Below are 226,998 nucleotides of genomic sequence, written 5' to 3'. Positions count from 1 at the left end.
CATAACCTACTCTGCCTCCTTAGCCACAGGTATTGTAATACCTAATGATATGGCATTGAAATGTCAGGAAATAAGACTATAGCTGCTGAGTGGAGTGCTTCTAACATGCCTGCTTTGGCAACCTCACTCACACCCATAAACTATCCTGCCTCTCTGCTCCTGTAGCGCCGAGTGTACTGATCTCATTCTTTGTAAGTGAATTTTCTGAGAACAGCTGAGTGGACTTTACATGCTGCTGCTTTCAGAGCAAGCCATTGTACTCCCTGCACTCCATCTGAACTTAGCCCTGCAGGGATCAGATCAGTGTGCATTTAATTAAAGCATAGGTAATGCACTAGGTGGATAGATAATCCATTTTAGTTACGATACCCCCTCCGCTCATAATTATTACACGGTTTGTATTTCCCTATAAGGGGTGATCAGGTCGCCTGTTGGCCTTCCTCTCCGCTCTATCTGTCTCCATCTTTCTGTCGTGCATTCTCATCAGGCTCCTGCAGAACTGACTACATGATGCGGTACTGCAAGCCTGTCGTCACTTTCATGGTAATCTGTGCTGCTTGATTGTGTGCTGTTGCATGTAATCAGTCTCAGTTGTATTTTCAGTGAGTTTTCCTCCTGCTGCTCATCAGTGACGGTTGGAACTGTTCAAACAAACACACAGTTGAGCAAATACGAAGTTGGTAAGATTTCTGAGAGCCATGCCTTATGATGAATGAAGGTCTTTTATATTTGTTTTGTTGCAAGGAGATTTGATTACATCAACAGGAGTGGGCCCTTTGGAATCAATACGTTTTTCATCAGCTAGTTTTGATGTGATCAATACATTCTGCTGTTTCTCTATTCACTTTGAACAGTGAGGACAGATGAGCTCTTGGTTGGTCAGGGCCTGGAGACAGCTGTCTTCTTTAGGATTTGGGACACATTTACGTTATACAGTACTGTGCAAAAGTCTCAAGGCACCCTTATTTTTTGTATTTTGCCAGGAAAGTGGGAAGGAGGTGCAGCAGTCACAGTCAAACATACATGGAAAGGTAGAAGGTCAATATTTGGCGTGACCATCTATATTCTTCAATACAGCCTGATCTCTATTAGGCAAGCTTTCTTGTCATTTCTTTAAGCAGTCTTCAGGCTTCTTGAAGGATTTTTAAAGCTCATCTTTGGATGTCGGCTCCCTTTTGTTCTGTTCTGTGGTGGGATGATCTCACACTGCTTCAATAATGTTGAGATCCGGGTTCTGCCACTTCTTCTTTTTGAATTTTTGTTGATTCAACTGAAGAAATAAGAACAAATTACGTGTTTTTAAGACAAACAAAACAAGCAAAAAAAAAAAAATCGGTCTCCTCTGAAGCAAAATATAAAGAAGTAAGGGCCGACTCAAGGGTTTTGCACACTCACTCGCACTTTTACATTTTCCATCCTTCTCCTAAAGTTGCATCGTTAATCAGCAACATAGCAACATGGGAAAACGTATTCATCTCGCTACCTGCCTCCACCCACTCACCATCGCTGCTTCCTCTTTCCAATTAAGCTCACCAAGACATGCTAGATGATTATGGAGGAACTTATTTCCAAAAGGCATGCCTCAGTTAGTCTGGCGCTACAGCAGATGGGGATTGTGAGAGTAACACTCATTCATCCTGGCAAGCTAACCAGCACTCTGTCTGCAATTAAGAAGTTGTGGGCAGTCAAGTGAACTCAGTGTTTTTCGCATCAGTATTGCATGTTGCTGCTAAAAAGAGTGGGAAAAAAGACTCTGGGTTACCATTACATAAAGTGTGTTTCTGATAAAAGAAAATTGAAATCCAGCCTATGGCCCTAAATTTCAGTGAATAGTGTATATTAAGTAATAGCATCCTAATCTACTTTTTTCAGCCCCATTCAAGCCTGAAGGTAAAACCTTTCCTTTTTTCCTTCTTTTAAAAAAATAAATAAATAAAACTCTTATTTCTAGTGTCTGTAAGTCACTAGTAAGGGCAGTAATTCTGCTGCACATGCTGAGGGAGCAACCTTGTACAGCTTGCTGTCTATTCGTGACACCTCTTGTATTTCAATTTAATTTGAATTCTGATGGCTCACAAAACAATCCAAGCACAGCTGTACAGTAAACTATAAATAATGGATGGGTACATGCACTGAGGGATTTAATTTAACACAGAGTAAGGGAAAGAGAATGACCCATGAGAAGCAATCATGTGGCGTAAATTGGCCCGGGGGCTGATGAACTCAGATGTATGGTAGTGATGCTGTTATAAAAAATTGAGCCAGTATGTGTCGCTCTTACCCCAAGTAGCCCGAGCACATTTTGGTGGGCGCGTTGCTTTACCGTAATGTTTTCATGCCTTAGAAGCATTCAGAGAGTAGCGGTAGATGACCAAAGGCGTATTTGATATTAGTACATGTCAGTTATAACATCTTATTCTCGTTAAAGTTATACCAAATTAATATATATATACATATATAAATATACATTTTCACGTTTCGCTTCTATTACATTATTTACAAGCCAAAATAACGGCGTCGAGGAAGACTTCTCGCGATAGTTGCAGCAGCAGCTGAGATCCCTGGAGCAGAGGGACTTGACATGTCAACAAAAGAGATAAATTATCACCACACAGGTAACCTAACATGTTGTAATTGTGCCGGTGAGCAAACATGAATACTCTCTGTGACATGAAGTGGTAGAAAAAGAATTAAAAAACACAAAAATAAACGTTGAGAAAGCGAGAGTGTCGTATGGTGTGACTGTCCACTTAGCTTTTGTGACAATCACTGTACTTTTAGATGAGCGATGATTAACCCGTTACTCTACTTCATGTATCTGGGTGTGTCTTTTAAAGCTCGTGGCGGCATTTGAGAGCCTTGTGCTGATGTGAGTTATCGTTTAAATAGATTCAAACCCGCGTAGATAACTTATTTTAAAGGCTATGGTGTTAGCACAGAGACTAACGCGTTGTTTTTGTTACTTTTTAGCACCTGTGAAGTTTTTATATAGCTGAAAATATGTTTTTATCAAACTTTAGCCTAGCTAAAAGCTAAGCTGATATTGCTAAACTCTATGCTGTTGAGTAATCACAAAGCAAGCGCAATAACCAAGACTTCCTTTAACTTCACTAAATTTCCTTCTCTTTATCCCCTTTAAAATGCTCCCTAAAGGCATGTAAATGTCTCCTGGTGTGGAATAACCTGACAGGGAAAACGTGAACCCCCCTCCAATCCATCCTCTCCATCAGCATCTTCACCTGCAGTCTCCATGACGACCCCTCCTCTCGTGTCACCTTTTGGCGGGCAGCCGCCACCTCAGCAGCAGCAACAGCAGCAGCAGGCTCAGGCGGCACGGGACGTCAACACGGCCTCGCTGTGTCGCATCGGCCAGGAGACGGTCCAAGACATCGTCCTCAGGACCATGGAGATCTTCCAGCTCCTCAGAAACATGCAGGTATGGTCACGTTTGTAGCTCTAGAACCAATGTGTGACTCTCAAGAACTCTTAAGTATGACGCAAGATGAGTAAAATTAAAGGTTTGGATGCGCTGTCATGAAAACAGACCAGCCAAAAGATGCGAGGAAAAAAAAAGTGATACTAACATGACATGATGACTATTATTCTAATAACAAAGCAAATGCCAGTCAGGAAGGCAGTTCTTTATCAACACATTTTGATGCAGGATTTAAAAACAACAGGATGCCTGCAGTCTTGATGGTAAATGGGAGACGGGCCACAGCCAGCGAGAAGCGCAGCGCAGCTAAAAGGCCAAAATCACTTGATTTGAGAAGCCTGCAGAGGCAGTTTAAGGTTCATTAAAATAATGTGGCATGTAGATTGTATTCTGAAAGAATTTGGCAGAAAGTACAAAGATGTAGAGGAAACTTTTAATCAGTGTCTAGGCTCCAAATATGCCTTTTGCACAAATTACATTTTGACAACTAGGAGCAGGAAAAGTACAGACCCTTTTTTATGCCTTCAATCATTAAGGCAGGGAAAATACATATTAGCATAAGGCAGTGGCTCTTAAATCTGGGGACAGGAACCACTGCATAATACTGAAGTTAAGTTAATATCACTTAAAAAAAATTTTTTTTTTGACAAAATAAACAAGAGTTTGCTGATGCGATTCCAATCACCTTTGCTTAGGTCCCAATTTTCAGTTGTTAATGATAAAAATGAGGCATGTGGGGGCCTGCCACACAAAAATTGGAGAACTGCAAGCAGATCTCGTTTGTCTTTCTTGAGATGGGAAGTTTTTTTTGGTTATTTTAATTGCTCAAAGCTCAGCTTACTGCCAGGAATTTATGACCAAAAGTGCATTTTTCCATGCAGTAATGTGATATGACAATCATTGTCAAAGTGTTTGCGATAAATCCAACACTAGCTAAGCAAGGATGTTGCCTTTGTGTGATTTCCTCCTGTGTTTGCAGGGCTTTGTTTATGTTGTCATAACAAAGAAGGAGCGCTCGTAGATAAGACTCATGAAGTCATCCTTCTACATATATCATTGAGCTGAACGTATTGCTTTTATGTCAAATGTGTTAGTGCACTTTCCTTCCAAATGTTTTCTTTTATTTCCAAACAGTGCATCAGTCTTTACTGCATTTAAGTGCCAGCGGATGCTTGTTATTATTCCTTGAGATCATTTATTTGTGCATTAGCTTGGTCTGCAGTTCATATGTAGTTCAGCTTTGACCTCATCTTAAAGATGCAACTGGAATGAGTTTATCGTGGATGTCTGCCTGCTCCTCCGAGACGCCGCTCCCGCACCTTGTTAAGATCACAGCCAGCGAGATGGGCCGAGCGAGCGCGACCTCAGCCGCAGAATGCACAAACAGCATTGTTGTGACTTGTTTTTTTAGATCACAGGCCGCCTTTATACTTGTAAAAATTCCTCATGTGTCTTCTCCTCCCTCGACTCCTTCCGTCTCTCTCTGTCTGTCTCCCTCCTGCTTCTCTGTGTGTCTCTCTTTGCTTTGCTTGCCCTCAAGGCAGGCTTGTTTCATGCTATGCAGGATGTTTATAATCAGACAGTGCTGCTCCAGAGGCTTGTCGATCCTCTCAATAAAAAACATGTCATGCTGCTCTTTAACACCCATTGTTGTTGAAAGCCACTTTTGCAGCCTCAGTATGGGAGTGAGAGGGGGAAAAAAAACATTGAAAGTGCTCGAGCTGAAGCTGTTTATCTTTTGATGCTGCGCAGTTTATGTTTGGTGGTTTAAATTGTGATTATTAAAACCACATGCCATATTGTTGCAGGATCACAAACGTGTTAAACACATTTTAAAGCGTCTTTTCAGACTGATGGCTCCCGTTCTTAAGTAGAAAGAACACTATCACTTTTTTATCAGAGGATTTTCTAATGCTTTCTTATCAGCTGGGGAACAACAGAGGCTTCGTGATGCTTTGGCAGTCAGTGAGGATCAATAAGTTTTGCTTTTTTATTAGCACTAAGAAAATTCTAGTACTTTATTTAACACAGAGTTTCCCCTTTGGTTCTTCTTAGCTGCCTAATGGAGTCACTTACCACCCCAACACCCATCAGGACAGGCTGGGGAAACTCCAGGAGCATCTACGAACGCTTTCTGTGCTCTTCCGCAAGCTGCGCCTCGTCTACGATAAATGCAACGAAAACTGTGCCGGTCTCGACCCCATACCTCCAGAGGTGAGACACGACAATGCTAAGAAATATGCTAATGACAGCTTTCTCTTACTGACGTTATTGAATTTCTGTTAAAAGTTGGTAAAATAGTCAAATTTGTGAAACTTCCTTCCATCCCTAAAGGAAACCCGTTGTGCTTTTTTCCATTTTCTGTCATATATACATACACACTGTTGTATCAGTTATATTATACCACCAGTGGTGCACTTTCCATAGTATTTAAAAATAAAGTTGTGAAGTTTATTAATGAAATGTTTTTGCAACATTCAGCAATGCAAAATATTTCAGAAGAAACATGTAATAAAGACAAATGTGTCAAAATACAGTCATACAAATGGGGGAAAAAAATTAAAGAAGATTAGAAAAGCATAAATTTAAGCTCCAAATGATTGAACAGTTGGTGTATTAATATAAAACAGAGTCATGAAAGTGCAGCATCAAGAATGAAAATACAGTGCAACTCAGTAGTTAACAGTAAAATCAAAAAAGCCTTAAAAGTTTAAAAGAAAAGTAAAAAGTTATAAGGAAGCCTGCCGATATATTTAAATCTTTAAAAGAGCTCTAAAAGGAAATGGCAGCAGTTCGTTACATAACAGAGGAGCTCTAACAGCTAACGCTCAGCCGCCTTCAGTCTTTTAAGTGTGAGGTGGGAAGAGTTAGCATGTTTTTACATTGGCTGGTTCGTTAGGGGACAACAGAGTGCAGTTATAAATCATAAAAGGGTTGACGAGGGGGGAAAATTAATCTTAAGATGAGCCTGAAACATAAAAAGTGGAAAACTTTGAACTTTCCAAAAGGGCTTCTAACATTTCTTTGATCCGTATTTGCTGCACACACTGGTCCTGTTGCAGCGAGTGAAGCAATATGACGCATGCCTACAGTGGCGGCACGCACTGGTTGCATAACGCAGACAAAAGAAGCAGTCGGGGTTTGTTGGCTGTGATGTGGAGGAGAGGTGATGAAATTGGTGCAAGTTGATTTAAGTATACAAAAGACTTGCGTGCACCTGGGAACACTGAGGTTTAATCATGGGTTGATGCATGTCAGTGCACTAGGGTAAAGGTAAGGTAAAGTTAGCCGAAGAGCTCTGTCTGATTACACACATGTACCGCTGCACTGAACTTTTCAATGCATTGCCAGCATGGATGTGTGTGAGGACATAAATGTCAGACTCAATTGGACAATAAATTGTTTTTAAGTCATTAGCTCCATATAACAAAGTCTGTGTGATATGTGATATCAGGCTATGATCTGATTAATTCACCCTGAGTGAGCGAGTGTAATGTGTCCGGCTTCCTGCAGGCTCTATACAGGCACCACCCTCACCAAAGTAAATAAAGTATTTGCAGTAGTGAGACATGTTGATCGTGGTTTTTGTGTGTTGCTGACATACTGTCTGGAGTCCAGAGTCCACCCAGCCATGCTCAGCCTTAGAAATAACTCCTCTTCCTACCTTCAAGGCTGAGCCCGGCCAACCTATAAAGGAAACTCATCTTGGCCTCTTGTATTCATGGCCTTACTCTTTTGGTCATTACCCAGAACTCATAATTATAGGTAAAGGTTGGATTTGCAGGTTGACTTGTAAAGCTCAGCTCTCTCGTAACCATGGCAGTCCAGTACAATGCTTATATTTCTGCTCAAACCATACCAATCTGCTGGTTTTTATCTTCCATTCACTCATGAATAACACACTCTCCCCCTCTTCACAAAAGATTAATGAAACAAACAAAAAAGTATTACATGCTGAAAGGAGATTAAATTAAATTACATTCACATTACTCCCAGCTTAATATAGTTGTTACCTGATAAAACACATTGTATTATATTTTGTATTTTACATGTTTTGTCCATTTGTTATTACTTTTAAGATTCTGTCTTACCTCAAATCAGGTCATGCTTTTATTATATAAAGCACACCTGCAACTGCAGGTTTTACATGATGAGGCTGTAAGCGCGGAAGTGCTGAAACTACATTTTAAGTTGACTGATTGATCTTTTTAGATGTGAACGTCAACAAATGCTTTATGTGCTTGTCAGGATATTTTTTTTTGTGCTTTCAGCCGCCGCCTCATATAGTCCGGCTTTTCGTAAAAGCTGTCTGCTAAATTAGGAAGCTGTTGGTTTAAAGGAAGTAGGCCATTGTAACTTCCATATCCCCTTGCTCATGCACACACACACCCTCTCACAAAGCTACTCACACAAACACACACATATTTACCCTGGGGAACTCTTATCTCACCTACTCCCTCTAGGTCTGTCTTTTCTCTGCCTGCAGCAGATTCATTGGTCGTTTCAGGTGAGTCTCCAGAGCCTCTTTACTGCTGGTTACAGTCACCATCCACCTTCAGGAGCAACAACACCACTTTGCCTCTTAGCACCACTCCTTCCCTGCCTGCCTTCACAGAATGATTGCACAATTGTATCCCCCCCCCGACACACACATAAATGTACAACATAGAAATGCAAGTGGTGCAGTGTAACTTGGCACAATAGCATGTTTTCGCCACACGTGCAATTCCACACGCACTGGCTCGCTGGGGGTGCACTCTGTGAGGCACCATGCGGGGCTCCGGCACGGCTATCCACTACTGTTTGATTGGATTTATGACTGCGGCAGTCCCTTCCCAATTTCTACAGATTGGCTCTGAGCTAATCTTTCTCACCAGACTCCTACTGAGGATAAAAGAGGATGTGGGAGGAGACCAGTCTTAAATTGGAACAAATTTGTGATGGCTGCCACCACGTACATTTTCTGCATTGAGGAGTACAGTCAGCGAGAGGCAATTCGAACGATCTGTTCAAAGTGACTCTCGTGTGCAGTTGTGCCCTTAAATCAAAGCCGGTGACGGGCTTTCTTTGACATTTTCCTTTTGCCGTACCTTCATTGAGTCATTACACCATCTGGCTATTTTTTTCCCTCCCCCTGCTCATTCCACCTTATTTAAATGTTTATTCATTTCCCCCCGAGGCTGAGACCCAGTCCGGTGCTGACCAGCCAATAGCTCCTCTCACCATGTTTGTCTGGGGCTGAGGGGTTGTTGATTTTGGCCCCAGCATGCATGCCATTTATCATCCTAGAGAATTCAGGTGGCTGCCTGACAGCCGCTCACTATTGGCTGCCTGAAACAGGAAGTGGAATCAATGACTCGGGCAGCGTGACCTCATCTCAGCCTAATTAGCAGCAGACCCGTTTAATGAACAGCTGGACCAACTGCACACGTCAGCGCTTTCCCCCCTTTTTCTTTCCACTTGTCGTTCGTTGCAGCTTTTTCCTCGCCCCTTCTCAGACTTTAATTTGCTTTCTTCCTTTTTAGATGCATTTTTCTTCCTCCTCCCCACATTTTCTACCACTTTCATCTTCTTTTCTTCTGATATCTGCTAGATAGTGGATCTCTCCTCATTTCCTTCTTTCTCTCGGGCCGGTCTGTTTGTCCTCGTTGGCTTTGTCTCGCTGTCTTTTTCTGCTTTTCCCATGTTGTTCTTTCCCTGTGGTCCCAAGTCTTGCTCTCCTCTTGTCATTTCCTGCAGTGAACAGCCATGCCATTTCATTTCCCTCTCCTCTTACACATTCACCCTGCTGTTTTTTTTTCCCAGTCTTTTTTTACCCTTTTCTTTTTGTCTCACTGAGGCAACCTGGAGAACTTCATTAGGCCATTCTTCTCTGTCAGCCAGGAAACCACATCCATCTTTCTGTGAAAGAGGCAGGGGTTATGACTCACACTTTGACGTGCACGTGCTGCATAGCTACACATACACACACACACACACACACAAAATACACTCTCCATCCATCTCTCCCACCCTACTCAGCACATTTCATTTCCCCCCGCGGGCTGCCAAACTGAGCCCACCACCTTTAAAATGTGATATGTCGTTGGCTTCGGCCTCAAATTATCTAATGAAAAAACTTTCATCTTTTCCTGCTCAAAGTTGGAGGCGAGCTCATAGTTTGTCTGGTATAATATCCTGCACATGTCCTTGCTGTCTTTTCTCCCTCCAAGAGTCAGAGTTTACAGTTTGGCGCAGAGCTAAGCCTGGAAACTGACAGGAGTAAAGAAACTTTTTCCAGACTTTTATGTCTTTTTGTCATTCTTTATTTTCGTCTTTGTCTGCCTTTCTTTTTCCCGTGCCCATTTTCTGTTCTCACCTCTCTCTCTCTGGCTCTTTTCCCACGACTCTTGCCCTCTTCTGTGCTATCCTACTCTATTAGTCTCCTCTCTCTGTCTGTATTTTATTTTATTTTTTTTATAACTTCCTTTGTGCTAGTCTTGATATTGTCTGGCTCCAACTCTACTCATACACTAGTCAGTCATTGCTTCCAGATGAATCAGGTTACTTAAATCAGCCGTCGACTGTCTGCAGGGCCTCTGCTCCAGCTGCACAACACGGGCCAAAATCTGTAGTCAGTCATAATTTACTGCTTTGCCAAGTCATTATTGGAGGAAGGTTTGCTATTCCACCATATGGGATATTTTTTTTATTAGCTAATGTTGCTTGGAGACTGTCCTACCTAATCTATGTTTGTGATCTTGTCTGGTATGGCAGTATTGTTTTGGAAAGGAAAACGATGTTTTTCTAGATGTTTTTTTGTAACAGGAACTTCTTGCTTCCAGTATTACAAACCATAGCAGAGTCGTCCACAGCCTTTATTAAAACCCATAAAATGTCATGCTATATAAAACTGTTGCTGTCTTTTGAGAATATGAAACTCAGGTTTGACTCCATTTTCACTGCGTGTGCTTTACAGTCTATTATTTTGTTGTTGACAAAATTCAATTTTGTGCAGTCGCTCTGCAAAGATAGCATAACATCAATCACACATTGTCAGTGCAGGTCTTTTATATCCTTGCTGTCTGTGTGTTATGAGGAACAGTGTGTTCTCAAGACATCCATAGATTACTTGATGTGTGACTGCAGCAAGCCTCTTGCGCCCCTACCCACACCGAGGTGCCCACTAGGGGGCAGTCCGACGCAAAGCAGCAGGCGGTGACCCTGTCGGCTCTCGGGAACGCTGCCTCGCCTGAAGGCTCTTGCACATCAGCCTCACTCTAGTGTCAAGCAGACAAGGTCAAGCACACAGAGCGTTTAAAAATGAATTAATCTCCCACTCGCTTTTCCCTCTCACTCTTTTCCTGTCCCTGTCTTTCCACGTTGAAGAGAGTGTTCGAGAGCTTACACACAATCCCCATTTTCACCACTTCATGGGAACAATCGTGCGAGAAGGCATAGAGATATGTTGAATATAGCTTAGTTGAGATTTCCCATACACATGTAAATGTGGCCTATAACTGCGCTCAGTGGGCGTATAGGAAAGATGTGACTAGGCAGCACAGTGCTTTTAATTTATTTGGACCTTAGACGTTAGATTGGGGAAAAAAATAGAAGTAGGAAAGAGAATAATTGCATCAGGAGGTGAATCTTTAAACAGATTTTATTGAAAAAACTATGATATGGATCTTAATGTGCGACTCCAAGCAGGGAAACACGATCTAGTTATCTGAATAAGTCAGCATTTTGGGAGCGATCCTCTTACGCTTGTCTTGCTTACAGTAAGTAATACAGCCACATTTTTTTGTTTGCTGTCCCTTCCAGCAACTGATACCCTTTGTGGAAGATGACGGCTCCAAACATGAAGACCGATCAGGTGGGCAGAGCCGCTCTGCCAGTGAGGAAAGGAGAGAAATCCTGGAGGTCAACAAGGTATGGTGTTCTGGATGAACAGCACAACACTGACAGGCTTACAGGTTTGATTTCCAGCCAGCAAACAACACGAGGAGGAGAAGCTTATTAGAGGAAAAATGGGAAAGGTTTGAAAAGGCTCACAGTGATATCTCAGTCTCTTTTTATTTCAGCTATAAACATGGTGTTATTTCAGTAATGTTTCAGTATCATCATACAGACAAGAAATGATAATTAGGCATGGAATTTATTCCAGATGAATAATTTTACTCAACATCATTAACCCGAATTTTTAATTGCTGGTTTGCTCTTATTTGAATTGCAAACATCCAGGTTGTACAGAAGGTTTGTGCAAAAACAAAATTAAGAGGCCACACTTGATAAACTTTGTCTGATGATAGTGGTTGTGTGTTTAAAGGAGATCATGATACCACTGGGAAATCCTATTAACCACAAATGCATTTTAGAACATTTTCCTGGGGACTAGATTCATCCTCCGCTATCTTTTTTTTTAGTTTAATTTTTATCAAAACCTGAATCTCCTGGTCAGTCGGGGAACCTGAGGAGCAGTTTGAAGACCCAATATTTGAACCTAATGACATTTTTCCAACTGTGCAGGAGGAGCGTACGGTTAAAATGAAGGAGACTCATCTCATATGTGGTTTACTGTTGATCTTATTGAACCGAGCAGATATTATGTTGTGACTGATTCAAAATTAACTCAATTAGATACATTGTGCAGCTGATTCTGTTTTAATGCGCACCACTCAAGTATCACCTCCACATTTAATCCAGCACAGTGTGGTATACAGATTTTATTGTAGTAATTATTATTGTTATTGGGTTTTTAAAAATTAATTTTAAGTAGTCTGACCTAATTCCTAAGTTTTTGAAAAGGCTTTGTAGTTGTGTTGCACCTCGGGTGTTCGATGTTTGTCTGTCTGCATAAAACTGTTTAATATTAGTTTGAGTGCAGCACCTGGACTGGCTGACTGATTCTTACCATATTTAATGAAGAGGCGGATGTAATTCCATCCTCAGCCTTCCAAGGAAATACAGGGACTTTTGGGAGTATTTGTGGAACATTGGAGTGCTGATATAGACCTACAGGCATGTGATCCTTATATAATCGTCATATTAATAATAAGTTTGTTGTCTTTGTTGCCAGTAGCAGGGATATTGAATAACACATGATGTCTTCCAGGGGGCATCCCTGAGTTTTGCTGACGATGTAGTTCTGTTTAATTGCATTTTCCATGTAATTTTTGCCAATCTGGGAGTTGATTATAATGTAACTTATTTAAATGAGACCTTGGCTGAGTTGCAGTTGTGTTTAACTTCCTGTGAACTCACCTGTATGTTAAAAGACAGGCTACTGTTTGCCTTACCCATAGGCTGTACCTCAAAGATGGATGTAAACACTGTGACGACACCCTCTGGTTACTGGACTTAGGGCTGCCACGATTAGTCGACTAGTCACGATTACGTCGACTATCAAAATCGTCGACGACTGATTTAATAGTCGACGCGTCGTTTGAAGCTTTGTAAGATCACAAAAGACGCAGGAATAAGTAGTAGGATTTAAGAGTGTAATAACGGACTGAAACAGAAGATGGCAGCACTGCATGTACAAGGATGCCAGCTGCCGTTAAACCCCGAAGAAGAAGAAGTAGCTCTGTCCCAGAATTCATAGCGCAGCCCAGCTCAGTTGTCAACAATGGCGGCAGCTAGTTAGTTTTAATATTATTCTTATTATTCTTTCTGGGTCACAAAATAAACGTTTAACATATTTTCAGGCGAGAATGTAACTGTGTAAACCTCAAATATCTGCTCAGTTTATCAAGACACCACATATTTTCAAAAGCGCTCCGACGTTTTCGGAGACGTCTGTTACCCACTAGCTCGATAGCTAGCCGGGGGCAAGGCTCACTAGAGCCCGTGAGAACACCGGACTCCCGGCAAATCGTTTTCAAACCCACCGCCGTCTTTCGCTACTCAGGTTAAACATATATAAGTCACTTAGATAACTTAAAAATGTTATTGTTTGGCTTTTTTTTAGTATTTTATTTGTTCCTGAGTAAATCGGTTTGGCTGAGATTAAAGTTATAGTTTTTACACAGCTGAATAAACGCCAAGCAGACAGCTGATTATCAGAAGTGTGAGATGCTCGAGAATTTACTCCGGTGTCCTGTTATATTTTAGATAGCAAGGATTTTATTAAACTTCACCGAAACAATCTGCAAATGTCATTAAAATTTAATAAAAGTATCACCTTGTCTTTATTTTTAGTTAGCACATACCTTAAACACTTAAAGCTGTAAGCTAATAGTTATACAAGAGCAGATGCTGCTGGTGCAATAAGCTGTACGTTTTACGTCCAATCGATGCATGATCTGATTAGTCGACTAATCGCAAAAATAATCGGTGACTAGTCGACTATCAAAATAATCGTTTGTGGCAGCCCTAACTGGACTATCATTTTAAAACCTCGCTATGCTGATTAATTTTGTTTATTTGAGCCAGAAATCACCACCGCACAGCAAACTGCACTATTTTCTTGTAAAATCCATTAAAATGCTCATACATCAAAGGCAGTGAAAACATCCAAATGAGTGTATGAAATTAGCAAAGGTGAGATCTGAAAAGCAGCTGTTAGCTACAGCTTCCTGTTTGGCCTTATCAGCCATATGCCATAACTTTAATCCTTATTCCTCAGATGGATGAGTTATAATAAAAATCTGCCCCCTGTACGGTTGTTATGGAGGAGGAAACTATCCATAGAGGCCAAAATGTTTTGGGCTTTTTTGTGCTAAGCTGTAAATATACGTTTTAATCCTGTGCAGTTTGACATTTTAACATGGGAGTCTATGGGGCATTGACTGCTTTTCAAGCCAGCCTCAAGTAGCTGCACTGGGAGCTGCAGTTTTCTGCGCTTGCTGGATCTTAAACCCCAGAGTTTGTGCCTCAGTCACTCTTTGCTGCTCCCCCACAGTGCACAGCAGTGAGTAACACTAGCTAATGTTAGCTTAGCAATAGATTTCACTAATGGCTACTTGTTCTCAGTGCATCACTGACTGCAAACTCCAGAGACAATTTAATTTGTATTTTGCTACTGACAGCGTTAGCAAGGAAGCAAAGTAAGGTTGGACACTAGCTGCTATGTTGGGTGGGTAGAAGTTTGTTTGTGTTAGCAGGTATGTTAACATTTGGTAATGTAAGCCAAAAAAAGCCATTTTATGTGATCATCCTAGCCAAACAGTTTGTGACCAAAGTAACATAAACAGCTTGTTCGATCTGTGGAGGGATCTTGGCCTCTGCTCCAGCTTAGGGATTCATTAGCAAAGGTCCGCACATCCAGTCATAGTAGTGATATTGGATTTGTTGTGTTTTGGTCTCAGTGTTCATCTACGGTCATGAACACTGACATTGCTAAGGTGTTTGCAACATATGAAAAATAATTAAAAATAATGGCAGTAATAAATCAAAAAGCAGCGAAAATGCTTATCAGCTTTTTAAACACCTCTGTAGTATATAAATACATTTTAGATCGCAGTAACAGACTGAGCTGAGCTGACCCTCGACTACAAAGAGCTGTGTGGGGAAAAAATAGTAGCTGGAGGTGTTTTAAATATTAACAAGAAGAAAGAAGAGATGACTTGATTTTTTTTTCCCCATATCTTGTGAGTAAGGTGTTCACGTTTGGTTTCAATTGTCAGACATCAAACACACCTAAGAGCTTTTTTAAATTTATTCACTGTCAGATAGGTTTTTGCTCAGCTGTGATAGAGAGGCTGTTTTCTAACGATCTGAAGTGCAGTGCAGCAGACGGCTTTTCTTCGGACTGACATGCCAGCGTCAGTCAGGACAGATATGTTGAAGGTAGATTAGATCCCAAGTCACGGCACAGACAAACGAGTTGAATATGAGAAGTCAGTTACATGGAAATGTGGCCTCTTATATGTTAATTAAACAAACTGCACAATAGGAAATGTTGTGGATGAAGCTTTGAGAGGGAAAAGGCTTTTTAGTGTCTTTCTTAAAGTAAAGACTCATCCTGATTGATTTAGTAAGGCCTGTGGTTTCTTTGGTAACAGCAATTGCACTGTCAAAAATGCCAAGAAGTATTACACTCATGTCACATTTTGCAGACAAATGTATAGATTGGTTTTGACCTTGTGGATAGATGCACTAAAATTTCTGTGACAGGTTCATAATGGTGTGTTTCGAATACATTTTTTTTTCTGAAGCAATAGCAGGAAATGTTGGCTGTATTGGACCCACTTTATCAAAGATTTAAAGTAATGATACTTCATTCGGCGGGGGAAAATAGACCCCATCGCTATGAGTGAAATCTCTGTAGCTACTTCAGAAAATTTAGGCTAGTATAAAAACGGGGTGTGATTTTATGAAAGTCTTAAGGATTTGTAGCTCCATGTTTTAATTGCACAAGCACAGCGAGATCTCAGAGTGGACTGTGTGGGCGTCTCCAGGTGCACTTGCTATTTTGGTGTATGTAGATCAGCATGTAAAAGAGGAGGATGAAGCTGGAGGCTGTGGTGGTTAATGAACTTCCAGTCAGTCACATCACCGATTTCATTGCGCTAAAGCAGCTGTACCAATCAGACTGATGCACGACAAGAGCAGATCAACAAGTGACAGCAGGCTTCTAGCAGTCTGAAAACCAGACGCAGATGGTTTGGCTTTTTGTCAGGCATGTTCAATAATGATAGAGATAAATAATGCAAAATGTTGGCAAAGCTAAGAGCATTATAGCTTCACTTTTACTTTGTGTTGGGATACAAGTCGCATATCTACATTTAAAAAAACACGCTGCTTTTAAGAGAAAAGAAAGCTTCAGAGGAGGCTGTGACACACAGAAGTGATGAGCAGCTATAATAATAACAAGCAGCAGCAGAACACAGTCATAATGAACGCATCTCTTCCAGTTTTGAGTAGGGCTACTTTGCGACATCCTGCTATCATTTGCATACAATTAAAGGTACGGTAAGTACTGTTTTTGAGTTTATTTAAAAGAAAAAGAATGGTGAACTCATAAATGTGCCTTGATTAGTGTGTAATCATGCCTTCCAACAAATTAATGCATTGTCATAAACTTAAAAAAAAGAGTGAATCCATTAAAAATTCTTGTGAAGGGGTTGCAAGATAGCAAGCCGCTATCTTGCCCCCCTGTCGTGTTTTGTGTATGTGATTAGAAACAGGCCACATATGTAGTATGCCTTATATAAGTCCCATTTGTGACCTTTAAACTATATATAACCATTTAACATTTGGACATAGATATTTTTAATAATCTCATTCTCTTCCTCCTCGCTTCAAGCGGCATCTCCTGAACTCAAATCAGGACTTATTCCCGATATTGTTACAATTACTTATTGTCAGCTTTTTAGACATGTGACCCTCCCATCTCAGCTGACAAAGAACTGGCTAAACAACTACAGACAAATAACAACAAATAACTTCATTCTACTCAGAGTTTTTATTGCTGAAAAACTATACATAGAGGCCAAAACACTTTTGGTAACAGGTTCCAAACATGCTTGTTTCCCCTGTAAAGTTGGGCATGTTAACATGGTAGTCTAAGGGGATTGACTCCCTTTTGGAGCTAGCCTCAAGTGGCTGCATGAAGAACTGCAGCTTTTTAACACTTCCAAATAGTTTTATTTTTCAGCTCCACAGGTCCAGGAAATGTCACAACATTTATACAGAAAGAGAGAGTCCGTCATTGCCAATTGAATCTGGTTTTTAAGATGTCAAACAGAAAGTGAGATGAGATCTCACCAATTGGTTCATGGATTGGTGCGTGGACAGTGTACCTCTTGCTTGGGTTTTGGTATGATTATTTTCTTTCAAAGGTGATAGCGGCTTGTCTGTTTCTTTCAGTTTAAACCTTTGTCAAATTTGCCTCCATGTCTCCTTTTTCAACTCTGACATGTTTTTTTTACTCTCCCACGTCCCCTGGATCTTTTTAGGGAAACGTAACACCATTAATCATTGATTCAGTTAAATAAATAAATAAAATCAGTGCTTACAACCATGTGAACAGAGCAAGTTGCCGTGGCATCTGTGCCATGTTGAACTGCTTTGCGATCTTTGGATCTCGAGCTTCATTTTCAGTTTGAGTTTTGTCTGTAATGTCTTGAAAGTAGTACCTAAGTAATGTTATGGCAGAAGCCAGTGTTTGGAATCTTTTTTTTCCTTTTCTTTTTTTAGAGCCTGGAATTTCAGGCACATTTTTTACTAAAATTCCAACAAAGCCTCACTTGAATGGACCTCCCACGTTTTTGCACTTCTTCTCCTTCCATGTGGTCTGTACTTAGCACCAAAATACCACCTAGATCCATGAAGTGAAATTCAAGGTTAGGAAATTACCAAACAGTTGAATCACTACTTGTGCTGCAAAACAAAACGAAAGGGGCAGGGCGAGAAAAACCACATCAGTATTATTAAGGTTGACGAGGGTAAATGGGTTGTTGGTTTGAAAGGAATAGGTGCTTTTACATGGCGTTTGTCTGAACTGGGCGATGCGATATGAAGTAGGTTCTCTAAACACTGACAAACCCTGCTCTGTGATGTTTTGACATTTGTCATAATAGATTATTTTGAGTCCTGGATTAGGTTTAATCTCTCCCTGGGAAGCAGGCCCACCATGACGACAGCAAAGCACTACGTGCAAATATCCGCCCTGGGTCGATGAAACCTATACCAGGGAGTTAGAGTACGCAGGCAGCAGCCACACAGAATATCTCCCATATCTCAAGTGAGCATAGTGGTTATTAACAGTGGAGTATGGCATAGATTTAGGTAAAGCACACTGTGCGTTATTTAGGATGACTTTTTATTTCCCCTTGTCAGTAGGGGATTTGCTTTGTTTGTATATACAGAGTGTGTGTGTGTGTGTGTACTGAGTGAGACAAAGAGCTCTTAGTTCTTTCTTCAGTGAGAAGAGATCGAGTTTGCTTTACTCGTGTTTCCAGTGTGTGTGTGTGCTGTCTTGACGCCCTGCTCTTCTCTGTTTCTTCTCTTTGTATGTGCATTGTACTGGCTCTGTACAGATTGAACATGCCACTCTGTCTGCGTTTGCTGCAATGATAATGGTCCAAGGTCAGAAGTGTCAGCAGAAGAGATGAGCAGAGCTCCCCTGGCTGCTTTTTAAATGTTAACACTACAGTGAAACATTGCAGCGAGGCTTCTACTCGACTGCACTCAGTCTCTTCACCTTTGCACACAAAGCTGCCACACCCACAAAAAGAACATTAGAAGCCTGCTGGAGCAAGTGCTTAATCCAATCCTTACAATTCTGGAGCAATGCAAAAAAAGAAAGGGGGAAAAAAGTATCGGATCTGTGTGTTTCTCTCACATTAAACACAAGAGCTGAAAGTGAATAAAGTTTAGACACCTTTGTATCGAAGTGATAGCCTTATTTGTGACATGACCTTCCTCTTATGCAAAGCATTAGCATGCAAATTGATTTCTGTCAAGTGATCCGAGTATATACAGATTGGGAAGACAAGCCGTCCTAATGTGCTCTGGGAAAGCTTTTCTCACATTCTGCAATCCTCAACACTAGCAAGACATTATTATGGAGTATAAATTAAAAAACGCTCTTTACACTGTACAAAAGATATGTTATTTCATACTTATTTTTTAAGTTTAGGGCTTGTTGTTGACTTAATAAGTGGGCTTATTTAAGGCATAATTGAGATTTTAATTCATTGTTCCTTTGCAGGCGTCTCCTGTTGTTTTCATGTGGACAAGTAAAACTTTTGTTTACATAAAGCGCTTCTTACCAAACTCTTGTGAGTAACCTTCAAGCATAACAAACTTGCTGTGTGTGTGTGTTTGCTTTGTTAAATATTTGCAAACCTGATTTCCATAGAAGCTTGAAACCTGCATTGTTTACAAGTCTAATAGTCTTCCCTTTTCTTGCATGTGTTGGTGCATTGCTGCATATCTCTGAGCTTTACTGTCCCCTGTGGATCAACTAAAAATGCGAAACCACTGGCAAGAATGTATATCACGTCATCGGCAAGCAAAGTAGACACCCATATGGCATTACTAGTTGTTAGAAATAATACCTTTTAAGCTTTGACTTTCCTACTTCAGAAGCTGAAAAACACCCAACAACTGAATATATTTAAATAATGAGTTATAAACCATAGACTGTGTGCTTTGTATGCTCTGTGGCATGCAGGGTTTATGTCAGTGTATTACAAGCTGCCCAATACAGCTCCACCCTTCTGTCAGTGGACAAAGAAGACGTAGCAGGCCAAAAAAAAATCTACAGCAGATGAACAGTATCTGAAAGTAATATCCCTAAGAATGAGTGTTTAGTGAGGCCTCATTAGAACGGGTCTCAGGGGAAGGGTGGCTGTCAAGAAGCCATTCTTAAGGAAGGAAAACAGGGAGAAAAGGCTGAGGTATGCCAAATTACACAAGAAGTAGACTGAAAATCAGTGGCAACAAGTCTTATAGAGCAACAAATCCAAATTTCAAGTGTTTGGTTCAAATTGTCAAGATATTCCAAAATGGTCAGGAGAGAGGTTTAACAGTGAGTGTCTACAGCCATCTGTCAAACATGGTGGAGGCTCTGTCGTGGTTTGGGGGATCTTGACAGCATTGATGGAATTATGAACACAGACAGCAACAGCTTCATTTTTCCCAAATACATTGCTAATACAGTAAAAGCATAGCTGGATAAAAACACAGACACCACAAGTCATGGATTGACCTCCCTGGAGCTTGAATCTCAACATTATAGAAGCAGTGTGAGATCATCTTGACAGAACAGAATAAAAGGCAGCCAACATCCAATTAGGAGCTTTGGGTGTCCTTCAAGAAACCTGGAGCACTATTCCTAAAGAATACTTAAAAAAATTACAAGAAGTCTTGCCTATGAGATTCTTAGGCAAGAATAAGGGTAGTCATACAAAATATTGACTTTAAAGCTTGTGAGGGTTCTGTAGACTCTGTTTTTTGCCTTTTCTGCTTTATTTTCATGTAAATTTGTACATATTTTAGAAAATTTCCATTCCCGTTTCCCATTTTCCTATCAAAATATAAAGAAATGAGAGGTGGCTCGAGGCTTTTGCACAGTACAGTACTTGTGTTTGCTCTCTAATGTTATTTTCTTTCTGTCTGAGATGTATAACAGTTGTTTGCTTGTGATCCTTTCTGTTTTTTATTGTAATTTTTTTAGTTCTATTATTGAAGAAGTTTTCTACCATGATGAAGTTTTTTAAACTTGAACTTTTCAGACATTTCCAATCTGGCTCTTGGATTTCTGGTGTATGCCTCATGTGTTTGGAAAAAATCGTGTTTAGCTGTGATTCTGCCCAGGGTGCCCAGCTGTGCGTTAAGGCAGCAGTAAGGACAGCAAGCTTTGGGGAGTTAGAGCAGTTAGCCTGATCAGCAGAGTAGAGATGCAGCAGGACAGGGGGAAGCAGATGTTTGCAGCCTGACTACATCTGCTGCACTCACTCCAGCCAGATAGGATAGTTCTGGATGAGAGGGGGAGGAGGAGGGTGCGATATCAGCAAGCAGAGAGAGATAAAAGAAAAACAGAGAGAGAGAAGAGATGGGAGAGAGAGGGCTAAATGGCAGGCAGCGAGATATTATGAAAAGGATGAAGAAGTGAAAGATGAAAGATTTGTGATAAAGAAAAAAAAAAGAAAAGTCTGGGAGCAAAGCGTTCTCTGGAGGAAAAGAAGAGAATGAAATGGACCGCTCAGGTGGGAAAGGTGTTTGAAGATGGATCACCAGACAGATAGCCATTTTGTCATGTTGAGGATAGATGTGTGAAGCAGAGGGAGACAGAGGAAGACAACCGAGAGGGGGGAGGGACACAAAACAAAGCAAACATGTAGCAAAGTGCAAGAAATAAAAGCATTCCTGCATTGCATTTGTGATGGATCAAATGCTATACAACAGTAGCAACGAATCAGGGACTCCTTGATGTACAGAAAGGTAGAAACAGGTAAAAGATGGATGAAAGGATGGATTGATAGATGTGTAGACAGCTGTGAATTGTCAAAGCTAAGCCGCTCCCATTCAGATAGCGTCTTCAAAAGGAATAACAGAAAACTGATGAAACTAAGCTGCAGCGTTGAAAATAGGAGGCCTTCTTGTAGCAGGATGCCGACACAGGGGGAAGATTGATGCATAAGTGAAAAGATAAGTCCAAGCTTGCTGCAGACTCTCTGACTGATATGTCACAGTGGTTTAGCTTCATATTCCCCCACAGAAGTGCCAAAAGAAGATTTTTTTTTTTCTTTGTAGAAAAGATGGCATCTATCAAACTTTAAATTCACTCACTGCTGTAAATAATGAACAATGGCGTAATGTATCGTCATGGGATGATAGGGTGGCGGCCTAACAGAGTTCTGAATCCATGGATGGGGCTTTTTTGCATGCTCTGTTCTCAGTGAGCTAACCTCAGAGCAGAAACTATAATGGTTACCGCTCGACAAAAGGGAGTGATCTGAGGGAGGCCGTTGAAGTGTGTTTTGTTTTACACAAAAGGAAAGAATGGAAAGTAAAAATTTTAGCACAGCTGTAAGGACACACAGTCATGGATAAAAGAAAGCAAATTCTGAGGTGTTGCACAAGTTCCTGAAATTAGGTAAATACAACCTGAGATGAACCATTCTAGTATTACTCCATGTCATCATTCATTAAACAAAAACTAAGCCGAAAAGCAGAAGCAGTATGGAAAAAAAAAACTAAGCACACCTCGTGATTCAGTAGCTTGTAGAACCACCTTTAGCAATGGTGCTTCAGCAGTGACTTGAAGTAATCATTTTCTAGTTTTTGAGAATTTGCACATATGCACAGCTCCTTTGAGGTCCAACCACAGCATTTCAGTTGGTTTGAGGTCTGCAATTTGACTGAATTATTGCAGCTCCTTGATTCTTTTCACTTCCAGCCATTCTGTTGTTGCTGTTCTGCTTGGAATCATTGTTCTGTTTCGTGACCCTGTTTCAGCCAGACTTTAGCTGTCGGACAGATGACCTCAGATTTGATTCTAGAATACTTTGTTATTCAGAGGGGTCAATAGTGGACTCAATGATTGCAAGATGTCCAAGTCCTGTGGCTGCAAAACAAGCTCAAATCACCACCGCTCCAACACCATGCCCGACAGTTGGTATGAGGAGTTTCTGCTGTGCATTAAATCCAAATATAGCTTGGCTCTCGTCTGTGCAAGGGGCATTGTTCCATATGTCTTGTGGTTTGTTCAGATGCAGTTTTGCAAACTTAAAACATGCTGCCAAGTTATTTTTAGTTGCAAGAGGCTTATTCCAAACAAGCCATAGTTTTCAGTCTTTTTAAAATTGTTCTAGGATGAATTTTAACATCTTACATGCTAACTGAGGTCTGTAACCTGAGATGTCTGACCTTGATAGGCAGCAGCAGTTACTTTTTAAGATGATTGCTGATGTCTTTCCTCCTATTAACACACACCTGAATTCTCCAGACCAACAAACTGACAAAACTTAAACTTTTATAGAGGTGCTCATTCTGGCTGATGATCAATTAATCAAATGTGTTTGAACAGCAGCAGCTGGCTGCTACTTTCCCTCTTAATTGAGCAATAAAAGTGTACTTAATTTTTCACACACTCCTTCTGCATTTTGGGGTTAGTTTTTGTTAAATAAATGATGACACGGTATAATATGTTATGTGCTGTTGCTCACTGAAAGTTGTGTTTACCTCATTTTAATGAAAAGAAATGTAAAACCTTAGAATTTCAAGAGTGTTTACGTTCTTGTTGCCTTTTTAGCCATATAGTTGACTATCCAGATGTTTGTTCACTAGGTAGATATTCAGTTTTTTAATTTGGGGTTTGGATTTTTTGCTAGAATTTGTTTGTGTGTGTGTTTTTTCTTTAATATGGAAGTTTATTTTTCCAGCCAACATCCCTCTCCCTCACAGCAGCGATCATCACGCTTCATTTCACCAACATTGCTAAGGTAGTAATTTTGTTACTAAATTTAGCCATTTTCCAAGCCCCCTTGGCAGGTTCAGGTTCAGATTACTTTGTCTGTACCCGTAGGTAGATCTGGTCTGAAGTCGATGAGTCACCCATCCTCTCATGCACATTTCCAAAACACACACAAACAACAGACAAGGGTAATACAACATAATGAAGAGATAAATCATGCGTCATGTTCATCTGGGTGATTGCTGCTAAAACAAGCTGTTTTTACACAGTGTTGCTGCGCGCTCCAGGGATACGAGCCTTCGTCCATAAGGAAGAAACTGAAACTCACTGTGGAAAGGGTGCCAACGAATTGGTGCAAGTGTGATTTAGGAACACTGGGTTCAGCTCTGGCTCCCCAACTATGTAAGAATCTGATTTTTTGTTCTTTACAGAAACCATAAATATTCAAACAATGACGTTAAGGATTGGGATAAAGCAGACTCAATCAAACATGATATAATAAAATCATCATGATTTTGTTAATGTGAAAATAAGAAAGCTTCATCATACAGAAGAGTCATTTAGTTTTAATTAGTAATTGTTCCAAGATGTTTTTATGACTGAGCATGTCACACCTTCTTGAATGTGACCCTTTGTGTATGAGTACATGTGATCATATCGTTTGTCTTAAATCCCTTTCATTGAAGTTGGGGTTCATCGCTCTATATAATAAAATCATCAAGGACTGGTCTCATTGTCATAGAGCTGAGTAATAATAATAATAATAACAGGTTATCTGTATACTTTAAAATTGTCCTGTTTTCACATCTGCTCTGACATATATTTGTGTACAGGATAGATAATAAGGGCAAACTTTGTCAGAACGAATTAATAATTCACAGAGTCATTTACCCAGACTCTGTGAATAATGCTGCTTAAAAGTCAAAACTCCTGCTCACAAGTTTGTTATTCAGGCCAAACTTTTTCCTAAAAGACTTCTGATTAAAATATGAGGTTGAATTGTGTTAAAGGCCAACGGTGAACCAGTGAACAGTAGCTGAGCTTAGGAACTTCTTCCCCTCAAAGTCTTTAAGCTGGGTTAAACAGGGTTGCTGTGGCATCTTCCGCTCTTCTGCCCAGCCTGTTTTTCCTTTAAAACCTCAGTTTTCACCAGTTTTCATCACAACAGCTGTTAAAGCAACCATTTGGAAATCCTTCAGAGTTTTGGGATGGCTTTAATTAGGAACAGTGACAAAAACGGCATATTTCCGTACATTAAGTACATGCTGTGGCTGTAACCACAAAGTTTTTTCAGTTTAAAAAAAAAAAAAGTTATAGCAAAAATCCTACTGTTTCATCCTGACACCAGCAGTTTCTCTTTCACCAGCATTCAGTGGATAAATGAAATAACTGAAATCACAGCACTGGCATCATCTGTCATGTGTGCATGGAGATTCTGTTGCAGTTAAAAAACTTGACATGAGTAGCTGTTGACAACCCCCCCGCCACTACCACCACCACCACCACCACCACCACCACCACTACAACCACCACCCCTGCCAAACAAGCAAGACTTTGATTATTCACTGCTGAATATTAGTATAGCCACCCACCCCCAAAATAAATAAATAAAATAAAAATTAAAAAATGGGACAACCCTAAATCATACCAAACAAATCCTTGTCAGCTCAGAAATGGAAATCCAGATAAAACATATTGGCATATCTACTGTGGTGTAAGCCACATGAGGGATGTGGTGAAGCCTGACATTGGTTATTTTAGGTTATTGGATCTGGAATTGGTTAGAGGTGTCATTTTTGGTAAACCAATCAAGTGAAGCTGAGAGACATATTAGTTTATGCAAACATGTCTTTTAGGATTAAAATCCCCTTAATAGAACAACCCACCAGGACAGTGTTAAAACTGGTGATATGCAGAGGTTCCAGCATTGAGATATGATAGCTGTGGTGCTTCTTCTTCTTCCCTCCATAATGTTTGTGGCAAAGAGATATTTTTTTTAGTTCACAGGGGATTGTAAGTTAATCAGCATGTGATTAAAGTGCAGCTTTAATTCAAGGGGTTTTACTAATATTTTGCATGAACTGTTAAGAATTACAGCCATTTTTATACAGTCCCTCATTTTTTTAGATGTTGGAAATTAATGAAATAAACCTAGATGAAAATCCTTCGTAGTCAATGACTGCGTGAAATCTTAAGCTCATGGACATCAGCAAGTTTCCCCCCCTGAGTTGCTCTACTAGACCTTTACTCAAACTGCCTTCAGTTGCTCCGCGTTTGTGAATCTGTCTGCATTCAGGGTTAGGTTGTGGAAAAGCATGCTGCACTGGTTTGAGATCAGGTGACCGACTTGGTCATTGAAGAATTTCCCATTTATTTGCCTTGAGAAACTCTTGGCTTGCTTTTTGCCGTTTGCGTTGGTTTGTTATCCATTTGCATTGTGATGTGCTGAATATAGCCTACTTCATCCTGCCACTTCTATCAGCAGCCACATATGCACTGGTCACTGGCAGCCATGCATGACCATGGCATAACACCATGTTAGACTGATAATGTGGATCCTGAGCTGCTTATCTCCTTCTTCATACTTTTCTCTTCTCATCATTCTGGTAAATGTCTGTTGGTTTCTTCTGTCCAAGATTTATTTTATTTTATTTTACATAACTATTCAGGTTTTTTAGATGTAGAAGTCTAATTTGACCTTCTTGTTCTTGAGTGTAATCAGTGGTTCGAACGTTGTTCTAAACCCTCAGTCAAACTTCTATTCTTGATACACCCGACTCTCCAGGAATATTCTTGACTCGGTTAGATTATGTTAATTAGTTTTACAATGCACTAGATTTCTGATTTGTCCATTTCTAAAGTTTTTTCTGTCTATCTAACAGGTTTATATGGAATTACAGTCTAATGATGGCCTCCCTTACTTGCCTCTTGTTATGTAAAATTACACAAAAAGCTATAAAATACATACTCAACACTTCTAATGTTATTTCTTTCCTTTATTTTTGGAGGACTGTGTATAAAAATTCTTAAACAATTTATGGTATTTAAAAGAAAGAAAACAATAACCCTGAATTAAAGCTTAAAGTCTGCACTTCAATCACATGTTGATTGTTTGATTTATATTTCATTGTGGTTGTGTAGAGAGACAAATCTACTAAAAATGTGTTTTTGTCCCAGATATTATGGAGGCCTACAGCATAGATATAATGCAGACACATAATTCCCACGCAGGTTCCACTGCACCTCGTCATTTTTTAAAATTAAAGCACTGTATTTCAGGCAAATGTTACAGTTTTTATCAGGATCAGAATTCTTTATAAATGCTTAAGGCAATGATGTGATTACAGTTGCTCCAAGACAATATGTATAGTGAAAGACTGAACTAAATTAAATAATACGATATATTACAAAGTTACACAATATAAGAAATAGTTCTTTTATATACAAACGGCTCAATTAGTCATCTCCAGAACATGGATTAAACATAGATAGATTAACAGAGATTAAATAAATATGATTGATATTTTACTCTAAACTGTATAACTTTGTTATTTGTTATTTTGACTGTAGAGGATGTGCAAAAGAGTGTATTGGACGTACTGTGCATTGGATGGAGGAGTTGTACAGGGAGATGGCCACAGGCAGGAATAATTTCCTGTGCGTTGGTGCATTGGGTAATCTCAGTCTCTCACTGAACGTGCTCCTGTGCCTGGCCAGCACGCCATGGAGTGGGTGGGTGGGTGGTATTGTCCAGCATTGTCCTTATCTTGGACAACATCCGCCTCTCCGACACCATCTTAAGGGAATCCAGCTCCGTCCCCACAACATTACTAGCCTTGTGGATAAGTTTATTGAGTCTGTTGGCAACCTGCTGCTCCAGCATGCAACATCATAGAGGATGGCACTGGCCACAAAAGACTCATAGAAAATCCTGAGCATTGTCTGAAAGATGTTAAAAGACCTCAGTCACCTCAGAAAATAGAGACGACTCTGGCCCTTCGTGTAGAGTGCAGCAGTGTTTTTTAACCCAATCCAGTTTTTCATCTATGTGTACTCAGATATATTTATAGTCCTCCACAATGTCCACACCGACTCTCTGGATTGAACCAGAGGTCACAGGTTTTCTGTTTCTCCTAAAGTCCTCATTCAATTCTTTGCAGCATGCAACATTATAAGATCTTTGTTTCCATTGTGATTGATTTTTATTTTGTTTTTAAAATTTTATTTCGGTCTCTCTTACCTTTATTTGACAGAACTGCGTAGAGCAGAAAGGGTGGATGAGGGTGAATGCAGCTATGGTGGTTTTAAAATCCGGGTTTCATGGGGTATATACTGTACTGCCTGGGAGCTACTTGACTGCCCCATCATCCGTCCCTTTTCTTAACCACTTCTCCAGCGTAGGGTCACGGGAACCTATCTGAGCTGTCTGAGGGTGTGAGGCAGGTTACACCTGGGATATGTTGCCAGCTTGTCACAGGTGAACTGATGTGAAAAGGCAAATAAAAATAGGTAGAAACAATAGCCTATGGTAAATGGTACATTTTTGCCTTTACCATCTTAGCTTTTTGAAACCGCACATCACAAGAGAGGCGTGGGTGTGACTGAAACTAAGCGACACTGCTGAGACCCTCCTTATGGACATCAGAGGTGACCCTAATGTACAAAAACGACCATCATTTTACATTAAATAAAGATTGAGATCATAAACTCATCCGTTCCTGGTTATTTACAGGAGGTGCCCCCTGTTGGCCATTAGATGCAATGCAAGTTTAATGTACTTGTGCATTAGCTTCACATTTAAGACACAGAAATCATATCCATTATTCATATACAATATGTGATTGAAACACACATATTAACAATACCTGTAGATGCCTTTAAAAGAACTGCATTTTAAGGTAGTAATCTTGACCCTTGTGGGTTAGCTGTCACTTTCCATTTGGCCTCAGACCTCTATCCTACCCTCTGTTCAGCTGAAGCCTGAAGCCCACCCATAAAGCTTGTGGCGTGAACAGGTAGTAAACATAAAGATCAGAGTAGGATGCAGTGGAAGCAGAAGGGGGATGGGCAGAGGAGAAGCAGATAAATGACTCCTTCATGGTAATGTCTGGCTGCTTTATGGGGCGTCCTGGCTGTGAGTGATAGCCTTGCTCTCGTTATCTGTCGATTGGGGTAATTGCTGTTTGTCGGAGTCTGGCTGACGGATGGTGATGCAATCTGCCCAGAGCTGGAATGGGTGGAGGGGGGAGGTTACGCTCTCATCACTCTCCACAAGTGTTTTTATTAGGAAGCACATTGTGTGACACTATGTGTTTTAACTTAAGTGTCTTTAAGTGTGTACATTCCCTTCTATACATGTGAGCGAATATGAATTTGCGCCTCTTCACCTTATGTTGAAGTATACAAGCTTTTTATTATCTTTTAATGCTCACTCCCATGCATGCAAGTGTAGGTGAGCTGCAGTCTTTGCATATGTTTGTGAGAAGAAGCAAAGTTTATCTGAGCGTGTGCAGAAGTCAACAGTGTTTGCATAAATGTTTTAGATGCAATCGCCATAATTCATTGAAGCCTAATGGGTTGCGATTGCTCAATCTCTGTGCTGCAGACCCCTGGTAGCGAGGAATGTGATTGTGCATATCAATTCAGGGTCCCCAGTCAGCCACATGTTTCTGCTCCAGTAAAAAAAAAAAAAATAAAAACAGGACTGAATTATCTCGTCCCCAAGTGACCATAAATTGCAGCCATTCATTACTGGTCACGCGCCAATTAATGGAGGAAAGCTAGGAATATGACAAATAAAGTAGCCAGCAGATCATTTCTCAGAGTGCTGATTCAAATACAGCTTTGTGATTTGAGTAGCTTTCACTTTTGCCAGCTTTCTGTAGCGAGGGGTGTCCAAGTCTGAGGGAATCAGCCTCCTTTCTGCCCGCCTGACTGACTGATTGGCTAACCGATTGACGGACCGGCTGGCTGTCTGGCTGAGTGACGGTGCATTTTGCAGAATGGAGTAAGAATGATTCATTGTGGCTCTCTGGACTACTTGATAATCATTCCATCTGGGGCATGGGACAGGCTCTCTTGTCATTGGCACATCACTCATCCTTACTTCTCTTCATACAACCCTTCCCTGCGCCATCTCTCCATCCTTCTATCCATCCCAAGGGCCTTGGAGATGACCCTCCACCTTGGAGAGGGACTGTAATGCCAGACCCTTGTGACATGGCAGAACCCAATGCTTTCTCTACTCCTTCAACCCCCCCTCCCCCCTTGCCCCACTCCACTGCTGCAGCCTGCCACTGCCACTCGCCTCGCGTTTGATTTAATACCAGCCTAAGTGTGAATAAATTCCTGTCACAGCCCATTAAGGAGGCCTTGGAGAGATCTGGCCTGTTATTAATTCTCCACAGCTCCTCTCTTCCTCTCCCCTCTTTTAGTTACTATCTCTCCCACTCTGCTGCTGCTTCCTCCCATGCCCCCTCACCCTCCTCCTCTTCCTCCTCCTCCTTCGCTCCCTCCCTCATTGCACACTGTTTTGCTTTTTTAATACCCCGTTAATTACCGTGTCTGTCCTCTTTATTCAAATAAGAAAAGGAGAAATTAAAAGCAAGGGGATGTTTGTAATTTCAAATAGAACAGGCATCCACTGTCTGGGTTTGCTCTTCTCTCCTCTCTGGACCTGTCTGAGCTTGCTGCCGGCTCGGTGTATATAATGAATTCTAGTGTTACTGGTGCTTAGTTTTATCTAAGAGCAGGCGCGTATTCTGCCGAGGCCTGATGATAAACAAACGCAACCACCTTACTGTAATAAGACCAGGAGAGAGGGATACTGCTTGGCTGGCAGATGTTCTCGCTGTGTTTTTCTTTTTTAATTTCTTTTGCTTTGCTCCGATTCCCTGTCTCTGTCCTTTTTTTTGTCTACCTTTCCACTCGCGCAGACATTACTCCCCCTGCTGTGCTCCACTTTCTCCCCCTCCTTTTCATACCTCTCTCTCTCTCTCTCTCTTTTCTATCCCTCTATCCCTGTGTCCCTCTATTCCCATACTCTCCAGCTATGTTCAGGGTCCAGAATTAGTACGCTGTGCACAGCGGGTGTCCGTACCTCTGTCTTATTAGCAGCCTCATATGTGGCCCATTAGCGGCTCTTTGTATGCCAAGGGCTTTTTAATTGTTTTGCTGGGGTCAGAGGGGCATTGTAGCCGCAAAGCTCTTGCAGGGGTGGTATCAGAGCATTTATTTGGGGAGGGTATTTTGCAGTATTTTGTTGCGTTTAGTTTCAAATGTAACCCCAATTATTTCTGTTTTGTGTTGCACTGTTTAAGGGCTATGTAAGCAATTAGAGAAGCAGAGTTTTGCTGCTATTGTTTGACTGCTGTTTACTCAGACGACAGCCATGAGAGTTGGAAAACCTTGTTGTTCAGCTTGTATTGTGCACATAATTTGCTCAGGTTACTTGTTTAACTAAAAAAAAACACATTAAGCCTTCTATATTTTTTTGTATGCTTTTGAAGCTAATTTTAGCATAAACTGGAAAATGTAGGATGCGCATCAGAGGTTAATTTGTGTGAAAGAGGTTTCAGTAAAGATGAAGATGGTCAGTAAAGAGAGATGTCTTTAATTTAGTAAGAAGGAGGCTAGTGCTGGGGCACTTTCAGGTCACCAGGCTTTCACTAAGAGTCTGAGTAAAAGTTTCAACTTATTTATAATGTAAGAAAAACAAATCCATTCTTTTAATGTAGATTTCTGTAGAATTGTTGATTGTTGCAGACAGTATTTATGTAAAAAAATGCATGTCTCTTAAAAGACTGAGGGTTTTTTTGTCAAGGAAGTTATTTGTATGGTGGAGTGCTCCTAGGTTTTCTCAGTGTAGATTATAAATTATAGCAACAAGCGAAGCTGTCACTGAAGGCATGGTACAAGAGAAGGTTGAGGATATACAGATGTTTGAGGACAGAGGTTAGGAGCCTGATGGCCAGAGGAAAGAAACTTTTTCTTAGCTTCTCGTTTGCATCAAAAATAATAGCAAAACAACAGTGAGCATGTACAGTAACATTACAGGACAGCACAAGTTTAAAATAGATTCTTTAATAAAGATTACATCCAGTTTATGCCATATATGCTTTCAGTCAATGTTCAAGTACATGTGGGAGGAGGTCAAGTTATTCTAGCAAGCTGCTAGGCTCCATAATATATCAGAATCCAGCCTACAGTGCATCATGTCTATCTTCTCTATTTATCATATTTCATATTAGTGGAGACTGCATGAAACATAATGTCTGATTCGTGGTGTTTATTAATGAGGTGGTAGGAGTAGTAGATGTGGTGTAGTAAATGTAGATGTGTTGGGGTTGTAGATTGTTGTTGTTGAATCAAGCGCTTCCCTTCTTTTCTTTTTGTACCAAAGTCTGGAGGAGGCTTTTGTATTAATCACATCCTGGGATGCAACTCCTCCGGTGCAGCGTTAGGCCAAGTTCCAAGCTCACAATAATGTGTAGTCCAGCTGAATGCATCGTGCATAGTTTAAAGTTTTATTTAGGAAAACTTAAAACTAAGGTGTATGGTAGATGTGCTTGAGTTTTAACAAATTTGTTCTGTAAACTTATGACTTACTAATCAAATAAAAAAAAAAAAACACAGCCACATCTCTGTGACTCTCCCATTCTCCACTTTTCGACTTTCTGTTGTTGTTTACTATTTGTGTTTGATCTGTGCATCTTTGTTCTCCATTCATTTGTCTCTTTGCTTTTGGTTGCCGTTTTCTTACATCTCGCATCGGGCTGTCACTTTTTATTCATAAGTCCAACTTTGGATCAGACATGTCCTTAGTGGCCAAAATCCACAAAGTTATTTAAAGTAAAGGTAAATGATTGATCTGTTTAACTCTGCATCTTGCTCTGTGGCAGGGGTTTGTAACCTTTACTATCAAAAGAGCCATTTAGTATAAAGTATAAATTAGTCCATCAACATAAGTATTAGGGGCAAATACTTTAACTACTCGTGACTACGCAGCAGTGGGTTATTTGTGATAATTTGGTAGTTTTAAGTGGATTTTCACTACAATAATACAGGTTTTAAAATTATTTTTATTGCTGCCAAATTGAGAAGTGGAGGTAAATAAATATCTATTAGTGTTTTTTAACAGACAGTTTGAGAACGGGAGGAGATGCGAATCTCTTTATGGTTGCATCAGGAAGGGCATCCAGCATTAAACTGGGCCAATCGACCATGCAGAGCTACCCATTGTGGTGACTCCATCCATAGAATGTAGCGGTTAATGTAGCTTTAGGTATACTTTGAGAGATAATTCCTGTAAGGCTATTCCTGTAATCTCTGTTTGTGCAAATTAATCAGATTAAAACTAGATAACTTTGATAATAAATTAAAATAAAACAGATTAAAAGCTTTTAAAATAGTAAAACCAAAAATTGTCTAGCCACAAATCAAGCGAATAAAGGAATCCATTTCTCTTAAATCCTCTATTTTCCTCTACAGTGTTTATTTCTTGAAGGGACTCACTATGGATACATCCATGGTAACCACTGCTATAAAAGATCAACTAAAGTACAAGTATAGCAAACAAACTGACAGACAATAAGGTTTAAAAACTTTAAAAAAAAAATAGACGCTGTTCTGTTTTCTTATCCTGCCAGAAATCAATAAGCTTACACCACTGCGAGGTGTCTGTTGTCTGTTCACCCCTCCACTTTTCATAACACTTGCTACTCCTCCTACAGTATTGATCAAAGTTAATCAAAATTACAAAATGACACCCTAATGGATCTTTAAATTTTGCTCAAGGTTACATTTGATGCTTTATGAATAATAGCTTGTAAATTGTGATGGATGAGGAGCTGGATGGATGGTCTGTCACTGACGTTATGGGTTTGTCAAAGCTGGAGGTGGGAAAAAGAGCTACGTTTGGTTCTGGAGCTGAATGGTTGTGACCTCCTGGCCACTGCAAACAAAGAAAACTTGTCAGTTCTCTAGATTAGATTATTGGTGTTGAAATTATTAGAACACCAACTCATTTGAGATCCAACAGGTCGATGTTGAGCAGAATGAAGAATAAGGTGCTGAAGAGCCAAATGTAATTTCCCCCATGCATGTGTGTTGGGATTGGCTGAGCTGGGAAGTTGTTTGGTTTCGATTGTTTTGCAATCTACTGTACGGGGTGAGTTACAGTATAAAGGGCAGTTTGTGTGTGCTCGGTTCAGAGCATATGGGTTTCCAATTCAGCACTCAGCAAAATATGGCAGCTAATATCAGAACCACGAAATCGAGGAGTAGACAACAAACAACAGCAGCCTCTCCGGTGTGCTGTGTAAGGGATGCGAGTGGTTTGATAAGGTGCATTTGTTTCCAGATTTAGCTGTAGTCAGGGTTTGTTGTCAGGAGCTGATTGAGGATCTGTGCTGTGACTGCCAAAGGGCATGTTACATCACCCGAAAGCCTGCTATGTTTTGTTTTGCTTCAAACCCTGTCATCACTTTCCATTCCACTTTTTATTTAGTAAAGGGAAAGCTGCTTGCTCAGGAGCTGGTAGAAATGTTTACATTTGAACTTCAGAAATTGCTTTCTGTGTATGTGAAGAGTCTATTAGAGTTTTGATGAGGGTGAGGCACAAGTAACAGGCTGTTACTCTTTTTAAACTCTTCCCTGCACTCAGTAAACAGCATCTCCTGTGAGTGCATTGGAGGCTTTAAATTGAAATTACCTCTCTTTTATCTTTCCTGAAATCTGCCTGCCTTTCTCTTTTTCTCACCCTCCCCACACTGCTGCTTTCACTCTTAAAACGATGGAGTTAATTAGAACCGATATTACTTTTTGGAGACGTGCCACAAGAGAGCTAATTTTAAGTGTATGTGAGTGATTGTGCCAATTTAACACATCACTGCGTCACATGATGCTTTTCATGTATGAAGAACTGTTTTTGGCACCTGAAGAACTTTTTTTTTTTTTAATTTCGGAGGAATCCTTTACTGCCCATTAAAACCCCTTGAAGTATCATGTTTACTTAGAATGTGAGAGGAGGTGTTCGGCTTGGCCTCAGATGATATAAGCTCCTGACAGACATCTGTGAGAGATGAAAGAAGCAGGTCCTGTCTGCTCTGAGATTGAGACGGCGGGGTATCACTCTTCAAATACTGGCTTCAAGCTCTCAGTTCTCACATGTTCACACAAACCCATTAAGTGCACATAGCATGAGCAATTTATATGTTTGAGAGGTACAAACAAACACTAATAGGTAAATAAACAGAAAACTCACACATCATCCGCTACAAGCCAACTCTGCAGCAAGCCTGCAGGTGTCAGCTCTCCGAAGCTACTTCCACATTCAGCTCTCCTCTTTAGACCGTGTCAATAAGCTAGCTAGTTAGCAGCACAGGTTCAGCTGACTGTAACTGTTTACATTTGTGTCTCTAGGCAGGGCCTAACTGATATTGATCAGTCAAAACAAGTCAGTCTTCTTGATTGCTGTTAATATGGGATATTATGGGAATTGATATTAACATGGGAATTGTGAATATGAAAGTATAAAATGGCTGGACGGATTTCTTGATAAGATATCATATATACAAAGGTGAATACAGTAAATGGCAGTAAGATATATGCAGTCATGTGACAAAGAGTTTTCAGAGGACTCTTTGCAGGCCTCAGTTAGTATGTTACATGTTACTTACAGGCAGCACCTACAAGTTCATGACAGTCCAGTTAGAAAAACACTGAACAAGCCTGACTTGTTTGGAAGGATTTCCAGGAGAAAACATCTTCTCTCTAAAATGAACATGGCTGCACTGCTTTGCCAAGATGCATCTTAACAAACCACAAGACTTCTGTAACAAACACTTGGACAGAAAAGACCAAAGTGGAGATGATTCACCATAATGCACAGCGACATTCTTGGAGAAAACTAAATATAAACAGAAACACTTCATACCAGCTGTCAGGCACGGTGATGGTGGGTGATGATTTGGGCTTGTTTTGCAGACACAGAACTTGGGTGCTTTGCAGACAATGAGTCGACCCTGACCTCTGTATTTCAAAGTATTCTAGGGTCAAATATAAGGCCATCTGTCTCACAGCTATAGTTTGGCTAAAACTGAGTAACTCACTGATACCAAACATGGCAGTAGATTTAAAGCAGAATGACAGAATTGTGGAACAGAATTCCTCAACAATTTGAGAAACTAATGACGTCGCAAATGATTAGATTATTGCTGCTAAATACGGATCTACAAACTATTGTTTATTTCGTTTCACATGACCACATAGAGTCCTGTTAAAACCTTTTTAAAAACATGATGGTATCTTTGTCTCCATCATAGTGAAACTCATTTTTATCCTTCTTGTGGTCTAGCCTAGACCTGCTAGTTTTATTACTAATTTCCCTAAGTGGTGTGCCTTTTTTGTAATCATAACGATTTTCTAACTGAGAAAGTCTAGTGTGAACATTTTTATGGTCATTTTAGAATGGCGTTTATTGCAGTTTATTACTATATTTACAGGATTCTGCCTCTGTATACTTACCAGCCCTCTTTAATAGGTACATTATCAAGATGATTGCAAAGGGGAAAAAATGCTTAGAAGCAAACAAGAAGAAAGTGAAGTAATTGGGTTTTTCTACTATGTTCTGCAGAATGTTTCAGAAGCGTGCCAAAAGCTTCTCTCTCCTCTACTAAAAACATACACCTTGTCTATTTTTGATGTGAGTCATGAAAAGCTGCACAGCACAGCTGGAGAAGAGGGGAGGAGGTCAAACAAAAGAGCGGTCTAAAGAATATGCTCAGGCTTCTAAATAAAAACGTTGCACAGACCAAGCAGGACACAGAATGTAATGCATTCGTCCCAGCATGTCTCTGCCACTATATAAATACAGTTAAGTGGAATTTAATATCACCCACCATCATGTTTTAAAAATAATATGGCATTGTCCCTCATAGCCATGCATTTGTTATGTAATGTTAATGTTATGTTGTTTTCTAATCTGTTTGCATTCTCTTCACACTGCAATCTGCTGCAGTTAGCAATCAATTCAGGAGCTCACATGAGCTAAATATGACTAGAGAAGATATAAGAGTACCGTGCATGTGCATTTGTTTGCAAAAAAAGAAAATGAATTAATAATTATTCAGTGAAATAGATACTAATGTGAAATTTTGCCAGAGGTTAAGTTGCTTGCATGGTTGCCCATCAGTAGTTTTAAAGCAACAGCACTTCACCCGCTCAGCCCTCATTCATTATTTTTGGGAACCAAATCACAGAGGAAAGCCCGATCGATAGGGCTACCTGGCAGAGACTCAAATGCTTAGGAGAGAGCGAGGAGGCGACTAGCCTCAGATACTAAATCGATTGCAACCATTCTGCATCAGTCGGCTGACACTGCAGGCTTTCCACCTCAATGCTGAGGATGTATTGAAAGAACCCTGTTGGTAGGTGTATGCAAGGATGACAACATGGCTATTGTATTTCTGCCACTGCTGGAAGAGAAAGCTTTTATCTGCTTTCAGAATCCCTTTAAAGGCCTTTATTCCCCTGAGACAGCCCATGCTAAACACAAAACACACTCGCACTTAAACCTTCCCATTGAGGAAAAAGCCATAAAGTTTATAAAGTCAATTAAGGCTTTTTTTTTAACTGATGTCAGGCAAATTAAAGCTGCCTGGCCTCGCTTCCCGTGAGTATACTGTCAGATGGTAAACCAGGGCCCATTTAGCGTCACGGGGTTCCCCAGGCAGGGCACAGAGCAGTAAGCCGCTTACTTACCCCCAACTCACTTATGCTTTTTACAAGTTCCCGTAGAGTGGCAATTTGTTTTTGTTTTATCAGGGAGTGACATTTTACTTTGGTGGAACATTTTTAATACACATGGACTCACATCATCAAGTGCAATCTGGAAGCATTCATGTTAAATTGTTCATTCAGAATCGTATACATTAATCAGCTTAGGGGAATTTACTGCAGCAGACTTTCTAAAGCGGCGCTAATCACTGTGAAACAAGAGCTGCGATGTCTAATTTGGACAGCAGAAATCAATGAGTTTCCTGCTGTGTCTGCCCAACGTATTGACTCACCGTGTATGTCCAATATTTGTGAGCTCAAAGCGATACGAGAGCAAATACATCATATATATACATGAAGCATATAATTTAGTGGTGCAATGTGAAATATATTGTTTATGTGTAAAAATTTCCATCGTTAATATTTTCTATTTGGCAGCATGTGATACAGTTGTGATGCTCTGTGTTCTCATGTTTGTGCTGGCGCATACCATCGAGGTTGCATCATGAATATTCTGTCTGCTCTCCAGATGCTGTCAACTGGACAGCCTCTGGCTAGGAGGCACAGATGCACAGTGGCTATGATATTAAACAGATGCAATAGCTGAAACTAGACTGTGCTTTTGAATCTTGAATGCTTTCTTAGGTAAAAATACATGCACGGGGAAAGGTAGGAGAGGGTCTGCACATACAAAAATAATCAACGTCTCACTTTTTCAAAAACTGATAAAATGTGAATGTTTGTTTTTTACTGTGAGCCTACCTTTAGTACAAACCGGGCATGGAGTCAAGCCGAGCCTGTAATTCTGGCACATCAGCTGATAACAGCTGATCTCAGCGCCAGTTCACAACAGCTGATGGCTCAACTGATACCCTCCTGCACATCCTCTGGCTAATCTCATATACTGTGTGCTTTTTAAGTTCAAGCTTTAGCCTGCCTACTGCTGCCGTGTCCTCTGCAAGCTGCTTTGCCACCCAGCCCACCCCCTCCTCCTCCTCCACTGAATCAATATCCTATTTATTATAGCCTCAAATCTATATCACAATTTTGCAGTGAAATTTGCAATGATATTTAACATGATATAGAAAATGAATACTGACCAGTGTTTTCTGGGTGAGTGCCGCTTGCAGGCAGCAGCATTTACTTAGTGCAAATAAATGAAGGACTTTTCATCCTTCATCAGTGAGCTAGTGTTAGTGATGTCAGTGAGTTTAAAGTATAAATCTACTGAAACAAGGTGCCAGCAGGTGAAGCATTATAGCATTATGTACTGTAATACAGCATGAGCCCACGTAGTGTTTTCCATAAAATATTTTAAAAAGAAGTATTAAAAATAGCTGCTTAATAGTTTAGTTTAACAATAACTAAAGTAACTTAACCTTCCACAATATTGTCACATAAAAAATGATTAATGAAAAATATTTTCTACCTTTTGGTCACTCCGTTGCCATTCTTTTAGCAAGGTCAGTAATTTCCATCCTCTGTTTGCTCTACCTGTCAAATGAAGTGCACCTATCAGCAGTGTTGGGGAGTAACGGAATACATGTACCGCCGTTACGTATTTAGAATACAAAATATGAGTAACTGTATTCCGTTACAGTTACCGTTTAAAAAGGTGGTATTCAGAATACAGTTACTTTGTTGAAATAAATGGATTACACGGCGGTACTTTCCTGTTTCATATTGTCGCGGGTCAGGACTGTTTGGGTTTGTTTGACAGCTACGTTCTGTTATTCCAGGCGGCAGCGTTACGGTTGCCATGGTTACTGGGTGACGCGCTCTCTCTCTGCGTGTTTCCTGGGTGAGAGAGCGCTTTTTTGTTGTTGTTGTTGTTGTTGTGCTAAGCTAAAAGGCAGAATGCTACAGGCATGGCCCTAAAGAATGTAGCCTCATGGGCAGTGTAGTCCGTGCTGCAGCGAGAATGGACTACCATACACGTTATGTGTCTGTGAGCGCGAGGAGGGAGAGAAAGGAAAAGTCCGAGCTGTCACGGAGCAAAAACGGGAGCTGGAAGCATGTAAATATAATAATAACCACTGCAGCCAAGAACAGTGCCTGACGAGCCCATTTGTAAGTAAGCTATTAAGACTCAACTGTACACTGTGTTCGTGTTTTCCTCCGGAAAAAATAAGTTCCGTTGGAGCAGCCTTTCAACGGCTCTCTCTGGCAAGCAAAGTTGACCCAGACAACAAAGTAAAGCTATTTTCCGGCTACCAGCCCGACACGGAACCCACCGTATTAGCCAGAGGTCCCTTTACTACGGTTCGGAGCCGCGGACCTTCAGTAACAGTAATAAATCACACAGCAATAGTACATTCACGTAGTTGTAAACAGCATGATAATATATTAAGTAATCCAAAGTATTCAGAATACGTTACTCTCATTGAGTAACGTAACGGAATACGTTACAGAATACATTTTGGGGCATGTATTCAGTATTCTGTAATGGAATATATTTTAAAAGTAACCTTCCCAACACTGCCTATCAGCTATTGCATTTGATTCTATGTTTTTGCCTTGAGTGGTAAAACAAGCTTGTTTTTTGTAGCTCCCTTTACAGGTAAAAAAAATCCTTAGTAGGTGATGACATGGGCTCTGGCTTTCCAGCATGTCTAGGCTTGCCTCATTGTTTTGGGGAAAATAAAAGCGTGATGTTTCTATGTCGGTGATATTGTGATGTGACAGTTTATCGCATTAAATGTGATGATATGGCATAGCCCTTATCTGTTATTACTGATGCCTGCTCTGTTCCAGACTGGGGGTCCTGCTGCTGGGACCTTCCCATACCACAAATAATAAATTAATGCAGACAGATTAAGAATCACTGTAACTTTTGACTTAACTGTGTCTAAATGAAATATAATATAACTCACATTTAAGCAGCTATAACAGAAACTGTGTTACTAGGTAATGAATTCAAACAAAGTATTTGTCTGAATGCTACAGGAATGTTTAACAAAGCATGAAAAGATAAATAAATTGAACAACCCCGGTTTTTAAAAACGACATTTTTGATACAGGTATCATTTTTCAAGTAGTCCTTGAATAATTTCCTGTTGGCTTTACAAATAAATATCTCGACTTGTTATTTTTATGCACATAAAATGCAATCAGCAATAAACATTGTAGGGAAATTCTCGTACCTTACTTAACATTTTAAGGTGAGGTAAAGAATCTGCGGCTTCAGTTACACAGTGATTAAAAATATATAATCAAAAGGACAACCCATAGCCTTATTACACTCACGTTTTCAGTCACGTTACTGGCAGTTTGCCACATATCACCAGTGGACTTAATCTGTGCACCACTTTGTCTACACCACTTATAAACTAAGTTCTTAAAGGAGTTGGTGACTGCAGATCATTGCAGCTTATTTTTACTCATGCTGCATATTCTGTGGAACAACCTAAATGATTGATTACCCAAGCCATTTTCATTCACTTGTAATAAATATGCAAAAGTTAGCTTGCGAAATAATCAGTAGAAGGTCCCGAAAAGATTTTATGCTCATCAGCGTTATGGCTGCATGGACAGAGATTATAGCACTTTAAGAACAGAGCCTGGTAGCTTTTACTGTAGACACTCTCGATGCTAAAAGTGTTGGCCCCATGAGTTTGCTTTGTCCTAATTCTTCTTCCTGAAAGAGAGTTACAATTCCTTCAGGAAATGAGTCATTTCTACATAATTTAGGGGATCACTGGATTCTGGGGAAAAAAGAGCACCTTTACACATAGCTGTGGCTCTTCTCCATGTTTCCTGTCACGCTTGTTATGAATAATAAAATTTAATTAAATTTCACTCTGGCGCAGGCACCCAATCTCAATCTCACTGTCTGAGGATAGCCAGGGGGTTTGCTTTAGCCTTAGCAAACCTTGTGGAAAAGACAGAAGCTGTTTTTGTTCACTTTGAGGTGGGGGTTGGGCGATTAGACAAATATATATCAATGACTGGCTAAATCCACTGCTAGCTAGACTATTTGGGTCATTTTTTCTCATTTTTTATTTTAAAATTTGTAGTAATCTTCAGTGCTGTCAATAATTACTTTGTAAAGCACAGTTACTGAATAGCCACAAGGTGGTGCCTTCTTACTTTTTAATGTGTTAAGCTTTAGTTGGGAGTTGTACACAGGCACTATTACATATATTGTCCTGACACCGCATGGTCAGTTTCCTTTACTATAGAACAAAGCACCAGTCTAACTGCCTTCAAACCAGTGTTGCTGATGAATTTCTGAGCTAGCATGCTAGCCCATGCTAGGTAAGCTAGCAACATGTAGGTAGATGGTTTTCCCCTTCCTTTATGTCTTCCTACTTGCTGGTTTTCTGTGCTTTAAAATAAATATTTTTTGTTATCTTGGTAATTTTTTTTAACATTCTGGCAGTATTATGGTATATCATTATATTTCCTTTATATAGGTTTGCAGTGCTCTCTCTGGCCACTTCATTAGGTACACCTTGATGGCACTGGGTTGGAAACACTTTTAGATTAACATGACAGACTTACAAAGTTGCTGTTCCACCACATCCCAAAGGTGCTCTATGGGACTGAGATCTGGTGCCTGTGGAGGCCATTCGAGTACAGTGAAGTCACTGTTGCGCTCAAGAAAGCTGTTTGGGATGACCTGAGCTTTGATACGTTACCTGGTTGGGTAGAAGATGGGTACACTGTGGTCATAAAGGGATGGACATGAATGATGTTCTGTTAGTACTAAGGGATCTGAACAAAAGCAGATATTGAGACTCATCAGACCAGGCAATAATTATCTAATCTTCTATTGTCTAATTTGGGTGGGCTTGTTTCAATTGTAGCCTCAGTTTACTCTTCTAGATGGCTGGAGTGCCACACAGTGTGTCGTCTGCTGCTGGGTCAACATGTTGTACATTCAGAAATGCTTGTCCACATACCTAGTTATAGAGTCGGTCCTTAAAAGAATACCTGCTATTGGCTTAGATTTAATGTCACTTTTGTTGAGGAATGTTTTTTGACCAAAGTCAAACACAAGGTTTGTTGGTTCTGAAGTGCTGCTTTGACACAAACTCCATTTGGACTGATTCTTCCAAACCACCTTAGTCTTGAGTAAAACCTTTCTGTATCTTTACCTCACGTGGTTCATGGTGTGTGGAGGAGCTGCCTGAGCCCTGTCTGCAGTGAAAGCTCAGTACAGTGTTAGCACAACCAGATGGGAAGCACAAGTCTCTTTTTTAAACCAACTGGAAACCATAAATTTGGAAGGCAGTAAATTATGATTGGCATCATCCAATTCTGGTTAAACAAACAAACAAATAAAACAACCCCCAGAAAGTGATTTTGCATTATTTTTTCGAAGGAGTAAGAGCATGAATACCTGCTGCTCTCTCGCTGGACTGACAGTGAAGGTTTTAATTTATTTTATGATTTATTATGGCTGATGTCAGACATGATGAAAAAGATCAAAAGATTTTGAGTGTGTGGATGGTAATAGTTGCAAATGATGACATAGAAGCGGTCATATGTCATGAAAAATCATTCATATGACTGTTTAAAAAAAGGGGGGAAAGGTCTCCCATCTCCTCTTCTCTTCTCTTCTCTTCTCTTCTCTTCTCTTCTCTTCTCTTCTCTTCTCTTCTCTTCTCTAATCCCTTCTCCTCACTCACAGACACTTACACTTGTAATTCCCAGCCAGATCCATTGGAGTAAAAGCTGCGATTTGAGTTGCCGGCGACAGGCCGGATTAGCAGAAGAATCCTGAGTGAAGGCAGGTTTTTGCTTCACTTGCTACATTCCTCTGTGTGTGTGTGTGTGTGTGTGTAGTATTATTTTTTTTTTAATTGAAGTCTTGTCTTTCCGGCCCTTCATCAAAAAGCACACAAGAGATTCTAATATGCTCAAAGAAGTGTGGTGGTCGTGTTTTTAATTGCAGATGAAACAGGGTAAATGGTTAAAAAGCAGGTGAATACTTCATCCTATTCACACAGTAATATAATTGTCAGATTAGCTCGATTTTTCTGTAATGTCTAAGGGATAAAAATAACCCCTCCCCAGTCAGCTTTAACACAGAAATAATGCAGCAGAATTAATTCATATAGAGATGGCAATTATCAAGCTCGATAACCCTGGAGACGCCCTGTTGTTTGATGGCCTACATTCGACAAATCCCGAGTGTTTACAGATTTAGGTTTTGTGCTGAGTTGTTGCGCCTGACTGTTGATGAATGCCGTATTGAAGGTGCGGAAAGCTATTCACTTTAATCGAAAGCAATCTCCATTGGGCCTACACTGATGTGAATGTATGAATATATTTGTCACTAATGGATTTCAGGTCAGGGAATGTCCTTTGGTGGCCTGAGTCAGAATCTGTCTTGACATGACACACAGATATAGTCGTTAGAGCTTCTCTTGTGGCAAAGTTTCAGTGGAACTGAATTTTAATGTAGTGATTTCGATGAAAAATTCATTTTTTTCTCCCCTTTTACTTCTGTCTTTCACTCGTCTACCGGGGACAGCAGCTTTGATCTAGTTTGGACGAGTGGGGCAGATGGGGAGCGTGATGTAGGAAATCAGAGAAAGGCAGACAGGGATGGAAGAGACAGAGAAATATCCTTCATCCATTAAACAAACTGGTATATGGCTCGGTAACCAAGACCTCATGTGTCCACTCTCCATTTCGTGTCCTTTACTTGTACATCTCATCATTTTCAGACATATTCAGCCGACCTCTGAATAATCAATGGTCATTTTCTCCATGAGATCCAAACTGGTAGTTTTTTTTTAAGTTGATGGTGAATAAGGCACCAGATACTGTCTGGATAAAAGCTACAGATACTGATGGATCTCATCAGTGTGTGGCTCAGAGCATGTATAGGATGTTTTTTTTTCTTTACAGAGCAGCAGCGTACAGTGACACAGATACTGTAGCTGCTCGTCTTATCTGTGTCACTTTTATATCAAAGAACAACACGAGAATCTTATGAAGTGTCTGAAGTATAGAAGGGAGCATGAGCATATTATACAGTAGCCATGGGAGGTCAAACGCATTGGAACTTAACGAAACGCCGGCAAATAGAAAAATGCGAAAACACAATAAAACACAACGTAAACAGAAATAACCCACAAAACACAACATAAAGAGACAATAACATGACATGTGTAATGATTTAACAGCTCAGCTAACAGCTAATAGCAAACATCTATAGTATTATATGTCCTCCACTCAGTCCTGTAAAGGTATGTACTACATTATAGATATATTACATATCACTCCTGCACACACAGAGTCGCACTCTTTAATATTATATATAATACAATAATGTTTTTGTTCTTTCTTTTGGTTTTATTACTCATTTGTTCTGCTGCATGTTCTGTCTTCTTCAAAATAACGTGTTTTTTTAAAAGTAACATTTAAAAAAAAAAAAAGGTCACGCTGCTCTTTGGCTCTGGTTTCTCCGTCTTCATAAGCATGTTTTTTTTCTTTCTTTCTTTTTTAAAATAGAAATTTGTTATTACTGTGTATAAATCAGAGGTAAAGTACAACACAGACAGGTACTCTGACATGTCTTTCATACTTAGTGGAGGTTACAGGGATGGGAATTGGATTTCTCCCACTGCTGCCAAAATGTTTAATCTCTTTAGATGATGTGTTCCCAAAACTGTGTCCGATAAACAGCTCCGTGAGTCCATGTGACTTGTTTACAAGGCTCATTCTGCGTGCAACTTGCCTGTGCTTTGAAAAACACATCTCACCCCGGCCTGTCCTCTGCCCAGATGTTCTGCAAGTGCACCTGAGAGCGTCCTGCAGTTGGACATTAGCATGACCTTCTCTTCCTACTCTCAGATTCCACACACACACTAACAAATTCACTCAGTTGGGTACCCATACTAGCGATGCACTGACCTGACTTTATTCTCTCTATAAAAATCATATTTATTTGACCTTTACTGAGTATTGATTCACTCTTTTTCCAAATCTAAAACCTGTCAACCTCTGCCATATTCCCCTTTATATGCAGTAAGATGAGGCGGTTGTTACATGGCTTTGGCTGCAGTGTTAATATGTTCAAACAGCAAACAGCACCGAGCTTCTGTTATAAACGGTGATCGCGGCTGCAGTGGCTTTCTGTCCGCACAGCAGATAAAGTAAAAGCCTTTTTTTTTACGTAACAGCGTGACCTGCGTCTGCGTTCTGCTTTTGAATCATTGATTTCTGCAAACCACAAATGTCTTGATTCTGATTTTTAAAGTCCATGCTTTGTGGTACCTTCTAATAAGAAATGCATTCTAAGTAAAAGCAGTAAAAACTGTGGATAAATCACCTGCACGACAGAGACTGATGCACACAAACACACCCTTATCCTCCCACCCTTTCCATGTACACACACTCACATCACAACCTAAACACTTGTTCTGGATCATTATTTTCACTCCCCTCATCTTGCTGCTTCTCTTCTGGCCGTGCCAATCACCGTTTCTATCTCAGGTCGCTGTTCTTTTAAGCTCTTTCCTCCACGAAGCCGCAGACTACTACCAGCGTTTCCAGGTAGGAAGTCTCCCAGTCTGCAGGAGGCCCTTGGAGACAGGACTCAGACAGCGGTTCCTTGTTTACTTTCATGAGTTGTTGACTGGCCACCCTGCAGTGGGCGATGGCCTGTCAGTGCTCTTGCTGTGGATTGAAAGGACATCAGAACATTATTGTGGGTCCGAACATTGAGAAACGAGGGAGCGTATTTGCTGGATTCCTGAAGTGTGTGCAAAAAGCCTCGTAATTCAGACAAAGAGGAGACAGTTCAGAGCTCCATTCCACTGCTTTGTTCTCTGTAGTAAACCCTTTCTCCAAATATTGCATTATAGGTGTGAAGGATTAGAGTTCCGCTAATTATGAGGTTATGAATGGAATTATATCTCCCTGAGGTTGCCGAATCATTACTGTGATAATAGCAGTCTTGTTATTCATATATCAAGATATGCCAGCGAGCCTTTTATAATAAATGTGCTGTGAAGGCTTTGCTGCCTCTATAGTCTTATTTCCACTGTGAAAAATGTATAATTTTATTGCCTGCTTTCAAAGAAAGCATAGGGCACAATTTTGTGGAAGAGTCTGTATTCAAAAGTGAAGACAAAAAATGCGTCTTTGAAGCCATATGTGGCTGTTTTATTCTTAAAAAGCAAGATGAAAAATATATTTCTGAGTGCAGCTCCTTTTTTAAATCTTCATGGAGCAAAAAGTGTTTCACTTTTTTTTTTTTTAAAAAAGGGAGCAACGTTGTATTCTTGGAGATTACAAAGACTCTGGGTATCGTCTCATTAATACGGAGTAAATGACAGAGTTATTTCAAGACTTGCTTGTCAGATTAATGAGGCATATCCCTTTTAATACACACTCACTGCCATCTTCTCACGCACACACACACTTAAGACTCAAAGTGTAAGTTGGAGAGATAGAAGGTAGGATGGAGTAAGAGAGCTTGAGATGCTTTTAGAGCCCCCCAGAGAGAGGGGAAGAGTGAGGGGGAGAAAGACTGGAAGGCTTCCAAATGTTCCACTGTGGAATATCTTCAAGGACAATCAGCTAAACAGTTGATATTAAAAGAGCTGTGTGAAATCGATTGCTCAAGGTGTTATCTGCGCTGCAAAAATGGCTGGTAATTAGTCATGGCTAAAGGAGTGTTAGCGAGAGAGTGAGATGGATTTAATCTTAATAGATTTCACTGCACTGCAGATACAGTAGCTCCTGAGTGAAGGAACTCTCCTCTTTCTCTCCCCCTCACTCACTCTGGATATCTATCAGAGGAGAAGCGGCTGAGCGAGTCGCTGTGATGTACTGCTGCTGCTTGATTTGCCCAAACCTCCAAATGGCAGAGTTATTTTTTCAAAAGGCCGCGCACATTTGGCAGCTGTACTCACTTTTATTCTTCTGGCTCTCCAGCAACAGCAGCTCAGGAGCTATTATTTGTTTATGTATAAAGCTTGGGCAATGAGGCACTTCAGTCCATGGCAGCTGTTGACTTAGAGATCTTGGTGCGGCATTTAGAGGCAATCAGCGAACAAAACCCTGAGTGACTAACTGGGAGATTGTGTTGTTTGCTGCTCTGTGATGTACCGGTACCCTCCCGAAGCAGGCCAGATGTGTGTGTTAGTTTAGCGATTAGTGGGGCGAGGATTGATGAAGTGAGCTGAAGCAGGGAGTGTTTGGGAGAGATGTCAGCAGGCAGGTGAGGAAACTTTGTTTATTGTGTGCGGGAGAAATACCTGGAGTTAAATGTGGCTTTGAAGCTTTTATTAAGCCTCCTGCCATACACATTTCAGAAAGAGGAAAACAAAACACATTTCACATGTTCAGTCCATCCACAACGCTCTGCAGTTTATTTCCTCAAGGGACCTCAACTGGGGTCTAATTCTAACATTTACTCGTACCAGTAGCAGTTCAGAAAAAGATAAAGAGATAAAAATTAATATTAAGATGAATTTAGTTCGTTGGGATGGCCCTCCGCAAGAGTCCCAGTTTCCCTTGGGAATATTATTAATATTTGTCCACCCCTGATGGTCCAACCCTGTGTTGATTTTCCAGTCTGGCCTCTGACAGGAAACTAATCTGAACTAAAAGCAAAAAGTCAAAAATGAAATGCCATTACTGCTGGAAGCTTTAACATGGGAGTCTGTGAGGATTGGAGCCAGCCTCGTGTGGCCTTTACAGAGACTGCACTTTTTGGCTTCATTTTTCAGCCTCACAGCTTTGTTGAAACCTTTTGAATATTTGCATTATATCGATCAAGCCAGTAGAGTGATATAAATGATTTAAATGGCTAAATTACCTCCTCAACATGTCTTGAAGTTCTTGAAAGGCCTGCTAATGAACTAATCATTTGATTCGGGTGTGTTGACCAGGGTGAGATCTAAAACCTGCAGGACTCCGGCCCTTGAGGCCTGGAGTTGGACACCCCTGTCCTAAAGATAAGTTGGTTTGTGAATTCTCTACCGTTACATGGTTGTTGAATTATTTGTTGGTTTCATCTTGACCACAGTTTTATTTTCACTCAATGAAAGTGACATTTTGTGAGTTAAGTTTTTTTTCTCAGGTTTTCTGCCAGTATATTTGAAGCCCGGTAGCTCACTCGGCTTAAACCAACGCCCTGCTGGGTCTAAGCAATAGGCAGTTTGTATTTTATGTTTCTTGACATTAACTACTAACCTTACATTTCCTAATGTATTTTATTAAATTCTTTACTTAATGCGGTTGATTATGAATGGTTCAGCTGACAGCTATAATCACCACTTAAGCAGCTGTACATCTGAAGTCTAAATTAGAGAGAGCAGCACCTACACAGCTGCACCGTATATCAGGTGGATAGTGCTACATTAACAGAGTTGTAGTGACTTAACAGCTTTTCAGGTGAAAAACAAGCTTCTTATTCTGCACAGCTCAGGAAACAGGCAGTTGCATTTAGTGCTGATTTTTCTCCACAATCCAGGACGAATTCTCACAATCAGATGTTGATTACCTACACCGCTCAGCTTCACAAAGGAACTGATGCTAATTAGTAAATGTGAGCAGATTAATACACTAAAATAAGATGTTGAACAAGGTAAATATGATGCCTGCTAGATATTGGCACTGTTTTTCTTAGCAATAAGATGAAAAACATCAAAATGTTTAAGTACAGCAAGGATCTTTTTTAACCAAAAGGTGGGGGGCTCCGTAGTTTATGACAGACGGGGATTAAATGGTTCATTGTTGGAGACAATTTTCAGCTGCAGAGCAATGCACATTTTTTATTTTGCCGATCATTTATAGCAGCAGGATGGTGGATGACTCGAATTAACCCTCTAGGGTTTCACCACATACAAACAACCAGTAAAGCACTCAGCTGTACTTTTGTTTGTCAGAGGCCAAGTCTGAAGAAACAAAACACTTTATTTCATTAAAAAACGAATAAAATATTGGAAATTCACTTTCTACCATTTAAATTATTGATAATGCTATTTTGAGTTTACCGAAGCATGGCGTGCTTAAAAAAATTATATCTGCAACCTGCTTGTGTCTTACGGTGCAGATTTTTGGAGGAACCAGTAAAATACATACCCTCAAGTCCCTTGAGGGTTAAAACGGGTTGTTTATCTTAATTAAGGAACAAGCTGCACATTGCCACCATGTGACTCATTTTGTAGGAACAGTTGAGCCCTGTAGAATGGAGGAATAAGTGATGTAATCCTGCGCCTTTTACCGTGACATTTTTCTAAACCACACCCCAATCTGGCAGTGATTTTTGACACCAGCCCAAGTATCAGCAGTGTCCCCACTAAAAGCCTTTCCCAGTCAAAAGTTGTGTGTGTGCGTATTTTAACATTTTATTTGCCTTCAGAATAACTGACTAATAGTAATTTCGAAAATATTTGTCGAGCCAGACTTTGTGGTTAGAACCTGCTTGTTTTCTAATGGGAGCGGCAAAGTGGCAGCATCATTAGGAGCGAGATCACATCTGGAATGTATTTTTCTTCAGTAGCATTTGTTAAGTAATTTATGTATGTTACAAGGATTTACAGTGTTACAGTAAATGGTATGAATCAGGAGTTTTTGTGTTGTTGTGGGTAGTAGCTGAAAACCAATCTGTAATTATTTGTGTGTATGTATAATTGCTTTGTTGGTTTTACACTGTTTAAGCAGGCCTTTTTTTCAATAACCAAACTGCTCTCACATTTGTAGTTATAATTGCTTTTGTATCTAAAACATGCTTTTCCCCTCTCTTTTCTATGTTTTTCCTACAGAAACTGAAGCAGAAGAACCAGCACCTGAAACAGATCATGGACCAACTCCGCAACCTCATCTGGGAGATCAACTCCATGCTGGCTGTCAGGAGCTGAGCCACACACACAAACACATGTGTACAAGGTGCAATCAGAAAGTTTAGAGACGGTATCTATAAAATCTTTAAAATTAACGTAGTCTTTAGGACAGGCTGCATCTCATCCACAGCTTCCAAATAACAGCTGTTTTAATGTGAAGCTTATTTTGTGAGCAAGGATGATCTAAGTAAACAGCTTGTAGGGACCTACTTCTTTAGCAACAACGCAAGGCATAGGGTGGGTAGCGGGTGTGTCAGTGTGGCCAGAGAACCTGTGCATTGTCACCATGAACCACCGAGCTGCTGTCGTGCCCAAGTTTGTGTTGGTTTAATCTTCTCCCTCAGGACGTTGCTGCAGAACTCATTGACAGTCTTACACTGTGGATGAATTCACAGTGCACACACTGAATGTTGATTTAAACAATGCAAAGCATGCTCTTTGTTGTGCACTTCATGCTTTGGCACTTTAGGTTCTTCTCCTGCAAAAACAACCTGTTTAGTTGTTAATGCAAAGCAAAACAGCCAACTAAAATCGATGATCTGCGAGACAGATTTTGGCTCATTCTGGGGTCTGTTGATAGATCTGCTTGCAGACTCTGAGACAGTGTGCCTGTTTCACGGCATAAATGTGCCACTGCACGTGGATACAAAAATATCAATGACCCCTGACTCACAAAAGTTAATTCAATCACCCGTTCGCATTCACATAATCAATGTCTCAGTCGATTCTTTCTCAACAGGCACAATCTCAGAGTTTTTTGATTGCACCTTGTATGTAGGACATCCACAGGTACACATGGACTACAGATAACGGATTGGTGATAGGTTCTTAAACTGGATGTATGACAGGTTACCACAGACTGGCTGAAGCAGCGCTTTACAGAAGGAATTGGTACTTTAGCAATATCAACAGGCTTCTAAAAGAAGACATTAAAGAACAGAGGATACATGAGAGGAGACAAATGAGGACAAGACATCCCATGGAGGAGCCAGGGGATGGAGGGCACCGGTGTCATCAGCATGGCAGAAAATATTCTGTCTACCTCGACATTCAACATTACAATCAGCGTTGTTTTTTTTTCTTCTCTCAGTTAATCTGAAGAGTTAATGTTTTATCTGTCTGTAGCTGCTAGCTCAATAGAGGGTTTATGCCTGTAGAGAAATTGATATATTCTATTTAATCCTTATATTCTGTTACATGCCTATGTTACAAATGTATATTGTACCTGAGAACTTCAATAAGAAAAAACACTGTGGCAAAATCACGAGTCGTATTGTGAATATGTTGATCTTTTTAAAGTGGATGTTAGCTTGTATTTTAATCCAACCGATTATCTGGTTCCAATTTTCATTTTCTTGTAAGTAATGGGGACAACACATGTTCAAGAACATTAGTATGCCAAACATTTAAAGTGTACAAACAAGATTTTAGTAAAACAGCTTATTTACATCCGTAATCCTATATCAACTGAACTAAATCTTCCTGTGATTTTATTTTTTTTAATCACTCCTTTTTTTGGTTTATTTGTTTAATCTGTATTTTCATTAAGTATTTCCACATCACGGTTAACCAAGAACTACACTAAACATCTTTTCACTTCACGAGAAGAACTTCCATGAAAAAGAGTGTGAGATGTTGCTGTTTTAACACTGAGGGAAGCACAACTGAAGGTTACTAATGGATCCTCCTTATACTCTCTGATGGTAAACTCATTTGTGTGCTTGCCCTGCTGGACCTCAGTACAGCATTTGATACCAGTTTGTGGATGTAAATGAGGAATCTTTCTCACACAGCTAGTCATGGAGTTCCTCAGGGTTCTGTGCTGGGACCTTTAATTTTTATATTGTACATACTTCTCTTAAGTGGTAGTATTACAAAACACAACATCCATTTTCATGGCTAATCAGATGAATCCCAGCTTTATTTATCCATGCAGTCACTCAAATCAGTTAGTTAAACTAAAGGCATTTCTTAAAGGCCTGAGTGAGCTCTAATTTCCTGCATTGTTGAAGTCAAACCCCAGCTGCCATAGAGTAAGAGGCAGGATACACTGCCTGTAGGGCTGTCACAGAGAGACAGACATTCACACCTGTAGGTAATTTAGAACCACCAGTTAACCTAATACCACAAACTGCATGAGTGAGGAAGCCAGAGTACAGACACAGACAACTTGACATAGGAAGGCCCCGGCCAGATGGTGGATTTGAACCCAGGACCTTCTTACTGCGAGGCAACAGCGCTAACCACCTTTGCAGTTCAGACAAGAGTGAGGTCATTATATTTGGCCCTAAAACCTTAGAAATGTGGTGTATGTAATAAGATGCTTACTATGGATATCATTACCTTTGCCTCCAGTAATCAGGAGATGTCATTCAATACATATATAACAAGTATGTAAGACTGCTTTCTTTCATCTGCACAGTTTTGCCCAGTTTCTTGTCTTATCTTCACTGGCTCCCTGTTAAATCCAGAATTGAATTTAAAATCCTTCTTATCACATACAAAGTCTTAAATAATCAAACCCTGTTGAATCTTAAAGATCTCTTAGTATGATGAGATCTTCCAGGAGAGCACTCTCAGCTTTTAGGTCACCAGTTCATCAAAGGTTTAACACAGAAAAAGGAATCATTCACACCTATAGCTGATTAAGATTCACCAATTAACCTAACATACATGTGAGGAAACTAAAGGGAATCACGCAGAAACAGGAAGAACATCGAAACTGCACATAGAAATGACCCGGTCGACCAGTGGAATCAAACCTGGGACCTTCTTGCTGTGAGGTGGCAGTGCTAACCGCTGCATCCTTTGTCTGTCATTAGGAGGAATGCAGATCCAAAGGCACTTAGGCATTTGCTTCACTTATCAGACCCGGAGGCTACATCACTTCTTTTTATATGCAGTCTGGTCCAATCACTGGACCGCAGCGTGCTTTCACTGTGCGTAAGTGTGTCTTTATTAAAGACAGAATTTCTCCTCTTTATAAAAGTCCAGTTGATATTTCAAATCATCCTGTGTATTATTACAGGTGAGGCCAATTATAGCTCATCTACCCACTGTTGGAAAAATGTCACTCAATATAACTACATCTTAGGTAAAGGTCAGCTGTCAGTAACTCTAAACCAGAGGTCTCAAACAAAAGGCCCAGGGACCAGAATCAGCCCGTATAAGAGTCCTATCCAGCCCTCTACACATGCGCACATCTTTGGAAAATGTGAACAAGGGCATAAATTTTAGTGTTTTAACTGTAATTTGATCAATTACAGTATTTCTTACAGTGCTGACAGATTTTTTTTCCCATTCTGGTAATAGAGCAGCATTTTTGTGCTGTTGAAATTGAACTTCTTTTTCTTTTCTTACAATATCTCAGTGTAATTTAATTTGTCGTTAAACTTCTTTACACTGACAGAAAGGGGAGTTTCACTGTTCCGGCCCACTTAAGATCACAGTGAGCTGTATGTGGCCCACCATGTAAAACAAGTTTAACATCACCACTCTTAAAAAATCATGCAGCTCGTTTTTCGTTAATTCGCTCCAAAGAGTTCGGAAATAAGAAAAATATCCGCAAAGCTGCACCAGGAAAATAACAAAAACACTGGTTGTGATTGGAATCGAATCAAAGCTGCATTCACCCTGCTGAATCCCCCACAAAGTCCATAAAAGAATTCCTCATTTTAATAAGCTTTAAGTCATTAATGACATGTGCTTCAAACGCACATTTCAGCCTGAACACCATCTGCTTGTGACTCCAAACATGTTTGCACATGTCTCAATCTCTCATAAATATTAGAGAAGATAAGAGCCATTTCATATAATGTGGGGTTTTTTTTCTTAGAAGCTTAAAGTGCGTCACTCTTAAAAACTTTCGGCCAATTAGAAGTGATTTCTTACTGTGAGATGCTTGATAAATAAAGGCCCTGCTCTGATAAGAGGAGCGCCAGAGCTTTTTGGTCTCTGTTGGTGTCCTGTGATTCCAGCCTCAGTTTAAAAAAGCCTCATTTATAGATCAGAAAAGAAAGAAGCAGTGAGAAGAGAGGGAGAAGAACTCACAAAGGGCCTTATTCAACCGAACATGAAACATGAGCTTAAATCTGAGTACATGTTCGTGGCAACAAATCCACACACACACACAAATACGGCACTGCTGTCAGGTCACAGATATGCATGAGAATATCAGTGTCTGATATGGGTGCTTTTAATAATTCAGAACAAAGCTGGGGTCGTATCTTAGATGTGTTATGAGGCTATTGTCCTCAGGGAGACGCAGAAGGACAGATGCAGCTTTGGAGCAGTGAGAAGGCTTTCAGCATTGTGGGGGGGGAAAAAATCAATGCTCTGAGTAGTGACTAATAAACCCCTCCTCAGTGGTCTAATACTGGGGTTGTTATTATATCGCAGAGGGCAACGCAGCGTTGAGGGACTATTATTACTATACAAATGGAGTGCGTTCACATTCAGCTGAGGCAGAGGTCAGGGGCTGAGTACTTGTCCATGCACACTCTGTCACAGATGATGAAATTAATAAAAAAATGTTCAGGGTTGCACTCAGCTGTTGACAACGTCTGCACAAAAGCAAGCACAAACAAATCATCAGTGTTGTTGCAGCGTCTGTTCGGGAAAAATGAATCCTCAGACACTGGGACATATAATATCCTTTATTACGTCCTTCCTGTTGTACAGTCTGGAAGATGAAAAGTAAACCTTTTTGTCTTCCAGAGGAATTAAAGCATCGGCGTGCTGCTAATCAAAATGACTTGACTAACTGTGAGCACCTCTGTAAAAGAAGTTTTGGAAGTTTAAAGCATTCAGGTGTGTGTTAACACAACACCACAGTCTTCCCAGTGGAGGTTCCAGAAAATTCACCCCAAGGTCAGACCATACAATGCTAAGAGAAAAAAAAGAGACAACAAGAGCTGCAGGCCTCAGTGAGCATGTTAGATGCTGAGGTCATGACAGTACAATTCAAAAAAGTATGGCTAGTTTGGAAGGGTTCTCTCTAAAATGAACATGGCAGCATGACTACGTCGTTTGGACAGACAAGACTTAAATGGAGCCATTTGGCCACAAAGCAGTAGTGAAAGCCAAAGAACATATCAGCACAAACACCTCATATAAGCTGTGAAGCACAGAGGTGGAGAGCTGATGATCTGGGCACCTTTACAGCCACTGAGTCGACCATGAACTCCTCTGTATCCCACAGCGATCCACGGTTAAACTTGAGGCAATCTTTCCTGACAGCTAAAGTTTAGTCCAAATTGTGTAATGTAACAGGACAATAGGTCCAAACACAGCATGGAATCTACAACAGAACAGTCTTGATGTGTGCTCAATCATCCAGGTAAGGAAATCCCCCCCAAAAATGAACAGAATAAACTTTTTGGGTACAAAAGAACAGCTCAAAAAGAAAATCAAGGAGTTGCAATGGTCCAAAGTCCAGATGTCAACCCGAATGAAATGCTGTGGTTGGCCCTTTAGAGAGCCGCGCATAAACAAAAGTAAACCTCAGAGAGCTAAACTGCATACGGTCCTGTGAAAACTGCACACGACTCTATTTGGGTTTTCAACTGCAGATGGGTGACATATTAAAGAAAAAAAACATTTCCTTCTTTCCACTTCCACTCAAAAAGGTCAAGGATCACTGAAAATGTCATATCGTTTTCCACCAATTTGATACTGATCCACAGCCATTTCATTTCTTCCTTGGTGCCTTTGGGGACCCACCCCACACTTCAAAATGTTTTAAGACTGAACTTTGCTTAGCTTAATGAGCAGAAGTCGGGATACATTCCTCTGGAAGAAATTTGTGAGGAATTTCTTGTGTTAGCCCACATCTGTGGCTCCAACTTTAGACTCGGCTATTTTGTGGTACGTTTTGGATCACGGCGTATTGGCATTGTTTCTCCCAAGTCCCGGGAATTTAACTGGTGCAATGAACACCCATATTTCCCATATTTTTTGTGTAGGGCATAAATTATAAGTTACATTTTTTCTTTATGTACTATTCTCTGGCTGATTGAAGTGTTTCGTTATAGGGTAAAGGTGACCACTCAGAACAGCTTTGTATTGATTCAGAGTGACTCTTCCAGTATAAAATACAGGATTATGCTTAGTTAAGCCTTATTGTTACATTTGGACACCATGGATAAAGACTGATGCTTTTTTTAACCCCAACTTTGCTTGAAGTAGCCTGCATGGAGGAGTCAGCACCTCGTTAACTGGAAAAGTAGAACCTCAGCATAACAAAGCTATCAGATCTTCTTCATAGGAGGCTTTTCGAAATAATTTGTCACCATTTTGTGCGCTCGCTTGAGGTCCAGGATGAGCTGCCTGGCCTCTGTTGGGTCTTGGTATGTGCTTCAGGCTCTGGTGGAGGCCACCTTCTATGTTTCTAGTTGGTGCCCACTGCATTTTAGTCTTTGCTGTAGGTTGTGGCCACTCTGGAATTCTGGGTTCATGTGGGTTCATCACCACTGTGTGTTTTGGTGTTCAGTCTGGTGATTTGGGTGGCCTTGGTGGGAGTGGAACCACCATACTGCCAGTTTCTAGTTCCTTATCTGTCCTTGCTTGAGTTTCTGGTATGTGGATCTCATTGTGTTGCATTTTGTCCTCTGTGATAGTAGATAGCTCAACCGTCATGGTTGTCGGAGGCGTTGGCATTGGTTGACATTTCAGTTTGCTGCCTCTTTCACCTACCGGATTGTGACAACTGTCAGCACTTTCCTACTCATATCCAGTTTTTCCTAATAGCCACACACATTTTTTTCTCCTTTAGTACATGTCATTTGCTTAGTCTGTACTGTATGCTTTTCCCTGTTGCACTTGCAGGTGAAGATTTGGAGCACAGTGAGGAAACAGAACTGGTCCATGTGAGGCAAATCATCACGTTCTTTAAAGCAAAATTGAAAAGGAAACAAAAATAAAGGCACAGAGATGCAGTTACCATCAAATATGAGTTTATTTATTTTTTTATAAATCATTCTTACAAAATTGGAATTTATTCTATTTAATCTGTGACCTCTATAAAAGTCTTCTCTTAATTACAAGGTAGGAGGGAGGAGAAGGCATCAGGACAGCTGGGCTTGACCAAGTCCTTACAGATCAACAGACACTACTGCTGATTGCTCGCGTAATACAGTCAATCACTGATAAATAATCAGAAACAGGAAGTGGTCATGCGTTGTCGCCTTAGCAACAGTGTCCGAACACAACAATGAAAATGGGGCGTCTAAACAAGAGAATGGAAACTGTGACTCATCCAGTGTATGAAGGCAGGGATATGAGTCCCCCGCACATGGTGCTATTGCTGCCCGTCTACTGGAAATAACAAGTCTAGGACAGACAGTGCTCAGCATGTCAGGAACTCGCATGTTGATAAAAAGGCACAAATCAAATCGAGAGCAGACCAGTTTCCAGCGCACGCGCCAACCGCCTGGCACGTTTTGGGTAAACCTTCTTCCATCTGTGTTGAAGCTCAAGATGATAACTTGCATAATGTTTCCCTGCTCAAATAACGGAGGCATTTTAAGGGGATACGAAGTTTAGTTGCTTTTTTTTTCCTGAGGGCCCCGACTCACATCCATCACACTCTGACTGAGCTCTGGAATTGAAAGACTGTAGATACACTTCAGTTTCTGTTTTGCGAGCTACGTCTTGAGCCCCAAGCTGCGACAAAGACAATTTAAACCACTGTGTCACAGCCTCAGACCCATTACTGTAATGCATGAGGGGAAGATGTTGCGGCAGAATGTGAAAATGTTTCCATCTGGTGCAGGAGAGGTGGGGGTTGGGGTGGGGGGCCCCAGCTGCTTATTATTTTCCACGTGTCAGTTGGCGTAGTCTTTATTGGGACTTTACAATTTCACTCCCGCAGAGAGCCAAGATGGAGCGGCCCAATCCAATTCTGGATCACTGGTGTATGCAATCTTTTCCAGGAGTTAAAACTCCACTACGGCGACTCTGAAAATGTTATCTCACTTGGGGAGCTCTGTATTAGAAAGAGTGTGATAGATGCTTCCCCTGGAAAACCGATGCAGAGTGCGACATAATACGAACTGTATATCGGCATCTGTGTGGATTAATGTGCACAGCGTGTAGAAAAGAAACTGAATAAATACCACTTACTCCCCTCAGCGACGCAGGATCGGTCTCAATGTTCTCGCCCCGTCATCTCAAATCGTACACAGTCTTGTTATTTTTTCCTTTTCAAAAAATAAATATGTCTATGTACAGTGCTGAGACCAGGGATTTGAAATAAGGTGGGTTGTTGTTGTTTTTTTTAGTGTGCGTGGATTATCTGCAAAGCTGGGGAATGTGGTTGTCTTGAGACGATCAACAACAGTAACTCTGACAATCAGACATAAAAGGCTTGATATGGATTGAAACAATATGATTCTTTTGAAGATGAAATAGAGGCCAGATGCAGACCGTGCGAGGAGCATGATTTTCCCAGAATCGCAAAGTATCGATGTTGTTACACTGACGACGAATCTCCCGGGAAACGACTCCAAGTTTTAAAGTTTCAGAATACAAGCAGAAACAGTGATATTCAAAACAGTGACATGATTGGGGCAAAAAAACAAAAAAACCAACACAAGTTAGTCCTGCTGGGTTTGATATGATTCGCGGAAACAGCAGCTCTGCTATAGTAGCTTTGGATATGGCACTTCAAAGCACGTCTGTCCCCTTTGTTGAAACAGCGAAGGCTTTACGATACATTTTACATCAACTCTTTGTCAAGCAAAAATAAAAACAAAGTGTGAAGGAAGAAAAAAAAATTAATCTAAAGCAGCCACTGAATGTGTGACACTGATGTTGACGATGTCAGTGACAGCTAACTGATTAACACGCTCAGACATTATGCTGAATGCCTGCCTGACAGAAAAGGCCACTAAAAGCATGCTGCTTTCATTCAAGTGTCTGCAAACTAAATGTGTGACTGGACCGCCTGTGCTCCCGCCTGCACGCTGCATGCAGACCTAATGACAGCATATAGCAGCTCAGCTATGAGCCAGCCACCTTTATTTTTTGTTCCCCTGACAGCCTGTCTTTAAAAATGATCAATTAAAGGTCAAGATATCTAGTTATTTAAGCATTTTGATCTGGTTGTCCGATACCAATAAGATCATTTAAGGTGCAAAAAAGTGTCAGGCATAGAAAAGACACCAAGCGTGGCCACAGTCTCTCTCACACACACTGATGCAGGGGAGGTGGTGTGTGCCAAGGGGGAAAAAGCTGTCATCCCAAGGATCGCATTAGACAGCAGGTCCTGTTTGCCGGTCACTGTTTTCACAAACGCTATGCTCCATAATGTTCAGTGTTTCATCAACAGCGTGTCCCCTGGGAATAAAACAGCACTTCAAACGAAATACCTAATTGAAGCCTAAACGTATCTCTGCCTGACAAATGGAGGAGAAAACCGTTTGTCAATTTAATGGCTCCGAGGTCCTTGGATATGTCACGGGGGGTGGGAAAAAAAATAAAAATAAAAATAATCAGGGCGCCAGGAGAGACACATAAAAGTGGCGATTACAATATTTCAACACAAGAGCATCTTAAACGGATGTAGGCAACGTGATGTGCAATAAACAATTTTAAAGGCAGACCCTGATGTCAGAATGGCACTGATGCGCTCAGCGTTAAAAATCTGTCCTCTGAAACGATGCTGGTCACTAAAGACCTGCTATGGTTCTCCCCCCCCCCCTCCACAGTAAGGATGGTGCTCGGAGACCATGCAGGAAGAGGGGTGGGAGGGAGAGAGAAGAGGGGGAGGAGAAAAAAAAAGTTTGGGTTAGAATGCAACGTTCTGCTCCATTTCATCCAGAAATGTTCATTTCGCTCATTCCAACGGAGGGAAAATGTACTCCGCTCAGGCTTATGGTTGGATGAGCCAACTTTTCAAGGGTCTGCACACACAACACACACACACATACACGGACAAGAGGGAGAGCAGAGAGTCTGAAGGGAGGGGATAAAAGATGATGAAAGTAAGTGGGGAAAAAAGATGAGAAAAGTACAACTGCTGTGGCGAGTACGAGAGGAAAATGGGACATGAAATGAGATGTTTTCCTAACTTATCTTCGTGATAACACAGGAGCAGATAGACCATTATAAAAGCTAGATCAACTCATAAAGGAACGAGCCAAGGGTAGGAGACACGGGGTGCTTGTCAACTGCTGAGAATATTAGGAAGTAATGGCTGTTAAAAAAAAAAGAACAGGTTGGACAGTGTTTTTTTTAACTCCGAGAAAGAAAATATTCATGGGTTTACAAAGCAGGAGTTTGGTAATGAGTCTAGTATTATGTCCTGATCCAGAGTAGGGAAGGTTGCTTGGGACGACAGGTTGGGTTGCCAGGTTTGAGATCACAAACACCTTCCCGTCTTCTACGTGTGCCGAAAGAGCAGGAGAGACGATGTCCTCCTCGTCCGTGTCATACAAAAAATATTCTATCCAAGAGTTCTTGTCGTCAGTAGTGCGTGCTGCGTGTTTGCACATGTGTGAAACATACAGTACTGTTTGGTAAGCCCGTCAGTTTGTGTACTCCTCTGCTTTTTTCCACACCCAAACGGCATACGCTCGTTTCCCGTTTATCCCTTTCCTCATCGAGTCTTTCCAGCAGCGGCGCTCTGGTCATTGGCAATGTGCTGAGTGGAAGACAGACCTGTGTCTCTCCCTGTCCATCCCCCTGTACTCTGATGACTCCTAATCTCCACAGAGTCTCTTTCCCCCTGCGTAGGGTCTCCCCCGAGGGGGCGGCGGTCTTGTCAGAGTCTCTCGATGTCCCTGTATTTCTTGCGGAGGATAGAGACCTGGTCCTTAAACAGGACGGGGTCCAGTCTCATCTGGGAATGGACCAGTGGCATGGCGCCAAACCAGCTGGCGAACTTGTTCATGCAGGTCTGCCGCTGGGCGAAGTGGTCTGGGTCAGCCCAGCGAGAAGCCCTTGAAGACTGGAGGGAATGGAGAAGAGGAGGAAAAACAAAAAGAAGAAAAGTTAGAGTTTTCAATAACAGATGCAGATCCTGGGGGAACATGAAAAAACTAATTACAAGTCGACTGTGGTTTGGAACAAAATCCAGTTTTGCAGATCTTTATAAAATATCAGTGGTAACATCTTAAAAGAGCCTCTGAGATGCTTTTCCTTAGTTTCTGTCATATGTATCCTGTTACAGCAGTGGATAATCATATTAAACATGGCCAAACTTTCAAATAATGAGCTCAGAATACGTTCGAGTAATCCCTGTGAGCCAAAAGCATAGACGTCAAACTGCCCTAAATCCTATAAATGTGGAATATTTTAACTGTAAATCATTCCAAGCAAGGATGAAAAGTATGGAAATGACCGCAGTAGGACCCCTTTAAAACAATATTTTGCAAGTGTGCAAGAGTTTATGAAACCAAATCTATGATGTATGAGTGAGGCCGAGAAAGAAGGAACTACTTTGCTTTTTCATTTTGCCACAGTTCATGTCATATGCATGAGCATGACCGAGGAGGACCGCATGTCTCTTATGTCTGCATATTTCCATTCTAGCAAGCATGGCGGATAAAGCCAGGATTATAATCGCATGTGGACATGCACATGTTATATTTATACTATGCAGTGCTTGAAATGATCTGAGCCTTGAATTCCTCTTCTTAATGGTTAGCTGTAGCTCAGGAGGGAGAGCAGGTCATTGCTAATCAGAACGTTTGTAGTTTGATCCCTGGCTGCTCCAGTCTGCTTCCCAAAGTGTCCTTGGGAAAGCCACTGAGTGTGAATGTTAGATAGAAAACACTCAGGAGTAGAAAAAAGTGAATGTGTGTCAACGGATGAATGAAACATGTTGTATAAAAGTGCTTCAAGTGCTCCAGTAGAGTAGGAAAGCACAATATGTGAACTGATCCATTTAGTAATGATGCATTTTTTGTCACCGGTATCCAGGCGGACTCCTGTATTTTTACATAAACCCTCCTGATAATAACAGGAAATAACAATAAACAACATTTTACAAATGTGAGTAATCATAATAATAATTATGGATTGCATTTATATCGCGCTTTTCGAGACCCTCAAAGCGCTTTACAATTCCACTATTCATTCACTCTCACATTCACACACTGGTGGAGGCAAGCTACAGTTGTAGCCACAGCTGCCCTGGGGCAGACTGACAGAAGCGAGGCTGCCATATCGCCATACCCTCTGGCCATCAGTAGGCGGTAGGTGAAGTGTCTTGCCCAAGGACACAATGACTAAGACAGACAGAGCGGGGGATCGAACCGGCAACCTTCCGGTTACAAGATGAGCTTCCCAACCCCTTGAACCACGGTCGCCCCAAGTGAAATTGTTTGATTGACCGCTAAAAGAGTCGGAAGGTTGGCGGGTCAGATCCTCATTTGTTGGGGTTTGAATATGTGAAGGTTAAAAGTGCATTGAGTGCTCCAAAAGAGTAGAAAAGCACCAAGTATCTGTCCATAACTGACTAAATACTCCAATACTGAAACTCTTATGTTATACTAATTTCAATCCACTTTTCAGTCAGCGTATTCAGACAACGATCATTAACAAGCAGGGATTTTAGACGTACACTAAACAAAAAGAAGCTCTTTGACTCAATCATGGTCAGACTTTCATCATAGTGACAAGAGAAAGCCATCACTGAACGATGACTGACGTCAACTTCTCTCAATAAATCGTCAGCTCCGTCATATTTGAGAGGCCGGAGCCCGACGAGAAAGCGTGACGCAAGGCTTCGGGACCGACACGACTCCTTTCTGTGCTTTTGTCTGTGTGCCGTTATGACTTGCCGTGTTTTTTTCTTTCTTTGTTTTTTTCCGTGGCCCATACCAGAGGATTTTTAAAGAGAATAATTCATGCTGTTCATAAAGCAGCACGGCTTCGCTCCAGCTGAAAGGCCATGACACACTCATGAAGGGAAGAAAACAACACTGGCTTCAGCATGAATCACGGCTCATGAAAAGAAGGACAAATTCAAAGAGGTCCGTATAATAAGGCTGCTCTGTATCCAGCATTGTAAATTGTTACGGGCTCAGTCACATCCAGTAATGAGATGCAAACCAGTTTTCCCGACCGGCCGTTATCCTCTTCTTTTTAAAGAACCCCAACGCTAATAAGCTCTCCAAGTACAACAAAGAGATGGATCTAAGCATTATAAGTATTCATACTTCCACATGCGGTGTGGTGCAGTGGTCACAGCTGCTGCCCTCTTACCTGTCCCATCATGGTCTCCTTGTACTGTTTCTTCTGTGTGACCTTGATGGGCGGCAGCTTGGTGACAGCAGAGACCAGGAAGTTCATCAGGATGTCCTCACAGTTGGCCAACTGGTCCACCATGCTCTTCAGGCTGGTGGGCAAGTAGTTGGTGTACAGGAAGTGATAATACCTGAGAGGACAGGAAGAAGAGTATTTAGAGGCTCCCAGATTGAAACCAGTGGCACTTAAATCCTTAATAGTCTTAATTCTACTGAAGCTCTTATTTTGAAAGTAACGCTTTAAAAACTTCTAAATAAACAGTGTTAGAGCTTCAAAGGTTTAAAGCCGGTTGTGCTGACAGCTTAAATTAAATATAAAAAGTGAATATTTCACATTAAAGGCCACACCATCGCTGTTAAAGCTCTTGGATGGATTGAACGAGTGACTTATTGAAAGTGATTAAGCGTTCGGCTGCGGTGATTGGCTGACTTAAGCTTAATGGACTGCTCCCATCACAGCTGAGTGAAGCCATATTGAAGCTGACAGGACTGTAGTCGAACTAAACGTGGGACCTATCGAGGGCTGCGCGGCAGACAAATTGACATTTTTTGGGGATAAAACATACTCCGTGTCAAAACACTGGTTTCCCGAGGCTGTGCTACGCTGAACATCACATCTACTTTCATAATCTACAGATCACCGCATCAAAGCGCCGCATCAAAAGAAAGACAACCGAACACTGGAGAGCAGAGCGGAGCAACAGCGAGCCTCGTGTAACGGAAGGAGAACGGAGCAGGAGTGAGGAGAATCAAAGGACATGGAGGTAAACAGCTGCTTGAGAAGGAAGGGTTTAGTTTAACAGACTGAAGTGCACCTGTGATAGATGGCAGCCCCAGTCAGGACCATCGAATAGTCGTTGGTCCATTTGGAGGTGTAGCCCCAGCGCTCCTTGTTGCTGTCCCAGAAGTGGCTGCGGGCGGGGTAACCGACGATTCGCTCTGGAAAACTCTGCCAGACAGTGAAGGCAAAGTCCACCTAGACAGAGATTAAAACATTAAAAAATCATAACATTAATCATTTCTAATAAGAAACTCAAATTTAGTACCCTCTGGAAACCTTTGTGGCACAAATGTACACATTTTTTCCTTCTTTTTAATCAACTTCAGCTGATCAAAATGAAAAGCTACTGTTCAGCACTTTTCATATACAATAAACCCTACTATGGAGAAACTGTGCAAAAAAAAGCACGACAGCCTGGTACTGTAAAAAGGTGCTTGTTGCTTTGGTAGTTTTGGGGGGAGGGAAGGATAAATAAGGGGGAATTTTCACAGCTCAGCAGATGTTTTCCAGCTAATCGGGATGCACCAATTCAATGTCTGGATCAGATTGTGATCCAGTCCCAAGGGTCAATCTCTTCAGTCTTGTTCTTTGTTGTTCTACATCTTGTAGATCATTAGTGGAGTAAAGCAAATCCAGCATGGACGCCAAGGGGGTCAGCGTCAAGGTCACACCAAATCAGTAAAAACTTTATGGATCTTGACCTCAATTGTTAGCGCCCGAGGTCAAAGTTGACCCTAAATCTTTTATCTTATGTTGGTCCAGTTTCTTGTTATTTACCAATAAATAGCAACTCAGTCAATTTGTATTCTTGGATCTTTTCAGTAGTTACATTTTAACTTGCAAAATCAGCAAAACAATATTTAAATGGCATCAGTAAAAAAAGTTGGATAAGTGCATCCCTAATATTCACACCATTAACGTCATTATAAACCCTTGTTGGAAAAAGCTGTGTTAAATATTTTGTTACAAAAGCCAAATAAAGTGAAGTTGTTGTTTTCATTAATCAAAGGTGTAAAAACTGTATCTATTTACGGTGTGTTGTGTGAGGGAAAAAAAAGATAAAGAGGAAATGAAAGCGACTACAATGAGACCCAACAAAGGAACAACACGTTCAAAACACACTCGAGTGAAAATACAACTGAGGCAAAACCTCATGAAACACAAAGCAGTCTTTCCTAAGCAGCTGCCTGTAGCAAACGACTGCAGCGACGATCAAAGCGCTCAATCAAATAATTAGACAAAAACATCAGAAAGGTCTCAGCGGCTCCTCGAACAGCCTTCTCTGCATTACACCGCACATCACTATATAACGCTGTGAGGCTACTTATGTTGTTGAATATTAAAAAAGAAGAGAAAAAATTTCAAATCCACCATAAAACAGTATCTATCTGCTCTTCCTGCCAAAATTTGTACATATGAAAAAGCCCTGAAGGAAAATAATGAGTGCTCTTACTTTCTTCTGCTCCTGCCTGCAGTTCAAAATAAAAGGGATGGAAGCTGAATGATATTACAATCACAAGGAAAATATTTCACCGACTTTCATAATTCTGCCTACTTTCCGACTGAACCGGGAGTCATATTCAAAGGAGTGAGTATCATTGTTAAAGACAGCTCTCGTCGTCGCCATCTTCACTTAAGGGTGGAGAGAGTCGGATAAAAATGAGAAAACAAAGACGCCGGGGCCAGAAACTGCACTTTGAATCATTTGTTTAAAAGACGGAGTGGGTGGATGGGGAGATTACCGGTTTTTACCCTTCATTTTTTTTCCCCCTTTTCTCAAGTTTCCTGGCATCGACATTCCCTGAGCTCAGAAACTTCGAGAAGTGTTTGCTCTCGTGATCCAACCGTCTTCCTGGGAGTAACGCAGGTCGATTCAGTTGTCAGGGATGGATTTTCCCTTCTGTCTTGCCATCTTGATCTGCCACATAAACTCATTTCTTTCTGCTATGTTCTGGCTTCCCATGATGCTGCGCCAAAACGTATCCCCAGGAAAAGAAAAAAGAAAAAGAAAAACAGGAACAGCCCCGCCAGCATGTGGAACAAAAATGCCCAAAACAGTGCTGCCGTCGAATAGGGGATAGGAGAGGTAGAGCCAAAAACAGGAGGTGAGCATGGGAAGAAAAGGAGAGGGAAGGGAAAAGAGGCAGAAAAGCGCACGAGAAGAGAGAAAAGCAAGCAAGGCCTCGGGAATGAAAGTTAGACTTTAAAAGATTAAAGAACCAGGCCATAAATTTTTGGGGGCCACTTTAAAGCAGCAGGGACAAACAGAAAGAAGCTAAAAGCTAAAAAAAAGAGAGGAAATGCAATAAGGGAGTGTCGAACTTTACAACTCAAGTGGAGGAGACGGCGATACAAAGAAGAGTCGCTGTGTTTATTAGAGGATACCTCAGTGGTGGACAAAACTGTGTCTTCATCCAGGCTGAGGACAGCGTCGGTCACAATGATCTCGTAGGGCAAAAAGCGGCTGCTCATCACCTGCAGGGGGAGACACAGAGGACAGGGGGTTAAAAATCAGTGGACTGACATAAGCTGGGATCCCATCTTCAAACTACACTAATAGCAAATCTAGATCCAAGCACAGCGGGAAATAATAAAGCAAACCCCTCTGACATTCATTCTTTTATTAAACAGCACTCGTGCAGACAGCAGTTTTAATCAAACTTGACTGAACAAGGCGATTTCAATTTTGAGATAATGCATTTCAGGGAATTGTTGCACTTTAAAGACAAAATCATGTGAGCTGGTTTCTGCTGCTTTTTTGGCGCTGATGGTACGAGAAAACTTAAACACGGCATAACCGAGTTGTCTTTTTTTCCCTTGCCAGGCAAACTGCAGCTTTAGGGTCACCTCCCAGGATCAAAACTTTCATTTACAAATGGAGAACCGCCTGCACAGTCTGTAAACCTGCTGTAACTGGTTTTCTTTGGCACTTTGGGGAAGCAATTTTCATAAACAATGAGATAATATCCCCCTTTTTACATCGGTATGACAACCCCCCTTTTATGTTGGTGTGTTACGGCGTTTAGCTGGAATTGTGTTTCCGTCTGCCTGATCAAAGCGAGTTCACTGTTCACTCTCCTTTTAGCTGTTTGTTAGATTTATATCAACTCCTGGCAGAAATGTGTCTCTCTTCAGCTCCTACATGCTCCGTTATTCACCGACTAACAGACAGACAATTTGCATTTTTGTCTGTTTTATCTCGCTGAAAATGGCTGCAATGAGAGTGTCGAGACTGAATTAAAATTGTTAAATCAAGGCAAGAGTCCCCCCCCACCCCCGAAAATCGAGCTGAAAGATGCTAAGGAGTGCTCAGTGGAGCCGAGAACAAAACATAAACAGAGAGCTTAAAACAAGAGATAAATTTTAGAATAACAACTCCGTTTGCTCCTTAAATCTACCACATTCATTTTTAACAATTCCTCATAATTTCATGAGATTCAGAGCAGACAACAAACAGCTGCTTATTTACACACAGAGCGTACAGGTGGAGGTGTATTCCTGCCCACCCGATCAATACATGTTCACTATTCATTCTCTGTTTAGCTGATTGTTAGATTACTCCCGGCAGATGCTGCTTTGTTGTTTCACCAGCTAGCTGCTTACTGACAGATAAAGCTGGCAGCTATTTGCTTGGTTTGTGCTACCAACCTCAGTAACAAGCATCAGACTAAAGTTGATGATTAGAGGTTTTACTGTAGCAGAAAATGGCTTCAAAGTGAGACTCCACATGTTGACACTAAAGTGAAAAGGTAAAATTGAGGCTAGTAACCCCCAAATCTGCTGAAAGTTGCTAAAAAGCTGAAAGTAGAGCTCATGAAAATCACATGCAAGTAGTTATTATTCTAAAAATAGCACTTATAGCTGCTGTATAGCTCAGTCACAATACAGTAAAAACAGGATGGCAACCTCCTTGGGACTAGAAAAACACCTAAATAAATAAATTGGTGCTTGCCTGATGATTGCATTAAACTTTCTTGTTTTTGCAACTGGTTACCCAGCGTTTGCAACATCCTCTAGGCCTGGCTGACCACGTTTGATTGCAAGGCCACTGCACAGGTCACCTGGTGGGAAACTGGTCTGATGGCAAATGATGGAAAATAACTGCCAACATGTTGCACTCAAACAGAATCAGTCTGTGCTGATATAAGAGCAACGATGTATCTCTTTGCAATAGAGGACTGAACTGGTTGCCAACTGGTTGGATTCTGGTTATATTCTTATATGCAATTAAGGCTGCTGAGGGCTTATTGTCATTATGGAGTTAACTTGATATCCTGCAGCATCTACGTCACTATTTGTGGAGGAATTTCTGAAGTGCTGTTGCAAATCTCGTCGGCTCTGGCTGGAGTCTGAGAAGATTTGCAATTGCTGCCGATTTATCCCAGATATATCACAGTTAAGTTAATCGCCTAACAACCACAAACAGATTGCACTTAATTGCCAACTTTACCTCATTCAAATGCAAATGGACAGCAAACCAAGAGCAGACTAACTCCGTCTTACTGCCATGTGATCATCATCAAGTCAGCAAGTGATCACAGACCTGGTCCCCATCTTTGAAGTCAACTATTTCAAGGGCAACAATATCCCAAGTTTATCGCAAACAGTCGCAATCATTTTGCTCGTGGTGCAACCTCCAGTCATTGTTTCCCCTCGTGTACCCGGAGCACTGCAGACGAGCCCACCCGCTCTGAGTCGCTACCCACAGCTCACTAGACCCCAGTGCTAAATGCAGAGTTTCACCTTGAGATAAATCTTGGAATAAAAATTCCTTTTTGCTCTCAATATCTGCCACATGCATTTTTAATGATCCCTCACAAATTCATGAGATTCAGAGGAGACAACAAGCCATGACATCAACAAATAGCGGTGCACAGCGAATGAGAGAAAAGCCAATATCCTACGCTTTACTGCAGGCTGCACCCTGTCGTTTGCTACGGAGATAGAGTGCTGATACTAGTTTCCATTACTGCTGCAGGGTCGACTCGCTCTTTTAAATCAATAAAAACACACAAATGTAGTCAGACACCTAGTGTGAGTCATGTGTCTTACATGTGGCCCAAATTTACTTTATCTCAGCCGCTGTTGAAAACACAATATGTATATTTAACAGTGGATGAAACCCAACTGTATAATGCATGACGGTCCTTGAATATTTACTGGAGGCAGAGAGAGTGTTCGTGGATGGGGTTTGGTGGGTGGATGGAAAGATCAACATCTTGAGGATATTTAGACTTGTTTGGTCTTTGGCTGTGATGAAAGGCATTCGCATGAGAAAACAGCGGTTTCTCAGTGACAAAGAGCGTGCGTGTCGTAATCTGGATGTGCGTTCGAACTCGAACCGCCTCCCACGCAATTAGAAAACTGCAGAGAAACGCACAGCTTTAATGCGCGCGGACATATCGAGATACACGTCCGATATATGTAAACACTCTCACACACCGTTGTTTAGTTATTCAGCACGGCTCTGAAGGTCAGGCCTCTCTGAGGATTCTTGTTCTTTTAAAGCACCGCCTGCACAGAAAAGTCATTACATTTACATTTAAGAGTGGTCAAAGTTGACCTCGTTTCCCTGTAAACACCTGCCATTGTCTGCCTGCCGAGCGTCACTGCTGACCTCACGCTCAACAGGTCTTTATCACTTCTGCAGGCGAAGGGCACCAAAAACAACCCAAAAATTCTGGTTTTGCAGTCAAGCTGCGGAAAGCCTCTTATCTACTGTAGTGCTCCAGCTCATGATAACTTTTATTGTACAAGCAGTGTGACCATGCACTTTGTCCTGCAAACAAAAGGAAAGACTCAAGGACCTCAAACACTTAAATCAGAACTGATTTGCACAACGTGCAGACTTCACTTGTCTGCCAGGTCCTTTAGATAACAGGAGGAAAGCACGTGACCAGTTTTACTGCATGACTCAAGGGACTTTTTGAAAATCTTCAAATTCAGCTGATTATTAGGTGAAACACAAACGTTTTAATACAAGAAGGAAAACACTTGATCTCAAATTTAAAAGCCTAAAGGAGTATAAAATAAGATTTCAGTCATTTATGTGCAAATATATGTAAATTAAAAATTGTTTTACTATGTAAATGTTCATATTATTTAAATTAAGTCTAATATCTGTTTTAATTTTTAGCAGAATCAAAAAAAAGTGAAGACCTAATATATGCTCTTTATTTGAATTTTTTTTTAAATATATATTCTAAGACATGCAGGTGTGCTGTAATGAAAAGATTACAAGTCTGTGGTTGAACTCTTGATGTCTTGACTTTAACTTTATGAGTTAATTTTTATGAGTGTAGAGAAAAATAATGTTAATGACCCCATTTTCAGGCTAAGGGAAATCTAAATTGTTAACAAACTGCTCTAAAACCGCAGACACGGGCAGATGTAGCATCTGGTTATGACAGGTGGAATACCTTAAACCTGGTTATTATATGCAGACAGGAAAGCAGAGTGTGTGGGAAGGACATGCAGGAAATGCTCAGAGCCTGTTGCATATGGGCCACCTGCTTAACCAGGTGAGCTATAGCAACACCCTTCCTGGTGCATTTAGGGTCTTTTGTCAGTTGTGGTCCCTTTTACAGTCAAAGACAATAAGCAGAGTTTCTTCTGATGTACTTCTTTGGGATTCAGGAGTTGCTGCCCTATGAGCTTGCAGGAAAATCAACCCCTTGCTAAATTTCATAACAATAAGATGAAACCAATATTACCTTGAACCAGAAACAGCCCCTGAACCAAAGCACACCATATCATCTGTCAAGCATGGTGGAGGTAGTGTTATGGGATAGACGTGTATGGCTGCCAGTGGAACTGGGCCACTTTATTGATAATGTGACTGCTGACAGAAGCAGCGGGATGAACTGAGCTATACTCTCTGCTCAGCTTCAGCCGAACACTGCAGAACTGAGCAGACAACGCTTCACAGTGCAAATGGATCACAACCCAAAGCAAACTCCAAAAGCAACCCAAGAGTTTCTCAAGGCAAAGATATTCTTTGCTTTTTAAGTCATTTGACCTCAGAGCATGTTTTTCAGTTATTAAATACCAAACTGGAGGCAGAGCGACCCAAAACACGCAGCAACTGAAGGTGGCTGCAGTAGAGGCCAGGGAGAACATCTCATGAGAATAAACACAGCATTTGTGTTTATTCCTACAGGAATGCGAACTGAGATTCTTTAAATTCTTATAATGCTTCACATGTTGCTCACACAGCAATTCTAAAATTCATCACACTCCCGCTCACACGGCGGAGCCCGACAGCGATGGGAACGGCCTGTCCGGCCAAGTGCCGTCGTGTTCCCATCTTCCCGAAAATACTCCAGCGGCGGCAACAAGAGCAGATGAAAATTTCAGCTGTCGCTCATATTCGAACGGGGTGGAAGAGCCGAGGTGTGTGAGTGACAGCAAAAGATGAAAAAACGCTGGAGAGAAAATGAGAAGAAAGACGAGAAGCGGTACCCTCCCTCTCATTTCATTGTCGTCATTACTGCCATGATGTCCTGCGGGCATAAAGCGAGAAACAAAACAACCCCGTCTCTCTGCCCCCCCACCCCCCACCACCACTTGTTTTCCCACCAGAAAGACACATAGAGGATACCAGCAAAGAGGCAGAGGAGAAAGACCAGGGATAGGAGACAGGAGGCGAGGAAGTGACAGTGAGACAAACAGCGAATACTGAAAGAGACGAAAAGAGACAAAGAGAGGATGAGAAGCTGATGTTTCCAGGCCCCAGATGGTTTGTAATGTTAGAAGTGAGACATATTAGCCTGGGGCTTCCTGGTTCTCTCCAGGAATGTGAGCTCTTGCAGCAGGAATCTGCCTGCAGCACTTCACCTCCTCTCTAAAGGACAGCAGCAGAGGAGAGAGACGTAGGGAACGTAGGAAGGGAGGACCACCGGTGCATGTAAACCATATCAAGTGCTGCCGGTATCCTCACACGGCTTAAACCAACAGTCACAAAGCAGATTTTGTTGGCCGCCGTGAGAAGACGACAGAGGGAGGAAAAGACAGGATGTGGTTGAAGGATAAAATCTGTGTTATTCGGTGTTTTTTTCCGCACTGTCGACAAATCCCTCAAACAAACCAAAACCAACAATGCAACCACATGTCTGTGGTACTAAGAGCCAAGCTTTCAAATGAAGGCATACACCCTAAAAAAAATTCAATACCAAATCCATAATTTAATATTATTACAGGAAAAAAGCAATTTCCTGAAACAGCTGGGCACTGGACTTGTTTGGAACGGTTCGGAACGGCTCGCATTAATAACTATTCAAGGCTCTGGTGGGTATTTGCAGCAGCAGGAGTGCGCGGTGTGTGGGATTATTGCAGCAGCCATGTTCACTTTAATGCCAAAACATGCCATCCAGTGCATTAGTGTGATTCACTGACGTGTTTATATAATGCCGCCGATAGAAGAATAAATACAAAGCTGAAGATGGATCAACTCATTTGTTTTATTTTTCTTGGACTTATCTTTTAACTACCAACACTGCATGAGGAGGAGGCGCTGGGCGAAGCGCTTTGAAAGGGGGGGAAAAAAAGAAACGTAGTCCTTGTTTTCCTGGGTGTTACACTTAGTTTGTGGAGCACCTATCCACAGTTTTCATTAAACTGCAATGGAAACTGCACACTGTGCATCCTGTAATTTTCTTCTTCGGGGCTTCAGACTTCAAATTATCTTCACCTTATCAAGTGCTGACCCACGGGCCCTCACATGTAAACAGAAAAAGCTGCCAGTAAGCAAAATTTTTTCTTTCCCTTTTCTTCAGATGGAAAAGCATTTCCAGTGAGTTTTGGTAAGCTGATTTGTTCAGCTTTAGGAGGCTTGTGCTTGTCTTGCATGGTGTTTAACAGGAGTTTAATTGCCCACAACAGAATAAGAAGTGGAAAGTTACAACAGTTTGCTTGGACTCATTTAATAGAGAAATACTGCAGACTCGACAGCCACTCTATTAGGTACAACTGCTCATTTTGTGCAATCACATGGCAGGAAATTAATTCTCTTGGGCATGTAGGTGTGGTCAAGGTGAGCATCATGTGATTTAATTGACTCTGAATGTGGCATAGTTGTTGGCACTGGATGGGCTGGTCTGTTTCGGAAACTGCTCATCCGCTGGGATTATCCCACAAAAGCATCTCTGGGGTTTACAGGGAACGGCGCTAAAAAGAAAAGAAATTTCCAGTAATCTGTAGGAAACGCCTTGTTGATGTCAGAGGTCAGAGGAAAATTGCCAGACTGCTTCAAGCTGATAAGAAGAAAACTCAAATAATCACTCACTACAGCCAAGGTATGCAGAAGAGCATCTCTGAAAACACAACATGTTGAACTTTGAATAGCTCATGTCAGCTAAGAACAGGAACCTGAGGCCACAGTTCACACGGGGTCACCAAAACTGCACAACAGAAGATTTGAACAATGTTTCCCGGTCTGATGAGTCTCCGTTTCTACGGCAACCTCAAATAGTGAGATCAGAATTAGACGCAGATAACATTAAGCCTGGATCCATCCTGGTTATGTAATGGTGTGGGGTTTTCTCGGTACATTTTTCGCTGTTTGGTCTCTGCCCATCCTTTGTGTACTATCTTCAGATAGCTGCTTTCAGCAGGATAACTCACCATGTCACAAAGCTCAAAATGACCTCAAACTGGTTTCTTCACCACACCAATCAGTTCAATGCGCTCAAATAAGCTCCAAGCCCAGATGAAAGTCTAATAGATGTGGTGCAACAGGAGATTCACATCATTGACGTGCAACAAATGTCTGAGGAATGCTTGCGGCACCGGCAGGAACTGGGGCAGCTCTGAAGGCAAAAGAAGGTCCACGTTATTAGGCTGTACCTAATAAAGTGGTTCATTTTTTGAGGGAAAAATTGGATCTGCTAAAACTGCTTTATTTTAAAGATTTCTTTTCTGCAGAAAAACAACATGCCACAATTCATCCTCGCATACGCAAAGAAGTGAGAAGACGTAAAAACCACAAAAGGAAGCGAATTTGGCGATTCTTCCAACCTCGACTCATGACGTCAATATTTCTACACTCCTGGTAACATCCAGGAAAACAAGCAAGAAAAGAAGGTGGGGAGAAAGAGACGTAGAGATAGACAGAAGCAAAAACAAGATAAAAGAAAGAGTAATGATAAAAACAGCGGATGTGTGAGTGAGGGAAGGAATGAAGCAGAGATGGGATAAGGGGGGAAAAAACGTGGCAGGGAAAAGGCGAGAGGGATGACAAACGCTCTCTCTCTCTCGCTCGCGCTCTGTGGGGTGGAGGAACACAGCTTGGCTCGCCACGGTAAACACATAAAACGCCACAACCACAACAAACCACAGGCTGCCTGGCGCACGCACATAAACACACACAACAGCAGTGCGCTAAGCCCGATCTGCTCGCTTTTCACAAGCAACACAGCTACACGCAGAGGCTTCCCACTGTGATTGACAGCTTGGGAGAAACCACTCAGAGCCACGGGGAGAGGTAAACCATAAACCCAGCCTACCGCCGAGTGACTGACACTGATGTGAAAGCCACTTTCCCTGATTGGCAGTTGAAGTTAAGTCCTCGGAGGGAGAAGGGGAAAGGAGAGCTCCGGATGAGTCTGATGTCCAGGAATACAGCCGAGCTTACCCTAACCCTCTCAAAAAACACCTCAAAGACGCTCTTTGAAAAAGGAACAAGCCAGCTCTGATCTGAGTTTAAATTCAAATGTCAAACTGCGTGTCCGCGTTTGACCTTTGACTCGTACAATTAGAGGTCAGAGGGAGGTTAAGGTAAACACAGCAATGCTTTTCACGGGGCAGTACCTTCAGCATAAGAGCCTAATGCGGATGTCATAATAAATGCCACTGAGGCATGCTCTGGGTTACGTCTCGCTGGAGGGTTTACTTAAAAACCAGGAAAAATATGCATTTTATGACACCGCCAGTCATAACAGAGGGAAAAATATCTCTAAGCTGACATGCTGAGAAAATTGACGCCCACTCGAAAACATAGCTTTTATGCACATTACCCATCGTCGAAAGCTTTTTCTTACCGTCTGTGTGGAAACATTTTCGAAGAGAAGATTTCAGAATTAAACAAATTTGTCACTTCTAACGGCGTGTCAATTTAAGGGAACTGAGCTGTTGATTTATTTAACCGATTAAATAGAATTTTTTATATTTTATTTAGGTGATTATTCTTCTTTCAAGAAAAATATCAGAGGGAAGGGTTTGTTTCTTTTCATGGTTTCATAGAAGTGTTTTTACAGGCAGTTGTCCCTATTTTTCTAATCACCATCTCTATATCTCAATCTATGACAAAAACACCATTTTCAGTTTCAGTCATATCCTGTATATAAATGATGGACACATCCAATGAGACATCCTGAGGAGGATGTTGATCTGACTGAGAAATCAAGGACACTGTCTTCTAGTTATTTTCTTGAAATTTCGACTTATTAACTTGAAATTTTGAGAGAAGTAACTCGAAATTTCGAGCTAGCGCTGCCAATCAGCAATCTACGTGAATGACGTCTTTTTCTTGTTACCCAGAAGGATATGGCGCAGAGGGATGTGCACTCAAAACCGGATCATGAGGTACCAATGTATAGCAACAAATTGACGCTTTCGAGAGTACGTTTGCTGATAGTAACGCCATGTGATTCAGCTAACAGCACAAGGATTTCATCATGTGTGAAGCCACATTGAAAATACTCAGCAATCTGTGCATTCATGACTGACTGTAATACTGGTAGCTTAGCTGTAGCATTTGTAGCTGAGGGCTTCAGCTTCTGGGTAACAAGGAAATGACGTCATTCACGTAGATTACTGATTGGCAGCGCTAACTCGAAATTTTGAGTTAATAGGTCGACTTTTCGAGTTAATAAGTCATAATTTTGAGAAAATAACTCAAAATTTTGAGTTATGGATCGTTTTTTTTGTGTGGCAGAAACGGGATTCCATACATTTCTGATGAGGCTTCAGTGAACTGTAGCTGGATCGAATGAAGGGCCAGATGCATCTCTTGGACCTGCGTCAGGTCTTTTATAGTTTCTTCTTCTTTTGTTCTCCATTTGTGCACTTTCCTCAAATCTTTTAAGGAGACCCTGCATGCAGTGCAGAGATATGCCAAGTTTTTGGCTAATATCTCTTTGGGAATCACCTCACTGGTGCAAAAATGGAACGTTTTATGCCTGTCAAAACGGCGCGTGTTATTTTTCAATGGTATAACTAAAGAAACTGGACAAATAACGTGTTATTGTGACAGGTTACAAGTAACAAAGTGGCTAAAGATACAATTTAAGACAGGCTCTTTGCTAGGTTGTCTGTTATGTGCTGGTTTATCCATTGTGCTAAGTGCCGTGTTTATGCTTGACTCTAATGATTCACAGGTTTCGGTTAATGAAAATGGTCAGGTGCAGACACTGGACTGAAAAAGCAGCAAATGTTCAAAGAAAGACTAGAGGACTAGTGAGATCATATATGAAATGAGTGGTTGAGCATGTTCTCATACATTTATATCCAATCTGATTTAAAGCTGCAACCAGAGGTGTTGCCCCCTGTTGGCTGCTAAAAAGAATACAGATTTACAGACTCAGGCTCCATCTTTTATAAATAGCCTATATTTACAGTCCTAAAAAGTTTTAAATGGATGAACGATGAAGAAAAGTAAATGCTCTAAGTGCATTTATGTTGCAAATTATGGCTCAATTGTTACTCTGCAATGATTTTGTCACTTTCTTTAGCTAATTGGATATTTGGTTCCGATCAAAGTAGAGCTACTCTGCCTGTGCACTTAGCCATTATTACCACCTTATCATTCCAATACACAATATGCATTAGCCTTTCAGGCCTTCTGTTTTCAGTGTATATTATTCTCATTACTGAGCTTTAATTAAAACCACACAAACTGTCCTCTAATGGAATCATTGCGACACAAATCGAAACTCATTAACTCCCCGAAACTCTCAGACTGAATAAAATGTCTGAAGATTCAGTAGCTTTACAGAGAATATATGTGTAAGACGAGCTAGGTAATTAGAAATGATCGGGATCACGGCTTTGAGGTAACCGAGAGGCCGAGCGCGTGCGGCTCACCTTATTCTCTCCCTCTATCACGATGACGGGCACTGAGGTGGCGGGCCAGCGGTGCTTTGCGGGGAGAGGCTTGTCACAGTTCCACAGGACGATGATCTGAAAGAGAGAACAAACAAAGGAAGTTTTACTTGTGCGCTGAATCTAATTCAGCTCCTCAAACCCAAACAGAATGAACTGGCCCAAGCAGGCGACATTTATGTGCTCCGCAGGCAGCAAATGTCACCTTATTACAAGCTGATTAAACGTTTAAGAGACAAAAGGGCAGCTGAAGTGATAAAATATTTCCAATTATGTCCCCAGCGTGCTTTTTACATTTCGGTCTGTAGCCGATCTCGTTGCATTATCAGGTTGTCCTTCTTAATGCTACATCCCCGTGATGCTCCACCTCCCTTTAGATGATGTTTTCAGATTAAAAAGTCATGTTCCCAGCCACAGTCACATCATGTTTTATATGACCTGCAGGTCAGCCGATTCGCTGCACGACAACGGCGGGCCTCATTAATATTTGATGAAACACACACACACACACACACACACACACACACACACAAATATGACACGATCCTCGCTGACCTTACACACACAGTTACATCCTTATATCTCGAACCATTTTTCTCATGCATCTCAAATTTGATGTGGAATAATGTGGCGACACAAGCTCGCTAAACTCCTCTAGCTGGACGTGGCGTGCCTGTCAAACTTTGGATGTCGCCGTGGAACTGCAGTAAGCCAAACATGGTTATGTTACTCTGGATTTAAAGACTTTGGAAGGTTTTCTCTGCATTTCAAAACAGTAATTGAGTAAAGAACAACCTGCTCATCTCTGCTCTAAGCTCCAACTGTTGCATAAACTAGATGCAACATATAGTGAGCTTTGCTGCCTAAGGCCTCAATCATACCAACCCCAGGCAACTTCCAGTCACTGAGGACTGATCGGATCATGTGTGGTTACTGGGTGCTGCAGCACAAATCTCCTTGTCATTGCTTTGGTTGCTTGCAGTTGCATTAAAAAATGGCGTCTTTTCTGCAAACACTTGCCAACTAACCACAGCGTGGCAGTGAAACTTGTGCCAACATGTTTAAAAGGCGCAGCTTTTACTTTGAAGGTGGTTTGCGTCACACTTTATCCAGTTTAACTACGGCTTAGTGAGTAGTTGGCGAGGTGTTTGCAAACAAGTCAGTGTCTTCCAACAAATGCAAGTAAAGTGGTTGTGCAGTTAAAGGTTAAGTAGCACATCATCTGTAACCTCCAAGGAGAAAATGGAGACCATTATTGTTGGTGTTGGTGCCTTTTGAGGATTAAAAAAAATTATTTGCCAAATAGTACAGCCTGCTGTGAGTGCCACGAATGAGTGCAATTCTAGTATTATTATTATTATTTTTTATATATAAAAGCTAATTAGCAGAGACCTGTGTCTGTGCAGTGCACCCATACACTCTGTAGACGTGGTTTGCATTTGCTGCAACTTGGCTCTCCACCACTCTCATCCCAAAACGCTTCCTCATGCCTCCAAAAATGCAATCATTTAAGCTAAAAGGTTTACACTGAAATCAGCAGTTGCTTTAACAGGAAGCAATTTCCTTGGTAGTCTGCCTTTTTTACTCCGTGTTTCAGTGTTTGCACTGAATCTTAGTATTTTGATTGGTTTTTTCGAGATATTTTTGCTTTGGTCTAGGGGTGGCTGTGGTTGTAGCTCAGGAATTGGAGCAGGTCATCTACAAATTGGAAGGTTGGTGGTCCGACCCCCAGCTGGTGCAGTCTGTATGCCGGAATATCGTTGGGCGAGATACCGAACTCTGCGTTGGCGCGTTCATCTGAGTGTAAATGTTAGATAGAAAGCACTTAGGTGTAAAAAACAGTGCCTGTATGTGTGTGAATGTGTGAATGAGAATAGAGTGGAAAAGGGCTATACATACATATAAAAATCAGTCCATTTAGCATCTGTCAAACTTCCTGTGAACCTGGGGCAGATGCTTGTTTCTCTTTCCTGTACTCTGAACTCTTGAGACTTTTATTTGCATGCATCATCAAGCATCAGAGACATTGACTTTTTGTCTGTGACTTGCAAGTTAAATCCTTTGTTTTTTAGATTTTCCCTTTAAGATGATGAAACCATAGCCTGCAGTGTGTAGTTAATACCCAGCTGGTAAAGAAGAAACTGATAGGGCCCCATCATCAACATCCAGTCCTGTTGTGCTCAGTTGCTGTGTGCCAGCTAACATCTGCCCTGCTGGAATGTCCTTGAACAAGTGAGCAAATTAATCCATCCCAGTTCCAGTGTGCAGAGCTGCGGCTGACACCGTGCTCAGGCGTCCCTGATGGAGGCAACCCATAAGAATTTCCCTGCAGGGATCAATAAAGTTTCACATTATCCTGACATTAACTGCGTCACATGCAGCGGTTCCCCTCGGGGTCTCTGCACCCTGACTGGACCTGCCAAATTATGCGCTGGTAGCTATTCAGATATCTGAGCTAAGGTGTTTCCATGTGTCTACGGCAGCTGTGTGAAGAGAAAGAAGATGGTGTTCAGCTGTTTGATGAATTGCAAAATCATCTCAACATTATCAGTGAACAAAAACACTCGTGACGCCAAATCTGGACGGAGAAAATGCCCGTCATTGTTAGACAACAACAACAGGTATGCAGTCTGCATGCATGTGCACGCACACAAACACACAGAGCTGAGCTGTTACAGCCTTCTATTCCTGTTTGATTAGAAAGACAGATGGTGTCTCTGTCAGCTCACCAGCTCCCAAGGGGTGCTGGTGGAGGCTCTGTATGTGTGCATGTGTGCGCCTATATGACTGCAGGAAAAATGGTGAAGGAGCTGTTGTGTGTCTGCAGCGCGAGAGGAAGAAACGCTTCCCACAAGAATGTGCGTGAACACATTCACACATGAGCACACACACACACACAGCGGGAGGCTGTCAGAATGTGCTTCAAAAGCTTTCTTGTGTCCAATTTAGCCTCCTCCACCCTCTCTGTTCTTTCATTCTGTCCCCTCCATTCATTTATTTATATCCCTTTGCTCATCCCCTCATAGCCCAGCAGCCCTGCTCTTCCTCTCCTCTCCTTCTCTCCTTCTCTCCTCACGCTGAGAGTGGAAGAAAACACTCCGGCTGCGTACCTGGCTCTCCACTCTGCATGCACAGCCAGAGGAATGCAAACACAAAAGCACCTCCATAAAAATAATAGGAGGGGAGCATCTACTCATTCAGCCAGCTGCTATGAGAGGATGCGTCTGTGAAAGCTTGTCGACGATAGGACGTGCAGCTGGGTTTCACCACACCGAGGAAGGGCTGAATATTAAACACCCATTCTTCTCACTAAAACAATGAAATGTTCAGCAGAGGCAGCATTGACTGCTGGGCTCAGACTTATAATCTTCGTAACACACATAAATATTTTTTATAATCCAGGTCAATTTTTTTTACTTTTGCTTTTTCTAGATGATATTGGTCAACATTTTTAAGTGACTTCACCAATTTTACATTTCAGTGCCATTAAAAATACTACCGCCCCCTCTGAGCTACACAGTCTGGAAATGTAAATCTTAACTTTGCTTATTTGTTGAAGCCACACTGCTGACATAAGGCAGCAGGGGCAACATTTAAATATCATTAACCAGCGAGACTCTTAAAGCACAGTCTCCAACTTTCAAGCTTTTCTAGTGGAACTTCTCTTCTGTCAATGTAGTTGTTATTATAAAAATTATTAATGTTGACTTAGAAAGAGAAGGAGGTTTTTTTTAAGTCATTGGGTCTGAAGTCATACCAGTGATGCCTCTGGATTAAAACAAGGCTCATCTAGCATTTTCATTAAATATATATTTTATAGTATTATAAAACATTGTTTTCTGTAAGGTTTATTCTTTTTTCCTTCAGCTATTTATGTTGAAAGTATATTTCTTGATAAAACAGTGTTTGTGTTTTCAGAGCCTTTCTGCATGTTCTCCCCAAGTTCTCCAGCTAACTTAGCCACAGGTGTGAATGTGAGAGTGAATGGTTGTCAGCTCAGCTGCAAATATCGGGCCAATATTGCCAATACTGATACTTCTCACCTATAAAGGCAGCTTATGTAGGGGAGAGCAGTGTCCAGTTTGCAAATTGCTAATTTTAATAAGCACTACATCACTGAGATTTTTACTTTTCATGATAATTAGTTAACACAACAAAAGACACCTTTGAGTTTTTCATGTATTCTGTGTTTTTTGGCCACCTTGAATGTAAACGTGCCCGTCTCTAAAGCACTTGGGCTCAGCTTCTGTAATTTAACTGTGGTACAGGCTATAAATAAATACACATGACAATCAACGTTTTTCACAGTGTATGTTTGAAGTGTATTTTTCATTTACAAAAATATTAAAGAAAAATATTTGTAAAATTTAGTGGGCTAAATGGAATTTAGAGGAGAGAAACAAAGTATTGATCTGAAACTAATACTGGCACTGGCATCAGCACTATTGATATTTGCATCGATGTGCACACCTCTAAGAAGAATTCAAAAAGAGAAGAAAAGAAATTAGAGTTATTTTGAAAGTCTTTCAAAGCTTTGTTCCAAAAAGTCTCATCTTTTGAAACTGCTGCGACATCTCCCTCTGTTTTAATGATACATGGGTACAGAAGCTCAGAGTTTCAAACTCAGAGCTTCTGTACCCATGTATCATTAAAACAGCTGTAAAAACCGACACGGCTGTAAACACTCACGTCGTCAACCTGGCTGCAGCGGCACAACGAGTGAGGTTTCAAAAATCAAGAGATGCACGACCGGCCGGCTTGTGCTGATGGATCTGACACATCTTTTGTTTTACGGTGCCGTTTGCCAGGGTGAGAACAGCAAGCTTAATGGCCTCTCTAACCCTGCAGCAGACTGGCAACCTGTCCAGGGTATATCACACCTCTCACCCTATGACAGCTGGGATAGACTCCAGTCTCACAATGACCCTGAATTGGATAAATATAAGAAGATGGATGGACAAGAAATCCTGACTTTAATAAACTGTTATTTATTTTAGACAAGCTGTTGTGTCCATCAGTGGGGCAGTGATCACAGTAACAGATACGGGCAAAAATGGCCATAAGGCATCAGTGAATAAGGTCAGAAGTAGAATCATCATGTTTAGATGAAAGAGAGTGATTCATGATGAGCGATATTTCCAGGAGAAAATAACCGTGATCCAGGCTACATCATGCCTTAACTACAGCATGCATGCAAGTGGGCTTTATAATTACAAACAAGAAGTGCCTTAAAGATGGCAAGCAAACAAAAAGATACAATTAACATGCCCTGCAATCCTGTACCAACACACATCCATGTACTTCTATCCAAAATGCATTCCTCCTACACAAAATACAAACTCACTTGGTCATACATTCTGCTGGTCGCAGAAACAAACAAAAACACACACACACATATATATACACCCACACACTCGGGCAAACACAAAAACCAGCCATCAGGGAGCAAATTCCATTTCATTTCCCGCTTTAGTAAGGAGCAAGCAGGGGAATCGATACATGCCATCTCCAGCTGTGCTGAAGGGGGTTTGGCTGCCATGGAGACAGATGTAGCACCGCTACAAACTGCTGCTCTAATTCAATCCACCGGAGTTAACACACAAGCACACGGGGATGGAGGATGAGCTCTGCTGCTGCCCTGGTTGGAAAATACGATCGCAAAATAGCCGTATGAGCGAGCCGCATAATGCGGCACAATTTAGTAGATGCGCGGTGGAGATGAGTGGAGGATTCTTGAGATAATGAGTGAACAATCACACAATCACACACACAAACACGCAAATTGTGTACCTGTGCACAGTACTGGGACTTGGCCACGGCCGCCAGGAGCTTGAGTATGGGCTGGGATTGGGATACCAGAGGGGAGACGGCATGGATGACAGCTGTGAACTTCGGGTACGGTCTAATACCTGAAACACAGCAGACAGAAAACACTCATTAATGTATTTCTGAACAAAAACAGCAAAAAGAGCAGACTGTCAGCCCATCAATGCAATTTCAGGCTTTTGAAAAGAGCAAAGCCGAGTGAGAACTGGAGCTCTGCATTTCCAAACGCCTCATATCTATATTCAGTGAAAGCTGTTCCTTAAAACCAGTATGTCAGCAGTTCAGAGGCACAGATTATATAATTGTCAGCGATGGAAGTTTTTCAAACCCCTCTTAAAATATTCAACATTGTTAATGTGTTTTGAAAATGCCAGATCTTTTGATCACTGAATATTTCATTTTAAAAACTCCTCAGCTGTATCAGCAACCCAATAAACACACGACTGCTAACTGCTGATGTGACTTTAAATTCAGTCTGACTTGATAGAGTAATTGAGGCTGAAAATGAGGAGGAAATAAAATATTGAGCAAGACGGATCATAGAGGACGTCCAAGTTTTCCTAATTTAAATCTAATCTAATCCAAGGCAGCAAAGCATGGCGGGGAGGAGACAGCATTAGATGAGTCTCCTTTCCGCCACTGAGCAACTTTTATGAAGAGGAATATAGTACGCTGTGTTCAAACTTGGTAAACTATCTTTTAGATTTGTAATAAAAAGTAGAGAGACTGCCGACTTTTTTAACACCTAGGGATGTAAAACCGTAACAAGCTCATAAACAGACTTTCATGAAACACTGAAGAAAACCAGGAGCAGGATTATTATCACGCAGCATATTCTGTATTTTGAATGTGCATGCTGTTTTCTGCCTCTTAGCACATGATGCTCAGTGGCTTTTATCTCATCCGGCATCAGCACATTACACATTTCTTTGGCTAAAACTTTAAAGCAGTACGCCAGACAGATTAAAGACTGATTCAGCAATTTGAGGCAGTTTCCTACTTACAATGACCCTCCTAAGAAACACTGTATGGACTGTATACTAGATAGAGTCGACACTTTAAACTAATTACCAATTATGGATTTTTTTAATACAACAGCATGAGGCCTGTAATTCATAATTTGTTTGGCTTTTATTTGCAAAAAAACAAATATACATATACTTGAATGTTATAGAAAAAGAAATGCAACACGACTGCTCCTACAAACTCTTGTTTGTGTTTTTCTCCTACATAAATCGCATGTGGGACTCAGAGACCTGTTGGAGACCACCTGGCAACCATCAGTATTCTCTAGTCAGCTGTGAGTGGTTGCTGATGGTTGTTGTGGCAGTCACTGTGAAACCAAGTGCTACTTCCAAGTCAAGCAGGCCTAAAGATTGGTCTGTGAACCCCAACTATGGATACTTGGCAAAAAAATGTGTATTCCCTGACTGGTTGGCAAGTGGTTGCTGGCTGTTGCTAGGTGAAAACCTCATCGTGATAGCTTTGGTCACTAGCAAGTTGCCGTGGTAGCTCGTTGTTTGTAAAACCTCACCAACTTCTCGTGTTTGTGAAACTGAACAAACCGTAAATGGAGATCGCTCCCCTTCAAATTAAAAGTTGCTACTGAAATGTGTTTGTTGCAGCTGTAATATGCAATGTGTGTGCCGCACATTGATTAGTTAGCAAATGTTTGAAGTCGTCTTTCATGCAGGCAATGGGGGCAATCTGCAAGCGACCAAAGAAATCAGGAAGTTATTGATTCAGTATGCTCTCGGCAGACACACACCAGCTGGTCAGGGATGACACATTTTCACTAGTGACTGGAGGTTGCCAGGCAGTCACCACCCAGTCTCTTGCCTGTGTGACTGAAACCATAAGTTTCACTCCAAACTGTGGTCATCTTTGTCCCACTATAAGTGTTGAGAACCACTAAAATAAAACATTTGAAGACATAAAAAGCAAAACTGGCCAAAATTTCACAACAAAACAACAAAAGTCCAAATAAAAAAACTAATGTTTTGTTGCATAATTTCATCATTACTCCAACAATCATCTTGTGACACTTTAAGGTTTATCCTGTTACCCAGAGTGGAAAGTCAAGCCCCATCAGTCCCACTTTGGTTTGGCTTCTGAGTCTTGGCCCTGACCTCAACCCCATCCAAAACATGAGGGTTGACAGCCAGACCAACATCTGTGGCTGACATTAATAATACTGATGAGAACGGATGAGAGGAAATCCTTGCAGCCACTTTCCAAAGCCTTCCCAGAAGAGAGAAGCCCATTTTAATTTTACTGCTGATATTTTTATGAATGAGATGCTCAAACATTATTGATGTGTTTCGGTGCGTCTCAATACAGAAGTTTTACCGGACCCAAAGTGAGAGATAAAGCAGCGAGCTGGAGAGATAAAGACTATTGACTGTGACTATTTTTTTCTCGACTGAGGTTTCGCGCAATCACGTCAATTCTAACAAAGTATCTGAGGTAATGTTTTATATTCACTTTGTTATTTTTACTGTTACAGTTACACTTCTTGCATTCTGGGTGAATTCTGCTGCCCCTCCCTCCTCTGTTTGAGTACACTTGTATACAAATCAACATTAGACTGACGCACAGTGTCATCCGTGTCAAGGAACATCCTGTTAGGATTTTGGAGCACATGGGAGCACATTTGGGTTGGCTGAAAATCCCTCTGCCTAGGCAAATACATACGCAAACGGACACAACGGCGATACTACGAAGAACTCAGCCTTAATAAAATTATAATAGGTGAGTTAATGAGAAATAAATAAATCTAGTAAATATGCTTTTCTTTCTGCTGTGTCAATTCAGCAAAGCAGTAACATGGTGAGTAAAAAGTACATGTAAAGCATTTTGGTGCTGTGGGCAGGACTCCTGCTGGAAAAAGAAATCTCCATAAAGCCTGTCAGCAGATGGAGGCTTGAAGAGCTCTAAACTATCCCAGTAGATGGCTGCATTGACTTTGGACCTGATAAAACACAGAGGGCCAGGTAAGATCTTCTGACATTGTCTCTCTGTCTTAACACAAATTAATCGATACTCAACACCAGCATCCACCCAGTCCTTGTGGAGAGCTCCCAAATTCTTAAATGAACTTCTCCCCATGATTGTTGTTACATGTACTCAGAGATCAACAGTATTTAGTTTCTTTAACAGTAGTTAAACCCAAAATTAAACATTCTAATAATATTAGATACTGGATTTCTTTAAAGAAAGTCATTGGAAAATACATGAAAAACACACAATTTACATGTGCTGAATATGAATAAAGAGCATATGAAAGTTTACTTTTTTTTAATTTAATTTTTTTTAGTTAAATTATGAAAAAGGAAACTTTTTTTTATGATATTTTAATTTTTAGAGACGGATGAGTTTTTTTGCTTAGGGTATTATTATTACTATTCTTAAATATGCATGTTATGATCATCCTAAAAAACCAAACTTATTTGTGCTTCTTATTAAAAAGACTATTCTGCTAAAGCAATCAAAACAAACTCTTCTCCTGCTGTGTGAGTCAGAGTGTTAATATGCTGCATGAACGAGAGTCTGTGTGTGTCTTGTTAGTGGCTCTTGGACAACAAGAAGAAATATCAGTTAGAAGCAAACTCACATTCTTTGATTTTACTCATTTACCCGTCAGCGACAAGCCACCTTGTCTCCTAAAAACCCATCCGTGTTTAATTGCTTCCTCTTTGACAAACAAATAAACTTGCCAGTGTTGTAATCCATGCCTGTCACCGCGCCCATCCATTTTAATATCCGCTCCACCTCGGGTGCTACATCGACACATTTTTGCATTCGTACTGTTGCTGCCTGGGCGTCTACGAGTTTGTGCGCGTGGGGACGTTTGCAGCGGATGATGATGGAGTGGAGAAGCGAGGGATGAAGCGGCTCCCGGGTCACGGATTGCGGCAGGGGGGGGAAATCGACACTGCTGAACCGTAGCAGGCAGCGGCAGAAGCTGTAGCAATGCTGACTCAAAAACCAATGATGGACGCAGCGGTGTGTCAGCAGCGCTAATACAAACATCCGTCAAAGACCTGTTCGTCCACTCCACTTGCTGCTATTCACAGCCGTTTGAGGAGGGCAGTAGACCAAGGCTGTTTTTCTAGTGTTTGCGCAAAGTCCACAACCACAGCTGCAGCTGGACACAAATCTACTGTCTTTATTCAAAAAGTCTGTGACAATTTAATGGCTATGCAGGGTGGGAGAAGCGTAACAGCACTTTACAGTGTGTGTGTGTGTGTGTGTGTGTGTGTGTAGGCTACTCACCCAGTGTGTCGTAGTAGAAGGGGAAGTCTCCCAGGTATCCAGAGTACTGCGGCAGAGCGAACAGGCCCCCAGGGTGACTGTTCCACATCAGGCTACTCCTGGAGGCGTGCTCTAGTACACGGTCCTGAATGATCTGCACACAGGAACAAAACCACACACAGGTTAGATTACAACGTAAAAAACCAAAATAAAGCCTAAATAAAGCCTGTATAAATTAAGACAAGTCTCATATGAGAGATATGAGATGGATCTTTATTTCCACAATTTATTTTATTTTGTGCTGCCGCAGGGACTTAGTAGAGCCATGCTAATATTAGGCTTTTAAGGCCGATATCAATACCGGTACAAATATTTGGTGAATTAACAATCTGATATATATCCAATTATTTTTCTTTTCAGACACAACAAATAAAAAATAGATTACATTTTAAATGTGTAGCTATTTCTAAGTTCTTACTAAGATAATATGACAATGTGGCTTAAAAATAATGTGGTTTTATTATCATAACAAGTTGTTGTTTGTGGCATTTCAAACAAGGTTACCAAAGTTAAACTAAAACTAGACGTGAAATTTTTTTTTTAATTAAATAAAACAAAAATGAAATTTAGACTCCTGAAATAATGAAAGCTAACTGAAATGATTTTGTGACTCAAGTAACCAAAATAAAGATGTAGAGGAATAATTCTAGAAATATGTCTCTGCCAGTTTGGCAAAAAAATGTTGTAACATCTATCTATCTATCTATCTATCTATCTATCTATCCATTAAAATAACAATAAACCCTGAAACTAATACAAACTAAACTAAAACTAGAAAACCCAATCTGGAAACTAACAAAAACTAAACTGAATTAAAAGCTAGAAGTTAAATGAAAATGAAAAACTATTAGAAAATATATTTTTTAAAAACCTAACAACTTTGTCCCATACATGTGTTGCCAGAAAGCAAGTTGCAGAGTGCCTGCAGTGAACATACTATGCAATGTCAGCACTCATAACATGGTTAAAGGGTGTTTCTTCTGTATAGTCTTTACTTTTTTATTTTAATTTATCAGCTATTATAAACGCTGATCCCAGTTTATTTAGAAAATAGCCGATAGATCGTCTGGGCTCTAGCGCTTAGTTTAAAAGTTGTACGAAGGGTTAAAAATACCAAAAATAGTTGCAAAGTAATGAACTTAAAATGGTGCGTTTATCTGTGAGGACTTTGAACAGCAGCTTTCACTCTGGACAGAGTTGGGAGAGTTAAGTCAAGGCATGTCCTCTTGCAAATGCACTTCAGACATGTTCTCACTGGAAATGCTCGGCCTTTGTGGAGCGTACAGGACTCGGGACACACGGCATCGCCTCGCTGGCTGCGAATCCACCGGGACGATTAATTACCTTCGCTATTCTCACATGAGTGCAGTTGGACATTACTCTGACTTTCTGCTAGGCCGCTGGCAGCTTCGATTATTTAATATCCAATCTGGCTGTGTGGGCCACAGAGCTCTTCAAAGTTTCAGTGCATATGAATCCAGAGTCTGTTTTACAGGATTAAAACTGTACTGCTTTAATTACAGCAGGGTCTATGTATACCTCGGGCCACTCTGTCGTTTGTGCCGCTTCTTTATTAATTCAAACTCAGAAAAACACACACAAAAAAAGCAGCATGAACCCAACAAAGATTACCTTTAAATAACACTTCTTAGATCACAAAGGACTCATAACAATCAGAAATATTTGTGTAGATGAGGGAACATTCGTAAGCCTTTCAGATTATGCTGAATGAAGGATTTGATCAATGAGGCTTGTAATCACGTCTATAAAACATCTCACACTGAGAAATGAGTTTTCTCACAAAAAGTGCCAAGAAGAAGACAGTCGTAAATGTGAATGAGAATCAACACGGCTAATGCACCAACTTACAATAACCCCCCCCCTTTCAGCTCTGAATAATACTCGAGTATTATTCAAAACTCAGTCGGTGTATTAGAGGAGGTGAAAGCAAGAAAAAAAAACTGGTATAAAAGTAAGTCTGCGGGCGTTAGATGAAAGCAAAAAGCTAGCTGAGCTTTGCAAATGTTTGCTTTGTATCACCTCAATAGCAGCCATTGATTGTGTCAAGAGTGAATCGCACTGGCACAAAGCGAGGCTGAAAGAAATCTATGTTATTGTGTAATATTTTCTCCGCTGACAACCCAAACTGTTTTTTTTCCTTCCCCTTCTTTTTTCTTTCCTCAAGCCAAAAAGCATCTGTGCCGGTCAGTCACACAGACAGAAGCCACTGGGGGGAGGGTGGGTATAAGAGCCAAACGGTGGACACGGACTAAGTCATCAGCTGCATCTAAGCACCAGTCAGTCAGGCCTGCCCCAATCCTTTCTGCGCCCAAATAGAGCAGTCAGTCAAACGGGTCGGACGTGAGAATGGGCACTATTTTCCCCCAGCTGCAGCTCGCACCGGGCCTCTGCTGAACAGGCAGACAGGAGAAAGAGATATTGCTGCTGTGCCCTTGAGCCATGCTAAATTGCTTCAGTAAAACAGACACGGGTTTGCGGCCGTGTTTTATGGCCGCTATTGAGCGGGAAGGTGCTGGCTGCTTGGCTTGCCAACTCAAAGGATGGATACATAGCATGGAAAGAAGTAGAGAGAGTCAGGTGGGGCGATGGCTGAGCTGCTGATAGCTGTTCAAATTGTAAAAAAAAGAAAGAAAAAAAAAAAGCTAATAACATAGCTGGAGGGGCTTACTGTAATAATATTGACAAAGCAGCATAAAAATTCATCATAGTGAGGCGGGGATGTGAAGAAAGAAAGGGGGAGAGAAAAAAAAATCAGCCCCGTGTGAGTCTCTTTTACTTTTCCGAGCTTTGTCCCCGAGGGCAGTCGATAACCATTTGCCTCAGAAAAACAGATTAACTCGGAATCCGTTAACTTCTCTATAAAAACACTGCCTGCCACCTTAACACCCTCAAGCCCTTTACACCTTATGAGGGGCAATTTTGCTCGCTTGGCTGCTGCTCCTCCCCCGTCGGCAGCCCTCAGTCGGGACATGATGGACGACTCAATCTCACCTCAGAACAGCCACAATCAACCAATTAGAGCATGATAGATAAATCCTGCCTCCGTGGGAGCACACTGTGAACTCGCTTTTAATAGGTGAGTTTAATAGGTGTACCAGCAGCACGGAATCCGGCGATATTGACCTTGTGATTGGTCGAAATGTGGCTGCTTCCTGACAGGAAAGAGCGCATGATAGGTTGAACTCATGTTTCCTGCTTGCTTGCTCACTGCACACACACACACACACACACAGTCAATAAAAAAGGCAAGTGTGTTTCTTAAATGCGCGCAAGCAGATTCAATCTGTCAAGATATCAGAATGTATATGTGTGTTTTGAGCATGTGTGTGTATCATTACAGATCTGCAGTAGAGTTGGGTGTGTGTCTGTGTGTGTGTGCATGCAGGCCCAACAGGATGAATAAACCATGTCGCACGTTATCTTGGGGCCTGCCACTGCAACGCCATTTACATATGTCACCCCCGCTCCTCTTCACCCCTTCTCTCCCCACTCCGCTCTTTTAACAGGACAGTCAGTCAGGATTAAACGTTTAGCCACTGCCCCATTCAACATATACGCACACACACACACAAACATGCAGGCAAACTACGCGCACACCCTCACAGACGCACGCTGAGTCACAGGCCGTGTCACCTTGCACTTCAGCGTGGAGTGACAACATGTCAGCAAGGTTATGCCTGGGTGGTGCCGTGTGTATCTGGCCTGACACATCTTGACATATGGAGATGTGTTTCTGACTGCGTGTGTGTGTGTGATAGCTCACAGTGAGACATGGCTAGATAGAAAACAGACTAGAGATGTAGAGCTAGCTGAAATCAGACAACTCTAGACACTGAAGCCGCGACAGATTACGCGCACTGTGTGTGTGTGTGTGTGTGTGTGTGTGTGTGTGTGTAAGATCTGGGAGGTTATAGTGTCAGTGAGATTGTAGCATTGAGAGGGGAATCTTGCTCCGGGGCTTCAGCAATGCAGTAAGAAAGGAAATTAAAAGCGTGATGGGGTGCTTGAATGAGGGAGCACGCAGGAAGGAGGAGACATTTGCAACCGCAGCATGAAACTAGCAGTAAGCCCCGGTGTTATCCCTGCATCCATAAACAATTTGTTTAAAATGAATAATAAGGGATGGAGAAGTATTGAGTGGATAATTTGTTTTTCCACTCACAGATTCCTTAAATTGGGTTATTGTTAACAAAGTCAATGTGCATGATAATATGGGGTCGGGAGGAGGCTCTGGCACTTTTGAGTAGTTTTCAGTTTTGTGCCTCCTGTGGTTGACGTTTGGTTTGCATAGATTTCAAGTTATTAACCCAACCCTTTAAAACCTCTTAAATGACTAATACGTCTACCACAGCATGACTACCTATACTGCTTCCATCTTACTAATCCATGTGCACGCTGCTAATCAAGCCTGCATGTAGCTATGTGCATTGCTTGTTAAGTTATTTTAAGAAAAGAAAGAGCAGGAGCAAAATCTAAATGAATAACAGCAGTTCTTAGAAAAGTGGCTGCTCCCCATAGACTCCCATGTTAAAATGCCCAAATTTACAACAGAAATAAGTGTATTTCCCAGTTTTTAACCACTATGATGGGTGAATTTTTATATCTCACCAATTCAAATTTTATTAAAGCCTGAAAGATATGAATAATTAAAGCTGTGGCTGCATATAAAAGACGGTTGTAGCCACTGTGATGCCACCCATTGATTTACCGAGGCCTGTTTTGAATCCACAAACTGAGCATTGTGGTCGACGTCATTATCTTGGTGTTTTAAAACCACACATGAAGCGAGTGAGGGATCTGCTAGAGAAACCGAGGGACAACGCTCTGACATCTTAATCACATCTTAATGTATGCTCCTTTTGCACTCTAATGGTGATCATAATGTAGAAATCAAACTTCATATTTTATTTAATAAGACCAGAAATTAGCAAATTAGAAAACAATCTCATCAGGAAAGTGTTTGTCCTTTTTTGGGACCACAAGAGTAGCCCCCTGCTGGTCATTGGAAATAATGCAGGTGCACTGGCTTCATTTTAGCAGCTTCCAGAGCTGAAACTTGAAGCTATATCCTTGTTTTATGTAATCTCTGTTATCAGCACAGGCTAGTATAGTTATGACATGTTAGGAGGACCTGTCAATGGCGTTTGTAGTGTCGGTGCCTCAGGATATTTAACTATCTGATAAATAACATGGCTTCCTGTACGCTTGCATTAACTGACCGCCTGAGAAGTCTGGGCTGTGGTTCTACTGGTGAGTAAAACTCTAGTATGACATTTATATACTGTACAAGCACTAATTAACAGTTATCTGTGTGTGTGAAATCTTGTATAAGGATGCACCTTGCCAACAAGAATAACTCAGTATTTCCACCGTCTCATATAAATATGCACACTTCTGACTCCCAACTACAAAATATCGTGACGACCTACAGACCTAAGTTGTTTATTTCTAGCTTCCAACATAGTCCCATCATTTCATGACCTTTTGAATCTAGCAGTCGTGAGAATGATTTAGTTGTGTCTGGCCGAGACGCGGAAGTATGCAGGGTTTCTTTTGCGTACTTCTCTGGTGCTCTTATTTTTAAATTATTTACAGCTACAGTCTTACAGTCATTTTAAGTGAGTTCAGATGAGCGCACTGTTATTCCAATTTCCTCTGTCATCGCATCACGCTCCAGCGTTTGCCAGCAGGCATACTGCCTTGCCTTTGAGCGGGGTCATTTGAAACAACCATAAACACTTTTGCTTTTAGACGTGTTTGGATGACATGTTGTATAAACTAGATTGTTTCAAACACCCTCTGGCCTTTGTGTCATATTCAGAGTGCTTTGAACACAGATAGAGACTACGCTGATGTGAAACACGCTAAAAGGGATGTGTGAGAACTTTCCACGGACCTAAACGACCTCAGAAACTTCACGCACGCGGCAATGAAAACTTCATTATGAAAACTTCCTAAAAAACAAACTTAAATCCATTGAATTGCTCTCTATGAAGGACAAAGTTTTTACAGCCCTGTTTCAAGCCTACTGGCACTTACAAAGACAGAGTTTGTGCAGAATAACACTATAAGGTCACTGAGTTGGATCACAGTTAACACTCTGCTGCAAAGCAAGGTGCCACTACTGCAATGTGTACTGTCTCTACTGGCGGCATTATAAATAGTACTACCCTGCCAATTGCTGCAATGACTACTGATATATCATAAAATAGCATTTAATAAAACAAAAAGCAGCCTGTGAGAAATTCTGCATGAACATGTTCTGCAATTTTCATTTTTTCTTTGCTCTCTGTCAAAAAACACAGACAAAAATTCTGTTTTTCCTTTTAGCCTCACACCAAAGAGACCAAACAGAGGGCGCAGCGATTATGGAGTCTGCAGTGACACTGCAGCGCTCGGAGAGAAAGGCTGATAATGGACGAAGGAGAGTTTGTACAACTGTGCATGTGCGTCTTGACTCCTCACCTCCAGGGTGGTCAGAACAATCTTTTCCACAGAGGAGAAGTAGGCTTCCCAGAGGAACTGAGTCTGCTGTCTGAGGGACAGGATCTTGTCCTGGTGGATGGAGCGCACCGTTGTGGGAATCTGCAAAGAACAAACAGCATTCGATCAGTATTGCACGTCGCTGCTGAAGAATGACTGATCTGGGCATTAAAACGTTTTGCTGTGGGTACGCACTGGTGGAGTCCACCTGCTTCTACTGTCTTGTCATAGACACATGCATGTAGATGTGAACTACATGTACATGTAGGTTCTTAGTCATCCAGGTCATGCTAACTTTTAGAGCTTGGGGGAAAAAAAAGTGCAGCTGGACTTTATGTCTCCTTCATTCTAAAAACAAAAGTGGAGTTCCAGATATTCAATCTTAACCCTTGTGGGGGGTTTCCCCCTTTGGTGGGACCCACTACTGAGTACTACTGCTACTACGGCGGATTATTCATGCGAGCTGTCATGTGAGCCAAGGTTTAAGAAGGGGGCCTAGATCATTACCATCACCAGGAGTGAAACCACTGTGAGACCTTGCCCCTCCCTGTCATGTGACCTACTGAGGTCACCTGAGGTAAGTTATGATACCTGTGACCCAGGTCTACCTTTTGTTTGTTTTCTTCTTTTCTGTACTTTTTCTTTGTCTTCACAGAGAGTAGTGAGCTGCTGAACTTTTAGTAATTAGGTCCAGGATTTAGATCTTTTCAAAAACTTCAAGACTTCAGAGCAAGTTTTAGTAAAAGAAATAGCAGCAACATCAGAAGATTTGTGTTTTCCGTCTGTCTCTTTTTAACCTGGCAGAATTTAGTCCCAATCGAGAATGAAGTCCTATTTCTGTAACTCAGTTCAATTCAGTTTTATTCATAAAGCATCAAATCAAGATTCTTTGCATTCTAAGATAGAGCCCCTACAATAACATAGAAAACCCCAATATTCAAACAACCCCCTTTGAGTAAGCACTTGGTGACAGTGGGAAGGAAAAACTCCCTTTTAAACAGGAAGAAACCTCCAGCAGAACCAGGCTCAGGGAGGGGCGACCATCTGCCGTTACCGGCTGGGAATGAGGGGAGGAAGACATCACAAACTCAAGGTAGGTTTAAAAAATGTTTTGTTTTAAACTGGCAACATTTACAAGAGACAAAATATGTGATGTTCCTGAAGGAAACAAAGCACATGAAAGAAGGAATAAAGTTAACAGCCTCTATCAGTCAAACAATATTACAAAAGAGAAGCTTTAAATGCTTCAGCTGCAATTTAATGGACAGTTTTACACTTTTGTTCCAATAGCTGTGTAGTTTCTGTTGTGACCATTTGTCACAGTACAGGGGAGATAATGGCCAATAAACGGTATTTATCCACTCTAGTAAACAGTACATTCCTCTATCTGTTAGCATGTTTATTGGAGAGGTAGATCCACTGTACGAGCAATATTTTCCAGATATTTCTGTGGTTCCGATAAACACCTCTAATAAAGAGTACAGGCATCTCACATTTAGTGAAAAACACACAGTGAAGAGCGCTCCATATTAAGTGGGTGTTGTGTGCACCTTGCCCCATTGTACTGCAGCAAAATACATAAATCTGGAGAACGATCCAGGACGTCTCAGACCTGTTTGTAGCTGCACAGAGAAAGCCGAGATGGAGCTCCTGCATTATAAAACTCAATGTCAAACAATATTATTACACACTTCATTCAAATTAAGGTTTAATGGGCATATAATTACTTTTTTCCCCCCATGAAGTTCAAGCCGTTCCAATGAAATCCATTTGGTGGTTCTGTTTATTTGCCCTCTCACATAACAATGTGGGGCTTTGTGGGGACATTTTGTAAGCAGTCTGGGACTTGGTATGCTGCTTGAATTTTGTTTAGTTAACAGCCATATCGCTAGAAAACCAAACATGGTGAAGATGGTGAAGACCGAGCGTGTGCCGAGGGTATCGAGAGTCAGAAAGAGAGTCTGATTTCAGTTGTGGGAATGCTGCGGTTTCTCTTCGCCGTGTCACTTTCAGGTGATATACAGAGCATGTGATTGTTGTGCGAGCGCGTCTACGGGCCGTTACCTGCAGCAGGAGCCTCTCGTCGCCGATGACTGCGGCCGTGTTCCAGTCGATGATCTCGGAGAAAGGCAGCTCCCAGCCGTTACTCAGCATCACTGGTACACATGCAGCCTGAGACACATACAGAGAGTGAGGCCTGTACAACTACAATCATTGCTACCTGCCTAATCTCGGCTGATTTACTGGATATTGATCCTCGTCATTACAGCGACAATACGCAGCTCTGTTTATATAAAGCTGTGATAACTGGACTTCATAATAATCGATCTGTTATTATCTGTGTTTGAGTTTCTTTGAATTGAATGAGTTTATTTTTAGTGTTTTTCCCGTTACTTGACAATGTGACCGGTAGAAGAATAGAAAAGGAAACATGGAGAGAGAAAGAATAAAAAGTTCAGGTGGAGGTTAAGAGCCTTGTAGATTCCTAACTACTCAGCCATTAAGCCCCCCTTAGGTTTGGACATACAGTGGATAAAAAAACACCAATGGAAGGAAAGAAACCATGATCCAAGCAGACATACCTTTTTTTGCTCAGTCAACTGTACCAGCTTAAAACTAGATCCTGAACTTTCATGGAGTTTATTCACTCGTATTTATTTTTCCTAGATATGAGAAATACGAATCCTGACAAATAAGCCACAGTTTCCTCTAAATAATAATCTTTTGATGGAAATTTCAAATATTTAGCAAACATCTTTTTAATTATAAATTTGCAGATATGACACATGATGGATTCCTCTGGGGAAAACCACAGGCCTGAGGATGTGGTTGTTATTTAAACATCTCTGTGCACCTTGAAAGGTGGCGACTACTCAGTTTCAGCAAATATTGCACACACAGCTGCTTTTGGACTACTTTTTACTGTATTATCTGACATGTTAAATCTAGCTAATCTATCTATTTGACTTGAGCCTCTAAATGATGTCATGTGCGTACCAGCTAATCTGTAATAAGTTTCAAACGGGTCCCTCCACCCTCTCACTACACCACTGCCCTCATTCAGCTTGTGAAGGGTCCGTGACATTAAGTGCTATTCCAACCAAACGCCCTTAAGAAGAAATGGCTTACAAAAGCATTTCATTGGGCGAGTCGGTGCTCATGTAGGCTTACTAACAACAGGTGCAGCACCTGTTCTGTGACCTATTAATATACTGATTAATATTGATTAGAGCAGCTTTAATCCTACAGGACACAGCCGGCTTTCTTATTTTCCTTTTGCATTCACTCTGACAGAACAATGTGACACATTTGGACTTAAATGCAAGTTGCTTGGCTCATAGTTGCAAAGGTAATGGTTAATATGAACCTCTTGGGTTCTTAGGAGCGTAAGAAGTAACATTTCTAGATTTGCATGCTAATAGACAGGCTATGCAAAGACAGCAAGACAACTATATCTCATTCTGTACTAAAAGCACAGGAGTCCAGACTCAACTTCAGATGTGTGGAAAAAATTTAAAAAAGCCAGATTCATAAAAACATTTTCTCACACTGCTGCGACAAGAACTACAAGAGGTGAAACGTTCTCAAAAAGAATTTCTTAATTACTCGCCCTGTTTCAGTTTATTTGATTTCTGAAAATGTCTGAATCATTCACAAGTCTGGAAAATCAAAGAAAGGAACCAGGCCGCTCTGGCTGTTTTATTCACTTCATGTCTTCACATCAACGTTTAAAAATGATGACATTAGGAGCGGGTGTGTTAATTACTCAAAAGGAGGTGAGCTCGAGGAACGATGAAGGGATAAAGGGAATTAATAAAAGATGAAAAGGCAGACGAACGTGGATAAACAGATATGAATGATATGAGAGGTGGGGAGTTAGTAAAGCCGAAGATGACCTTTGGCAAAGGAATGGCAGAAGGATGGAGGGGTGAGAGGAGAGGTACAGGGGAACAGCTGGTGTGTGCGTGTGTGTGTTTCCGTGGTTTGATGTTAATGACTGCCCTGTCACTCCCAGGTCATAAAGGTGTCAGCTAAACCAGAACTGGCCCTCGGGCTCTGCTGCTGTCTCTCTCTCTCTCTCTCTCTCTCTCTCACACACACACACACACAAAAGCGCTGACCTCTATGAAGAATTGCTTTTTCATGCAAAGACCAAAGCTGGCAAATACTCTCTCTTTGTCGTCACGGTTTGAATTCGATGGTTGGAGTCAGTGTGACAAATGGAGAAAGGAGAGGAGAGGGCAAATTTGCCTCCTGAGTGAAGTGTTCTCTGCGCGTGTGCGTGCATGTGTGTGTGTGTGTCAGCTGATAGTGAGATAAGCACACTTATGTGAGTGCACTCTGTGGACAGCGGTGTACGGTAAGGAGAGGTAAAGGACAGTGCAGTAGTAATGCAGAGCGCTGCGCAGTTACAGAAATGGATGAACAGAGAGGAGGAAAAAAGAAAACGAGTGGCGCACGTAAATAAAAGGAGGCAGGAAGAGGCAAAGTGGAGGTGAATGCAGAGCCAGTGTCAGAAAATTACTATGATGACTTATGTTTATTATGTGCAGCAGTTTCACCCGTAATCCAGCTTAATATACTCTTAACCTGGGCAGCAAAAAGCTAGCAAACAGTCTCTGCATATCTATGCAAATGCATAAAAAAAACAAACCCTCTTTATTTATTTTTTTCATGAAGTCAGGCAACAATTTAACAGTGTATCTGCAAAATGAATATCAGTGTTTAGAGGCAGGAAGCAGCAGCTAATCCTCTCAGCGAAGGTCTCGTTTGTTTATATTAATTACACTATTAGTCTGAAAATTAAGGTGGTAATGATCTAGTGATCCTTTAATGCTAGAGGTAGCACCATTAAAACAAATGCTAAGTGGAAGGTTGAGTGTAGGTAGTGATTATTTTTCTTCGCAGTGATATTGCTGGTTAGCTTGAATTTAGAGCAGTGAGCGATGCTCTCTTGCAGTGCTGTGTATGTGTGTGTGTGTGTGTGTGTGTTGCTTGTTTACCTGCAGCGCCTCGAGGAAGCGAAAGGAGCCCAGCCGTCTGCCGCGGGGCACCAAACAGAAAGTGGAATTGTGGAGCATCTCCTTGTAGTCGTACCTGCAGGGACACACACACACAGACGTGTTGAGTTCACTGATGTGAAAATGACACTTAAAGGAACGGGCTTAGAAAAAATGTGAGTAATCCTCAGCCACACAGGCCTGGAGACCAGTCATCCACCCATGGACAACCACAGGAGGCTAATGGAAAATGTGTATTCCCAACCAGTTGTCACCATCAGTCTCAAAGAGAGAGCTGCACCTAAACATCTCCTTGTAGCCACAGTTTCACTAGCTCTCTGTAAGGGTTCTGAATGGTCAGAAACAGAACACGTTGCCTTGCCAGTGCAACCAAAAAGCTGCAGAAGGTGCAACTGTTACTCGTCCGTTTCCAGGTTGTGTTCCCTTTTTTCACCGCCACCACTTAGTGAGCTGTTGGGGAGTGTCATCAGACAAGTCGCCGTCTTGCATGCAAACTACTGTTGACTGCATCTGTTACTGACCGAAGTAGACGCAATTGCAATTGGAAAAGGTTTCACCTAGCAACTGCCAGCAACCACTCACTCATCTGGTTTGGGATTGCCCATCTTTCTCTAGCAACCTGTGGTAGTCAGAGTGGTGTCTCTAGTCACGTGTCACCGGTTTACAGATCAGACGATTGCATGCTGTATGAGCTAGTTCTCATCAGTCAGTTAGACAACTGCAGTTCTGATTGTTTGATGAAGGGATGAAATCTTTGCCACAACATGTATTAGGGTGAAAATTGTGATGTGACTCTGGATACGATGCTTTCTGGAATCATCGCCCATGATAATGCTGTTATCATAACACAGTGATTATCATATTGCAATTATTTAGTATCTATGAGAGTATGAAATCTGTGTAACTAACAACATCAACAAAACTGTCCTAAAGAGCCAAAAAGCAGAATTTGATTCATATTACAATATTGTGAATGATTGCAAGAAGAAGTGTATGATGCTTCACAATGTTGCTCTTTTGCAGCGCTACTGTTATGCATGTAGTTTTCCACACACTCCCACACATTTAATGACATAAAAACCAAACAGTTATATCAGGAGGGCTCAAACAACTTTTTTTAAAAAGGTAAAATACAATAATTATCTGAGGGATTTCAAGAGAAAGGGGAGTTCTCACATTTAAAGCATTGCTTTTTGTGTATTGTAAAGTGGGTCTAACAAGTCAGCAGCTGGCTAATAATCCCTTGTTCCTGGAAAACAAGGTGTATGTGAGAAATCACAGCAAGAACAAAACCACGAGTTTATTTTATTATTATTTGATTATTTAAGGTCCCCAGAGTGTCTAATTTTGCTTTTGCCTTTTTCCACCAAGCCTCCTCCTTTTTGCTTTTCCCTTCCACCTATGTTGTCTTCCACTTCCTGTCATTCATTTCTCACAGCTTTTCTACATCTTTTTCCTTTTTCTCCTCTTTCCCCCAATCTCAAGACTCACATCCACCTGTGCACACCTCCCCTCTTCTGTCTGCTACCTGTCCCGGTTCTTTTTATCTCTCGGAGCAGGAGGCCGAAGCTCCCACCCTCCCCATCTTCCTCTCTCTGCTTTCCCCCGCTCATCCCTCTATTTCTCCAGTGAGGTGTATCTTATTGCTCTCCAAACAGGGTGATCAACCCAGCCAGGGGTAATGAGCTGAGAGTGACACCTGCTTCCACCACACAGCTGGCTCTGCGCGTGCATGTGTGTGCAACAGAAATAGACAAACTGTGCATCTGTGCATCAGTCTATGCGTTCATGTTTGCATGCTTGGTGCTTTCTCATATTTTGACAGGTTGTGTGTTCAGACCAGCGTTGGGTGTAATGACACTTTTTTCCTTAACACTGTAATAGGCTGTAATTCTATAATCAAACTAAACTTACTCAAACTGCTACGCTGCTAAGTTTTTAACCTCTCTGCACGACAGGAGGACGAAGCGTCTTCAACTTTTGAGCAATGGAGATATGAACATTAATTTTTATTGCAAAAAAGGATGAGAATGTAATGGCGAAGCACAAACGACTTCCAGGCCAGAAACAGCAGCATCTAACACGACATTAACTCTTTCCGAGCATCTGCAAAGCCAGTAACGAAGAACCCTGGACCCAGAGTGATGTTGACCTCAGTCAAGCAGCCAAAGCTTGATTTTCAACGGGTAGGAGAAGCTGTGATGAGCAGTCAGGTTTGTAGAATTGTGGCCTCCATTTCTACCCATACCTGTCTCTCTAAAAGAAAGATCTTGTTATTATTCTGGCCTCATTAGGACAGGGATTTCTTCCAGTGTGTGCGCACGTATTCTAAGGCCTAAATTACACTCTGCTGCAGACACGGACACAGACAGCTGGAGCTTGAGCAGACATTACTGCTGTACTTCTTTAACAGTCCACGTGAAGTCCATCACCAGCAGCACAGGAAAGAATAATCCCAGTTTAGGACTTGCATTGTCAGCTGGTTATTATGTGATCATGCATTTCAGGTAATCTTGCCCAATAATGCAGAAGTAATGTTATATCTTTCAAGGAGTAATGTATTACTTTTTACAAAATAAAAACAAGAGGTAATTCATGACTTTTTTGCTATAATGTCCCCATAATTGACCCTGACACGGAAATGCTGATGTTAATGCATTAGTTACACCAGGTTGGACCCCATTTTGACTTCACAGCTGCCTTTGTGGCAGTCAACGAGGTGTTGGAAATACCCGTCAGTGATTTTGGTCCATATTAACATGATAGCATCACACAGTTGCTGCAGATTTGTCGAATAGACTTAAATGGCGAGAATCTCCTGTTCCACCAAATCCCAAAAGTGCTCTATTGGATTGAGATCTGGTGACTGTAGAAGCCATCTAACTACAGTGAACTTATCGCTATGCTCAAGAAACCAGTTTGAGGTTATTTGAGCTTTGTGACATGGCACAATCTGCCTGGAAGCAGCCATCAGAAGACGGGTAAACTTAGGCACAGTCAACAATAATAGTCGGTTACTCTGTGCTGTTTAAAAGATGTTCAACAATACTAACAGGTGTTCCAAGAAGATATGCCCCATTACACAACCACCAGCAGCCTGATATGCTTTTGTGTTGTTTACGCCAAATTCTGAGCCTAAAACCCGAACATGTAGCCCATCTGCGGCAAGTTTTGACAGAGACGCTCTTCTGCGTACCTTGGTTGTAACAAGATAAGATAAGACTTTATTGATGGGAAATTTTTTGCGTTACCTCAACTCAGGTACAGATAGCAGAAGGAAAATACAAAAACTCAAATAAAATACAAACAAATATAAAATAAGTAAGATAATACGCTATATACAATGGTAGCATACACAGTATGTGATTATGGATATGGTTGTGGAAATATGCAAGACAAACTATAAACTATATAGTTATAACATAACTGTTCTACCACTACTATTCCTATGTAATTAATTGATATCTATAAGTATAGACATGTACACGCACACACACACAAAATATACATATGTATACATATACATACACATGTCCATACACATAGAAGGTGCATTATGCATGAAGTGGTGACCGTGGATGTCCACAATGTCCAGTGACTTATGACATCGTGATTGAGGAGTTATAGAGTCTAACTGCTGTTGGGATGAATGATCTGCGAAAGCGCTCGTTCCTGCAGCGAGGGTGTTTCGCGACTGGTTCTTTTAGTTACTGTTGCCTTCATACCAGCTAAAAGCAGTGTGGCCATTCTCCTCTGACCTCTAACATCAACAAGGCATTTTCTCCCAGACAATGTACAGTCAAAGGTAAAATACCAGCCAGTGGTGCATCAGAAAGGAAGCATCCTTCATAAATGATCTTCAGACATATTTTCATGACTCCACATGTGATGAAGACAATAATCAAAACAATGTAAACTAAATCTTCTTGCAACAATGACAGCTCTGATAACGTGTTTTAGCATTAAAGAAAAAAGGAGATAAACTGGCATAAAGCATAAACACGATCATTTTAATTAGCAGTACCCTGGTCCCTGTAATGCATTTGCATGATTATTTTTACATATATCTTCTACTCTACTGATAACAGAGCGGCTGTGCTGTAGCATGTAAGGAAGTGTGAAGGTGATTGCTGATGCTGCCTTTGGTGTGTTTCTCTGACTATGGCCCACGCTGACAGGTCAAAGCTAGAAGCCAGTCAATTCTCTTCCTCTTTCTTGTTCACACACACGCACACTGATGGCGACTGCTGATGGTGCCTTGTCTCTTCTCCAGCCGAGCTCTAATAAAGTGCGGCGACATGACAGCCTGTGATAAAAATCCCACCCTCATTCACACCTACATGCGCAGCGTTCTGCACAGCACATAACACAGTTATCGCACACACAGACTCGCAGACGCGCGCGCCGCAAGAACAAGCGACAGCTGCACGCCCTCACATTGACGTTCCGTCACCTGTCGATGGAGACGAAGAAGCTATATTAGCCCATATTTTCACACCAGCTGTCTCTCTGGACAATCTGTGTATATGTGTGTCTGTGCGTGTGCGTATGTGTGTGCGTGCACGCAACAGCCCACAAAACAGACCAGCAGCTGATGGCAGTGAATATCAATGTGGGATTTAACACGCAACAGCCCTATAGCATGTTTTATACAGCCATTGCACTTTTCTTTGTCACATGTTTAATGCGACACAAATGTTTGTCATTTATCCGACCCAGCCGGACATGGAAAGAACTTTTTTAGCACCAGGTTTTGGGATATCTTAAGAGCACTATAAGAAAGTCTCGAGGAAATCACTGGCTTACTGGATGCAGATTTTAGGTAGGATGTGACAGCTGGCTCCCTCCCACATGATCCACCTGCTCTGCACCTTAATCGTACGACTGGGATTGTGCCTAAAACCGATAATTTTCTTTTCACGAGAGGGTTCTGGTCGTTTTAGAGGATGTGATGAGGTTTCATTAGGAGACCTCTAGGAGGCGAGTCCCTGCTGGACAAACCCACTTTCCTCCTTCCTTTAAATGTCCTATTTGTTTGCCCTTTAAGTGAGGTTCAGAGGTCACAGCCTTCCTTTACCATCATCTCCTTCTATCCCATCCCCCTCTCGCTCTCTCTGTCTCTCTTTTATTTTCTTGCCGGCTCTCTCTCCTCTTTGTGTCCTTGAGTTAGCGGTGGGGAAAAAAACCACCTCTGAGCTACATGCCTGCAGGCTGTGATCGTGTGTTTATGTTTTTCAGACACTTGTGCGAGCCGCCACATTTGCAGCCAACAATTCGGGGAGCGGGAAACAGAAAGTGTCCAGAAAACAAGACTTTTTGAGTGTGTACGTTTTCTGGATGTACAACAAGTGTAAAGCAGTTAAGTAACATTTCTTCACCAACCCCAATGTCAAGAGCCTACACACACTCACCATGGCAACCTGTCATTAAGTGGCTTTATTTGTAGCAACATAATTACATGGAAAAGGTGCGTCTTTCAGACAGATGGGGGGTACAAGGTGAAAGTGGAGAGGGAAACTGAAATCTACTTCTTTTTTTTTTTTTACAAACACACTTTTGTGGTTTTATTATGCCGTCTTTCTAGACACATCTTCACCCCTCCTTTCCACTAAGGTATAATCAGCTGGTACAACATCTTCTGCTTCTTATCTAGGTCATGGGGGCAGTCGCCTAAGCAGTAATGCCCTGACCTCCCTCTCCCTATCCACGTTCCCAGCTCTTCCAGGACATATAATGTCTCCAGCGTGTCCTGGCTCTGCCCCTGGGCCTTCTCCTGATAGGGCATGCCCTAAACACCTCACCTAGGCATTCAGGAGACATCCTGGAGGCAGATGCACCTCAACTGGTAAGGTGGCCTAGTAGCCGCTCTACTCTGAACCCCTCACCCTGTCTCTAAGACTAAGCCTGAACACCCCACGGAGGAAGCTGATTCCAAGCTTGTATCAGCCATGTTATTCTTTCAGGTCACTACTTTGTGGCCACAGGTTAAGGCATAATGACCAGTAAATCCACAGCTTCCCTTTCTTGTTACCATGACACCCTCATTAGCCATTTAATTTCACAAATAAAGCTGACACATGCCGGCTTCAGATTTCAAGATAGATGATCAATTCTTTGCCTGAACTATAACCCTGCATAGATTTATGCCTCGTTGTTGGTCTAATAAACCGATATGGTTTACTTACATGACGGGAAATAATTTAAGCATGAAAACTAACCAATATATTTGGGAAACATAAGAAATAAGGAAGGCAGGATTTCCCTCAGGCCTAAACTAAATTAAGGACAGACAGCTGTAGTCTCTTTTTTTTTTTAAGTAGCTCAAATAATCATGTAGCCAGTTGGATTTGTAAAATATGGCTAGATTAATACAGAAATCTTACGTATGTAAATAAGGTGAAAGATGAATGAAGGAAGAACATCCAAACATGCATTTCCTTTCCATGTGTCTTCCTAAGTGAGATGCAGTTTGTATTTTTTGCAACCTGGAAACAGTCAGAGAAATTAATGCGACTTTTCTGTGTGTGACCTGAGAGCCGGCTGCGAGAGCCTTGCAGAGAGGCAGTGACAGATATAGTTGAAAGTAGCTTGGCACCCAGAAATTCTGGAGTTTGTTTCAGAGTCACAACCCCAGCACTAATAGCAACGCATCCACGCACCTATAATTAAAAATTCGTCTGCCTTTCTCCTCATCATTGTTGCCATCTGCTCACAAAAATCACTGGCTTCCACGGCGCATCGACTTATAAATGACTTCTGCTTGCTGTTTACTTCCATACAGTATTATGCTGCGGGTGATGCACTACCAACAGCCAGATTGTATTAGTAGCCTATGCAACGACCACAAATCTATAAGAGCGCACGGTGGACTCATTCTTGGTTATTTTTCTGCCGTTGTGGCTGTGCAGGCACCCACCAGTCGATTATACTGTCCATTGCCTAAACATGGAGCTCCAGGGTGATGAAAACACAAAACCTCAGTGTCTTGCAGAGAGAAAGAGATCCAATTTACTGCTTATTGAGACTGTTGTTACATTAGCCTCCCGGACCTCTCTCTTGTCTCCCTCTGCCACTCTCTGGATAATTTCTAATTGTCTTCCAAAGTGGGTTTCTGTGCGAGTCTTGTGAGAGTGTGGAAGAATAGGTGTCTGGAGGTCTGATGATGGCTGGAACAAAATCCTGGAAAGTTTTTTCTCCATCTTTTTTCTACTCTACTGTAGTCGGGTTTGAGAGTATGCTCTTGAGGTTTTGTTAAAGGGAAAATAATCTAATAAAGACCTCTGACTCATCTGATTAATAATTCATGATTAAAAAAAAGCTCCGGTGTCTTGCAACTTGGCCCTTTTGGCGCATAAGAATAGAAGTGAACCTCCAAATATAGCAGTCATACATCAAGGGATATGAAAAGTTATTTAGCCTTATGAATACCATCTCACAGATGTGCCCATTTGTCTGGTAAATAACTACCAAACAGACTAAGGACAGATTCCAGCAGTAATTAAACAGGAGCCTCGTACTCCCCGTAAAAGTGCGAGTGTCTAAGTTGAAGCATATTGTGGTGTGTGTTCCCACGAGAATACGACAGATGTGCAGGCTAAGTGAGCTTATGGAGAAAAGGGGACGTTGTTGGCTCTTGACTAACTGAGATAGAGCGTGTTTGGTGAGGGGGAGTGTGTGTATGTGTGTTGGGTGTGTTTATCTACATATGTCGTGTGTTTAGTTAAGGATTATAATGTGTGTGGACATGCATATAGTGAGAGATATGAGCTTGAGAGCACCTGCGTGTGTTATGTCCGCCCCCTCTTAATCGTTGCTTTTTATTTACCCTGTGGCAATACGGAAAAAGCATGTGTCAGCAACTGTATGTGAGCATCCTGATCTGTGCCTGTCCATTCTTTCCCATCTTCCTCTTCATCTGCTCTTTTAACGTCTACAGTACACTGTGCATCTAATTCATTAGCCTAATTAGAGCTCATTAGCCAGCTTATGCTACTTCCAATTAGCTTTCTAGCGTGGCATGACCCCAGAGTCTGCATGGCCAAACATACGAGCTTTCTGTGGACAACCAACCATGATGACGGTGAGGTCCGCCTTCAAGGGCAGCAGATTTAGTGCTGGCCACACGTGAGAGATGTACGCAAACATATATGGCAGCATAAAGAAAAGCCCCCAAAAAAACCTTGGAGGCTGAAATGCCAGCAGTTCTGGTGCTGTAATGTGGACTGACTAAAGGTTTTATATGACTTTTTTGCTGAACCACTGTGGCACAAGATAAGAAGAGGAGAGTGTAAAGGGGTCGTTCTGATTTTAAATGGGTTTTCAGCACTTACTGGCTATCTTCTGTAACTTTACTGACCGTTGATGATCAGTCAGTGAGTTTAAGAATCGAATTTTCCCAGCAACACATGGTAACACTCTACCAACAAAGGATAAAAAACATCAAACGTGTTACTAGATCAGAATAACAAGGGATTCATACTTTTGTGTTCATCTACTCTGTAGCTATGTCATAACCACAAACGCCTCTGAACCCCTACATGATCTATGCCGTAACCTGAAGTGCAGCTCCCTGGAAATGCAACTACAGGTCATATCAAAGAAGCGATTGGCCCGTTCAGTACTGTCCATTTTGAATTTACAAATAAAAGCCTAGAAACAGAGCCCAGAAAACATGTAGAAGTCTCAGTGTTTCCTGTCAGTCCAGTGACCTCAGCTTTAATGAAACTAATTTCTAACGTCGTCGGTACAAATCACTGACACGAAAAGAGCACAAGGGGCCAAAAATCAAAGATATTTAACAACAAGAGTTTAACCCCATTAAACTAGAAATTAACCAGACAAACGCATCCAGTTTGTAATACAGCAAATATTGTTATTAGGGAGATTAGGACTGCATCACAAGAGGACATCTGTTAGCCCGCATGTGGGCGCTAACAAAACAAAGAAGTCCCCGATCTGAGCGTGCATTCTGATAAATGACACCAAAGTCCATCTTGAGCAGATTTCACCTGAATATGGAGAAGATCTGAGCAGGGCCACGATGTGACAGGCCTTTCTGCCCCGTCAAGAACTATTTCTTGCGGGGGAACTGCTGACCGACAGATCCAAGGTAATATTTCTGTTGCTCCTTTTGTCTCTAGCTCTCCGTCCCTCTTAAACTGTGTGAATACAGAGCGCCTACAGTCACCCCGAAACACTTCTGGACACGTCTCTTCATAGCTACCGAATGCTGTGTTACATGCATAAATAAAATGTGTGTGCAGGCTTCACGTAGACCATCTCGCTGTGTGTGAGCGTGTCTTCAGGCGGCCATATTTTGAACTCAACTCATAACAAGGCATCAGGAGGTTCTAAGATGTTATGCTAGTTTGCAGAGCTGTACTGGATCCATGTCACTATTCAAATGAGAGCTAGGAAGTGAGTATAGCTGTAGGTGCTGGGTGTCACATTAGTCTAAATAAAAAATGTAAAAAAACCAAACATTCACACATAAAGACGGGGCTCATATACATGCAGACTCACACTTGGTATGCACTCCTGAATCAGTTCAAGTCAGCAGTCTGTTCTTTCCCTTCAGCTACAGTCCCCTTCAAACCCCCCTCCACCCCTACCGCACGTGTAAGCCTGAATATTTTACAAATACCCCGATAACAAGAAGTCTTCCTGCCACGACACTAATTCAGTATGACGGCTTTATCCTTGCAATCTTTTCAATTTGTCCTCTCAGATTTTTTCCACTGCCAACAGATGGAGGCAATTTTTCAGTTACATTTAGTGTCTGCACAGTAGTCAAAGTCCCAAACTGCATACACACGCTCTCAACTCTCCGGGGGATGGAAGTGAGGTGGATTTCAAACTAGCCGATGCCTGCTCTACACACGAATGCCGGGCTGTTCTGGGGTGAGGGGTGCAAGATGACCGCAACAATTGCACTTCACACTTGCACGCAGACGTGCTTCACGTCAGCGGCCGGTGCTTCGCTGTGTGATCTCGTGGATGAGGGAGGGGTTCGGACTCCGTGGATGTTCACCGGAGACCAGCTGCGCCTCGCTCCGCTCTTCCAGATGGCCCTCGGGATGCCTCGCTGTGCCGCGGAGGCTTGTGTGTACGTGTGCGCAGATCTATGTGCGTGAGACGCTATCGGATTTAGACATGTCAGCGCGTGCTTTGCGGCGGGCCTCTTTTTAAAACACTGACACATTTTGTCATCAGAGCCGCCAAAGTGAGGAGCGCAGAGGAGTCCGGAGCTACCCCTCACCGAGATGTCCTTTCATCTGACGTACACAGACTCGGGGAGAGAGAGGGAGACAAATATTTCAATTCCTTCAGTCCACATTATGGTCGCTGCAGGCTCTTTCCTGGCAAATCATTATCCCAGATCCTGAAGAGCCTAAAGACTACACACACACAAAAACCCACACTGAGTTACTCACACACACATACACATATTCAGTCACTCTTCCCTCCACGTTAATATGCATGTACTACACAGACACTAACCCCCTTATTTTCAAAGCGCCATCGACCATTATCACGGTCCCATCTGCCAGCAAAGGCTGGTCCGACTCTCCTCCAATAGGTGAGCAGAAATTTAATCACACCTAATTTCTTGTCTACAAATACATCCTAATGCATTCCCTCTGAAGACTTCTCTAAATCAGAATTTAAACCCAGTCTCGGAGCCACCTGGGTCCCCTCGGCACAACACCGCCAATCAGAGAATGCTAAGAACCCACCAGAGCATCACCATGAGTAAATGGACGGCTCTGCAGGTGGACTCACACGGAGAGATGTGCTGTCGTCAGTCACGTCTGCCCCTCTTTGAAATGTCAGCTTTGGAAGAATTTAGAAAAGCAGCGGTGACATCACCAACTCTTTATGTTGGAATTTAACTGACCAAGCTACAAAGTTGCAGCTATTCGGGAACGACAATAAAGTTTTTAATGTTGGTAACATGTCCAAATTGGGATTTTTAGCAGGCTAAAAACCATCGATCCATCCATTCTTCTCCACTTGTGTTGGGACTTAAGTCTATCTCAGCTATCGTTAGGCGTAGGAGCCGGGATACACCCTGGACAGGTCGCCAGCTTAAGAAATTAATCCTGTCAACATTCAGTGTGGGGCTAAGGTTTATCTAGCATTACCAGCCTATTGTTAGCCGTGACAATGAAGTCATGCTATCTGCTTGCGCTTGTTTCATTTCAGCTCAGCAGTACGAGTCCTTCCTCCTGCTTTGACTGCTCCCCATTTCACTGCTCTCTTCCCACCATGTTCCACTGTGAAACACGCATTAACAGGGTGGAGTGAAGTGAAGCAGACAGGTAAAGCTAAGACAATGCTTCTGTCTCAGTTCGTCCCAACGACAATATGTTACCTAACTGTAAAGCTAACAAAAGGTTTTTATCTCCTCTCCTCTCTCACGCCCTCCTTATTTACTTTGGCAGACTGGCACCATTTCTGCGTTCCATTTGCCCCGGAGGCCAGATTTCGGAGCTGGGATGGACGTCACTGCCTTCACTAGGATTCGTTTTGCTCCTTAGCAAGGTGGAGTCATTCACGCATCGCTAGCAATACAACCACTCTGCACGTGGCTTATTTAGTGAGATACAAATACACAAACGTGGCAGCCCATTTTACAAGTTTTACAGTTTTACTAATATTTAGGTGCACTGCTATCATTTGGATTCTTAACTCAGGGGTTGGGGGGCCTGTGACCTTCTGAGCTGGAAGTGTGACTTGAGGGGGGCGTTCCAGTTAAAAATTCTGACTGGGAACTTCAAATGGAACCCCTACATGCAGTAGGAGAACTGGGGTTCGCAAACGCAAGGGAAGAGTGGAGTGGTGTGAGCTTGCAAGTGGCGAGTTATGTCTTATTTTTGGCATAAATAGATATTTTTCATTGAAAGAACTTCTAAATATGTAATTTTGACAAAAGGAGGTGAGTATTCTATGATTTAATCAATACATGGAGAAGTGCTTTAAACATTATATTGTTAGTTCACTGTGAATTTCCCACATAAAGAAAAGTAAAGCGTAAAAAAACTCTTTATATGCTTTTTCGTTCTTGCATACGAGCCAATATTATTAATTAAAAACAGATCTCTTTTTTTCCTCAACACACACACACACACACACAATCATTTGATAGTGAGTTTGACATCAGCATCAAACACAGAGTATGTCATCCCTGCATGACACTGGAGAGCAGCATGACGCCTGAGACAGTCGGAGCTCAGAGGGTGTGCGCGTGTGTGCGTGAGAAAGTGAGAAAGGAGGTACAGCTGTCAATCACAGCGCAGAGGCAAGCAGAGCGATACGCTACCCAGTGGGTTCATCAGTGCCATGTGTCAGTCACACCCTGAGATCACATTGATTGTCTGTCGGCACCCATCTGAGTGTGTGTATGCGTATGTGTGTGTGCCCGTGCACCGCATGTGTTTGAGTGAAGGGGCCATATTTGGCCTTGAGAGAATTACAGAGGGGAGTGGAATACAAAGGGTGAGAAAAATAATAAGAGAAAGAGGACGAAATATCCACAATGATGCAATTATGATTCAATTTAGATTCCCGCATCAATTATGCAAACATATTCAAGAGACATGTCAAATATTGATAGGCTCTTCAACTTTTCAAGCCGTATTCATTAGGGAGCCAAAACTTAACCCGTACTCTCTCATTAATCATGGATAGATGTCAGCTGGAGGTCTACATTCATATTCAGCCAACGCCCCCAAGGCTCCACCAGCAAAGGCATGTCTACGTATGTCTGTGTGTATCTGTGAGAGCTCATCTTAGTCTGCTTATCGGTCTATGCATTGCTATGTAGCTTTGTGTGTTAGTGCTGAACTGTGACCCATCAACTTTGAGTCTGTGCATGACAATTGACACATGCTGCTGTGGTGTTCCTGGCAGGAAATCTGCTGGGAAATAGTGAATGGATGCCATAAACTGGGCCCGAGCCCGAAAAATTAGACCTGGGGGGATTGGTGAGGTTTGGATTTTCTTCAGTAAAAGATGGCAATACAATACCTGATGCAGTCTGTCTGTACTGAGCATTTATGAATGCATGCTTTTGTAGAAATCCTTTTTCATGGCCAACAAAAGTGCCACAAAACGCAGTCTAAAATTAGAAGATTATGATGAAAATAATGGGAATATGATAAAGCCTTGAGTGCAGCTTTCAATACATAACAGCTTCCTCTATCTTAGCCGGTCTCAGACTGAAATGTCTTGAGAGCTACTTAATGGATCCTCATGGCATTTTCAACTGACTGTCACAGCCATCTGTTTTCCATCTAGTGTCATCATCGGATCAATATTTTACCTTATTAGTTTCAGCAGCTTATGTCCAAATCCTACAAAACTGCACTGTGATTAGTAGTTAATGTTGCAGCACTGCCTCTACCACCAAACTCACCAGCACCATTGGTACAATTCAGGTTTTAAGAGTGCACCATCTCCAAGTGCTTAAAGTTGCATAGACTCTGTCATTGCACAAGCCCAGCTGAGGATGTACATCCTGGAAGTTCAGCCTGCCTCAGGCAATGCTGATCCAGTTCTACTCTGCAATAATCCAGTCGGTTCTCTCAATTCAATTCAATTCAATTCAATTCAATTTTATTTATATAGCGCCAAATCACAACAAAAGTCGCCTCAAGGCGCTTTATATTGTACAGTAGATAGCACAATAATAAATACAGAGAAAAACCCAACAATCATATGACCCCCTATGAGCAAGCACTTTGGCGACAGTGGGAAGGAAAAACTCCCTTTTAACAGGAAGAAACCTCCGGCAGAACCAGGCTCAGGGAGGGGCGGCCATCTGCTGCGACCGGTTGGGGTGAGAGAAGGAAAACAGGATAAAGACATGCTGTGGAAGAGAGACAGAGATTAATAACAGATATGATTTGATGCAGAGAGGTCTATTAACACACTCTCTTCATCCATCACTGTCTGAATTGGATCGACCACCGAACACAACAGAGAGACTATAACGGACAGTCGGGACTGCAGAGAACACTGGTGCCAGCTTCCAATCCTTTCAGGACCTTCACTCATCCAGATTCAGGAAATGAACAGGAAAGATCACTGCAGACCCATCGCGCCCTGAACACAACCTGTCCCAAAGACTTCCCTCCGAGAAGAACACGATCACTGTGCCAAAAGAACAAAACATGAGAACAGTTTGTTCCTGATACAGGCAGATAGTTATCAGTGGCAACCGCTGGAGCATGGATGCTGGCAGGGATGAAGTTAATGTGATCGACTAAAAAAAAAAAAAGTGCCTAGATTCGGCCCAATTTACAGCGTAGCACAGATCCAAAGGTTGTGTCCAGGGTTCTCTGCCCTAAAATGAAGGAAATTAAGGCCGGTCTGTCTAAAAATCCAGGTTAGCGTAAAGATACAGCAGTTTAAAAAGTTAAATCGAAACTGTGAAAACCTCTGCAAAGTCATGAAACCTCAAGTTTCCCAGCCATTGTTTTGATTGAGAGATGCCTTGGTGCAGAAATCACATAGTGTGCGTTTAAACAAGGAGGCATTCAATAAGTGAAGACAAGAAATGCCTTCAGAACAGCTTTAAATATTTTTTCCTGCAGCAAAGAGTTTCGCTGGTCAGCCATGATAAAAATTCTGCATATGTTTTAAAAAATATGTTAAACATTAATTACAAACTTTGAACAAAGCATAAAAAACCCCATTCAAATGATGAAAAGAGTCAAGTCAAACACTGTTGTTGTATTAAAAATGACTGATAGTAATGAATGACGATGCTTTATTACAACTGCATTGTATGCATTCCTTTATACCTCTGTCATGTCACCACTGAGAAGAGCCCCTGCAGCTACAACCGATGCATCTCAGTCATGACATCTTGATGCGCTAACCTGGTCTCATATGACTGCGCTTAGGCTCTCTAGCTGGGTGGGGTCAGGAAACCTGGGTCAAAGGTCACAGTGGTCCCCACCCTGAGGAACAAAAGCGAGGAGTAAGCCTTTCAGTGAGGATCTTGTTGGCTTAGACTGGGGGAGTTGTGGTGTCTGTCTGGGTCATTGTGTTCGTGTGTGTGTGTGTGTGTCTTGGGAAAGTGTGTGTGTGTGTATAGTCGAAATCTGTCAGTGTGCGTGGAGTGTGTGCATACATTTTTACTGTATGATCTGTAGCTTAAGTCTTGTGGTCCAAGTGAAGAGTGGTGAGATTCACACTCGTGTCAGAAAACAAATGTGTGTGCATCTGTGTGTGTATGTGCAGGTGTGTGTGTGTGGTAACTGTGATGAAGCCAAAGAGTGAACCTACTGCCCCTACTGCAGGCCTCCCCTGAAGCGTTGCACTTGGCTGGTTGGTGTGTGTGTGTGTGTGTGTGTGTATGGAACAGCTGTTCTCCAGTACTACATGGGGAGGGTCAGGGGGGAGACACAGACGAACTACAGCTGTGGCCCTGGGGCTTGTGGGAACCGTGGCTTGAACAATGTGGGAAGAGAATCAGGGGCAAGAGGAAGGACGAGAGAGGAAGAGAAGAGAAGAGATTCACTGGGAAAAGAAGCGTTTACAAGCTGAGACAAGATGAGATGGCCAAATGAAGAGAGAACACACGGCAGCGAGAAGAAAAGACACCAGAGAAAAGAAGATGTCTCTCTGTGTCGGAGTGCTCTGAAGCAGGAAAAGCCACAGAGACCAGCAGGCGACGTGGACCGCGGCATATTTTGGCCACAAGGTCACTGCAGAGAGACATGGGATTAGAAGCACGTAGACTGTGGGCTCTTATCCAACGAGCTGATCCAGAGCCATCAACCGCAGTCACTTAGCATTCTCAGTAAAGCCCTTAACTGTAAGAAAATTAATCACGGCTATAAGGCTCATAAACAACTTGACTTTCCTGGTAGAAAAACCAGCCTGCTGGCCAAGATTGCAGAGTAACTCGAATAAAGACCCACTGTTGGAGATAATGCTTATTTCAGGACAGCACATAATGTGATAAGTCTGAGAAATCACTTTACAGTTTTGCACAGACAATCATGAGCTGCTGTTGAGAGCGGAGCTCCTACAACAGAGAGAAACTAGTGGCAGAGGGAAGGGGACTGACAGTGAAAACTAATAAGCCCTGTGCAACGGGAGAGAAATAGGCTCATCTCTCTGTGGCACCAAGAAAAACTATTGGAACTGTTGTACACCATTTCCAAGAACAAAAAAAAAAGCACCTCATCTATGCTGAAACCCAACAGTAAATCCCTTCTGCCCGACAGATTCAGCAAAAGAATAATATCTGAGGCAAGAATAATATTTGCAGCCTACATTATAGAAGAATGCCAGGGAATAGAGCATGAGATGGAACTAGGCCAAAAGCCAATTTATGGCTTTTGTGGAACCCTTAAAAAAAGTTAAAAAAAAGAAAGAAAAAAGAGCGAGAGCGGTCCAAGGTGCTACTTAAAATCCTCTCATCCACTCACTCGCAAGCCTCAATTAAACACTGCCGATTGCCATCTGCGAGGCTACTGAACCTAAAATCATTAAAAGTCTAAAAAGATTAAAAGCAGTCGTGGGCGGAAAAAAATTGAATAAAGGAACGAGGGAAAAGACGAAAAAGATAAGAAAACGGAATGAAGCGAGTTCTCGGAGATGAGTGTTAGAGATGACCTTCATGGCAAGTGGTTTGACTGTGAGCTTTGATAGGAAGTAAACTGACTGAACTAGATGTAACGGATAACAAATTGCTTGCCAGACTGGAAAGTAGCAGTTTCCTGTGCCGTTTGTGTCTGCATCTTTTTCTATCATATTATACATGTGACATAAGAGACTGAGCTCTGTTTGATAGCAGCCATCCAGTGTTGTTGAGGGTTAATTTCAACCAGTGGTGTCACTGGGAGGAAGGTGCTCTGACGTGTCAGTGGTCTGATTTCCTGTAACTGATAAGCAATAGTCACGTATTTTCAATACACAAAAGCACTGTATATGCTGCTGACAGTAACTCACAAACAAAAACAGGATGTAGGTGCCATTGTTTTTTCCACCCAGAGAGGTTTTACCTTTACTCAGGTCTTTATACAAGAACAGTACAAAGACAGATGTGCATGAGGCAGCTGTTATCCTTGAGCTGTCTCATATCTGCAGGCACTGTCACAGTCATGACATGTCTGTTGTCGGGGTGGCTCCGTGAACTTGGGATTTGTCTGTCAGGATGTCAAGAAGTTCTAGAAAGCCAACTAATTCTGCTCTTAATGCACCGCAGATTGGATAACCTAATGCATGTCATTACCTTGGAAAGTGGTTTTAAAGAACAAATTATGAAAACATTACCGACGCGACTTTAACTACTAAACTAAAGTAATAACAGATTTCTGATTATATGAGAAATCTGCATACCAAGATACAGTCACATAAGGTACTTTGGATGGTATAAAATGACTAAGCTAAAGGACTGACAGCGGCAAAACACAAATAAGAGAACTCAGTTATCAAAAACTGTCTGACGTATTATTTCTTTTTCTTTTTTCCCCATAAGAAATTTTTGTCATGAGGACATAAAAGCCCAAAATACAACTGATTATCATAGACATAGAGAAAAGTCTCATTTCAGAAACTGGAAAGCCACAATATTGATGGCTCAGTTACAGTAGACTGAAAACAGAAATAAGTAAGAAGCAGGTTGGAAAGTGTCACACACTCCACCTCTGGGTTACCACTTTCAATTGTAAAGCATTTGCGCAGGTGGTTACCTGGTGCAAAGCAACCGGTCTCCATCCACACAGTCTAACTGGGAGTGACTGCAACCCGTCTCAGACAGACTGCAAGTAATTGCAATAACTGCTGTTTAATATTGGAAATCAGATGGATTGCCAACACTCTGCAATCAGTCTGAGTCCGTCTGTGCCGATACGCACAACTCATCTGCAATTTACAGTTCAATCACCATCCTGTTGTAACTACACCACTATTTTTTGAGGATATGATGATCTATGATGCTGTGACTGGACTCTAAATGCAAGTAGTTAATGTACACAGCAACACAGTTGCAATTTTTGCCAGTTCATCACAGTTAATTGCCAAATTATCACAAGAAGATTGCACGCAAACGCCAACATGACCACATTCAGTCACAAACTGACAGCAGACTGACTGTCTTATTGCCGTTTTGACGCACTAAAGTCGCTTTGTTGATATGAACTGTCTGCAAGTGCTCAAACGCTAGGTCACAGTCTATAAAGCAACCGTTTCACAGGAAAAAAGATCGCACACGTCATTGTAAATAGTGGTTCAGGAAGCGGTCTCTAACCACTGTTTTTCTTAGTGGTTGCGTTTGGTTAAACTTAGTGGGCACGTTTCTATGAGTTGCAGTCGTATCAATTTTCTTTCCTCTTATTTACCGACATCGCTTCACTTCTGCCCACAGAGAGAAGGCCTAAAGTTGCGCAGATTAAAGTTTGTGTTGCCATGCAATTCTCTCTGTTCCCTTAAAGGTCGGCACTGTCAAGACGGCTCGCAACCAGTCAGCAGTGCACATTTAGAAGTCAAAGCTTACCAAAGGACTGCCACACAACAGTTCTTGCTCTTGCTACTCATCTCCCACTATTCAGTGATTTGGGCTTGAAGCTAATGCTATTTTGTCCAAGCTCCAAGTTTAAAAGAAACATTCTTTTTAATATTATCAGGATATTTGACTATAATCTCAGACCTTCTGCTTCTCACATAAAAATAATTCCAGCAGCTTTTGTACTGTAGAGAAAAGTTCACGTCCTTTGAACAAAAGCAATATTCTTAACAAAAGTCTTCTTTTTAATAAAAAGTGAACGATGCAAGAGAAAACATGAAGAGGCAGTTCTCGGTGAGAATCTCTAGCTCAGCACTCGAAACTCAACAATACATGCCTTTGAGACATTCCTTGATGTTTTTCGGTGATCTCCGGCTCTCTTGCTTGCCATCTTACTACGTGCATTTTTCTAATCTCAGGGTGAGTATTTTCCTCCGCAGCTGTGTTTTTATCTGTCTGTCTGTCAAGGATGTGCTGAGGACAACAGAGGTGAACGGCAACTAAAAGACACGGGAAACTTTTGACAGCTTTGAATAGGTGCATTGTGCCTGAGAAAAACCCTTCGAAGACGCTACGGGGACGAAAAGGAAAATCCTTCCTCCTGTCTCATTTTAGATGTGGCATTCTCAGGTAAAGAGCACGCCACGCTTAATGTGAAGGCGCAGAAACATTTTTAATGCCAGGCAGAAAATGGGCTGCCAGATTAATCGTATCTGGATACAATCTGGGCACCAGGCAAATGTTAATGCGAGGTGCGAAAGGGCCCCCGGCCTTGTTTCTTTTTTCTTCTTTTCCCCCCTCTCCTTATTCTCTTTTCTATCAAGAAGCGGCCATCTCAGGCATTTCTTCGGTGCAGTGGAGCAGAGAGCCAGCCTTCTCTTCCCGTACCTGTAACAGAGGGATATTGTTGCCACAGAGCCATGCCTTCAGTTACAGAGCATTCCTGCCTCTTCATTTCAAAGACAGAAATGCTAAAAGGTAATGTGAGGTGGGAGAGAGAGAGGACAAGTAGGTATAAATAAGCAGGCGCAGAAAGCAGGAAGAGGAGCACGGGGGATAAAATATTAGTGCCAATTACCAAGTGACTTTCTCAACTTGCATCTTGGAAGAGATTATCGAAGTGCAGTGGGGCAGACGGGCACAAGCAAGATATTTTGTGAGAGCTGACAACGACAAAAAATCCGAGAGGCGTCGCTTCTTTTAAATTCAACAAAAGTCGTCTATTCCACCGGCCGAACAGAGCGAAGGGGAATAATCTCGTTGCTTTGATCTAACTTGGTGAGAGAATGTCATCTTTGATACGAGGCATGTAATTCCCTCCAACGGGATGCTGCGGCATCAGCTTTGTGTTGTTAGTCACCCCGCTCCAGCAATGGCACACTTTCCACTTCCTGAAAGTCATAACAATTCCACCACTGCTGCTGCATTAACCATCCGCGACAAATGGACCCATGTCTGGCAAACCAGTCAGACACACACACACACACACACACACACACACACACACACACACACACACACACACACACACACACACACACACACACACACACACACACACACACACACACACACACTAAGGCTTGACACATGTCACACTGACTCAGCTCTGGCAGCAATTTCGTTAGCGTGCATGCACACATAGGGCTCTTATGAGATTGCCTTGGTTTAAAACACTGTATATTCATGCAGTAAATAATTTCATGCATAGGCAATTTATTATACACACACATCAGTTGAGGAGATGTGGGGGGAAATTTAATCCCACAGTAATGGATTTACCTCCAACTGAGAGTCCAATTACCAAAGCTATAACCGCTAATGGCAGTGCTAATCATAACAATGGCATCATGGTTTAAAACTACTACTTATGACACGGTCCTTGGTTCGCCTCGGCAACTGCGCAGCGCAATTACACCCAAACACATAAAGCAGGCGGCTCCAGCTGATTTAATCCGTTATCGCTCTGTTCTCATCACTTTCTGCCCTTAAACGTGTTTGAAATTCACTCACTTACTTTTTTTATCTCTTGTTTTCCAAATTCTGCTCTTTAAAAGTCCAATTTAAACCTTCATTATTGATTTTTGGGGGGGATTCCACGGGGCAGTAAAACAAGCTGTAAACATAATGTTGACATACTGCTTGATAAAGACGTTGTGTTAACCAACAGCTGACACTCTATTGGAGTTAACAAAAGCTTACACTGGTTTCTATGAGGTGTATTTCAAGCAACATGAAAAATGTTAAGTTCAATATTTGTATTCCATTTGGCTCTGGTTGTTTTGGGGGGTTTTTCCCCCCATGTCCTGAGAAATAAATTGGGGATTTTTAACTGCTGACTAGAAACAATCCAGTTCATGCAGAAGTTAGACATTGACTTTCTTTGTCTGTTGCTGCTGAACTGGGCTGTTTTCCAATTGACTTACTCATATAAACCTGTCAAAAAGCTCAGAATCAACACCACCTTTCATGCTCAAATGTTCTTTATTAAAGAAATTTTAAAGTGAATCTTCCAATTTCTCAATTCAGTCAGGACTAGTACAGTCAACGATGTTTTGTTATTTCCATCTGCAGTCACTTATATTTGGTGGTATAGCCAGGGGTGCACATAAGTGGTCCGCAGGTGCGCATTCGCTGTCAAAATAAAAGACGTGCACCAGATAAGAAGTTGCAACGCGCATATAAAAGGCACTGTTTTTGTCCACTAGAGTGGGATTTTCACGGCATATTCTGCACCACATCTCTGTGCGTTCATCATTTGTTCGAAGCCAGCTCACCTCCTGCAACCACTTTTCCAAGAATACGCGCTTCTTTTGCAGTTCGGACTCCTTCTGACATTTCTTTGGAGGTGGAGGAACACCAAAGTAATTGCTTAAAGGAGCTTGCTTCTTCGACATCTTTAAGAGTTCTAAACAAATGTCTGTCCTCCTCTAGAGAATCTTATGTACGCAAACGCGCGTTGCAACTTCTTATCTGGTCGCGTCTTTTATTTTGACAGCGAATGCGCACCTGCGGACCACTTATGTGCACCCCTGGGTATAGCTCTGAGGGGCCTCTATGTCCTTCCATGTGCATACACAGAGCTGCAGGCAGGTTAAACAGCAGCTAAGTTTTAAAAAAAATTAAGTCATAGCAGAATTAACAGGGGAACTGGAATAGAGGTGGGTTTATTTATATAGCTACAGTTTCCTCCAGGTGCTTTATACTGTAAAGTCCGTACAATAATACAGAGAAAACTCCAACAATCAGATGTAATACAAAAATTATGTATCAGTGAAGCTTTCCAATGGCAGTACTTATTTCTTTTTCCAGCCAAAGCCAGTCATTGTCTCATTATATACTATAGTAGTTTTAATACCTATAATTTCTACTACTTGCCGAGTCCCTTATTCCTTTACAGGATTCATATTGCAATAATCACACAAAAGAGATGCAATGGCTGAAGTCTTATTTTGTCAACACAAGTGTAATTAAAAAACAAAAAAACAGAAATCTGGACCAATACTACTGATTACAGGGGACAAGATTATATGATTAAAGGCTTAATGGCATATAATAATAATAATACTAATACTAATAATAATGCTTTTAAAATCCTTGGTTAAAAAAAATGAGGATCATCAGACAGGAAAAAAGACCAGCAAAGCAACCCCGGGAAATATCTGCCTGGTCATTTATTCAGCCTAGATCTCTCTGGCTCACCTCCCATCCTCGCTGTTAACTGGGTCATCTGTGGGAGAGGCATGGTGCTCTCCTGAGACACACGTGTGCGCGCAGACACACACACACACACACACACACACACACACACACACACATACTCGGAGTAGTTCAAAGAAGCCCAATAAAACATTTACAACATGGTTAAGCCTTTTTCTTCCCCTCCTTCTCTCGGCCTGCTTCTTTGGCTTGTTGTGTATCCTCCCTTCTCCATCACCCTCTCTCTCCCTCCCGTGATTCGCTGTGCTGTCTGGACTTTGAGTCTTGTACATTTCTTTCACTCAGCTCTGTACATGACCTTGGGTTAAACACATTTAATTAGCGCTCACAGGATCTGCACGCCCCCTCCTACTGGCAGCTTAGAGATGCGCCCCTGGACCAGGCAGCTAGTGCAGCATGTGTGCGACTATATCAAGTGTGTGAGCGCGCGCATGTGTATGTGTGTGTGTGGGCTGATGGTAGTTTCGTAGGTGATGTCGGATTTCACATGGGCAAACACACTCTCCTCAGGCTTGATAATTACACTGGTCTGGGCCAAGGTCTTGTAGCACTAAAAACAAACGCGCACATACACACAGAGAACATTGTAAGAGCACTCTCTTCTCGCCAACCTCAAGTCCTCCTTCATTCCTCAGATTACAGTGAGCCACAATGGAGCCACTTGCTTTGAAACACGCAGCCCTGTCAAGTTTCTGCTGAGCCAAGACAACAGCAACATATTTGACACAGCACTGGCCAGGAGTTCCTATACGCATATACAAACATGGTGGTCTTTCATGTTTCTGACAGCGAGAGGTTATCTGGAGAGGAGCTGCAATATGCTTACAGAGAATATTCAAAGGCACGGGAGGCCCCGTGTGCCCGGCTTCCCGCTAATGAACTGCACAGAGAAGGTGATAAAGAATACAGAGGTCCTTGTAGGTACATGAAAACACAATATAACAGGTTAGACCCTTTAATGGTAATGAGTGGAGTATGTGCGGTCTCCCAACAAGGGGCTGTTTGTGGTAAAGCGAGAAGCAGTGCTCACCATTAGAAAGGAATAGGTTTTCTAGCGTCGAGTGGCACTCTAGGGGTTTTACACATGAAGTTTAATCACAAGGAGCACTCCTTAGCTCACAGAAACAGCTGTATGTCTTTTACAGTGCTAAAGCAGACTTTCAGGTTGAGATTTAACTTCCTTTTATAAAAAGTCTGGAAAATGAAAAAGTGGAGTATAAAAGAAGTGGATTCACAAGACTCGCTATCATTTCACAATGAAAAATGGCTTCTGCTAGTTTTGGAGAATGCTTCCACTATGAACTACATCTTGGTTTATTTTCCTTTTATTTGAATTTTTTGGAGGAGCTCTTTAAAAGCCACACTGCGACGCGATTTTGTGACTGTGACATTAAAAATGAACAGTTTTGGAAATCATGTAGCTCAGGCTTTCTTTTATGCATCAATAAATTCTATATATTTTTCTAAAAATTCTTGTAAAGCTCATAACTGCTAGCGTAATTTCAGCTTTCACAGAAAGGATACATCATATGCAGGATTTCTTTTTAAGCAGTAGTGTAATAAATGTCGTTGTACACTGTATTGTGCAATGACAAAAGAGTTGTGAATCTTAAACCTTGAAAAATAGGACATTCAAAAACATAAATAAGGCAGTTTGTGGCAGAGTATAGTGATAAATAGAAGTGCTTAGTAAAACAATAAAACGGGTTTACTCTTAAGAGTTAAAGTTTCTTTTTCCAATTTCATCATAATCCAAAAAAGGTTCCAAAAACAACACCAATTTCAGTACAAAAAGTGCTGCTCTATGAGTATTTCTCCAAGCATTTAAAGTTATATCTGAAAGAAAAAACATAACAATAATAACAATAATAATAAAAAAGGTCAGGTTGCAAAAAAGCCAGAGCAGGACACAAATCGCCTCAAATTTTTGAAGAGAAAAGAGCAATCTACTAGACAAGATGAGAGAAAATAAAGCAGCGGTGCTTTGTTTGAAAGCTGATGCAATCTACTTTGCAGTGAAACATCTGGGGAAATAAAAAGGTCACACGGATTTATATTTAGATGCCACAGGGAGAAATGTGTTTCTACACTGTGCACTGTACCCGCAAGCTAACAATGGCCTGCGACGGAGAACCAGATTAATGAAGCGTTAATGGCAGCTCACTGCACGGTTAATAGCTGCTAGTTTTGTTTCCGCTAGCAGTGTGACATGAGTATAAAGTCTGGTGAGCTAAACACATGCTAGCTTTGATGTTTTAATATGTTCTCAGACACGGAAGAAGCAGTGAGGTTTCTTTTACATAAAAGTAAAAATGAACAACACCATTTGTTTAGCTTGACGGAAACCTTTGCATTAGCCCTAGCTTAAACGTTTACCATAGCCCAATCTAGCACAAAGGTAAAAATAAAAACAAGATGGTTTTTTGCCTATTATGTAAACAAGTTGTTAGATTAAACAATGTCTTAGTGAGCATTAGAGGCATTTATTACAGATTTTGTTAGCTTAGGCTGAGCCACACTAGTTGTTTTCTCTTGTTTCCTGTCTTTACGCTAAGCTAAGCAGCTATAATTACCATATGCAACTGTTTCAATCCAATCTGCAGAAAATATTTAAAAAAATTTTAATGTCCTCCTTTAAAGCCTTTAAGGGTGAATTTATCCTTGAAAAAAACAAACAAAAAAACCCCAACAACAACTATGAAACACATCTAAGGTAATTTACTGAATCCATCCATCCTTTAATGTGACATACAGTGCTGTGAAAAATACTTACCCCCTTCCTGATTTCCTATTTCTCCCATATTTGTCATACATGCATGTTTCAAACTGAGTAAATACAAAAGACAGTTTTTAAATTATAATCTCATTTCCCTTGCAGGGGGGGGTCAGGTTTTGGGAAATGTGCTATGGATAGCTTTCCTTCTTTTTTAAATAAAATCATAATTTAGAAACTGAATTTTGTATATACTCCGGTTAACTTTGCCTCGCATTAAAATGTGTTTGATTGGACCAGAAACATGGAAGTGTGAAAAATTGAGAAAACAAACCAAAAAAGAAATGAAGATGGCGACAAAATTTTCACCACTGTAACTGGGAAGACGTATCGGCCAAGTATTGGCTGTGAATTATATAATGTTTATGTGGTATCAGTTTTGTGCTGGGTAAATAATGGCTAAAGATAGCAAAGCAAAGAGTTGGAAAAACTTTGAAAGCGTTCAGTTATTTATTAATTCTTTTCCAGGCACAACAACAGCTAAAGCAGAAGCATCGAGTAAACTGTTACATTAAGCATCGCTAACAGTACACCCCTGCACATTACCCTTTACTCTGTGCTAGGAGTAATGTTAGGTTTGAATCTGATAACTGGCATTAAAGCCTTGTTTAGCTGTAGGTGCACTAACATTAGCTATTTGCTGATGGCATTGCCTGGCGTTAATGTCTTCCCTCGCGCTACACAAGCTGAGATCTCATCAATCTTTTTTATGACTATTTGTGTTGGAAATCCAACTCCCTTCGGAACGCTCGGATACTTGAGCGTGGGAAAAATATATAGTAAATATGCAGAAGGAGAATGGAGCTAATACCACAGGGACCAGAGTGAAGAGAAAGTCAGGGAACATTTCAGGCAAATACAGGACTAATTAGGGTGCATGAAAACACCCCAGGGTGCCCACGAGGCCTCACTTTCCTCTTCTGCTTCGAGAGGCTCAGAGGTCTTCTTTGCTATCTCTCCACTGAAGGCCTAGCAGACAGACTGTGATTAATGCTTAAGACTTGCTACTGGGCCTCCTCTGCTTAAGATCCGAAGGGGCAAACTTTTAACCTGTGATTGAGCCGCGATGATTCACCTCTAATAAGTCAGAGGAGGTATTCCACTTCCCAAACACCTCGGGCAAGGCAACACATCACTTGATATCAGTCACAGGATGCTCGTGGAGCACTAACCCTGTCAAAAGCACCATCTGTTGGCTGTCTTTTATAGAATGAAGGAGTCTCTGCTGATAGGCAGGGGAGTTTCATCTTACTGGCACCATGGGGCTCGAGTGCGAATATACAGGAATGGCAAAGGAAATTAATCCGCGCTTCAATATTTGTAAGCTTCTGAGCTCTGTTGTATATGGACACCTGAGGAGCTGTAGAGGATATTGGCCAATGCTGATTTGGTGTAGTTCACCGTCAAGTTTATTGCCAAGCACCAAAAAAAACATCTGAAATGAGATGCTTTTTTACAGACAGCCTGGAGTCTTGACTGAATATAATGAATAACAAACAGAGCTTTAAAAACGCAGCAATAACAAATACAGTCTCAGTAATATTAATTTAAATAAAGTGCATCAGCTATTTATAAGGTTGAGCAGATAACATATAGTTCATCTAAGGTAACTCAGCAACAAGGGATGCGATTAGTGCAAATTCTCGTGTATAAAACAGATTACACGGTAATTCCATTACATGCTAATGCTATTTGGGAATTAATTAACTCACTAATCAACTTAAATACAGCTTAAATGCAACAAGAAGACACCGAGTGACATCAGTGACACTCTAAGAGCTAAATAAAATTACATAAAGAGGCTCGCAAAGGTTCATCCGAGGTATTTTTTGCTTCTGTATAGTGGATTACAAGAACACACAGTCTAAGCAGGACAGAGCTATTTATCATTGTCCCTTTATCTAAAAGCTTTATACCATTTTTTTTAAAGTTTCACAATTAACTCATTACTTACTGTTTAATATAACACAAAAAAGTTGCCAACCTGTGTCAAGCGTGCGTTTGCGTGTACAGACAGTGTCCGTATCCGAGGGCACACATCCGATTTCCTGTGTGTGCCGTCGCCGCCTTAAACAAAGCCCCTAGTCATCTTTTCCAGACGTACTTTGAACATGACGCAGTGGGCGCCGCAGGATTCATGAATCACCGTGTTATGACAATAACACCGACTTTTGGGGATGAACAATGACTTTGTATGGACTTGGCAGATATCTGAAAAGCCCAGGTTTTCCTAAAACAGTACACAGAATGAGCTCATCTTTGAAGGAGGGTTTTAAAGTGAGTAATGCCAGCCTCCTCAGCCATGCTCATTACAGCCGAATTAGGCCGTATCGTCGCGGTAAGCTCCAGTAATCAGACTACCTTGGCAGCTTGGCTTAATTGGCTCATCACTCAGCCGACACTCACTCCGTGCACATTAAAATAGACAGGACTCCTGTCATTTCTCCGCTGCTTGAAACAGCAGAAACAAAACATAGAGAAGAGCTGTTTCCTTGACGTGTCTTTTCTGATTTGGAACAAGGCAACATTGAATCTGGGTCAAAGCAAGAAAAAAAAAAAAAACAACATGATAAGGATATTGCAGTCATCAAGGAGACTGTTATACTGCTCGTGTTTTAACCACAGCTACAGAATGCTAAAGCTACGGTGGCCCTGAGAGGCCACGGACTGCAACTTAAGAAAACACCAGCAATAAGAAAAATGCCGCAAAAGCACACAAAACAACAGAAACAGGAAAAAGAAAATAGAAATAGGAAAAAAGGGGGAAATAGGAAAAAACAGATTCCAAAAGCACAAGGGAAGTTTCTGGGGAGACAATAACCTGACGCACCAGTTGCAGGAATCAAAACATGTTAGGTAAGTGTGTTTTAATCTCATGATTCATATAATACTGATGACGGATTTTTAGGCTAATAGTTAGGCTAACACACTCACCTCTCATCTTTTCTTTCCTCACAAAACCGATAGATCCTCCACTTTGTTTAAGTGTCTCCCTGCGCAATTCTTAGCATATTTTGGTTCCTGCAACTGGTCCGTCGGGTTATTGTCTCCCCAGAAACACATCCCTTGTGGTTTTGGAAATCAGTTTTTTCCTATTTCCGTTTTCTTTTTTCCTATTTCCGTTGTGTTTTGTGTGCTTTTGCAGCGTTTTTCTTATTGCTGGTGTTTTCTTAAGTTGCAGTCCATTTGGCCTCTCAGGGCCACCGTATAAAGCACCTCTGTTAGAAAATATTCCCCCTCTGCTGTAGGACAGAGAACCCCAAAGACACTTGAGAGGCCTAATAACCTTCAGCTGCACATGTGCAATTCTGAGAGCAGCAGCGTTGACCACAAACCAAAAGGAAAACCTATTACTATGAACTGATTTCATTCTATCGCCTCATCTAGCTCAACCTTTTAAACCCATGGGAACTTTCTGCATCACCTTCAAAATTAAAAAGTAGAAAGGGAGGGCTCAAGGCTTGCGTGTGGGTTCCTTTTTTAATCACTGCTGCCCATGTATTAAAAATAAACATGCAGGTTAATTCACAGTACAGTCCACGAACAACATAGCACGAGAAACAGGAAACAGATGACGAGGGAGATGGAATCAGAGAGACCGGGAGCGGAAATGAATAAACAAGAGTGGGAGACTGTGATAGAGACCGGAGGTTTTTGTTGGCCCTACTGTGCCAGCCCCTCTTGGAAGCTCAGATATCCATCAGGTTTGCCTCTCTCTGTGCTTGACAGCGAGTCTACAGAGGGCCCTTTTTAAATCAAGCCTCTCCTACCGCTGGCACAGCTCCAGATAAAGGCCCACTCTGAAGGGGATTCCTCAGCCCGCAGACCTCCGCTGGGAAACGGTCGAGACGGAAGAATTAACACTTTTGTAGAAGGAAAGAGCGGGCAGGGCGGTCAAGGAGACGGACACAGAGCAGAGAGAGCGGGGGGAAATAAACAAGGAAGAGAGGAAAACAGAGGGGAAAGACGAATTAACACACACCGACACACAAGCTCAACATGGGGTCCTTGGGGACCTATTCAACATTTGTTAAATGCATCCTATAGACATTTGTGCCATGCATCTCAATGTACTCACTGGGAGGCACAATGTGATTAAAAGTAGCAGCTATGCATTTGGTCCTAGTGCAAGAAAAAAAAAATGCATCAGGACTCTTGAATGGATTATCAATAACAGAGTACGATCACCTGTGAAGAGATCGGGTAACTTTCACACCAGCAGTGCAGGAAAGCGGGAAAAATGGCTTTGCATTCAAGGTACTTTTGTGGGTACTGGAAATGCAGAGTTGAAGATTTGCGTGAGCTGTTGGACAGTTTTTGTGACCATCATCCATCCTCATCTTCAGTTCATGGAGCCGTTAAAGAAACCTAAAACTGTTTATTCAAACGCACCTTCTGAGATTAAATAGGCATCTTGTGGGTAGGAACGTAGCAATTTACTGCATCTGATCATCTCAGAAAAACCCTAAGACAGCGGTCCCCAACCCCCGGGCCATGAACCGGTACCGGTCCGTGAGTCGTTTGGTACCGGGCTGCGAGAGTCGAGGCTCGGGTGTGAAATTTATGGTTTTCAGGGTTTTTATCGTTATTTTTTTCATAGTTTTTATCATTAACTTGGTTTCTCTGGGTCTTTTCCCATGTGTTATGAATACATCTTCCCTTTTTTGGAACTGGTACTGGTTTTATTTGTTGTATTTATCTATGACACCTTAAAGGCCGGTCTGTGAAAATATTGTCGGACATAAACTGGTCCTGGCGCAAAAAAGGTTGGGGACTGTTGCCCTACGAGGTTTAGGTATCAGTTATACATTGACCACTTATGCTAAATAGGCAGATGACTCAATATGCTATCCCAGTTATAGTACTTGTACATTCTAGTACTTATGCTACCCATAAACCCAGAGGTCAAACATCTGTTCCTATGCAAAGGAATCCATATCAGCAGAAGAATGCTGGATCCATGAGTCTGACCCATTTTTTGGTTAGAAAAGCCTGGAACTGCACCTCATTTATCAAAACAATTACAGATACTAGAAATGTCAAACCAGAAGCTTTCTGTACCCCAACAGGCTGATACTGAAGTAATAAAAATCACAATGATTTTTTAAGTGAATAACTGTTTGAAATACAAAACTCACATGTATTATGCTGGTTACTAAATAGTAAATACTGGCTATTAACATAGTTGGTAGAGGACCAACAACCACCACATTAGTTTGTTTATGTGACACAAATATTAGAAGAGCAAATAAATCTGAGTTCCTTCTTTCACACTTCACGAATTCATGTCCAAATTTCTAAAAAAGCACACCTGCATCTCATATAAACTCCCCTATTCATAAGCTTGGTTTTCTTTGGTCCAAAGCAGGACAGGATTAGAGCTGCAATAGCATTTTGACGTGTCACTGGGGGAGAAAACTAACCCCCGTTTGAATGAATGACACCTGTAACACTGCTGTTAACAGCCTCTCTGTCGCCGTGCAGTACTTATCAAGCTTTTTTGAGGAGCAGTGGAAAGCCAATCTGGCATCGCTCACCACCCTTCTTCCACTATCTCAGTCACTGCGACTTGTCAGGAAGCCGTGATTCTTAGATGAGACCTCCTAAGGGATGACAAACAGCACTCGTGTTGACTGAAGCAAAACAAGCCTTCAGCTGTGCCATGGTTGCTAAACAGGAGAGCTTAATATCCACTTACTCTCGACTATTTAACAGTCAACGCGGCCGTGGGATTGGTTCGGTTATCTGTTTACGTCGACCAGCTGATAGACGGTTTTTGCCAGAGTTAGTTTCAGAATACAATGGAGGGAATATTCTGCAGCGTTTTCTCCATAAGCCCCTTGAGAGTGTTTACTTATCAGTGGGCACACACCCCTATCAGCGCCCGTGCACCGATGCACCGTGAGCTTAGGAGTGTAAGTTGAAGAGAAAAGATGAGGGGAGTGAAAGGACGAGGCAGGGAAAGAGGCTCTCTGGAACGCTTTGATATATATACTGAAGAACATACATGGCTACTTCAGCGGCTAATGCTGCACTCCCTAAACACATCTGTGTGTGGGGCGGGAGGGGGGCCAGCTTCTGAGCAATGGGGAGTAAATTCCTCACTCTCTCCTGTCCCTGTGAGACTCATTCTGCTGCCTGGAGATAAGTGTGGAATTCAAGCTTGGTGGCAGGCGTGCCGAGGTGAAACGGATGCTATGGCTATGGCTCGGGCGGGCCGGCGCTGATAACCGACAGCAGGCCAGAACTGAAGCCTGCCAGCACACACAGAGTATGGAAGCTTATGAAAACAATATTAACATTCATATGACAGGCATGGGCAGAAAACCAGCCACCTATTGTGAACTACACAAGGCAAAGGAAATATACGTGCTTCAACAATGTCAGGATGACCCAGTGAGCTGTGTGGGCTTCATTACTTGAAGTGGCCGCGCCAGCGCTAGTGAGATATCCCGCGGCTACCGAACACAATGCGGCGAGCACCGCTGACTGCTGTCTCCTCTCTATACATCTCAAAGCAAAGCACAGTCACTTCTAATTAAATTTATAGGAATAGGACAGAATGGCTTGACAGTACAATGTAAGACTCTGTGTGTGTGTTGGTGTGTGTGGTAGAGTGGGAAAGAAGACAAATTAACACACAAGTGAAAGGATCTGACAGTCCTTGTCCCTCAGCAATGGAGTTGACTGAGGAAGTTCAGACACACTGAGAAGAGCGAGATGGTCTCTGTACCTTTATATAAATAATAAACCATTTAAAGCAGCGCTACGGACTCGTCCTTATTTCTTCAGTCTCTGCGACAGGAAACAGTAATGACATTACATCTCTACTATAGGCATAATTCCAGAGACAGGGACAAATTAATCACCGTCTGTTTATTTACAGAGCATTTGAAAAGCTTTCAGGCTTTCTGACTCATCTTACAATGGACTCGCACCATTTTTCCTCATCGGCATCCCGCAATAGCAACGCAAAAGCTGGTTTTTGGAGGGTTTTGTGAATTCAAAGTGAGCTACACGACACAGGGATGAAGCAAACGCTGTGCAGAAAAGTAGAAAAAAGACCACCGCAACTCCTAAAAAGGTGCCGTACATAATCCTACGGGAGAAAATGAAAAAAGGTGTAAGAAAGCTGACAAAAATGAAGTGTAGAAGCAAAATGTCATCGGCCTGTCAGGCTCTAATTCACTTTTATTCCCCTACACTAAAATTTCAGGCCTCTTTGACAGCTTTGCCAAAAATAAGACCTCACAGTAGTTTCTTTTTATCGTAGGCTGTTTTTTTTTTCTAAATTAAATTTGATTAAATTGTGAGGGTTTTTTTTCCCCCAGCCATCATGGCTGTCTGCTCTACATATGTGGTCTGGCTCATACATGTGGTACTAACACTGACACCGACAGACTCATGTCTATTCAAGCTGCCCAGATTAAGAAAAATAACAACAACTACCACTACATACAGTTGATCAGCAGATGATGTTAATCAGCATCATGGCTTCGACTATTACCCTCATTGCTGATTAATTATTATTTATTTATATTCATTTATAAACATCCAATCAAAAAAAATTGGAAATTTCTAGTTTCAAATAATATAAAAAAGAGGAAAAACAACAAACTTGCCAACCTACAACTACCCAGCTTTAGGTTTATTTAAGAACTTGATCTCTATTAAGATTGTTCTTAATAGAGATTCCTCTATTAAGAAAAGCAAAACCATCCAGTGTCTGTTGACAGGTTTTTAAAATGTAATTATATTTTCTAGACAAGATCCTATATACAAACCAGGAAATCTACGAAAATCTAATCGGTGACTTCTGTGACAGAAGATAAGAGACCCGTCAGCGACGTCACTAGGGAACAAAAAGAAAACGCAACTTTTACTATAAAAACAAATGGTCTCCGTTTCTGGTTTGTATCAGTTTTGCTACCAGTCAGCAAGCAGTTGGCAAGTGTTTGCAGATAAGTCTGCTAGTAGTATGTGTCTTTCACACAAACTACTAGCAACCAAAGCAATTGCAAGGTTTTTTTTACCTAGCAACTGCCAGCAAATTTTAGCAATCCCTCACCAACCAAACTGGAAGTTGGGAGGCTTCCAATGAGGGTCACTGATTGGTCTCTGCGATTAGGGCTTTAGCAACTGAAGCAACCTTCAACAACCACTCAGCAACCAGTTGGGGACGACACATTTTTCCAGAGAGAACAATCTCCAGGCCTGTATGATCTTAAATGATTAATCTCAGCTCTAGTCTCCTTCCTGAAGTTATTACAGCACAAAATTTTAAAGTTATACTCTTTCAAAAAAAACCAGAAAAAATTAATAATTAATCAATGTGCTGCTGGATTCTGAGTTTTCATACATAAACTGTCAAGATGCCTTAGTGTCAACACTACCAAAGTTATTACTCTATATTACACTGAAGACTTAAAATGTTTATTTCAAATAATCAGTGAAATTGTGAGTCCCTCCAGGGGAGACCATGTGTTGCATCCAGCCTCAACTAGAGTAAAAACAAAGTGTGTCTGAGACCGTGTGCTGCTGCCTAATGCTGATGAAAAACAAGGGAGTGTGGGAGCAGCCACTGGAGCGGCGTTAACATAGGCGAGAGCAGGGGAGGTGTGAAGGAGGGAGTGTGTCTCGGTAAAGGCGCGCGAATGTTGCCGCTTCCACCTCGACCACTTCGTCTGACTGATGAGTTCAAACAGGACATGGTAATAGCCTGTCTCCAACATTCCCCAAACCATAAATCTCCCTGCAAGAAAAATGGGAAAGCAATCAGGTGGGAAGAAGGTTTTCTGTGTGTGCTGGTGTGTGTGAGAGAAACAGAACTACAAAGAGAAATGAGACAATAAAAGAGCATGTAGAACATAGTCCATGCACTGCAGGCATGCAAGAGGAGGAGTGCTTGTGTATCTGTATGAAATTACAGGTAAAACTAGTCCTTCAATGAGCATCTTCTGTACGACAGGACACCGGATGATGAGTGGGCACTCAAGCACTCGAGATATGAAGTTTGTTTTAAGGTGCATCAAAAAATGAAGCTGTCATTCTTGCCCAGCACTTAATATGATTAAAGAGTGAAAGACAATAGCAAGGCTTGCCCTTTTCTTTAACGTAGTTAAACCATTAAACGGCGAAAGAAGACTTATTCTGCAGAGAATTTTGGCAGGCATACCAAGTGGAGAGTGGCCAAAGATTTAGGGCTTTTCAGTGGAGAGTGAGAGGGAAAGATGGAGACGGAGAGCAGCTAATTGATCAGAACCCGGCTCTTCCCGTTTGTCATTCACCATGTTACCGCGCTGGTTGTTAATAAGCATTCCCACACCCCTTTGACAGCCGCCGGGAGGCCAATTTGAAGTCCCAAGGTGTTGGAATGTACACAATGTGGTGTGTTTGCATCTGCGTGCGTGTGAAAGTCCGCAATGTGGCCACACAAGCATGACCTCGCCATCAGCTACACATACACACAGTCACACACGCCTGCTCTCGAGTGACTAAGATGTAGGGCCTCATCAAAAGCACAATGCAGCCAGTGTGCTCGGCGCGCCGCATTCAACCGTCGGCACTGTGCGACAGGGCCGTCAGGTCTGCCAAACAGCCGGCTGCAACACTGTGGCAAATGAAGTCTGAGTTTATTGAACAGGGAAGGAGGGACTGAAGAGGGGTGGAGGAGAGCAAGGGAAGGAGGGCAGGGAGGGGGAGAAAGAGTGCGAGCGGGAGATAAAGAATGAGGGAAAAGTTCATTATTCTCCAGTATGAAAGAAGGAAAGGAAAGAACGAAAGAGGTGGAGGAGCAGGTGAAGGAGGACCTCAATGACTTGCACGGGGTTCCAGTGCGAGTGCTAGGACTACATTGTCTGTTTTTGCTGCTGTACCGGCTGTTTGAACTGATACTACAATGCTCATTAAGAGGTTACACTGCACTGTAGGTCAGTGATTATTGAAGAATTGATTTAAAATGAGATTTGTCATCTGTTTATTCCAGTGATGTTGAGCTGTGCCAGCTGAAATGCAAAAATCTGAAAGCCATTTAGCAAATGGCCCATGTGGTTAGTTGTAATGATTTTTCCAAAAGGACAGTTGTGTAATGTTCTTCACTGATAACCTTCGTTAGAATACAAGCTGGCTTAAATTGCTCTGGTGGTGCATGTCGGACACGCGTGTCTCATCTTGTGGGCTCATTTGATCGTCTCCGTGAGGAAGATGTTCAAGAAAATGCTAATTGGCTGCGGAAGCCGAACACATGAAGATATCCCAGAAACACACACATCCTCTTTCCTCTTCCCCCTCCGTGCTCGGGTCAGTCACCCCGCTCCAGTCAAAACAGAGGACACCGTGACCACATCGCTTCCAGCAACTGGCGTGGGAGAGAGTAAAGCAGAACTTCAAAGCTTTGTTTGTCTGCAAACAGTCCTCAGAGAGCAGACCAAACACCCTCCCACCGGCTGCTATAAACAACCGAGAGACCTCACACGGGAGAGGGGAGAAGGAAGGGAGGAAAAAAAGGGCAGGTAGTGTTCTGGAGGAAGGACAGGATGGTTGTAAGAAATGTTAGAAGGAAGGAGGTGTTTTGATCTTTTGACCTGTTATGGTAGCTCCTCTGAAATCTTAACTCCAGGCAGGGAAACTGTTGCCCTTTGCATTCAGTTTATATGCAAATGTATACTAAACCTGTTCACCCTAACAAGTGGGAGTAAGGCAACCATGCATGAGTATAATACGCAGTAATGCACCATATATTATTACCACTGTGTGGGGATGTAAGCAAATGTGTATGCTAATTGTGGACTCTGTGAGCTATAAAGGGTTTTAATTTACAAGCCACATTTACGGGTGAAATCACACATGCACACAAGCTAAAAACAAACACAAACACACACTTTTTGTTTCCTTCAGCACGTATTCAGGTTTGGGAATTCTCGGCGAATCGCAGGAGCATCGCTGTGGCCTGACATGTTTTCAGCAGCAATCAATTTCAAACCCACAGCAAAGGAAAAACAAAAAAAAAGCTTTAATATTGCTTTGAATTATTAATTCCCTGCAGCAGTAAAAAATATATAAAAGAGAGTGACCCAGTGAACTAGCAGTCAGCTCAGACAGTCAACTGTCAGCTACCACACAGTGCGAGGAATGACACATGGGCGCAGTCTCACAGGAGCAAGCTGAGCGGCATTGTACGAGGAAGCGGTCATGACAGTTGTGAGATTCAGAAGGCTATGCTGAAATTGCCACAGTAATACCGTTTAAATAATGTGATTGAACTGTGAATCAAATAAGTGCTTTTTGCTATTAGTCCCACCTGTGAGTTAGGCCCTCTCATGCTAGCAGAGCAAGATATTTCTCTTTTCTACATAAAATGTGAGGGGAGAGAAGCAAGTGTAAAAATAACAAGAACCAGAATGTAATTAAGTAAATCACAGAGGTTCTGTCAGCTTACACTAAAAAAAAAGTTAAGACCTTCTTGTCCCAGTATTTGTAACCACTAGAGTTTAAAGTACCTATTTACAGTTGGCTTGCGGCAATAAATCCTAAAAACTGTTAATTTATGGGTTTTAAAACATTATTTTTTAACATGCATAAAACAGATTATAATGCATTATTCCTGAGGAAATGTTTGCCCTGTGATACCAACAGTGAGGGGCGCCAGTTAATGTTAGGCCAGAAATGGAGTCCAGTAATCACTCGAATGCAACACGACAACATGGCTGCACGTTTCCTATGGCTCACACCGCTCATTGAGAGTTTATCCCTGCATCAGCCGCACCCAGTTCAACTGTGCTAAACTGTGGTGCTCTGTGTTACACATTTGCAACACCAATAGAAACACAGGGAGAACGGGTGCACAAAGAATACAAATTGGCGCCAATTGGCAACAGTCACCTCAAGGTGCTTTTTACTGTAAGGTGAAATACTGATAAAAAACCCAACAATCATGTAACCCTTGATTAAAGCAAGAAAGAAAAACTCCCTTTATCAGGAAGAAACCTCTGCCAAAACCAGGATCAAGTAGGGGCAGCCATCCTCAATCACTGGTTTGCTAGGCGAGGAGAAATTACATCGTATAGATAAAGCAACATAAATTTGGAGCAATTTGCTCAACCAATTAGCCTAGCAGTTGTGCTGTTTGGGCTATAACTTCAGCAAAATGGCAAAGGACAAAAAAACCCAAACAGGCTAGTGCTAACATTAGGGATGACGCAACTTTAAGAAAGCCAGCTAGCTGATATGCAGGTAAAAATGTTAGCTAACATTAGCCAGAAAATGCCAGTTTCATCTAAAGCTGGTCCGAGTTTCATCTTTTTCAGTTGTACTTTTTATGATTTTTAGACTTTGTTTAATAGAACAGTGGAAAGAAGAGCGGGGGAAGACCCACAGTAAATGGCCATGGGGCAGATTTTAACTCCGGCAGCTGCATTAGCTTTGCGCCATAAGGGTTACCGGCTCAACTCAGGGAGCTAAACCAGCACCCAGACACCTGCCACTTTAAACATAAATTCATACCAATGATAGCAAAACTAGACTAGGATCAATATCAGGAAAAGTCTGCACCCAAGCTTTTTTTGGCTAATGTTAGCAAGCACTAGCTTGGCTGCTAAGCTACTGTCGACTGCTCCCTTATTTCCCAAGGGATCACCAGAGTGGTTGGATCCACATATTTGATTTGGCACAGAAACATCCTTCTCATTTATCCAGGCTTGGGACCAGCATTAGCTTGTGACCCCCTGAGGCTGTGTTTTTGTCTCCTGGTGGATGAATTCTAAGCCATGTATTTCATCCCTAAAAGTGACTACAGTTCACTTATAGAGGCCATGGGTGTCATTAACAATGATTTTCTGGCTTCTATGCCAGAACCTTAAAAAAATCTGTAGGCCAATGCTAAGACTAATTCCATTTCAGAAGGAAAAATTCTAGAAAATTCAAGTTTCTATTTGTCTTTTAGAATTTTTATTTAGTTTCCCTTCTTCTCCTACTGTTCTTTCCTTCATTACATTTCAGCAGATAATCTCTCTTTCTGGCAGGCAACAGAAGAAGAAGAAAGTGTCTCTTTATTCAGTCAGTTGAAAGCGGTCCACAAAGCTGGCCCTTTGACAGGAATCCTGCCTCTTATTTACACGTGAGCTATATGTCTGAGAGCCACTTGCGCGTAGAATTCGGGCATCGTTAATATGCTGGGCATGTTCCCCCAGCCACCCTGTCAGTTCTCACGCCCCACCCAGCCTCCCACACATTTACACACCACGCACACACAAGCTCACAAGGAGAAGGAGAAGAAGTTTTCTTACCTAGATGGTGTAGATCGATGTGGATGACGGGCAGTGCAGGGAGGCAGAGAGAGGAGAGAGAAGAGAAGGGGGTGGGGGGAGAAAACACAAGGAGAAAGCTTGATTAGTGTGCGAGTTCAACACTTGTAACCTCTCCTACAGCGAGTTAAGCTGCTCTCTCTTGTTCGGCTCAAACAGGTTGATGCCAAGAGTACGCCTTAACAAATCCACCGTGCACTCCTGAGGGTGAAACGCTCTCTCCTCTGCTTTTTCTCATTCGCCTCCTTTTCGCAGGTTCCCCTTCTTGACAGAGAAGAGGCCGTATTCAGGTCTTCCTTTTTGATTCCTTCAGTGCTACACTTTTCACGTTGCTATTCTCTCCTCTTCCTCTTTGCTTTCCTCTTACCTTCAATTACCCTACACCCATTTCACCCTCTCATTTTCTCCTCTAATCTTCTACAGGACTTCTCCGCTTATAACCCCTTCTTCTCTTCGAGCTTTTCAGTCTCCCATTTTCTGCTCTCTTACCACTCGTACCAAACCGACAGAAACACCCCCCATGGGAAGCCAGGAACTGGTGAAAACCCCAATTAGAAGCAGTGAAACCAGCAGGTGGGCCATCTTGTAACTGCTCCACTTGACAAAGGTGACCATTCACTACAAGTTACATCATTTTATTTCCTCCCTTTCCTGTCTGCAGCCTTACAGGGGTACACACTCACTCCTCCTCATACTACCCCTTGGGGAAAAGACATCAGAAACCTAGAGGCGCGGGTCAAATATGAAGGTGGATTGGGAATGGGCTGGATGGAAAGCTGTGCACGGAGCTAAAAAAATCCTGAGGTGGTAACCAAGAGAAATAAAATTCTGGAATTACCCCATATAGCACGTTCCATCCTATTATAAAGAGGATGTTGCTACATGCCCAAAGCAGCAGAGTGAGGTTATCTGCACTATAGCAATGTCATTATTCCCAGCTTTTAGTGGTAACCTGATTTCAGAAACATGTTAGCTGGAAGACATTTCCTCTTCTGTTTTTTTCCCCTTTTTTTGGGTCAAGTAATTAAGGGAAACCGATCAAGTGAAGTACTCTGGCTACATATTAGAGCTATTTGAGAAATTCAAACATCCACTTGAGCACAAGAAAAAAAAAGGTTCAGTCTGTAATGTTCTGAGTTCATGAGTCAGGGTGCAAATACCACAAATTCCAAGTGTATAATATTCAGCCACTCTGGTCAATTGTACGTTTTGCTGCAAGATTATTATATATATTATCATCAAAGCTCCTGGCAGACCACCAAGCAATTCTAATTTATCCTCTGGGGAGCATAAATATCAAATGTTTTACAGTGGCAGGAGAAACTGGAGCGTCTGGAGAAAACCTGCGCAAGCATGGCTGCACTATGCAAACTCGAAGTGGAAGGGTGCTGCATGGCTTTGAACCCAGCCAAAGCCGTGCAAAAAATATATTTGCTTAAATCTTATAGTACCAACTGTTTATGAAGCAAGGGATTTAATACAGTTGCGAAACAAAAACTGCGCTTAAGGATCCACAGGGTTAAAGTGCAAGCAGCTTAATGTAAACTGTGGTTTTCGAGCAATCACACTAAATAAGCATATGCTGATTATAAGACAACAGATTCCTAACTGCTTTTGATAACAGTCCACGGGCATTTCTACAAGACAAACAGATGGGTGCAACAATAGCAGAGCGGCATATTAGTTTAGTATTACTCTGATCTAACACAGTGCAGACATTGTCTCTTTTTTGTCATAAGCAATGTACCAGATTTCCTGTGAAACAGAGTCTGATGATGATGGGAAACGCAGAGTTGAAACTCGCATGCAAAACTTCATTTGTGTAAGAGTTCCCTTTGTTTTTTAACCAAGTGTGACAATAATTGTGGTTTTATTTGACAGGTTTTAAAGTGGCAAGAGAGCTGCATCACCGCTCCGGCTTGCTCTCAACCACACCCACACACACTCCTAAACAGTGGCTCAAGGAACCACTCGTTCCTTACTGTAAATATTTCTTGAATGTTTTTTTGGGCGCTGGTTCTGGCATGACAAGCTTTTTTCTGATGAGCCCTAAGCCTACCAATTACTGTAAGTTGAGGACACTTAACGGCAGCCTATGGCCTGAAAGTCCCTTTTAAGTCAGCCAGGCAGCCGTTCAGTCAGACATTCAGTCAGCTGTTCATACAGCCTGCGGCGACGGGAAAATTTCCTGCGGTTAAAACAGGAAGAAAGAAAGAAAGTCAGCTTGCTGAGGAGGCTAACGTGGCCTCATGTGGCCTACGACAAACCCATCAGAAAACAGGCAACAGGGCATGACAGAGAAGACAGCATTTTTAGTAGCTCCCACACAGCAGGAGTGTATGTGTACATTTAAACCGAGTGCACTTCGGCTTCTGTATGCAAAAACTGTTGGTACAGTGTTGGGCAAGCAGCCAATCAAAAGCTGGGGATGACTTTCCACTTAAAGCCAGGGGAGAAATTATGTGCAAAAATATAATAAGTGGGTCTAATTTGCAGTCAACTCTAAAACTATGAGAATTTGCTAGTTTCTGCTTTGTATCATTGTAATTACAATATCTTTGTGGTTGGCAGAGTTGGTTAAAAAGAAACAACCAATTTAAAGATACCTGAGGGTGTTTTTTTTAGGCCTTTGGAAAATGCTAAAGAGTAGCAGACACAGGGATAATTAAAATTAATCTCATTTACAATGTTTTTACTGGACTCTTTCTAGTTCTGTGAAAAAACATGCACTCTTAATTAAGAATATAAGTACCAAACGAGTGCTGCGAATCAAATGGACTTGATTAAGTGATCATCAGCAAGTGTGAGCACTTCAAAAAAGCAGGTGTGTGTTAGCACAATGACGATCTTTCCAACAGAGTTCCTGGCACAAAAGCCCAAAAGTTGATGTTAAAAGCTAAAGTTAATGAAAGCCCAATTAGAACAAGTATGCTTAGGTTTGCAAAGCTTCATTTGAACAAAAACAACAAGAATGTCCTTTGGAGAGATTTGGCCATCATGCACAGCTCCGTGTTTGGCAAAAAACAAACACAGCATATCAGCATAAACACCTCGTACCAGCTGTCAACCACAGGGGTGATGATTTGGGCTCGTTTTGCAGCCACAGGACCTGAGCACCTTGAGGTCATTGAGTCAACCATGAACCCTCAGTATACTAAAATATTCTAGAGTCAAATGGAAGGCTGACTAAAGCTTGAATGAAACTGGGTCACACAACAGGACAACGATGCCAAACAAAAGCAGCAGAAAATGTACAATGACCTGGCTGAGGCGTTGCAAAGGGCCCAGTCAAAGCTCAGACCTCAAACCTATTAAAATACTGTGGATATTACGAGAGCTGTGCATGAACGAATGCCTGAAAATCTCAATAAACTAATGTGTTGGCGATGTGAGAGACTGATAGTCATACAGAATACAATTAAAGTGATTTCTGCTAAAAGTGGTTCAACAGACGACTGAATCATGGGATGTATTTTTTTTCCAATCTGCATATTAGTTTTTGCAATGAATAGTCCTTCAGACTGTGCATTAAGGAGAAAGATTAGCTGATTAATAAAAAAATGTATCTACATATTAATGAGCAGTTTAGGGCTGAATGTAACAGTTATTAGCAGATTTGTTTTACCTCAACTGATTGATGTCTATCTGTTCTAATGTCTACAAAGACTCAGGTTTAATAGAAATCTCATTTGAGAAATTCAACCATAAAATATGTTCTTATAAATGATTAATCATCCATCAAAGTGGTTGCCCATTAAATTTTTTGCTAAATTGCGTCTTCTGTTTCTTCTGTTTTGTCAAGCCCCAACATTCAGACATGAAGTTTTACTGCCTGCATGGTCGAAATTTTGAATTAATTTCTGGTCAGCTGACCGCCCAACATCTGGTTAGAAGGCCACTTGCCTGACAAATCACACGACTGGCATCTCCCTTCTGGCAAAGCACCAAACTTCGGACAAACTGCACATTATTCCCACTGAGACAAAAATTGCACACAAGTGGAGCAGCCTCCTGGATTAGGCTTCCCATAAATCTTTGCAGAGCCGGGAACAGCTGCACCGAATACTGACGGCTGAACAGCAACGCTCTCCTTCCCCTTTAAGGCTTTGTTAAATGCCACAGCGCGCATTGCAGGAAATTCATGGCCACTAAATATCAAGCAAGGTTGTGTCAATTAACATGCAGGGAATAAATTAGACGGAAGAGAGCCTAAAGCAGCCCTAATGGGATCCGTAATAGTCTTGCTCTTTTTAAACATGCACATGCGGTGTTTATTAGGCTCTTTGGTCGTAAGTTAAGGCGGAGGTAAAGAGGTGAACCAGTCGCTCTATGCGCCCCAGCAAATCACCTCAAGTGTCCTGAAGGGGAATATATGCGGCGCCTAAAATTCATGTTGGTGTAAAGCAAAACAAAAAAGAATATGATTTGAAAACAAATAAAGGGCAGAGTGCTTACTGGAAAGGTTACACAGTTATCACTGAGGTTTCCAACCAGTTTTTGTCAGAGCGCGTGAGGCAGAGAAAGGTTGATAGTTGTCAGGTCCAGGCACAGCCCACACCCCCCTCAGGTGTTTTGACATTTTAAGTGAATTTAAGCGCGGCAGTCTTCTGCTGCAACCCTACACCACAGCGGTCTCCATGCCGACAGCAGCACCAGCAGTTGTCTCCCAGAACCAGCCCTGACATTTTGTCTTCTTCTCGGCATGAAGAGAGTGTGTCTGTTCCTGCTTGTGTGTGTGTGTGTGTGTGTGTGTGTGTGTGTGTGTGTGTGTGTGTGTGTGTGTGTGTGTGTGTGTGTGTGTAGCTTCATATGTGCCTGTTCAAAAGCTGGTGTGCTGCTGTGTGCTTCCTTCCACCCACCACTTTCTTTAGATAATGTAAGACACGAAACCTGCACACACTCAGGTGTCAAACCGCAGAGAAAAGTCTGCGTGGGCTGCAGAATGAGAGAGAGAGAGAGGGAGAGAAAAGATGGAGAGGAAGTAATCCTCAATAACACATCTCCCTTACATGTCTCCCAGTAATGCCCAGATTAGAGCGCTGTTCTCAGAAACTGGAACAAGTGGAAGAACAAACACTGCCAGGTGTTCTCAGAGGCCCATTAGACACATTTTCAATTAATTATTGCAAGCATTATCAGATTAGCCTAATATTTTCCCTTTGCCACCGTGATGCTGTATAATTAGATTATAGTGAGATTATGGGGATTTTTCACTGTAGTTGCACATCAGCATGAAATTATCATAACCACAATCTCGTGCCCTTTCATCGACACTGCCTGTCTGTTTGGGGTTTTTTTGCGTGCAGTAAAACATCACAGGCCTCGTTCAGCCATGAGGTCACAACACATCTGTGGCAAATGTCAACGAGAACAAAACAAAAATGCACAAAACGTGTGTTTTCACGTATGGAAAGAGTCGTGAAAAGTTGATTTTTTCTAAAACTGTAGTTTGGCTACAAATGATACAACAGACAACTGTACAGGAGCCTAGCATATCACAGAGTGTGTGGATGTGTGCGCTTTGTGAGCCCTTATAAGAGACTATAGCTTATAGTATTATATGTTGGTTATTAACAGGTTTTCCCGCATCAGATATTAAACTTGATTTAAAGTTTAATATGGTGCCGTATAGTTTTTATAGTTCCTGTTCCTTTAAAAAAAAGCACTATGAGCAGCATTTTTGAGGCAGTATGCTTCAGTCAGTCTAAGAGACTGTTTAATATGTTACACATTTAGGCTGTTGTACTGATACCAGGGAAAACTTCTTCCAGTCTATGTGCCAAAGTACTATTGAGCAAGGATTGTATTATGTGTCGGCAACCCTAAGGCATAAATAAAAGTGCTGCATGAGTGAGACTTGCAGTAAGAAAGCACTTTAAGTGCACCACTGAATAGAAAGGCACTATATATAAGTACCAATCCATTTACCACATACCACACAGGATTTGACAAAGTGCACAAGCCAGATTTGCTGATAGAATAAATTGCAACTGCTATCAAATGAACATTAAAAAGGGTTATATGTGCATGTGGTCAACAAACTGTGGTAAACTCAAAAGATTTTCTCCCCTAATTGTTCTATATTGTACAACTAAATAGCACATTTCTGCTTAATCTTCACAACTTTCCATAACATAATCTTGTTTTGGGCCTTTGTTTATTTTTGTTGTCCGCCTGTACAAATGGACTATGACTTTGATATCTACAGAGATCTGCATCAGCATGAATAATGAGGTTGCCAATTAACTAGTTTTCCCTTTCACCTTCCTGTTAGCACATTCTTAGGGCAGATTTGCTTTTCATTTTATCTAAATCTAGGGTGAAATTACCGCATTAGAGGTTCCGATACTTTCATCTTATCTCAAAAAGTAGGTTGGGGCAGAAAAACAAATACAATTGCCGTCCCATGCATTCAGATTCTCATTTTTAACTAAATTTGAACCTTTTACTGGATTTTTTCTGCAAGAAAGCAGTTGTTAAAGCTATAGATCGAGTATGAAAATCGATCTTAAAAAAAAAAAAAAGGAAAAAAAAAAGCCACACACACACACACGCACACACACGAACACAACATCCTCCGCTAAAGGAGGGGAAGTTTTGACTTCCTCACAAGTCTGCTAGTTCCTGTTAGAGACGCGTAACTGTAGAATAATTATTAACAGATACAAAAATAAATAAATAAATTGGGTGATATATCGTGTGAAGAAAAGACATGATTTCTGTTGTGTCATGTGTGAAGGGGTTAGCCATCACACTGATGTCGTGAATAAGCGAGCGACAGACAGACTCAGAGTCAGTGTGAGTGTGGTAAGAAGAAGGACTAACTACTGTACGAGCTCTTTGATGGGCAGGTTGGAGAGCGATTCCCATGGATCCAAGGGGCACTTATGCAGGGGATATGGAGAAGGATTATGGCCCAGGTTCCATTCATTTAGAGAAATAGAGATTACAATTTAATTTGAAAAAACAAAACAAAACAAAAAACAATCACAGCAATATCCACACATTGTGCAAGATGTAACACTTGAATGCCACAAATCTCTTGAGAAAACCGATCAGAAAGAAACCAGAGCAGGGGAAATCGTGACATGCAGAGCAACTGCTGAATGGTAGGTTTAGCTAAAACTAACAGTCAAGTCGCTAGAAAATAAAGAAGAGCATGTTTGCAGCTAAAAGCACTGGAGAACTCATTAAAATGCAATGGGTATGGTTACATTTTGTAACATGGGCAAGTGGTTAAAATTTCAGATGTTACAATCGACACATGACTGCAGAAACTAACCCATAAGAATCAACAGATGTTTGAAATAGCAGTAAGATTAAGTTGAAATAGTAAGATTAAGATAACTGGTGGAAATAGATAAAACTGATACCGGCAGTGGATAAATAGATAGACTCAGTTAGTCAAGGTCCATCTTCTGCTACTTTCAACTGATTGTTGTTTGACTTTACCAGACAGTAGATATAAAAAAAGATATAAGTATAATATAAAAACAAACCCTTATTAGCAGTATGTGTCTGTATGCATTTTAAAAACTGAAATATAATATAACAAGCAAATGTTTGGATGTCTAACTCCCATTAGAAAAGACAACTGGTTGGAAATAAACTGCACTCAATGATTTTCTGATTTATATTTGTTTATTTGTGAGCAGGAGCTTAGAAGGGAGACGCAGATCTCATGTGCATGTTTAAGTGTTTATGTCTGCGTGTACGTACATCCTGATTGGGCTACCGCTGCCATTTTGGAAGACAATAGCCTATGGAAACAGGAAGCTAAGCTGGAGACTTCCTGTGGTTCTTCCAATCAAGACGCTTCCTTTCGGACCTAATTTTGAGTGTGTGTGTTTGTGTCACTGTGGGTGCTGCTTGCATCCTGCAGGGGGTGACTTAGGGAGTTCCGCGGAGAGACGTCAAGTTGCTATAAAAACATCAAGCGGCAGCAGCAGCAGACAAACTGTCGTCAGAAGGAGGAGCGCTTCCACCCCAACGAGAAAGGAATTGGGAGGAAATCAAAGCTTTGCCTTAGCGGGGGCAACAGACAGTACCACCACGACCACCTGAAGCTCTGTGTGTGTGTGTGCGTTCTCTGTTTAGCTGTCAGTCCTTAAATACCCAGAGAGGGAGAGGCTGGCTGATGTTTTCAAAGCAGTGCTTGTGTGCATTAAGCTGTCGGAGATGACCTGACCTGGATAGAGGAAGCGGTGAATAAATAAATAAGTCTTCCACATTCACAGAGCCCTCATGCCTCTGTGTGTGTGTTTGTGTGTGAGAGACAGATGATTATCAGTGCAAATATCTTTGATACACAAGTGGGAGGATGCTAGTCAGGTCAAGATCAATATACAAATAAGGTAAAAAAAAAACAAAAAAAAAAACAACAACATCCAAACAAACCAAATGTGTGTGTTCTTTTACATACATGCACATTGTGTCTATAGCTGCTTAATGCGTGTGTATGTGTGTGTGTTTAGTACTGCTGCGGGGCTTGAGGGCTGATATTAATGAAGCATTTCTCTCTGCGGAGATCTGTCAGTACAACAAGCCCCTAACGTGATTAATAACTGCCTTGCTTCCCTTGTGTGTGTGTGTGTCTGTGCCTGTGTGTGTATTTTTGTGTGCACGCACAGCATATGATGCAATTACGTATGTGTTTTGTGAGAGCTTATTAGAGCCCGCCTGATGCATTGATCACACTGATATCACACGCCAATTTCATCATGTTGATGTATTTGCTCAGACAAAACTCTACTTCATTTAATTTCAATTATTATACAGTACCGTTCATCTTTTTGAACTAGTTCTGCAGTGTGCATTATTTGATGTTTGGGTCTTTTTTGTTTTCCTTTAGGGATGTACAAACTTTTCTTTTCATCTTTTGTTACCAATTATATATCCCGACCCATTCAACACCACTTTCTCCCCAATTTACTACACAGGGAAAATTAGGGAAGAGGTTCCTATGACACTGACACAGAAATGAGCTCATCCCCAATCTGCCTATTAGTCTGAGTATTGAGTCTGGTATCGACCTCTCCTGTTTTCCTCATGTCAGCATTAGTGTTTGTGTTATATTTGATTTTCAAATGTACACTACATTGTGTAAAATTTTCACCGTCAGAAATCAATAGATTGCAAATTACACTCAACTGAATTCTGTTTTCTTATTGTGGTGTTTTGCCCAAACTGTGGGGGGCTGTTAGCGCACTGTTTACCTCAGCTGTCAATGTCAGGTGACGAGCGTTCGCCTCCACTCTGAAAGATGCTGTAAATCCTTGTGAAACAAGTCTGATGCAAATCGAGTCAGTGAAGCTCACTTCTGTCCGGCGACAGCGACACTGATGAGAGTTGTTGAGGTACTTTGCTATGCTGAGCTTTCCTGTTGGTAAGTGCTGCTGTTTTTGCTGCTGTTAGCCTCTGTTAGCTGCTGTTAGCCTCTGTTAGCCGCTGTTAGCTTCTGTTAGCTGCTGTTAGCCAGCATTAGTAAAACTGTCCTTAAAGTGCATGTAACATTGTTGGGCTCTGAAGCTTAGTAAATAAACTCTTACATGATGTGAGAATGCAATCAAACTGTTTATCAGAAGGAAAGTGAACACTCGAGCCCAACATTAGCCGGCATAATGTTAGCTTCAAACCAGCTGTTGTTGTTGTTTAGGTGGCGTCTATCCAGAGACGGGAGGGTTGCATGTCTAACCTGCTAACTATAAGTAACTGTAACAATATCAGGAACAAATAAACATGTTAATGCACATTTTTGTGTGTTAGAGCCAAGATCTCAGTTCGGGAGATGAGGCTTGAGGTGAGGTTGGAAAAGGACGCCATTTTATTAAGATGCTGCTGGCGTTGTCTTGTTCCTTAGAGTTGATGATAAAACAAAGGTATGAGCCTTCATATCTTGAGTCTGAAGGTGCAGACATGAATTTAAATGTCCCTCCACAGCATGCTAACACCTAAAACTAGTCTCCTCTGCCTGTGTGTACTACATAGGTGGTCAGTCTCTAAACATACACATAAAACACGATCAGTTGGAAGGGAGATTTCCTGCCTAGCTACTATAGACTGGGTGTCCATTTCTATGTATTTAAATGGGTTAAATATAAGTTTATGACACAATTTGTTGAAAGATCTAATTACATACTAATCACCTCATATTTATAAGAAAAACATTCTTTTTTCTATTAAATAACCTTAAGCTCAGGCTAACTGAAAGGCTATATGACAACTTGGTCACTGACTCTGTTGCACAGGTAACCCTGCTTCACATTTACTGATCACATCACACCTCAGTCACCAGCATCTTTTGCTCCCATTGGTTGCAGCGTCAATCATTCATCTTAAGTAGTTTAACTCACCGCCCACTTACTTCCTATAGTTCCCTTTATACTCACAGGACTTCTCTGTCATGAATACCAGATTTTAAATTCAAATATCAATTAATTCAAAAATCCAGCATTTGTTCTTGGGCTCTTGCTATTGTGTGCATGTGTTTCCTCTTTGTTGCATGAGTGAATGTGCCTGTAGAGGCTTATGGAAAAGCTCAAGTCAACATTAATGAAAGGGAGTACATTACAGTAGCTCTTCCTGTTTATAGCTCTATACTCTGCCAGCCACTGTGATTCTTCTCCTCCTGCCTGTCTAATAAGCTTTGTATCGGTGTTGTCTTTCTCTACAGGACGCCAGTACGCTTAAAGCTTCCGGCTGTAATGAGCCAAATGGTTTAATGTGACCACAAAGCAATGCTACAATGCTAAAAACATCTATTTTGCATGACAAGCATGACAAGGCACTGTGAGATTTGCAAAATGTCTTTGCCGCCAAAAGACGGCTGGAAACGTTGGTGTATGTGAGTGCCCACATTATCTCCAAAGCTTCTTGCAGCCCTGCTTAGCAAGGTGCTCATCATTCATCTTCATTGCCCAAGGTGCCAGTGTGTGTGTGTGTGTTAAGACAGAGATTTAGTGAGGGGAAGAAGGACACGAGATTCACAAAGGTGGACTTCTGACTGTTTATAAATACCCTGTGTTGCCTTGCCTTATGATAAGGATGAACTTCATCTTTCTCACAACTTCTGTCTCCTCAACACTCCCATCTCTCCTCCCTCCCTTCCTTCTGAAATTAGATGTTCTACATGCCTGGTTTGCAAGACGCTATCTGTTAAACTTAATTCATCCCTCACCCGTATGCCTCTGCATTAAGTCTCTCTGACATGAAATGCCTCGCTGAGCTATCCACTTCTTGCCCTGCAACATATCAACTTCACAGACCCCATGAGCACGATCAGACTTGGCATCAACACAGCCAACAGACGAATGGATCCACATTAAAATTATTATATAAAACAACCACTACCACCACACACACACCCACAAAAAACAAAACACAACCAAATGCCTGCCAGCAGATACAAAATCAAATGGGCAGGAACTAAGTCACTCATCACTGGTTTCTGCTTCCATGGTCCATTATACAGCTTCATATGGTGGTTTCTCATCAGTTTCTCCCTTTCTTATCAAACAGCATGTTTTTGTGCTCACTTGGCAAACTGCCTCTAATCATGACTAGTTTCCACAATGTGGAATGCCTGAGAGCGAAATATCAAGTTTCCCTGCTGTAGGTCAAAATAATCATCCCCGATATCTGATGCAAAAGCGCAACTGTTCTTTGAATTAGAGTGAATTGCTGCGATTGTTAATATTAATGATCACAGTCACTTTAGAGACACAATCTTCATGCATTAACATGAGCTGCTGATTTTATCATTTTGCTTTAATTATGCAGATACAGTTTTTCTCTTGGAAATGGACGAGTGATCAGAAGTGTTTGGGACTAACTGTCAGTGACTGCAGTGTCATCCTGTCTTAATTCTCAGTTGCCTGATATCAGACAGACTTATCAACTCAGAGTCTGATTCTATTTTCGGTGGGGCATCACATCCGCTCATACCGATTCTGAGGGATCTGATGTTTCCTAACCGATCCCAAACTAAAAGACGTCCTAGCAAATCTGGAATATCTGTTGGTCTTTAAGAGTCGGGCAAACATAATGTAAGAATCAATACCGTCAAGCTTATTAATGATCGGTGCAATTTTTGGGTGGTCCTCCTCAATCTTCTTCTTCTTTAGTTCCTGCATACAGCTTCAAAATGCTCCAAGCACATTGGCTCCTAGTCGGTCTTCCTACGGTGCTCATTGGACTGTTCCAGCCGAGAAAACGATGTCTCATGCCACGATGCCAGATGAATCAGTGAACTCGGTGGAGCGGACCGATTCAAAGGTCTGGACCCGGGCAAAAATTCACAGTGCAACTCATCCAAAAGAACATTGCTAATAAAGCCAAGTGGAGGACAGCAGGAGCAACATATGGCCCGTCTTGGTTGGTTGAGTTTATCAAATGTTTCAGAGCCCCTGAGTTTGATCTCTGTGGTTTGAAACATTTCAGTGCCGGGGTCTGTGCAGATCCTAGAGTTTTGTTAATGGAGATAATTTTTCTCAGCTAATGAAAAAAGAGTTAAAGAAACTTGTAACATCACAAAGATCAAAGTGATTTCTTTGATTGACTCTATAAAAATTAAGAGATAATAAAATAAAGTAACAAAAAACTCACTTCATTTGAAGTAGAAAATTTGCGTTTCTGCAACTCTGCCAAATGAATTAACTAATGAACTGCTGCTGTTAACTATGTCAAGGAGCATGAACAGCACCTAAAAATAACTAGTTGTTTTTTTTTTTTGTCACTATTGACTTTAGCAATAGCAGCTGACAAAACAGTCTAGGTTCATTAAGCAGCTGCTTTAAAGCTTTCGAGCCACATGACATTCTATTCACCAGCAGTCCAAACAGGACAATGTCAAATTCACAAAATATGCAACGTGCGCGCACTAAAATCAGAAATACGGGATGGTCGCTCAGGCTCTGCAAGGTCCTCCAGGACCAGGTGACATTCTCCAGCAACGATGCACGGCTGCTTTAGCTGGGCACAGCGAGCCATCAATCTTTATAAATCATTCAGTTCTCCTGCTCTGACCTCCACACGTAAACACCACGAGGACACACAAGTGCACACAACTCAGTCCTGTTCCTCCTTTTTCTCTTGCAGTGCTTTGCTATCACTAGGTTTAACCACGAGCATGAGAACAAGATGTGACTGTAACTGAAGCTAAACGTTAAAAAAAAAAAAAAAAAAGTTTTCTAAGAGAGAGATGAGACCTGAAATAGCCTGCCCTGCAGAGCTCTACGACCTACATCGAACAGACCAACATTCAATTGAAGTAAAAATCCATAATATTCTAAAAATTTGAAGTAAATTATGCCGGATTTTTTTTTAAATGACATAAAAAATTCAGACTTAATAAACCTAATTCATGTTATTTTTGACTTTTATTCATTGTAGCTGTTGAGCATATGCATTAAAGCTCCAGTGTTATAAAAACCCTCCACTGTACGTGAAGTAATGTGCATTAAAGTTTCATCAGCAGCTGCAATTTAAGCTTCACAGTTTATATTAGCAGTATTAGTTCCTGTGGTCGAGCAAATAACAGAGAAGAGAGCAGAATAAAAGCATTGCTCTTGCAACTGCACACCCTTTACTGCAACTGTAACCAGTTCAGACTCCTGTGCTAAAAGTGATGCATAAATGTTACGTGTTGGCATCGCAACTTTTACAGAAAAGTGACCGGCGTGCTTATACAGACCTGATCAAATGCATCAAATTAAGTCTAAAAGGTGCCTTAACGTGTAATTTACAAGATCATGAGCTTCCTGAGATCTTGTTTTCAACTGCTTTTGAGTCACTATGCTCACTCTGTCCTCCTTACTGACTTTTCATTTTAAAATCCTATGATAGCTGGAAAAATGGAAATGTCTCCAGTTACCTTTAAATCTCCGTTAAAGGCAAGAAGGGATGGATACGAAGGGTTAAAGATCCATCTCAACGAGAGATAAAGAATTTAGAATTACATTTGCGTGATTGGGACTTTATGGGGAGCCAAGTGGATAACAGTGAATTATTCATCAGCTCCGTTTAAAGATCAGTTGGGACTGAAATAAATGGAAGTTTATGTGGATGGGGTGGGCTAGGGGTCAAATTTCAAGATAAAAAAGGCAGTCTTCTCGTTGCTCCCATCAGAAGTGCGGCTGTTGTGCGCCGCCTCCCACCCACCGAGCCATCCGGTCCTTCCCCCCCGTGGTCGCCTTGCATTTTAATAACACGGTCACCCATTGATCTTCGGGGAGAGGTTGTGTTCGCTCCGATTTAGACCAGAGGAATGCCGGAATGTCTCTGAGTTGGGAGCCTCTTCCTGGTCTCACCTTTGACCCTTGCTACTCCAAAACAAGGGGGCTTTGGCTCCATAGAAGAAGAGCTGGGGGGCTACTGAGGGTAAAGCAGGCGGTGACCACCTGCTTTCCCTCTGATCCAATGACCAAGGGGGAAAATATCTATGTTTTATATATCACACTACAATTTCAGAGTATGAGATGAATATGAATAAATAACGCTATGATTATTAAACCATAGAAAGAAATATCTGGAGTAAGATTGATATATATTAGAGCCAATGAGACATATTTTCTCCTGGTTATAACAACACTAGCTCACGAACTCATTCCCTGTTTTGCCAATGCATCCAACTTTAGCTGCATGTGCATGTCAGCCTATGGATAGAGTCATGCTCTGTGGTCCTGGGTAAACACACAAGCTAAAGGCTGACTGCACATGTCAACACACGCTGAGCCGCCTGTTCCACAGAGGGAGTAAATACACATATGCACGGTACAGAAGAACAGCACCTGAGTAACTACCTGTGTGTTCATGGATAAAAGCCTCATAAAAACGGGCTTCACGCTACGTGCATGTAGATATGTCCTGTGGTACCAGATATGTCCCTGGTAGCTATACATAACACCCCTTTAACCCCATCAACCTGTGTAAATCTGAAACCTGGAAGAGTGCCTCTGAATGTATGTTTTTCCTTCTACCATAACCCATTCCCATGTGACCGACTCGTGAGGCAGGAACGCTGGAAAAATCTGCATCATTACATCATCTGGCCTGTGCTAACCTCAGCCGCTTGGCATGGGCGAGAGCGGCCGGCAGTGCCAGTATGAAGGGAACTTGGAAGCATTTTTAAAAATAAACGTGGAGCAGTAAAACACAGAATGAGTAATCGTGCGGAGGGTTAAGCTGGGCAGCGTGACCGAAGGGGGGAGAAAAAAAAATTCTAGAGCATGGCTGAAGTAAGCAGACTGAAAAGGGCTTTTATGGCTAGCATGCCAAGTCTGAAGATATATATGCTCAGAGGGACAAATAAAAAGAAGTATGAGGAGCGTATGGGAAAAGAGAAACAGGATATAAATACGAGACAGAGTGTCAGAGATAAATAAGGGATTGCTGTTTGAGCGCAAGTGGCAGAGAGCAAAAACAGGGAAAGCAATGAGGTAAGGCAAATACATGGCAGATGACATATATACATATCTATGCATGCATGCAAGTGGACGTGAAAGAGGAAAGATGAGAAGCAGGTGAAATTAAAGAGGAATGCAGATGAAAATAGAGAAAGCATGCACTGGTGCTGCTTTAGATGGAGTTGAGGTGTAATCTGAGACTATGACAGCGCTTCCTTTCCTAACTTCAGTTCTGGTATTTCCAACAGAAGCCCAGAGAGTGAAGGACCCCGGCTGTAATGTTACGCTCGATGGAGTGCAAACAGCTGTGCGAGTGGATGTATAGCTGCACAGGTGTGAATGTGTGTTGTGAACATGATGCTGTTACTTAAAATTGATATTCTTTATTGAGAAAAAAGTTAAAAAAGAGTCGATTCAGCACACGGAGGAGCACGCAGACAACACCAGTAAATACAATCTTTGTGAAAGGAAGGGATAAACACAGGGTATTCCCTCATCGCCCCTGGCTGCAGTTTCTGCCGACCGAATGGAAACAGAGAGGAAGCCTCAAAAACAAGCGCAAGAGGGAGAAAATTATAGATCTCTCTGTCACTGTCTGCTTATGTCATGAAAACCACCCGACCACATAGCATTAGCCGTGACGGTTCAGCGCACTCAGACACTGAGACATGGCTTTAGCAGCATGTGAAAGGTTTTGTCACTGTTCCCCAAAAAAAAAAAAAAAACCCTAAGAGGGAAAGGGAAATGGAAAAAAATGGTTAAGGAGAGCTAGGAAGGATTGCTTTTACTATCCGGTGAATTAAAACATGCAAGCCTTGTCGGAAAGAGAGGAGACTAAACCATGTGGCGGGTGGGGTGGGGTGGAGGAGGAGACTTCCCAAAGATGACGGTGTGGTCTTTGAGTGTCTTAACCGTGCAGTCGCTCCCACCGCGGATCAAAGGCAGAGAAGTGGCTTGGCTCTCAGCGGCATTAAGTCACGTTAAGCCTAGACGGAGGCCATACACATGCTCCCACAAATAAACCTGACTGGGATTAGACTGACAATGGCCCACAGTGAGTAACAGGCTTTCAAACAAGGTCAGACCACAGTCACATAAGCAGCGAGCATGCAGGAAAATAAAAGATGTGCTTGAAAATGGGCTAAACTGCTTAAGGTGCGGTTGATTTAATTTACCAGTGTAATGTGATGTTTTTGTGGGTCGCTTCGTTGCAGATGAGATGCTTAAAAGACTTGGAGATTTAGGTTTCGCACAGAAATGCAGCGCTTAACCTTTCACATTTAACTTGACCGAGAATTCAGCCTAAACCTCAACATATGTTAACTGTGTCACCTTTAAATACTTCCCTCTTTTTTGATTTGGCGGACACCCACAGTGGTGCTTTACATGCACTTCAACAGATGACCAGTGTTTTCATTGGAAGAAAAAAAAGAAAAAAAGAAGCAAGTTATATATTGTATCCAATTACAATTGTGTACATGCGTAGTTGTTGCATTGTAATGTTCAGTCGCATAAAACAGGCAGGCGCACGGACGTCCACAAGGACCCTTGCGCTAACCGTCTGATGAGAAAATTCAAGTCGCTTGGACTTGAGGGGACCCTAGTATACTCCTGGATGTGGAAAGTCTGATCCCTCCTTTACTTAGCACTAATTAGCCGGTATGCATGCCTGTGCATTGGACCTTGAAAGTGTATGAATGCAGCTTGCCCTCTTTCGCTGTTAAATTAACACTTCACCCTCTCATTTGTATACAGTAACCTCTTTTATACTGTCTGTGCTAATTACATGCAATAGCAATATATGAATTATTTCTAAACACTAACAAAACACACTGAAATTCTTACCTTGCTGCTGCTTTGGAGCTGTGTAGCCTGTTGCTGTAGAAAAATGAATAATAAAGAAACCTTTTTTTTCCTTTTTGGTCAATATGTCATCACCAGATGACTTGGCAACATTCAATATTTATGGGCTATCAGTGTAGCCAGCTGATATCCAGGCCAAGACTTTCTTCTCCTTCTACCGGTGATCGTTTATTAATTCAGATAAAAAGCTATTTATAAAAAGCTAAATTGTTGTCAGGCAACAGTCTATGATGTCAAATGCAATCACTCTTTTGCTCTCCACACAGTCTGCACCCAAGGCCTTGGAGTACAATTGGAAAGCAGAAAACTTCCAGCACGATAAATCCTGCCTCTCGCCTACATGTTGTGCATAATTACAGGCGGATTAGTTGTTCGGATGATTACAATTATTGTGGTCAATGCTGAGCTCTATAAAATACCCGTTTCCGTGAAGTTACCTGGGGTTTCAGCAGTTGAACACCACCAAGGTGAAGTAAGCCTTATTGGGTTTGGATAAAAAGTATCCTGATATGGATGTAGGAAAGGTAGAAGCAAAGACTGAGGCTGACATCCTATGAAATACTCAAAAACTGAATTTGTTTCCAAGAGGGGAAAAAAATTAATTACTATGCTGTTAAAAAATGTTTTTTGTTAAAAAAAAGTTCTCTCTTAACAGCAACAACATCAAAGCCTCAACACTCACAGCATGTTTGAGTCCATATTCTGAATTCTAATACCGTGCACCAAGTTTTGATCGGGGCTTTAAAAGAGCTTTTGGAGATTTGGCAGGTGAAATAAAAAAAGCAACAAGTCACTTTAAGACCGCTTTACAAATGTCTGAAAGCAGACTGAGGGCCACAGAGGTACAAACCAAGAAGAAAAGTAAAGAGACATAAAAACACACAAAGAGGTGTCAAACTGACTTTAACTTAATAAAAAAGAAAAAATCTTCTGACATTCACACAAACTCACACAGATCTAAAGGTCCCTCTGGTGTCACCGGGCTGTCAGCCTCTGCATTAGACACCCGAGCATGGCAACACATTTGGACTTGCCGACACTACCTGTCAGCACCAATATTATAGCCCTTAACTCAGACGCAGATATATAAACACACATGTACACATTTAACAACACGTGCTGCCGTGCACAGACGAACATAAAAACACAGAGCGACAGCCACGGACGACGGCTTTAAATATCGATGCGATGAAAGGGCGAGGCTCTGCCGATTTACAGGAGGACAGAAAGGATGGGGAGAGACAGAGAGGGAGAGAGTTCAGAGGGGGAACACGGGGAGATCAAAGGGGGTGTTTCATAGTCAATCCCTTGTTGGACTGTTTGGGAGCTGTTGGCTGTCAGCGGGCATGACAATAAACACAGATAAATGTGATGCAGAGACTGGTTTACATACAAAAGCTTTGCTGCTTTGCTACACACCCACTCCAGAGTGTAGACACAACGGGGACTGACGTGCAAACACGTGATTATCACACACAGGAATACAAAAATAAACGTAATCAACGGGGAGGCTTCCGAGAAAAGTGATCCTTCTTGCTTTCTCTCTAATTTACATCCATCAATTTTAATGTGCTTTCATCCACTGCGCCTAAAAAGTACAATATATCATTTTAAACTGGGACAGCCCCAGTTTTGTGACATGTACGAGCTTAGAGGATTATTGCTGCCAAGTGCCAATAGAGCTAGAAATAAATAGGACTGTAATGGAATATATTACCATTTGGATGTTTGTTCACTGGTATTTAGTTATCAGGTTCAATCAGAATGATTGTATTTGGCAAAGCTTTAGAGTTTATTAATGTGCAAGGTATAAACCCGCCTCCTGAGCTGTGTTCTCACAAAATAACTGACATTATAAAAATAGGTCTAGTGAGGAAATATTCTTTATTTTCTTAAGTTTGATCTTCCAAAACCAATTTTTTCTGATTCAGATTTTCATTTTTTGTATATCACTTTACCAGATAACAGGATGCTGACACTTTTATTATTCCACTCTCCATAAAGCTCTGAGCTTTAGCCACGTTGCCTTTGTTACATTCTTTAAAAATGTCCGTGTTCAGCTCGGTGAAGGTGAGCTAAGTGCCTGATTAGATTTGTTATTACAAACGTGTTTGCGGTGGTTCCTCCCACAGCCAACATAGGCAGTGATGTGTTGATACTCACTGTGACCTCTATGCTAATGACAAGAATAGCATGTAGCACGAGTATTTACCTGCCCATGCTGTATGTGTATAGGGAAAAAATAATAAATACTACTAATAATAAATACTTAAAGTATTATTAGTAACTAGTAACTAATACTTTAACATTAACAACTAATTAAATTCCATAAATGTAAGTTGGCTAATAAAAACCATACCTCAGTGCACAGGAAAAACACCTCTCCTCATGCTGATGTACTGAGTCATTATGCTAGTTGACATCATTGATAGAATGAGTGTGACAGGTGACTATCCTATTTAGATTTAATAGAATGAAAAATAGAATTAAAATTAATTTATCATTAAAATGAATTTCAGTCTGAGTTATCATGAGATTGCTGAAAACACAGAAGAAGAAGGCAGGTAGAAAAAAAACATCAATATTAATTAAAAATAATACAATAATTATTAAAAATAACAATAATAACAAAAAACAAAACAAACTAACAGCAGCACACTCTGACTCTAGCTTAAATTTAACACCTGCTGTAAACACTAATTGTTAATTATTTTACTTATGCTGCATGTACTTCAATGTGTATGTATTAAAACTGCTGTAGATCAATGCCGTTATTGACTACTAATTACTGGAAAACGGAGTTCTGTCTCTCTGTGTTCACATATTCCAATTGTCCACTAAGCACTTCCAGGAACTATCCAAAGTCTACATGAACCACATGATGATCCTGCAGTCTGAACCCTCGCTGACGCAACGATTCCCGAGCTCTGTTGGAGAGATGGCTTTATGTGTGTTTGTTATGTAACTGTTAAAGTGAACCATAACACTTAACTGCAGGCTGTAAAGCCAAACAAAAAGCTGTAAGGCACTAAAATGGATCATAGGGCTCAGTGAAACTGCAAGACTGGGTGTAATGTTCTGTGAGTTCATCACTTTTACTGGTCTCTTTTGACAACACATCTAGCCATGTCAAAGTAAACAGCTTTATATAAACTGTGGTTTATATGTGCAAAATTGCATTTTAGCATTGGTGGGGTTATGAAAGAGGTCAGTGTGTCAGCGATACAGGGGCCCTCTTCCCCCACACGTCAAGTGAAGTAAAATCATTAAAATCACTCAAACTCCCAAAACAAACATGTTTTGCAGCATAACAGAAAAATGTCTTCTTGTTATGTGTTGCATCCTCTCCTTCACTCCAACGCCCACACAAATAATCAATCTGAAACCTGACATTTTCAACCTTTTCCACAGGAAAACACTTGCAGATTGAAGCAAGCAATTCAAAGAAAGCCACGAGACCTGCGATCGCTCGGACTGCTTATTTTTCAGTAGACGGGCTTCTTCTCTTTCCTCGAGGCAAAAACATCCCCTATTGTTTTACCGTGATTGTCCACCTCGCACCTTCTCTTTACATCCACGTGAGACAGGCGGTCCTGTGCTGTGGCAGTTTCCTATCGACTGGACAATAAGGTGATTACCCGAGCTGTTTAGCTCAGGCTTAATAAAGATGTTACACATAGAGAGGGGACATGAACAGTAGCATTTTTCTACCCATAAACGACCTCTCAACCTTCTTGTCTTTACCTTGCATTTACTTTGTTTCTAGCGAGAGAGGCATAAAGTACAGAGGAGGAGTACAGAGGATGGAGAGGAAGCAGAGACCAGGATGCGCCCTTCCAGGATACTGACCATGTTTTCCCCGACTGCGTCTCGCTGGCCACTTTGCCTTTAGAGGATTAGTCCGAGTGTGTGTATGGATGCACGTGTGTTTGAAAAAGTTGGCAGTGGTTGATGGGCTGGAAGGCACAGAGCTTCCCTTCCCTTTATAGAAGTGTGGTTGGTTTCGTGCACTTTCACAGGCGCACGCAAGCACAAACAGCCTTTTTCAGCCCACCAGGACTTCCTAAGCAGAAATATCCAACCACACACATGCACACACACACACAGAGTCCAAACCAGGTCCGTAGCAGAGATACGCGCTGAGAAATACACAGCACGCACACAAGGCATCTGGCCTCATGCTGTTCAGGTCTAGGAGGAATAGCTAAGAGCAGCAGCGGCAGTGAGTTTCTCATAACATTAAGAGATAGGCTTCCCTGCAGTTTCCTCTAGTGTTTCTCTAAAATACACAATGTCCTCCCTGAAGTGCGTCTACATGCACAAAAACCAGAGCGAACAGAGAGAATAAATCTATGTTGCCGACGGCTCTCTGGCTCTGGATGGAGAAATCTCCAAAGGTGAAGAAGCACTTAACACCGAAAAGGTTGAGGCGTGTAAGACAACGAGGAGGAGACGCTGCATCTGCTGCAGTATGAAATCCCCCTAAACAGGAAATGATCAGAATGGCTGTTCAAAAGGGGGGGAAAAAAAAAAAAAAAGATGCAGCCTTTGCATCAATCAAATTAGGCCTTTTTTTGGCCGTTCTGAAAACTTTCAGGTTTTGGTAAAGTTATTCAAAGTTTTGAAACTCAGGAAGTGACAGTTCTGCAAACTTGTACCTGGAGCATTCGTCACCAGCTTGCTGAAAGTACATGCACAAGGGTGTTGTATAAAAACAAGCAGCACAGATGATCATTTCCTCATGTAGTCTATTAACCTAACAGAGTTTGCCTTTTTAAATTGTAGTTTTCTCTCTCATGTGTAAACAGATAAGAAATCACGTTACAGCCCTTCTCATTCAGCTCGAATGCTTACTCCTTGTTACTGGCGGACAAAGGGTTTGAAATACCAGGATATCATATTCCATGAAGGCAGCTATCAGTTAATAAGGCTGAAGAGGAAGTCATTGGCTGATTACAGATCCCCTCAGAGAACCTTTTCCTGTTTTGTTGCTTATATAACTAAACAATTTATTAAATTACAAATAATGTGCAGATTGTGCTGCCTCCTGAAAAATATTTTCCGCTTTTTCCCCTCGTTTAGCGCTGTGATGGTTTTTTTTTCTTTTTTACAACGCGTGATTTGAGTCAAATCATAAAAGAAATTTGACAAACAATATGCGTCTATGCGTATATGGAGGGAAGGGGGAACTTACAGACCTCACATGTACAAAAAAAATGTGACAAAGTCTGGTTTTGCCAAACTTGTAGCAGTTGTACCGCTCACCACAGACACTGTGAGGACTTCTGTGCTAATAAACACCCAACCACACGTGAACAGCGAGGCCCATCGAGGTACATCGAGGCCCTCCTATCTACTTATCATTATAAGCCTCACTTCTGTCTCCATCTTACTTTGAGCAGTAAATCACCGTACTCTCAGGCTTTGACTTTGATCTCCTCTGCCCCTTTAAGAGGAGTGGCGGCCTACTGCTTGCCAGATGCTGTGAGATCTAGCAGAGTGCCCAGGCATCAAGCGGTATCCCACAGTGCCGAGCAGGCCATCAAATCACACGGCTTCAAAACAGAGGAGCGGCAGGACCATAGGCAGCAAATGGGGCAGGAATGGAGAAAGGGGAGTTAAAAAATGTAAAGTGTCGAAGGCCCAGAGGTGTGCTTTTACCGTCTTCCGCCAGTTACCCTCTCCCAGTCGGCCAGAAAAACCCAGAAGCTTTTAATGCAGCAAAAAGCATCGCTGGATGCTCATCATTTGATTATCCCCAGAGACGCATTTTTCTCTACCGCTCCTCTGTCCCTGTAAGATACCCATACGCCCTGTTCTAGCTCTCCTCCACCACCTGCCTTTGTGGCCACTTCCTCCTACTCCTCCTCTCTGCCAGATTCCCTAATGAGGCTCTGTGGGAATGCTCTCTGGTTCCCTCACTGAAGATAGACCTGTTCGCTCTCTCGTTTCTTAGGAGCTGCTGGAACGGATTGTCTGCAGCGTGGAGCATATGGCCTAGCTGCTCCGGCATTCATGCGCACACGCACGCAAATGCACAAACAAGCGGGGAGCCGTGCACTTTAGGACACACTGTTTTTTTGAGTTAGTATGCATGCGTGCGCATTACTTCATGCATTAATTTAGAAAGGATGAACATATGTGAGCATGCGATGATACAAGCATGCACATACGGTTTTATCATGTATAGCATGTAGTGCTCTAGCGGCTTGTTGACAACGCACAGCCACCTTAAGTTGTGTTAATGCTTTTAAGTCATGCTGGTTTTGTGATTTATATGAGTCAATGCTTACACTCTATTTTTCTTAATAAGCATGTGTAAGTTGATTCATGATCCATAACTCAGGCAAGACTAATTATGTCATATCTCACTATTTTTTCCCCCTGAATTGATCATCCAACTCTTTTGTAATTTTAAAATTAAGCAATGTGGTTAAAATTAACTGCCTAATTTCATTTTTTTACAATTTTATTTTGACTTTTGAAGTGTGCTGCTGGCAAGCATTTTTGACTCTACTTTTTGCACCATCCCCGCAGCTGGTGGTGGCAGATGGCTGGCCCACCCTGAGCCTGGTTCTGCCAGCGGTTTCTTCCTGATAAAAAAGAGAGCTTTTCCTCCACACTCTCGCCAAGTGCACACTCACACAGGACAGCTAAATTGCTGGGATTCTCCTTATGATCAATCAATCAATCAAGCCTTTTATTTGTCACGTGCAAAGTGACATGATGTTCGTTCTGTAATGATACCTGCATTGCACCATCCAACGTTAAATACACTTGATTTTCCAAATGAGGCAATAAGCAATAAGGGTGGGGCGACTAGGCAAACACATAGCCTCTTTTGTTCAAATCCATCACCTGCTGTTTTGTTGGTTGTGCAAATTTTGTGGTTTTATTTTTCTAATTTAATCTCTGCATCCTTGAGAACATCTATACTCGTAGCCTTCGCCCCACAAAACAAAACTAAAACACAGTACCCAATGCTGGGATAACTTTCCAGACCTACAACATCCTGTGCCACTTTATTAGCATCTGATAAGCCTGGAAACTCATGCTATGCCCCAACAAATGAATGAACTTCCTGGATCAGGTTTCCTGTCTCTCTTCACTAGAGCAACAACCTATCAATGCATGCCGTGGCGTTGTTCTAACTCGAGGTTACTTTGTGTCTGAGAAGCTGCAAACCCGGCATTAAAAGAAAGAGAGAAAAAAAGAAACATTTAAATGTCCCAAAAAGGACAAATAAATCAAGCTGGATGGGGAAAAATTCATGTTGACAGCCAGTCGAGAGCAGCACATTGCACCAAAATTCACAACGTAAATCCAAATGTGAAACACTGTCATTGCATTCATACCAAAATCTGGCAGATGACTACATGGAGCAACCGCTGAATGACTTGCCGCTGCTGGCAAAAAGCTTAATGAGAAACTATTGGCTCGGCCGTTCCTGAATTGAACGGCAAAGATGTTTAGCTGCGCTCTCTTTCCAACAATATGCCGGTAATTGGATAATAAAGTCTACCTTGATGGAGAGTTGGGAATACTGTGGTTTTTCTTTCTTTTTTCCCTCCCCGAGCAGTAAAGGTCTGACTCTGATGAGCTTAACGGGCAGTTCTTGAGGATATTGAGTGCATCGTGATGGGTCAGGTTCGTTCTGTTGTGCTTGCCCTTCGCTTCGCTCCCTTTATTTCGCTCACGTTCTCCTGCTGCGTCTCTCCCGCTTCACTCCTTCCTCTCTATCTGGCTTCTGTCTCACTTTCTCCTCTCTGTCTCTGACTGACTCACGCAGTTAGCAAGCAGACTGTTTTGTCCAGGTCTATTTATGGATGTCATGCTGTGGATCAGAGAAATAAGATTAAAAACAGAGCGAGAGAAAGAGAGATATTTCCCAGCGGCTTAAGGATCGAGGAAACTTAAACCGTTTTATTCAAAGAAAAAAAGAAAAAATAAAAATAAAATGTGACACTCAACAAAAAGGACAGTCTGACACTAAAGCACAGCTCGCCGGGCGCACACACTGACACTAAATGGGACTAAAACACCATAACCATTCCTCATATCCCACACTGAGCTTCAGAAAGCCACTGACTGTATTATAGTGAGTCAACAGCTGCTTGTAGTCCGATCGATAACTGAACCTGATAACGTTTAACAAATTGATTTTTGAAATGGAGCTTTAAATGGATAAAGGCCACGGATACGCGTTTCAAAAAGATACCCTGTATGTTTCATTCTTATGTTTAATACTCCGCCTGCTCGGCCAAGGTGCTTCTCTCAGTCGTCTTTCTCCTAAACTTTTTTTGGGAAACTGCCAATTACCGGCGCCGTGGGATGCACTCATGCAGGTTTTAAAATGTTTTTACACTTTTTTTGAAAAATACTGCAGGAATGAAAGGCAATGAAAATGTATTCTTTTCAGCTACGCTAATGGAAGAGCACCTGATTTTCATTTTCATTTCTTGTGACATTTAAAAGTTTCCTTGTTAGTCTGATGGAAAGTCAGAGTCACTGTGGAGAGAAGAGTATGAAGGGAAGGGGAAAGGGAATTTCTCTGGTTGCAGCAGATGGCTGCCCATCCCTGAGCCTGGTTCTGCCGGAGGTTTCTTCCTGTTAAAAGGGAGTTTTTTCTTCCCACTGTCACCAAAGTGCTTGCTCATAGGGGGTCATATGATTACTACCTTACCTACCTTACAATATAAAGCGCATTGAGGCAACTGGTGTTGTGATTTGGCACCGTATAAATAAAGCTGAATTGAATTGCAGAGTAAGAGTTGCAGAAAAAGGCATTTTTGGGGGGTTAGTTTTTAAAGCTTTAAGCCACTAAAGCCTCTCATGTAAACCAAACAGTTCAGGAAGATTTACTTCAGACATGACCCCCCCCCTCTTTTTTTGTTCTTTCTTCCTGTTTCTTGCTTTTAACCTTGGAAACTCAACTCCAGCTGTCCCACATTTGATCAATGCCACCAGCTTTGGAGTTAACAGAGGCTGTGGAACAAGAAAAGAAGAGTCATCCCCTCTCGCATGGATTATAACAAATGCCTCGTATTAATCATTCCTCCCATTAGATCCCTCTTGACCGACATATTCCACTGTCTCTTTTTTCCTATTTCGGTCTTTTTACAGGCCACTAAGTTCCCTCTGTCCCTTGCCAAAGGGGTCAAGGTAAGTTCAGTTCATCCTTACCCACCCCGTGTGTGATCCTGTGAGGAGTAATCCTTCTGTCGACTCACACACACACACGCACACGCACACGCACACGCACACGCACACACACACACACACACACACACGGCTCTGCATACATTGGAAACCACTAAGGTGTGCCAGCGTGTGCATGACTCATGATTTACACGGAAGCCGGGAGGGAGGGCAAGGGAATAAAAGGACAGGCAAAATGTGAGATGTGTTTTCTACCGGACAAATGACTGCAACATTTTTCCGCTACCGGGCGGCGAGTCAGGTCCGCGCGGATCAGCGGAAAGCCCAAGAATGTGACTTCTCAAACACCGGCTGGACTGAGCTCTGAGCTTTGATCCCTCACTGAAGAGAAAGTCGGATTTTCCGGCACAGTGAGTGACGGGCCTGCGAAAAAGGGTTGGGACTGGGAAAAGCCGGGTGGTTACTATGGCAGAAAGGGATTGTGCATGTGTGTGTGTGTGTAAGTGTGTGTATGTGTGGGAGGGAGAAGCGGAACAAGGGAAGGGGGTGGGGGTCGAAATGGCACCGCATATGCTCGTTTTCAAACTCCTTTCTTTTACCCCACCGCCCCCAAGTCATTTCTTTCTTGGCAACTGTCGGCTATAAAGCTTTTCTCAATGTGATACAGAGGGGATGTGAAGGGCTAAGACTTGTCTGCAGTCTCCAGGGGCTTTTGCAGGAAGTACTGTATCAGAGACGGGAGGAGATAGATTCCCGGACAAGCGGGGAACAATGGCGGTGACATGGCATAACTAATCGATATGAGAAAGCTCTAACTTGGGGACAGGGTCAGGGCTCTTGATGTGGCAGACTCCATCTCTCCCGGCCAGTTTCACTCTTGCTCTCCAGTCCCACCATCCCTCCACACCCTTCATTTCCTTTCTCAGCGGCCATCCTTTGAAATGCTAAACAATCGGGGCAAAGTCCACACCTCGGGTTTCCCCTTGAGACGGCAAACTAATTTTCCCCTGGCACCATGGTTCACCCCTGGCTGTCTGCTCATCCCTGCCAGAAAGATGGAGGGATAAGAGGCTGGGAACCAACAGATCAAGGCGGTTTAAAAAAAATAAACTGCATCCCCCCCTCCCCCTTTTCATCATCATTAAGACTGGCAGCTTGGCATAACTAAAACATTTGCTTTCATTTACCGAGGACTTATTTATTCTTTCTGCAATTAGATGATGGAACTAATCTGCACATGAAACGATGCAGCATCTTATGCCTGAATGAAAACGGTCTAGGTTTCTTTTTACTGTGCCGTCTCAGTCTGCTCCAACAGTCAGTCAACATGTTATTATTATCTTCATATACTTTTAAGGTGCTAAGGAGTTTTTTTCCCCCCATTTTCACAGGTTTTTTTTAATTCACTTGAGTGAAATTACTTTTCAACTAAGGATGATTAGGACAGGATTACACAGATTTTACTTCATTATGTTGCATCACTGTGTTGATAAAACTAAAATTCCCCTCCAGTTGCACAAAACAACAATGATGGGATCAGAATAAGTTGAAAATTTATCATCCCCAAACATTTTCACAATATATTTGTCATCACAAGCTCTACAGAGTCACATTTAATTAAGCAACTTTCTCTCTTTACACACATACGAAGGTTATACATAGTTTGTGTATAAGACATGGATGTTACCCATTGGGATTGCAAAGGCCTGTTGCTCTGGGGTACAAAATAGTGTTCTTGCACCAACCAGTTGATACCCAAAGAGCTATTAGCTGAAAACTTGGTTTATCTCATTATGGTCTACAGGAAAGTGGACAAGTGGAGGATGTCCTTAAGAAATAGGACAAAAAAAATCCAGCAAAACCTGAGGTAGCACCTGAGATATGCATCTTGCCCTTCAGTTGATCCATCTACTGTTTCCTGAACTCCCATCACAAATGGTCTCAATCAAAGGGTCGCTATTAAGAATCCATTTTTAAAGGCAGGGAAACTGGGAGAGGCACACCAAATTACACCTGAACTGGACTGAAAATAAGTGGAGAAAGACAGTGAATTGACATTTTTGGTTCAAATTATCATTAATATGTATAGTCAGATCATGGCAGAGCAGCGAGTGTCTACTAGGTGTTTTCTAAATCATGACTTTGATCTTGTCAAAATTGATGCAGTTATGATCCATGATGCAATACCATCTGAAAAGAGTCTAATTGGAATCTGCTTCATTTTTCAGTGCGGGAACATCATGAGAGAGAGCAGAATAAAGGACAGCCAATATCCAAAGAGGAGCTTTGAATATCCTTAAAGAAGCCTGGAGAACTATTCCTGAGGAGTGCTTAAAGGAATTTCAAAAAAGAATGCCTTTGAGCATTGAGGCTCTACTACAGAATAAGGTGACCATGCCATATATTTTAGTTTCAAGCTCGTTAGAACTGTACAAACTTTTACATAACGTATTTCATGCATGTTTGTACGTAACACATCAATTTATTGAAACCTTTTGTTCCTGCAAAAAACAGATGAGAGGTGGCTCAGGACTTTTGCACAGTACATGCATTTATCGTGTTCAGAATGATCTGCTGATATCGATCATTCGTGTCTTTATAAAGCTCAATTTCCTCATCAGACTTCCACCCTAGAGAGAAGGCAGATGATATATCACATCCTGAGGCCACGATGCATTAGTAACATTTCAAAGAGGATGCACAACTGAAGCACAGTTTACTCTTACCACTTAAGCTCCTCATGGCCCAGTTGATTATCCACATGCATTTTACCCCACTTGCAAAGCGCTCCCCTTGCCTCCGTCCTTGCTGAAGGCAGTAGTGTATACATACACTACACACTCATACAGCACGGCCTTTACGTCAACAGTACTCTTTAGAGAAGTCCTTAATTAATATGGGCAGAGCAGAGGTGTCTGCCTCCACTCAGAAAACACCCCAGAGACTGAAAATATGATGTTAAATGAGCTCTGGACGCAGCAGAGGTTAGCGCTGACCACACTGGTCGGAGCAGCTGTTTGCCTCCGTTATGTTGTGGTTTTAAACAAACACTGTCACACGTGTGTACATATACATACATATTTATACACGTGCACGCACAGAGCGGGTCTGTTTCTCTGTTTTGGTCGCGGGTCTGTGGTCGGGTAGGGTTCACCAACACACATGCTCTCTGTTTATGTTGTGCTCTCAGGCTTCCTGTGGTCTGAGCCGCTCTGGCCCGACACAATCTGCAATCTGAGCACAACATTTCTCATCGTCTGTAACTTCTTTCCTGCCTTACTTCGCCCGTCCGACTGTACTTTTAAAGTCATTTCTCACTTCCTTTTCTCCAAGCTTCGGCGTATTGATTATAACCCCAAAATAAGTTCTGTTTATATTTGGATGGACAGCGGAGATAACCACTCTGTGGGGGTCTTTTTTTTGGATTGTGTGTATTTATGTGCTTTATTCATGCCTGTTGGATTCCCTGGCTTTCTCTCCTTTCCACCTTTTCCCCGACTCGCTGTCCGCTGCGTCTCATTCTGCGCTCTATTGTTGGAAGCCAGTGAGTTTACGGGGTTGCCGGCCGGCCTGAAAACATAAACGGGGGGTCGGCGTGGTCGCAGCCGAGCGTGACGGATACAATAACCCCTGCGGCGGAAGCACCCATGTGGTAAATTACTGCCACAAATGTTCTCCCATCATGCTGCGGCAGGCCCATCAGGACCATTCAGCTATCTCGAGCCCCAACTCGCTTTCTTTTTTTCCCCCGTTACATAATTGCGCCTTGACCAAGAGCATCCAACAAGTAATGCTCCAGTTAAAGGTGGGATGAGGTTGATAGAAGATTGAGATTGCTAGTATACTCAAAAATGAATCAAAATTGCTTTGGTCGACAGTTTGCTCGTGGCTGTCAGACTGCAACCGTGGTGTCATATAGGTGGTTTTCCTCAAAATAACTCTATAAAAGTCAAACAAAATGCACATCTTGTTTAAAGGATTCGAAAAACGAGTCTCTATAAAGAAGCTCAAATTCCACAACTATCCTCAGCATTTAAAGTCTGACAGACTAAAAGGTTTCTCTGTGATTTATATGGGATCTCCAGCTTCAGACCAAAGTCTAATGTCAAAGGCAACCATCATGAGTCCAGCTCGTGTTTACTTCCCCACACTCGATCACAGGGTTCGTGCGAGAAAATGCAGCAAACAGTTAAAGCTGTTTTGTTTGCAAGATCTGCAGCGCCTCCTCCTCTGGGATTTCACCTTCCTGCCAGCAGCCACAAACACCTATTGTCTGTGAAGGCCATTCACTTTGCGCCTCCTGCTCAGATCGCCTCAAACCCAGCCATTCATCACCGGGAGAAGCTGAAGCCGCACCCGTATCACATTGGCTGGAAAAGACGTACGACTGCCAGAGTCGGGTATCTTGTGAACTCCTCACAAGAAATACAAATAAAAAATTCTAACGATATGGATTTCTGAGGCTGCGTGCTATTTTTAGATGGAACATTTGTGGGTCTTGCTGTAAGCTGCCATGACATGCAGCACAGAAAAGCAGGGCGAGGAAACTTAACGCTGGCATTAAGAGTTTCAAAATCCATCACGATTGTCTTAATGACTACGCCAAAGTAAATCACTGACACGCTGCCGAGAGCATCGTGGGGCATTTAAACTTTATACTGCCATTCAACCTTTAATGGTGGACCTGTCTCACCTTCCCTGAAGTAAAGGTCACTGCTCCTACTGTCATAAGAAATTATAACTTATTCATGAAATTCACCATCAGGCTTATTACGCTGTGAGGAAACAAGCCATTTGAGTGCATTAAACAACAATAGCTACATAGTCAGTGAGTGGGGGTGATTGCTGATCATCAGTCTGAACTGATTATCATAATGTTACCTTAGCATTTCATCAGATAATGCTGGGAGAAACAAAAGAGGTTGAACTTTAAGTTTAAATAGTACTTTCCATTTTCAGCAACAACGGGAATTTGAGGGACGTAAGGAATAAGGAGTATTCATAATAAATTCAACCACAGAATACCACCAGTCAGAAACAAAGGGATAAAATGTGCAAAACGATCCAAAATTCAAAGGTGTTTAATTTCTAATAAGAGGAGACAGCAAACTTTCTGTTAACTAATCAATAACCCAACTAATGTCTATGCTAATATGATAAAGTGAGAACAGCGTTAATTCTGACCAGCCTCAGCAGGCAGTGCCTGAACAAGTAAACAGAGTTACTACAGTTTTGCATTTTCTAATTAGTTTTTATTTTTATTTCATTTTGATTTTTGTTTGTAATTCAGTTTAGTTTCTGTTAGTTTCCAAAGTGGATTTTTCTTACTTAAGTGTAGTTTTGATTATTTGGAAATGCTTTTGTTTCGTTTTTATTTGTTTCCATGTTTTTTCGTTAATAAAATAGATTAATTTAGCTTTAGTTTCAGTTAAGGAACATGCTTTTAACTTTAGCCTGCTCACAATGGCTGCTGTCTTAAAACCCACCTCTGCCCGAGCTCCTATCTTATCATCTCCTCGATATCATGTGTGCCGTTACTGATGTTTGCTGTGCCGTGCTCTGTGCTCAAGTGTCTTGCTGCTGCTGTGTCATGTGGAGTAAGGCTGGAGAGGTACCCACACAGATCTCTACCATCAATTAGAAATGACTGCAAATGCTATTACAGTCTTTTGATTATAGCAGTCCTCACTGCGCCGATAAAGGGACTCTGCTTTACCAACACAGTAACTAACATATGCGCACAGATGGACAGCAAGGCGGGCATTAACACAGAACATTGCCCTTTAATGCTCTTAGTGACCGCAGATATATGCACTTTCTTACAGCCATATTGATTTAGAAATGACGGATGTGCTACTACTAGCTATTAACTGACCCATTAACAGAATATACTCTGATCCTAGCAGTTACTTTGCCACGGATGAAACCGTCATAAAAACAAAACACATGCATAAAGCTTTCTGAATAAGTTCTTAGCAACATCAGGGGATTTCATATGATTTGCTCTCTACTCCAAACTGACAGCAGTGTTTCATATACAGTTAAAATAATCCTTCACTGCTGCACGGCTCAGTGACCAAACACACCCAACCCTGTGAGCGCAGTGTTCGTGCATGCTCACGGATCCTGACTCTACTTTGTCGGTGCAGGCTGCACATCATCATGACAGTAAATGAGTATGAATTAGAAGAGAGGAGTTATAAACACAACACACCTTAAAAAAGGTCGTTGGTGGCCGCCCGCACGCCTTTCACCGTCGAGCTCGGTACAATAAACGGGCTCATTGGTTTGCGGGCCAGATTTCCCCTCTCCACATCCATGTTTATTTTGTATGTATGCACATGTGCATCCATCCGTGCGGTAACAGACTGATAAGGAGTGACAGCCTGACACATCATGGCCTTGATAAGGTTATGTTGGGTAATGTAATCTGACAATCATTAACTAGACAGTGCAGTTGCTGCACTACCAGAGTGACCTTAGAGGGGAGAAACGCTTCGGGATCTGATCATGATATGATAAAAAGCTCCCAGAAACAAAAGTGAAAATACACTAAAATCATAAAGTAAACTGTGCACAACCCGGGAAAACGAAAAAAAGAAAAAAAAAGAAAAGAAAAAAAAAAACAATGGCTCCTTGTGAATGAAAACATTTACAACCTATTATTACACATTTACAACACTTTCACACACCACTGATATCTATACATCACCCTGAAGTGTTTGTCCCAAGTTAACTGACTAGTAAATAAACATTTCTGCCATTATAAAAAAGAGAGAGATTACCGGTAAGAGCCTGTAGTTTCAGATTTTCTAAATGTGACCTGCTCATATCGATTTTTATCAGCTCTTTCTGAGAGATATAACTGATGCATATTTAAAAAACTATTTTTAATCCAAACTATTAATTTCCTAATAAAAGAAATTATTGAACAATTTCTCTCAAACTGCAATAAGTTACAGGATTTTCTCTCACTGAAACAACTGAAATCAAAGTGCTCTGCTACTGGAAACGGGCACAAATAATTAACTGAAAATGTGCCGCTGTACACCCTCCATTACCTGCTGACATATTTTATCTCACCAAATAAAGGCAGGTGCAGCAGAGTAAGATAACAAAACAAATGCCAGGTACCTCACCTGATAACAGAGCATTATTATTATATTTTTTTCCTTTTTCACTTGTCTCCATAGTTTTCCTGTAGCTATTTAGATTCATTGCTCATACCGAGGCTGCTAGCTTGTGAGCTCTGTCCATGTTTGGCTGGGTGAGGATAATTTAAGAATCAAATCAGATTTACAGGTAAGTTTTTTGTGGTGGTCCTTCCACAATTTACTTTGGAAAATTTTAGATCTTCACTACCTGTGAGGAGGTTCCACGCTAACGACATATTAGTGTGTGGTTGCGAGTATGTGCACGACTATTTACTTGTGCCACTGTGCAAACATCAGCCAAGCGTGAAATGGACTTCCTTGTAAATTGGACATAGGTGCAGGGTGGCCTCCGGGTTACCTATCAGAGCTGGGAAAGTTAGAAATTAGCCAGTACCGGTGCCTGGCTGATCATTCAGTATGAAGGATTCCACATTAAATACTTTGAGTGAAGTTTATTTAATCCGAAAACACGCATTTACATCACATAAAACGAAACACTTCACAAAACATTAAGTCAAAAGTCCCACATGCTAATTAACTGAAAATAGGCTTTAATCATTTAACAAAAGGTTCATGTATGTGAAAGTGCAGCATATGAGTTAAACAGTATAATACGCTGGCACCAAAGAGGCAGGTGACAGCTTTGAAGTGATTAGAAGATAACATGGCTAGTGGATGCTAATCCCACCCTAGCGCTCTGATTAGCTTGGAAAGCGAAGGTAATCCAAACTTGGCTCTGCTACTGCTCCATGAGCCCATAATGAAAGGATAAAATAGTGGGTAGTTACACCCGTAGTACGGGACAGGATGAGGCACCAATATTGTCTCCATCTATTAATCCATTAAGGATCTGGTGGGATTTGACAGAATTTCTAATCTTTCACTCAAATTTACAAACCACGCTTAAATTTTTAAGCTGCACAGAAATTTTAAGTGGCCAGCATTGGACTTTTACTACTATTTGTCATCCATTCAGCATTATAGAGCAAACAGACATGGAAAAACTGAAATACACTGTATATCAGTAACTTTTAGCCATATTACTGCAACAGGGTACTGAACTGTTTTAAAGTCTCTGAAAAAGCAAGAAAAAAAGAGAGCAAATAGGCACAAAAATTAAACAAAAAATTTTAATTTTAACCAAAAAGAATTCTGAAAGATCTCTGTTTTAAACTCTGAGATTAAAAAAAATGAATAGAAGAGTCACACAGCTTAGTGAATGGTGAAATGAGAAGGCGTGGAAGCTTTCTACAGTGTGGCCAAGCCTCAAACCTCCTCAAACATGTTATAAAGATGATTGCAGCCTTTTCCTCTTGTGTGTCCAAGCACCTACTAAAACAGAGCAGAGATTATGATCAATGCTCATAGCAGCTTAGCTTAAATCTATGTTATCTGTACACAACAACACAAGGGTCTATGCTTGTTACATCATCTCTAACAGTTTCACTATCTCATTAACTAGAAATTTTACTCAACACACTCTAAGCCTTTGTATATATCGGCCATTGCTTGAAACTGTGCAATGGCCTAGAGACTGGTTGGCAACAACCAGCTGCAAGGGAACATTTAGCATTACCAGATCGTTTCTGTGAGGTCGCAAGCAGTCACTGTGAAATTGATTGCTAAGCCAAAGTCATGCAGACTGGTCAGCAAACCCGTGGTAACAACTGCTTGGTAGGGAATTATGTGGCTACAAGAGGTTGCTTGTCATCAAGGTGAAACTGGTCACAAAGAAGTGATCACTCGTAGTTTTAATGGAAGACACCTAGCAGTCTGTCAGGTGGTCACTGACTCGTCTCTATGCCTGGGCGACTGAGACGTTAGACAGTGGGACACATCTCAACAACTCTTATCAATAAGGCTCTGATCAAACCATGGAGAAATTAAAAACATATAAGCATTCCCACTAAAGTTCACACAATGGGTTCATAATAAGAAAAAGAGGTTCTACAGCTTTTTGTGTCGCAAGATATCCTGATTTATTTAGGGATATTTGTAGCATCCCTGGCTGAATGATGGTCTCTTATACTGATGCTTCACAGAGGTTTTATTAGAAATGTTTTCATTGAAACATTCAGTGAAGACACTGTAAGAGCTAGGAGCAAAACAAAACCAGCAATATTATTACCATAACATCAAAATATCAAGGAAACAAATTTCTCCTGCTCACATATAGCATGCACAACAAATTTACATCACTCAATTCACTATATCACCTCACTAGCTTACAACTACACAAACTCTATTAAACGACATTTTGATTGCACATAACTTATTCCATTAAAGGAAACATTAACAAACCTGGTGCCACTGTCAGCCAGGTACTAATTTGCACAGGAAACGTACATATTTTTCACTTTAAGGCACACCATTTACCATATCCTAAAACAAACGTTACTAACAAGCCCTTTAACGGTTTTTCCGCTAGTTTCCTGTTTCAAAATAAAAGCATGGATTTCAAAATAAAACCGAAGTACCTTTTAAACAAACATACGTGAAAATTTTACCAAATTTAAAGGTGATTTACAATATTTAAAATGAATAATGTACTGCAGATCTGGTAGGGATGATGTAAGACAGAGCTCTAGCCTCAGCCATCCCAACAGATATGGTGGCTGGAAAATGCAAAGCACCGTACCTATTGTTTGGAGATGTAGTAACCTGTCTGTTCCTGTTCCCAGAAACCTCCCCTGAGCCGTCCTCTAAAAAGTTTATCAGCATCAAGTGATGCCGGCGGCTTTGAGGCTCATTTGGTCTCGCTTCATACGCCACATTAAATGCAATTTATTGAGTAATGAATATCCTCTGCTTCTTGGACCATGTGAATTCTGTCAATTCGCTCAACATGATCCCACGCCCCCTCAATAAAACAACAAAAAACAAATAACATAGGCCTTAAAGGTCACTCTCAGATAGTGGGTGAAATTTAAATGGAATTTATCTTGTTGGTCAAAAGAGAGTGTACAGGAAGTCAGATTCCCCCATGCAGCTTAGAGGAAATATTTGTGAAATCCAGAGGTTGCCCATACCCTTGAGAAGACGAGGAGGTTGGGCTGTGCTGTGTAACTGGATGTGTCTGTGCAGACATGCTAGTTAATATGGAAAGGAAAAAAAGAAAAAAAACACGAATAAAAACTCCTTTTGCTGATACATTATTCATGTTTGTAGCTTCTAGGGGTTCCACATGAGTGGCCACAGTTAGAGTTAGCACCGGGTTTCAGCCAAACAAGATGCTGCCGAGTACGTGGGAGGGTGGGAGTGGGGTGTGCTTGTATGTCTGCGTGCGGACAGGGATGGAAGAGGCTGGGCAGGAGGTTCGCCTGAAGGCTTAAAAGGAGAACATTCACAGAGGAAAGCAGGGGGGAAAAAAGAGTGGGAATGGAAAGACACACTACTGAATCAGCACTACTTTGCTAAAGGGAACACACACACACACACACACACACACACACACACACACACACACACACACACACACACACACACACACACACACACACACACACACACACACACACACACACACACACACACACACACACACAGGCCTAGAAGCATACACAGCCATGCACATATGCATATGCAGATGCACAATTTAACACACATAAAGCTCAGACTGCAGTGTAAATGTAACACATACTTGTCTGGATTTCTGTCTGTCCCCTTGTGGGCTACAGTGCAAACACTTCACAAGAGGTGAGCAATCCTCGGCTGTCTAGGCCACATGATACACAGAAAGATAGCAGGTATATTCGGACTTTACTAGCTCATGCTTTCCTTAAGCTCCTGAAAACTCAGTGATCCCAGTAGTATACTTGTGTATTTATAGACTGTCAGCTATGTAGCTATGGGCAAATACTCTGTAGTCACCAGATACTCCACAAACTCCTGACTGGACCCACTAGCTAATACATATGCTTTCTTTCACACAGACACACATGCAGGACCTCAGACTCTGGCCTATAAGCTCAATAAAGAGGCAATGATACAAAAAAAGAAAGAAAGAAAAAAAACACTGCAGGCCTGACACACTGGCCATGTGCATCATGTTTGAAAAGTGTTGGAAAAGCACTTTTTTCACCCTTTTCCCCCCGCTTTTCATGCAAATACAAGTATATGATAAGATCAGTGGGCCTTTTGAACTCTGAGCTCACATCAAAACATTTAGATCATTTAACCAAGTTCAAATTGGCATTTTGAAAGTCGAAGGAGTATTGTGTCGGGCTATTTCTGTAACTTTCCACAGACGATGCTCTGAGATGCAGTTTGAACTAAAATGAACTTAGAACTTTGTTGTAGGATGTTTTTAGTTCCTGCTCTAAGATAGCTAAATGGTCCTCGTTTGTTTGACTACCTAACTAATATTAACCAAAGTGTAATTTCCAAATTTGCATTGAAGCGACCAACACTTCCGCCAGCATTTATACCTCTACGGGCTGCGCTGACGTGTCATGTAGTTGCATTTCTGGGAAAGGTGAACATCAGGTTAGGGCGTAGAGTTTCAACAGGGTTAGAGTTTACCAGTGGCATAAATCCAATATAAGAGTGAATGATCCGGGCATTAGAACATGTTGATTGGTTGAATACATAGCACACATGCAAAACTGCTAAAGTGTTAGCCAGTCTGTACATAACACTTATGTACAGACTTATGTACTATGAAGTTCAGGCTTTATTGAATCTATATGTCAAAGGAATTACAACCCAAGCTAAGCTTGTACACCAAGCTTGATATCGCTTGCATTTCTATTGGCAATGCAAGTGCAAGGAGAAAATAAAGCCCTTAAAAGGTATGTAGTTCTCAGTGGAGCTTCCCAGTGGGCAGTTCCTTGCACTGCTTGGTCTGAATGTGCATCCAGGTAGTGGAAAAAGGCAGAAGACCTCAAATTGATGCTGTGTTTTTCCAACAAACATAATTAGTGTGTGGGAAGTGAGTGGGAAAATGAGGAAAAAGACAGGTCATACAGTTACATACTTTCCTTAAGCAGGCAAAGATGAATAAGCCTAAAGCCACCAACAGCAGAAAAGAACACATCCATGTATGCAGCCGCTCAATATGTGCAACATGAACTCAACCTCATGCGTGTGCAGTGCATCTGTCTCCTAAGCCCTTTCCCTTAAAAATCACATATTTGTAGATGTGCACAGCGAAGGTGCAGGAAGTCTTAAACTGATGGCCACTCAACAGATTCTAGCAGAGCAGCGGGTATTCAAGTCAAGTGTATCTCACCTCGGGCTGATACTTGATACTGCTGTTCAAATCGTGTTCCCTGATTTTCACACTCAGTACTAACTGGCCCATTTACCAAACGTTTTCACTGCTGCCATCCACATTCTCGTCTTATTACAGGATCCAAATGTTGCATAAGCTGAAGGATCCATAGCTCCGCTCACTAGTCCCTCTTCAGATAAAGGCACGTCTAGCAAGCAACCTAAAAAAACAGACACTTTGAAAACAAAGCGCTGCTGTGTCCCAACTTTCTGGGGAAATAAGCACTTCAATTCACTCCCACAAGGAAAACACACCTTGTCGAGCTGCTAAACTAAGCAGGATGCTCTGCTGTTCTTTCTGTCGCACACTTTCTTGCTCCCCCCCACACCTCATTTTTCTGCTTTCCTATTTTCACCTCAGTGGCTCACATTCAGAGTCACTGGCTTTCCCCACTCGAGTTTCCCATCCTTTACTGACTTTTTTTTTTTTAGGTCTGCTTGTATGGAAAGGATGCAGTTGGATAGGCACCACCAGTCATGACGCAGCAGGGCAAAAATGAAGCCACTGAACAAGAAAAAGCATCCTACAGCTTGGCAATATAGCCACAGAAAGAGCAGCAGATAAAGCAGCAGAGCACTGACTTACAGGAATTTGCACCAGACACTCACTTGATCTGCAGACCAACTTCACATCAACCTGTGGAAAAATTCCACCAAGCCACTTATTATTTGAAGTGCCAAAACTTCATGAGAAGTAATCCATTTTCCTAACTTTTCACACACATTCAGACTTGAATATTGCCCATGTGGGCTTGTTAGGCTGTGGGAGTGTGAGACAGAGGAAATGACTACATAAGAGAGGAAGGAGAAGAAAGAAATTGCAGAGAATACAAGTGGGTGTTAATTTGAAATATCCAGCATTACCACCAGCAGCTGCACTTTGTCCTACATCGCCTCTCAAAGACAAGCATGCACTCCTTTGCTTGATCTGAAAAGGAGGCCCTATCAAACTCATGAATAAACACCACGCAACAGCACCGGCAAACAAGCTGCCAGGGAAACTGGGAGAAACAGCGATAAACCACCATAATTCCTTCCTTCCTCTCGGTCAATCACACACCCACGCTCTGGGCATACTGGGACTCTCCTTGGTGAGACCAGATGCCTTCTTTCCTTGTAACCATATCCTCTCATCCTCCACAGCCACCTCCTCCTCCCTGTTAGATTTGGCTAAGCCACTGAACCGTGAAGTGTTGTGAAATCTGCCAAACCAGAGCCTGGTTGTCGATGGCTGGAGCTGTGTGAGCGGCCGCTGTTGCCAGTTGTCGCCCAGGATTTAAAACCAAAAGGAAAGAGATGCAGACAGGAGGAGAGGCCACCGCAGCGGGAGAGGGAGGCTTGATGGAGAGCGGTGAAAACGAGGGAGTGAAAGGGGAGGCATTGGTGTCAACGAGGCCCGGGAGTTCCCTCTGGAAAGAGAGCAAACTTCGGCACAATGGAACCCCTCTAGGGGCAGCCCCAACTTTTACACCCTAAGAGTGGAAGTCATAAAGCAAGATGAACCAAACAGGGATAAGAGCCCTTCCATCAGTCTGCCAGGATGCCCGAGCTGCTCCAACAAAACCTTCTTTCTCTCCTTGAAGCCTTGGCCCCTTAAACACTGAGCCATGCACACATTCTTCAGTGACATAATGCTTTTTTAAGCTATTGCCCTCTTAAACTCCCCCCACTCCAACATCACCTCCTCCTCCTCATTCTCCTTCTCTTTGCTCTTACTCAGATTTCCTCCCTTTGCCATTACTATTTGAATATGAATACCAGGAGAGGGGTTAAGTGTTTGTTTTTGCTCTTGCGGCAGCGAGAAGTGAAGGAAGGACGCCAACATATAAGTTGACGTCAAACAATCCGCCGTCCCATTGATGTGCTGTCAGTAGGTGTTTGCCGAACAGTCTCTCGGGGCCATAAAAGCTGCCATTCTGCAAGGCCATAAAAACTAGCTAGCACCCCACCTCCTCCACTCTCCCTGGCGGAGTTGTTGCAGTGTCTCGAGGGAGGCACAGAGCTCCCAGGAGGGGAAACCTGTAACAAATATTGATGGACTTACGGTGTAATCAGTGTGGGGTTTTTTCCCCTGGAAGGAAATGTTTATATTTCTACTAGAGGTCTGTGTGAGTGCATCTAAAGGTCATGGTTTCTGCCCACTCATAATCACTGATAATAGGACAGTGGTTGGGTGATCCACAGATTGGGAACCAGGCAGTCATTCGGCCCAAAAGGCAAATCCCCAGGATCACTGGGCTGCCGGAAATCCAGCCACCTCCACACAAACACACCCTATACACAATTTTATAGCAAAACGGTAACAGCTCTACAATTACAGCCTAACTTACTCAAAGTGAAACCTGCGTCTACTTAACTAGTCCAGACTAGAGCAAGAAAAGGACGGAAGAATGAGGGAATAACTGTCTCTGTTCAGTTGTGACTTTAAAGGAGATCTTTTTTTGATGACCAGTTGATACGAAAGCAATGCCGCTGAATCCTAACAATAAACTTGGGAGTCCCACAGCCTAAACACTCATAAAACGCTCCGTAAAGCAACCCTAAATAAATTTAACCCCCATGCACTGCTGCAAGAAACTGGCAGTTAGAGATAAAGTGCAGCAAATATGTGTCAGACGTACTCAACGAATGATAGATATTTATGGGTTAAAGAAAATTAAATCCAAGGACACGTGGCGAGAAAGACTACAGCGACTAACGGTGGGAATGTTGGAATGATGGAGACGGGAGTGTGCGCTCAGAGCGGAGTTGCCCTGTCTCGGCATGCCCCCACGCTACACAGAGAAAACCGAGATGTGAGAATTTCTCAAAAACTTAGTCGACCAAAAAAAAAGGGAAAAAAGAAAAGACAGATGTCAGAACTCAGTCACGAGCCAAACGTGCAGACAGCAGCCGTATCTTCCTTTCATCCCTTCACTGCGGAGATTTTAATGAGAAGCCTATCACGCGTCTGTCCTTATCATCGCTTTTTGCCTCAGCCAGTCACATACCTGTCTACTTTAATTGAGTTCACAGGGATCCAATCAGCTTCGTTCTCTTGCTCCTCTTCCCTTTCTGTTCTGGGCTTGTCAGAAAGACGCGCAGCTACTCACTTACCTGTCTGCCTGCAAACTTTTTACATCACTGCATCGGCACTAGTTAAGCCTGAGCACGCTTCAATTGTGACAGGAAGGAGAAAGAAAAAAAGAAAGAGACAGCGAGAGAATAGAGAGTTAACTTTTACCGCTGTGCCTGTGTCTCTTATTAATTCATTCCTCTTAAACACTTCCTGACAGTCCTGGGAAGGGAAGGCGTTTTGATGCCTTGTTATTTCTCACTCTTTCAATTACAGTTACCACGAGCACAACAAGCCCTTGGACCTCTTTCTTTCCTCCAGAGTGGAAGTGAGTAGTTTTTAATAGAGAAAATGACGCCAGGGGCTGGCCCACTGCTGTGCTAATTCTCCCATCGATTTTCATTTTGGGGGGAACCCTCCCAGCTGATCAATCTCTCTCCACCACCTAGCCAGCTGCTGGCCTGGGAGGGGGTGCAGGATGTTGCACTTGGACTGCGCCGTCTGATCCGATGTGTGCGTGTGTGTATGTGCCGAGTTCATGTCCATCCAACCCCCCTCGATTCTTCCCCTCACTTGCTTCCCACCCCTCCACCCCTGCCACCTCATCTGAGGCCAGGGGCGGCTTGGCTGCCCTGATAATCCCTCAATGAATGTGGGTCAGCGAGTGGGGCTTTGCCTTCGTCACTCAGCAAGGGGACAGACAGCAGGGTCGTGACCCCAGCCATCCTGTGCGTACTCGCAAATACACACACATTCAGACAAAGGGCCCAAAGGGGTGTGCACGCACACACTGGCGTGAATAGATGAGCTGCCACACACCAGCAAAACTGCACCGATGAGAACGAGTAGAATGTGAAAAACACGCAAATGGAGATGAGCAGAAATCAAATGATTAGGGAATTAATTGAGTTGAAAGACAGGAAATAAACTGGTAACGCTTTTTACAACAGGTGACCTTCTATTTTAGTAAAGACTTTTTAAAAAAAGAAAATCAGGATGATGAGTAATTCAACCCTTTCATCGCCTCAGTTATCTTCGAGCTTTATTAGCCTTAGTTTGGGTTTTTTTTGACTATTGATTGGACAAAACTACATTTGAAGCTGTTGCTTTGGGCACTGGATACTTGAGATCAGTAACTGGTTGATTAAAGGATGATCATTAGTAGCAAGTCTAGCTAGCATATTCAAAAACCTGGTCAACTGATTACAAAGGCTTGTAATGACTGACAGCAGAGGTTCAGTTCCTAACAGTTTTCACAAGTGCTCCATCACAAAACTGTGTGGATGTGCCAGTTTCCTCTGCTTCATACTTCTGGAAAATGAATATCTTTACATTTCTCACTGTTTGCTGCAAAGAAAACATGAGATGGAAAGTTGGAAAGAGCTTTTTTCTTTTAGCGACTTGCCCTGCGTGTCACAAAGAGGGGCTGGATCAACTCAAACACACAGGAAGATGGTTGGAATGAGAGGAGAGAAAGACAGATAGTGAAAGTAGAGGGGATTTAAGACGGATAGACGGCCCGATAAGATAACGCAACACAACAAACAGAGGGTTTTATGTAGTTATAGGCTTAAATATGTCTCTTACACACATGCACACACAAAAAAAATATCAAAGAGTCCCAATTAAGCTGCACCACATTCAGACTAATTATTCTCCACATCATTAACATTCCCCATCACGAGCCGGGTACTTTATCTAAGAGAGAGCAGGCGATCATGAAATATTCATGATTTATTAATCTGACTACAGAAAAACAAACAATGGCAACCCGGGGAGTGTGACACCCTCTCCTGCCAAACACCGAGGTAAGCAACACGACTGTGTCTGCTACTCGCTCCGCTCTCCAACAGGAGGCTGCTATCAGGCAGCGCCGCCGAGCTGACATTCAGGTGAATGTCGTTATTCCCACTCACAATTTTTGTTCTCTCTCTCTTTAAAAAAACAAAACAAAAAAACCCCCCTGTGTTTAACTGAGATAAGGTGGAAAGGAAATGTTGCTGGTTTTCTTCACTTGGCCCAGATCAGCTACTGTCTCTCACTCTGTGGCGCTCTGTCAACAATGTGTCAGACGCCACGTTGTTTCGAATTTTAAAAAAAAAAGACAAAGAAGGGAAAAAATATCCTATGGAAATGAAACTGTGGCAGGGAGACAAATCACATCATTGCGTCAGTTCAGTGCTGCTCGAAGACAGAAGAGGGGGGAGAAAGAGAAAAATTAAGATAACCAGAGCAAAAGGAGAGAAGGTAAGAAGGGAAAGTAAAGCAGAGACAACAAAGGGGGGGGGAGGCAAGAGGGCCAGAGGCCGGCCTCTCTCCCCATTTCTCCCTCTCAGCCTCTCATGCTTCCAAGATAATTTTCTCAAGTGGGAAAAATTTCTGCTGATGACACAGTTGTGGAAATGAAAATGCCACAGTGCCTGGCTGATGTTACCGTCATTGACTCCTAATGGGAAAAATCCCACTACACGCGCAATTTTCTGGACTCTCCGTTTCTTTCATTCCGACATTGCTGCCATTATTATCACTCAGTATCACACCCACTTGCTCATCTTCTTCTCCTTGCGCCGTTTCGAGCACGGGCATTTGCAAACACGGATGCGTTTTCCGTAGCTCCTCTTGACATTCTCGTTCTGTAAATCTTTCCCTCTACCTCTCCTCGTCGCTGCCCTCCCTCTCTCGTTGGGGTTTTCAAGTCCCCTGGGTGACCTTGAGCGGCAGCTGCCGGTGAAGTAGCTAAAGTACAAAGTCAATACGAGTCAACAAAGCTGGTTAAGTATTAAATGGGGGGATGATGACGCTGCAGTTAGCCAGAGAAAGGCTTCAACGAAGAGGAAAAAATAAATAAAAAATAAAAAAGGACATGCTCAGTCAGACTTTAATGGAACACTCAATGATAATAATGATGTACTTTCAGCAATTCACTCCACTGACATTAGATGAGACTCTACTTTTGGTTTCTGCAGGATAATCTGCTTGATAGTGAAACAGAGAGCAATTACCGTACTTACACGGTTGATTCACTGCTTGCCTACACACACACACACACACAAACTATGCATGCTACTGCACAGAGACAAATGCAAAAGTGTGAGGTGTGTTAAAATGATTCTTCAGCCCTTGTTTTGTCACATAACACAACGGAAAAAGCTCACACCTGAAAAACCGTGGGGCATGACACATGCTTACCATTTAAAAGAATCGGGAACTTTATTTTGCACTCCCAAGTCACGAAGAACAAAAAAAAAAATTATAATAATAATCCCCAGTTTGACGTATTCCTCTGCAAAGCAAAGCGCTGCTGCAGAATTCCTCCCAACATCAAATTTTTTCAACTGCGGAGCCGTAATAGCCTTTCACTGTCCTCTCCCTGGATTATTGTCAGCAGCCCTGAAAACTCAGTGGATAATGTAGCAGTGAATGGCTCCTTTCATCAGCGCCTGGCCATGGAAGTGGACCAGAGTGACTCCAATTGAAAGCTATTTCGGCTAAGAAAATCAATTGAATAAATGTGTGGAGCGTGGTGCGTTTGTGTCTGCGTGTGATGAGTGTGGGTGGGTGGGAATCGGTTTTGGTACTTATATACCGGCTTCCACTTTGCCCTTCTGCTGCATTCCTTTGTAGAGGAGCATTCCTCTAGAAGGCGGCAAGGTCAAAGGTCGGGGGAAAAGAAGAACATGAATTTGGATGCAACACCAACCGTGGCACCGTGTATGCATGCATGTAGGTATGTGGAACGGTGACCGATTTCCTGCAGGTGCAGGAGCAACCACTGTCCGCACAAAATACTGTGTGCATTTAAGAGCCATTTAAAACTAAGTGCGATTAATGGATTTCAAATGTCGCTAAAATCCAAAACATGTCAGATTAGTTTGCAGAGTGAAGCCATGATTGGTCATATGCCAGTTTATTCTGACGCACCACATGTATGACCATTCACTTTTTTTTTTTTTTTTAAATACTGCCGAACTGCACTTGTCCAACTTTATAGGACTTGGTTGTTTACAACTTCCTGTCACACAGAAAAGAGAAGCGAGTGATTGGCTAACTTAGAACCAGCACTATCCTGGCTTTGATTGCACTGATTGCCTCCATCTAGTTAAAGTCTGTTAGTTTGTGTTCCATCATATGATTTATTCTTTGGGATCAAACTTTGAATTACACTGTACATTAAAAGCATCCAGGTACTGCTCACAGGTACATCCAGGTACATGCGCTGTGCAGACAGTTTGCTTTGGCAGCGGTCTTGCTTCAGCTGCTAACAGCTGCTGTGACACGTGTGTGCATTCCTGAGTTCCTGCACTGCAGCGTCCCCGCATGGCATCGCCTGTCCGCCCTCAGCCTCTGGAAATGAAGCACTGGCAAACACCAGAGGGCCAGCTGCATATAGATCCATTTACCTTGGAGCGCTACATCAGGGTTTTTTTGCAAAGCTTGGCTTGGCACCCAAAGGGCTTTAAATTTGATTAAGAAGGAGGCATCAGTTTGATTAAATTTAAACAGGTTGCTAAATCACAACAAGAGCAAAATTTATGCGTTACCCCGTTTGTGCCAAATACCAGAGAAAACTAGAAACCTGAGAACTTCGATAACAAAACAAAGAAGACTAAAGCCACAGAGAGATGTACGGATTGAAAGCCCAAATCTAGCTGCACTGTAAATGTGCGGTGTAAAAATGTGATTGGATTTATTGAGTTTTAGTGGGAACAAAAATCAAATACAGCATTGCAGCTGGAAATGAAATGACTGAGATGTAGCAGTATTGATCAAAATTAACTCAACTGTGAAACGCGCTATGGCAGAAAGAATGGGCAGTGAAGACTCAGGTTTCCCTGAACCACTGCCATCAAGCTGGATCAATCATCCGATTACGGTGCTGAGATGTTCCAGAGGCAAAGCCGCCTTTGCGAGAATGAGGCCCGATCCTTTAGGAAACAGAGCCACGAGAGGAGCAGAGGTAGGCTGTCCAGAGCTGACTGGAATGTCAGATAATGGATGGCATATCTCTCCAGGTGACACCGAGCCCAAGGCATCCAGGGAGATGGAGAGGAGGGGAATGTTGGAAGGAGAAGGAAAAAGGGATGATGAATGGATGGACAAGTGCATGCTTGTGAAGTTTGTTAGAGCGTTTTTTTCACATTACCAAAAAGTCTGGTAAGAGGTTCCTGAGTGCATACACACTGGTTACTGAGTTCACTTCAAGTTCAAGGAAAGTCACTTTGTCTCTCAAGCAAGCAAGTGCCATCTTTCCCAGCAGCTCCTTTTTCTCCATCTTTCTGATTAACAGAAAGCAAATACGTCTGTGTTAACTTCCCATATGCTGCCCATCTGTCCTTTCCCTTAACCCTGACACCAGGTACGCACAAACACACACACACACAAACACTCACTGGAAGCAATGCTGACAAGTGCTGTTACCACACGCCTGGAGTTTACTCTGGATTCTTTGCAAACGCTAGGATCCACAGGTTGATAAATGCAAATCAAGCCAATGCCACTCACACACAAGTGAACCTGAGCAGTCGAGTTCACCGCTTAATCCAAATATGTGAACCTGAGAAAACATTGCCCCCTATATTAAAACATACCAAACACTCGAGTACAGCTGCTGATCCCAAGGGGGAATCATTAATTACCACTTCGACAAAACCTGATACCTCCAGAATTAGAGGTAATCAACTGTCCCCGGGGGCTAAATGGAAACCACGCCACTAACTCCCAGAAATGAAAGTGGTAATTAACCCATTTTGACTGATTTATTCACACTCGCGTTCAACCAAACATGTTAGGCACGGCAGCCAATGTAAACTACACTGCATGCACCTTCAACTGTAGGAAGCTGTATTTTTGTCGTGACTGGGTCATTTTTACCTCTAATTTCAGAGCCCAAAACTCCCATGGTCCAACTTTCACTTAATTTGCACTAAGTACAGGGTGCAAATCAAACATGCCCATGCATATCCTTTTAAAAGGCTTCAGCAGGGAGGTATTGGTGGTGGTGGGATTCCTTCATAGGAAGGGAAGAAGTGAGGGGAGGGAGGGGAGGGGTGTCCAGGGAGCTAACAGCCTGGCTGGAGATCTTTTACCTCATGTAGGAGAGGGAGAAAGGAGCTGGGGTGGAGGGGTAAAGCAGTCAAATATAAACTATGACCTGCAGTTTTAGAGGGGTGGGTTCAAAGAGGTTCGGGTTTTAAAAAGGTAATGAATTCAATGGAAAGCAAACTTGTGAATGTTGCTGATTAGTGTCTATTTTCAGTTCTGAAGGACACTGAATGAGTTCATTTGAAGTATTCACACACACACACACACACACACACACGAGTAAACGCATACACACTGTGCCACAGCGTGATGCGCTCCTGCTGCGCAGTTTGGAGTGATGACAGCGCAAATAAATAAATAATAACATTTTTTTAAATGTAAGCACAGATTAAAAAGAATAACCAACAGATAATCACTTTCCCCTCTATTTGCTCCAACTTACTTGTCATACTCTGCGTTGTCCTTGTCGCACCGTGCGTCTTTGTGCTTCTGCCAGTCTTTGCCGTGCTTGCAGGTGGTGAGCAGCACCACGTCCTCGGCGTTGTGAACGTGATATAAGGCATTCCTTGTGTCCGAGCCGATGCCGGTCAGGTAGCGCTTCCCCTTGAACACCAGCATGTATTTTCTGAAAGGCGGGATGGAGTTGTACTTGAGGTACCCCCTCTCTCCACCCGTACGCGGGTGCTCCTTGGAGAAAAGGGGGATGGACACGTCAAAGTTGGGCCTGAAGTTCTCGGTGCTGATGCTGGCTTTGGCCAGCATGGCTTGACCGATGTCGAAGCCCAAATCTTCCGTATAGTCCGGCCACGTCCCCGAGTACAAGTTAAATATAAGGTGGTTCCTGCCGTCGTTCCACAGGGGCAGGTTCTGGACCTTGGTCTTCAGGTTGTGGACGTATTGAGGGGACAGCTGGTCCCGGTCCAGAGTGTCCAAACTTAGAACGAACAAACATGCCTGTCCAGGGTCCGAGGTGTAAAACCTGGACCCCTCGATGGTCGATAAAATATTCTGGTAACTCTCTGAGATCTTCTCCCCCTTCTGCTGGGGGTAAACATAAACTTTGAATCCGTTCTTTCGACACAGAGAAAAGTCAAAGCAGGAATCCATGCGACACCTTTTGCCTTTGTAAACACTTGTGTTGATGTCCCTCTTCTGCCTCGGAGATATGTGCAGGTTGTAGTCCTCGGTGTCGGTCTGATCCCAGGGCAGGAAAGGATGTAAAGGGTCCGAGAAGTGAGGCCAGGGCTGCTCGGGCCGGTGCCCGTTTCTGCTGCGGTCATGCCGGCTCCTGCTCGCCGCTGGAAGTTGAACCCCTCCGAGGTAGAAGAGAAGCACTAGACACGCACCGGCGGAGAGCAGGATCAGGTAACGTTTTTTGGCCTGCATGTGTCCTGAAAACAAGGGCGAGTTGTTCAGGAATAAGAAATGTAAAGTGGCCCGAAGTTAGGCTCTCACTAACCCCGACTACACCGCTCCATCCTCCGGCAGCCTCCAAGGATCCCCAACCCCCCTTCTGCGTATTCGGTTCCCAAATCCAGCAATTGATCCAGTGCATGTGGGCGATTTTAGAAGTCTTGTCCCTTTCTCCCTCTTCTGTAGAGTTTCACCATATCGCACAACGCCTAGCAGCCGGGCTCTGGTGCACCTACAAAGATCAGCGCTCTCCGGACCCTCTCGGACACAATCATATGCAGCCACTCTTTTCTCCTGCACTTCTTCTCACCCTCATTCAGCCTGGCTGCACGGAGGGTGGGGGGGCTATTGAAATGGAAAACTGTCAGACAGCCGCCTGGGAACTCCGTCCTCCCGGATAAACAGCGGCTGGGGTCCCCGAGGCTCTCCCAGACGTAAAGGTACAGCCCGGATTGGATGTTAAACTCGGCAACACGCTGACCGGGCAGTGTAAAAACACGTCGGTACGGCCACCACGCGCGTATCCAAATGCCTCGGGGTGAATTCGTCCGATTCTCCCACACACCCCCTCCTTTTCCCCCTTTTATTGCTCCATGGTCCCGTGTGAGGAGAAGCGGAGAAAAAAAAACCGGGGACTCGTCGTAGCGCAGAAGGAAGCTCAGCGGCACAACTGTAACCTGACGAATCCCTGCATTTCTCTTATTTATTACAACCTCCCCACATACGCTCTCATATTCAATAAAAAGCTCGTCGGCGAAGAGCCGCACGGCAGGCGAAGTTATCCGGAAGGCACGCGGGTAACAAACGGTGACCTCAGACTGACTAAATAGCTGAGAAAATGTTCAAAAAGACGGGATTCCTTGATCCTAGTGTCCAATTACCGAGTGCTCAGTTGTTCCGATTGTTGGTCGCTAACATTCCAATCCCGACACGACGGCAGCCGACGCGACGCCCCATCGGCGCAAAGACGCCGCCGATTGGTCAGACTGTGGGAACGGAAGAGGCGGGACTAGCGAATGCACCCATTCATAACCGGAGTCTTCCGCATGTGCAAATTATCTAATTGTAAGCCTATATGGAAACTGGAGCTTTGCCAGAGAACAAAACACTCTCAGTTTAAAAGAAGCTGATAGCGTTCGGGAGGAGCGGCTCGTCAAAATCTCGCGGAGATGCTCGTGCTGTTTGCGGCTGGATCAAACGTTTTCTGTTTTACCCGCGCGTGTTATATTCAGTTGTCTTTTTTCTGCATTTCTCCCACAGTATTCTCCGTGGCCTGTTTATCCTTTAACCTGAATGTGCCCAACTTAGATGCTGTAGACAGGGAAAGACTGAAGGGAAAACTACAGACAGTAACTGAACAAAGCAACAGTAATCAAATATTGTTGAAATCAGTTCCTGCTAAATTACATACAGTTTCACTTCTTCTTTCTTATGACACTATTCCCGTTTTAGAGACGGATGTTTTTGTGATTGACTGTCAACGTTCATTAGTAATAGCTGACAAAAGAAGTTAATGAGAAGTCAGCCAGGTTTTTGCTTGATCAGTCTGTGCAATACTGCACATTTTTTTTTATCAATCGATGCCAAGTAAATATGGTGTCAGTATTGCCGATACTAATACCGATACTTTTTTGGGGTCAAATTATGTTGTTTAAATATAAATAAAATAGACGTCACAGTAAGCACAAAAAGATTCAGACATTTTTTGTAGTGTTTGATGCATAGTTTATACATTTCCAGCAATAATAATAATAATAATGATGATTATGATTATTATTATCTTTAATTCAGCACAGTTCAGTGGCAACATAGTGACCTTAGAAGATAGAAAAAAAAAACACTGATCCTATTGCACTAATATCGGTCCAGTACCGATAACATCAATACTATCGATATTTACGTCAGTGCATCCACCTCTGAGAAATGCTCCAGGAGAAGTGGCCACATTCAGTCACAGATAGACGTGACTCTGTGCACAGCTGCTCCGTCCTGTTTGATAGTAGTTTGGCTGCACATGCTGGACAGGATTCCAAAGTGTAGGGTTATTATTAGGGGCTAAGACCCCAAGAACATGAATGCAACTCTGCAGGCAAATATTCGCCTGGTTCTCATCAACTTCCAACACTGACCTTTGCCAGTGCTGTTAACAGGCTGCTGGCTTTGAGCACGGCTTGTTATTCAGTATTTGTATTTCTCACAGACTTAATAATATTACCTGCAAAGTCCACAAATATAGCTGTGTTTGAATAAATTAATATCATAATTGCTCAGCAAATAGCCTCCTAATTATATGGAGATTTATGGCTGTAAACAAAAAATGTGCTGCAGTCACATTGTGTTGTGTCTCAACAGCCAGACCACCAGGACAGCCGGTCCAAGGCATTTATTTTCTTAAACATTAGCTCTATTAACTTGATGCATGGTCTATTGTTAGACGGGTTTTCATGGAAATCCCAAATCACCTACCCGCAGTCCTGACTGTGCAAAGAGAAGGAAAATCCACTCAAGTAAGATAAGCCCTTTGTAATTTGCCTGTAACAAGTTGTAACACCGATATCACCCAGGACTCAACATCTGCTCAAATGAGTGATCTCATTGTTCATTTGTACCAGGGCGCTAAATGAGAAGAAGTTGTCGGAAGTCAACCCCGGGCCAAAGTTTTCTCGCATCCGCTAACAAACCAAAGTGACACAGCAGAGGCGACCCGCTTGACAGGGAAATTAATAGCGGAGGAGTGGTTCTCGCTGAGTGTCACCATGCCTCATAAGCCCGCATAATCCTCCCTACTGCCGTTTGGTGGCACAACATTCGGGCTGGGTGAAGAGGCCATCCTCATTTTTTATCGGCCAATTAGCTCAGAAGAGGGGGAGTAATTAGCAGGGCTGGCTGGGAGACAGGCCAGGATCCTGAGGTTGGCCAGTGCTCATCGTCAGAATATGTTGGTGATGAAGAGGCCTGGGTGCTGTTCCAGAGGGCTGCTCTTGTCTTCAAAGTTGTCCCACTTAGTCTGATGTCCAGCAGTCCATATAGTAAAGCTGTGCTAACTGCATAAAGGAAAATGCTTCACATTTTCCTTTATGCAAAATGTGGTTGTTTTGCACCCCAGGTTTAACTCCAACAGTGTCTTCTTGCAGCAGTTCCTGCACCCTTAGAGCGTCTCACAGTTGCCATACTTGCAATGCCGCTCTTGCCTTTGTTTATGCCTGGGGGGACTTTTCTCTCTTAATTGCTTGGAACTCTAATGAGACTAAATGACACTGGTTGCTAAATGACACTTGAAACTAGGATTGTGTTAACCAGAGAATTTAGTGTAATTTGAGACGTGCTCTCTCAAAAGAAAGCTTGTATCTTTTGAATGCAGTGTGTGCACATCATTTCACATTTCCGTAAATCAGGTGAGACAGAGAGACGCAGTTGCTTGAGCAGAGGCAGCTGTGTTAACCGCTCACCATCAAAGGCACCACATACCCTCCCCAGTTCATCCCATGTATTCCAACTGTTTTGGAACATTTTGTGGCTGTGTGGTCTCGGCATGATTGTGATGAGGGCTGGGAGTCGTTCCAGTGAGCTTTGCCTTGCTCCGCTCGCTCATCCTTCCTTGTGTATGCTTCTAATATTCCCACCACAGAAAAAATTCCCTGCTACAGTCCCGCTTTTGTCTCGCTTTCCTTCACAGGACTGTATTAGGGTGGAGATTTGTGAAGGTGAGAAAGCCTTTGGTCGCCTGTGAAGCCCTAAAAGGTGGATTCTGCAACACTGTCACGTAAAACATTCCTTTTTAATCAGCCAAAAAGAGAAAAAAAAAAAGATCTGAAATAAAGAAAAACATGTGCTGATTTTCTTCCCCCCACCCTTAAACACAGCCCTGATGACAGTGTGGTCATGTGCTGGGAATTTAAGAAGTAGAAGTGACTAGTTTTTACTACCAGGAAAAGAGAGAGGCATTCAAAGGCTATTAGGACTATTTGGGATGCATACGTATGGAATAAAAATTATTAAAGTAATGCTACATAAGTTCACCATCACTAGAAAATGCTTCCCAGTGTGTAAATGGCCAAGCATTTGAGAAGAATATATGGGACTGTAAACCATGTCTATAGAAAAATATTACACATTTTTAACATGGAATGTAACAAATTACCTGTTAACAGCAAGCAAATACTTTCAGTCTCATATGCAGCATTACTGCATAGCTAATATGATACTTAATTTGTAGATTTAATAAATGGATGAATTTTTGCTTGTGCAATCTCTACATTTAATATCTTGACCTAGGTACTCATTTGGCATTTGAATAAAATTATAAGATGCTACATAGTGTTGTCTAATGAAAAAAAAGAAGCAATAATTTCCCTTATTTTAAGCCGTGACTGAGCAAACACTCTAAGAAGGTAGTTAAACAAAGACCTGGATTACCGGTGGACTGACTCTCCTTGCACAGATAAACTGTGTATAAAACACTTCCCCTCAGTGACGGCAAGTAGCCACGATAAAGACTTGCAAATTCAGGCTGCGGTAAACAAATACCCATGGCTGAAAGGTAATCTGTGAGTTCAGAGAGTTTCAGGCAAAAGGAAGACAAAACAGCCTTTGGGCTGCTGCTGATTGGTTGCTGATAAACTCCGCTCAGGATGATGTAACAAGCTGGGCTTGACAAAGGGCATGTATGTGTGTGTATGACGGTGCGCACAGGCTCTTATGCCCCAAAAAGACTGCATTTCAGGTGTGTGGGGTGTGTTTGGGTCCATGCACCTTGCATGCGTATGCACTGGAGACTATATTTTGCCGGCTGTCTGTGTGTGCATGTATACGATGAGTCACAAATCTTATTGAGTTTGCTTTTAAAGCCTGTGAAGTCCCACCTAATACCTGGGAATAGAGTTCCACTGATGTACTGTGTAATCTTGGCTACATGGTCTCACTGGGAGTGTGCTCTTCCAGCCCAACACTGCCGCTTTTATTTAGAAGATTCAGAAAATAACACAAAAGCTTTCAGAGAGCTCTTATTGAAGCATTTGTCTTGTCACCTGCTTTACAATTCCCAAGTGCTATATTGTTGCAAAGTTTGGGTGAGTAAAAGTTGAGAGACACTGAGATGCAAACATATTATAATGAAATGCTGGTCAAAACAGTGTCTGCGTTGCTCAACCTGAGGCAATAAATTAATTCCACATATTCTCATGGCTGACAAACAACAAACGGCACAATGACAAACAGGTCAGAAGTTTAGCTTAAAGAACTGATGAAGCTGTGGCAAGTGAGTGGGAGTCAATCTGGACTTTCTGTTCTGACTGCTAGCCTCATGGACTGCTCGAGGCTACTGAATGCTAAATGGTGTAGCCTTGGCTATCCTTTCAAAGTGCTGCTCATTCCGTGTGTGGGATGCCTAGTAATCTCCTTATTCTTTATTTATTTAAAGCGACCTTTCGACTCCCGAGCCGAGATTGCTTTGGGCAAACTGAGCTGGGTTTAAATGTTCGGGGGTGTGGGAGGGAGGCCATCGTTTGTTGCCAGGGCCCTGAGCGAACCGCGCTCAAACTCTACAGTTTTAACCCCAGAATTCTTCTGGGAAGCGCAGGCTGGCAGGCAGCGGCAAATGAAGCGTTTCAGGTTAGATGTGGTGATAGGTTTTTGTCCTCATTAAAAGAGAAATCCCTGCCACTGCTTCCTCATTTGTATTCCACGGCAATTCATTCGAGGTGGATTTTGATTTGAGGGATTTGGATGGTATAAGGCCACTGAAGCCAGGAGGAGAAGAATGAATCTTGTAGCTTCATCTTACGCAAAGCCCTGAAAGAACAACTTTACATATACTTTTCCCTCACTTACTTTCCAACTTTGCTATTAAATACAAACCCTCCGCCTTGGCTGAGCAGCAGGAAAGTATTCCTGCATATGGAAGGGTCTAACCCTCGTCCCGTGAAACACCTATTCTTAAGCACACTTACGGCTGAATGTGCCAATCACTTGAAACATTGGCCCCACTTCAGGGAGCTGAAACATAATGAGTGTCAGTATCATTAAATCTACCGTGCTGATATTAAATCAGTATCATTCAAAGGAGCTCATGCTGATATCATTGCTTCAGAAAGTGCTGATGCTGCTCTGGGACCTGCAGGCTCCAGTACGAAAGGATTTTGCATCCATTCAGAGATTCTCTAATTCCCCCAGGCACTACACTGCACAGTAATCCACTTAATTTACAATTACCCATGCAAGCCACACTCATATGGAATGATAAATGGACTCAAGTAATCCCACGGATAGAGCTTGTGAGTGTGGAAATCAGACCGTACTGTACACGGTGTGTTCTGTCGTTCCATCATTTGTCTTCATATACACAGCAAGGTATATACACAAGGACCGCTCTCAGTTTAGTATGCACACCCACATACTGTATTTACAAATATATATGCTGGAGGTACCCCATGTATCTCCCCTGTGCAGACTGCATGAATTCCTCCCTGCCTTTGAGGAGATGCGGGGCTAAAATATGGCTGCGCAGAGTGAATGCTAATGTTTTAACCTCTCTCCTTGTCAGAGATCAGAGGAGAGTTTGCTCTTCTTACCCCTTTGAACTTTAACCTGCTTTTTAACTCTGCCAACCTTTATCTTTGCTTCATCTGCAGACGGAAAAGGGTTTTGGTGGTTTTTGTGCAGGCAACAAAGCATCTACAACCAGGAGAGAGCGGCGTCGTGAGGTATAATGTTTACTACGTTCACCATGATTTTGTTAATTGTTACTGACTGCAAAGGAGCAGATTCTAATGCACATATGAGTTCAACAGGTATCTAATCATAAACCAGAATATAGGGCAAATTGAAAATGCGACTTGCTGATGATACTGGATGAAAAGTAAACAACTGTCATGCTTTAATTGTGCAAGCATTTGCACAATTCAGAGTCCATTAGATATTAATAAAGATATACTTGGTTTTTCAGGAATCAAAGACATGTACCTTGCCTAAAAATATTGAAAGACTTCCCTTTTATTCCCCCCCCCCCCCCCCCCCCCCCCCCCCCCTTTGATTAAGTGCTATACTGCTTGTATCCAACTTCTTAAACATTCAGTTTGTGTTCATGAAAAAGAAAGATGAGTTGCTGAATTATAAGGAACACTGCTTTTTGGATCAACTGCCAGTTGATCCAAAATGCTACAACAAGAGTACTGATAGGGACTAAAACTAGAGAGCATAGCTCTCCCATATTGGCTTCTTTTCATCGGCTGCCTGTTAAATCCAGAATCAAATTTAAAATCCTTCTCCTCACAAGGTCTTAAATAATCAGGTTCCAGCTTATCTTACAGAGCTCATAGTACTGTAGCACCCCAATAGAGCACTTTGATCTCAGACCACTGGTTTACCTGTCGTTCCTAGGGTTTTAAAAGTAAAATGGGAGGCAGAGCCTTCAGCCTTTAGGAACCTTCTATGGAACCAGGTCCCAGTTTGGATTTGGGAGGCAGACACCCTCTCTAGTTTTAAGATTAAAACTTTCCCTGTTAAAAAAGCTTATTGTTTGAATTTTTCCTTAGTTATGCTGCAAAAGGCCTAGGCTGCTGGGAGCATTTTGTCTTCACTCACCTTTTTTCACTCACTATGTGTTCATACAACACTCTACCCACATTATTTTAAATCTCTTTCTGTCTTGAGTGTGTCTCTTGCCCTATTTTCCTCTCCTATCTCCAACCAGTCACAGCAGAGTCTGATTCCTTCCTGTTAAAAGGGAGTTTTCCCTTCCTACTGTCACCAAGTGTTTGCTCATTGGGGGGTTATTTTATTGTTGGGGTTTTCTCTGTATTATTGTGGGGTTTATAACTTAAAATATAAAAAATGGCAAATCAATCTTATTAATCTTATTCTTTGTCTCTCTCCGTGTCCACATGACATCCATCTCTGATTTGCTTGCTCCCACAGATCTCTCACTTTGGTCTCCCCGACACATTTGATTGGCCTCTATTTCAGTTTCTAGTGAAAGACAGGCAAATCTATCTCCGTCTTTCACTTTTTAATCACCGTCTCTTGCTCGTTTCCTTGTTCTTTCTTTCTCTCTGACTTAGCCTCTCTGACCCTTTGACTCAGTCAATTGTGCTCCCTGTACCTCGCCCCTTTTCTCTGCTTTGATTCACACGTTTTAATTGCCCATTCTCCCATCTCCAGAATTAATGAAATCTTTAATCATACAAAGATTTATTAAGATTTAGACTGGTGGGAAAAGAATGTCGAACAGGAAGGAAAAATGAAACAATATGTGGTATTTAGCTTCTTGCAGAGAACAGCAGATGTTGATAGCAGTGATTAACCTACAGCCAAATAGCTCAATCGCCCCTCGCTAACAGGAAATAAATCACACAAGAACCATAACAATCTCAAATGAGAAGCATGTTTTTCTCCCTCTGCTTTGTGTATCATTCGCTGTCTAAAGCCTTTGAGATCAACGCTGTGAAGGAAACATGGTAGATCAAAGTCTTTTCCCTCAACCCCCTCTTGCTGCAGTCCTCATGCAGGGAACGACAGATGTGGGTGATGGGTTGACGGCAGAGAAAACAATGCAGTGAAAAAGGTTAGAGTGACATGTGAGGGCATGTTATGACTGCTGCTTTGACTTGACAGTGTAGGGTTAACTATGGATGGCCTCCTCTGTTGGTGAGGGCTTAACATTAAGTTGCACAGAAGCCTAAGATAGCCTGGCTGCCTTCTGGCTATGTGCGCATTAGGTTCCCTTATGTTTTATTACTGCTCGAGAATGCATCGGGCCGGTGGAGTTCCACTCAGGATTTTCTGACATGGGAAGTTAACAACAGTTTTTTAGCTGATGTTTTATTGCTGACACATTTTACTAATGGATTACGAGTGAAACACATCCCCTGAGTAACGTGGAGCTGATGTAACTGCTTAACTCGCCTGACTGAAAAGAGGAACCAGAGACTCATGAAGAAACACATCTAATTCCTTCTTTCCTCAGCAATGAGATGACAATCTATTCCCTATAAAAACAGTCCGACATTACGGAGAAACACTTCCATTTCTTTCTCATGAGATGAGAAGATTGATACCAGTGTCATGGGTACCTTAGCGTAGCGCAAAGCATGAAAGTGGGGGGGAAACGGCTAACTTAGGTGAATCAAAACTCACTAAAACTGAAATATATTAGCACAGAGTTTCCCACACTGAGTCACACAGAGCAGGTATTGTAATACATGCTGTCAGTTTATCTGCACCTGGCAAACTATGTTGAAACAGGCAAAAGCTCTTCCACAGAGGACAGACGTTCATGTTGTTTCCACATACAATAGATGCCCAGTCAGAGCGTCTCTTACAAAACTAACTATGAATCATATTATTACAATAAAGAGGCCAAATACATGTGTCTGTTGTTTAAATCATTTTTAACTGACTGAAAATGAATTTGATTACTAAATGGCTGTGAACAAGTCTCCAATCCAACTGCACAGACAATTTTTTAATATACCCAACACTCATAAGTCATTTACCTTTACTTACATGTACATTTTGTCCCATTAGTTGCTCGGTGAACCTACATGACTGGACTGTTAACTTTTTACCTACTGATGTCTACATTTCAAGCCTACCGTGCTATTGAATCAGTAGGTGGCTCAGGTAGACTTTAGAGTGTCAGGTTAATAGCTTAACCTTCCTTGGATGTATTTTCTTAACTTTCCAACTCTTTTGTGTTCATTTCATTTTGTTAATATTGATTAAATATAATATAATATAAAACAATCCTTATACACGAACATCAACTTAAAAGCACAGGGGTAATTTGAGAAACACACTGAGCAAAAGGTGCCTGCTAAGTAGCTACTGGGGAACAGTCATCTATAGGAACATGAATACTGAGATACAGCAGCGATAACTTGAAGAAATTGTTTAGGCTGATGTCTGGGCCATTGTAATACCCTATTTTTTTTGTTTTTCAGCTATTCTGTTGTAAACTTGCTGCATTGCTTGGGATTATCATACTGTTTTATGACCCACTTTCAGCCAAGTTTTAGGTGGCCTCACATTTGACTAGAATACTTTGGTACAAAGATGGTAAGGCTGGGCGATATGTAAAAATTTTCCAACCAACAATTGTCAGTTTAATAACCGGCGATAGGCGATATATTCGCGCATGTGCAGATTTTTTTGATGGCAATGTAATCATGCACTGACTGATTGCACACTGGAGGAGTAGGCGCAGATAGAAGTGGACTGTTACCTCAGCCAGGCGGTCGTAGATGAAGAAGATCCACTGGTTTGGTGGAAAATGCATGAAAAATGTTTCCCATTGATGTCACACATGGCACGGAAAGATCTGTGTATACCAGCCACAAACACACCATCAGAACGTGTCTTTAGCACCGCTGGTAATATTGTTAACCGCGTCCAAAAATCAATCAATCAATCGCTCTTGTAAAAACATTCGATAGTCAATATATTTGTCCAATCGCCCAACCTTAGTGCATGGTCTACTCAGTGACTTCAAGGTGCCCAAATCATCACCCCTACACCACTGTGCTTGACAGCTGGTATGAGGTGTTTGTGGTAAAATGCTGTGATATGCTAGCAAACATCTACACTTTGGTCTCATCTGCCCAGAAGTTGTTGGGAAGTCTTGTTGTTCGATTATATGCAAGTCTGTTAAACCTAAGCCATGCTGCCATGTTAGTTTTAGAGCGAAGAAGCTTCCTCCTGGCAAACCTTCCAAACAAGCTATACTTGTTTAGTTTTTCCCTTCTTCTTTTTTTCTTTTTGACTCTCCTTTACAGTTCAGAGTCATGATGGTGACTGTTGAGAGTTGGTAAACCATCCAGCTACTCATAATGAGCATTATGTTGCCACGTTTGTCAGCCTGAAGCAACTTATGGACACGCAAGTGGAAGAACAGAAATATAAAATTTAAGACAGCCTGTGCTTCTGTTCCAAGGAGATGGTTGCTTTGATGGGTTTTATGTTTCCAATTATGTACGGGTTACACAAACAAGAAACAGAGTATTAATTAGACAGCTTTAGTGATAGGCATATTTATTCAGTGTGTACATGCATCCTTAACATCTAAGTAGGTCACTAGCTTTAAAAAGAGGAAGGAAACCCCATTATATTGCAAATCATTAGCTCTGTTTTTACCAGTAATTTATGCGCACATGTATGGTGTATAAATCAACAGATTATTAGCCATTTTCTGCTGATGCATCGTTTCATTCCACACTATAAGTTTACATCAAATTGTTCAGTCAGGGATAAGTAAAATATGCCCAGTTTATTTGATTCATTAAAATCTGTGGCTGACAAAAGCACCACTGGAGGGTCTGTTGTGTTTTCAAAAGACACTGCATATTCATAGGCGTTTGATTGCACAGATGCCATAATTAGCTCGGCCGGGAAAAAGCATTCTGAAGTGGTTCTGCCCGAGTGTATCTATTTAAAAGACCTTGTTTTTGTATTGTTCACAGAGTTATGGATCGGAATGAAGTGATGTCAGGGTGGAGGAAAAAAGCCTGAAACATTTAGTCGATTTACTGTCTCACCCGTCGTGGAAAAAGTTGCTCAAGCCAGAAAAGTAGTGGATTTGTCTCTGTTGTCTGCAGTGTGAGGAGTAATTTGCTACATTTGGGGAAATGTGGGATAATTTTTGCTTTGTCATGGGGAATGCAATGATTCATGCTAAAAGAAGCCCAACATCTGGCCTCATTAATCATTTCTTTTCAAGTCTGGGTTTTCAGGGAATACTATTTTTTTTCCTCAACACATTCTCTCTTCTATCTTTTTCTCCCTCTTTCCCCCACCCCCCCATCTGCACTGCTTGTCATCTGTTGACATTCTGGCATGCCTCATCACCCATATCACTCCTCCCTCTTCATTTGCTCCTTAATTTGTTTAGATGGCAGGAGAAGGAGAGGGGCGAGAAGGAAAGTGACTAAGGTGTGGTAGAAGGATAGAAAAGAAGGATAGAGTGTGGGAAAATGAAGAAGTGGAAAGTTGTAAATCAAGTTTGATGAAATCCATTTAACAGTTAGGGAGTTCCTCATTACTCACTAAGCTCTGAGTGAATGCAGTGACACATCCACATTAATGCCACATGCTACGCTGCCCGGGGCCAACACAACACAACGATAAGAACAGTGTTTTCCATTCACTGTGATGTCAAGCACCCACACGCCACTCGTCACGCATTTACAGGGTTTGGAAATTGCTGCTTTCTGATAAAGTTCCCATGACCACTGTGATTACAGCTGACACATATGTTACTCTTTATTGCATTACTTTCATAATGTTGACTGATTGGGTTACTGAAACTGAAAGATGACACTCCAACTAATTGCAAAGCACTTGGAAGGATGGAAGCATACATTAGGGTAAAGGAGCAGGTCAAAACACATAAACTGCAACTGAAATGTCAGTGCTTTCATGAGAAAAGCATTAGTCACCGCAGTTTTCCCTAAAACAGGATATGTTTACACTCAAGAGACAAATTCCTGATGACTAAGCTCCTTTAAACTTGATGAAGCAGTAATTTAATTCAAATCACTGTTTCTTTATTCCTTATTTTTCTCCAAAACTATAATTTTTTTCCAAGCCAGATCACAAGCCAGTGCTTTCATCCTGCTCAGAGGCTCGACAGATCATAGCACATTTCTTTCCAGAGGCCGAGGATGAATTATGTAATCGGTTGCTTAATATAACATACTTGGTGAGAGAACTAAAACAAGAAAGACCCGACTGATGCGATGGCATTCTTCTTCCTCATTTTCTTTCAGATGGTATCTTTAAGAGTCGCCACAGCAGATGATCTGCCTTCATCTGACCCTGTCCTTTGCATCCTCTTCTCTCATGCCAACCCTCTGGATGTCCTCCTTCACTACATCCATGAATTTCCTCTGCAGTCTTCCTCCTACCTGGGAGCTCCATACTCAATTATTTGCCTCTCTAACTCGACCTGATGTACTCATTTCTAATCTTGTCCATTTAAGTCACTCCCAACAAAAATCTTAGCATCTCCAGCTCTGCCTCCTGTATTTTGTCATTCCCACCATCTGCAAACCTTACATCACAGAAGGTCTCACTACCATTTTGTAAACCTTCCCTTTCAATCTTGCTGCTTCTGTCACAAATCACCCCTGACACTCATCTCCACCCACTCCTGCACTCTCTTCTTCACCTCTCTTGTGCGCTGTCTGTTGCTTTGGATAGTTGACCCCGTGTATTTAAACTCGTCCACCTCCACTACCTCTACACCTTGCGTCTTCACTGCTACACCTGTCTCCCTCTCAATTACACACATTATCTGTCTCGCTTCTACTGACTTTCATTCATCTTCTCTCCAGAGCATACATTACCACCTCTCCAGGCTCTGTTTCACCTGCTCCCTACTCTTACTACAGATCATCTGCAAACATCATACTGCGTGGACACTCCTGCCTGACCTCATCTATCACCCTTAGAACAGTAACTTTAGAAATGTGTGACAGGTTCCTTTTATTTTGATGGCTGTTTGTTTGCCAGAAAGATTATGCAAATAACAAAGCCAAATTTCATGAAACTTGATGGAAAGATGGAGCATACACATTATAATTTGATAAACAGGGAACTAACCTTGATGGATGATGCATTTTCTGAATGTCACTGCAGTTTTGTTTTGTTTTTTGGCTTGAACAGCTACATTGCAAGGTCAGCAAAGACTGACAGGCAGTAGAGAGTAGAAAGAAACTGTAAGTCACAATTTTTGCATTACACCCAACTAAATGTAAATGAACAGTGTGTTACCGATTTAAAAAATCGGCTGTAATGTGAGTTGCACATCAACGTGCGAAGTGCAAATAAAGCAGTTCCAGTGAGACAAAGTAGTCTGTCTCAGAATTACAATGCAGCAAGTTTGAGTCCCAGTTTTTTAGTGTGGCATTATTTTGGCACTTTTCTTTGGCACAGAGAAGCTGCAGCTGCAAGGACAAGCTCACTGGCACTTACTAACAAACATATGCTAAACTCACTCACAGCGCCATCAGAATATAATCAAGATCTCTGTGGTGCAATCTGAGCACAGTAAAATTTATAAAAGCTGGGAATTGCGACAGAGCTGTCTTTGAAAAGGCCAGTTTAACTTTGAATCTGAAGTCTGGGGCAGCAAAGTGGAAAAAAGGTCACAAAGCAATAAGGTTTAGTGAGGTATTTTTGTGCTCTCAAACCAGTCTTCTTCCAGATGTTTGTAAGATGGTAGAGCTGCGATAACATGAGCATCCAGCTAAAGGGAGTCATTGATGTCATGATTATTGAATAGTAAGCTGCACCTAGATTTTTTGCAGACAGTGATTCAGTTTTTGAAGAAAATACATACTATACATGAACTGGCTAATCCAGCAGACAGGGCAAAGATGAAAAACACATCTCTTACCTCATTTTCCTAATCACTTAACTTGAGCTCACTGGAAAACATCTTGAGGTGAAGGAAAATCGAGGAGAATTTAGTACTTAGTACTGTGCAAAGAATCTGACTAGTCTTGCACTAGAATCTTCACAACGTCTGCTACACTAAACACTACATTGTCCAGAAGATGAAATATAAAATATGCATGTTACTTCACACCATGTGTTCCTCTGGTGAAACATTTTTATATACCCTATAAATTAAATACATATTGCTTTCTTTTTTCCTGCTGGTGAAATTACCCAGTGGAACTCCTTTTCCTCTGTTTTGTTGATGCCTTCGTGACTGAAGTAAACTTCTCATTCAGGACTAGAAGATCCTGAATGGATTAATGTTAATCCTAAAGGCTGCCAGTACAACAATGGACATACTGACTTATGCAAACTGAACCACAATGAACTTTAAATCAAGTTTGCTATATTTAACACCTTGAACAAAGCCTAACGTTCAAAGTTCAGCTGTGGGTGCAACAGGCTGAAAATTCAAAGCACGTCAGCAACAAACTTATAATTAAGATTTATAAGATTTTCATCACTTTTCAGGTGTGTTATTAATGTTGTGTTGCTATGATTTGTGGGATGGCATTATCTCCTCTCCTTAAATAAAGGATAAGCCAGTGTATCCTGTGGTACAGGAGCTAATAAAGAAGCTCTGATGTGGCTTTCCTTGGCATTTAGACCATTCAACCAGCCCCTTTTATGGCTACCGTACAAACTTCTGGGTCATTTTGCTCAGTTAGGAACCTTCCTAAGGAAATTTGACTTCTCAACCACACCCGGCATCTTGCACTGATGACATATTTTCCTGCTACAGTACATCAGCACTTACAAGTATGAGGGAAAATGCATCCCAAAGCGCCTCAGGAGCTAGTTTGAGTCAGGGACGTAATTTCCAGGGGGGTTAGGGGGGTTATGATTTTCTATACTCATTTCAGTTATTACTAGCAAAATAGTTGCATTTTTAATCATCTGGGAATTTACCCAGATTTGTTTATTTATTTAGACAGAGATCCTGACCCCCCCAATGTTCAGCACAAAGTTACGCCCATGGTTCTAGTCATCAGATACCAGTGCATATTGGTAATCATTTACACCTTTATTTGGCCTGTTTGTTGTATGCACAAGATATATTAAAAAAAACTACAAACTCACCCATGGAGACACTACACTACACTGCACCATCTGCGCATGTGCCCTTTAAGTGGACTCCAAAGAAGAACAGGAACAGGAATGATCTCTGCTTTTCGTTGTCTGCAGGTGTCGTGTAGCAGCAGTAGAGGTGGGCTGTTATATGTAAATATAGATAGCATCACTGTCAATGTGGGTATTGGTATTGGATCGATACCAGTGTGATAAAATCGATATTTCGTTTCTGCCCTCTAAGTTTAGCATGTGGACCACTGAACTGTGTCAAATACACTTTTTTGGAAATGAAAATATATACGCACTGTGAAAAATGCCTCAACCTTTTGGTTTTTAAGTTTGTTTTATTTATAATCTGTCACACGTTTGAACACCAGAAGTTGACCCAAACTGCTTTAAAGACCTTCCAGGTCTGCATAAAAACTGATTTTTCAAAATATACGAAAATCTCAAAGGTACGTTTTGTGCTGTTAACTAGCAATTTTGGAAAGTAAAAATCTAAGTGATTTAGCTGCCTTTATAAGTTGAAAGTATCAGTATTGGTGTTGGTATTGGTAATACTAGCCCCGTATTTACTTGGTATCAGATCAAATCAAAATGTGCCGTACCGCACAGGACAATGCAGCAGTACTAAAAGGAGGTGAGATGGTGTCTTTGGCCAAGAATGATATTTAAACCTCTGCTTGGCAATTATTTTCCTGAACAAAGACAGTTACCTCAGTGCCCACTTTTCATTCTGCAAGGTCCTCAGATCTGATATCAGTAACGTCTATAATCTCCACGGACTCAAATTTTAAGCAAGTAATCCTACATAATCCTCAAAGAACAGCGATTCATACACGCCTGCCGATTAGAGAATTTATAATCGCATAGCTCACTGTAAGATATTACCATCATTTTTTTCACATATGAAAAAGCATATGTTTTTAATGAAACCTGTCTGGACGCTGTAAAGAAATGCTCAGGTTTCAAACAGAAGCTCTGATGCGTGTGAAAACAATACAGTATGAAAGTGTATGAAAGATGTATTCTTTAAAAATATTACCCTATTTCTGTTGGGTATACAGTATAAATATAAAAATATTTTTTTGGGGGAAAAATTACTACAAGTATTTTTTATAAATAACAAAAGTGTATTTTAAAGCTTTGTTGTATATACAACACAGAATGACACTAAAGCTTAATGTACAGACGAGCACTTAAGACTAAATAGGCTCAGCATCAATACAACCCATTATACTGAAATTACAGCTACACAAAGCAGAGAAGCCTCAAACATACAAATATTCACACATACCCACTCACACAAGAACAGGGAGTCATCCAATTAAGTGAATTTAATGCAGTGTGCTAAACAATAGTCTACATCACAGGGAAATGCGCACAGTGAAGCCATACGAAATAACATAATTGTGGTGTGTTTGCCAAACAGGCAAAACAAAAACCCAGTCTCATGCGTGAGTGCTCTATAGACCGACTTCTATTCAGAGTATTTCTGTGCTTCATGGACGTGTCAGAGAGAGATATCATTAAACTCTCACATACTGACAGGCGCAGCAGCTGAAATGATAAATTATGGGTTTGTCCACTTAGATCTGTAGATTGTCATGAAAACAGCATTTTAACAACAAAAACCGGCACTCTTCAAATCTCAAAACTTCAAAGTGGTGAAGATTAGGCCTCAACTTGTAACAGGACATGAGAGATTACCTGTTTTAAAGATGAAATAAAAATATAAAAACCCTCCACCAAATCAAGGCCAAATCCCAACTGAGCAGTTGCAATTTAGCATGGAAGATCTGTCGGCTTTATACTTCCTTATGTGTGGAGTTTGCATGTTCTCCCTGTGCCTGTGTGGGCTTTCTCTGGGTATTCTCCCACAGTCCAAAAACCTGCATGTGATTAGGTTAACTGGTGATTCTAAACTGGCTGTAGGTTTAAAAGGTTGTCTGTCTCTATGTGGCAGCCCTGCGACATACGGGTGTGCCCTGCCTTTCATCATGTGACACCTGGGATAGGCTCCAGACTCCCCGGGACCCTGAATTGGATAAGTGAAAGAAAAAAAAATTCCGCTTTAGATACTCATTTACACACTCAAAGTGCTTTTATCTACATTGGTCATTCACCCAGTCAGACACACATTCATGCAGTCTTTTATATACTCCTAACCACTTTCTAACATTTTCACACACTCACACTCCAGTGGAGGGTTCAGTATCTTGCCCCAGGATACTTCTCCCTCTGTTCAAGAGTCAGGGATCAATCCACCAACCCTCAGATTGGCAGATGACCCACTCAACCATCTAAGCCCCAGCTGCCCCAACATGGTGGGCATCACAGTGGTGCTGTGGTAAGCAGTCCTGTCTCATAGCAAGAAGGTCCTATAGGTTCAAATCTACTGGCTAGCTGGCCCTCTGTGTGTGGAGTTTGGATTTTTTCTTCCACCTTCCTCCCAAACACGTGCATGCTAGGTGTTGGCTGTAGGTGTGAATGTGATCATTAATGTCTTTATCTCTGTTACCCTGTGACAGACTGGTGTCCTGTCCTGTTTGTACATTGCCTTTCACCCTGTGACAGCTGGGATAGGCTCTGCCACACCATGACCCTGAATTCGATAAGAAGAAGAAAATGGATTCATGGATCAAACCATGTCATTCTGCTCTTTATTCTATGGGTAACAGAAGGAATGTGAAGTCCCTCAGGTCTCTCTGTAGTCTGCTTTTACTGTCTACTTTTGTCTGAAATCCAAAGCATTGTTTCATAGCTCAGGATTCCAAATGATAAGTCAGAGTGAGCCGTGCAATAGTGAAAACCTGAAAACTGGTGTTTATTTAAGTATGTTTAAATGAAATAATGCCAAAAACATCCTGTTACAGATGACAGTGTATTATTTTCTTTTTATGCTTATGTCTCTTTATTCTGTTTTCTTTCGGTGAAAAATGACTAATTGATTATGGAAAAATAAGGAGAAACTATGCAAAATAGTCATTAATCCCTCATTATGAAAGCTCAAGCGCTATAGAGCCCCTTATCTCCAGCTGGCCTGGACACCGATTCCATAAGGGATTTCGAGCCAATAGTGCTTGGCAAAGAACAAAAACTATGCTCGAGAAGCTCAAGGACACCCCACTGGCAACCGACATCTAAGAGTTAGCTTGGTTCATCAGGGTCCAGAAAAATAAAGACACACAGATCAAGGTTTTCTCGGGCCAGTATTGTGTGTATATTCTCCAATTTGAGCTCAGCTAAGATAGAAGATTTTCAGCCTCTTGCTGTTTCATCTGTTCTGTGGAAGAACAAAAAAAACTGAGGGGTTTTGGGGAGGGGGTTAGCGGGGGTCTTTGCACACTGAATCATCTGGCCTTTGTTGGCCATAAACCTTTGTGAAATTGGGACTCATCCAGACCTGAACCATTGGTGTTGCCTTTTATCAAAATGCCAGATGAAAATAGAGGGGAGGGGAGGGGGAGACAGAAAAACCAACAGATAATAAATGGATCTGAATATCTGGGCTGCAGCGTACACAGAAGAAGGGGTGACGCAAGTGGCGTGAGACACAGATTAGAATAACTGCCATATTTTCTTACTGACTTAGCAGACACAGTGTTTCTAGTATATCTAACTATATCACTCATTTGTACAGTATTACTGTGGCACATGCTCATTCTATGCATGCATCACAAACATCACATGTTGTGGAGGTGGAGGACAGTGTGGAGTGGAGTATTCCTCTTTTTAAGAAGCAGACCCAAGGGTATGTTCTGGCCTCAGGGAGATCACTCCTCATCCTCTCAGGGAGGTACTTTGCCAAAGCAAAGGAGAGGAGTGTATGCCATGTGCAATGTAAAACTGTCTTTGTTAGGGTCTTTAAATTTTAGTGAAAAGTGTATGGGTGCTATAAAGATTTGGGAGTCTGAGTATTGGGCATTTAGTTGTCGTAGAGCCAGAGTTAGAGCTTGGTTTGCATTGCTAGTAGTGATAAAAACATGTTCCCAGTGGGTGTGGAACTCTACCACAGCTGCTCTTTGTCCCTTTGACTCTTCATAACTTTTCTAGAATTTCTAGGTGCAGTAGAGGGGTAGTTTGCAGCTGGGGGCTAATGAAAATCAGTCCCTCCAAGTCTGACGCCATAGTTCTCAGCTGAAAAAGACAGGACTGCCTGCTCTTGTTGGCTCAAGTGGGGGAGTTCACATACCCTTGGGTCATGTTGTTGAGTGGGAGAAGATTGGAGCAAGAGATATGCAGGCAGATCAGTTCTCTGCTGGAGACAGAACCACAAGTGTTAAACCTAAAGGCAAAATCAGTTTACGGGGTGATCTGCATTCTTACATTCACCTATGGATGCAAACTGTGAACAGGGACCCAAAGATTAATACTGGTGGTACAAATGATGGAAATAAGCTTCCTCGAAAGCGTGTCAGGTTTCACATTTAGAGAGGCTTGAGGTGCCTGGACAGTCTGCTTCTCAGAGTAAAGTTACTATTCCTCTGAATGGAAAGGAAGCAGCAGATTCCTGCCAGCTGAGGTGTTTTTGGCATGTCTAACTGGGAACAGGCACCCAGGGCAGATTCATCCAGCAAAGAGGTAAAGGCGGTGTGAGAGAGAAGTCTGGGCAGCTCTTCTTAGACTGCTTCTCCTGTAACAAGGACCATGATAAGTGATATGAAATCATGTTTGGAGTGAGGTCTGCGGATGATTTTTTTAAACACAGCTGTTCTTTTAGTTGTATATTAATAGAATGCCTCTATAGATTTGTCAGTAACATCAATTTTATTACTATTTCACTAATTCCAGATGAATTCAGTTAAAGTACTACAAAAGCATCCAGCTGGCTTTAATAATCCCTTAATCTTACCTCCAGCACCAATAGGTGCCGATAAAGTTTATAGATACAGTTCAGTGGTTGGATGAGCAGCCTTTTTATTGATTGCCATCACCAGGCAATGCATAAAACAGAGCATCAATTTTAAATTGGTTCATGACCAAATAGATTTTCATTAAGTTTAGAGTGCATTAAGTACAAGTTTATGAATGTTAGCATGCTAAAGTTAGATATTGTTGCATAAGCTTTTGAAGCAGAATGTGACAATAAGTGCACCCACTGATTCAGTAGCTTTTAAAACCACTTTTAGTAGCAATAATTTGTAGTTATTATTTTCTGTATGGCAGGTATTATTTTAGGTTACGCGCAGCTCTCTTAAGGTCCCACGACAGTATTTCAGTCAGGCTGAAATTTGGCCATTTCATATGACTGTATGTTAGAGAATCACAAAGCCGCTACATAGCTGCAGATGGTCTCTCCTTTAATTTTTCAAAGACGTGAGCAATAAAAAATAATGAGTTGGCTGATGGATTCATGAATCAACTCATTTTTAATCAGTAATAAATATCAAATAATAAATAAACATCAATAATCTGACCATTGAAAATGGACTTGATTTATTTTAGTTTCTAAAAATTTACCAATATGAGGGAAGTAAGGTTAGTTCATGTACAGTGAGACACGAGTTAGGCGAGTCAGAGCAGGCATCAAAAGATATACTGGAAGAATAAAAATGCATACAGATATTTCAAAAAAGATGTAAAAACTAAGTTACAATAACAAAAACAGCAAGGCCGTATTTAATATTTTGATAATCATGTTTTATAAGTGATAAATCGAAAAAACCAATTAAATGGGCAACATGAAAATCTCCTGCAGGCTGTCACCATGATTAGAGCCCTTGGTTCTTTCCTCTTTCCTAATGACTCAAGAGTCAGAATTATTAGAGAACCAGTGCTTTTAATTAACTTGCTCTTCCTGCTCCTATCATATTCATCAGCACTGTAACCCTAATGTGCAACATTAACACTGTAGATTGCATTAAGACACGCAACAGAAAGTGTGTCAATGTTTGCTTGTGTGACGTACAAGAAGAGGGATATAAGAAATGGAGGCGGAGAGCATTTTTAAAACACCTGGTTTGGGCTGTGTAAACAGACAAATTCACAAATTTGTAAGTGTCAATAACTTTCTGTAGAATGATTCTCTCTCTATGTATATATATATATATATATATATATATATATATATATATATATATATATATATATATCTCCTATCAGACATGGAACTTTAACTACAGCAATGTTGCCAAGTCTGAAAAAAGTTGCTCTTTTTTGTGTCTTTTCTCACTGACCCCCCCCTCCTCGCTTCACGCTACTCTGAGTTTGAGCTTGCCTGAACAGCTTGGCGTGGATCTCTGTGATACGTTCCATCTTCCAACGGCTCCGGAAGATCATAAGAAGGATTTCCTCAATGATTTATTCCTGACAAATTGGTATGGAGGTAATATGAGGCAGACACAGCTTTTGTGCATAGACAGTTTCAAAGTAGCATTATTCAGATTACTATGCAACATGTAGCACCCTGTTGTACCCTTCATATAAAGAAATTGTAAGATTTTTTGACTTCAGTTGTGGAAATGTGTAATGCTAAGATTTGCAGGTGGAGGATCAGAAATGTGGTTAAACGGATCCTACATCTGCACAACGAAGAGAATGAAAGAAGAAAAGCTGTATCGCTGTATGAAAGCTCATAGTATTCATAGCGTGAATGCCTCGGGCAAGAGAAAGAATTACATTGGGAGGGAATGAATCTCAGGCTTTGCTTGCATTAAATGAGAAAAACAACAACAACAACAAAAACATATTACAACTGACTTATGGTTGACTAATAAAGTGCAGAGCTGCACTGGAAAGAACAACTTACTGAGTATTAGCAATTTAATGACCCTGTATTCTAAATTATGTTCAGTGTCATTCACAGGAAAATAAACACAAAGCTTATTATAGCCGAATTTGGAAAATTAAATGTAAACCGTCATTCAGTTAGTCAGCGGTAAGGTCAGTTATTAATCACAAGCTTTAGATTTAAATAACATTTCAGCAAAGAAAGCAGCAGCAGGACTTTGCAGTCATCGCCATGTTTCTGAAAAGCTGAACTCGCATTTAAGTCTAAAAGCCACGTTTCCTCAATCTAAGTAGCTCAGAAATATAAAGGAGCTACATGCAAGATTCAGAGCAACCTCTGTTGGACTAGAGCACCAGGATCTTTTATTCAATGCACCTCACCTGTTGCTTTTTCTTATATTCATTTAAAACAGGTTACTCAAGTTGTGCACGTTAGCCACAGACTGAGTAACCTTATCTTCACTTCACCATTGTCTCTTGTCCGTTGTGTCCATTTCCTTGTGACACACACACTCACACACACAGTGTAACAGAAAGAGAAGCAGAGAAACAGCAGTAGAGCTTCTTAACGCTTAGCTGAAATTAAAGTAGTGCAATATGAAATCACAGGGGTGGGGACAGTTAGCTGAATGCTAAACTCCACAGTGCCATCGTGCAGTACAGTATGGGAGGTCACTGTCTCATGGCTGGTCACACTGACTACCAAAAGAACAAAGAAGACTGGACCACAAGCGATGATTTTGACTTAATTTTCTGCTAAAGATGTGATGTAGTGGTGAAAGTAGTTGTAGTTGTCCCTGGTGAAAGTACCTTTCTTTGCTAAGGACATCATTACTACATCTTTACAGAGCGAATAGCTGCTTGCTGAGGCCTGTACCATGAAGCAAGTTCACCATACCCCAGCTATCTTTCTGTTATCTGGATTCACTTACCCTGACACTGCCATTAACGATAAGTTGTCAGAGGAAGCTGGTTATCAGCTCGCTGAGTTAACCCAGAGTTTCCTGGTGCACGTTCACATGAAAGGGCCAGTGTTGGCAGTATCTGACCAATCGCAGTTATTGTCAAGTGTATTTGCAGGAGAGCGGCTGATCTTTCAAAGGAAGATGGAAGTGTGTGATGGGGAAAGTATGAAGAGGTTAAACACACAAAGCAAAGACTGAAAGCTACACGGCAGGATGTTTGAGAGGAGAAGCATTGTATAGTAATAAAAAGTTTGAGCTTTGGTCAGGAAGACTGGAAAAGAGTTACTGTATTAATAAAGTTTAATCTATTTGAAGCTTGGAAAGAGAGCCGGTAAAAACGCCCACTCTGTAAGTTTACAGACTGCTCAATGTCACAGCTCTAGCATTAAGATAGAATACTGTGGATTATTGAGTATTGGAGTATTTCATTAAATTAATGGTAAAAAGAGTGTTTTAGTTTTTTCAGCTGGTACACCCGTGGTGTTTTAAAAGTCTGATAGTAAGAAATAATTATAAAACGTAGACTTGGTCTACATGCGAATATGATAAGCAAAGATGGTACAAATCTTTTTAAAGTTTTAAAGCAGCCAAACAATCTATAAATATCTATATTAAATACTAATGCTCATTACAAGACACTTTTAAGTAACTTTAGACCCTCCTACTTGCTGCACAGAGGTCCATGGAATGGTGACACTATTTTCTGGAGAACTCATTGGTCAGCAGAGTGATTTCATACATGTTCATCTCTAATCTGAAATATAAGATGGTCCAGAGGAAGTGAGGTTGTCACCCAGTAAGAAGTGATCAACCCTCACAGTACTTGAAAATCTGGGCTTAATCCTGAAGTCACCTGGAAAAGATGAAATCCTGCTTCACAGTACAGGCCTCTGCTGCAGTAATACCATATACATTGTCTCATAAAGAAGGTTTAAAATCAGAGGGCCAATTTCAAAAGATGTATGTCCTTCATATCCATTACATTATTCCCTGGCCAAGGGGAAACCAGAGCAAAACACAGAAGAAGTGACTCCCCTGCTTCCCATTTCTGAGTCTAGAACGCTGCCGCTGTGAAATCTGCTCTCCAGACTATTTTAGCTTATTTATCAGTTTTCTGATGCAAAAACAGCTAGATGGAGATATTTTTCAAAACTGCAGGTGTGGATGGGATTTAAAAAAAAGAAAAAAAAGAAAACGGAAAATCACTGTTTTCAAAAATACCTGTGTATGTGTGGACGTAGCCTAAGGTCGTCAAAAAAAAAAAGAAAAAAGAAAAAAAGATTCCCAAGATTTAAAACCACTTTTACTGCTGGGTGTGTGTTGCCAAGAGGGAGAGTCAAGCCGATCTTGTCAGGCTTGAGTTTCAAGGTGGTTCCTCCAGTCTTTCACCTATAGATCTTACATAATTGGGAAATTAGCTCTAACTGTAGGGCTTAACTAAGGCAACAAAGGCAAAACAAGTATCTTCCAACAAAGCATCATTTGGAAGCTTGTTTCCACCACTAATTTACTTTTTTTGTCTGTCTGACAGTTAAAGTCACAGGTTAGTATCTCAAAATTTGATTTAGATAGTGAAATGTTGAATTAGCTCTGCCTGGCTTTTTTTTTTTTCTTCTACAGTGGTTGAAAAACATTTCCACGAGTAACAGTTGAGGATGTGGTGCTTTTTGCTACATTAGCATGTAGCACTAGCATTAGCTTGCTAACATGGTCACATCATATAATATTTACTTATAATATAATATGACTATAATAATACTAATAAATATTTTTATTATTTATTATATATTTATTTATTATACTAATAAACCTTGCTTAAACCTTACTTCTAAAATATAATAGTAAGTACTTACTGTGTTCTGTAGCTTAGCATTTTAGCATCCTAATGGGAATTTTATAATGCTTCCAAAGCCAATTGTAGACATTTTATTTGTTATTATTATGTCTATGAGTCTAGTTGAAATGTTAGATTTATCCAAAAGTTTGCAGACATTTGACTGAAAAGCAAATATTCAGTTCAGTTGAGTTTTATTTATTTAGCACCACACCAGAAGTCGCCTCAAGGTGCTTTATATCGTAAGGTAAAGACCTCACAATACTACAGAGAAATATTTTTATATTATGGCAGGTCCCATACTCAGAGTGACAAGGATTTATCACCTGCCTCAACAGCGATGAGTAAAACAAAACAAACAAAAACCACATTTCTACATTACTGGGACAAATATTCTTGGACATGGTCAGATGCCAGGTGCAACATCACCCTACTGTGTCTCGCAGCTAGCAAACTAAAAGTGAAGTTTTATATATTTGTGGCACATCAAGGTTTTGCCACCTAATGGTTAAGCAGGTACAAGCTGACCTACATGCGGTAAATAGAGCAGTTCTTTGAATCAGCTATTAATCAAAGTGAGTCCTTACAAACTACTGTTGTTCTGCACAGTTAGATGAGAGTAAAGGCAAACACTGTATGCATCATGTCGGCGTTATAGTCCTACTGAGGATCTGTTTTTGAGTTTCTCCCAGGTAGGAGGGCCCTCAGGTTTCTCTCTGCATTACTTCTGTGGGAAGATGACACGTAACGCTTCATCTCTTCCCGTCTTCCTACCTGTCTGTCTTGATATGCCAGCTACAAGCAACTGTATCCATTTACTGTAACTGTCTGTCAACGAGTTGGCCCACCTGCTTTCTAGTGTTGTTTTTTAAAACAGGAACCACTGCTTTCTTAAGTTGAAATGAATTCATTTCACCCATACTGGACTCGTGCCACTGCACACCCTGCTATGGGCTGTTGGTTGTGTTATTGTTTCACTCAGCTGTTTGGTTTTTTTTTGGGGGGGGGGGGGGGGGGGGGGGGGTGTGAACCTTGCTAAGGAATGGTGCATTTGCACAAGTGCTGTCAAAATGCATGACTGTTAGTTGTCACAAATGTGTGGGTGGGCATGTGAAAAATGAATGGCATTTTGAGTGAATGCATTCTGTTGTGCATAAGTATGTATCAACGCAAGGAAAAGTCCTGAAATGTTGCTCTAACCAGATGTTTTCATTTGGTATTCAACAGACTTTAATATTGACTGACTCCGAGCTGCCAAAACACATCAGAGTGATAATGCACATTGCAGTAGGCTACACTGTACTCAGTTCCCAGATGAGGCACATTTTCCCATGTTTTTTTTGTTATGCTGGTGGAAATATCTCAGATGCTGACAAGCTGAAAGATCGGAGGTCTCTCCTGTTAAGCAGTACAAAAGGTCGATCTTTGTTTCCTTCTATTCTTCCTGCTTTCCATCACCTTCTAGCCCCTCAGTATAGAAATTTGGATTTCTTTGATTATGTAAGTTTAACACTGCACTCTTAGTTTTGCTTTGACTAGTTTATTTTGTAGATTTCTCCATCTTATGAACCTTTCTTAACAATGCATACACCTTTTGGTATCTGTAAAGACTGTCAGAGAAAAAGAAGAGTCAAAAAAGGTAACATAGCGTAATAGAGTAAAACTTTATACTGGATATTCAGTCAGTTACATCTGTTTTGAAGTGGAGCTTGTTTACCAGCTCTTAGAGAGTAGTGACAAATGAGGCAAGTCAGACAGTCAGCATAAAAACCTCAAACATTTCACCTCTGCTGCCCCTGATTTACTCTCATTAACCTAACTTCCTCCCTCAGCGGCTTTCAGCTGTCTTTGACCCCATACCTTCAGCCTCCTGCCTTCCAGAAACCATGTCCTCATTTCTGGCTCCCTGATGCCTGAAACATCAACCTGTGAAACCGATTCCTAAACGGCAATGTTAATGTGTGACTGCGATTTTAGTGACTTGTTACACTGAGAGAATAATGTGGCTATCGTTAATGTTTGATCTCAACAAAGCTACAGCATTTGGGGTTAAATGAACCAAATATGCTAATCTTAGTAGCCATAATTTGCAAGGACATTATTATAAAGCATTAATCTGTGTTTTTCCTTTTTAAGAATATCTAACACTGAATATTTTTCTATCCAAAAGATAGGAAAATTGTTATTTTACCAAAGTGAATTGTACACTTTTTTCCCCCCCATCTGTGTATTTATTCCACCACCCACTGACACAGGAATGGGGAGCAATTCAACAGATGGGTAACCTCTGAGATGAAAAACTTGGTATACCAGCTGATAAAATGTGTGGTAATCATGAAATAGAAACACATTTAACCACAAAACTAATCCCGTCAAACTGTTTGTATATATTATAGAAAAACATTTCAAGCCACGCAGAATGTTTCTGATGCATTTTTGAGGTCTTAAAAAATCTCGTTGACTCTTGTTGCAAATAAATAAATAAACATGATTTTCACTTTCTGAAATATAGAACTCTGGCATGATCTTTTGGTATTGGACCAGCACGCAGTTTAAAGGCACATTTTGAAATACTCACAACACTGAATGTTTGTTTTTGCTCATGGAAACAAATTGTTCCATTTTGACATTCTTGAAAGGGTAAAAAATCTAACTGATGGTTTCCTTTAAGAGCTTCAGTCAGAACTCATCACAGCTCAGAAGCAGCTTCAGTGGAGGTTACACATGATCTTCTTATGGGCTCTGACAGTGGACTCATCTCTGTGCTTGTCCTGCTAGACCTCAGTGCAGCGTTTGATACTGCTGACTAGTGCTGGGCGATATGACGATATATATCGTGTGGACGATAGAAAAGTGTCTATCGTGCCATTTGTCTTCTATCGTTTCTATCGTTTCTAACCCGAATTTTACAAATTATTACATAAAATATATCATTAACCCTTTACAACCGGTCAGAGCAGGCACACTCCGTTTTCCCTAACTATTTTTAAATCCCTGTAGAACTGTAACCACGTAAGGTAGTGCAATAATGTTTTTTTTTTGCATATGACGCCGTAGGAGTTGTACTTACATCTTATTCCATTAGCTTGCCCTAGGTCACGGTTTCCTTCCACATATAGCTTTGCAAAAATTGCATAAAAAGCGCTTCCAGCAACAAAAAAATAATATTCCAGACTTGCAGCAACAAAAACATAATATTCCAGAAACAGGCTTTGCCGATCCGATCAGCTGTTCATAACACTTCCTATGTTGGAATATAAGTCAGCGCGAACTATCGCATGTCCGCCATTACCTGTCCGAAACCGGAAGTGACGTCACTTTCGCGGAAAATGTAGTTTTTTAAGCTTCAAAGTCTATGTTGGTGTTTTTAAAAGTCATGTTTGACTTTATGCTCTTCTGTATCGTTTCTGGGATGCTTAGAAGTCAAATTACACTGTTGGAAATAGTTTATTTTGATGCACATGCTGTTTTTTGCAAATTTGCATTATAATATTTATTTTCATTTATATATAAAAATTTGTGTATCTCAAAAATAAAACTATGAAGACACTCAAAATAAATAAATGTAAAGATAAGCTCTGGCGGACTTGGTTCTATGGTAGGTCTTAAAGGGTTAAATAGCCTGTGCAAATATATTAGTGTTGTCTTCTCACTATACATGCTCTTAACTTTATGCAAGAGAAAATAAAGTATAAAAAAATGATATTTTTCACAAAGAAACTGTCTTGTGGTTTTGCAACATGGTGCTGCTTTACGTGCACCCGGATTTGCGACATACTTTACAGTAACTCAAAACAAAGACTGCACCCTCTCCACTCGCTGTTTACAGACTGCATACTTTCCAGATGACCACAGGTCAGGTGGTATATCGTGATATATATCGTTATCGTGATATAAAATAATTCATATCGTGATAAATATTTTTTCCATATCGCCCAGCACTACTGCTGACCATAATGTTTCAGAACATGCTGCAGGTAATAAGGTACTGCACTGCAGTGATTTGAATCACTGAATCATATCTACCATTTTCAATTCCATTAACATTATATATGTTTCCCATAGGCAGTATTAGAAAGAGTAGCATACATTTTCAGTGCAGATGGTTCCCAACTTTATCTATCCTTGAAACCAGATGACACACATGAATTAGCTAAATTAGTTAATTTCCTGCTTCTAAATTTGATAAAACATGGTGTCAAGCCAGATAACTTTTGGGTACAGTTTGGATTTGGGAAGCAGAAACCCAATCTACTTTTAGGATTAGGCTTAAAACCTTTCTTTTTGATAAAGACTGAATCAGGTGACCCTGAATCCTCTTTTAGTTAAGCTGTAATTGGCCTATGCTGCTGGGGGCTTCCCATGTTCCTTTTTCACTCACCTCTTTTCACTCATTATATACAAAATATTTTATATACAGGGGTCAGGGGTCAGTAGTTATTATTAATCACTGGCTCTCTTCCACAGTGTGTCTTTTATCCTGTCTTCCTCCTCTCACCCCCAATTGATCATGGCAGATGGCTACCCCTTCTCTAAGCCTGATTCTGCTGGAGGTTTTGTCCTGTTAAAAGGGAGTTTTTCCTTCCCACTGTCACCAGGTTCTTGCTCGTGGGGTTTCTGATTGTTGGGGTTTGTCTCTATTATTATAGGGTCTTTACAATATGAAGCACCTTGAGTTGACTGGGATAAAGAAAACTGATTTGAATGAAAATGAAAATGACAGCAACAGTGTCCTTATTCAGTTTGTGGCAGCATAAGTCAATCACCATTCACTTAAGAGACTGTAGTCTGACACCAGTTTAATCCCGCATACATTCTGTTTTCTTTATTTCTACTTCTTTGTTTGATATTGACTCTGGTTTTCAATTGTGGTTTGGCTTCTTTATTGGTGATTTTCCTGCATTACGGACACACAACACATTTTCCCAAGAAATATATCAATTTCATTGTTATACTGACCACAAATAGGGCAATAAGTATCCATTTCTTCTTCTTCTTCTGGCTGCTTTTTCAGTTGTTACCACAGAGGATCATCTGCATCCATCTCACCCTGTCATACCAACCCTCTGCATGTCATGTCCTCCTTCACTACATTCATGAATCTTCTCTGTGGTCTTACTGTTTTCCTCAAGCCTGGCAGCCGCCTCATAACTTCCACGTTAACTCTCCCTCGTCTGCACGTCTAAACCATCTCACCCTTGCCCCTCTAACTGTGTGTCCATACAGCTCAGCCCAAGCTGTCGTTCTGTTACAGTGATTTCTTTTTTTTCCATTTCATTTTAACAAAAAGAAAGCATTTAAACAGCTCAACACACACCTGACAATAAGCAACACCACCCCCTGGACAGTCCTACTACACAGTCGACAAAACCACAAAGGGTTAGAGTAAGCAGTAATAACAAATAAATGCTATAGTAATAATAATAATTAATCAAATAAAACAGGAAAAAAATACATCATCTTAGTCTACTATCTATATGTCTTTTTAGGGTAACCAATAAACAGCGATAATAATGTGGTTTACAGATTGGGCAGAGGACTTCCACTCAGCAAAACTGTTTCCCTTTAGAAGCAAATTTTTCAAGTCCGAGGATAGATAGTTTAATAGGAGTAACCAGACCCTCAGGAATGACTCATCATTTCCTTTTATAGTAGCATACAATCTTTCATGCAGGAGGATATTAACAATTTTCCCAGTACCAAAGGGTAACACTAGGTGGGGAAACTTTGATCCAGTTGTGTAAGTTACACTTTCTGGCAATTACAAGGAGCTTCTCCAGCAGTCTGTAATGTGGTGCAGGTAGGTGGAACTCTCTGGAGCGCAGGCCTGAGAGGAAAACACCAGGACCTTTTTACATTTTTATTTAAAGTATTCCACTAAGTTCCTCTGAGATAGATGTCCAGAACCTGAAAATTAATTTTCACTCCCAGAAGGAATGAAAATATGTTCCCCTATCAGAATGGCACTTAATGCACGGCGGAGAAAGAGAGCGATTTATCTTGTGCAAAACAACAGGAGTGATAGGCAGCCTGTGAAGAATCTGATACCGAGTCTGTCTCGGTCCACTCTATGTAAAGGTGGATTTGATCAAGGCTACAGCGCCCCGCCAATTGCCTAATATATTCTATATGTAAATCATTTTCCTAATTTATGGGCAAACTTTGTATAAATTAAAAGTACAGTACCAAGAAGTGAATTGCATTTTGATGCTCCTAGACAAACTTCTCTAGGAGGTTAACAGAAATGGAGGTGACATGAGAAGATTAGGTATGAATCGTGTCCACCCTGGTCACTCTCAAGAAAATCTGAGCATCTTCGACTCTGTGACCTCTTGTCTTTTTGTCATCTTGTAAAACTTCCTGTCCCTCACCCTGCCTGTACTCTTCTTCACCTATACTGTGCAATATCAGCTGCTTTTGATGGGCGATCCCTGATCTTCAAATTCATCCACCTTCATAACGTCTTCTCCTTTCGTCTTCATTGTTAGATGTCTTGTTTCTACTGGCTTTTATTCCTCTTCTCTGCAGTGAACAGCTTGTGTCCACGTAGGTAAACAAATAGATCACGTATCGTATAGCACAAGCTAAGTGGATTTCTCAGAACAATGCCATATCCAGCACATAGAGAGAAACACAAACATCCATAGTCTTACTTTTCACTATGGTCATTTAAAATTGACTGCTCTTTAAGCTATTTTTTTGGCCTCTTCAAACTGGTAAGTCACCAAACTTGTTTGCGAGGTGACTCATAAAATTTCTCCTCCCGCTGTTAGCTACAGGGCAGCAAAAGTCTAAAAGAGAGAGCTCAGTAGTCTAGGGCTTAAAGCTGCTTTAAGATTAAGCAATTAAGACACTTGGATGAAGATAATGAAAAAGCAAGCGCTGATTGCATCTTCGTCTGCCATCCTGCTTTAAAGTCAGATGTGCTACAGCTTCATCATCACACCCTTTCATTTCACCTTGCCAGATTAAGTACTTACATTGTTTTATTTGTAATGAACAGAGGATCAAAACAGGGGTGAGTGAAATATAAAAATATATCTAAAAATATACATATTTGGGTAATCTGACCCTTTAACTCTATTGGTGTAGGCCAACAGAGTTACTACAAGCCTAATTTAACACAACACAAAACTACTCAGATTACACACAGTGACACATAAACTGTCTCTCATCTTTTACTTTTTCTGTCCAATCCTACGTGCCCGTGTTTATACATGTGTGTGTCTGGAAGTTCTAACTTGGTTGGCACCCAGGTCCCAGCTGTCGCAGTACAGAGAATCTGCGCCAAGCCGGATACCCACAGGGCACAGCGGAGCCAGAGGCTGCCAGCTGGCCCACCACTCCCAACCCTCAATGACTTACACACACACACATACACAATCCTCACACTCAAAACCTCTTCCACAGACCTCTCAAACTCACCCACTTCCCCCTCCTCAACACACACATTTAGACACACTCGGGATGGGCAAACATCCAAATCTTGGCATGTCGGAGCCGTAAAGGCGACAGGAGTGTCAACAACATCACGCTGCCGATACATAATCCTGAGTACACCAGCACAGTCACATAACCTCAATCAATAAATCAGTCCCCTCACTCAACACGTCTTAAGAAAAAAGAGGCGGGGTAATTGCTGCTGGGACATGAAGTGATGTCATTTTTAATTCTGGTGCTCTATTTATTATGGTAATGCAAGATCATAATAGCTGAGATTAAGAGGCCGACTTGGAGATAAATGCGAGAGTGTAATGTTCGAGACAGAATGTAGGCCAGCGAGACAATCAAGACATTGAGCTGTAGCTGAAGGATAAGAGCTGAGAGTGACTTTTGTTCCCCAAATTGTTGTTTATTCACTGTTTTGTTGCCATAGATCTTAAACTGCCCATTCATATTGAAATGGTTATTGTTCAGAGCTATTTCGGCCTACACATTATGCAAATCTCGGGCAAGCCAATCAGCTGAAAATGCTCCACAGTGCTGGTTCTTAGAAATGGAAGAATACTTGTCATCACGGGTTATTGTGGATGGGAGGAAGAAACCTCAGTGTGTTTGTTTGGTGCGAGGTCATCATCTGAGGTGTGGACGGGATGTCATTTTTTCCTTTAGCTCGTGTCACTTTGTTCCAATCTGTGCCTGGAAGTGGTCACAAGAATATACTGAAACACACATCCGTGCACATCTTGCGCCAACCTATGCACGCATGCACACAATATCAAAAATGCACATATGGTGGAAAACAGATACTCCTACTTCAGCCATACATGCAGGCAGGAAAGACAACACTACGATTGCATATGCAAAATACACCCAGTCCCTGCAGCTCTGCTCAATTCTGACTCACTGACTCATATGCTGAGTGCAACATCAGATCAGTCAGTGCAAGGGTTTTGCCGAAATTGAATTTCCAAAAGCACTGCATAACAAAAGCACTGCAAATATACATGCATACTGTATAACATCTGTATATATAGAAAGATGTATTGTGTGGGTTATTGCAAATAATAATAATAATAATACATATTGTTCATCTGTATGCCGTTGCAAAGAAAATGCAGCTTATAGAGATATAAGCAAGCCAGGCAGAACCTTCATTATCATTCTACAGTTTTTTCAGTGCTCACTGATGGGATATGTTGCTATTACAGCCTGATAACAACCAATCCGGTAGATTTTAAATTGTTGCCATAAAGAAACCACTGGTCTTGTTGCATCACAAAGCCCATGTAGGGGGCATAGTCTTAATACAAAACATCATAAATTGTTGTTTGTTTTTGCTTTAACAAATCCATATGAGTATCTTCTAGTTTGGCACACCTAACACAGTGCAAACAATGATATATATATAACCAGTGTTGGGTATAATGCTTTCCCAAAGGCATTAATGTAATCACATTGCATTTCTTGTAACCTAGCAATGCAACAAGTTACTGTACTAAATTTAAAAAACATAAAGGTTCTTCGGTTCTCTTCATGCCAGGTGGAAAGTGTCTTGAAGAACTCAGAATAATATCCACCTCTAAAGTTTGACATCATTGGCCATTTCCGGGTCTAAACTCCTCTTCAGTTCCCAAACTCAAACAAACTGCGGCATCTCTCAGAGTTAAAACTGTCTGAAACAGCAGTGGGGAAAAAAAACTACAGTAACCAAGAACTTAATCAAGAGCAAGCTAGGTAGCGCTCTGCTTTACTTTCAAAACTGCTTCAGTCTTTGTGGGTATGGATTCCACAAGATGTTGGAAATATTTACCTGAGAATCTGCTCAGTGTCGACATAATTATAAAATATAATTTCAACAAATGTGTTGACCTCAAATTCATGTTGTAACTCTAACTTTGTCATACTACCACATCCTAAAGAGCCAGTGAATGGTGAGGGCAGTGAAGCTCGCTAAACCCACTGCCATGTTCATGAGAACAGTGTTTAAATGACAGTTAATCTATCGCTTGGTGCAACAGTATAATGGAAGTAGCTCAAAAGTTACATGTGGATGCACGTGGTCACCAACAAGAGGCTGCGGCATTCAACCAAGAATTACAGCTATTAAGGAAATATTGCTAAAACCGCTACTCAACATCAACACCAGCCCAAACTGTTGACACAAAGGAGGTTAGGTCCATGCAGCTGAAGCCAAATCCTAACCCTCGACAGATATTAAGGGTTAATTCTCCGGAGTTAGCTTTCTGCCAGCTGTAAAACAAACAGATAAAACATAACCAGCCACTGCAGACATTCTCTACTGTGTGTCTGTTGTGTCCGGCCCTCCTGCACGCTCTCCTCAGGCAGCAGCCTCACTCATTTCCAGAAGTCAGAATGTGTCAGATGCAAACAATCTCCTACTGTGTGCCAAAGTGCAATTTTTGGACAATGTCACAATCATATTATTCTGACATTTTCTGATGTGCGTGCTTGAAAACAGCTTTAGAAATTAATAACAATATATTTTTGGTTATCATCTTTGGCAACGAAATGCCACAAAGACAAAGAGACCCTTTCTGCTATGACTCAGAGAAATTGAGCTTCTTTTCGTACACGAACTTCTGACAATTTCAAGAAATTTCAGCACTGTTGGATAATCTTACATGCTGCACACAGCAGGAAATTGTCTGTCTTGCATGCAGTCACATTGCTGGAAAATTTCTGTATGGAACCAGCATGCATGAGGCAGGACACAGGCGAGCATTGAATATACTTAACTATTACCTGCAATATTTGAACATCACAGAGCACCACCTCACATGGACTTTATACTAGTAAGCTGAGAGCTAAAGGCTAGTTAATGTTCTCTCATGCACCTCTGCCAGGAAGCCTAATTCCAAGAAATGCTTAGTGCATATGCACTTCCAACTTGACAAAGTGATCATAAATTTAGTGCCGTTTAGGATTGGTGAGTGCCAAAACAAGATAAAAATGTTTATGAGAATAATACTGTGAATACACCTGCCTGAGAATTTAGAGATTTTGTTTAAATCGGATCCACAGTTAACCAGAACCCACGTCCAAGGTTGCACAACAAGGTAGGAGGAGAATTTGTTTTTGTTCCAAACATCTATCTATTACCTGCAGCTGTCATGATATTAGTATAGAAATATGCAAAAGGGGTACAATTTTCTCCTAAAATAAAATGCGATTGTACAAGAGAAAATGGAAAGCATGAAAACACCACGAATAAATAAATAACTGGATAAAACGGTTCCTCATGTGGTGGCTTTACTTGGATTTAGAAAGCTGGCCATATATGTTTCAATTTCTACTAATCATTAGCCTGAATACAAATATCCCCCGTCATATTTGTTATATTTAATTGCTTCTTTCTTAGTAACAATTCCGGTAAGAGAGCAATTTAGGACACTGATGTTAATCATTTACCAGGACACTGGAAATACCCTGACATCAAATATCTCTTGCCAAGGTGGGGAAAATGTGGAACAGTAAGCCTTTAAATTAATATTGACTCATACAGACAGTGGATGAAAGCAACGAGGCCATCAAACAAGCCTACACTTTAAACCCCTTAGGATACCCACACCACCACCCATTTTACTGTCCCAGTTCTGTTGCACAGTGAAAACAGGAATAGACGATTTCTCACCAAAGGCACCATGTTACATCATTTCTTCTGTTCTGTGTTTTTGTTCTTTTTTGTTTTTCTTTCCCCCTCTACATGGTATCATTTCACAGCGAAGTTGTCAAGCCAGTCACTCAGAAACCCGACAGATCAAGGCCCAGCAGTGTGAAATGTGTCGGCCATTTTGGCTCCGTCAGAACTGGTGGCACAGAGAGCAACAGCTCATTAGAAGGCAAGTGTGACAGAGCCTCTCTCCCCACTGGGTTCAACTTTCTCACCCAAACAGAGGGGGAGAGCAGAGGGAGAGGAGGAGAGAGGCAGATGGCGCAGAAATAGAAAGAGGAGCTGGAGCGGGAGGAGGGCTGGAGGGAAAGCGAAAGCGAAAAAGAGGGGGATAGATGGGAGAGAGAGGGCAAGCTGGAAACAGGAAACGTGCCGGCGGATATCATTAGGGTCGGGCGCAGGGCTGTTTAACGAGCAAGCTCGCAGCACCCCTCCATCCTCTGTGGCGCCTGCTGGCTGGAGGCCCCCAGGTTCTGGCTACCCAGTAGGGGCTCTGGCATGTTCCATCTCGGCTGAAGGGGAGTTTGGTGGGGAGCTCAGGCTGAGGATTTATTTTCTCTCACAACCTGTGGAACCCATTTACACATGTTTTCACAGGCTTTAAAAAAGAAGAAGACAAGAAACATTCACTGAGGTTCACACACGCATCCTCAGGGAGGAGAGATACCCCACATGTGCATTCTGTCTCCCCCCCATTCACGTCGGAGGTATAATTGACACCGCCTGAGACATAAACACAGTGATAATAATCCTGGATTCTCCTTGATGTTGAGCGGCGGGTGCGCACAGCTGTGCGAGGTGCTGGGAAAAGTCATCAGGCAGCAGGTATTTGCTGTTGCCTTTTCAACTGTTTCACCGTGGTGCCACCATGAAGACTGACCAGAAAACACTTCCCTGTAGACCTCTATTAGGAGCCATTTCTTGTTTGAATACATTGATTCAGGGAAGGAAGAAAGACACGAATCATGAGGCTGAGATGCTGTACAAGACGGTACAATAGCTAGGAAGATGAATAAATAGGCCTCTCTTGACTCTGCATCATAGACGGACACTATACAAAAACGTAACACCTTTTTATTTGCTTTAGGTACAGTTAATCTGAAACATTCCTTACAACTACAGGATCTTAACACATTAATATTCCAAACCTGATTGTGTCTAAATCACTGATTCAGTTACACTTGTATACATAGTAAAATGTACACCTGATACAGCTAAATTTATAATGGAATTTGGGTCAAATATGCAAGAAGTTGCAAGTACCATCTGTATATGCATATGTCTGAAGAGACAGGTGGTGCACAGAAGTGTCATTTTATGCTAATATTGTTATCACTGATACACTTCCTGCCCCACGCAACAAAGTTTGAGTATCTTGGGATCTTGTTCAAGAGTGATTGTAGCTGAGCTAGGAAGGAAATCGCCCATACAAAACCTCCCGAAAAAACAGCTACGGATGGTAACCGACTGACTGAGACAATCGATACGAGTTCCTTCTGCAGCGTGACTGATATCCAGAGGGAACTTTGGACACAGCATCTGCTAATTCAGGTGGTACAGGGGTCTGTCAGGTTGCCTCCTGGGTGTCTTCTTTCAGAGGTTTTCCAGGCATGCCCAGCTGGACCCCAAGTTAAACTTTCTGGAGGGGTTATACTTCCCTTCTGGCCTGGTATGTCATCTTGGGATCCCACAGGAGTGGCTGGAAAATATTGGTGGGTGGAAGGAAGTCTTGAATACCCTGCTTAGCCTGCTAGGAAGAAAATGGACGGATCATTCACATGTCCTTACTAGAAAGAAACTTTTTTAAATAAGTTTTAAATAAGTTTTAAATAAGTTTCTTTCTTTCTTTCATTAAAATAAGGTTTTAATGTGGAACCATCAAATGTTGCCACAATCAATTAGTGCGACCAATGGGAATCTTGCCTTTGCAGTGTGGCTGTAGCAAAGCTTGCAAGATAAAACCCAGTGAAATGAGACTGTTGAAAAGGGAGTCGACCAAATGTCAGCTTGATCTCTACTGAATCAACACAGAGCACAGGATGATAAGAAGGCTTAGCTAACTTAGGTGGGGAAAGGAGAGACTCTCCTGATGCCCACTTACCTGAATGCACAGCTTTCTGAAGATATGACATGCTCATGAAGAACACTCTGAAGTCTTTCCTTGCAGACACTGACACGTGTAGAGATAATGATACACACAGAGACACCGTACATGCGTCCCGCTGACATCCAAGGCTGATCCTCGCCGCAATGAGCAACCATCAGTCGCTTTGGAAAGTTTTTATATCCGTCATATTGACAGGATCAGTGAGAACAGGATAAAGGGGGGTGGGGGGGGGGGGGGGGGGGGGGGTAGTGGTGGTTGTTGTGGAGGGGTTTAGGGGAAGAGAGGGTGAGGTGTGGATCAAAGACAACAGAAGGATAAAATGCAAAGATCAAAAACACAGGAAAAAAGGTGAATGCAATTTCAACAATGAAAGTGAGAAAATAAAAAATAGTGAAATAAAGAGTTTGAAACAAAACAGGCAGAAAATCAAACAAGTGCAGAAATATAAGATGTGCCGAGAGTCTTTTTCAGGGCATGAAAAAGACGGGGGTGGGGTGTTTAAACTTTTTTTATTGGTCGAAAGGTTCTTGTTCCTTCTTTCCTTTGACCATAAACCATGAAAAAAACAAACATGTGATAACCCTCACTGCTCAGTGGGATGCAGTGTCAAGCACTAAGTAACACACACTGGCAAACACTCACGGTGTGTGGTCAGAGCCCCCTATCTCAGAACCAGTGCTCATCCTGACACTCCAAAGGGGCTCAGTGTGTGCACTGTCTAAGATGTTTAATTCATACAGCTGCCTGCTTGTGCTCGACACAAACGTGTGACGGAAGATGGGAACGTGGAGCATTATGCACAACAGCCAGGCTGGAGATGACGCAGAGACACAAAGCGGGGAGGCTACACAAACAGAGAGGAAGAGAGAGGGAATCTTTGAAGAAGACAGAAGTGAAAGAAAGTCATGTAGGAGTGTGGCGACAAAGAACACAAGGATATAGAAATAGACACGACTGAAAGCTGTGAAGCAATAAAACGATAGCAGGGAGGGAGAGAAGAGAGGGGAACGAAGAGATGAGAGAGCACATGTTTGGGATAGATTCTCAGTCGCTGGCATACAGAGAATGAGTGACGGATAGAATTAGAGCAGCAAAACTCAAAGAGCGAAAAGAGGGACAGGGCAAAGTGAGAAACCAAAGGAGGGAAATTTCCAGATACAAAAAAATTGGAGATGTCACCCAGGCAGGCGGCGAGAGCCCAGAGTGCTGAGGGTGTGATGCGGGTCTCGGGAGAGGAAGGCAGGGATTGAGCGTTAGCGATTTTCTGTCCCCTCTCTCGGTCTCTTCATCCCTCACGCCTGCTGTGCACCTCTTCTTCCTTAGCCCGCCTCCACAATGCAGCATGGCTCTTTTTACAAGCACTACAGCATGTGTAGCAGTTCTAGGACATCAGTTTTATTTGCAGATCACATGGTTTGTAATACACTGGTATTCTTTAGTTTTTCAAAACTTTTCCTATGAAACCTGCACAATACTGTCTCCTTCTAATGCAGGTATATGTCCAAACCCCTGGTACTACAATACAGTTCATACCCTACAGCTAACAAGCTCATATTCCTCTATTTCCTCAGAAGCCACGCTTAAAGAGGTAATTTTATTCATTATTAATTAATAAATTGATCATCAGGCATACTAATTTTCCGCATAGAAAACATATCAGATTAAGATGCAAATTCAATTAAATCTTGGCCTTTAGGGAAAAAAAAGTCTAAGCCTGTATAAAATTAAAATGCAGACACTGACTAAAGCTCTCATTTTTGCAAGAAATATCCAGTAAAAGGTTGTACATACTGCTAACAATGGATTTTTTTGTATAGTTTAGTATGTTTACTAAGCTTCAGACACTTTAATTGGTTTAAATTTAGATTTGATATTATATTATAGTGGTGGCAGAGGCTCATAAAATGATGCTTTACAACTCTATACAAAAAATGATGGTGAATACTGATATAGACGCTAAACAAAGTCCTAAAAACATGCTTGCAAAGTAACCAAGTAAATCAAACACCTAGACACAAACACAAAGTCTAAGTTAGTATATCTATATCTTTGCAACATTAATAAATTAATTTAATTTTAGGGGTTATTTTAACTTCAGAATACAGAATAATCTTTTTAGTAATAATCAAAATTCATCATCCACTCATTCGCAGTTTCTTAAAATACAAACACCGTATCGCATCCATGAAACACGGCTTCATTATTTTACTCTAAATATGATCATGATATAGTAATTGAGCGCCACAATGTATCAAATAAAAGTCAAATCTACTGACTGACACGTGGAATCATCAAGAAAGTGTTTAGTGAGGGCATAAAT

General features: G+C 41.7%; 2 protein-coding genes across 2 annotated transcripts; one reads left to right on the top strand and one right to left on the bottom strand.

Annotated features, from left to right (window-relative positions):
• The first annotated feature begins 2,524 nt into the window (after window positions 1-2,524).
• Window positions 2,525-51,147, top strand: med30 (mediator complex subunit 30). The gene is made up of 5 exons (XM_065471867.1): window positions 2,525-2,615; window positions 3,154-3,436; window positions 5,492-5,650; window positions 11,240-11,347; window positions 49,796-51,147. The coding sequence occupies exons 2-5, from the start codon at window positions 3,251-3,253 to the stop codon at window positions 49,889-49,891; spliced, it is 549 nt and encodes a 182-aa protein (XP_065327939.1). The 5' UTR covers window positions 2,525-2,615; window positions 3,154-3,250; the 3' UTR covers window positions 49,892-51,147.
• Window positions 51,148-56,809: 5,662 nt separating this feature from the next.
• Window positions 56,810-187,238, bottom strand: ext1b (exostosin glycosyltransferase 1b). The gene is made up of 11 exons (XM_065470571.1): window positions 185,372-187,238; window positions 98,650-98,743; window positions 95,711-95,818; window positions 93,629-93,748; window positions 87,104-87,236; window positions 82,793-82,911; window positions 76,985-77,080; window positions 66,290-66,379; window positions 63,939-64,099; window positions 63,083-63,254; window positions 56,810-60,821 (listed from the first exon to the last, which is right to left on the bottom strand). Exons 1-11 carry the CDS (start codon window positions 186,313-186,315, stop codon window positions 60,636-60,638), a joined length of 2,223 nt encoding a protein of 740 aa, XP_065326643.1. The 5' UTR covers window positions 186,316-187,238; the 3' UTR covers window positions 56,810-60,635.
• Between the last annotated feature and the right edge of the window lie 39,760 nt (window positions 187,239-226,998).

The sequence above is a fragment of the Pelmatolapia mariae genome, linkage group LG22, assembly GCF_036321145.2.
Source record: "Pelmatolapia mariae isolate MD_Pm_ZW linkage group LG22, Pm_UMD_F_2, whole genome shotgun sequence".
In the NCBI taxonomy this organism is placed as follows: Eukaryota; Metazoa; Chordata; class Actinopteri; order Cichliformes; family Cichlidae; genus Pelmatolapia; species Pelmatolapia mariae.
The sequence above is the reverse complement of the archived record's forward strand: the minus strand, read 5'-3'. Positions and strand labels throughout refer to the sequence as shown.

Coding starts and splice junctions, on each gene's coding strand:
- med30 (XM_065471867.1), top strand. CDS start 3,251: ATGACGACCCCTCCTCTCGTGTCACCTTTTGGCGGGCAGCCGCCACCT. Junction 3,437..5,491: donor AGCTCCTCAGAAACATGCAG/GTATGGTCACGT, acceptor GGTTCTTCTTAG/CTGCCTAATGGAGTCACTTA. Junction 11,348..49,795: donor AAATCCTGGAGGTCAACAAG/GTATGGTGTTCT, acceptor TTTTTCCTACAG/AAACTGAAGCAGAAGAACCA.
- ext1b (XM_065470571.1), bottom strand. CDS start 186,315: ATGCAGGCCAAAAAACGTTACCTGATCCTGCTCTCCGCCGGTGCGTGT. Junction 98,744..185,371: donor GACAACGCAGAGTATGACAA/GTAAGTTGGAGC, acceptor GTGTCCCTGCAG/GTACGACTACAAGGAGATGC. Junction 66,380..76,984: donor TGATAGAGGGAGAGAATAAG/GTGAGCCGCACG, acceptor CTCCCCCTGCAG/GTGATGAGCAGCCGCTTTTT.